This window comes from Cupressus sempervirens, chromosome 10 (assembly GCF_028749045.1).
Source record: "Cupressus sempervirens isolate cs-2001-9-10 chromosome 10, ASM2874904v1, whole genome shotgun sequence".
Lineage (NCBI taxonomy): Eukaryota > Viridiplantae > Streptophyta > Pinopsida > Cupressales > Cupressaceae > Cupressus > Cupressus sempervirens.
In genome coordinates this window covers 529,324,349-529,612,706 of record NC_143127.1, presented here as the reverse complement: position 1 = coordinate 529,612,706, position 288,358 = coordinate 529,324,349, and the positions used below count along the sequence as shown (strand labels likewise).

Below are 288,358 nucleotides of genomic sequence, written 5' to 3'. Positions count from 1 at the left end.
TTATCTGTCCATCAATTTTTCGATGATGTGATAGATTAAAATTCAAATCTATTTTCATTTTCTTTAATAATATATATCAGGAATACCTAACAAACTTGGTACCTCGATCTAAAACTATACTCTTTGGAAAATCGTGTAGTCTCACCACTTCTCTTAAAAACAACTCTACTACATGAACATCATCACTAGTCTTCTTGTAGGGAATAAAATATGTCATCATTGAAAGCATGTCCACCACCACAAATATTGAATCAATCCCTCACTGATTATTTGGTAAACCAAGAACTAAATATATGTTGATATCCTCCCATGACTTCTTTGGTATAGGATATGGCTTATACAATGTTGTATTTTTCTTCACTACTTCCACCATTTGACATACTTTACAACTGTGTACAAATTTATTGACATCCTTTTGTAACTATAGCTAGTAAGAATTCTCAACAACCAAAGAAATGATTTTATCTCTACCAAAAATGTCCATCCAGTCCTCCACTATGCTTCTTCTTGATGAGATTCTCCCTCATAGAGCTTCTTGGAATGTACAAGTGGCTTTTTTTTAACAACATCTCATCCTGGATTATGAAATCAAACCATTTTGTCCTATAAAGTATAATGGGTTCTGTAGAAGCTTTCCAAGCTTCACCAAAATTAGAATCCTCTGAATACAAATTCTTGAGTTCCTTGAACCCAACCACCTCAATTTTCATCTCTATTAGCAAAAATTGTCTTTTACTAAGAGAATTTGCAACTCTATTAGACTTCCCAATCATGTGTTTCAATACAAATGTATCACTCCACAAAAATGTAACCCATTTAAAATATCTTTGGTTCAATTTTCCTTGACTATTCAAATATTGCAAAGGTTGATGATCATTATACAAAGAAGATTCCTTAGGAAGAAGATAGTGTCTCCACTTTTTCAATGAATGAGCTACAACACAATTTATTTTTATCATAATAGAATACTTTATTTTGGCATCATTCAACTTCTCACTAAAATAAGCAACATGCATACCATCTTGGCTCAAAACAACTCCTATTGTTGTACTACTAGCATCATAGTCTACTTGAAATACCTCATTAAAATTTGGAAGTGCTAAAATAGGTTGTTCTATAACTTTGTATTTCGATAAATTGAAACTCTTGTCAGCTTCTACAGTGCACTTAAATTCTTTTCTATCCCCTCTCATTATTTCAATTAAGGGTAGGACATGAAAAGATCTCATCTCTTTAGCACTCCTTAAGGTAAGCCATTCGAGGATAGACTTCAATTTCCTAGGTTCCATCTTTTTACCTTCTTATGAAACTACAAATCTTAGGTACACCAACTCTTTATCCACAAAACTACACTTCAAATTTATGAATAACTTTTCTTCCTTCAACTTCTCAAACACCCTATTAATATGTAGGATATGCTCCCCCAATGTCTTACTAAAGATCAAAATACTATCAAGGTAAATGATGAAAAGTTTACCCAACAATTCTTTCAGTATCTCATTCATGAGCCACATGAAAGTGCTCGGTGCATTGGTTAGCCCAAAAGGAATGACTAACCACTCCTAAAATCCTTCCCTTTTCTTGAAGGTTATTTTCCATTCATGTCCTTCTATGATGAAAATTTTATGGTACCCACTCTTTAGATCTATCTTTGTGAAATACATAGCTCCACTCAAACAATCCATAATATCATCCATTCATAGCAATGAAAATCTATACTTAATTGTTATCTTGTTGATTTCCTAAAAATCTATGCACATTCATTTTTCTCCATTATTCTTTGGCATTGATATTCATGGTACTACACATGGACTTAGACTCTCTTGAATCAACCCCTTTTACAACAACTCCTACACTTCTTTATCCAACTCTTCACTTTCTGCAAGTGTCATTCTATGTGTTTCTTTTTTTGGCAAATCGATTCCTGGAATCAAATCCATCTATTGACTAATCTTCCTTACTGGTGGTAATATGTTAGGTACATTATCATATACAATATCTAGAAATTCTTCCAATAAATATACAACTTTTGCAGGTACCTCTTCTACTTCTTCTTTACCATCTTTTGAAAGTACAACAAACACATATGATTATGCCTCATAGCCTCTAGGAGCTTCTTCCATCAAAAAAATGCACTCTAGAAACATTACATACCTTTTCTTCTTTATCCTTCAATAGATTCACCTTATGTTTCACTCCATCCTTTGTCAGAGTGTTGGTATTCACACAACCATCATGTACATCATGCATGTCAAAATGCCACAGTCTACCTAGCAACATGCGACATATGTCCATAGGTATGACAGCACAAAGTACCTCAACCCAGTAGCTTCCAATATTGAAATTCATTGGGCGTTATTCAGTTATCATGACCTTGAAGTCATCTTGCAACCAAGGAATGCGGCATAGATGCAAGTGTTTCTTCCTCTTGAACTTTAACTTTGTGACCATCATTTCTGATACCAAATTGTTAGTACTTCCACCATCAATGTGTTGGAAAGTAAATTCCATCAATATAACTGAGGGTTGGGGTGGGTGGGGGGGGGGGGGGGGGGGGGGGGGGGGTTTACTCATACACAATAACACTAGATATGTTAACTAGGGAAAACCATGGTGGGGATGGTACCCACAAAATGATGTACTAATTTAAATATTCTTTGTTAGAGGATGGACCATGTTAGGAGTCAATGAAATACATTCAGTACACATTAGCCTCTTTTAGGAGACTTTGAGTCCCTATTAGGAGATTCCAACCCTGTTAGGAGTTGTAGAAGGCAAATGGACCCACCGTTCAAACAACTTTAGGGGCAAGACCACTGAACTCATTGTCCAACTGGTCTCCATATTATTCCTTTCAGAATAATAGAAACAAACTGTGCTTGTACTTCCTCTTCCTTTGTCCTATCAACCAGACTTCTCTTCTTCTAATCTCAATACTAGATCACCAAGTTCATAGCCAATAATACCTTGGATCACTTACTCACATTTACCAAATACTCTACTCTTGTTCACACACTTCATGCATTCACATTCACACTTCACCAAAAGGAAAATAACCTTCATTTATACCATGTCCTCAAAACAACTCCTTGAGTTGGCCTTGAGGCTTTCCTAATTAATTATAATAGGAAAATGTTAAGATAACTAATTATTTTACAATTACACAATATTGTTGGCTCACAATGTTTACAAATTCTCACATGTGCAACTCTAGAAAAACATAGTCATGAATGCAACATGTCAATCACTCTAAAATCTTCCATACATTTTGGAAATTATTAGGATACTCCCCTAAAGGAATACGATAAACATTCATGCTAAAAATCTCCCACTTTGGCATTGATAGAAATATAGATGAAAAACATCTAAGTTCCAAGAATACCAAACAACACTTTGTTGCAGCTGTTGTTGTTCTCTTCCTTTCAAATCCTTTTCATCAATCAAATTTGAACCTCACTAGAACACGTCTCTATCTGTATCTATTTCTTTAGGATCAAGATCAGTTGTTTACACTCTAATTCTTAGGAAAAAATCTCAACTTCTCCCCTATTTAATTTATCTCCCATTGACATCAATAATACTTTCTCCCTTATTGTGCTTAGAGGACCTTCTCCTCCATTCATGATGCTTCTCCATGCAATCTCTCCCTCATAGTACTAAGGACATTTTTTCATGCATTATATCCCCCATTGACATCAATGATAAAGGCTTCATTATGTCAATCATCTGCTCCAAGTCTTCAATCAGCTCAAGTGTCCAAAGAAATTGTTCTAGATCAACTACCAAGAGTCCTAGATGACTCTTCTCATCTTAGATACTTCCCCATAGAGGAAGCATCAACATTCAATCCACTCAAATAATAGTGCTTTGTACCACTGGACTGATGCAATCTCTACTTCATCTACTTAGAAGTAGGTAGGGGATAACCCCAAGCATACCTTGCAAATACTCAAATGTATCTTTAGGCAAAGGCTTCATAAAGATATCTGCAATTTACCTTTTGTACTAACATATTCCAATCCTGCCACTTTCTCTCTTAAAACATGATACTTAATGGATATATGCTAAGTCTTAGAATGGAATACTAGATTCTTAGACATACTCACCATCCTTGTGTTATCACAATGTATGATAACAGGATCTAAAAAATTCTATTCTAATATCTTTCAACAGCTACTTCATCCACATAATCTCATTATAATTGTTTGTTGTTGCCACATACTCTACTTCTATTTCACTTTGTAAAATATAATCTCATTTCTTTCTCCACTAAGAAACCAATCTTCCTCTAAGGAAAATGCTCCACCACTAGTGCTTTTGCTTTCATCCATACTGCCTTTCCAATCTGCATCAGTATATGCACACAATAGGAAATCACTTGATCTATCATACCATAGTCCATAATTAGATGTATTCTTCAAATATCTAAATATCCTCTTTACTACTACATAATGAGATTCCTTAGGATTAGCTTGAAAATTTTCTACTATCCCAATTGCATTTTCTATAGCTGGTTTGGTGTGAGTGAGATATTGCAAACCTCCAATCATTGATGTCTACTTCTTTTTCTCAACTATAGGTGTGTCATCTTTCCTAGATAATGTGTGATTAGTTACCATTGGTTTACCAACAAGCTTACAAATTTCCAAGCCAAATCTTTTCAACAAGTCTTTCAAATACTTAGTTTATGATATGAAAATACCATTTCTATTTTGCACAATTTATAAACCCAAGAAAAAATTCATCTCACCAATCATACTCATCTCAAATTCATTCTTCATCTCTTCAAAAAACTTATCACTTGCTTCATTGTTACCTCCAAATATTATATCATCAAAAAAATCACAATGATCAACAAATTATTTTCAATTTCTTTCAAATACAGATTACTATCTGTCATACCTTTAGCAAATCCAAGTTTTGCCAAATACTTATCTAGCCTTGCATACCAAGTTCTAAGAGCTTACTTTAGACCATATAGTGCTTTCTTCAATCTACATATCATATCCTTTTCTTCTGTCAAAGGAAATCATTTAGGATATGTTGGGACTAAAAATTGCATGGTCAATTTTGAGTACCATTGAGAAAATAAGGCCTATAAATGCTTTTAAATGCAATTGTACCTGATTGTACCTTTGAGGCCCCTAAGGTGTTCAATGTTTCTAACACCTTTCATTTAGTGCATCTAAGCATTCCATGAACAAAAATTGAGATTCCAAGCCATTTTGTGAAGTCTCGTTTTGAGCTAGTTTCAAATCTACATTTTTACCCTAAGAGTCAAATAGTGATAGGAGGCTGTGTTTGCATTTGAATATCTCGCACCCAGTAATGTTTGACGAAGTTGTTTTTGATAATTAATATGCGCCTTGCAATGAGTTTTATGATGAACTCTCTGATGTGAAAACTAATCTGTTTGTTGATTGTGAAGAAACATTTGAAGATTATGGATTAGTTTCAAATTTTGATCTGGATGACATGTGTGAATATGAATCTAACTGCTCATTTGAGATTTAGTCAACAACACTTGAAGAGATGCAAAGTCAAGGTGAGTTGAAAAATCCTGATATATATAACTCTTTCTATGAAGTTGAGAATGAGCACTTTGTGTTTCTGGTAGATAACATGCATGAATTATTCAGTGAGGATGAGTTTCAGTTTGATGTTGGCATTCATGAACATGTGGGTTTTATCTTTCATAGTGAGCAAGAGGTTAAATTTATGCCAGGTTTTTACATGCACTATGGAAGTGGGGGTGATGATTTTGTTTTGCAAAGTGATTCGTTTTATGATGTGTATCTAATTGGTAAAACTGATACGAGTGATAATTTCAGTTTACCTTATGAGGAAAGAAATGAAAATCAAGTATATGACAGAGGTAAACAATTTTTTTGAAGTTTGGTACCCCGAGGTCATCATATGTACATAGTAGTTGTAGTTGTTTCCTATTTTTGATAAAACTGTTCAAGAGTTTTTGAAGTTTAGGTGTGTGGTCTACTTCTTCTAGAGATCTGAAATCTTTTCGTGCCTGCAAGGGGCATGCATCCCCAAATAGAGCCACTATGGGGACTAAAAATTGTATGGTCAATTTTGAGTACCATTGAGAAAATCAAGCCTAGTTTCAAATCTCCATTTTTACCCTGAGTCAAATAGTGACAGGAGGTTGTGTTTGTATTTGAATATCTCCCACCCAGTAATGTTTCGTGACATGCCACTTTGGGAGTACCTAATATCCATACCTGAAAACCTATGTTTTAGAGTTTGAGTCATTTTGAGTTCATTTGATTAGGTTTTGAGTCCCTCAAAGTTGGTCAGTTATTGTTTTCATGTTTTTCCAATTAATTCTGAATTCTAGGAAGCCTTGTTTGATGTGCTATAACTTATGACCAGTTGATCAAAATGCTAAAATTCCTTTTACATTGCATTATAGACATCAAAGAATTGTTATCTTTCAAGTTTCAGCTTATGAAAAATCCATTTGACCAATTTTCAAACACGATTCCAAACACAATTTCTATCTTTTTACTGGTGTCAGTATTTGTAGATTGTTTGGTACCCCTGTTCGTGATGTCATAACTTGATATCCATGATTGGTAAGATCAAATGGATTGTACTACTATGTTGTAATTTGAAAATATTCTAAGTATGCTAGTTTGCAAGTCATGACGAATCCATTTGCACACTTTCGCAGGCCAATTCTGTTTGCAAAATATTACTTTCTGTCAGTGTTTCTAGTTTGCAGAATTTGAGTACCCACTTTGACCACTTGCCATTTGTGCCCAGTTATTTGTCATGAGCCCAAGTCCTAGATTTATACTCTCCTCGTGACAAAGAACCAATGTCCCAGTTTTCGTCTTCCCAAGTGTCAGTTTACCCAATTTTCAAAGCCAATTCTGAACGAGATTAGTGTTTTCTAACATGTTTTCTTGCAAGTAGTTCTGAGAGGTCAACTTTGAAGGTCAATATATTTTGACCCAGAATTCATCATGATACAAGATTTGACAGGGTAGGAGTATGCGGAACAAAGAATCAATGTGCCAGTTTTCAAAGCTCTGTCAAGTGTTTGGGTCAGTTTTTAAGGCCAGTCAACGGACCTCCTAGCGCAAATTTGATAGTTGGCAGAAAATGATAAAATAGATTTTTAATGACAGATTATTAATCAAACTTATTTCTAGTTTATATAAGATGGTGAATAGATCAATTTGAGGTTTCAGGTGTTTGAAAACAAAAAAAATTTTAGGCTGAACCCACTTTGGGGCCCAGCTAAATTCATCAAAGATTTAGGCTTAGAGGAAGGTAAATTGAATGATGATGTTCCTAGAGAGGAGGATGATGCACAAGGGGATGCAAAAGGCCTAATAAATTATAGAGCAAGGAGAATATGGATGCAACAGGAATTTATCAAGTTCACCCTCTCTTTGTCATTCTTCATGTCTATGATGATGAAACCACTCATAGGGCAAGGCTAAGAAAACTTGTCACTTTAATATTTGAGTATTTGGTTAAGCTACATGTTGTCTATGTTGGGATTGAAGGGTTACAAGGCTGAAATGAAAAAAAAATTCTTATAAACTTGTTTCCCGATGACACTGCTGTTGAGCTTCCATATCAGATAGCTAAACTCTCCTCTAGTATCAAATTTTCATTTGATGAGAAAAGAGCACAGAGACCATTCAAATAGGCAACACATAGGTTTAAGTGTACTTGGCACAGCTGATCTATGGTAGAAGATAGAGACAATCACATTTCAGTAAAACCTTTTGGTGGTGAAAAGCTAAGTACTATTCCATCACCTTCTTTGGATGGAAAGGTGTTTCCCTTGAAGGAGAATATGAGAATACATAAGAAGATGGGAAGTTTCCACCTGGAACACACTTTTTGGCCATTAATGGAATTAATGCATATGGGGTCAAAATACCATTGATAAAAGAGTATGCTTTTGACAACTCTAGCTGTCTTGCATTAATTTAAAAAGAATGCGGAGCCTAAAAGGGTAGAATCAGTAGGAAGTCATGGCAATCAAAGTCTATGACTATCATTGCAAGAAACCCTATGAAAGCAAAGTGAACTCCACCCAACAAAAGATAGTAGAAGTGTAGAGCATCGATGAAGGCAAAACAAAAGGGAGTCCCATGCCTTTAAAGAAAAAGACCAGACTATAGGGGGTAGCCGGTTGAGAGAAAAACAAGCACACTTGCTATCATTAGCAGTAGCCAGTGATGAAAAAGAGGGCACAAACAGCTAAAGCCATAAATGTTCATGCCATTTTAGAGCAAGTCATCCATGCATAACATAAGCCCAAACCTTTTGAAGAAAAGGCCCATGAGAAGGGGTCCACGTAGGCCAAGAGGGAAAGCTATCACACTAAAGCATTTCAAAAGGCTTGAAGTAGACCTACGTGTGGTGGAGAGCCAAGACCATATAAGTCACGAAGACCACCATTCATGCCAGAACAAGCCATCCCATGTACAACTTGGAGGAGGTAGCGTAACAAAGGAGAACATGCTAGGAAGGCTCATGGAGGTGAAAGAGTTTAATAGCAAGAAAATAGGGGAACATGTTAGAAAAGAACCCTCAGTGAAGAGCATGTGCAAGGTTAATGAAGCAACTCATGCATCAAACAAATGGGAGCCACCGAGGAGAAATAAGGGGTGGCTATGGTGGAAGACGCCATGATTGGAGGCTTGCACATGAAGAGCTCACATGAGCAGGGCAACAAAAAACTGAGCACCAAAGAAAGGAAAGAATTTCTTTGTAGAGGAGAATGCCAGTTGAAGACATGGCAGTAAAAGAGCAACATGTTAATGTAAAGATGCAGGCCCATGATAAAGACCATACGACTGAATGTAAAAGGGGCTCCACAAAGATGTTTAATGAGGGAGGCTACCATATTAGAAAGTAGATAAAGCATTCATGCTAAACAAACTAGAGTTTCTAGAAAAATAAAAGAGCCCAAGGTAGGCATGTAAATAGCAGGGGAAGATTGACCAGGGGATGCAACTTAAGCAGGTGATGCGTTAGTAAAGAGGAACTCGTAGTCCTTAAAAGAAGATTCCATGCAGTCATAAGCCAATAGAGGCCATAATCACACATTTCCCATGAAAGGGCATTTCTGAGCCTTTAAATACAATCTCACACAAAAGGCAAGGGTCAACAAGACAAGAGGACTTTTGGAAGCTCAAGCTCACGCGTGGGTCCTAGATGATGAAATATGGACACTGAAAAAGACTAAATTTTGAACAAACATGCAATCCAAGCATGATGACATTAGCAAGTTGGAGGTTACCAAAAAAGTCAAGAAATCTGGCATCTCGCTACCTCGCTAGCCAAAAAACTTGGGGTTTTCCAGCTAGCAACATAGCGAGTCGTCGAAAAATTCCAAAATTCAGTGAGGTTTAAATAAAGCATATGGGTCCTACCGTAGGATATGGAGCAATGAATTAGATTGCACCAAGTGGTAACGAGCAGGAGTTGATGTGGCGACATCTAGACAGATGAAGGAGATCATGCCACGTGGCACATCTGGCGGTCCTCGCTATCTTGCCAAGGAGAAGTTGCTCACGCAATAACATGATGACATAGCAAGGGTCAATGAGGTGATGACATGTGGTAGTGGGTCCCAATAGTGATGACAAGGTAGGTGTTGACTAGGTGATGATAGAACAATAAGGCATCCAATCAGAAGATGACACATGGCAAGGTTGGTCAAACTAGGTTTGACTCAGATTGAAAAGGTAGGAGAAATTCAAAAGTTTCAAATAAAAACTTTTTTTTAAAATTTCTTCTTAGACTTTCACATGCAGGAGTAGAAATTTTAAATAAAATTTGACTTATAATATAGTTCAAACTATATGAAGGGATTAAATTTTTGAAAAAATGCTTTGGAAGCCATGAATGGAGACCTAATCTTTAGAGGGTCGTATCTAGGGCAATTTTTGTTGAAAATGGGCACTTCAATATACCACCAAAACTAGAACAAGACGAACTTTTTGAATTTGAGGTTGGTTTTTGCACAGGTGCTCGCCAATTTGAGTTATAGGTCAATTTGTTAAATCTAGGGCATTAGCAACATAAGAGGTAAATTTGATCATTAATCATCAGAGTTTGTTAGAGGGTGGATTTGATATCTTTTTGGAGCCTGAATGTGGTGAAAATAAGCTGGGAAAGATTATATTACATCCCGAAGGCCATATTCATCTGATTTTTCACTTTTACCGTGAGTTCAACTTTAGCATCAGAAATCAGTTATGATGGTGAATCAAATATCTGAGATATTTCTGCCTTGTAGAGGCCAAATGATGGGATTAGACAGGCAATTACAGAGAGAAGGTAGAGAGAGGCTTTTTCATCTTTTGGGAAGGAATTCTAAAGGGACACTTGTCATCTCCTGATCAAATCTGAGAATTCACTTCTTCCTATATTATTCCCTTTCTTTCTCATTGTACAGGTTCTAGTTCTTTGGAGAAAATTTGCACACTACTGTGATACCAGGGTTTTGGTTCTAGTCTTGATGCATTCCCAATACTAAGACACCATATTTTTTAACATAATTCTCTCATGTGAATAGTAGTAGGAAGGAATATACAAATAGTTCAGATCTATTAGGTTGTTTCATGTTTTTCATTTCATGCATATGACTATATAATTTCAAGGAAATAATACAAAGAGTAGCAACAGGTTGAGTGTCATCTTGAATATTGTCTCCTATCTCAGTGAGCTTCAATGTTTTACGATATTTGAACAAAGAGCCTAGATTGTAGTTGCAGTCCCTTAAGGCTGTATGTTTTCTTGTTATTTCTTGTAACTCAAGGGGTTATGTAAATGCTTCAGTGAATCAACAGGGTTGCAGGTTTATTGAGAAGGATATCATGTAAGAATGAGGTTTGGATTGAGCACAGATGTTTATTTACAAGGTAAATAGATAGATCGTATATCTGAATATATACATAAGTATCAAATATCCATATGTATGCATTTGATTCATGGATTTTCCCAATGTATTAGGCACTGGTCAGCTACAGGATCATTAAAGTCTTAGTGCTACATATTAGGGGTTTGCTGAAATCAACATTATTAATCAAACATTCTTTCCCTTTGATGTTGAAGAACCTAAATGTGATGCCCTTACTCAGCTTGTGAATTTCATAGATATGCATCTAGCTATAGTAGATCTATGTCATTTCATGAGTCATTAGGAGAAATAACTATTAAATCTTCTTAATAGATTCAAGGATATGTTTTTGCACTGGTACGGTATCAATTGAATCTGAGGTCTACCCGCCTAGGTTCAGCAGAGCCTAAAGTAGAAGAAGGGTCATTCCTTATAGTTGGCCTATTGCCAGAAATGGCATGTTGAAAATGGGAGTTAGCTGCCCCTAGATATGTCAGTTTCTCATCGGGATAATTGAAAACCCTCCAACATGTTTAAACACCAACAAGATGGCGACTCTAGCGGGGAATGTATTGAATCAGATTTAAGACAAACCTTGAGAATTTGAAAAGAAGAGATTCAATACAGCAAGAGAAGTGCATTAAAAAGTTTTAGCAATAAGTCCTCTGATGTTCTTTCCAGTTTTCTTACTCCAAATCATGCACCCCAGTGAAGTTTTATCCATTTGCAGTAGTAATTTTCAAGGATTGAATGCAAATTGTTGTCACTAATTTTTATCTTCAATCAATTTAGTTGGTTCTTATTTTTTAAGGTGCTATTGTAATTCAGAGTTGGAATTGTTTTAGAAGTGTTTTCTCTCTTTTAAGTGTTTAAATATTTGCAAAGTTCTACATGTTGACCTTGAGAATTTGAAAAGAAGAGATTCAATACAGTAGGAGAAGTGCCTTAAAAAGTTTCAATAATAAGTCCTTTGATGTTCTTTCCAATTTTCTTACTCCAAATCATGCACCCCAGTGAAGTTTTATCCATTTGTAGCAGTAATTTTGAAGGATTGAATGAAGATTGTTGTCACTAAGTTTTATCTTCAATCAATTCAGTCAATTCTTATTTGTCAAGGTGTTGTTGTAATTCAGAGTTGGAATTATTTTAAAAGTGTTTTCTCTCTTTTAAGTGTTTAAAGATTTGAAAAGTTCTACATGTTGACAATCTAGTTCAGATCTGTCATGTATGATTTATGTTAAATCTTTCTCACAATCGTGAGTGGTGACTCTCTCTAAAAGATCTCTATGCCAGTGCAAATTGGTTGTATATAAATAATTTCAAAGAGTTTTAAGCTTGGTAATGCAGATCTAAAAGTTAAGTTTTAGACAAGAAGAGAGATATATGAATTTTTGACCGATAAGTTTAGAAGTGTTGTTTGATCTGTTGTCATAAGTTTTGAAATGATAAAAAATGAACCATAGTTGTGATTTCATTTAGTTCTCCTTAAGGAGATGGCGACTCTACAAAGAATATGATAAATGGTGTGAGGAATTGAGATCAGCACTAGGCCAACTAGTAGACCAATGTTTTCAGCAGCAACACCAAAGGTATTTTACAATTTCATGTGATTTTGTTTCCACGAAAGTAAGCTTTACATATGTGTCCTCCGTCAAGTGAGTTTCAGCACTAAGAAGAGGAGAATAGTTTGAAAAGTTTCATACACTTCATTGATTAAGTTTCAGCTTGTTGTTTTAAAGTTGTGAAGTGTATTTGAAGTGTTCATTTGGTAGAGGGTTGTGTAGACTCTTGCAAGTTATAAATCAGAATTTATTATGGGTGAATGAGTTTCATTTTGTGGAAAGAATGTCGAGTTTTATTTCACCTAGTATGCAGCCAGTCAATAAAGTTTCTAGATCCATTTCTACCAAGAGATATATGCTATTAAGTTTCAATTGTATTCATGGTTTCCCAAATGTCATTCCTAATGATGTCCGAAATAAATTGCCTAAGTTTAGTGGGAACCATACTGTTTCAGCCAATCATCATGTTGAATTGTTTAGTGATTTGATGGGTGACTATGAGATTGCTCATGAAGACGTTCACATGAAGTTATTTGTTCAAACCTTGGAAGGAGATGCTAGAGACTGGTTTTCATTTTTACCAGCACTTTCTATTTCATCCTGGAGTGAGTTGCATTCTGCCTTCATGGAGCAATTTGGAGAACGGGTAAGCATATTTGATTCTTATAATAAGTTCTTGAAGATTCATATTTAGAGTGATGAACTTGTCCCTCAATTTAACATCAGATTTGTAAGAGTTTTGAATGAAATCCCTGAGAGTTATAGAGCTGATGATAAAATGTGTTTAGCTATATATTTTGATGCATTTGATAAGAAAATGAACTATCTACTAAGGGATAAAGAACCATAGACATTATATCAGGCTTTTATGACCGCTAGAGATATTGAGAATAATTTGAAGTATGAATTAACTAGAGGTCATTTTGCCTTGAATGATTGCCGATATAATGTGTTTGAAAGAAAGGATGAGTGTGGTGTTGATGCTTCAGTTTCAAATAAGAATATCAACACCCCTGTTGTAATATATAATTAGGTTGAAAATTCAAATCAAAATGTGTGTATAAGGAAGGTTAGTCCAGTTGCAAATGAAGATACACATATTTTTTATGTTACAGTAGTAGGATGTATCTCAGACTTTGATAGGGTTCAGCAATGTGTTGATATTGTAGATCAAGAATTAGTTACATTAGCAAGTTCTTATAATGTTGATTGTATACATGATTCTGTTGCTAATGAAGTTGCTGCACCTAGATCTTAGTTGTGTGCAAGTGAGGAAGCTGAGAGTTGTTTATATGATCATGAGTTTGATGTTGCTGATCTGACATGCCATGGAAAGGTAATACAAAATGAAGAATATGAATCACACTTATCTCAGTCACAATCAAAAGAATAGAGTTCACATGTTTCTAGTATTTCAGCAGTGGATGGTAATATAGATTCACTTGATTAGTCAGATAGGCAAGAAATGATTTATCTTCTTCATAGATTGCATCATGTTGAGAATGTTATTAAATCTAAATTTGAAAGATAGTTATATCAATGCGAGTATGATGAAGCTGAAAGTCATGTTTCAACTAATGATAATAAAGTTGTTGATCCAGTGTATTGTGAAGAGGCATCATGTGAAGAAAATGACGAGAGAGGTTACTCAAGTCAAGAAGAGGAAAATGCTAGTATGTTTTCATCTTCATGTGAATCAGATGCAAATTGGGAGGAAGAAAGCAATGATAGAAGTGAGTATTCTTATGTCAGTAAAGGTATGAGTTCTATTTATAAATTTGAAAGTGAATTTCCAGTTCAGAGTTATACAAGTCAGCTAGATGTTGAAAGTTGTGAAGAATTGTCTACACAATATGAGGATAAAGAGGTTGTTTATAAGAATGGATTACCTAATTGTGTAGATGAATGTCTTGAGAATGAATGCAGTGATCATCAGTAAATGAGTGATCCTAAGGTTAATGCATCAGTGCCTATTGGTAAGATAAATAATGGCAAGTTTGCAAGACATTTGAATCACCTACATGAAGACAATGAAATCAACTTTGATTTATATTCTACATGCTTCATTGATGGAGTAGAAAGTGAGTCCACATGTAGTTCTAATTTTTCTTCACATGATGAAAGTCTCTATGAAGACAAGATGGGTAATGGTTTTGAAGTATATACTAACGCTCTATATGATGAAAATCCTAAGAATGATCAGCCTATGTTTTGTCAAGATGTTCAACAAGGATCACTACATGGAGTTGTTAACCCATTGTTTGAAGAGCACATGGACAATTCAGATTTAGTTGAGAATGAGTTTGATGATGATACCTTGTCTTACTTCTGTAAGAGATCAGACTATTCTTCTTTCGAGTTTGATAGTGAAACTGATAATTATGTTGCATTTGATGAGATAGATGACAAGGCGTTTGACAAAGTTGTTTTTGATAATCAATATGCACTTTGCAATGAGTTTTATGATGAACTCTCTAATGTGAAGACTAATCTATTTGTTGACTGTGAAGAAACATTTGAAGATTACAAATTAGTTTCAGATTTTGATATGGATGACATGTGTGAATATGAATCTAACTGCTCATTTGAGATTTAGTCGACAACACTTGAAGAGATGCAAAGTCAAGGTGAGTTGAAAAATCCTTATATATAGAATTCTTTCTATGAAGTTGAGAATTAGCACTTTGTGTTTCTGGTAGATAACATGCATGAATTAGTTAGTAAGGATGAGTTTTAGTTTGATGTTGGCATTCATGAACATGTGGGTTTTATCTTTCATAGTGAGCAGAAGGTTAAATTTATGCCAAGTTTTTGCATGCACTATGGAAGTGAGGGTGATGATTTTGTTTTGATGTGTATCTAATTGGTGAAATTGATATGAGTGATAATTTCAGTTTACCTTATGAGGAAAGAAATGAAAATCAAGTATATGATAGAAGTAAACAATTTTGCTGAAGTTTGGTGACCCGAGGTCATCATATGTACATAGTAGTTGTAGTTGTTTCATGTTTTCAATAAAGTTGTTCGAGAGTTTTTGAAGTTTAGGTGTGTGGTATGCTTCTTCCAGAGATCTGAAATCTTGCCATGCCCGTAAGGGGCATGCATCCCCAGATAAAGCCACTGTTGGGACTAAAAATTGCATGGTCAATTTTGAGTACCATTGAGAAAATCAAGGCTATAAATGCTTTTAAATGTGATTGTACCTAGCTGTACCTTTGAGGCCCCTAAGGTGTTCAATGTTTCTAACACCTTTCCTTTAGTCTGTCTAAGTGTTCCATGAAGAAAAATTGAGATTCCAAGCCATTTTATGAAGTCTCGTGTTGAGCTAGTTTCAAATCTGTATTTTTACCATAAGACTCAAACAGTGATAGGAGGTTGTGTTTGCATTTGAATATCTCGCACCCAGTAATGTTTCATGACACACCACTTTGGGAGTACCTAATATCCATACCTAAAAACTTATGTTTCAGATTTTGAGTTCGTTTGATTAGGTTTTGAATCCCTCAAAGTTGGCCAGTTACTATTTTCATGTTTTTGCAATTAAATTTGAATTTTGAGAAGCCCTGTTAGACGTGCTATAACTTCTGACCAGTTCACTAAAATGCTAAAAATCTTTTTGCGTTGCATTATAGATGTTAGAAACTTGTTATGTTTCAATTTTTAGCTTATGAAAAAATTGTTTGACCAATTTTCAAACGTGATTCCAAACATAATTTCTATCTTTTTACTGGTGTCAGTATTTGTAGATTGTTTGGTACCCCTGTTCGTGACATCATAACTTGATATCTGTTATTGGTAAGATCGAATGGATTGTGCTACTATGTTGTCCTCTAAAAATATTCTAAGTATGCCAGTTTGCAAGTCATGACGAATCCATTTGCACACTTTCCTAAGTCAATTTTGTTTACAAAAAATCACTTTCTGTTTCTAGTTTGCAGAATTCGAGTAACCCACTTTGACCGCTCGCCATTTGTGCCTAGTTATTCATCATGAGCCCAAATCCCACATTTATACTCTCCTTGTGATAGAGAACCGATGTCCTCTTTTTTGTCTTCCCAAGTGTCAGTTTACCTAGTTTTCAAAGCCAATTCTGAACGAGATTAGTGTTTTCTACCATGTTTTCTTGCAAGTAGTTCTGAGAGGTCAACTTTGACGGTCAATATATTTTGACCCAGAATTCATCATGATACAAGATTCGACAGGGTAGGAGTATGTCGAACAAAGAATCAGTGTGCCAGTTTTCAAAGCTCTGTCAGGTGTTTGGGTCAGTTTTTAAGGCCAATCAACAGACCTCCTAGCATAAATTTGATAGTCGGTAGAAAATGATAAAATGGGTTTTTAATGACAGATTATTAATCGAACTTATTTCTAGTTTGTATCAGATGGTGAATAGATCAATTTGAGGTTTCAGGTGTTTGAAAATGAAATTTTTTTTTAGCTGGACCCACTTTGGGGCTTGGCTAAGTTCATCAAAGATTCAGGCTTAGAGGAAGTAAACTAAATGATGATGTTCCTAGAGAGGAGGATGATGCACAAGGGGATGCAAAAGGCCTAAGAAATTACAGAGCAAGGAGAATATGGATGCAACAAGAATTTATCAAGTTCACCCTCTCTTTGTCATTCTTCATGTCTATGATGATGAAACCACTCATAGGGCAAGGCTAAGAAAACTTGTCACTTTAAGATTTGAGTATTTGGTTAAGCTACATGTTGTCTATGTTGGGATTGAAGGGTTACAAGGTTGAAATGGAAACAAATTTCTTATAAACTTGTTTCCTGATGACACTAGTGTTGAGCTTCCATATCAGACATTTAAACTCTCCTCTAGTATCAACTTTTCATTTAATGAGAAAAGAGCACAGAGACCATTCAAATAGGAAACACATAAGTTTAAGTGTACTTGGCACAGCTGGTTTGTGGTAGAAGATAGAGACAATCACATTTTAGTAAACCCTTTTGGTGGTGAAAAGCTATGTACCATTCTATCACTTTCTTTGCATGGAAAGGTGTTTCCCTTGAAGGAGAATATGAGAATACAAAAGAAGATGGGAAGTTTCCACTTGGAACACACTTTTTGGCCATTAATAGAATTAATGCATATGGGGTCAAATAATCATTGATAAAAGAGTATGCTTTTGACAACTCTAGCCTTCTTGCATTAATTTAAAAAGAATGTGGTGCCTAACAAGGTAGGATCAGTAGGACGCCATGGCAATCAAAGTCTATGACTATCAATATAGGAAACCCCATGAAAGCAAAGTGAACTCCACCCAACAAAAGACAGCAGAAGTGTAGAGCATCCATGAAGGCAGAACAAAAGGGAGCCCCACACCTTTAAAGAAAAAGACCAGATTATACAGGGTAGCCGACTGAGAGCAAGACAAGCACACTTGCTATCATTAGCAATAGCTAGCAATGAAAAAGAAGGCATAGATAGCTGAAGCCATAAAAGCTCATGCCATTTCAGACAAATTCGTCCATGCATAACATAAGCCCACGCCTTTTGAAGAAAAGGCCCATGAGCAGGGGTCCACATAGACCAAGAGGGAAAGCTATCACACTGAAGCATTTCAAAAGGCTGGAAGTAGACCCACATGTGGTGGAGAGCCAAGACCATATAAGTCACAAAGACCACCATTCATGCCAGAACAAGCCATCCCATGCACAACTTGGAGGAGGTAGCATAACAAAGGAGAACACACTAGGAAGTCTCACACAAGTGAAAGAGTTTAATAGCAAGAAAACAGGGGAACACGTTAGAAAAGAACCCTCAGTGAAGAGCATGTGCAGGCTCAACAAAGCAACTCACGCATTAGAAAAATGGGAGCCGCCAAGGAGAAATAAGTGGTGACTACGATGGAAGACACCATGATTGGAGGCTTGCGCATGAAGAGATCACATGAGTAGGGCAACAGCAAACAGAGTGCCAAATCAAGGAAAGAGTTTCTTTGTAGAGGAGAATGCCATTTGAAGACATGGCAGTAAATAGAGCAACATGTCAATGAAAAGATGCAAGCCCACGATAAAGACCATAAAGCTAAATGAAAAAGGGGCTCCACGTAGGTGTTTATCGAGGGAAGCCTCCATATTAGAAAACAGATAAAGTGTATATGCTAAACAAACTAGAGTTTCTAGCAAAATAAAAGAGCCCAAGGCAGGCATATAAATAGTGGGGGATGCAACTTAAGCAGGTGAGGCGTCAGTAAAGAGGAACTCGCAGTCTTTAAAAGAAGACACCATGCAGTCATAAGCCAATAGAGGCCATAATCCCACATTGCCCATGAAAGGGCCTTTCTGAGCCTTTAAATATGATCTCACACAAAAGGCAAGGGTTAAAAAGACAAGAGGGCTTTTGGAAGCTCAAGCTCGCACATGGGTCCCAGATGATGAAATATGGAGGCTGACAAAGACTAAATTTTGAATAAACATGCAATCCAACCAGGATGATGTCAGCAAGTTGGAGGTTACCAAAAAAGTCAAGAAATTTGGCAACTCGCTACCTCGTTAGCCAAAAAACTTAAGGTTTTTCAGCTAGCGACATAGCAAGTTGTCAAAAAACTCCAAAATTTAGTGAGGTTTAAATAAAGCATGTGGGTCCTGCCGTAGGATACGAAGCAACAAATCAAATTGTGCCAAGTGGTAGTGAGCAAGAGGTGATGTGGTGAGATCTAGACAAATGAAGGAGATCATGCCACATGGCACATCCAACAGTCCTCGCTATCTCGCCAAGAAGAAGTTGTTTATGTGATAACATGGCGACATAGTGAGGGTTGATGAGGTGATGACACATGGTAGCGGGTCCCAATAGCGATGACAAGGTAGGTGTTGACTGGGTGATGATAGAACAATAAGGCATCCAATCAGAAGATGACACATGGTAAGGTTGGTCAAACTAGGTTTGACCTAGATTGAAAAGGCAGGAGAAATTCAAAAGTTTCAAATAAAAACTTTGTTTTTAATTTCTTCTTAGACTTTCACATCCAGGAGTAGAAATTTTAAATAAAATTTGACTTATAATATAGTTCAAACTATATGAAGGGATTAAATTTTTGCAATAATGCTTTGGAAGCTATGAATGGAGACCTGATCTTCAGAGGGCCGTATCTGGGGCATTTTTTGTCAAAAATGGGGACTTCAATATACCACTGGAATGAAAACGAGATGAACTTTCTAAATTTGAGGTCAATTTTTGCACATGTGCTCACCAATTTGATCTATAGGTCAATTTGTTAAATCTAGGGCATTGGCAACAAAATAGGTAAATTTGATCATTAATCATCAAAGTTTGTTAGAGGGCAGATTTGATGACTTTTTGGAGCCTGAATGTGGTGAAAATAAGCTGGGAAAGATTATATTGCATCCTGAAGGCCATATTCAACTGACTTTTCACTTTTACCATGAGTTCAACTTTAGCATCATAAATCAGCTATGATGGTGAATCAAATATCTGAGATATTTCTGCCTTGTAGAGGCCAAATGATGGGATTAGATAGGTAGTTACAGAGAGAAGGTAGAGAGAGGCTTTTTCATTTTCTTGGGAAGGAATTCTAAAGGGACACATGTCATCTCCTGATCAGATCTGAGAATTCACTTCTTCTTATATTATTCCCTTTTTTTCTCATTGTACAGGTTCTAGTTCTTTGAAGAAAATTTGCACACTACTACGATACCAGGGTTTTGGTTCTAGTCTTGATGCATTCCCAGTACTGAGACACCATATTTTTCAACATAATTCTCTCATGTGAACAACAGTAGGAAGGAATATATAGATAATTCAGATCTATTAGGTTGTTTCATGTTTTTTATTTCATGCATATGACTATATAATTTCAAGGAAATAATACAAAGAGCAGCAGCAAGTTGAGTTTCATCTTGAATATTGTCTCCTATCTCAGTGAGCTTTAATGTTTTATGATCTTTGAACAAAGAGCCTAGATCGTAGTTGCAATCCCTTAAGGTTGTATGTTGTCTTGTTGTTGCTTGTAACTCAAGGGGTTATGTAAATGCTTCTGTGAATCAATAGGGTTGCAGGTTTATAGAGAATGATATCATGTAAGAATGAGGTTTGGATTGAGCATAGATGTTTATTTACAAGGTAAATAGATAGATCATATATCTGAATATATACCTGAGTATCAGATATCCATATGTATGCATTTTATACATGGATTTGCCCAATGGATTAGGCACTAGTCAGCTATAGGATCATTAAATTCTTAGTGCTGCATATTAGGGGTTTGCTGAAATCAACATTATTAATCAAACATTCTTTCCCTTTTATGTTGAAGAACCTAAATGTGATGCCCTCACTCAGCTTGGGAATTTCATAGATATGCATCTAGCTACCATAGATCTTTTTCATTTCATGAGTCATTAGGAGAAATAAGGGTAAAATTTGCTTAATAGATTTAGGGATATGTTTTTGCACTGGTACAGTATCAATTGAATCTGAGGTCTACCCGCCTAGGTTTAGCAAAGCTTGAAGTAGAAGAAGGGTCATGCCTTATAGTTGGCCTATTTTCAAAAATGGTATGTTGAAAATGGGAGTTAGCTACCCCTAGATATGCCAGTTTCTCAGTGGGATAATTGAAAACCCTCAAGCATTTTTAAACACCAACAGGATACTCAATGTAAACTTCTTCATGTTCTTCATTCAAAAAGGTTGATTTGACATCCATTTGATACACTTTAAATTTTCTATTTGCTGCATAAGCTGAAAACATTCTTACTGCTTCCATTTTGGCTACAAGGGCATATGTTTCTTCATAATATATACCTTCTTGCTATGAATATTCTTTGCCTACCAATCTAGTGTTGTTCCTCATAACTTCACCTTGTTCATTCATCTTGTTTCTAAATACCCATTTAGTTCCTATAACATTCTTATCTTTAGGCCTAGGAACCAATTCCCATATTTCATTCTTTGCAATCTGATCTAGTTCTTCCATTATTTCTTGAAACCAATGGTCATCCTTGCATGCCTCATCTATGCTCTTAGGTTCAACTTGAGAAATCAAACATAATTCCTCATGTATTATGTTTCTTGTCATCACTCCTTTGTCTTTTCTTTCAATAATCTTCTTTGCGGGGTGATTCTTTTCCAAATTCCTATTTAGTGTAGGAGTTTCCTTCTTCTCTTGTTTTGGTTCTATGTTCTCATCTTTACTCAACAATTTTTACATCATTCTGCAAGTCATTGTTAGTCTCAAAGAAAACTTCTACATTCTCTTTAATAGATCTAGAATTATCTTCTTCCTCATCAGAGTTATAATATATCATTCTTTTTTAAACTCCAAACTTTTTCATCCACTTTCACATTTGTACACTCAACAATTGTCTTAGTTTTATGATTAAAACATCTGTAAGCTTTTCTTTTCAATGAGTAATCAATGAAAATACCTTCATCACTTCTTGGATCAAACTTACCAATATCATCATATCTCTTTATGTAACACTTACTTCCAAAAATTCTAAAATACTTCACTAAGGGTGTATGACCAAACCATTAAGGGGTATTCTTTGTACCTTTTTTTAGTTGTACTCTATTCATGGTGTATACTATTGCATTGACTAATTCCCTCCAAAATGTTTTGGATGCATCATTCTCAAACATCATTGCCCTTGTTGCCTCTAATATAGACCTATTTCTTCTTTTGTTATCCCATTTTTCTCAGGAGTCTTCGGTGATGATAAACGTCTCTTAATTATGTTTACTTCACAAAAAATGTTAAACCCTTTAGAAGTAAACTCTCCACCTTTATGTGATCTCAAACACTTAATCTTTAGACTAGATTCATTCTCAACTCTATTCTTAAATATCTTAAACTTTTTAAATGCCTCAGATTTTCCTTGAGAAATGCTATCCACATCATTGTAGTGAAATCATCAACAAAGATCATAAAATATCTTTCTCCATAGAAACCTCTTATTCTAGTAGGGCCACTCAAGTCTATATGAACAATCTCCAACCTTTATGTAGTAGTTAACTTCTTGCTGGGAAATGAAACCTTCTTCTATTTAGCCATGATACATTCCTTGCAAACAACACTAGCAGGTTTCATGATTCTAGGAAAATCTCTAACTGCAAATGCACTACTAGTCTTCACAATGTTATCAAAGTTTATAGGACAAAACCGTTTATGGCATTACCAACTATTATCCACTTTTGCAACCAAACAAGTCATCTTAGTAGGATTCAATTGAAACACATTACCTCTAGATCTTATACATGTTCCAATCAACTTACCATCCTTATCTTTGATAATACAAGTCTTCTTTATGAATTGCGATTGGAAACCTTTGTCAACCAATTGTCCAACACTCAACAATTTATGCTTCAAACTATCAAAAAAATAAACATCGTCAGTATTAGTCTTTCCATCAAGAGTAATAGATCATATCCCTATTGATGTCACAAGTTGCATTGTTACCATCTCTAACAATTCATCCATTGTGATTTCTGAATTTCAAAACTTGTTCATATCACCAGTCATATGATGTGAACAACCACTAGATCTATAATCTAATCATATTTATTTTCATCCTAAAAAACTAGGGCTTTTTCTTCTGTGATTTGAATTTTAAAACTCTCTTCTCTAATAGCCACAAATCCTAACTCATCATCACTTTCACTTTAAACTCTTTCCTCAAATTCATCATCTTCATTTGCATACAAACAATCTCTAGGTCTTCTAGTTTTGAAGTTTCTCTTATACTTTTTCTCTTTTTTCGAACACTTAGAAGCATAATGACCAAATTCATCACAAATCCAACATTTAATTTTTTTCTAACCATCTGGTTCTCTTCTCATAAGCAAGGTTATTCCTTCTTCAATCTTCATGTCTTCTTCATATCTAGATATATTGCTGCGAGCATAGTCTCCATGGGTGCTTGCACTTCTAGATAAACAAGGATGAACACTGAATGCACTAAAAGTTGTATCTACTCTTGCCAATTATCCATATTGCCTCAAACTTGATTCTACTACTTCCAATCTTCCAAGCAAAGTCTTCCTGGTGAACTTCTCAGTATAGAGTATCAAAAGTTCAACCATCTGTGCTACTTATTTGAATGACGGTGCCAAAGTTTTAAATTTTTTAATACAGTCTCATCTTCCTTTTTAGATCCTTCACAAGACTTAATTCCTGCAACAATATCAAATATTCTACCAATATAGCTTCTCACATATTCATCTTCCATCATTTTAGCATCTTGAAACAAACATATCCAATTACATAATCTTGACCTTTTTTCATGTTTATCTCCTTCAAAAGTAGATTGTAATGCTTTCCAAATTTTATGAGATTTCTCTAGTGAATTACCTAACTATATTCATTTTTAGAAAAAGTTGTCAGTAATGCTTCTCCAGCTCACATATTGCACATAAACAGATCTCTTTCATCATAACAACATTCCTCAAGATTTCTTTCTTCTACAATGTTCTTGTTACTCTTTGTCAAAAGCCAATATCCTGGATCCATACATAGAAAATGAGTCTTTATCTTTTCCTTCCAACTATCATAGTTAACTCCATCAAACTTTGGACTTTCTTTACTAAAAAGACTCACCATTGATCTCCCAAAGCTACTAAGCTCTCTCTTCAAGGACTTGATGCTCTAATACCAATTGTTAGAAAGTAAAATCAACCAATATAACTAAGAGGGGGGGGGGAGGGGGGTGAATCAATTATACAACTATTATAAAAATTATCAACCTTATTAAGCCTTACCCATGTGAGTAATATTATTAGCAACCATAACAAGATACTCATACACAATAACACCAGATATGTTAACTAGGGAAACCCTTGATCAGATGGAAAACCTTGGTGGGGATTGTACCCACAAAATGATGTACTAATATAAATGTTCCTTGTTAGAGGATGGAACCTGTTAGGTTTTAATGAAATACATTCAATATATTAGTCCATATTAGAAGACTTTGAAACCCTATTAGGAGTTGCCAACCCTATTATAAGGAGTTGTAGAAGATAGATGGACCCACTATCCAAACAACTTTAGGGGCAAGACCATCGAACTCACTGTCCAAGTGGTCTCCATATTATTCCTTTCATAATAATAGAAATAAACTATTCTTGTAATTCCTCTTCCTCTGTCTTATCAACCAAACTTCTCTTCTTTTGATCTTGATACCAAATCGCCAACTTCATATCCAATAATCCCTTGGATTTCTTTCTCACATTTACCTAATATTCTTCTCTTGTTCACACACTTCACACTTCATGCATTCACATTCACACTTCATCAAAAGGAAAATAACCTTCCTTTATATCATGTCCTCAAAACAATTCCTTGAGCCAACCTTGAGGCTTTCCCAATTATTATAATAGGACCACATTAAGATTATTAATTATTTTATAATTGCACAACATTATCATCTCACAATCTTTAAAACTTCTCACATGTGTGACTCTAGACCTTACACATTTGATGACACCATCATAAGACTATCTATTATCATTGTCTAACCTTGCATATCATGATTCTATCTTCGTAAAGACATACAAATCAACCATCAAAAATTGCTTCTTAGATACTCTATCTGTATACAATAGAGTATAAATCAACCATATCTTTTGTATGTCTTTGACTTACTTGATGCACATTTAACCTTGTCATTAAGACACAATTTAGAATATGTCCTTAATCGTACTTGACCTAATCATTAATACTCTATCCATACGACCTCATTCTCTTTCTACTACTTTGGCAATCCTCACATAAATACTACTATGTTGACATCAATGAAAAACACAATCATGAAAGCAACATGTCAATCATGCTAACAATCTTCCACATGCTCCAAAAATGCTTAGAGTTAGGATACTCCCCCAAAGGAATACCATCAGCATTCATGCTAACACAATGATTACATTACAACACTTATCTTCACATTTTTACCTTGTTCAAAACAAGCTCCTCCTTTGATCAAGTTCATTTTCACCACTCAAGAGGACTCTTCTATTAACTAGGACTTCTCTTTCAACATCTTCATAATGTGAAAATTTGACATCTTCATCAACATGTACAACTCTGGCCTAACCTTCAAATATCCTATTAGTCCTTCCTTGGCACTGCAGACATTCAAATGCCTCTTTCCTTTCTTTTATGCAATGAAAACATGTTCCACCAAAACCTCTCTTCCAAATCCTTGCCCTCTTCCTCTTCCTCTTTGATCTCTATTTTATGATCATTGAAAGAATTTAAATTGTGTCCTCAACAGTTTTGATTGGTACTTCTAGCCTCATCATCCTTCTTTCGGTCATCATTTCAACCTCCAAAAGACCATCCACTAGATCTTCCACCATGACCTCTTCCATTATTCTTGTTAACAAATTTCTTGTTTTTCTTTTCCTCAACTCTTAGGGAAAACTAATATGCCTCTTCAATATTGTTCATTCAAACCTAGCTTAGCTCCTCCTGAATGGTTGGCCTCGACCCATTAAGGAGATGATAATTTTATCCTTATCATCTTCTACATGGCCTATTCTGATGACAACATGGAAGAACTCTTATGTATACTCCTGAATAGACCTTCCTACTTGTTGGAACCCTTGTATTTTATCTAGTAGATCAAGCTCATAATCAATGGGAATGAATTGTCACTTCAAATTAGCTATCATATGATCCCATCTTGTGATTTTATCATTTCTTCTTTGCTTATTCTATAATTAGATCTCCTATAACTAGATATTTGAATTACCCTTTAGTTTGGCCTTCACAAATTTGACCTTTTCTAGATCTTCAATAGCTTCATACTCAAAGTATTCTTCTAATTCATTGATCCAATTGATCAATTCCTTCGAGTTAATATTTCCAAAATAATGTGGTAACATCAAACTTAGATCTTTTTCTAATCTTTGAACTGGCCCTAAAAGCCTTTCCTTATCTAGGTTCAAAACTTCATCTTCTACTTTTGAATCAGTATATTCTTCTTCTTTTTCATCCTCACTTTTATCTCTTAGAACAAGGTTCATCCCTTTTCACATTTGTTCTTCCAATGCTTGTATTTGTCTCTATAGGGCTTGAAAACCCTCAGGTGTAACACCTATGGCTCTTCCACCATGCTCTCTTCATTAAGAAATTTTTGTGCTTCTATTAAAACTCTAGTGCAAATTGCCTCACAATCAACAATCTCTCTACATTTTCAACCCAAACCACGGTCCTAGCACAAATTATCTCATAATCAATGATCTACTCACACACTTAGTAACTCTCTCTCTGATACCACTTGATGAAGGGTGATCTCCTTAATACCACAAATGCACCATAGAAATATAGAAACAACAACAAATTGAGATAATGAAATATGGGCTTCATATTATCTCGACAAGTGTGTAACTACATAATTATGAATTATAATATACAAACCCACATGGGAACCTTCCTTACAACAGGTTGCAAGATAGAGCTACAACTATCAACTAGAACTGCCATAGTCAACCTACAAGCCTTCCTTATATAGGCATTTCTCACTTCTCTAGAAAGTTCTAAATATAAAGCCTTAATCCTTGAGGTCAACCAACCTTATATTATATTATTTCATTACACTTTATCACATAGAATTGTCTCAAGACAATTTGAAAAATTATATTTTTGGATGGCCCAATTCTAGAGACTATAATTAATAAACCATTGACCGGATGGGCTATTATAACCCCCTTTTAGATATGATAGTTGAAGTTCTATAGTGACTGATTGTGTAAGCATCTATCAACTAAAGTTTAACCTTGTTTTAGAGCCATTTAGGCCTTCATCATTGAGCCTGAAGTTTGGATAGCCAAAATTCATACAAAAAATAAGCAATACTAATACATATGACATGGTAATAAAAATTGTCTAACATGCTGATATATCTAAGATAAACCTTCACATATGAAATTAGAACAATCTAAGACCACAAGACCAACTTACTAAAATTAGAAAGCTACCTTAACTAGCAAATCTATACAGGAATAACCCTTGTTGAAAAATAGAAAACTAGAAATAGAAATATTTCTGGGCGATGCAAGATTTCCCTTACACCCAAGATTCTCTTACATCACATCCACACCATATTTTTCCCTCTAACCAAGGGTTTCTATGTGACCAAATACTTGTGTTATGTGTTATGATTTTATGTTTTATATTTTCATGCATGTGTTAATATATATTATTTACAATTACTTTCATTTCGATATTGATGTATTGTATAAGTATGTCTACTAAGTGAGTAAATCATTATGGACTAATCTGATTTGAAAAGGGTAATAAATTTTTAGAGGATACTGATTCACCCCCCACCCCCACCTCTCCTAAATATTCCAACACATAGTAGCTAACTTCTCTAAGTTATTCTCTTATTGCTTAACCAAAATTTCAACATTATCCACATACTTAGATGATCTAATGAAACAAATGTAAACCTTTTTCCCCCTCTAAATAACAAATCTTAACTTCATTATTATGCACATCAACTAGCTTTGTGTCACTAGCAATAGAGGCACATACCTTGTTAAATCTTCCAGTCTTGTATTCATTTCTTTCTCTATCCTTGGATGCTTACTCCAATGACTAAAATTGAGCATCAAATGCATCCAATACTCTCTCCATATTATCTACAACATTGCCACCTTGAAAATTCATAAATAGGCAAAATTTCATTGAAATGTCTAATGTTTTGCTTAATAGTCTTGTTTTCTTCTCTATCTTTTTTTTTAAGATCTTCCTTTTTCCTTAGAAAAAGCCATCATGGAAATCTTCACTAAATGATCTTCATCAAACATTTAAATATCACCCTCCTTATCCAAGATTGCAATCTTGTTTGATGCAAAAGAATCCAGTGTGTAAGGGAGATCTTGCATCACCCAAATATTTTATGTTTCCCTCTTTTCAATAAGGGTGTTTTAGTGCAGAGTTTCTATTTGTGGAAGATTAATTTTTTTAGTAATTTGGTCATATGATCTCACAATGTTCTAATTTTATAGGTGGAGGTTCATCGTAGATATATCAACTTGCAAGTTGAGTTTCATTACTATACCATATGTATTGGTGAAGCTATTGAGGGTTTTCAGTATAGATTTTTTGTATAATAACTCTGAGCTGAAATTTTAAGGCTTTAAGGCTCCCAAAATGGTTCAAACCTAGATTGACGGAAGCTTGTGTACACCATGCATTATAGATTAGGAATTGTCATTTTTAAAAGTTGGTTATAATAGCCAATTAGGTCTATAGTTTAAAAGTTATGGCCTTTGCAAGTTGGGCTACTCAAAAATATAATTTGTGGGTAAAAGTATAAAGCTATGTCACCTTTTAGGCTGACTTATCAGAACGACTGAATTTGAGTATTTCTATCTAAATTTTTTTTTTTTTTCAAACATATGATCTAGATAAATTCATTCTAGCTAAGTTATATATGGTCTCACACTTTTCCAATTGGAAATGTCTATGAAATGCATGTTTTATACTAGTTTGTATCCAATTACTAAAGAAATAAAATTATTTCAAAAAAGTAGAATTTCAATAACTCTTACTATTTTTTATGATTTTTTTTAATAACATATAAACATCATTTTATAGAGCTTAGAGTCAATAATATTCTCATGTAGATTTTATATTATTTTAATTAGATATAGTTATTGTAATTAAAAAATTCCACAACCACGTATTTTAACACTTGAAAAGATGTCAGTTTTGAGAAAGAAAAAATATTAAATCATATTAAAAAAATCTAAAAATTATATGACGTTCTAGAGGAGAGAGTCCTCTTCTATAATGTATAACTTTTCTCCTAGTTAAAATAGATTTGTTTTGAAAAATGTTGTGGGAGATGAAAACTGTCAATATCAGGTGAGTTAAAATTTCAATCCGTATAAGAGAGAAAATATAGGTCTAAAGCCAATTTTCATTTTTGATTGCTCTAGATATATATGTTAGCTATAACATAGTCTAAAATCAAAGAGAAATAATTTTGTTTCCATATAGTTTTGTGGTGGGAACTAGACCCCTAATAGTTTATTTCCATATAGTTTTGGGAGATGAAAACTATCGATTTTAAGTGAGTTGAAATTTCAATTTGTATAAAAGAGAAAATATAGGTCTAAAGATGATTTTCATTTTTCATTGCTCTAGATATATATGTTAGCTATAACACAGTTTAAAATCAAAGAGAAACAAGTTTATTTCCATATAGTTTTGTGGTGGGAACTAGACCCCTAATTTTCAACAATTTTTAGCACCTAAAAAATTATTTGTAAAAATTAGGAAAATATATGAATTCGTATTCCAAATAATTATTAAAAATTATAATCCTAAAATTCATCCATTTCTACACATTTCATTAGTTTACTTCATTTTCAAATTCAAAATAATAATACCAATTTTATGTCATTGAAGGTGAATAGTTATACTTTTGTTAGCATTTTCCTTTACAAAAGGGTGACACAAGTTTGCACTTTTAACCTTGTAAATATTTTTAGATGACTATAATGTAATAAATATAATAATTTTAGGGTTGCTCAGTCTCAAGGGTTAGGTATAATGTCTAGAGCCTTCTTGAGCAGTGGAAATTTGCCTATATAAAGAGGCCCATAGTGTTGCCTAGTGCAGTTTAGGGTGGTGGTTCACAACTCTATCTCACATAATATTGTAAAGAAAGTGTCCATGTGGCTATGCATATTGTATTTCTCAAATTTAGAACTCCATACTTTTAGAGACAATAAGAATCTCATATTTTGTTCTTGCAATTTTTTTGTGTTGTCTCTACTTCTATTATATGTTTGTGGTATTAAGGAAAGAACACTTCATTGTCCTTGCTAAGATCACTAGTGAACAATGTGGGCCTTCCTAAAGTAAAGGGAGTCTCCATGAGACTTTCTACTTTGCCAACTATGATCTCTGTCCTCTTATAAACATCACCCTTATCAGTAGGGTCAATGCTAAACACACATCTCATTGGGGGTGAATAATGTTCAACCTAAACATTGTCATGATCAAATTCATCAATTATGATCATTGAAGGTTTTCCTTCATTTTCACCTCTCTGATATTAACTTGGTCATAGCATCCTATTTCTCATTTTATTTATTTCTCCTTCTCTTGTTCCTCTTCTTCTCATGTTTTCTCTTCCATATCTTGGGCCCCACGCATTTTTCATTTGAAATGAAAATTTCCATGAAGTCTTCCTTATCCCTCTTTCCCTTAGAATGCTCCAAGGTTACACCTAACAAAAAGAAATCAAATTCCTAAACGGTATTGAAAAATTGATTTATTTACTTTGTAGGTGTTTATGTTTGATCTCTAATGGTTATCGCCTTTGGCATAGGTGGAGCTGCTAGCACACCATTACAGTCAATCTCCATCAAAACTTTAGAGATTGTCATCTTTGTTTCCTCTCCAATTTCTTCATATTTCTCAGTCATAATTATAATTATCCTCATTTTAGATCTCATATTCTCTTTATCCTTATTGAAAATATTATCCATCTCATCATAAGTGATTAGAGCACATATAATATAATGTTTTCTCTCTAATTGTTTTATCCTCTTCTAATGTCTTTTTTCTTTTTGATATCTAACCTCTCAAATAAATCATTGAGATAATCCTTTGAATCTCTATCAAGTTTCCCTTAAAATTCAATAAATAATTAATAGCCAAATTTTCTAATAACTTTTGATCTTATACTTCATACCTATGATAGTACTTCTCTAACTGATTGATCTATCATTCCTTCTCAATCGTTGCAGTTATCTTTCTCATGTTTGGCTTCCATTTATTCTTCTCATCATCCTTCTTTACCTTTTGATTTTGATGACTTCTCATTCATTTCTTCATTGGTCTTAGAAACTTTCATCTTCTTGGGACTTGGTCCCTTACTCTTGGCCTTGGGTCTTTGAGTGCTAGATGTCTTTGTTGAAGGTTCTACAACAACATTCTCTATCTTTGCAGGCATAATAATCCTTGTATATTTTCTTGTTTCTCTCTGAAGCATAGAAGTAACTCTAATATTTGTGACCAACTCTATTGGTATTTCTAGTACCTCCAGTGGTCAGACATCATTAGTTGCTTCTTCAACTAATCTCTCAGAAGTATAGAAGTCAGTTTTATATTTCTTAACCACCCCACTCCTTCCTAGAAGTGTCCATATTCTCCTTAGTACTTTTTTCTTGGCTATCTTATCCACTATCTTCTCAATCTTTGTCTTTTTAGATCCTCTAGTAATCCCTTCTCTTACCTTATTGTATTTCTATTCATAAGTATCTCATCTCTTTACATTAGGGTCCTTATTAGATGCAAGAATTGCATCTACATATTGCACCACAATGAATTGGTCTAGCTCATATCCCATGGGAGGGATCTATTGAACCCTTTCTTCAACTACCTCCAAACATGTATTGTTAGTTTCCACCATGAGACACATAGAATCTGCATATTTCTCAACAATCCCTCTGGGAATCCTAATTCTATATTTTATCTCCCTCTAGAAACCTTTGAACAAACCAAATAGGTTAGTATCAATCATCTTTTTTCCATGCACCATGTATTGTGTAGTAGGGATGCCATCTCTCCATTCATGAGGATACATGTTAGCAAAATTATGGATAATGTGGAAAAACATGTGAAGTATCAATAATCCAAATCTAAACACTTGTGATCTACCATGACCATCCCTTTTGATATTATCCAATAGTTTTTGCCTTAAAATCTCACAAATGTCAAAGTGTTAATGTTCAATTACCATTTTATATATTGTATTGACACAAAGTTATGTTTTCTATTGCAATGCATCATGTAATCCATAATCTTAGAAATCAAGCTCATATCCTTCTTCCTAATGTTTATGAGGGGCAATGCTTGCTTGTCTCAATTAGAACATGTCTTCTTCTCCACTTCCTTCTTTGCTAACTTTGTCATAGTAGGCACAGTCCCAACATATTAAATCAAACCTAGTAACTAGATTAATAAATTCCTTGGCAGTTTTAATTTAATTGTCTCCTAATCAAAAGAAATGATCATGAATTCATCTCAACACAATCTTAACCCACTCTAACTCCTTCAATTCCTTGAAATCCATGACTTGCACAATGTTTAGTGTTTCTAGGTGTTTGAATTCATTATTGTAGGTGATATCCTCATTATATATATATATATATATATATATATATATATATATATATATATATATCCTTCAAATCACTCTAAATGTTGGCATTACCTATGGTTTCATATTTACAATGGATACAATCTATTATATTCTCTACGTATAACATTATGTTGGGGGTTTTTGAGACTGCACCCTTAGAGGATGATGCTCCATACACTTGAAAGAATTTTCCTTGAAGTAATGACATGTCCTTTCCTTAAAATCATAGATTTGAGGCATATCTATCTTCTGTTCAACTAAAATCAATTGCAAATAACTCCAAACAAAGCCTGTAAGAAGAATTAAATTCCTTGTAAGTTGTAAAAGTAGGGTATGCATGAAAACCTTTAAAATCATTCACACAATTGCTCAAATCTCTTGTAATTCACTCAAGTTTTTTTAATGTAGATAGTGAAGAAAGAGTGCAATTTACCTATTGAATCCTTGCATATTGACCTACAATTAATGTGTTAGGTTACATTAAGAAAAATGCTACTACAAAGACATTAGCAATGCAAACTTATAATGACATCTCAAATCAACACATCAAGATCTATGATTAGAGATATCAAATCTCTCTACCTTGAACCATCTTAATTTAAGCTCACATTGCTAAACTCTATGAATACAAGGGCATATATTCTTTGCATAAGTACTCCTCCTAAGGCTATAAAAGCCAATTTAGGTTGATGAAGAGGGTATAGTGCTTGGCATTGACTCTTCCTTATATAATGATACATTATGATCTATCTCTTTCCATACCTTCTCATTTTCACCCTTGCTATCCTTCACAAATGTCTTATTGATATCCTCATAGTTCACCTAGTTTGATCAACTATTCCTTCTTCCATTGTAATTTTTCCTTCCATCACTAGGCATTCTTCCACTATTCACAAATCTATCAAAACTACAATATTTAGCTCTATGCCCTAGATTATTTCATTTAGAAGATTTAGAAGTTGAATTTCCATACCTTGGACAATTATGATTGACTTAAAATCTACAATCTCTAGCAATATGTCCAAGATTGTTGCATTTGTAACATGTTACTCTAGTAGATATAACATTTTTACTCCCAATAGATCTTCATTAGGTCTCTCATTTGTGCTTTGAATAGATTAAGCTTTGCAATCATGTGACTTATGCCCATAAAGCCAATAATGAAAACAATAACTAATAAAATGATTAGTAATAGTATTACCTTTGTAATCTTTCATCACGTGTCCATAATTGTTGTATGAATAACATCTTTCTTTGATCTTGTTTGTATTTTCTTTAGGTTCTTCAATGAATAGATGTTCAAATAGGAACTTGCATTGGTATATCCTCTACTTCTTTAAACCATTCACCATTATAGTGACAAATTCTACACATGACACTCTTAGGTTCCTATTGTTGTGACTTTTCATCAAGTTTATCACTTTTTGGGTAAAAATTTTCAAGATGTACCTTCGCTTCCACAAGTTCAACCCTAATAGTATTTGTATAATTTTCAAGTTTCAATTCCACTTGTCTAAGACAAGTACTCAAATAATGGCATTCATCTATTTTCTTCTTTAGATTTTCTTCAATCTTTTATATTTGTCCTTTCTCATCTTTAATATTTTTAACCATCTGAAGATTACTAATCTTCATTTGACTTAGAATCATTGCTCCTCAATAATTTGCTTCCTCATTTCTCTTGAATGATTAATTTGATCCTTGAGCTTTCTGATGTAATCTTGTGCATCTCTAAGTTTCAATTTCAACCTTTCCTCGTCTACATTTTCTTTATCCAAATCTTCAAGTATTAAATCAAAATTACTCTATATGATTTTTGCATCCATCAAGATCCTCCTCAAGTTGTAAGACTTCTTTTGAGGAACTAGGCTATGATACCATTTGTTGGGATCAAGGAGGCATGGTGGGGTGCGGGCGGGGGGGGGGGGGGGGAGGTGTGAACCATGGTTGCAACACTTTCAAAAAAATTTAATACTTTATAAAATAACCATAAACATCCACAATGTAAAATGCATAAAGGTAAGCCATACATCCAAAGAGAACTCATAACACCATGAATTGTTATTGAGGAAACCTTAGCCAAGGGGAAAATTTGATGGGAAAGGTACCTATAAGATGATACACTACTCAAAAAATTCCCTATTAAGAGATTTGACCCTATTAAGAGTCATTACATAGAATTTTATACATATGACCATGTTAAAGGACTAGACCTTGTTAAAGGTGCGCAACCCTATTAGGAATTAAGAACAAAATAGAGAGCACTTCCTCAAGAATGAAGGCTAAATTCACCTTCTCAACTCATTACTCAAATAAAAACTAAGTATGAAAAAATTGCATAACTACGCATGACATCTCAATGTCTGATTAGTCCTTAATAAAGCTCATGTCTAATATGATCCAACATCAGGGCTTACTGTTGCCCCTGTTTCAGTTCATATCTTTTTGGTTTAGGGTTTAAGTCAAATCTAGTGTCAATGTCTTGAGCCCAAGCATAGATTGCCCATAGGATGGCCTTTCTTCTCATCATTCTTTTGAGATAACCTAATGCAGGAAATCATATGAGTAATGCATCAGTCCAAAGCAAGGTGATTAGCATTTGGAGGGTTTGTTATATGCCATCCTAGTGAGAAGAAGGTTTGGATCTTCTATTGGTTTGTTCCTAACCATGATTTAAGACAAAGATTCAATAGTATGTTGTAATTTTCATGAAGACATTGCAGATGATCAAGATCAGTGAGTAGAGAAAGCAATTCATGCTGAAGAGAATAGTCAAAACCCTCTTGAGATCAAAATATGAGGATGAGTAAATGAGTGTCATCAATTCAATGCATGAATGGTTCATATGAAATCATAATAGGCTACGTAATGGAGAAAAGTCAAATGAATGAAAGAATGCATGTCATTGGCTAGTAGAAAAGTCAAATGCTTACCTGTTAGATTGGTTCCCATTCAATTATTTCCAAAGTAATGCTTAGAATGATCATGAGATCGTAGTATCGTAAGATCAAGAAATTTTGAAAGTTACAATGATATGACAAATGCCCTAATTGTGAGATCAATAAAGGTGAAGGAAAGATATATGATGCCTCGATAGTCATAAGTTCAAAGGTCTTCAAAACTTAAATTAAGATGCTATGCTTGATCATGAGATCGTATCATCGATAGATTGTTGATAATTAGATGCATTGTATCATCGAGAAGTTGATTTTTAAGAGTTAATATGTTGCAATGAGATCGTAAGATCATATTCTCGTATGATCAAGAGTCTTGAATGGAACAATTATGCATATCATAGGATTGAGAGCTTTCAAAATCAAAGATAAGATGCTATGCAGCTATCGTGTGATTGTATCTTCGTCACATTGTAAGTTGAGATACCTAATCGTAAGATCGAAGACATTCAAAATCAAAGTTAAGATGTTATGATGGCTTCCATAAGATCATATTATCGTCATATCATAGGATCGTATAATTACACGCATGATAACACAAAGTTTTTTTAGTTTCATATTGGTCATGGATTTTAGTTGATCTACAGTTGGCATTTTTGTGCTTTTTGATGATGCTTGATTTTTAATCAATGCGAGAATAAGCATAGTGGACACGTGTACTTGTGGTCCCCAGTTCAAGAAGCCTCTTTTTCATGTTGTCACAGCTGATTAAAAATTAAAATTGAATAATTTCATGGGTTGAAGGAAGCAGTATTTCATTCATCCAATCAAGTGATAAAGTTAACAAGGCATCGTAACATCGTAATATCGTATCATCGAAGGATCGTAAGATCAGAAGTCATGAAATGTAGGAAGATTTTCAAGTTGTGATCTTGCAAAAAGGTCAAAGTCAAGAATGAAACAATCATCACATCATCATGTTGTGTGAAAATATTGAATGAAAGATACTTGCAAAAAATGAGACATGAATGAAGAGATACATTCAGTCGTTAGATTTTGAAAGATCAACAACACTCGTATTACCACTTTTTAAAGATGTATGAAAGATAACTAATGTGGGAATATGAGAGATCAACATGTGGCATAGGGGGCCTATGTTATAGAATGAATGAGAAAGGAAAGGTTTCATTAATCTTAGTCATCTAATCTTGAAGATCGACGATAGTTGTAGTCGCACATGATAGAAAGTTGTTAAATATAATGTTGCGAAGCTATGAGAAATGGTGATAGTTAACCCAAACATTCCCTGCATCATCATCGGTAATCATGTAGTCAAGAATCTTTAAGCTATGAAGCAGTGAGAGAAATGAGAATTGCATTACTGCAGAGGATAAAAGCTTAACTCTGGTTAAAATTGTGAAGAAGAGAATAGCAAAGAGATGCATTGTCACATGAGGTTAAAGATACCCATGGGTCAAGGTAGTGAAACAGTGACAAAAGATCATTGCATCATCACAAGTTAGAAGTGGCAATTAAATATAATGTTGTGAAGTCGTGAAGAATAAAAAATAGTTAGCATCAAATGGTTATTGCATCATCGTCGATAGTCATACAGTCAAGAAATTTTAAGTTTTGAAGTTGCAGATAAATGGAAATTACATGGTTGTTGATGATTAACACAAACTCTAGGTTAAGGTTGCGATTGAGCGAATGGTAGCAATCACATCATTGCGGGTAAGTTAAGGTAACTCATGATTTAGGCCATGACAGAGCAGAAAAGGAAGAATCCCACAGTCGCATGGTTAAAATTATAAACTAGGATTAAGGATGCAAAAATGTGAGAGCTAGTCATCGCATGATCACAGGTTGAAAGATATTTAAGAAATGACAAATTGTGAAATGTCAACTATAGTGGCAATTAAACATCAAACAATGATTGCATGATTGCAACACTAAATATTAGATTAATGTGAAGAGCTCTAAAGGTGTGAAACAAGTAATCGCTTGATCGCAAGCTTAAACAATAGACTAAAGATAATAGTTGTGAGGAAATGAGGAATAGTAGTGGTTAATTCAAATAGTAATTGTGTCATTGCATGTATGCAAGCAGTTAAAGATGTCCAATTTGCGAAGTTGCGAAGACCAATTATCAAATTATCGTGTTGAATGAACCTATCAAATGAGTGGAAATATAACATGAAAAAGGTTTTCAATCTCAGTCATCAGATTTGGAGAGATCAACGATGCTCATATTTCTGCTTTTTAGAAATGAATGAATTTTAACCAATGCAAAAAAAAATGTAGCACTGACGTGTGTCTATAAATGGACTTATAGAGGGAAATAAAAAGGAAGAAACAAAGGAGGTTGAAATGATTTAATCTTGAGCATTGATTTAAGATCGATGATTGAAATTCAAAATTAAAGTGCTCGTTGGAATACAAATTGTATGGACTTGGTGTCAAACAACAGAATATGAAGAGAATGTTGATTTCTATAGGACTTATGAGATTGCATGACACTGAGTAGTCATTGTGTGTTTTTAGAAGTATCACCAATTCATAATCATTGATAGAGAAGATGCCATGTGTCATATCATTCGATAATTTCATATTTTATTCTCATCTTCTTTTCTATTTTGTGATTGTTACTTTGTTAAACCGAAGAATAACAGAAAACTATAAATGTAACCTCATTTGACAATACAAAGATTGGAAAACTTGATGGTGAATTGGTCTATAATTCCATTTACCTTATTTTCTTGTCATGTTTTGTTGCCCGTGCATAGACTAGTTCTACGTTAAGAGTTGAAAGACAATTATATGTGATTCTATGATTATTAGATGGATTCCATTTCATTTTGGTAATTATAGTGAAGATGATTCCATTTACTTTCTTCATATATGGTTTTGATTTCTTCTCTTGTAGGTTTCATAACATGCTAGATAACTTCACTGGAAATTGAAGGATAGATGTATATGAATCAATTAGTAACTTGTTGAATTCCATTTCATTCAAGTCTAGTAGTTAAAGAAATTCCATTTTCGCTCATGTTTATTTCTTCTTCCATTCCTCCTTGCATTTAGATAAGTTATATATGCATTTAGAATAGGAGTAAGAGTCAGAAATCTCAAAATAATCTATTGCAATCATTCCATTGAGTGTGATAGGTTATTCAAATCCATTTTTCATAAGTTGTTTGTGTCTACAAACTATTTAGTTATCCTTTATTGCTCTCAGGTTAAGAGCTTAATTCTATCAAAACTTCTGATCTAATAAAGACATATTCATTGCACATCATTATAAGTCTTAATGGAGTTATAATTCAGAGGGAAATTATAGAACATATACACTGACCCATTTGTTGGTAACATCTTTTTTTATCTCCAAAAATTGGGTATCAAAGAGTCAAGATTATAAAATATATAGGAGAACAAACTCCCAACCAAAATTTTTTGGCGACTCTACTAGGGAGGATTCAAATGAAAGTTCTAAAGAATTTTCCTTCATGTTAGTTTACACTCTAAATTTCATATATATATTGAGTTGCAAGAAAGGTCCTATGGAAGTTAGGTGTTTGCCATGAGAACTTGATACCAGTTTCATAGCCTCAACTTGCTAGAGAGAAGAAGCTAATTCAAAGTTGAAGATTGGTAAAGTTTCCTTGATCATCAGAGTTAAGGTAAACTCAAAACACCATTTTTTGAAAGATTTGATACATCCTAGATTCTAAGTATATCAGGAGTGTCAAAGAAAGAGGAAGAATTGACCCAATATATGAGGAACTCAAAAAGGCCAACTTCCCTATTCTATAAGATATTTGTAGAAGAGGAAGAACACATGCAAGGGAATGTATAGTCAAACAAGTCCAAGATACTCACTTTCCTACAATTGTTCCTAATAGAACAAAGAGAAGTCATTCTTCTGCTCCTATTATTAGGAATTATATTCCTCCTATATTGGATGCTTTGTTGTTAACTGGTATTGCACTTCCTTTTTCTATTACTTTTCAAGCAAACCAAAATATTATACCAATAGCTATGGCAGTCCCTTGGGGAAATGCTAATGGTCCACTTGCCCTAACAACAAATAATGATTTTCCAAGAGCATCAAGGAAAAACTTTCCAAAATTTAATGATGATGTATCTTAGCATAACAACATCTACGTGCTTTTCATAAAGCCTGTAGTGTAGTGAACCCTCAACATGAAGATGTGGTTGTTAGAATGTTTGTGGATACTCTTGTAGATAATGCTATTGATTGGTTCCAAGATTTACTTGCAGAATGCATCACATATTGGAATAGTATGAAACAAAGGTTTGAAGAACATTACAAAAGTGCAAAGGATGTACAAGTATTGTTGCTACAATTGGCACAAATTCAAAAGGAATTGTGAGTTTATATGAGAGATTTCAACGCTAAATTCAATAAACTTATCAAGAGAATACCTACTACTAGTGCACCAACAAATGTTAATAAGAAAATCTTCTACATTAGCTCTATGCCTCCTGATCTGGGATATCAAATTAGAAGAGAAAATGTAGAAAACTTACAAGTTGCCTAGACACTAGCTATAGAGATGGAGGATGACATGATAGCCTCTAGTAAGTAGAAAAGAGAACTTCAATTAGGAATCATGGGTAATACAACTAGTACTCCAAATAACATAGAAGCCATGCTTCAAAAATTGTCTAATGAGCTCATCTCATTGAAAAAACAAATCAATAGGCCTGCTCATTATTTTCATCAACCTCATCAAGAAGGTTCTAGGTATCCAAATGGATGCAAAGTATTGCAAATACCACCTATTCAATAGAGCTTAGCAATTGAGGGTGCTCCAAAAAGACAAAATATGTGTGTTTTTCACTTAAGGGTAGATCATAATGGAAATACATGTGCTAATATGATTAGATATAAACAGATGGTGGATAATAAAGAACAAAAAATTGAATATCTTGAAAGTGAGGATGATTATGCTCCTTGTGGCAACTCTAAAAAAAATTTCTTGGAGTATGAATTAGATTCAGAGACAAGAGGTGACTTCTTTGCAACTCTAGAAGGAACTCAATTAACAGTAATGACCAGAGTCAAAAGAATAGAAATCAAATTAACAATTTAGTCTATGTAAAAAATAATGCACCATCAAAGTAAACTAATAAAGATAATGGTATGGTACCTTCAACTTCACAAAAAGAGCACAAAGGTAAGTCATCCAATTCCTTTGACATAATACAATACTATGAAGAGACAAGAATTTAGATATCTCCACTAGATTACTTGAAAGCTAATCTTGATCAATTGAAAAGATTAGTTGAACATTGTAATAATAAAGATAGAGGACAAGTTAGTATTAATGCTAATGTTGATTATCTCAGTAAAGCTAGTACTAGTGGAACTTCTTTGACTAATGAAGATTTAGTACTTCCTAAGTTGTTTCAAGAACCTTGTCTTAGCCACTTATCCAAATAAAAAACTAGGCCCTTTCTATGTCTCTTTGTTTATCAATGGGAATAGATTGAGTAATTGCATCATAGATTCAAGAGCTTTTGATAATATAATGCTTGCCTCTGTAGGTAAAGTTCTAGGTCTTCCACTGACTAAAATTTTTGGTAGATGTTATTCAATGAATGCAAAACAAGTACCTTTTCTTGGATAGATAAAAGATGCTCAAGTTTCCCTAGCTACCTATCCTTCAAAGAGACTAAACCTTACCATCCTAGTGGAAGACATCCCTGCAAGCTATGGAATGCTCCTAAGAAGAATTTTTTGTAAAGATATGGGGGGAAAGATAAAATTAGATTGGTCATCTCCTACTATCCAAGTTGGAGATAAAAAGGTAAAGCTAGAACCAAAAGAAAAGGTAAAGTTTATTGTCTTGAAATCAGATGATCCTAGATCTCAAATCTTATACCATAAAATGCATTTTGAAAACTACATGGTATTCTTTGACACTCGTGATATTCTAGAAGAATCAGAGAAAATTGAAGGTGATTAGGTGTGGAGTTTAGAATTTGATGGCAGTTGTGCTAATGCTAGTTCAGGTGCAAGAGTAGTGTTGATATAACCTAGTGGAGAAATAACTTGTTTGGCATACAAGTTGGATTTCAAGAATACTAACATAACTCTAGAGTATGAAGCCCTTCTCCTTGGTATAATTATAGAAAAATAAAAGAAATTCAAATTACTCAAAGCTCAAGGAGATGCAAAATTGGTGGTAAGACAAGTCAAAAATCAATATATAGTAAAGAACTCAAGATTAAGGAATTACCATAACAAAGGTTCTGGGATGAGATTGAGAGTTTGGATGCTTTATCAATTATATTAGTACTAAGGAAATTCAATTCAAGAGTTGATTCTTTGGCGGTCTCTCCATCATTGCTCTTACCACGCCCTAATTTTAAGGATCAGATCTACAAAGTAGAAGTCCTATTCAGACCAAATGTTCCTGATAATGAAGAGTCTTGGTAGGTGTTTGAGGATGAAAAATACATACAATAGTTCATTGAAGTTGAAGTACCTTTTGAAGGCTTGTATTTTGAAGGAAGCAATAATTCAAGTGATGATCCAGTGATAGATGATAAAAAGAAAATAGAGCCCAATATGGATCAATTGAAAAGTAAGAAGATTCCCCCTCATCTAATTTCTCTGGAAAATATTTTTGATAGGCATGATGCATACATTAAGAGAGAAAGAGATAAAAAAGGAAAATCCTGTGGTGAATATGATAGAATCAATATAGGAATAGAGATCTGTCCAAAAATGATAAATATAGGAAAGTGTTGCACATAAGAAGAGAGGATAGAAATTCAAAAATTACTCATTAGATTTCAAGATGTATTTTCTTGGAGCTATGAAAATCTTAAAAATTTCATGGGTGGAAAGTTCAAACCTAAAATCCCTCTTAAACTAGAAGCAATGCCATTCAAACAAAAGAAAAGAAACTATAATCCTATAGTTGAAGGAGCAATCTTCAAGGAGATTGACAAAATGTTGTAGGCTAGGATTATATATCCTAACCGTCACTCTACCTAGGTTTCTAATATTGTGCTAGTGAGGAAGAAGAATGGAGAGATAAGGATTTGTGTAGATTTCAAAAATCTAAATAAGGCCTCGCTCAAAGATAATTTGCTCTTTCCAATATGGATCATCTCTTACAAATTGTTGCAGGATTAGAAATGATATCCATGTTAGATGGTTTTTCATGATACAATCAGATTGAAGTAGATGAAGCATATCAATTCAAAACTGCATTTACCACACCACGGGGTACTTTTTCCTACAATAGGATGCCTTTTGGCTTAATCAATGTAGGTGCAACCTTTCATTGTGGTATGGATTTAGCTTTTGGTGACTTGAAATTTAAAATTATTGTCATATATCTTGATGATTTGACAGCCTTTTCTAAGAAGAGAAAATATCATATCAAAGATCTAGAAAGCTTGCTACAAAGATGTAGAGATCATGGTGTCGTTGAATCTAAAGAAATCAGTAATTTGTCTGACAAAAGGTAAATTACTTGGTCATATTGTATCTCAAGAAGGAGTGAAGATTGATCCAAATAAATTCATTCAACAATTAAGTCTATCGTTGAGAAAAACTAGAGTGAAATATTTCTTTGGTCAAGTAAATTTCTTGACGAGATTCATGCCTGATTTCTCAAAGATAGTTAAATGTATAGTTGATATGATGAAAGGTAATAAGACTTTCAAATGGAGTGATATTGGGAAAAAGGATTTTGAAGATATCAAAGGTTTCATTGTTAAAGCCCCTATTCTTGTCCATCCTAACTACACTAAAGAATTCATCATATATTGGTATGCCTCATAGCATACTATGTCAGCTATATTGATGCAACAAAACAAAGAAGGAATACAAGCTCCAATTTCTTTCATGAGCATACCTATGAAGAATCAAGAATTGAAATACTCACAGATGGAAAAGCATGCATATGCAGTGGTGTGAGCCCTTAAGAATTTTGGGTTCTATGTCTTTCATTCTCATTCGGTGATATATGTGTCAGATCCTATTGTAAAAAGAATTTCGACACAACAAGAGGTTTCTTGGAATAATAGAGGAGTTTGGATAGCAAAGGTTCAAGAATATGATATAGAAATCAAGCCAACCAAATTTGTAAGAGGTAATGCACTCTGTAAAGCTTTGGCAGAAGATCAACAATTCAAAGAAGAAGATATTCCAAAAGTTCTTATGGTAAGTCTTAAGGATCCCTGGTTCTCAAAAATTGCTTATTTTCTGACATATGGTGAATGCTCTGATGGATTGACTACTAAACAAAGGAGGGATCTCAAAACAAAGGCCTTAAAATATGCGATTCATGATGATGTCTTGTACAAGAAAGCAATTGATGGGACATTTTTGAGATATGTGGATAAGGAGCAATAGGTAAAGTTGTTGATATCTTTTCATAATAAGGCATGTGGAGGACACTTCTCTTCTACTATAACTTCATTTAAATTTTTGAGGCAATGTTATTATTGGCTTGGCATGTTTAAAGATGCATACAAGTGGGTTGTTAATTGTGAGAAATGCAAGATGTTTACTGGTAAACTTTAGCTTGTTGCCTTACCTCTTAGGCCAGTAATAATTGAAGCACCTTTTCATCAATGGGGTTTACATTTTATAGGCCCAATCAATCCCCCTTCTAGTCAAGGACATTCACATATATTGATTGCTACAGACTATTTCAGTAAATGGGTTGAAGCAAAGCCAATGAAGAATACTTCATCAGAAGTTGTATGTGAGTTTCTCAAAGAACATATACTGGTTAGGTTTGGGGTTCCTATAAAGTTGACAATGGATAATGCTTCTTGTTTTTCTTCTTCAAAAATTGTTGAATTTTACTATGATAATCATATTCAAGTTGGGCATTCCTCTAACTATCTCCCTCAAGGAAATGGGCAAGCTGAGTCTAGTAATAAGAATTTGATTAATATTTTGAAGAATTTGGTCTCAGATAATCAGAAAAGTTGGCATAAGAAGATTCATGATGCTTTGTGGACTGACAGAACCACATCTAAAAGGGCCATTGGTATCTCACCTTTTGGGTTAGTATATGGAGTGGAAGCTAATCTACCATTGCCTTTAGAGCTTGTTGTATTTGAGTTAAAGACTATCATTGAAGAAGATGTTTTCAAAGATGGATTAGAGAAGAGGATCTTCTATCTCATCAAGCTGCAAGAAGAAAGGGAAGAAATGGTTGATAAAATCATTGAACACCAAGGAAGAGTAAAGAAGTTGTTTGATAAAAGGGCAAGGCCTAGAAAATTCATTGAAGGTGATTTGGTATTGCTATGGGATAAGAGACATGAACCAAGAGGTATGCATTCAAAGTTCCAGTCTTTGTGGAAAGGACCATTTTAGATCATACAAGCAAATCAAAATAATTCTTTCAAATTGGCATATCCCACAGGAGAAACCCTCCCATGTTCTTACAATGGGCAATTGTTGAAGTTGTATCAAATGCAAAATTGAAAGCAGGTAACCCCTGCATAGTAGCTCGATAGGTAGATTTCCATTCATGCATTTTTGCTTTAGCTTAGTCACTTGCTTTCCTAGGTAGTTTGTTGTTGTTTTCCTAATTTAGTATGTTCTTTTGTTTCCAAGTTGTCACCTTTTGTGCAAAACTAGATATTGCTAGAGTTCTTTCAAGCATTGTCATGCTTAAATCCCCAGGCAGAGCTAGTTGTTGTCCCAGTTTCAGTTCATATCTTTTTGCTTTAAGGTTTATGTCAAATCAATTGTTAATTTCTTGAGCCCAAGTCTAGATTGCCCATAGGTTGGCCTTTCTTCTCATCATTTTTTTGAACTAATCTAATGTCGAAAATCATATTAGCAATGCATCATTCCAAAGCTAGGTGATTAGGGTTTGAAGGGTTTGTTATGCGCCATCTTGATGAGAAGAAGGTTTGGATCTTATGGGTTTTTCCTAATCATGATTGAAGACAAAGATTCAATAATATGTTGCAATTTTCATAAAGACATTGTAGATGATCAAGATCAATGAACAAAGAAAGCAATTCATCCTGAAGAGAACAGTCAAAACCCTCCTAAGATCAAAATATAAGGATGACTAAATGAGTGTCATCAATTTAGTGCATGAACGGTTCATATGTGATCATAATAGGCTATGGAATGGAGAAAAGTCAAATGAACGAAAGACTACATGTCATTGGCCAGTAGAAAAATCAAATGCTTACCTGTTAGATTGGGTCCCATTTAGTTATTTCAAAAGTAATGCTAAGAATGATCATGAGATCATAGTATCGTAAGATTAGGAAATTTTGAAATTTACGATGATACGATCGATGCCCTAATTGTGAGATCGGCAAAGATGAAGGAAATATATATGACGCCTCAATAGTCGTAAGTTCAGATGTCTTAAAAACTTGAATTAAGATGCTACGCTTGATCATGAGATCGTATCATTGACAGATTGTAGATAATTAGATGCAACGTATCATCAAGAAGTTGATTTTGAAGAATTAATATGTTGTGATGAGATCATAAGATCGTATTGTCATATGATCAAGAGTCTTGAATTGAAAAATTATGCATATCTTAGGATCGAGAGCTTTCAAAACCAAAGATAAGATGCTACGTAGCTATCGTGTGATCGTATCTTCGTCACATCGTAAGTTGAGATACTTGATCGTAAGATTGAAGACATTTAGAATCAGAGTTAAGATGTTACGATGGTTGCTGTAAGATTGTATTATCATCAGATCGTAGGATCGTATGATTATAGGCATGATAACATAAAGTCTTTTTCAATTTTATATTGATTGTCAGAGTGCAGTTGATCTATGGTTGGTGTTTCTGCACCTTCTATAGATGCCTAAAGTTTAATCAATGCAGAAATATGCATAGTGGACACGTTGTTGTAGCTGATCAAAACTTAAAATTGAATGAGTTCACTAGTCAAAGGAAGCAGTATTTCATTCATCCAATCAAGCGATAAAGTTAACAAGGCATCGTAACATTATCATATCGTATCATCGAAGGATCGTAAGATTGGAAGTCATGAAATGCAAGAAGATTTTCAAGTTGTGATCTTGCGGAAAGGTCAAAGTCAAGAATGAAACAGTCATCACATCATCGTGTCATGTGAAGATATTGAATGAAAGATACTTGCAAAAATGCGACAGGAATGAAGAGATATATTCAGCCGTCAGATTTTGAAAGATCGACAATGCTTGTATTACTGGTTTTCAAAGATGTATGAAAGATAACTAATGCAGAAATATGAGAGATCAACACATGGCACAAGGGGCCCGCATTACAGAATGAATGAGAAAGGAAAGGTTTCACGAATCTCAGTTGTCTGATCTTGAAGATTGACGATAGCCACACAATTGCACATGATAGAAAGTTGTTAAATATAATGTTGTGAAGCTGCCAGAAATGGTGACAATTAACCCAAACAATCTCTGCATCGTCGCTAGTAATCATGCAGTCAAGAATCTCTTTGCAAAGTAGTGAGAGAAATGAGAATTGCATCATGACAGAGGGTAAAAGCATAACTCTGGTTAACATTGTGAAGAAGAGAAACACAAAGAGACGCATCATCGCATGAGATTAAAGATAGAAGATCATTGCATCGTCGCAGGGTAGAAGTGCTAGTTAAATATAATGTTGTGAAATCGTGAAGAACAAAAAATAGTTAGCATGAAATGGTTATTGCATTGTCATTCGTAGTCAAACAATAAAAAAAATTAAGTTGCAAATTTGCGGATGAATGGAAATCATACGGTCATTGATGATTAAGGCAAACTCCAGGTTAAGGTCATGACTGAGTGAAAGGATGCAATCACAGCATCACAGGTAAGTTAAGATAACTCATGATTTAGGTTGCGATAGAGTGAAAAAGGAAGAATCACACAGTCACATGGTTAAAATTATAAACTGGGATTAAGGATGCAAAAATGTGAGAGCCAGTCATCGCACGATTGCAGGTTGAAAGATGTTTAAGAAATGATAAGTTGCAAAATGGAAACTGTAGTGGCAATTAAACATCAAACAGTGATCACATGATCACAACATTAAATGTCAGATTAATGTGAAGAGCTTTGAAGATGCGAAACAAGTAATCACTTGATTGCAAGCTTAAACAATAGATTAAAGATAATAGTTGTGAGGAGGTGAGGAACAATAGTAGTTAATTTAGACAGTCATCATGTCATCGCACTTATGCGGGAGGTTAAAAATGTCCAAGTTGTGAAGTTGCAAAGACCAATTATCACTTTGAATGAAGACATCGAATGAGTGAAAATATAACATGAAAAAGGTTTTCAATCTCAGTCGTCATATTTGGAGAGATCAACGATGCTCGTATTCCCGCTTTCCATAAATGAATGAAGTTTAACCAATAAGGGAAAACTCGACATTGGTGTATCTATAAAGGGACCCACAGAAGGAAATACAAAGGAAGAAAAAATGAAGGTTGAAATGATTTAATCTTGATTGTTGATTTGAGATCGACGACAGAAATTCAAATTTGAAGTGGTCGTTGGAATATGAATTGTATGGACTTGGTGCCAAATAGCAAAATTTGAAGAGAATACTGATTTCTACAGGATTTTTGAGATTGCATGAAGCTAAGTTGTCATTGTGTGTTTTCAAAAGTATCACTGATTTAGAATCATTGATAGAGAAGATGCCATGTGTCATATTATTGGATGATTTTATATTTTATTCTCGTTTTCTTTTCTATTTTGTGATTGTTGCTCTATTGAACTGAAGAATAACAGAAAACTATAAATGTAACCTCATTTGACAATACAAAGGTCAACAAACTTGATGGTGAATTGGTTTGTAATTCCATTTACCCTATTTGTATATCATGTTTTGTTGCCCATACATAGATTAGTTCTGCATTAAGAGTTGAAAGACAATCATATGTGATTCTATGATAATCATATGGATTCCATTTCATTTTGTTAATTATAATGAAGATGATTCCATTTACTTTCTTCATATATGGTTTTGTTTTCTTCTCTTGCTGGTCATTAAGGATGAAAAAATGTGAGAGCCAGTCATTACATGATTGCAGGTTGAAAGATGTTTAAGAAATGATAAGTTCCAAAATGGAAACTGCAGTGGCAGTTAAACATCAAACAGTGATCGCATGATCGCAACATTAAATGTCAGATTAATGTGAAGAGCTTTGAAGATGCAAAACAAGTAATCGCTTGATTGCAAGCTTAAACAACAGATTAAAGATAATAGTTGCAAGGAGGTGAGGAACAATAGCAGTTAATTCAAATAGTCATCATGTCATCACACTTATGTAGGAGGTTAAAAATGTCCAAGTTGCGAAGTCGCGAAGACCAATTATCGCATTATCATGTTAAATGAGTGAAAATATAACATGAAAAAGTTTTCAATCTTAGTCGTCATATTTGGAGAGATCAACGATGCTTGTATTCCCGCATTCCATAAATGAAAGAAGTTTAACCAATACGGGAAAACATGACATTGACGTGTCTATAAAGGGACCCACAGAAGGAAATACAAAGGAAGAAACAATGAAGGTTGAAATGATTTAATCTTGACCGTTGATTTGAGGTTGACGATTGAAATTCAAAATTGAAGTGGCTGTTGGAATATGAATTGTATGGACTTGGCACCAAATAGTGAAATTTGAAGAGAATACTAATTTCTACAAGATTTATGAGATTGCATGAAGCTAAGTTGTCATTGTGTGTTTTCAAAAGTATCACTGATTCATAATCATTGATAGAGAAGATGCCACATGTCATATCATTGGATAATTTCATATTTTATTCTCATTTTCTTTTCTATTTTGTGATTGTTGCTTTGTTGAACTAAAGAATAACATAAAACTATAAAGGTAACCTCATTTGACAATACAAAGGTCAACAAACTTGATGGTGAATTGGTTTGTAATTCCATTTACCCTATTTGTATATCATGTTTTGTTGCCCACACATAGATTAGTTCTGCATTAAGAGTTAAAAGACAATCATATGTGATTCTATGATAATCATATGGATTCCATTTCATTTTGTTAATTATAGTGAAGATGTTTCCATTTACTTTCTTCATATATGGTTTTGTTTTCTTCTCTTGCTGGTTTCATAACATGCTAGATAACTTCATTGGGAATTAAAGGATAGATGTATATGAATCTATTAGTAACTTGTTGAATTACATTTCATTCAAGTCTAGTAGTCAATGTAATTCCATTTTCCCTCTTTTGTATTTCCTCTTCCATTCCTTCTTGCATTTAGATAAGTTAAATATGCATTTAGAATACGAGTAAGAGTCAAAAATCTCAAGATAATCTACTGCAATCATTCCATTGAGTGTGATAGGTTATTCAAATCCATTTTGCCTAAATTGTTTGTGTCGACAAACAATTTGGTTATCCCTTACTGCTCTCAGGTTAAGAGCTTAATTCTATCAAAACTTATGATCTAATCAAGACATATTCATTGCATATCATTGAAAGTCTTAAGGGAGTTGTACCTTGTAATTCAGAGGGTAGTGATAGAACATATACACTGACCCATTTGTCGGTAACATCCTTTTGTATCTCCAAAAATTGGGTACCAAAGAGTCAAGATTATAAAATTTAATAGGAGAACAAATTGTCAACCAACACTCACTCATTATATATACCATACACATGATGTCATAATGCCATGATAATACCACACTCACCTACAAAAAAAATCTTTCTTTATACCCTTGCAAATGATTTATCCTATTAGCTTATAAAACTTTTCACAAATATGTAGCATAAGCTTTAATAAGAAAAATAAAATAATCCTATCCAAAGGTTAATATCTTGGATGTCGTCCTTGCATTGCCGAACAATTTAACTTTCTAGGCCAAATTGCCTGATCAAAGTGTCTTGTACTAATGTTATACTTTGCACAACCAAAACTTGTGCAAATCATCATATAAACATAAGATATTGTACACGAAGCATATATATTCCAAAAGTTGTAGCCATATCTACTAGATCTATTATCATCCCTTACTAAAACTACTCGACTATATCTTGAATCCTTGCTTTGGACTTCGACATTTTTATTTTCTATCCTTTACAAAACTTATTTTTAGTCCAATCGACCATGCCAATGAGATATTTTTCCAGCAATGACAATACTTGAACTCTCATCCAACACTCACTTGCCAATGGTAGGAAGTTGTCAAATGGAGTAGATTGGCACCATGATATTGGATGCATTTGACATTGGTTCTATGTCATAGGTGACAAGTAAGTAGATTTTTGGTTATACCAAAGGTTTTATTGATGTCCTCTGGAATATAGGTTTTGGTATGGATTGTGTATGTTGTGTTGGGGGTTGGGTTAAGTAGTTTAGAATATATTGAAAAGATGTGGGTTATGTGTGGCATCACTTGAATATGTGTTTTGATGTTGCGGTGCAGGTAGAATTTTTTTTATTTTGGAGGATTGGTCATGTTTTGGTCGACAATTGCAAAATTGAGTGGTTTTTCATTATGCTTGAATGCATTGACATGGTGTTCATATAATTGGACAGATGTTATTTAGGTGGTAAGATTCTCATTTTGATTTGGTGGTGACACGTTTAAATGTGAGGGTGATACATTTGAATTTTTTGGTAGCATATTTTGGTTTGAAGTTGCTATGTTTTGGTCAATGAGAGAGACACTTAAGTTGGAGGATGTTGGTCGTCTTGATTGTAGATGTCAAATTAATATTTTTTTTGTTAAATTGAAGGCCAAATGTTGAGGATGACACATTGTATTTGTTTGGATTAAAATCACAGATAGTTTAGCTCCTTGTAATTAAAATGAAAGGTATCAATTGGGATTAAAGGTGAGAAGGGTATCCATGATTACCTATATCTTGGGTTCTTGTAAGCCTTCGTAAGTTTCTTCTTTAATCAAACCATTTTTGATTGCTCCTATAAACAAATGCAAAGGAAGTTATGATGGTAGTTATTTTGGTATTGGTCTCGATTTTTAGTTTCTTGACAGGACAGATGGACAATTGTAACACAAGCATAAATATAATAGACAATAACACCCCATTAGTGACAATATTGCTATTCTAATGAAAAAAAGTGCCCTTGAGAGAAAGAATCATGTATGTCACTAATAAGAGCACATTTTGGAATTTACACTTTGTTTCAAGGTAAACTAGATCTATTTCTATGGGTTTTTGGAAAATTTTGATGATGCTTCAAAGCAAGAAAATGCACAAGCAAACAACAAAGGTGGGTTTGGTTGTTGAACTAGACTTTTCACATAATAAAAAATGAATTGAGGGCTTAAGGAACCCCAAAACTTTCATTCTCTAGTTTTAACACGTGTAAAGAGTCTTTAAAAAAATACACGACCTAGATACTTAGGTGGCTTGGATATTTGATCAAGCCAATGTTAAACCATTCCAAAATAAATGGATATAGATCCAGTGGCACGTACAATTGCACCAGAACACTGGTTCACCTTTACTCTTACGCTAAAGGTTCCAAAGAAACCCTGTAACCAAGGGATTTCCATTTTACTAAAGAGGTGTATATTGACTAATCTTTAGGGTACAATACACCCCTTGCACCAACCCAACAATATAGAAAGGTCAACCTTCTAAAAAACAAGTGGCGTCCAGTGGAAAAATTCCCAAGAACATCAATTGCTTGAACAAATAGATATTGAGACCTAGTATGTCTTTGATGCTCTCACAATCAAATCTAGATCTCACCCAATGCATGTGATGTAGTACCCAAGTACCTATTCACAGTAACACATTCTACATAAGGAAAACATATAGAAAAATACAAATGCAATAAAATTATTTTTAAACTCGCATATCTTCCATTAACCAACCTCCTCCTACATCGTTTTGGTACTTCTTAAATAACTAAAACTCTCTAAATTCAAAAAAAAAAAGACAATTTACCTTTTTGGCAAATTTTAATAAATCTTCAATTTTTCCATTTTAGGTAACCTTTGAAATTAACTTCTAAAAAGGTGAGAATAAAAATGGACTTTCCTTAAGCTATGACAACTTGACTTGCCAACTAATCTTTGAATTTGGAAACGTCCCTTCAAAGTTATTACAAAAAACAAACTCTAAAAAACACACAAAATTATAACAACTGAGTTTTGGGGGTCTAATGGATTTTTTGGGCCCTGAAGAATAATATTTTCTTGACAAAATGGGGCATAGCTGAATTGTCGAGCCACCAAACTCCCCCTTACAAAACCACTATCAAAATTTGATAGAAAACCCAGGTCCGAGTCAAAAGTTATTACTCCTAAAAGTCGATGCATCATTCTTCCCTTGAAAGAAATGCAACTCCATCAAGTGGGTGTCTGTGAATTGCTCCAACTTTGTCGAGTCTAACTACACTACTGCCCACTCAAATAACCATGTACTCTCTATTTCAAGTAACCCGTCCCCCTATATCAAGTATCTGTTATGCTAGCCATGCCTTGTGGAGATAGTCTGTCAAGAATTTTGGCAGTTCTTCCTTCTTATTGGAAAGGTGATTCTGCCAATCTACTCCATGTACGTCATCTGTATTTGGAACATCTCTATGGAATGTGTATAGATAAGAAACATAAAAAAACATGGGAGATGTCAAGATTCACTGGTAAGCTAACCTCATATGCATTATCATTGATCTTTATGATGATTTTGCAAGGCCCAATCTTTTTATACTTCAATTTATGATATATGTCTGTAGGAAACCATTCATGCTTCAAGTAAACCATCATCGAGTCACCTACAACAAATATTTGTTGTCTCCGAGTAGCATCTGCAACAACTTTGTAACTCACATTACTATCTTGTAACTTTCCTCTGACATCTTGTTGGAGCTGGTGAAGGTGTTCAGCAAAAGCAACCCCATCATCACTAATTATGTCTCCCAATGGAAGTGACACAATATCTAGAACACCTTGAGGTTTTTGACCATAGATAATTTGAAACAGAGATTTTTGATTGATCTATTAACATAACTATTATAGGCAAATTATGCCTGGGGCAATGTCAAGTCCCATTGTTTAGGCTTCTCGTCCACAATGTAGTGTAATAGATTTCCCAAATTCCGATTTTGACTACCTCTATTTGTCCATTAGTTTGAGGATGATAAAAACTACTAAACTATAACTTTGTTCATAATTTCCTCCATAGAGTCATCCAAAAATGACTCAAGAACTTAGTATCTCTATCAGAGGTAATGGTCTTTGGAATACCATGTAACAGACAACTTCTGAGAAGAATAGTTCTACTATTCTCATTGCATCATTGGTCTTTTTACAAGCAATAAAGTGGACCAATTTTTAAAATTGATCAACAACCACAAAATACGATTATTACCTCGCTGAGTGTGTGGGGGACCCAATACAAAATCCATGCTCAAGTTAGTCAATGGTTCAATGGGTACTAGTAAAGGCATGTATAATCCTGTATTATGTGAATGTCCTTTAGCCACTTGACAAATTCTGCACTTTGCCACATATTTAGTGACATCCATCTTTATCTTGGGGGCAATAATACTTATCTTCAACTAATTTTATTGTTTTGTTCTTTCCAAAGTGTCTAGCTAGTCCACCACTGTGAAATTCCCTAATAATGTTTTCCCCCTAGATCTACTTGGTATATATAGTTGTTTACCTTTAAAGAGGTAACCATCCTGCATAATATACTCACCTTTCACATGATCCAACTTACCAAAGGATTAAGCCTTTAGGTGTTCTACAATTTCCCAAAAATCATCATTAGTTTCATACAAGGCCTTAATAGCATCAAAACCAACGACTTCAGTTTCCATTGTGGTTAATAGTGTAGCATGCTTGCTCAAGGCATCAACAACCTAATTTTGTTTTCTAGACTTATGTTTTAGAGCAAATTTATATCCCTGTAAGAAAGATACCCACTTGGCACGTTGACTATTGAACTTCTTTTGTGTATTGAGATATTTCAAAGCAATATGACTAGTAAATAGCACAAACTTGTGTGGGGCCAAATAGTGCCTCCAATGTCTTAATGCTTGAACAATTGCATAAAAGTTCAGATCATAGGTAGAATAATTCTTTCCGACTTCATTCAATTTCTTGCTAAAGAAGGCTACAAGCTTACCTGCTTGGCTAAGAACAACGCATATCCCAACATGTGAAGCATCGCACTTCCAAAACTTTCTCAAAATTTAGAAGTGTAGATATATGAGCTTCAATTCCCTTTTCCTTCAAAAATTTAAAACTCTCCTCTGCATTTGTTGTCCATGTGAATTCCCTTCCTTTGGTACAATCAATTATGGGTGTTATAATACTGCTAAAATATTGGATAAACTTTCAGTAGAAAGTTGCCAACCCATGAAAAATTCTTACTCATGTTTACCTTTTTTGGATCCATCTGAACACCAACTTGAGAAATGACAAAGCCTAGAAAGGTCAAACTAGTTTGCATGAATCTACACTTCTTCAAGTTTGCAAAGAGCTTCTCCTTTCTTAATACACTCAAGATGATCCTTAGGTGTTGTAAGTGGTCTTCCTTGCTTCTACTATAGATCAAGATGTCATCAAAATAAACTACAACAAACTTACCAATATAAGGTCACAACACAATATTCATCAACCACATAAATGTGATAGGTGCATTAGAAAGCCCAAAAGGCATAACCATCCATTGATACAAACCATCTCTTGTCTTAAATGTTGTCTTCCATTCATCCCCCCCTTGAATGTGGATCTGGTGGTAGCCACTTTGGAAATCAATCTTGCTGAAGTACTTAGCCCCCACTAATTCATCCATCATGTCCTCTATCTGCGAAATAGGAAACTGATACTTAATGGTAATATTATTAATTGCTCTGCTATCAGTGCGCATCCCCCATGTGTCGTCCTTCTTTGGAGTCAACAATGCAGGTATTGGACATGGACTCATGCTTTCTCTAACCAGACCCTTTTGCATCAATTATGTCACTTGTTTATTCAACTTTGCATGTTGTGTTGGATTCAACCGATAGGTTGCTTGATTAGGTAGGGTTGCTCTAGGAATAAGATCAATATGATGTTGAATATCTCTTTTTGGTGGAAGACCATCAAGTAGTTCATTGGGAACAACATCAACAAACTCCTTCAACACCTTCATTGCCTCAAGTGACATCAAGTTTTCTATTTCTTCTCCTCTTTTTAGTACTAGTGCATAATATCATCCTGTTACTTTCATTTCTTTGACAACTTCTTTTGAAGACAACATGGTTTCCTTCTTCTTTTCATCCTTAAGCGACAAGAGAACCACTTAAGAGCCATCCCTCCAAACTGTGGAAGTAATTTTCTCCCCATCATGTATGACCTTCCTTTCATACTGCTATGGTCTTCCCAACAATATATGGCAAGCATCCATAGGGATAATATCACACCATATTTCATCCTTATAATATTTTCCTATGGTAAATTTAGCTAAACATCATTTATCAACAATTACTTCATTTCCTTTCTTAAACCATGCAATATGGTAAGAATGAGGATGCCTTTCACATTGTAAATTCAATTTCTCTAGACACCATATTCTCACAACTACCCTCATCAATAATAACTTGACATACCTTTCCACCAGAAGTGCATCTAGTTCTGAAGATGTTGGTCCGCAACCACGAATCATCAAAGTTCTTTGCAGGAACTTCATCTTTTTCTAGGATGATCATTGATCTTCTCATCATGAGGGATTCTCCCACATCTGGTGAATCTTCTTGCTTCTCTTTTGTCTCAACCAAGTCCACTCTAGGTTGTCTTCCTTGATTTATTTCTAGCATGTTATAATTTGAGCATTTGAAGGCTCTATGTCCTTCGCCAACGCTGAAATAGGTAAAGGGCCTCCATTCGTTTTCCTAGCCTCTTTTGCTACCATAACCTCGTCCTCACTAAAACTCCCTTCCTCTTTCCTATTTTGCATGATCTTGTCTGGAATTTGTATTTCTTTCAAATCCTTGGGAGGATTCTTGTCGGCTGTAATTAGAACCTCCTCGAAACGATGTTGAGGAACTCCTCCTTCCTCCTCTATTCCTCTAATTGTGTTGTCAATTCTATTTTTCTTCAACCATTAGGGCCACATGGTACACTTCTTCCATACTGCTAATATAATGCATGCTCAACTCATCTTGAACAAGAAATTTTAGTCCACTTATGTATCTAGCAACCATCTACACATCATCTTTTTGATGCTCTATTCTCATGGATAACTTATAGAACTCATTTGTGTACTCTTGTACAGAAAATAAAATTTAAAAAAAGAAAGAAAAAAAAAATTTGCTTCAAATTCTAAAACTTATGAAAGAGGGTTTGTGAGTAATCCAACGGTAAGAACTTTTCTTATAGTTTTTTCTCCATCTTGTTCCATGTTGTGATCTTTTCCTTTCATTTTCTAGTTCGTTCCTTTTGGAGTTCAGCCCACCATATCCTTTCATATCCTTTTAATTTTGTGCATGCAGACTTCATCTTCTTTTCCTTTGCCATAGGCTTCCATTAAAAAAATTTCCCATCTCATTTAGCCAGTCTATCAATTCTTTTAGCTTAAGACTACCAACATAGTCTAAAACTTCAATCTTGATCCCCTCATTTTTACCCGCTAAAGCCCAAACCGCTCTATCTTCATAGCTCAGCTCTTCCAATTGTTCTTCAGTTTCTCCATTTTAATTAGCACCCCTTCAGTTTCCCTCTTCATCTGATTCATTCTCTCCTTGTACTATTGGTATTCCTTGATTGTTCATTCGCTCATTCAGCCGTTCAATCTACCTATGCATATCCAACATCAATCTTTGCATTGGAGTGACACCTCTTCCTCTTCCTCTCCCTTTCCTAGCCATCTTCCCACTCTGATACCAAATGATGTAGTGCCCAAGTACCTATTCATAGTATCACATTTTACAGAAGGAAAACATATAGAAAAATACAGAAGCAATAAAGATATTTTGAAACTCGCATATCTTTCATCAACCAACCTCCTACATCGTTTTGGAGCTTCTTAAATAACTAAAAACTCTCTAAATTTGAAAAAAATAGAAAATTGTCTTTTTTGGAGATTTTAATAAATCTTCAATTTTGCCATTTTAGGTTAACCTTCGAAAATAACTCCTAAAAAGCTAAAAATAAAACTACACTTTCCTTAAGCTCTGACAACTTGACCTGCCAACTAATCTTCAAATTTGGAAATGTTCATTCGAAGTTATTACAAAAAACTAAAATACACACAAAAATTACGACCACCATGTTTTGGGGGTCTAAATGAATTTTTTTCTTGCCATCAAACTACAAAACCACTGTAAAAATTCGAGAGAAAACCCAAGTCTAAGTCAAAAGTTATAACTCCCGGAAGTTGATGCATCAACATGTTACATCACCAAAGAGCAAATATAGACACTTTCTAGGTACAATTATGGATTCCACTCTAAGCTTTTGTGTAGACTTTTTATATAGCTCATTGAAGGTACATGCTTAAACCTTGAGGTGATAAAATCCCCAAACATGCTTCATATTTTTTAAAGTAAAAAAGGAAAATAAGCCCAAACCTATGAAGGCAAGGGGAGGCAATAGATCATACTATTATTGGGTACTACATAACAATGAGTCAAGAAGCACACAAGACACAACAAACATGGCTTTCTTTAAAGCGCCAAATTCAAATGTTAACTATTCTAAGAAATTTGAAAGCAATGAAAACAAATAAATCAATGCAACACCATGAGATGGAATTTCAATTTTAACCTTTTTTTTTGTGTTTTGGCCCTACAACAAGATTGTTGAGGTTGAGGGTCTTTGAAAAGTGAGAGAACAACTACACAAACTAGTTAGAACAAATCCAATGCAAATAATAGTTCACTGAAATATTAGAACTTGACAGTTACATCTCAAAATGTAAAAGAAATGACCAACTGCCAATATACTTGACATAAGCATTAACGTGACTATATAAGCACCTTTCTATTAAATAAATGTGCATATCTATCAAACAAAAACACCCCTCTACTCCACAATAGCACCTTCGGATACACAAATCTCTCCAATATATTTGAAATAATAACATTAGACTATTAAATAAAATTATAATTTAATTTTCTAGCAATGAATGAATGAAGAATTGTTCATTTCATGTGAACAAGAGAATATCACTTCAAAATAAACAATAATACCATTAGTAAATGAGCAAGAAAAGAGAGAATAAATAATTTAAAAATATACTTTTTAAGAGCAAGCCATGGGTAAATAATTGGAAGAATACTAAATAATTGGAAGAATATAATTTTAATAGAAAAAGCATGAATAAATAAAGATTTATTCATTTAAAGTGATAGGCTACACATTTTTATAAATTTATTAATATATGAAGAATATATAGTCAAATTCAAATTATACTATGTCAATTGGCCCTATGTCTATTGGTGAAGTTGAAATGTATTAATGAGCTCACCAAGAATTAAGTCTTGCTATATATAAGACTCTGATATTAAAATAAATAATGAAAAATGGTACTTGAATGGATATAAAATGAAATTATTAAAAAATATTTTGAAATATATTAAACTTCATCCTTCACCAATTTTTAATACTACTTTAGCATCCGCCCCAATTTTGCATCTCATGCCCGAAATTTGGCAAACAGTTTGGCTAATGTTGAAGTGCCACATAACCATAACTAATTAATAACAAAATATTTAAATATCTAAACCATGATGATTCACACGTTAAGAGTAATGGTGGCTGCATGTGATCATCCTACAAATGTGGGGAGAGAATTGCCTCTAGGGATATGGAAGGAAACGAGCAACAATTCAACAAAAAAAAAATCATAGGAGGATACATATCAGAAAATTGGTTACTAAGGATTCTATTACCTTTTGATCCACACTAGTGAACAATAAGAACTCTCAAATCAGACGGGGAGAAAAAAAGCATATTATATCAAAGAATTCAACTCCACATGCGAACATGGAGAGAGAATACTTAGGAGCTGATATCAAAGGAAAGTCAAAAAATTTAATCGCTCAATTGAGATCCTGATCACACCATCTAAGATGTGAAACTGGCAGATCGAGGGTCCCTAAAGAAGAATGGGAGGAAAGAATTTGCAGGTTTTGCAACAAGGGGTAGGTGGAAATGAAATGGCACTATGTAAAAGTTTGTACCGCATATGAGGATATCCACAATCAATACAGGGACACTACGGGTGAACAGCATAAAATAACTTTTTTGAGGAGCCAAGGATTCACAAGATGGCCATCTTGCTCACGCAAGTTCGCAACAAAAGGGACAGCCTTGAGAAATCTCAACAGTCTGATTAATGAGTCTTGTTTGGTCCCATAGACTGCTGGTCTCGTGAACATCATTAAAACTCATCCATTCATTCATTCAAAGTGAGTATAATCATCGGATGTCGTCAGCCATGGTGAGTGGAAGTTTAGCTCCTAAATAAAATTTCATTTCATGAGAGATTTGAGTCAAAACCTTCTCATTCTCCCTGCCTCCTAAATTTCTCTTGAATAGGATTGCATCTTAAAATAATATGACTGGACTTCTCCTTGTGCTTATTTCTGCAGATTATACCATCAAGTGACCACAAAAATATCTTATGTCGAAGAGAAATTAGTACATGTCATGCGAAAAAACTGGGGAAAATGGAATTTATATCTAATCGATATTGCCTCTTACCTGCAAGTCAGTTAAGGATGAAGTTACAATGTAATAGTTGGTATCTGAAAACCCTAATTTGTTTGATCTACATTTTTCTTTTCCCTCGTATATTGTGTTACATATGAATAACTGTAAAATATCAGAGCTTTTCTCTTGAATCTTCAAGAGGTCTATTGCGATGTGGCGACTGCAGAGAACCAGGCATCTGACAAGCCTTCATAGTTTTACAATGCTCTGCTTCATCATCTCGAATGTTTATAAACACATCATAAAGATTTTCTGCAATGCAATACATGCGAGATAAGTATCAAAACTGATTTAGGTAATGGAATGATGAAGGCAATAGAGAGAGTACTGACCAATTTTGGGTCTTCGCGTACAAGGTTCACGATCAGTCTGGAACTCATCTGCAAACATTTCAGCAGGAGATCCTTAGTGTGCATATGAGATTAATGGCTTTCCTCTTCCTTCACTCCACTATACCACATGTATTAAATAACTAATCCATTATTACTTAATGCAGTGCTTTTATAACTTAACCAATCTATTTTAAAGTTCAAAGTTAAGTTTCATTCTGACCAAAAATATGTTTCATTCTGACCAAAAATATGCACACTTCAGCTGAGATTTGTTTCTAATCCTCATCTGGCTTATGGTTGATCATTTCTAATTTCATTATCATTTCTATCAGTAATGATTTTATAACACATTCTGGAGGCCTAACAATCAAGGAGTGAACTGTGTATTTAATAAAAAGTAAATTTACCAAAAAGATAGAGATCGCCTTCTGTGTAGTATTTGACTGCTACTTCGGGAGCTGGTAGATTTTTCAGGTCTTCTGCAAAAATAAAATTCAAAGAAATTAAAGTCTTTTTTTCATTATTTCTGAGTAAAAGTTCAAGGGGTTTAGCACAGTTGGTTCAAGAAATGTATTCTCATTGTGGAGATGTTGGTTCAAATTCCAAGAGGGACATCTTTGTGACTTTCTAAGTTCTGACTCTCAATTATTTTTGCTCAAATGAACATAGATTTGTAAATGATATTCAATAGAAAAAATCATTTCTGAATAAAATGAATTTAGAAGAAAAACTGGTTAATACAGTCAACTAGAAAGTCTTCCTTTGGTAATTTTATCATTGTATCATAAAGTCACCGTAACTAATAAATTTTCTTCATTCATTTAAAGAAATGAAATCTAGGTCCAGAATAGAATAGTAATGCAGCATAGCTCTACATTGTATCAAGCATAAAATATATTTCAGTATCTAATCTGCTCATATTCTGTCACAAGATATCTCAGTCCATAATAAGAACTCCAGGAAAAATGCAGGTTTTTGCTCGAATCAATTAATGGAAGATGAGGTGATCACAAGAGAGAAATAGAAAGAGCACTCTAACGACGAATGTTCTAACAAATGCATTCATATATATATAACGTCCGCTGGCCAAGTCTAGTCAGATGGTCATTGTTCATACAACTCCTCAGTTCGTGGAGCCATTGCAGTTCAACTCTTTCATCATTTCTATTTATGGCAATGATATTGGTTATCAATGAGACTCAACGTGACACTACGCAAGTATTTTCAGCCACCCACATTGAGCTCCACATTTCTTGGAGCCAGTTGCAGCCATTTATAGTAATCAACCTTTGACTTTTATTGAAAAAATAGGCAACAAATTTTACAACTGAATTCTAGTTTTCAAATCAAACTTTATTATTTATTTTTTCTTTAAAATAATAATTTACGCCATTAAATAATTTATTATCTAAATAACACACCCATGCAACAATGAAACTGTTCTTGCCGTTCACAAAATCTATATTTTCTCCAATATCTTCAAGATGGTACAGTTGGCTAGGATAGTCTTTGAACAACAAATATCAATCTTTTTTGTGAGTTATTTTATCCTCCCAAACTATAATGTCTCCACTATATATAATATGTCATAATCAAGATGACAACTTATATTACTATTCCTTTTATATATTATAATTTCCCCCTTATCTTATATCCTTATCCCCTTAATTCTTTATACTTTTTGCTGTCTTATATCCCCCTGATTCTTTATACCTTTTTGCTTCCTTATATCCCCCTTTTCGTTTCGGTGCCTTTATGCCTTGATGCATTTCCAAAGGCTTCTTTTTGCTGCTCCTTTCTATATTGTTTTTAGTTCCTGCCAGACATGGCATGGAACTGTAGCTGAGGCTTCACCATTAAGTAGTGATTAAACTTTGCAGCGACAACCAATGGGAGTTGACTTTTATTTAGGCTATGTTTTCTATTTGCTATTTCAGTGAGGTAAGTTGCATATTTTTTAACATGAATAGTAATCAAAAGTTTTTTGCCATTTTACTATTGGCCTTTGTTGACGGTTGCAGGATGTACGGTAAGATTTGTATGTTACCAATATAAGAGAATGCACCTCTCCCTAAGAATTGAGAAGAGCTAGATACAGATGGGTAAGGATGCCAGCATAACAATTGTTCTGAAAGCCATTACCTTCACATCCGGAGTCCAATTGACTCCGTTCAAAATGCGTTGAAAAGCTAGTGAAGAGCTCTACAACACAATGTAGATAAATCAATCCTATGCCATTAAAATTTTATTTGCCATCAATTTGAATTAAGTGTTAATGTTTAGCATCAGAAGAAGCAAAACATGAATTAATTAATATTCTGAAACTCCTGCTGATTCTATAATCACAGAGATATAAGCATACATATATGTATATATATATTAATGTACATATACACATACATATGCTTACATCCCTGTAATAGTTCATGGATTAACAGCAGTACTGAGATCATGTTATTGATTAATTGGCAGACTTCATAATGATCAGGCACTTATGTTTATCATGCCTTGTATCGGGTGTCAATACATATCGTGCCTTGTTATTATCGGGTGTTAATTCTTATCATGCCTTGATTTGTTATCGGGCACTAACTTATCCAAAAGTTTGGTTGTTATTTAAAAACTAAAATGCCTCCGAAGAGGCATGTCTCTACGTGGCCCTTGGGCCACATAGAGACATGACTCTTCGGAGTCATACCTTTCACCCTTATATATATGTGCATAAGCTGCCGCAGGCAAAGCATCAATCACACGGCATTCAAGTACCTGCAGTCAGCATCAACATTGTAAACATTACTTTCGGCTATCACCATCAATTTGTTACACAGCAATCCAGTGTTACAATTACTGCTGAAGGAGAAGATAATCAAATACATTACTGAGATCGCTGCCAAAGATAAGTAAAATATATTCTGCATTATTAAAGTAAGATATTCTCTGTAAGCATTTATTTGTAATTGTTTTATCTATCAAAGATCCACAATAATTAACATGGTATCAGAGCTCTACTGTTAGAAAAACTTTTGCAAAATATTCATTCTAATCTGAATTTCAAAAGTTTAAGAAAGAGGCATTAAAATGGTGAATCATGTAAGAATAGAAGATAGGCTAGATGGAGCATCATACTTCTCATCTTGGAAAATCAGATTATTAATAGTGCTAAGAGAGATGGAATTAGAAAAATACATTGAATCAAATTTACCCATGCTTGAAAATGAATCCGAGAAAGTAACATGGAAAAAGCATAATAATAAAGAAATGAAGATCATCATAGACTCAGTAAAAGATCATATACTTCCATCTATAGCTAATCTTAAAACTGCATTTGAAATGTTCTCCTCTATTCAAAATACATTTGAAATTAACAATACAAGTAGATTATTAACTTTAAAACAAGATCTACTTTATTTAAAGATGAAAAGTGGAAAATCCATAACCTCATACTTCTTAAGAATTACTGAATTAAAAGATCAACTTGCAACTATGCAAAACCAAGAGGATGATAAGGAACTAAGCATGATTGCTCTTACAGGTCTTCCTTTGTCATGGGAAACCTTCATACGAGGTACAAGTTCTCGACCCAAACTTCCGAAATTTGATCAACTAAAGAATGAATGCCCTCAAGAGAAATCTAGACTAGCTTCTAGAGGTCTAAGTTGAAATCAAGAGGGAGACATCCAAGCATTATACACCAAATCAAATAAGAAAAGAAAGCTTAAGAGTAACAAGAAGGATTTCAACAAAAATCACAAATCTCACAAACAACATGATTGGTTCAAAGTTAGATGTTTTAAATGTGATAAACTTGGACACTCTTATTATGTATGTCCAGAAAAGCAAAAAATTCAAGCAACTTTAGCAGAAGTTAAAGAAGAAAATATTGAGAAAATGGATAAAGAAAATTATGCATTCCTTGTAGCTCTTTCAAGCAAATTAAACACTAATCACAATACCTGGATCATAGATAGTGGAGCTTCTCGTCACATCACCAAATTTAAGGATAAGTTTGAAACCTTCTCAAAACATGAATCAGAAGAAGTAACTATTGGATAATTCCTCTCACCCTATTAAAGGAATTGGTTCTTGTTCTCTACAACTGAATTCTGGAATCACACTTCAACTCAAGAATGTCCTATATGTACCAGGGATCAAAAGAAATCTTGTCTCCATCTCCGGACTTGCTGATCAAGGGTACAGAATTGCATTTTAAGAAGATACAGTTCTATCTTGGACTAAGAACTCATCTATTAAGAAAGCCATCTACATTGGAGTCAGAAATGGAAGTATTTATAAGCTTTGTAATAATGAAAATCCTAATTTAAACTTAACCCTTAGTAATGATAAGTCAAATTCTTCTGAAATCTAGCATAAGAGACTAGGTCATATTAACTTTCGAGCCTTATGATCTATAGGTAAAATTGTAAGAGGTCTACCTAATCTGAAACCAGATAATTCAAGTATCTAATCTGAAAGCAGATCATTCAAGTATTTGTAAAGGGTGTGCGTTAGGTAAAAATACTAAACATTCCTTTCCCAAAAGTGATCATAAATCTAAATCCATTCTTGAATTGATTCATGCAAATCTTTGTGGTCCTATGTCAGTCCCCTCTCTTAATGGATGTCTTTTCTATCTAATTTTCATTGATGATTACTCTAGGAGAACCTGGATCTATTTTCTGAAACAAAAGGAGTCATCTAAGGTCTTATCCAAGTTTAAAGAGTTTAAAGCTTTAGTTGAAAATCAGTCAGGTCAAAAGATCAAAACCCTAAGGTCTGACAATGGAGGTGAATACACATCTGATATCTTTAAAAACTTTTGTATTTCTGTTGGGATTAAGAGGGAGTTATCTATACCTTATAATCCTCAACAGAATGGAATAGCTGAAAGAAAAAATAAATCTATAGTTGAATCAGCCAGAGCCATGTTACATGATCAAAATCTTCATTACTCTTTTTGGGCTGAAGCATCCAATACTGTTGTCTATATTCAAAATCGATGCCCTCACTCCATATTAGAAAATACCACTCCAGAAGAAGTATTTATAGGCATTAAACCAGATTTAAACCACCTGAGAATATTCGGATGTCTAGTCTATATTCACATGCCAAAAGAGAAAAGAACCAAATTGGAGCCTTCAGGAAAAAAGGGAATATTCATTAGATATTGTGAAACTACAAAAGGATATAGGATCTACATTCCTGGGCAAAGGACAATTGAAATTAGCAGAGATGTAATATTTGAAGAAGACACAGCCTTTAAAATTTCTAGTAATAGTGATGAATCCATTTCAGAAGAAGATCAACCTACAAAAATTGAGAGGGAGGATAATTCTAACTTCTCTTCCATGTCTAATCATATAGAACCTGAAAACATCAACAATATTAATAAGAAGAGACCCCTTTGGGCTAGAAAAATGTTAGTAGAAAATCAAATTGAACCAGATGAAGTAATTCAGGAAAGCAAAAGGACCAGAAATCAATCCTGTTATGTTGCATTACTATCTGAACTCATTAAATCTGAACCGACTAATGTTGAAGAAGCACTTTCACATCAATCTTGGAAGGAAGCAATGATTGAAAAATATAACTCTATATTGAAAAATGATGTATGAGATGTTATACCAAGACCTAAAAACAAATCAGTTGTCTCTTCCAAATGGTTGTTCAGGAGTAAACATGCTTCAGATGGTAGTATTGAAAAATACAAGGCAAGATTTGTAGCCCGAGGTTTCTCTCAGAAAGTAGGTATTGATTATGAAGAAACCTTTGCCCCTGTTGCCAAGTACACTTCAGTCAAAACAATCCTAGCAATTGCAGCATCCAAAAGATGGAAAGTACATCAGATGGATGTCAAAACAGCATTTCTCAATGGTTAGATTGAAGAAGAAGTTTACATTGAACAACTAGAAGGGTTCAATACTTATGACAGCAAGACTCATGTTTGTAAATTAAAGAAAGCACTTTATGGACTCAAACTGGCTCTCAGAGCCTAGTATGAAAGAATAGATAATCACCTATTGAAATTAGGATATGCCAAAAAAGAAGCTGACCCAAATCTATACTTCAAAATTGAAGGTGATGATATGGTCATTCTTGTATTATATGTTGATGATTTGCTAATTATAGGTGAGGAACATCTCATAAAGAAATGTAAGCAAGAACTCACTGCAGAATTTGAAATGAAAGACTTAGGGTTACTTCACTACTTTCTGGGATTAGAAATCTGGTAGCAAGACAATTGTATTATACTAAACCAGGGAAAATATACAATTGATATCTTAACCAAATTTGGAATGGTGGAATGTAAACCGGCTGCTACCCCTATGGAAATAAATCTACACAAACTAAAAGATGATATGAACAAATTTGAGGCTGCAGATCCCACTTACTACAGACAAATTATTGGATCCCTGATGTATTTGGTCAATACTCGTCCGGACATATGCTATGCAACTCACACCTTGAGTCAATTTATGTGTGCTCCTAAGAAGATACATTTACATGCAACTAAATACATATTGAGATATCTGAAGGGTACTGTTGGAATGAGAATCAAATATGACCAAGTCAACCTTGAACTACTTGGATATTCAGATTCTGATTGGGTTGGAAGCTCCATTGAGCGAAAGAGTACTTCAAGATATTGTTTCAGTCTTGGATTTGGTATGATTTCTTGGTCTAGTCAGAAACAAACTTCAGTAGCATTGAGTTCCACCAAAGCTGAGTACATTGCATCTTCCTTGGGTGCTAGAGAAGCGGTATGGCTACGAAAGTTGCTCTCGGATCTCTTCAAAAGACATTTGAAGCCCACTGTGATTTATTGTGATAATCAAAGTTGTATCAAGCTTTCTTCTAATCCAGTATTTCACAACCGCTCCAAACATATTGAAATTCTATTCCATTACATCAAAGATATGGTGAATCGGGGAGTTATTCAATTGGAATACATATGTACAAATAATCAAATGGTTGATATCCTTACCAAGCCTCTTGCTAAAGTGAAACTGAAATACTTCAGATAAAAACTTGGTATGATTAATTGTAATGGCAAATTTTTGAAATAAAATATTTATTTCATTTAAGTTTATGCCTCTATTGGTTACTTAGTAGTATTTGATATGTAATGAAAGGTGACGATTTTTCATGGACATATTCATTTGTAGAAAATTATTTACAAGGTGACGATCTTGTAAATAATAAACCTATTATGAGTATCTCTAGACATTGCTTAAGTGCAAGTAGAGATTATATGGGCATCTCTAGACATTGCTTAAGTGCAAGTAGAGATTATGAATGTATCATGGACTTCTCTAGACATTGCTTAAGTGCAAGCAAAGATCATGGAAACTTTATCACAATGGATATCTCTAGACATTGTTTAAGTGCAAGTAGAGATCATTTACTATGCTGATTATATGATGATTCTAACTTAATTAATGTTTTACTTCTCCCTAGCTAAAGAGGGAGTGTTAATGTTTAGTGTCAGAAGAAGCAAAACATGAATTAATTAATATTCTGAAACTACTGCTGATTCCATAATCACAAAGATATAAGCATACATATATATATATATGCATTCTTACATCCCTGTAATAGTTCATGGATTAACAGTAGTATTGAGATCATGTTATTGATTAATTGGCAGACTTAATAATGATCAGGCACTTATGTTTATCATGCCTTGTATCGGGTGTCAATACATATCGTGCCTTGTTATTATCGAGTGTTAATTCTTATCGTGCCTTAATTTGTTATCGGGCACTAACTTATGCAAAGTTTGGTTGTTCTTTAAACTAACATGCCTTTGAAGAGGCATGTCTCTTTGGAGTCATGTCTTTCACCCTTATATATATGTGCATAAGCTGCTGCAGGAAAGCATCAATCACATGGCATTCAAGTACCTGCAGTTAGCATCAACATTGTAAACATTACTTTCAGCTATCACCATCAATTTGTTACACAACAATCCAGTGTTACGATTACTGCTGAAGGAGAAAGATAATCAAATGCATTACTGAGATCGTTGCCAAAGATAAGTAAATATATTTTGCATTATTCAAGTAAGATATTCTCTACAAGCATTTATTTGTAATTGTTTTATCTATCAGAGATCCACAATAATTAACATTAAGCATAGTCTAAAACAAGTAGTCATTGTTTTCCAAATTCGTAATCAATAGGTAAACGGAAAAGCTAACATATTTTTATTTCTCTCTCTCTCTCTCTCTCTCTCTCTCTCTCTCTCTCTCTCAAACACACATACACATACTCACTAACTAAATAACTCCTAAGATATCTCTTACTAACTCCTAACCCCTCTCTCTCTTTATCTAACTTGTTACGCTTAAGCGGTGTCTCTCTTTGAATAATCCCTAAGTTCCCCCCCCCCCCCCCCCCCCCTCTCTCCCTCTCCTATTCTCCCAATATTTCTCTCTCTGTCCATGTCTAATCCTCCCTCTCTCTCTCTCTCTCTCTCTCTCTCTCTCTCTCTCTCTCTCTCACATATTCACTCCATATTTCTCACTCTCTCCATTCTATCTCCTAATCTCTCTCTCTCTCTAACCCCTAATCCCTAACTTGCCCCCCCCCCCCCCCCCCCCCTCTCTCTCCCTAACCTCTGATTCTTAAAATGAGAACTTCATGAATTGAGAGAGAGGGGGGTTAGGGATTAGGGGTGAGAGAGATATGGGTAAGCGGTTATAAAGAGGTTTGAGAGAGAGAGAGAGAGAGGGGATATATATATATATATATATAGGAGAGAAAGACTAGGGGATAGGATGGAGAGAGTGAGAGGAGATTGGACATGGACAGAGAGAGTGAGTGAGAAATATGGAGAGAATGAGATACGATGGAGAGAGCAAGAGGGGAGGTGATAAGATGGAGAGAGAGAGAGAGAGAGAGAGTTTAGGAGTTAGTGAGAGAGGGGGGCTTAGGGATTACTCAGAAAGAGACAACGTATAAGGGTAACAAGTTAGACGGAGGGAGAGAGAGGTTAGGAGTTAGTTAAAGAACGTTAGAGGTTAGGAATTCATAAGAGAGATATGTACGAGTTATTTAGTTAGTGATCGAGTGTGTGTATGTGTGTTTGAGAGAAAGAGAATCAAAAATATGTTAGCATTTGTGTTTACCTATTGATTACGTATTTAGAAAACAATGACTACCTGTTTTAGACAATGCTTAATTCAAATTGATGGCATGGTAAATTTAGATGACATAGGATTGATTTTATCTATGTCAAGTGGTAGATCTCTTTAATAGCTTTCCAACGCATTCTGAACAGAATCAGTCAGACTCCTATGTGAAAGTTATGGCTTCCAGAGTAAAGTCTGTTTTTATTTCTTCAACCCAATCGGGTTTTGAAGAAATTTTTTCACTTTCATAAATCAATCGGGTTATTTGAATCGTAGAAACCCAATTGGGTTATGGCTTGGTGATATAGCATAGGGAAATGACCCAAAGGCTTGGGAAACTATTCTCCCTTCAATTTTTTCCTTTAAACATTTTTTCATCTTCTAAGATGAATTCTTGTCTTTGCGTCCATTAGGTTCTTTAATAGTGAAGTGGGTATCTCTAAAATTACCATCATAATATTACACATCTTAGCTTTCTAACCATATAAATTTTTCTATTTTTGGACAATATTAACAATGCAAACTTTAATTACTTTTACCAATGACTCGACATTCCTCACAGACATTTGTCTACCACTTTTTTTAATAACTTTTGATACACTAAACCAAATTCAAAATAAATTATATATTATTGTTCTACACTTGATTCTATACACTTTCAAAAAAAAGTTTCTATTTTCAATTATTTTGATGCAAGTTATGCTCAACACACGAACAAGTACCAAAATTTCAGGATGTAGTCTGTTCAATAATTCATAACAAAAAAGATACTCATCAGAAAATTACAAAAAAAAATACACAAATTCTAGATATGACTCTTTAACTACCATCCTATCAAAGGGATATGCTAAATACTAAATATAATTGTTTTTTGTGCTACACACAAAAGCAACTATGTTATGTTTTCTAAAAAAATTAGGAACTGTTTTTCATGTGCGCAAGGTTTGACCCACCTAATCTTATCCATTATGTAAAAACTCTAGTAGTTTAGAAAGTAGATTCAAAGCACTACAATTTATATATTTTACACATTGTCATTTTGAGTGGATGAACCTCAAATGTCTTGTCCGAGTTCAGATTTCCCTAATTTCTGAAAAAAGGTGTCTGCTTATACCCCCTTTTTGTACACCATCTTGGTGCACTTACCCATGACCAAACATTTTCTATCATGTTTCCTTAACTCAAATTAATAACATAACTCAGTTTGTTGATGTTTTAGTATATATTTATATATATCAACCATGTTGCTTAGACATGAAATCATAGAATAACAAGAGTTCTGAGAAAAGATAGATACCAACAACTAAGAAACTCAGTCATTAGTTATTGCATTATAAACCAAGAAAGATAGATAGTCATTAGTTATTGCATTATAAACCAGAAAAGATAGATACTCAGTCATTAGTTATTGCATTATAAACCAGCAATACAATAACTTCATAAATATTCCAATCTTACTTATAGAAGGTTACAGCCATATTGGATAATAAGAAAGAACCTGAAATGCAAGGTGAATTCCATTGCAAACCCACTCTAAAGATGAACTAGGTTTTTATCCAATCCACCAAGAATCCTGAAGGTTTTTCTCCTCATGTTCCAGCAAGAGAAAACTAGAAGCTATTCTCCAAAAAGAAATCAAAATCAATCACAAATCCAAGCATAGCTGCAAATGAGCTCCTCTCCCCATATTAAGCTCTCTCTAGTGACTCTTCACATTCCTCCTTTTGTCCTTCATCTTCATCCCCTTTCGTCACCAAATGAACTTCAAATAATTTACCTTAAGCTCCATCTAATTCACTTGAGAAATATGTTATGCATTAGGCTTAACTTTCTAAAGAGAATCCCACATTGGAGACATCACACACTATAGCAATGTTTATGACTTTCTATCTTAGGGAGATTACCACCATATAGAGATTTTGAAGTTGCTAATGGGTACAAGCAAACATTTAGTACACTCTTTCAAGATCCAACAGTGGAGAAAAATATTAGAAGAGAATTTGTCTTGTTTATCTCAAGAATAAATGGTATTCCTTATGCTATTAATGACCAATCCAAAATGGATGCTACTACATAGTGGTACCTCCATGGTCAACATTATGTGTATCTCCAACCTCTTGCAATCAAGATCCTCTCACAAGCAAGTTTTTATTTTATTTTCTAAACCACTTGTATTGTAAAATTTAGTACTTGGCATTATTTAGTTTATTTTGCATTTTCTATGTTTCACTTTGCTAGTTTTCTCTCTAGGTTGCAAGTTCTTCTATAGTTGAAAACCACTCAGTGAAGTATAACTGGTTGATGGCAAAAAGAGTTGAAGCTTTGGTGTATATTCATTCCAATTTGCATCTTCTGCCACATAAGGATTGCAATACAATGAGGGGGCAGAGAAGATTTGGGATATAGCAGTTGAGTGTACCAACCTGGATGCAACTGTTGAGGATCTTGCTAGTGTTGTTCTATATGATCATGATGACATACTTCTTACACATCAAGTGGAACCACTTTGCTTTGAAATGATCTAGAACTTGTAAGAGTTGAAAGTCCAATAGACGATTTTTTTAATAATCCTTTTGATGATTGATGAATCATGAACTATATTTTGTAATTGTAATAATTTTCATTGGAATTGTGAATGCAGGCATATATAATATGGTTTATTTGAATATTTTTTAACTATCAATTGGCATTTGACATTGATCAATGATGTATCAAATTATCAAATGATTTAGTTTTACAATTCTGTATATTTCTTTAATTTTCTTGTATCGAAGATATATATGCACACACACACATGAATATAAATGTAGTCAAATGCATCAGAACCTCTCCCCCCCTGCAAAAAAAATGAAACATTTCAAGCATTCATGTATCGAGTTCTCGTACCAACATCTGAACTAGTAACTAAGATGCATATACTTAGACAATAGAGGCCAATATTTTCCCTCCAACGAAAGTCTCATCCTCGATCTAAACATGCTTGCAATTACATGTGAAAATAACACAAAATGTATGTCACTTAACAATTTTCTCATTAAGTGTTGCACATATATTTAAATGAAACTAACACAAAAAATGCTTCTTACAAGTATATATTACAACCAGATTCAAATTAATATTTGCAAGGATTGAGGAGAATCCTGAATTATGTCAAGAAATAACTGTGAAAAGTAGCTGACCTCCTTGGAGCGTGATAAATTTATCATATGTTGAATAGGCATGTTTTTCCACACATTCGGAAAAGTGATCTATCAAGAAAATGATGAAAGTCAAAATTTATCTTAAAAACAACAAATTTCTAATCTGTTCAGCATAAAAACAAAATTTGCATATACTTGTAGTCTTGTATATGAACAACTCGTGCAAACAGAAAATATTAAATTTGTGGTGATGATAAAACCTGAAAGGGTTAGGAAATCAAAGCATCATGTTCTTTACAAGTACAATTTCAATCATTAAAGTTATGAATTGAATAAGAAATCTAATGCATGTACATTAAGTGTGACTTAAGCGGTGAAGGCTGAGCATTGCCAAAAGTATGCCCAGGTTAAAATCACCAAAAAAGTTGCTATACAAAAGCTTGCATTAGCCATAATAGTGTGGATCTGAAACATGGAATGTCCCCATTTTTTGCAGGTCTCTGCAGTTGGATGAGTCAGTTCATTTTAGCAGCCCTCATGAGTTGACAGGGTGACTAGGGGGTCTCAATTGCAGACTTACTATCTTTAGTAAGTCTAATTTTGGCAGTTGCCATTTTTGGCAGTGCAAGGTGGCTTAAGGAGTTTGTCATCACCTGCAGTGGATGTGGTTGTTAATTACGTGAGCTCATATTTATTGATTAATTATTAAAGTCGCATTATTATATAATAATATTTTATCATAATAATGTCGTTAGGAAATATTACTAAAAGAGTTGTGTTGGAAAGTTTCAGGAGCTGAGTTCTTTTCGGAAATTTTTGCAGTTCTGGAATTAAGTTCTTTTGTGAAACTTTCACCAACAAGGGATTATAAATATGAGCTCATTTCATTGGAAAAGGTATCGTTAAATATGGATTTGCTTTTATGGTCTTCATGACTCTTCTGAGTTGTTGGTTTTTGTGCCCTTGTTGAGTTATAAGGCTTTAAGGTTGGAACCGAGTTTGAATCCCTACTAAGGTATAGTGATTTCATAATTTGTTTGAGTCTTCATTTCTGTTATTACTGTTGCTTGGAAGGAGTAAGGTTGGGAGTTCTAGTGTGTGAAATTCTGAGATTGCATTTGCAATTTGTTCCTGGGACAAATATGTTTGCCATTTCTCCTACTGTATTTTACCATGCCTAAGGAGAGTTGTTGTTGTGGTTCATTGATGGGTTTCCTGGAAGAGAATTGGAGACCAATTAGCAGATCTGCGTCCAAGGTTTTGAGGGACTATTTGAAGAATTCTGGCTTTTGTTACCCTTCAAGCAAGGTTTCAAAAATAGAAAACACGGGCTTGCATTTATAGTGGGTTGTGCAGCATTCTGGGGCTAAAGTGACTGTATTTGCATAGCCTGCAATCAATGTTTACAAGCCTGCGATGAGACTTTAGGCTTGCGATCATATGTTTTGGCATGCAATCAGGGATCAGTAGCCTGCATATTAGAAACAGAAGCTACAAATTGATCGATCACCTGTGGCTGGACATTTCCTATGGCCTACATGAGGGGTTGAGTTAATTGCAATTGTTTACTAGGTATGTTGGACATTTTATATGATTTGCAACACAAATTGGAGACCAACATTTTTTATTATTGGTTGCATCAAGTGGCTAGGTTTTGACTAGTAGAGTAGGGATTAATACTTTTTTTGCCACCCAGCTAGAGAGTTGGCCCAACACATATTAGCTTACTAGTTCCTTATAAATTCTATGTGGAAATCAATTGAATTATATGAATAAGTGGCAATGGAATATCATTACAGACTTGCTTATTAGCTATTTATTCAATGTCCAAGGTTGTCATATTGAGTTTGGCAAAAATAAATGTTAATTTCTGAATTGAAATATATAGGAGTTGATTTATTTTCAACTGTCATTTCCATTGAGTATTTTGTAACTTGCCTAAATATTTAAGACGTAAATTATGAGCATGAAACATATTTGTAGCTAATCAGCTTTACAGTTGCATAAAGTTTGTTTATCAAATGTTTGACGCAACGACAAACCATTAAATAATTAAGAAGTTTAGTGTTTGTCAAAGCGCGAACCAGTGAGGGTTATTACAATGGCATCAGAGCGGTTTCCTGCCAGCTTGTAGGAATTGGGATCTGCTATTTTTTTTATTAGTGCTTAGTTACGAGATTGCCAGCATTTGATTTTGTGATTGGTATTCAGTATTCACGGAAGGGTGACAGGAGATTTATTCCGGGTAGACAATATACCCGCAAAGAGTGTACTTCACCACCTAGGGATGAAGGAACTGTGATATAGTTGGGTATTTTGAATGGTTGAATGTGTTAGTAAATGAGATGAATCAACATCACAAATAGATGACCCAACTGATTTTGAATCCGAGATTTGAGCAGAGCATGATATTGCTTTTTCGAAGAGAAAGATGTGATGATACCAGTTGCGGCTATAAAAGTGCATGACATTTCTTATGAGACGCCGCATAAGTTGGGCACAGTAGAGGTGGAATGTGATGAGAATTCATGGCAGGTTGAGTCGAATGATGCAATTGTTGGCATTAGTTCCAAGGATCATGCATTTGATGGTGATGAAGCGATAGTAGGAGTAGAAGCACGTAATAATACGAGCATATCAGCAGCTACTTCTATGCACATTGAGCCATTTGTTGAGGATTTTAGCGGTATGCAAGTAGTTGTAGATGCGTTCTTTGATGATAGTACACATGTTATTGATCAAGAAGTGAGTGATGTCGAGACAAAGTCATTTTATAGTTCAGATCAACATGGTGGTGAGGTTCACTTCGTGGACAATCCTATGTTCGACATGGATGAAACATTGTCTTATGACAATCCACTATTTGAGGTTGATGTTGCTCACTCAACTGAGTGGAGTTGGACTTAGTTCTCATCATCTGCAGACACAATTCAAATTCCTATGACTGCAGTTGGTGGTGTTCCTATATTTACAGATTATGACGTAGCTACACCCATTGCAGTTGCAGGTGTTGTTCGTTTGAGCGTCTTCGCCGAGATCAGCAGAGAATCACATGTTGCACCAAGTTTTACCTGCAGCTATGTCTTTTGCAGGGATTGTTGGGATTGATTAGGGTTCCAGTCTAGTATATATTATGTCACTAGATACAGGGAAGATGGGTGTCTCGATATCTCCTATGGAATTGTCTTCTGGTGATATCCTGACTTCTACATCATTAGCGCACGTTCTCGATATTTTGTTGGTCCTGATGATGTTAGTCGTATGCAATTGGTTCAGCGTTGACAGGGATGCCACATACTTCTTTATTTGGGATTTAGGGTGGGGGTTGGAGTTTAGTGTGTTGCTAGATTGCTTGAGGGCAAGAAATCTTGAGGAGGGACGACTGTAATGTCCTCATTTTTTGCATGTCTTTGTAGTTGGATGAGTTAGTTCATTATAGCGGCCCTCGTGAGCTGACAGGGTGATTAGGGGGTCTCAGTTGCAAACTTACTATTTTTAGTAAGTCTATTTTTGTCAGTTGTCATTTTTGGCAGTGCAGTGGCTAGCTTTGGCAGTTGGTCACAACCTACAGTGGATGTGGTTGTTAATTGTGTGAGCTCATATTTTTTGATTACTTATTAAAGTCACATTATTAGAATAATAATATTTTATTATAATAATGTCATTACAAGATATTACTAAAACAATTGCCTTGGAAAGTTTCAAGTGCAAAGTTCTTTTGGGAAACTTTGCCAACAAGGGATTACAAATATGAGCTCATTTCACTGCAAAAGGCATTAGTTGAATATTGATTTGCTTTTATGGTTTTTGTGACTTTTCTAAGTTGGTTTTTGTGCCCTTTTTGTGCTATAAGGATCTGAGGTTGGAACAATGTTTAAATCACTGCTGAGGTATAGTGATTACATTTTTTGTTTGAGTCTTCCTTTCTGTTATTACTGTTGCTTAGAAGAAGTAAGGTTGGGAGTTCTAGTGTGTGAAATTCTGAGATTGCATTTGCAATTTGTTGGTGGGACAACATTTTGCCATTTCTCCTATTGTATTTTACTGTGCCTAAGAAGAGTTGTTGTGGTTCGTCGATTGGTTTCCTGGAAGAGAATTGGAGACCAATTGGCAAATCTGCGTCCAAGATTTTGAGGGACTATCTGAAAGATTTTGGCTGCCATTACACTTCAGGCAGTGTTTCATCAATAGAAAACATGGGCTTGCATTTATAGTGGGTGGTGATGGAGCTCAAAAGATTTTGGCTTCCATTTGACGAATAATGTTAGAGATTGATGATTTATTGTAATTGGTGTCAGTAAGTTTGATGCAAAACAATACTATTATGATAAAACATTCTTGAGCACACACATAGAAGCCTTATGATCAATTTATAAGGAGATTACAATCATTCTTGTAACATAGTTGTTGGCATAGCTGATTGGAGAAGAAAATATAAACAGATTACGTGAATACATGATGGTCAAGTACATTCTGGTATAGAAACAAAGCACAAACAAATTTCTATGATCAAGCTCATAAGGAAAGATGCATAGAAGATTGATCTACTTCAAGATGAGACATATATATTTGCCAGGGCAGCGACCTGATCAAAGCATAGTCAAATTAATCCACAACACCTGAGGATGGGACAGAGTATGTGAGAGTAATTAACAGAATGATGGTGTATCGCATTATTATTCGAAGAGAATATACACAGTTGCAGTGTCTACATCTGTATCACTCCCATTGTATTTTCCCATTACTAAAAAAAATTTGCCTAGTACGTCGCTGACAGCTTCTTACAGATGATTCCGAATACGAAGGGTGGAAAGGGATTGCAATTGATAGAATCCTCTCACATATACAACGTTTAAACTTTAAAGTAACACACAATGAGCAGCGTAAGCCTTCAAGGAAATCAAAGCAACATTATGGGCGAGTGTGATGGAAAGTCTGGAATATGCAATGATGATTTCTGAAGATCTGGAAGGAGAAACACGCTATGAACGCACACACATATTTTCGATGAAGACCATTGGCGTATTTATTAAGGTTGAAAATCAATGAATCAAAAGCCCAATGAAAAAACACAATTCAATAACGACAGCATGATCGTTGGCAATTGTTTAAAACGCGTGAATATGTGACTAAGCACCTCGCGGGACCAAGTACTTCGCAGGTATAAGGGCGGACATATTACAAATGCGATATTAATCATGCCTTTTCTAAAGCCGATGATATAATAATAATAATGTCTTCTTCCAAATCTCACAAAAATCAAAAACAAATTAAAAGTGTGATGAAAATAGCCGATATTAAAACAAGGAGGTTGGAAACCAATGCTAATTGATTTTTATTATACTAAGTTTTCCATAATGTTGCATGCCATAAGAAAGGGTTAAAAGATACTTTATTATTGGCATGAAGAGGTGCGATTATTAATGGTAAAAGAAGATTTATTAAAACAAGTGTGAGCAATTTTGATTAAGGCAAGGGTAATTTAGTTTTGAAAGGACGCGAATTTTTTTTTTAAAGTCACATCCTTCAAATAGAAAGATATAAATACAAGATGTTTTATTTGACAAGAAGATATACTGGAAAAAGACATTAAAAAGATGTAATCTACATTCATTTGTACGGAGGGATAAGGTGCCTAAATATGACTTAATAATTTAAATTCAAATATTTTATTTTAATAATAAAATAAAATGTCTTTTGTTTATTTATATTGAAGGCATGGAGAATTAAATTGTAGTTGATTCGTCTTTTAAGTTGAAGAGGTCTTTTATGGCATTTTAAACTCAATCATCATAGATATTGTGAAATAATTAATTGTTTCTAAATCTGTGTCGAGTCTGTGTCCCCGACCTTAGGAATTAAAGCACAATTTACACTAGTTTAGAATTGCATATATATATATATATATATATATATATATATATATATATATATATATATATATATATATATATATTTGATCTGTCGTGTCTTGATCGTTAAATTGTTTATAGTTTATGTGCATAGAACATTATAAATTTGTACGTTATAATCTTCATTATAATTGACTCTATTGCTCAAATAAAGCATTGGTCTTTTTATCATTGAAGTATTGGATTTATATTTGAACTCAAAAAATCTCTAACTTTCTTCTTACAAATCTCAAATCCATTGTTAAAATCTGATACAATTCATTCAATTCAAACACTCAGCATTCAGTTTCATTTTAATTGAGTTCAAGGACTTTGCCAACTGAGGAACTATCCAAAGCTTAATTTCGCTATAGAAAAGCTTTGAAACAAGTGATCAAATTCAAAAAGGTCTACCCGCCTAGGTGTAGCGGAGCCTAAAGTGCAAGGGAATCAAGACTTCATTCTCGTTTGTTAGCTAGAACAGATTGCGAAATCCTATCGAACAAGTGGCAAGCTCTTGGATTCCTAATTTGTGGTTTTGGGAACCAACAAATTTGCAACTCTATTGGGGATAGTTGCTCACAACGTATATTGTGAAGTTCCTAGAGTTTCAGATATTGCAGACCAAAATCAATAAGTAGTTGTATTAATTTTGTTTGGAAGCGTACTCTACTAGAAGTAAGAACCCGAAAGATCAACAAATCAATACATTCCTCGAAAGAGGTGGCGACTCTATTCAATACAATTTTCAATTGGTAGCTCTACTGAGGGAGAAGACTCAGAAGGAGATGGTGGATAGTTTTTTCAAATGTATCGATCATTTCAAAGCAAGCCTTTTCATCCAGATGGCATCAGGTGATTGGATTTCAGCAATTTTGATTATGAACCTAGCAAGTTATCCCCAAAGCTTTCACAACTTGTACCAAAGTTGCATGGAGAATGGGATGAATCTACAATTTTGGCATTTGGATGCATTTTATACATTTATAGAGGATTATGAAATTTGCGCAAAAGATCAGGGGATGAAGTTGTTTGTCTAAACATTGAAGGACAATGGGAGACAAGGGTATGAAACATTACCTACACAATGTATCTCATCTTGGAAACAATTTGAAGAATAGTTCCTATGTGAATTTCATGATAGTAGTGCGGAGGATAACATGTGTTATGAACTAGATGAAGACAAAAAATGCAACATGAAAGAAGATCTTAACATGTCTTCACTTGATGCCTTTTTCAATTTGGAAAGATTTGAAGGGGAGTCTTCAACGCATTTGTACATGAGGATGACAAACATTTATCATGAGATACCACCAGACATCAAGCCTCCATATGTGGAATTTATAAAGAAATTTTCTAAGTTAGGAGTCTTGCCAAGTGACCTTGATTTGAAGCTTCTTTTCCAGATATTGGAAGAAGATAGTACTGAAACGAAAAAAACACATCAGGATGTTCCTGATTTGAATGGGGAAGAAGTTTTGGGCCAAGTTGAAGAACAATTCATCCATGATGATACTCATATGCCAACAAATATCAATGAATATGAACATGAGGAAGAGGATTCTCTCAGTGTGGAAGAAATTTCAAATTTGTTAGACATGGAATATAAGATGCATGTTGAGAATATTGGCACGAATTTTTTCTCAATCCACCATGGTAATCAATTTAAAGGATCAACACATACTCTGGGGATACTAGATGGAGGAGATGATAATTCACAAGAGTCATATAGTGCATATGAAAGAGAATTGTATACAATGTACGAAGAACAGGAATTTTCAGAAGATAATGAAGATATTAATCTTGTTGGAAAAATCTGATGATCCAGATGAAAGCTCTCATGAAGATGTGCCTAAATTTTTTATGTTCTTGAATCCTATTGGTTACCAAAACCACAGATTGGAATCCTACGAGTTTTACCAACTCGGTGCTAGGATATACAACCGGTTATGGCCAACTTGACGGAATTGGATAGTGTGATCCGAGTTCCCTGCACTTTTGGCTCTGCAAAACCAAGGCCGGTGTACCTAATCCTGAACAAAACACTTAAGCCCAGGATGCTTATAGCAGATTGGTTAGAATACAAATGCAACAAAAATTTTCCAAACGACATGAATTATAGAAAGCTTTAACTTGCAAATTACGAATTAAGACAAATGAATATACGAGTGTTTTAAATAATAGTAATTATTTGGATGATTGCAACAAATGAATATATTAATTCTTTAAACGAAAGATATGAAACAATTGCCAACATATGGATTGCAAATTATGAAAAAATATGAAGACCAGTGCCGAAGGGCGATAGAGACAGTATTATAAATTTAAAACATACAACTTTATAAAATTCTAGGCACATCAATTATAAACAATTTAGTAATCAAGATGTGATAGATAAAATATATGGACGCAATTTTAAAATAGTCTAGAATGTATTTTAACTCTTGTGGCAAGGAGACAAACTAGACATAGATTTGGAAAGAATTAAATATTTCTCAATATCTATGATGTTCGATCTTAAAATGCTATAATTGATCATGTCCACATATCTATCATATAAATTATTTATAAAAATAATAATTATAAAGGACGAAACTATATAGTATTTTAACTCTAAAGCTTCACACAAATAAAATAAAATAAATATTTCTTACTAATCATGCCGAAAATAAAATTGTACTAGAGACACTCCTTACGAATGATCTGTCCAGTGCAACTTGACTCCAAAATCACATATAAATTTATTCAATAATCCAACATCCTTGAGTTCAGTTCAAAATTTCATTATCGTCACCGATAATAGAATAATATATCAAGTGTGCAGTGATAACTTGTGTAAAAATTTTGGAATTGTAAATGTATATTGTAGCTTATATTTGTTTTTTGCATCTATATTTATAGATTTGAAGGGGTATCAGTTGCTTTCTCAAGCACCGCACCTCTTCCTAACAAATAACTAAATAAAAACTATTTAAACAACTTTGTCAAAATAATCTAAAATCTAAATAGTGGCATCGCCTATTTGTCTTTAGGAACAATATTTAAAGGTTTGTTCAAATGAACAAATATACTTGAGCATTCATATTCCTAACTCGCTCAGGGTTTTCGAAGACTCAGTATTGATTTTGGAACACGATAGCAGTAATTCCTATTAGTTCGCAAGATGGCACCATTCGTATCATTCGAAACTCTGACATCTCCTAACATTTTGTCTTTACTAAAGAGAACTTAGGAGCTCTTCGATTTTCCAAGTTGCAGGTAGATCATGATGCATATACTTTATATGGTTCAATAACACATTATGTATTTGTCCATGGTGCTATGGATGGGATTCATTTTCAATGCTTGGCCATAACAATCATCTTCAGAATTTGATTACGTTTCATCACTATGTTTCTTCTTAAATCTCATACTCAATTCTTTTGAGAGTATTAATATGGTAGTTACTCGCTTAAAACTTTATCCACGAGATGCCCGAACATATGTTTTCTGCCATATTATTTCTTACCGGCATGCTTCATTAGTTTCATAGCCTTCCACTACTTTTGAATATCCAAATCCTTTTCTCTTCCTCATAGACCTGCAATAAAATACAAACTAACATTAGATGAATAATCTGGAAAGTGATTAACACTAGGAAGTATCAAAACTCCCTGCCCAGGCAACAATATCAAACACATGGTAATAGACTCCCACATATTGCAAAAATGATGCGATAAGTTTTGAGCATATTCAGAGATGATATTAGCTATATAATGTAGTTAAATCTATGCTCCACGGAGTTTTCGGGACGGGGACGTTTTAGGGGACGGGAACGTGTTTCCGGTACGGGTACGGGTCGAAGCCAAAATTTAGGGGACGGGACCTCAGGGGACAGCTATAAAATATAGGGGATTTTAAATTTTCTATATATGGAGAATTAGACTTCTTTAGAGAAATATTTCTGATATGCATACCATAACAATGATAAATCATAACATTGATAAACCATTCACCATAGAATACATGAAAATTGAAAACTATTAAGATTAGAATCAAAATGAGAATATGAAATGATGATATATCCGAATATCGCATACAATTAGCAAAAATGCCCAAAGGCTCCAAGTATCAATCTATCATCATCATGCATGAAATGAAAATCAAAATGACATAATGAAAGTAAATACTAGAAGTGTAAATGAGATGTCCAACTCCATAATAATCAAAAGCAATAATGTATCTGAGTATCTGAAAAGCAAAAAGCCAAATATATGGCTGTCCTCTAGGAATCTAAATCTCTATCTAAATCAAGATCATCATCAATCTCATCCTCTGAATCACTGGCAGGGGTAGGCAGAGGGTCCTCATCCAATGGAACTCCAAGTAGCCCTGGGGGTGTGTTATCCTCATCAATATGCAATGCATCCTCAGGATTAACATCCCAACGTAGTGCTGGAGTCTGTCGATACTCAAGACTCTGTTGCTCCTGTAGTCGCAATACACTATGAACAGCCACAAGCTTCTCTAATCGTCTAGAGGTAAGGTTGTTCCTCTTGACCGATTGAATGAAGCTATATCTAGACCAATTCCTCTCTGCAACAGAGGAACTCGCAACCTGTGAGAGAAGACGGGTGGCAAGGGCTTTTAGCTCAGGTGCATCTCTACCATGCCATGTCCACCATCCAATCAGGTCCTTTTGAGCTAATGTAGCTCTATCAGTCCTCGCCTCTGGTCTACCAAATGTTGGACCACGAAGATTGGCAAAGTCAAGCCATTGCCCTCGAATTTTTGTAGCATCCTCTGCACTATACATTTTTGAAAGGGCCTTGAAGAAGCCCTCCTTCACCTATATTGAACAAACAAAAATTAAGAAGTGAGAACTTAGAGTTTATAAACTTTACAAATAAAATAAAATATTTAAAAATGTATTATAAAATCAGAATTGTTTAATAAATTAAACTCACCTCCTCATCATTAGATGGAGGCACTCTCCCAGGCCTTGGTGCATACCATTTTGGATTGACTGCATAGGCTGCCATATGAAGTGGGTTGTTCATAGTGTTCCACCTTTTCATTACAATGGGCTTAAGATGCTCCTCATAGAACTCCAAAGTAGGTTACTTATCTTTAACAGCTTGTTTGATCTGCCCAAGCATGCTATCAAAGGTCTCATAAATCTCTCCAAGGCTAGGAGAGTCAGTATCAGCATATCTAATGACCTGCACAATAGGGTCAATGAAGGAGCAAATGTATCTGCAAATGAAAGAAAATTGCAAGTGAGAAACATAATATGTTAAAAAATTCAGCAAGTGCTTAAATCAGAATTTTTTTTTATTAAATCAGCAATAATAACAATTATGATATCCACCAATTCTTAAGTTTCTTACCTCATTGTGGTCCACCAATTTTCATCTAGGATTCTTCGTTTGACAAGTCTTCCATCTGGGGTGCTTGATTCATGCCATCTATTCCACTCTGCATTGACCACCATGGATTGTAAGGCCTCTTGGACCTCAAGCATCCTCTCCAACAAAATGAAGTAGCTAGCATATCGAGTCTCCACAGGCTTGAGGAATTCTTTTTTGGAAAATGTCCTAAATAATGCAAGAGATGTGTGATGATTGCAAATAAACATTTGCACGTCTCTAGCCTCAAACACCATAGTCTTTATCCAATCAATTTTCCCAAAGTCCTTCAAGGTGTTATTCAATGCATGTACACAACATGGGGTCCAAAAAATGTGTCTATAAGTGCTCTCTACTATCAATCCAGCTGATTTACACAGACGGGCTGAATCAGTGACTACTTGCACAACATTTGAAATCCCTACCTCTTTTATAGCATCCTTCAAAATCTGAAATTGGAAGGATGCATCCTTCTTTTTTCCCGAACAATCAATGGCTCTAAGAAAATAGGCCCCTACTGTACTAGTGACAATAAGATTGATGAGTGGCCGATGTTTGATATCGGTCCAACCATCCATGATAATAGAACATCCATCACTCATCCATGTTTGCCTCATATCCTCCATCAAAATGTTTACTTTTGAGTACTCTTTGTCAAGGATAGTGGTGCGTAATTTAGTCTCTCCTGGTGATACAAATGAGGGACCAGCAGCATAAATATCTTTGCACATTTGTTTATAGAATGAGGAACGAGAAACATGGTATGGTATGCCATGAGCAACAAGAAATCTGCCAATGGACTCTTCAGCTCTATCTTTTGCTTGTATGTTAAATAAATCAGCCACATTGGTATCTCTCTTAGTCTTGGCCTTTCCCTTCCCTTTACTAACAGTGCTAGTGGGAGTCAATGAGGGTGTGGGTGTGCTACTCATAGGACCCCCGGATTTCAATAACTCCCCCTGCACATACAACCTATTGGCCTCAAGTTTTTCTTCCTCCGTAATTTTTTTGCAACCTTTCACCCCTTGCTCACCTATCCATAAAAGATGGCAATACACTCTTGTGTAGCTCCCAAAATAATGCTTCTTACATAAATGACACTCTCATTCCCTACTACCCCCCGAATTTTTCTTCTTATTCTTGTCTACTTTTGTGGCAAATTGTAGGAGAGGTTTCTTAGGGTAGAATGGGCCTTTGGCATATTGTTTTAGGGCTTTGGAAGGTCACTCAAATGGATTAGGCATTGCATCTTCCATAGGGACATCTACATTAGGCTCATCAATGGCTGCCCTAGGTCTTTTTCTTGGTCTTTGTAATTGTGACACTTGAGTTTCTTGCATGGCAACTTCCATGCTATCACTACTTCCCTCACTCTCACTGCTGCTCATGTTTTTGCCTTTGGATTTTACAATGATTTATAGTATACTGCTGCAAGTTATAGAAAAAAAAAATATTTCAATGTTCCATTAACATGCCCTCTCTATGTCATTGAAAAAAATGAAAAATGACAACAAACAACAATGAAGTTTGAATCAAACAAAAAGAAAATAAAAAACATACCTGGAATGAAGTAGAAATGAAGGCAAAACTTTCTCTTCCACCTCCAAAACACACTCCTCTTTTGTTGTTGTTGAATGTTCAATGTTTTCCTCTTCCTCTTTCCAACTTGCAAACAACTCCAAATGAGCAATGAACTCCAACTTTAACTATTTAAGAAGACACATTAGGGTTAACAACTTAACATCCATGTGGGCCCTAGGCGGAATAGAAAAGACTAAAATTTTTTTTTTAAAAACCGGTTTTTTTAACTTTTCAACTCACCCGCGGCCGACTGGAAAATAGGGGACGGCGTGGGCAAAAGGGTACGGGCGAGGGACGGGAACACCATCCCCGGTACGGAAATCCGTACCCAAGTTTCCTATGAAACTTTTTTTGGCGTTTCGGGGACCGTCCCCTTTCCTCTCAAAAAGGGACGTCACAGGGTACGGCCAAAATCCGTACCCGCGTCCCCGTTTCGTACTCGGTACGGGTACTAGGGTACAGAGGCAGGGGACGCGTCCCCGTGGAGCATAGAGTTAAATTGATTGTCCATAGCCATTTCTGTCCACCATCTGATTAATATTTTAATATCTCATGCACAATAATCTCTGCCATTCTTTAAACCTGAGAAATGATATCTTGAAGAAGGGCCAAATCACATCTTTTCTCTGCATGGTAATGGTTCTTCTCTATGCTTTCTTGACCGCAAGTGATGCCTCCTGTATGTGGTCAAGATCTAATTATTCTGTGCAGGTGCAAATGGGTGTATATCCCTCTAGAAACGCAACATGTCCTCCATCTTTAATACTTTCATTTTTAGAAATGGCAAGTATGCATTATAATTGTTTCCATCTTCATCGATATTTTCAGACCTAGATACTTTGTATTTATCAGCATTCAATTTTATATCTCTGCAACTATATGTACTGCTATCCATCGTGACTTTGATTTTGGACATCATTTCAGTTACATGGTGCTCCCTTCATCAATATTATTGCTGACTCATCTCCGCGAACCTTCCATGGCATGTGATCATTCTCTAAATTGATGACTGAATTTATACTTCGATGCTTAAATCTGTAAGTAGATGTTCCGTTACATCCTTGCATATACTAATGACTATGTTATGTATTGTTCATTTCCTGAAAAGACATTCCTTATTCGATGAACTTCATTACTAAATATTATGCCTTTGTGTGTAATATGGATAAATCTTTATTCATCTCCATAGTATATATGCATATACATTTGTTCTTAAAAATCAAAATCTCATTACCTCTTCATCTACTTATATGAACATCTTCTGTCTCAAGTTTTGAAATCACTCACACTTCTACCCTTGTACCTACAATGTATGATTCCATGATCTTGTTTGATGTGGGTGATAAGTCTCCAACCCTATTACTCAAATGGAAACTCTAATCTTTTGAAAAAGTTAAGAGTTCCATCAAATCCATTGTTCAAAGAGGAATTAGATAGAGACATGTCTGAGTTCTTTGTGTTCTTAAATCCATTATTTGATGAAGAATTTCTATGCAATCAAATCTATCAGCATCATGATGAAGATAGCAGGCCTGATGATGATTTTGAAGAATATGAAACTCAAGATATGAGTGAGGACAAGTGTTCAGAAGATGAGATATGCTTTAATGAGCAGGAGTTGTTTCAAACATGTGAAGCTGATATGGAATTAGACAGGTACAATGAGGAGAGTTCATTGGAGATTGGTTCTGAAAATTTTCGTAATGTACTATCTTATCAGGTTCTTGATGAGAGAGAAGTAACATTTCCTAAATCTGAGTTATCTTCAAAATCCTTTTGTCAAGAGAAACAATATCTACAGTATGAAGATGGCCTAGATTGTGCGTGCAAGCATTATCCATTCAGAAAAGACTACTTTGTTGAAGCAAAACAATTGAGTGCTGTCCATAAGGGTGATGCATCTAATAAGGAAAGTTCAAAGTTTTACATGATCAAAATCAGGTGTTTGATAGAGGGAAGACTCAGCGTTCACTTTTGGGGGCCCTGGGGCCACCCAATTTCACCATGCATCATGTTAAACATGGATGCTTGGTCTGCTCATCCAGAGCTGGCTGAAATCTCATTATGCCCACAAGGGCCATATATCCTCAACAAGAGCCACTAATGGAGCTCAAAAGTTTTTGGCTTCCATTTGATGAATAATGTTGGAGATTGATGAATTATTGTAATTGGTGTTAGTAAGTTTGATGCAAAGTAGTACTACATTAAGTTTTACATTGGTGTAGACAAGTTGAAAGAGGAAGGGCTTAGCAGTGTGATCCTCCTAAGTTAGGGTTAGTCCAAGAACCCTGAAAGGCTAGAGAAGAGGCCTAGAGTAGATCCTAGGAGAAGCTAGGGTTAAGGAGCAAGACTTGTCCTTACATCAAAGTGGTATCAAAGCCCCAAAAGATTTGGGATTGTGGATAGATGTTTGAGACTGCAGAAGAGTCAGTAGGTGAAACAAACATGGTGACTAATGCAGAGTTAGCCAAAGAGATGGGTGAGCAAAAGGAGAAAAACAAGATCCTTGAAGAAGCCCTAGAATAAATGAAGACTAAGCTAGAAGAATTTGTTGAAGCAGCCAAGAATAAAGATGAAGGTGGAAGTAGTGAAAAAGGAAAGGCAAATAACAATGAGGAGGACATCATACCTGAACCAGCCCCTCCATTGAATGAAGAGTCATTCTTGAAGGCCATCAAAGCACTAGAAGGAAAATCCCTAGAAGGAATTTCATTGTTCAAAGGAAAGATGGACATTGATACAGTGATGAAGTGGATTAAGGGGATGGAGAAACATTTTGAATGTGAAGGTGTCACAGAGGCACAAAAGGTGAAGGTTGCTAAATCAAGACTCAGAGGATCAGCATTGACATGGTGGAAATACTTGCAAGATGAAGAATCAACATGGGTAAGAAGCCTATAGCTAACTGGAATGCCATGGTGACCAAGGTGAGAGAGAGTTATCTGCCAGAGGATTATAGGTACAGTTGCATAGAAAGAGGCAAGGTCTGAAGCAGAAGGACTTGGATGTGTCCTCTTTATACAGAGGAATTTCAAAAACTATGCCTAAGGTCCAAGATCCAAGAAGAGGAACCTGTTAAGGTAGCAAGATACTTGGGTGGGCTTAAATGGAGCATCCAAGAGGAGCTAAGCCTATGGAACCCTACTACTATTCAGAAGTGTCATCAATTGGCACTTAAGGTGGAAGAAAAGAATAGGAAGAAGGGAGATTCAAACTTCAAAGGTAGTGGCAGAGGAAGAGACCAAAGAGGGCATAGAGGTGGATACCAAGGCAAAGGCAATAATTAGAGAAACCAAGGTGAGTCTAAACTAGAAGAGCAAGGTAGTGAAACTATTTCAAGAGGAGGTTATTCAAGAGGAGGTTATTCAAGAGGAAGAGGCAATCAAGGAGGCTCAAATAGAGGAAGAGGTACAGGTAGGAGCAAATCATATTTTGCAAGTATGAAGTGTTATACTTGTGGTCAATTGGGCCACCCTGCCTATAGATGTCTCGACAAGCCTACTTCTTCAAGTGGTTATAAAAGGGTTGCCTATGCTCATGAGGACACCATAAGTTATAAGGTATCTGAGGTAGATCACATTGAGTCTAAGAGGGGAGAGAACTTAATGTTCAAGAGAGTGTTGCTTAGACAATCAGCCAAGGATGAACCCAAGCATAGAAGAGCCTTGTTCAGAATTAGGTGCAAGATTTTGGGCAAGGTGTGCAAAGTGATTGTGGATTTAGGTTCCATGGACAAGATCATATCATCAAAGGAAGCAGTGGAGAAGCTCAAGTTAGTAAAGGTACCTCATGTTAACCCATACAAGGTAACATGGTTGAACAAAAGGCAAAGTGTGTTGGTGAATGAGCAAACTTGGATTGAGTTTTCAGTTGCAAGTTACAAGGACAAATTGCTTTGTCACATATTGCCTATGGATGCAAGCCATCTACTGTTAGGCAGACCTTGGCAATATGACAGAGGTGTTGTCTATGATGGAAAGGAGAATTCTATCTCTTTCAAGAAAGATGGAAGAACTTTCAAGATTCAATCCTTGTTGGAAGAGGATGAATCATAGTCTAAAACTCATGGTGTGTTGTTGGGTAGTGGGAAGGAGTTCACCAAGGCCCTTAGACATGAGGGCAGTGAAGGATATGTCATTCTTCTTAAGCCTAAGGAAGAAGAAAAGACTAAACAAGAGCCCTTACTCACTGAAATCCAAGAGATGCTTGAAAAGTATAAGGACATTGTGAGTGATGGGACACCTGCAACTTTACCTCCTAGGAGAGTGATAAGTCATCAGCTTGATTTTGTACCTGGTGCTTCATTACCAAATAAGGCAGCCTATAAGCTTACCCCAGATCAGAATAGAGAGGTAGCCAGGCAATTGCAAGAACTCCTAGATCTGGGTCTAATAGAGAAGAGCATCAATCCTTGTGTAGTGCCAGTAGTTTTGGCATCCAAGAAAGGAAAAAAAAGGAGGCTTTGTACAGACTCAAGGGCCATCAATAGAATCACAATAAGGTATAGGTTTCCCATACCTAGAATTATAGACTTGATGAATTGTCTTGGAGGAGCTTAATATTTCAAAAAGTTGGACCTAAAAAGTGGTTACCATTAGATAAGGGTAAAGTAAGGTGATGAGTGGAAGACAGCTTTTAAAACCACAGATATAATGTATGAGCAGCTTATGATGTCATTTGGACTCTCATATCCTCCTAGCACACTCATGAGACTTATGAATGAAGTGTTGAAGGATTACACTGGAAGGTTTGTGGTGGTATATCTTGATGATATACTCATCTTTAACAAGACGAGAAGAACACCTAGAACATGTGCAGATGGTGCTAAGAAAGTTGCATGAAGAGAAATTAGCAATCAATTTGCATAAGTGTGAATTTATGAAGCAAGAGCTTGTATACCCAGGATTCGTGGTATCCAAAGGGTCTTTGAAGATGGACCAAGACGAGGTTGCAGCTATCATAAACTAGCCACAACCTGCCACAACAACAAAGGTAAGAAGTTTCCATGGGTTAGCTCAATTTTATAGGAAATTTATTAGGAATTCAGTGGCATTTGTGCACCACTGCTAGATACCATTAAGGGTGGAGTGAAAACCAAGTTTAGCTGGACTCCTAAAGCAGGAAATGCATTATAAAAGTTGAAAGAACAAGTAGCCACACGACCTATCCTAAAACTGCCTAGTTTACCCTAGAATGTGATGCAAGTAGGATGACAGTAAGAGGTGTGTAGAGTCAATAAGGTAGACCAATAGCCTTCTTCACTGAGAAGCTAAATGAAGCCAAGAAGAAGTATTCTTCCTATGACTTAGAGTTGTATGCCCTAGTCCAATCTCTTAGGAAATGGAGCATTACCTTCTACCCAAGGAGTTTGTGGTATTTACTGACAACCAAGCCCTTAGCTACATTAACACCCAAGAAAAGTTAAACTAAAGACATTTGAAATGGATGGAATATCTTCAAGCATTCACACTCACCATCAAGCACAAGAAAGGGCAGATGAATAAGGTTGCAGATGCACTAAGTAGGAGGATGTTGACCATTCAAGGAGTTCAACTCCATAGCATTGGTATAGAGAGTTTCAAGGACCTCTACAAGGATGATGAAGACTTTTCCGAAGCCTACAAGATATGCTCTAAATTTCAGAATCACTTTCATAGTTCTTTTGCTGAATATACTTTGCAAAGTGGCCTATTGTTCAAGGGGAACCAGTTATGAGTTCCTAAGGGTTCTATGAGGCAGAACCTTATCCAAGAAAAACATAATGGAAGCTTAAGTGGACATTTTGGCATCAACAAGAGCCTAGAAATAGTCCAAAGGTTCTACTATTGGCCAAAGTTGTCAAGGGATGTGACAAGATATGTGTGCATGAAGGCAAAAGGAGGAGCTAGTAATGCAGGTTTGTACCAATCTTTACCAGTCCCAAATAGGCCATGGGAGTGTGTTAGCATGGACTTCATTATGGGGTTGCCTAAGACAAAACAAGGTTATGATAGCATCCATAGTGGTGGACAGATTTAGCAAGATGTGTCACTTCATACCTTGTAAGACTACCCATGATGCTAGCCATGTAGCACATTTGTTCTTTAAGGAGATTGTGTAGATACATAAGCATTGTGTTAGATAGGGATGTCAAGTTTATGAGTCATTTATGGAAAACCATGTGGAGTAGGTTGGGAACTAACCTATCTTTTGGATCAGCTTACCATCCTTAGACTGATGGTCAAAACTAAGGTGGTCAATAGGACGTTGGGTAACTTGTTAACCTGCCTAAGGAATATGGTTAGACATGGGATGTGATTATTACTCAAGCAGAATATACATATAATGATAGTGTGGACAAGACAACAGGTATAAACCCATTTGAGATTGTTTATGGGATGCATCCAAGGGGTGTATGTGAACTTAGAGACCTTGGAGCTATGGAATACGGGAGTGGTCAAGCTGAAGACTTGACTCAAACCAGGAAGGAGATTCAGAAACAAGTGAAGAAGACTATACAAGCATCCACACAAAGGTTGAAGGCCAAAGTGGATAAGAAGAGAAGGGATGTTCAATTTGCAGTAGGTGACTATGTCATGGTACACTTGAACAAATCTAGGTTGTAGAAGGCAGTACCTACCAAACTACAAATGAAGAGATTGGGACCCTGCAAGATCCTAGCTAAGTATGGAGCTAATGCCTATAAGGTGGATCTACCTAGTGACTTGAACCTCTCACCAATCTTCAATGTGGCAAACCTAACCAAATTTAAGGGACCTCTAAGTGAAGTAGATGGGAACATACAGGAGGTCAGCAAGGATGTAGCATCTGATGTCCTACCTCCCAAGGTGCAGCTAGAGGCAGAGAAGGTACTAGATTCAAGAGTCAAGAAGACTACTAGGCACAAGGTGTACATGGAACACCTCATCAAGTGGAAAGAGAAGCCAGAGTCAAAGGCAACTTGGGTTGCAGCTACAAAGTTCAAGAAGATGGGAATTGTTGATGACATCTTGTCTACAGGAGTGACTTGATTTGCTTTTGTGGGGAGCATGGTGCAGGAGCACCTAGGTAAGGCTATCTAACAACCTAGGGTCCCTAGTTGAGTTTTGGCTTCTAGTGGCCTTAGACAAGCCCCTAGTGAAATAAAGGGGGATAGAGAGTCCTAGAGTAGGACTTAGCCATTAGGAGGTCTAATTGGATCTACATTTCTGCCTAGTTGTCTACAGTTGCTAGGTGTTGTTAAAATTGTTGTCATTATTGCTAAGGATGGCAATTGTGCATCTAGAGGGCTAGATTAGTCAACTAAGGGGTGGGATGATGTTTTCATGTCATAAGTGACATATCTATGCACTTGGTAGAGTTTCATGGGGTTTGAACCAAGTTTGGTCTACCTAGGACAAAAGTTGTAAAATTGCTTTACAATTTTGCAAAATTGCAAAAGTTGTCATAACTTTTATTGCAAAAAGTGCAACTTCGATCAAATGGTTGAGTAACCACCTCTAAGCGGTTGGATCAGGTGTAATGGGCCTATATAAGGCCTCCCTCGACCTATAACAAGGGTTGGATGGCATTGTGGAAGAATTTAGTGTAATGAGCAAGCATATTTCAGTGTTAATTTTACCAAAGTACGGGATTTTTGCTTCTTGAGGGTATTGGATGGATTGAATTCTGTATTATACCTTGTTCATGTGTTGGTAGATGTTGTTAACTAGTTTTGTGTGTGATTAGACAGGTTGTAGAATCCATTTCATTTCCTTTTTGTAAATATTCTGATTTGTGCATTGTTGTTATCCCCAACCAGACAGTTCGTGAAAATGGGGTCATAACACACCTTTCCACTGTGGCATCCATACAGTACTTTGGAATGTGTGAGGTGACTCCTTGTACTATAAGCATGCAAGAACTTGGGCCCTAGAAAGCAAGTATGGGCATTTTGCAGTGATGCTCTAGGCAAGCCAAGTGAGCATGGTTAGGGATCATAAAGTTTGAAATAGTATTGAATGGGATTGAGTGCAATGAATGCCTCAATCTAAGTGGATGGGGAGGACATGAGAGTGGAGAAGCCCTGTTCCCAATCAGACCTCTTGGTGACATGCCCAGACAAGGATTTGACCAAACCCTTATGAATCTTGTCAGCAAATTTGAAAACCCTTGATTTTAGGCTTAAAATCAGCATCCCACTATACAGAGATTACGGACAAGTTGGGGAAGTGAGACCAAGTGAATCTTAAAGGTCTTCGAAAAGGGTATCGGGATATGAAGTTAGTTTTCCATTTCATTAAGCCTTTTCCTGAGTTAAGAGCCAAAAGGTGAGTTTGGAAGCCTAATTCCTTGTAGCCCTCTAGGCCAAAATTGGAGCAATTTCTTGTAATCGTAGAGATTTCAATGGATCTTTGGTGGATGAGTATTGGAATGACTCAAAACCCTAGGGACAATCCTAGCCCTCCATGTTGAGTGGATTGTGACCATGTGTGGGTGTTTGATGAAGATGAGCCAGGAGTAGTGATTGGTTGATGTTAAGTATTACATTGCTGTAGACAAGTTGAAAGAAAAAGGGCTTAGTAGTGTGATCCTCCTAAGTTAGGGTTAGTGCAAAAAGCCTAAAAGGCTAGAGAGGAGGCCTAGAGTATATCCTAGAAGCAGCTAGGTTTAAGGAGCAAGACTTGTCCTTACATCAGCTGCATTTTGATATTTTCTTTTATAATAACGAATTGACTTTATAATATATTATTAATAAACGACACTTTTAATCAATGAGTATTAATTACTCATCACCCTCAACATGGCCCCCACTTTATTAGAAAGTCAACTTATAGCTTTATAATATCACTTAAAAAATTAAACATCATTAAAGGCCATTGAAAAAATTAATATCTCATTAAATACTCATTCTTTTGACGATCTGTCAAAACTAGGGAGTCATCCACTACATCCTCTATCTACATGTCTGTGTTACTAAAAATAGAAAGGGCCCATGTTTATCAACCTCAGACGTACTATAAATAGTAAGTATACAAAATTGAGTCCAAATGAAGTCCAATCTAAGCCAAACAAAGACCAAATTGAAACATATTGACTTTTGGAGAAGACAATAACCTCCATTAACCAAGGCTCTGCCTGAACAAACCTTCTACCCAAAATAATTAGCCTATGAGTGACACAATAATAGCCTGATCCCCCAAACTCTGATGCTCATGAAAATGGGGATATTGCAGTCTGCCCTCCCTGAAATTCCAAGAAATCATAACTGTAACGAAACTCCACTACACTAAAGCTCAAAAAGAAAACTATGAAATGTTCCTCACTGCAACAGCAGTACTATTAAATTTTGGGGCCATACATATTACAAATAATTAATTTAATTAGACTATTTATTTATTTTGGGGACGTTACAAATTAACCTAGTCTCCTGCAACCATCAATTCAACACTCTGAAATGGTGACACATCAACTTATTTACCACCATGTACTGCATGAGATGAAGTAACCGTTTCGCTTCCAAAGGAGGAGAAAAAATCAACATGAGAGTCATACTCCCAACCGGATGACACGAGCTACCCATAATCTAACCTGCATCATCTCACATAGTACTAACCTTAGGAGAACAAGATGCATTAAAAGGCTCTCTACTGCTCTCAAGTAGAGTACTCATCCCAGCTGAGACTACCACATAAGTATCAGAAATCATCTTAGCCACTGCAGGAAACTAAACTATATTTGTAGCTATTGAAGACTGTGCTCAGCTCAGCTCCAAAGTAATCTAATTTTACTGTGACTGTGACACTTGAAGATCAAGTTGGGTGCTCTGAAATATCTCTATAGTCGCCTCAAGCTCATGAGTGAGCTCATCTACCTCCTCTTCCTTTCCCATCAACACATCATCACAAGTGCAACCCCACTCAAAAAAATAGTATCTCTCAGCTAATAACTAGTAATTATGTTTCATTATCTCGATAGCTTCTGGGAGTGAATGGGTCTCTGCAAGGGGAAAGCCACTATCACTGTGATCATTTTACATAGTAGTAAGCCGCAAGTGGCAAATATCTAACGGGCACCATCGAAATGCTCAATGGTCGTGGCAATCAAACAATGGATTATCTTTAGTTGCCCAACCAAATGATGTCTCTGTAATTCATGACTCCCATACAAGCTCTTTGACCGATAATCTACACTATTAAATGAAAATGTATTAATATTGCTCACCTCATGACTAGTAGCTTCACGTTTGCTATCATCTCCACACACATCAAAAACTAAGGTACCATTGCTAAGCACCTCAACAAATGGCTCATCTGGTAAAGTGGATGTCGCTGCTACTAATGTTTCCTTGCCCACTCCCACTTCCCTTAGAACTGCAAGTCCCTGCAAGTCATGATCCTGGGACCCACTACCAATAATGAATTTCCAGATTCAATCTCTGATATGGTCTCTGTAATTGCAACCAAGAGGTAGCCTTGTCACATTTAACAGAATGACATGATGCTGATTACAAATCAACCTTGGATAGAGACTTTTCTATCAGTATAAACAAGGAATACATAAGGAAAGAAGACAAAGTTGATGAGTATTCTTCCTCGATTCGTTCTCTTCACACAACTGGGACTCAAGTACATTTTCATGATGATTTATCCAGGGCCTTTAGTAGCTCTATTGTCACAGAAGTCGAGCATGATGATGACACTTAGGTGGACTATATTCAGTATGCAGTTGATGACCTTGGTATAATGAATGTGCTTGTTGGTGTGAATGTTTCACACAATGATTGTCATTGTGTGAATCCTGGTACAGAGAGACAATTAGAGAATCCTAGTGCTGATTCAGGATTCCCAAAGGAGTCAGTCAGTGCATCACATTATGGTTACATTGTGTAAGATGCATTTTGTTCTCCATTCAGCCCACCTAGTGAGGACTTCTTGTTCTGACTGATGCATTGGTGTGAGATGGGAGATAGCTTTGGTACGCATCCATTCATGAAGGAGGAAGCCATGTCCTCCAAGGTTGCCAGTTTGCTTCTAAAGCACAATCGCCTATTAGAGATACATGTTAGAGAGGTGGTATTGTGGGAATTGGACATTTTCGACATTCCACCTATAATTGGTATGGGTCAGTAGGACATTATAGATAGTTGGAAAGGTGGATGGCCCTTTTGTTTATGGGACCCAAGAGGAACATTCTCAAGGATAGTTATTTTTCAGTGAACTGGTTGGCATAATGTTGAGCTCCCACCATCATTTGACATTAGAGGTTTATGTGATTTCAGCTAGAGTGAGGTTCCTAGATGGATTAAGAATGTTCTCATACATGATAGCAACACATGGTAGGTTGACTCAACTGATTATGCACTTGAGATGATTTGGAATCCTGGTATTTAGTTGATTGGTGCATTGGTTCGTGATCAGTTGCTTCACAACTCCGGGCTTGAGAATGTTTACACTAGTATAGCACAGCAGATTGCCAGAGGATCATTCTTGAGGTGGATATAGGACCTAGGCATTTGATTTCAGCAAGCAAGTGCAAATTGCTAGAGGACAAGCAATCTTTGGGAAGGCAAGACTGCAATGTCCCCTTTCTATCCCATTAATTCATGATGCCTTAGTCTTGTGAGCTAACCAAGACTTTACAGGGATTAGAGAGAGATTTAGCCTTGGCAATTCTTGTTTCAGGACAATTGGAGTTTATTTAGCAGGATTTCCCAATACTTTCTATTTTTAGTAAGTCGGTAGTGGGCTAGGTGATATTGGTATTCTAGAGTTGGACTCAAAGCGTCACCTCGAGACCTTCCAAGGAGTTACCCCACATGATTTTTAGAGTTTGATTGATCAGTAATTTTAATGCTTGAAGATTAAATAATTCATTAATAAAGTGATTACTAAATTAAAGTAAATTTAATTATGTCACTTTGTTATTAAAAGAACACAATATCCAATTAAGAGGGAATGGTATCTTTAAAACGAAAAAGATTAGAAAGAAGACAAAGGGTCGGGAAGAGGGAAACTAAAGAGTCATTGCATTGGGCTTCAAAAGAAAACTGTTAGATTTATTTCATTATGCTAGGTATTTGTTCAATTTAGTTCTCTTGGAGAATTCTGGGAAGCTTTGGCTTTCCGTAGTTTTGAGGATGGACGCCCTCGAGCTTGGAGGTAGCAGAAAAAACCCTATTGTCTATTATTCGAAATTACACTTAGGTGTCTCACTTGTGCTTCAAATTTATATCTCTGATTATCCAATCTGACTGTAAGTTTTCTGGCTGCAATTAGATATATTGTTATTGCTTTACTGAATACTTAAAAGCAATGTTCATTTATGAAATCTATATTTTCATCTGTTATTGTATGATTTCCAATATAATTTGTTGGATAAATTGAAAATGGGTTGTATGTAAATGTTTGCTTTAATTTCGCACATATTCTGTGCGAAAATCTGATGAAAATATCTCAGCAGGATATTACACCATCTTCCTATAAATAGCTAGCCACAAAAGCAAAATGAACTGCCATACACAATAATGAATAAAAATAGAATAAGAAGATTTGCATTGAGTCAAATAAAAGAGAGATGTGAAAGTTACATACATGCCATCCTTGGACTCAATGCATACATAAAGGCTGCCATGAAGTAGTAGAATACAGCAATATGTTGAGCCAAAAACCGGTCAAACCACCTCTCATTTCCTCCCAAAGCCTGAAAGTATAAATGAAAAAGAAATACATGGTCATCATCTTTACAATTACAAATTCACTAACTTCCTAATGGTATTGAAATACATTAGAAATGGCAGGAAAAGTCGAGATGTACTGCAGTTATTGAATAAGAACTTGTAATATATATAAATTACTCCTCTAAAAGTAACAACCATAGTTGATACTCATAAAATATACAAGAAATCAAAATGGGACAATTATAAATTAATGGCATAATTGTGGGTGGAAAACAAACAATAGTAATGAATTTGAATTCAAAAGGACAAGAAAATAAATTAATCATTATGGTGCCCATAGTACCCATATTTGTACACTAAATTGTAATATATTTTCTAATTCCATATTGCTTTAATCTTTTGCAAGTCTTCAATGTAATAAACCCAAACTGACTATAGATCGGATAAATGCTAATTTTTAATTAAATCAATAATTTTCTATTTTTGTCAAACACTTCACAGGTCAACTTAACAACAACACTACTCCACCATCAGATTAATGAGCAATTAACTAACTCCAACCCACCAATGCCTCAAACATAGGATGATTAAATTTTGCTAGGCCATCCCTTAAAGAGTGAATGCTATTGAGAAATTGCCAATCAGTATACTGACATTATTTCTAACAGCCTGTTGTTCTTTGGATTTTTGAATAATATATACTGCAAAGGAAAAATACTAACAGGAAATGCAAGTGATGCCAAAGGATAGAACAACATTCAAACTTATCTATGCTGAAACTGATAACTTTCACAATTCAAGGCCATTATATCTAATCAAATCAGATTGCAAGAAAGCTTATGCCAAGGTAACAGATTGGAATTTTGGAACAGAACAATCAGTACTTTTAGTGTAACTAATAGAGCTATCACACTGAAACCCTTACAATATCTATATGTATATATTCAATTGTTTCATCCACTACTGCTGCAATATTATTGTGGCATTTTGTTGGTTAACAGTGTTCTCCTGTTAGATTTTACAACCTGACTCTTTTAATGCCCAATGTTTTGGAGAAACAAAAGGATGTCACCAACAAATGGGTCAGTGTATGTGTTGTATCACTACCCTCTGAATTATAAGGTACAGCTCCCTTAGGATTTATAATGATGTGCAATGAATATGTCTTTATTAGATCAAAGTTTATGACAAAATAAGCTCTTAACCTGAGAGTAGTAAAGGCTAACCAAATTGCTTGTAGACAAACAATTCAGGCAAAATGGATTAGGACAGCCTATCACACCCAATGGAATGACTCTAGTAGATTGTCTTGAGATTTTCTGACCCTTACTCCTATTCTAAATGCAGATTAATCATCTAAATGCAAAAGAGGAAAGGAAGAAAAGATGCACATGAGGGACAATGGAATTGCTTTAGCTATTAGACTTTGGTGAAATGGAATCCAGCAAGTTGCTAATAGATTCACCCACATTTAATCTTCAATTTCCAATGAAACTAATTTTAACATACCATAGAACAAACAAGGGGAAAAGAAAAACCATATATGAAAAAATAAATGGAATTACCTATATTGTAAAAACCATAGTGAAATGGAATCTACGTGGTTATCACAGAATCACATGTAATTGTCCTTCAATTCTCAATGCAGAACTAATCTATTGAATGGGGAATAAAACATGACGAACAAATAGGATAAATGGAATTACAGAGCCAATTCACTATCAAGTTTGCCGACCTTTGTATTATCAGTAGAAATTGCATTTATAGTTTTCCATCATTCTTCAGTTTTGGTAGTGCAACAGTCACACAACAAAAAAAAACATGAAAATATCTAATCTGTAATACGATATAGACGTGTGGCATCTTTCTCAGCAATGATTCTAATCCCATGGCACCTCTAAGAACATCTAGTGACTTTTTATCTTCATGCGGCTTCTAAAAAACCCTATTAAAATCTTTGTTTCCTTCATATTCTGTTGTTGGCGCCAAATCCATATAATTTGTATCTCAACGGTTACAGTAATTTTGAATTCTGGCCATCGATCTTAAACCAACGATCACAAATAAAACCTAGCAATTTCCCTTTATGACTTTCTCTGTCGGTCCACCCATGTACACGTGTTGAATCGTTGTTATGTTGCTATGATTATTTTTCTTCCATCTTTTGGAAGTGACATAATGACAAGCGTTGATCTTCTCAAGATCCGACAGTTGCAAAAAAGGTCTTCCTCTCTTGTTTGATTTGCAATGTGGGAAAACCTTCCAGCTATGTACATCATGCAAGACAAGTGGCACTATTTCATTGCCTGGAGAATCTGACGACTGTCACCATAATTAACAATCACGCTACTTTACATGGCGGCAAAACAACAGTTGTAGATCAGTCCTGAGATCGATGATCCTCATTGTGTTCTTTAATTACTATGCATGACTCAAAGAAGTTCCCACCAGTTGGGTCCCGTGGACAGGTGTCAGCTTGTCGCTATCTCACCATGACTATTCCTAGTGTAACTTTGGAAAGCAACATAATGACAAGCGTGGATCTTTTAAGATATGATGGTTGTGAAAAAGGTCTTATTTCCAAGGTGACAAGACTATTCAACTCGATGACGTGGACGTTTAGATGTGTTTTGGATCGTTGATTCAATTTGAACTTTAGTTTTTGCCACCTTTGACCATGTTCTTTGCCATTTCTGCACCTTTCAACACTCAATCTATATCGAATTCAACTAATCTTGCTTCCAACTTGTTCTCACGACCTACATATCATCTTTAAGCCTTGGTCCTCAATATTTTCCACTGTCATTTTCTCTAAATATGCCTGTGATCTCTTTGTTCTACCTGTATTGTGCCTTTAATGAACATTTGATCATAGAGTTAGGGTTTCTAAACAACTTCCTTCTCATTAAGGGAATGCATAGGCTTACCCTCCCTTTCCTAATCACCTAATATGAATGAAAGCATTAGATTGCATTTTGAATGCCCACCTAAGCGCACACAAAGGGATAGATGAGAAGAGAAGTTCCTTAAAGGAAATCTAGACACAGACATGACAATACATTGACTCAACCCTAATCCTAGAAGTTTGAAAAATATGCGAGGGGGGACTGAAATCATGGCAACACATTTGAAAGCAAATATGATCCTGTACTCCTGGCAATTAGCAACAGGCCTAATCTTCCTTGTCTTACACGCCAAATCAGATAATGCTAGACCCCAAAAAATGGTAATAATAGGATAGGGTAAATCGCAGTTGTTCCAAGAAAATTATCGCCCTACAGCTACAAACTATATTATATTACCTACAAGAGTGTCACCTTAAGGGGATTTGCTATCATTGCAAGGAGAAATGAGGAGAAATGGTCTAGTGGACACCGCTGCCTAGGGAAAGGCAAGGCTCACTTAATTGACGTGATATCAGATGATGAGAGCAGTTCTGTGGAAGACGAACCTCAAAGGGAAGACAATAACGGTTCAGATGGGGAAAATCATGATGAGATCATTGCTTCTATCTCCAGTGCTCCTAAGTTCAACTCTTTCAAAGTTCGTGGGGTCCTACAAGGTCATCAAATAGCAGTATTGATTGACAGTGGAGCTACTCATAACTTCATTGATGCATCATTGGTGAACAAGTGACAAATTCCTCTAGAGGATTTTGAGGGATTCAGTGTGATGGTGGCTAATGGGCGTAAGATAGCTTGTACTCAGTGGATTCCATAGTTGTCTATTATGATGGGCAACCACAGAGTTACAAATGATTTCTATGTGGTTGACTTGGGTGATATCCATGCCATACTTGGGGTTCAATGGTTGCAGTCATTAGGGAAGTACTCACGGAACTTCCAAACCATGGAACTCAAGTTCAGAGATGCTGATGGGCGTAGAGTGGTGCTTAGAGGTATGGCATCTAAAGCACCTAAGATTGTTTCAGCTAGACGTATGAAGAGTATTTTCAGGCACGATGACATAGTTTGGGCAGTAGAGTGTGTGATCACTCCTGAGGAATCTACAGATTCAGGACAGCCAGTCCACATTGACATCAAGGAGCTATTGGGCAAACATGACAAGGTTTTTGGTGAGATACCCCTAGGGAAGCCACCGAACAGAGGCTTCGAGCATACTATTGAGTTGGAAGAAGGGGCCAAGCTAGTGATTACTACCCCTTATCGCCATCCTAAGAAATTTAAGGATGAGATCAAGAAAGCAATCAAGGAATTGCTTGATATGGGACACATTTGTCCTAGCTCCAGCCCTTTCGCTTCTTCAGTGGTCCTGGTGAAGAAGAAAGATGGGACCATGAGAATGTGTATAGATTACCGAGCCCTCAATAAGAAAACAATCAAGAACAGGTACCCGATACCCAGGATCGATGAGTTATTGGATGAGTTACATGGGGCAGTATATTTTTCAAAGATTGATCTTCGATCGGGTTACCATCAGATTAGAGTGAGGGAACAAGATGTGCAAAAGACTGCTTTCCGATGCCACTATGGGCACTACGAATTCTTGGTGATGCCATTTGGATTAACTAACGCACCTACCACATTCCAGTCTTGTATGAATCATATCTTCAACAAATAGTTGCGTAAGTTCCTCTTGGTATTCTTTGATGATTTGCTCATATACAGTAAAACTTGGGAAGAACACTTGCAACAGCTTGATGAGATCCTTACCATCATGGAGAAGCAGTCCTTGTACGCTAAAGCTTCGAAATGTGAGTTCGGCCTTAGAGAGATTCTTTATTTGGGACACGTGATCAGTGCAGAGGGTGTCCAAGTGCACCAAGAGAAAATATAGGCTATTCTAGATTGGCCCACACCACGGTCACTTACAGAGCTCCAGGGCTTCTTCGGACTGTGTAGTTACTACAGGCATTTTGTTAAGGGGTTCTCACAGTTGGGGGCACCTTTGATAGATTTGACCAAGAAGGGTGCATTTTGTTCAACAGCAAAGGCGTAGTGAGCTTTTGATAAGCTCAAGGAGGTGATGAGCAGTTGTCCAGTGTTGGCACTTCCTGATTTCACGCAGCCTTTCATTCTAGAGTGTGATGTTTCAGAGAAGGTATTGGTGCAGTATTGATGCAGAATCGACACCATATCACCTTTGAGAGCCATAAGTTGAGGGGAGCTGAGAGACTATACTCCATCTATGATAAGGAGATGCTCGCCATTATGCATGCCTTGGCGAAGTTCAAACAGTGTCTAGTTGGGGGGAAATTTGTGGTGAGGACAAATCATAACTGTCTCAGATACTTCTTAGAGCAGAAGGACTTGAACGAGAGACAGCAAAAGTGGGTTAGCAAGATACAGGCATATGATTTCGACATAGAGTATGTTAAGGGAAAGAAGAACATTGTTGCAAATGCCCTCTCCAGGAGGCCTTCAGCTTGCTCACTCTATAAGATTTTGGCAGATTGGAAATCCATCTTACTAGTGGAGTACTCCAAGAATACATTTGCTTGTGAGTTGATGGATGGATTGATTCGGAGTGACAGGTACAGGATATAGTTGATGATGTGATTTACTACAAGGATAGGATCTACCTGGTACCAGAATCAAAATTGAAGGAGAAAATACTACAATCTTGCCATGATACACCCCTAGCAGGCCATCAAGGCTACTTTAAAACTTATAGACAGATTAGAGAGAGGTTTTCATGGAAAGACCTCGAGGATGATGTGTTGAAGCATGTGAAGGAGTGCGTGACTTGCCAGTAGAATAAGTTCGAGCATACACATCCAGCTAGGTTACTTCAGCCTTTGCCCATTCCTGAGCGGAAGTGGGAGAACATTTCGATGGACTTCATCACAGGCCTACCCAAGGTACAAGGGAGAGACAGCATCTTTGTTGTGGTAGACCGGCTCACAAAATACGCACATTTCTTTGCTATTACGACAAAGTACAGGGCTTCACAGGTGGCTGAGCTATTTTTCAAGGAGATCTTTAGATTGCATGGGCTACCTAAGAACATAGTTAGCGACAACGATAGCAAGTTTATGAGTGCTTTTTGGCAGGAGTTGTTTAGACTGACAGGTACTAAGTTGACACCCAGTACCAGTTATCACCCTCAAACTGATGGGCAAACAGAAATTGTTAATAAGTGGGTTGAGGGGTACTTGTGTAATTATGTGGCAAGACAACAGCGGGCTTGGATCAGGTGGTTGCATTTAGGAGAGTATTATTACAATACCACACACCATATGTCCAATGGAATGAGTCCTTTCAGAGCCTTGTACGGGTATGATGCACCTTCATTCGTGGAGATGGCTTTTGGTGAGAGTAGGGCACCTAAAGCAAAAGATTAGATTCAGGAAAGCCAAGATATATTGAAGGCACTCAAGGATAATCTGGTAATAGCACAGAATCAGCAAAAGACTTATGCAGATAAACACAGGGTTGAGCGCAACTTTGAGATTGGTGATATGGTATATCTACGATTGTAGCCCTATAGACAGTCCTCTCTTAAAAAGAGTGGATCAAAGAAACTAAGACCAAGGTTCTACGGTCCATACAGGGTTACCAGGAGGATTGGGGAGGAAGCATATGAGTTAGAGCTGCCTGCAAGCAGCAAGATTCATAATGTATTTCATGTTTCATGCCTCAAGAAGGTATTAGGTCAGCAGGTAATCTCTTCCACGGATCTTCCACCACTTGATGAGGAGGGACATTTGGTCTTGGTGCCTGAAGAGATCATTGATGTCAGAGAGAGGAAATTGCGGAACAAAGTGATTAAGGAGTACTTGGTGAGATGGAAGGATCTGCCTGCAAAAGATGCCACATGGGAGAATGAGCAGATTTTACAGCACCCAAGTTTGCAATTGCTTGAGGACAAGCAATTTCGGGAAGGGGGGACTATAATGTCCCCTTTTTGACAGGCACCAGCTACTTATTTTATTTTAGCCTTTATTTTCCCAGGAGACTAAAAAGGAAGAAATAAGGGGGAAATGATATATTAAATTAATTACTTATAAGGTTACTAAACAATGAAATATTAAAAAGTAAATTTTATATTTAATTGATTTAATGTTAAAGTGACTAACATAATAAAATATCAAAAAGTCACTTAAAAGAATAAAGTGTTGGATTCCTCTAGAAGCTTCTTGGAGTTGCTTGTGAAATCTTTATAAGGAGCCTTTGAGGGGTCATTTTACACATCTTGAGTTGCATATTCATCTATTGTGCTGAGAGCCTTAGTGCTTGCATACTTGCCTGAGGGTTTGAAGACTCTAAGGTGCCAATTTCGGTTATGAGATATCAACCCTAGTTGGGAGTGGAGGAATTGGTATTCAGCCAATTCATTTGTGATTAATTGGGAGATAATATTCAATGATTTTTGTTCAGCCTGTGCATCTAATTTTTGACATCAGTTGGCAAGGAGAAAGGTTTGAGTTTTCGCAGCGGATCTGAAAAAGCAAAGCCGAAAAAGCAGTCCAAAAAAGCAAATCCGAAAAAGCAGTCTGAAAAAGAAAATCCGAAAAAAGCAAAACCAAAAAGCATGTCATCTCAGCTACTTATTCCAGCTTCTTTTCGTATTTACATTTGGCAATTGTAGATGGATACATTTGACAAGTAATATATGTCTTTTGTTACCAAAGTATTCAGTCATTGTGAACATTGAAGTATTGAAGGGAAATCAACTTAATTCAGCTGTTCAGTTTGTATGCCAAATGTTTGTAAAAACGTCTCATTGCATAGTCATAGGATGCATACCACGTGTTTGTGAAAATACCTCTTGGCTGTAGGTGTGCATTTTACATCAGAATTTTATGTACTTGCATTTGGAAAATAATAAAAAGAAGTTGCATATCACTTTGATTTCCAATTAGTTATTTTGCAATCATTTGTATTCATCAATATAATTGGCATTCAAAAATCATAGCAAAACAACAAACATCAGCAAACTAAGGCTGCAAGGGAAGTGTTTGACAAAATTCCTAAGGCAGAAAAACAAGGATAAAACTTCAAAAATTGTCAAGGCCCTTTACAATAAATGGCCCCTTCCAATGATAACTCAACCCTCAACCCACAACTTAAGTTATGTTATAATAAGTCATTTAATGAATTAATAATAATTTGGCCACTAAAAATATAACTCCCAAAATACTCATCATTTAAATATGTTATCTAAATTAGGAGTCACACCTAATATTTCTCCATGTCAGCAAATGCACTTTCCAAAAATGGAAAGGGTCCATCTCAATCAACACCTAACTTACCACAAATAGTAAGTACACAAAACTAAGCCCAAGCAAAGCCCAATCTGAGCCAAACGAAGACCAACATGTAACTTACTAAATTGTGGAGATGACAAGGCCCTCCCAAGCCAAGTCACTGTCTCAAAAGACCCTATATCCACAATAATTAGTTTGCAAGAATCACAATAATATGTTAATCTCTCAAACTACAATGCTAGAAAAAAGGGGACATTATATTTATTGGTTATCAAAATCACTGGTTAGAAACCTACGAGCCTTGCCTGCTCGATGTTGGCTATCTAACTGATTTTGGCCAACTTGATAGGATTGATTCCAATCCTCTATACTTTTGGTTCTGCTAGACCAAGGCCTGTTTACCTAAATCCTGGATAGCAAAACTCAATTCCATGATGATTTATAGCGGATTACAGCAATCAAACAAACTCTTCAATTGGCAAGCATCAAGGAAGCGTTTTGAATTGTAATTAATAATTATTTATCTTCGAACTTCATTCACTTTATTTAAGATTTTATGTGTTGCTGAAAAGAAAAGAAAAAGGTTTAAAACAAATTACTATTATGAATATGATCTAATTTCCTTCAAAAGAAAAGGTTAAAAAAATTGCCAGCATATAAGTCTAAGGATTTATGAACAGATTAATGATCAGTGCCAAATCTTAATGGGTAATAGAGTCAAACGTATATTCCTTACATACAACTTGATGATATTAATGATATTGTATATGTTAATAACTTAATTATTACGATGCCACGAATTGATTCACCTTTGCATATTCAGATCAGTTTGTAATAATTTAACCTTAGTTTGGATAAAACAGATACAAATAGAGGAAAGATTATATATCCTGCAATATTCGTATTAATCAAATCTGAATAGCTGAACAATTCAATGCACTAATCGAAATATCAAATTATAAACATAAAATCATCAAAATCATAAAAGACAAGACATATACCCTCCAACTCTAAAACAAAATAAGTATCTTACTGATTTTATTGCTGCAGTAGTTCGTATTGAAGACTCTCAGAACTTGCTGGAGCTCTATTCAATACAAATCAACCACAAGCAACTTTAAAAATTAAGTTCAGTAATCCTCTATCTGCTTTGCTCAATATTTCAACACTTTCTCATTGAAGAGATTAAAAACGTATGGTCAAAGTATGAAGGGAAATCTTAATAATGTGTTGTCTTTTGTTATGTTATTCTTTGCATCCTCCCATGCCTTATATTTATAAATGACAAAAGGGTGCTTGCTGAAACAATACACCTCTTCATTGCACCTAATCGCCATTTAACAACAAACTGAATTGAAACTAGTCGCCAACTGATTTCGGTATCTCATGTCTTGTTGACAACTAATTTTGAATTTTAAAAAACCCGACAAGGCAAACATTTGTCTTGCTGCGGACTGGGAACAACAACGTTCGCTTTAATATCTCTCAGACCGGCACATAAGGTAAATGTTGTGTTCATATAATTTCCTCATACAGACGCTCTCCTTCTCCCGCAAACCATCGTGAGTTTTTGTGATTGTGTCCTCCGATTGGTGGCCCATCTTCCTACAGATAAACATAACACAATATTAAAAACTCATTACTGATGATAAATAATATGCTTCCCAAGCTTGGAAGGCCTTGCGAGACTTTTGATGGTGCTCATATGTATGGCTTTGTGAATTCCCACAAACCCTTACGCGAGCAGCTTCATCAATCCAGGCGAAATATCATTCCTTCATGCTCAACAAACTCCACACTAGCAATTAGCATTATCTGAAACTAAACGAAGGCGTTCTTCTTCTTTTACTCTCCGCACTCTCCGAGATTTGCGATTGATGATTCCTGTGAAGTTTGGCCTTCAAACGCAATCTTTCTCTTATCCTCAACAAAAACAATTTGCTATCATAGCCCGTAATTTCTCCGTGATACTTCATCATTTAATCACCGCAAGATACATTAATTCATTCTAGGTTTTTTCGTGCTTTCTCCCGAATGTTGAACGCATGTAACTCTCCAGACATTGCACTTTAGCACAAAATCTGTTTGAATGTGAATGATGCTTACGGAACAATTATCTCTCCTATACAGTGATTGTGTTGAAAAATCTTGATGTGATAAAAATAGTCCAACATCAAACCCGAATTCTGACTCCTGATTATTCTCTAATCCTCTTTCAATTTGACATGAATGATCGCTATGCTTGCACTTCCTGTTGTAATCTTTGCTTTTGAGTTAGGATATGCTCTAAAGCTCTAATATCACTGGGACAGAATACTAAGAATATAGTGATTCAATGATGACATCTCTCATCCACAGGAAGCTGGACAGGAAATAGGTCCTCTGCAAAGATAAGCTCCATTCCTGAATTCTTTGCAATCTTTACCAAAACAAACTCTTATAATTTTACTCAGAGTCCAATTGAATTCCTCACTGTGGGTAATAAAGCCTTTGAAACACTTCATGCAATAGGCCTATAAACTTCTACAAGTTTATGAAGAGTGTTCTTTCTTACAGAAACCTTCTTATTATGTAAACGCTCTGCCACTTTCTTAATAATCTCAGAAGATACACATCTAGGATTTGTTTTTGTTATGTCACAAATCACATTTACAACTTGAATTTGAACTTCATCATCAAAGTCTAGAAGACAACCTTGAAGCCCAGAAAGAATCTCAGAAGCCTCATTTCCGGATGGATTTGCCAAAAACCAATCTTTTGGACATTCCACAGTAGCCAACCTTACTTCCACAGTCTTATCAGAGAATCCTTTTAAGAATTCAGCAAATAGTTGATGGTATTCTCATGCAACATGTCGTCCATGTAATGCAAATAATTTTCCCAACAAATGCACTACCTTCAACCAAACATCTACCTGATCTGTCAGTAGTTCCTGGGTTAGATTTGGAATGACAGCGAATAGCATTTGAGGGGCACACTGATAAATTTCAAAAATAATATTATGATAATTTTCTTGTAGATCACTTCCAGCAGCCTTCCCCTCAAGCATTACTGAAGTTAAAAATTGCTGACCAACTAACTCCAACTTTGTTGCACAACGTTGCACCACGGATATTGAAAGCTGACGGAAAGAGCTTGTTCTGCAATACTGCTTTCCTTGTTATACTCTCTAGGCAATGCAATATCCAATATGCTTGATGTCCCTTTACCAAATATGATCATCATAACAATCTCATACATGTAATGGCCAAATACAGAATATGTCCAGAATACAACTATATGATACTTTGCATATTTGTAGCTATAACGTGATATTTTCCATTGTGACCAATCTAGAAATTAGAATCCTCTTACATCTTCATAGATACAAATGATAAAATATTGAAGAATATGCATGCTGCTGAAATGTTCGTCTCTAGTGATATCACTGAATGTTATATTTCAAGCTTCATCAATCAATTCCTATCATTGTAATGCCCTGCCAAGGGATCCAAAGAATTAACCTAAAGTTTCTGTAAGTTTGGTAGTATTTTTTTTTTTTACATGAAAGTAAACCATTCACAAAATGGAAGCAATAACAAACATTCAACTGAAAGTAAACATAAACATAACAGGTTACATTCTTCAAGGATCCCTTAACGTTGAATCACGTTTAAATTAACTAATATTAATATCATCTAGTACTACATCCACATGAGATAATAATGAAAAGTCCAACATTCTTAAATTACATTTTCCATTGTTCGATCATCCACTGTACATGCCACAGGGTATGAAAGGCTTAAAAGAATATACATCTGTGAAAATAAAGTACATCATCATCCTAATTCTAATCCATGATGCAACAAAGTAAATGGAACCAAATACCATACATAATACATCATCATAGAAGATATAAACATCCATCATAAAAGTTAACCATATATCATCAAACATAATTGTCTAAGTGCATGGTTCCTCCCAACCGTAAATAGCATCATTAGACCATCGTGAGCCCTAGCCATCCCTCCGTGCGTAACATCCTAATTCACCGAAGAGATCATCGGTATTAACATAGAAGGAATGTCACTCCTAAATCATACTACAACATATGCAGAAAGAATTCTAATCATGCAAAGTAAAGCATAAGACAAGTAAATAACATTATCTACCATGTGCTAATCGTCAATATCAGGATACGTGTCCACCATCATAATCCATGAACAGAATGAAGATAGATGCCAACAAAGAATGCATCAGCCACGGTGTCTCAAACGGATCTCAAATGATAAGAGTGGAAAAGCACTACCATTCGACCGCGTAAAACCTAAATGGTCCACTCCCACCGCACTGAGGAGATAATCTCAAGTCCCAAACAGGTTATCAAATCACATAGCACAAACACTTTCTAAGTCCAAGAATCCTAAAAGTATACTAACTCAAAGGTTTCAATCACAAACTGACATCTAACCCTAAAGGCACAACAAAGACATGTAGGAAACCTACTATGCAAGTGGGAAAGTGTCATCGCATGGATCACGCTAGAGTTACCCTGGTAGTCTCTCAATAGACCCCGGCCCCCTAGTGATCCCTATGCGGCCACTAGTATCCTCTCATATTGACGAGGCATACTACGGAATGCAAGGTCGCAACCAAGCGTTCTCTCGACTCCCATCCTAGTCTGTACTAGCACTCGAGGCATGGGCGAGAACAAACAATTATCTTATTAGGTTCATTAAGTCAGTATTAGGTGTAATGTTTTCACTTATTAAAACAACTTACAATGAGTTACCCTAGCAGCCACTTAGGGCCCCGGCCCCCATTGCAAGCCACTTCCCAACACTAGAAGTAGATAACCTACCCTAAGTTCATGGAATCATAAATCACAAAATCACCACAGTCCTATAGAAGCAACTGGAAAAATACCAAAAGATAATCCACAATAAGAGCATCAAATCTCCATGAGCAACTGCAAAGCATCCATAGATAATCATGACCACAACAGTTCTCTATTGGCAACTGAAGGTATCACTGATAATCACAAGTCATTGGTTCTCAACAAGCAACCAAAAAGCATCTCAAAGTAATACTGATCGAGACTCCAAAAATGGTTGAGTCAAAACATGTCACAACATGACATCATCAAGATCAAAGAAACAACTCAATTCCTTCAAGTGGCTGGAAAGTAATCCAAATACAACTGATCGATACTCATAAAAAAGTTACATATATCACAGCTTAAACAAGAAGACTGAAAACAATATCAATCAGCATACCATCACATAACCATGGTTGGGTTTTAAAAAGATCGAGAAGACTTCATCATGACATCACAATCATAACCCCCGAGCCTCTGGTAGACGTCCTATAACTGGTCAATAATCTAGTCAACCCAAAAACCCAAAACAAGAAGTATAGAGAGAGCACAATGCAAGCACATGTTTTGGTTTGCTAAAATTACATAGTTGAATTAAGTGTGGAGGTTTCAGTTTTCGTTTTCAAATTTAGATCTCGAGTGGAGAAATTTGTACATTTTACCTAACCCATGTATTTGTTTGATAGATAAAAGTCTAAATATTCTAGGGATATACATTATTTTGGTAATAAATTATCCTTCTCCAATAACTCAATTTCTTCTCTAGAGAACCCCAAAATAATAACTTAAATATATCATTTATAACATTCTCATTATCCTTAATTAGACTAAGTTCTAATTAAATAAATTGATTAATTTAAAACTATATTATTTATTTAAAATCTAATTAACTTGGATGTTAAAATATCATTAATATTATATATATATATATATAACAACAATTAATATATATACATATATATTTAAATATATATATATATATATATATATTTATATTAACATATAACAATTTTTTAATATTCACATATGAAATTGATTCTCAAATCGTATCATATCTTTTATCAATGTTAATATGAAACAGTGTATGGCAAATGCACCCACGGCCTGCAAAACTAACGTCGTTGTTGAGCGACAATGTCGTGCACTGACGGCTGTTGCCGCAGTCGCAGGTACAGCTACGTCAGCAGACTGTAGGCCGGCAGTTATAAAAAGGTGGGGTGGGATGAAACCCCCGCCCCCTATTACATTTCTTTTTTTTTTTTTAATAAACGTTTTTTTTAATAACGTTTTCTAAAACGTTTTTGTTATATGCGATTCCGTTTTTATAATAAAGTTTTTCAACTGCGATTTAATGAGCAGTGTTAACATATATATATATATATATGTATGCAGATTTGCATAATTTAAAAAGAGAACAAATACATAGTTTTTTAAAAACAAAGGGGCTTTCTAATTCTTAAGAATTTCCTTTTAAAATAATTGTTCTCTAAATTTACCCATTAATCCTTCTAATAGGTTTGTCCATACGCATCTGAAAACCCTAGCCCCATAGATTCCTCAGATCTACGCATGTGGGACTTTCTCACATAGGAATTTAACTACCCATCACAAGAATGCATACAACCAAGATATTCAACATATGAAAATCCTCAGAAAGCATTCAGAAGACACGAAGAAGACATGAAGTGCAAGAAGTGAAATATCATATGCCAAAATCACAAGTGTCTACCTGGACACTGATGCTAAATCACTTCTCCTCAGAAACTGCAGAGCAAGCTCCTTCCTTCTCCAACGTTCCCGGGTCCTCCAAACACGCTCCCCGAGCTTCTAGGAGTGCCTGAATATAAAGAACTCTCAGGAAGCAACTAGAATGTTTGCTCTTCGAACGCAATCTTTCTCCTGTCCTCAGCAAAAACAATTTGCTCTCATAGGCCATAATTTCTCTGTGATACTTCATCATTTAATCGCCGCAAGATACATTAATTCATTCTAAGTTTTTCGTGCTTACTCCCCAATGTTGAACGCATGCAACTCTCCAGACATTGCACTTTAGCACAAAATCTGTTTGAATGTGAATGATGCTTACAGAACAATTATCTCTCCCATACAGTGACTGTGTCGAAAAATCTTGATGTGATAAAAATAGTCCAGCATCAAACCCGAATTCTAACTCCCGATGATTCTCTAATCCTCTTTCAATCTGACATGAATGATTGCTATGCTTGCATTTCCTGCTGCAATCTTTGCTTTTGAGTTAGGATATGCTCTAAAGCTCTAATATAATTGGGGACAGAATACTAAGAATATAGCAATTCAATGATGACATTTCTCATCCAGAGGAAGCTGGACAGCAAATAGGTCCCCTACAAAGATAATCTCCCTTCCTGAATTCTTTGCAATCTTTATCAAAACAAACTCTTATAATTTTACTCGGAACCCACTTCAATTCCTCACTGTGGGTAATAAAGCCTTCGAAGCACTTCATGCAATAGGCCTATAAACTTCTACAAGTTTCTGAAGAGTGTTCTTTCTTACATAAACCTTCTTATTATGTAAACACTCTGCCACTTTCTTAATAATCTCAGAAGATACACATCTAGGATTTGTTTTTGCTATGTCACAAATCACATTTACAACTTGAATTCGAACTTCATCATCAAAGTCTAGAAGACAACCTTGAAGCCCAAAAAGAATCTCAGAAGCCTCATTTCCGGATGGATTTGCCAAAAACCAATCTTTTGCACATTCCACAGCAGCCAACCTTATTTCCACAGTCTTATCAGAGAATCCTTTTAAGAATTCAGCAAATAGTTGATGGTACTCTCATGCAACATGTTGTCCATGTAATGCAAGTAATTTTCCCAACAAATGTGCTGCCTTCAACCAAACATCTACCTGATCTGTCAGTAGTTCCTGGGTTAGATTTGGAATGACAGCGAATAGCATCTGAGGGGCACACTGATAAATTTAAAAAATAATATTATGATAAATTTCAAAAATAATATTATGATAATTTTCTTGTAGATCACTTCCAGCAGCCTTCCCCTCAAGCATTACTTAAGTTAAAAATTGCTGACCAACTGACTCCAACTTTGCTGCACAGCATTGCACCACGGATACTGAAAGCTGAGGGAAAGAGCTTGTTCGGCAATACTGCTGTCCTTGTTATACTCTATAGGCAATGCAATATCCAATATGCTTGATGTCCCCTTACCAAATATGATCATCATAACAATCTCACACATGTAATGGCCAAATGCAGAATATGTCCAGAATACAGCTATATGATACTTTGCATATTTGTAGCTATAACGTGATACTTTCCATTGTGACCAATCTAGAAATTAGAATCCTCTTACATCTTCATAGATACAAATGATGAAATATTGAAGAATATGCATGCTGCTGAAATGTTTGTCTCTGGTGATATCACTGAATGTTATATTTCAATCTTCATCAATCAATTCCTATCATAAAAGGATGTGGCAGAGATATTTGGTGTTCTTTATGTGCTTTTCCCATTACCCCTGTCAATGATACACATATACTCCATAAGGTTGACATGACATGGATATCAAAGTGATAAGAGAGTGCGCAAAAATGGAGACTAGAACTTGGGCTCCATCAATATTAAATCAAATGCAAAATCCTCACTATTTTTTTATAACCAAAATATTGATGTAAGCAAAGTGAGAGTAAACAATGCTTGGTATAGTAACTTAACAGAGGCAAGTCACATAGTCCCACAATATACACATTTCAAAAATTTAAATCATCAACCTGGTCATGGAAGCATTACGATCCAAAAACACACAATACAAAGGTAATTTGGAAATGAACCAGACAAACCTTTACAATATGAATGATAAAACAATGAATTCCCTTCTATTTCAATTCTAGGAAATATAACCAACACTTGTTCAACTATTTCAAGAAAAAAAATCATATAGCTGGAAACAAAACTGCATAGACATTTAAGAGCTAATTTGTTTGAAAATAGGAATGAAAGATGAATGGGTGCTACAAGCTGAACAAAAACCTAGTGAACTATTGAAGAAGACAACCAAATAACTCTTGTAAGAATTAACCACTTAACCATTTTGATAAATAGCCATAAATAACTCCAAACCCCAACTTATAGTCGTCATACATAGTCTATAACCTTAACAGCCATAATGATCGATATTGGAAGAAAGGCCTGACATAACTCTATTACACTCCTACATTTGTTGCACATATCCACTACAATGTCTGCAAATTTCCAAATGTGCTTTCTTTCCTATACACTCATGTAATGTTCCCTTTTCTTGCCATTAACCTCTGATGTGTCATTGGCCTTTCCCATCATGGTCTCATGGGCTAATCAGGTATTAGCCGGGGATTAGTGTAAGTTTCGACATAGGCAACTTCACTTTCAGGCAGATCAGAATTGAGATAACAAGGGTTCCTGATACTTGTTCTTTATATTAAGTTGGTTGGTGTTTGTATTTCCAATTTTGCAGTAATGGACTTCGAGCAACTTGTCGAGAGTTTTTCTGCAAGCTATTATACATGGTTTTTTGAGTTGGACGAGATATTTATTTTAATGTTTGAAGATTAAATTATTTTAATAAAGTGACTTTAAAATTAAAAAGGGGAATTAATAACTCACTTTATCTTATAAAATTATATTATTCTCTTCAGTGGGATAAAAAAGCAATTAAAAGGGAAAAGAGAATAAAGAAGGAAGAGGTAGGAAGTGGCAAATGAAGAGTCATCCTGTTATGCTTAAAAGGGGATGAGATAGCTCATTTTCAGCATGCTTGGTATATTATTTTGGTTTGGAATTTTGAGTTTCTCTTGGAGAAACATTGGGAGAGCTTACAACTTTCTATTCAGATCTGTGGACAAAAACCTTTAGGCCATTTTTGATGGATTCGACGCAGACCCAATTCATCATTGCAGTAGATTCAAGACAGTGTTCACGCTGAGCTTATAGGTTCTTTCTTAGTGTTTCCAATCTGATAGTTATATTGTATTTAAGATTGGTTTTGGTGTTAAAAGATTAATAGTATTGTTGTTTTATAATGCAATAACAGTTCCTGAGGATCTTTATATGAACATTTTGTTTTTGGTGGATTGGACGCAAACCTGACTAATCATTGCAGTGGATTCAAGGCAGTGTTCACACTGAGCTTATAGGTTCTTTCATTGTGTTTCTAATCTGATAGTTATATTGTATTTAAGATTGGTTTTGGTGTTAAAAGGTTAATTGTATTGTTGTTTTATAATGCAATAACAGCTCCTGAGGATCTTTATATGAGCATTTTGTTGGTTTATATTGCTGGATTTATTTGCAAAGGATATATATTGTTTTCCAAAATTTGTTGGTGAAAAAGTTGGAAACAATATCTAGTGGGATACTACAGTGGTATCAAAGCTGTGTATCTTGCCAGCCAGCCGGGGTACCAATTTGCAAAATTTGAACATTTCAATTTTGAGATAACTTCTATGTTTTGGTAAAGCAAAGAAATGTTTTATGTTTGAAATTATTGGATTATGAGATTTCTGAGGAAATTTTCAGATTATTGAAGCCCTCATTATACAATGATAGGTGGGATTATTTCTAGGAAAAAAAAAATCATAAATCTACCATGCTACAGCTCTGACAAAATTTTAGTCTGATTTGAGAAGATAACCCTTTTGGGATATTAAGTCGTATGGAGACATATGGGATGTAAGTTTGAGAATGTCGTATTATATTTAAGACTCTAGAGAAAGATTAAAAACATTGAGCATTATCCTCTACCAGACCCAATTTATATGGTTTTCCATTATGCATCTGCAAGATGAAAGGACTAGACTAAAATATTAGCTTGCTTGGAGAGAAAAAGAAAAAATATATATAATAAATCCTAACTATTACAACATCATCAAGAACAAGGTGAGATTTAAATCATTGCCAGAGAAATTGTTGTCATGAACATTTTGCCAAACTTGTTGAGAAAGTGCTAGTTATAAGGCCTTTATTTCCCTAAGCCATGTTTTGAAGAGAGGCGGAGCCTTGGATGTTTTAGAATCACAAAATGTCAAGAGGGAATATTATAAACAAGGGAAAAGTTCACCTCATATTCCAATAAGATGATGCCAAATTTTGTTTTCAATGATTATAGTGTCCTTAGCGTAGCTATCAATACTTTATGTGTTGTCGATAGTATATCATAGGTGAAAGCTTTATGTTGCTATCTATAAGGTAGAACAAATAATTAAAATATTGCTGGAGTGTTGTCTAGATTTGGGGTCATGACCACACTGAAGTTATGATATCAGATAATTAATGAGAAGAAGCCCATTGGATTTGAAGAAAATTTAAATCGCACTTGAAGAGCTTCAAAAATTGATATTTGCTGCCGATAAATGTTGTGTGATTATATTCTAAGATACTGATTCGGATGCATGTATATATGTATATGTATATGTTGTCAGGTGATTTAATAGTTAGGCGGTTGGCACATCTGAGGGAGTTACACAGTCACAACGGTTCACTTCGCGACCCCTCAAACACTATATGTATGAATGATTTCCTTTTATTGAGACATGTTAGTATGGAGTACATTTGTGTACAATGATCAATGAATGAATGTAACACTATTATCTCTCTTTACATTCCATGTTGAGCACTTTACTTTCTATATGCAGTTAGTCTTTGTCACCCTACAAGGGTAAAACATTTGGCGTCATCGTCATTTCGAATCCGGAGAAAGCGATGCGACCAATGGCATACCACAAATAGACTAAATGGGGATACCTCTGGAGGAGAACATGAGAGTTAACAAAAACGGAATACTCAAGTTGTTCGAAAGGGAGCACGAATTGACAAAGAACTTCTACATTGTGTTCCACTCGAGTATTGAAACTTTCATACGGAGAGAAGTCGTACAGGAAGAGGTTCCAGAGGACACTGTCTGGGACTCCCTAAACGTGAACCCCACCGCCAACCAACTATTGCATCAGCTTCCCAAACTGTTTGCACAAGCCTCTCTAGCACAAAGTCAGCATCGTGACGAGATCAAGCCGGAGCAGCGAAGGCAACAAACCCTTCGGTATTTTCGAGAACGCAACCATCAAGAAAATGAAGAGCGTGATGAAAACAATTGAAGGTCACACCCATCAGCCCTAGGCCATGGCAATGTGAGTAGAGTGTGAGTGGAAAAGAGCGCTAACCTCTCTAACGGTCGCCTAGACCATAATGATGTATGGAGACTTTACATAAATAAAAGTGTTCTTCTTGTCTATGATGTATGTTTTGAGGATTAATGCCAAATCAGTTGAACAAAAATAAAAATAGAAATAAACAAAATAATGACGATATTCACATCACACAATGAGCTTTGATCCTCGCATAACAAGTCCAGAGACAACAAAGGCTCAAGAAATTCGTTGACAAGTACAACGGTGGGGTCATGGAGGGTGACTTCGGTGTTGCAGGAGGTGCATTGAACAGAGAGCAGGGTTCGCTTAACCGTCTGCAACCGAGAACTACAAAGGACTTACTCAAAGAGACACGGCAAACGTTGAATTTGGTTGAGGAGACAAGGGAGGAGTTTCTGAACTTACATACGCCATGGATGGAGAACCCCGACAGAAGTAAAGAGGGAACTAGTGCGAGTGAAGGTGTCAAAGGAGCATGAGCGCACAGTGATTACTTTGTCCCGGATACACCGTTCAAGCGAGTACAAATCAATAGCAGACCACGCCTCTTCACAAAATTTATCACACCGCAATGCACGCGCAACAACAACTGTTACAGACACAGCAGCCATCCATAGCACCACATCGGCCACCAGTTATGTCAAGGCCGAAACAAAATTACCCAAGTTTACTAGTAACAAGAAGGAAGATCCTATCAGACATTGTTGTACGTGTGAAACTATCTAGGTGGCAAATGGTGTTACCATAAAGATAAACGGGTTCAACAGTTTCCTGCAACCCTACGAGGTGTTGCTATCGATTGGTACTCGGATAGGTTTATGTGACAATCTCAGGAAAGAAATTCCAAGCAGAATTTAAACTGCTTCGGGATGACAATGAGATCATCAAAAAGATTTACAATGCTAAGCAAGGAAAGAAGGAATTTGTCCGAGCATACACTAGAAGGTTGAAGGAATTGCTCGAGAACATGGAAACCCAACTGGCGAATGAATTAAAGAAGAGATGGTTCATCGACGGATTAAACACATCTGTAAGAAGAAAAATGAAGATTGTACTGCCAACATCGTACAATGATGCGTACGATAGAGCAATGAATTTGGAAACTGAAAGAAAAAATTTAAAGAAGAAAAAGAAAAGCAAGTCATCATTTGAGAGAGGCGAATCCTCAGACAAGGATAGTAGTAGTGATGATGAATCTAATAAAAAGGTATAAGTGTTACAAAAGGATATAGAATGCATGATATGAGAGTTCAAGACAATGAAAGAAGGCGCAGAGCAAAATGACGAAGGAGAGATGTAGTGCACAGAGTGCAAAGAAAGTGGACACAAAAGGAGTGTGTCCTAAAAAGTCATTATGTGACATCTGCCAGGTGATGGGCCATTCCAACAAGGACTGCCCGTATAACTTATCAACAAGAGGATCACAAGTCCTTTTCACTCAAGAACAACCATCTACCTCTACGACTGCCAATCAGCAAACAAACAATGTGTCATCGGGTGGGTTATGAAATAATCGATGAGGAGGAAGAGGTGGTAATGAGAACAGAAGCCGAATACAATATGATTTTAAGGGTCGGCTGATGATTCAGTGTCGGGCATGCAGCCAATCAGGCCACTTTGCCCAAGACTGCGAGAAGAATGACACCGCAGAAGTTGTGTCAATGGTGTGGTCCCAAAGATTATGAAGAAGCCAATTGTCCGAAGCCTCGAGTGAAATTATTCAACATTGAAGAAGTATTGGCAATCAGTCGTAATCAAGCAAAACAAGCCATGTACCCTGATCCCCATACAGAGAAGCAACGACTGTGGGAGGCAAAAGAGGAAATAGAGAAGACAATGAAAGCGAAGGGGGATACACCTATGGCTACAAGTACCTTTAGACGAACCGAGGCTGAGAATAAAATAATAGGGCGAATATTGCAAATGGAGGTTCCAAATAAAATACAAGACCACACCTTACCCTAATTGAAGACAACATTACTAAACACTTGCACTGCACAACCACAAACACCAGCACCATACAATAGCCAATCGTTTCAGGAGGATCAGTGATAGACCCTATACTACTCACGTTGAACAGTGGACAGTACCCTGCAGTAGTGGAGATGGGTATCCTCAGGAATTTCTCACCGATACCATAGTTGATGGTGGGTCGGCGTAAATGTGCTTCAGAAGGAGACATGGAAGAAACTTGGGAAGCCTACCATGTGGCCCCTACCTTCAACTTACTCGGTGTAGACCAGCATGGAATCAAACCTCTGGGAACGCTGATGGCTCATCTTGATGATGGGTCAAAGGTAAATGTGCTTCTAAAGGAGACATGGAAGAAACTTGGGAAGCCTACCCTGTGGCCCCCCACCTTCAACTTACTCGGTGTAGACCAGCATGGAATCAAATCTCTGGGAACATTGATAGCTCATCCAATCACCATTGGAATCCAGCCATTCGTACTAGACTTCGTCATGATTTTGTTGAAGAAGGGGTATGATGCCATCCTCAGAAGCGATGGCTAGTAACAACAGGGGCAAACCACAATTGGAAGAGAAATACGCTTTCATTGGAGAACGGCAGAAGGGAGTTCATTATCGACCTTCGGACACAAATGTTGAGTGAGGAGATGGCTTTGGAATCTGAATCCGACGGAGAGTTTGGCGGAAGGCACAAGGGAAGAGATGGAATGGAGCCTAATAATGGTGTGCTAGAACTTGAATGATGTTCAGAAGATGACTTGAATTCCTTAAACGGACTCTTCCATTGGCAAATGGAAGATTACGAGTTATTTCCAAGTTGCAATATGCTAGGAGTGAAAGGAATGGATGCAAAAGAGGAGGTTACTCCACCGAAGTTCAGGGAGTACAAAGAAGGAGAAGCCTAGGTGAATGAAAGTCCTGCTCACAACTTTGACATAGGGAAACCAATCAAGTACGAAGAGTCATCCATACGGGTCACGAACCTTGGGCATGAAGAGTGTCCGTGCAACATACTGGTTGGCAATGATTGGAATCCTGTGTTGAAGGCGATAGCATTCAAAATCTTCATGGAATACAAAGATGTGTTTGCTTGGAGTTACACAGGCCTGAACGGTGTACCACCTGTGTTGTGCGTACACCGTATACCCCTAGTGCCTAGTGTAGTACCTGTGTGGAAGAGATCGTACAAGATGAACAAGAATTACGCAAATAGGGTTGATGAAGAAATCCAACTCATGTTGGAGGGAGGAATCATATTTCGAGTTGAAACAAGTGAATGGGTCTTGCCCAATATGATATCATTTAAAAAGGAGGGAAATCAAATTAGGATCTATGTCAATTTTTGTTGCTTGAATGCTCTCACTATAAAAGACCCCTTCCCTATCCTGTTCACAAATACAATACTTGAAGAAGTTGCTAGACATGAAATATACTCATTTATGGACAGGTTCTCTGGTTATAACCAGATATCTACAGCGGATGAGGATAAGTTGAAGACCACTTTTGTGGTAGAAGATGGTGTCTATGCATATAACTATAGGCCCTTCGGCTTGAGCAATTCACCAGGAACCTTCCAAAGAATAATCCTCCATATCTTTGATAAAATGTCCAGGGAACTTTCCTGCATTCTTGGATGATTGGTCTATCTTCAGCAACAAGACACGCATTTCGCAACACTCGAGGAATGCATGAAAGGTGTTGTCAAGCCAAGCTAGCGCTGATCTCAAAGAAATGCAGATTCGTGGTACCCCAGGGTAAGCTATTGGGGCACATTGTATGTAAGACAGGACTCAAAACTGATTCAAACAAGATATGCATGATCGTGGAGATGGAAGCGCCAACCAACATCAGTGAAGTCAAATCATTCTTAGGACACATTGGATATTACACGAGGTTCATAAAGAACTTTGGTCAAGTTTCAAGCCCCCTCGACAAGTTGACGAGGAAAGGAGAACCCTATATTTGGGCAATAGAGTAAGAAACCTCCTTTTGAGGAATTAATGATGAGATTGATAGTAGCACCAATTTTGGCAACCCGAATTGGGATAAAGATTTTCATGTGCATGTGGACGCGTCTAACTTTGCAATTGGCACAACACTTGCACAAATGGGGGATCATGGCCTAGATCATCCTATCTACTTTGCGAGCAGATTGTTGTCAAAGGCCGAGAAGAACTACAGCACAACGGAGCGAGATGCTCTAGGAATGGTGTATGCTGCACAAAAGTTCTGACACTATCTATTGGGAATGTCTTTCAAATTCTACGTAGACCACCAAGCATTGATGTACTTAGTAAACAAAACCATCATTCAAGGGAGGGTGAGCAAATGGTTGTTGCTACTCCAGGTATTTACATTAACCATCGTGGTGCGACCAAGAAAAAGCCACGTTATAGCCGATCAACTATCTCAAATCGGGTCAAGGGAGCCGCCAGAAGGAGTTAATGATGACTTCCCAGATGCGCATTTATTTCATATAGCTATCCTTCCGGAGTGGTACAAAAGCATCGGCAAATATCTATCAAATTCACAATTCCCCAGTGAGATGCCACTAGGCGAACGAAGTTGCATTAAGGAGCAGAACCTTTTCCATGATCAATGATCTATTGTATAAAATGGGGCCGAACCAAGTATTGAGAAGATGTGTCATGGAAGAGGAAGTACAAAGCATCCTTTGGGAAGCCCACGAAGGCTCAGCAGGAGCGCATATGAGACTGGACATAATGGCAAGGAAAGTACTCAAGGTGGGGCAATGGTGGCCTACGCTATACAATGATGCCAGAGAGTGGGTGTTCAGTTGCAACACTTGTCAGTGCATAGGTAAACCCTTCAAATGGAATTTCATAACGCTTAATCCATCACATGCCCAAGAGTTGTTTGAACGATGGGGCTTCAATTTCGTGGGAACCTTGAAGCCAAGTCGAGCTTGGAAATGCAGCTACATTGTGATAGCAACGAAGTATCTCGCGAAGTGGGTGGAGGCAAAAGCGTTGCCCGATAACTCGACCATAAGCACAACAAAGTTCATTTATGTTGCCCAATAACTTGGCCATACGCACAACAAAGTTCATTTATGAACAAATCATCATGCATTATGGCATCCCTATCCCCTTGACCAATGACAGGGGAGGTCAGATTGTCAATAATGTGATCCAACTGCATATGACTGAGTTCAAAAAAATTCACTCCTTGTCGAGCCCATATTATTCGAGGGCCAATGGTCAGGTAAAGGCCACCAACAAAATCCTAGTGTCGGTCATTTACAAGTCATGCGAGGTAGAGCAAGCAAATTGGGAAGATAAGCTGCCATCAACACTTAGGGCGTACCACACAACATACAAAGTCACAACAGGACAAACGCAATTCCAACTAATGTTTGGGCAAGAAGTAGTAGTGCCAGCAGAATTTATGGTCCCAAGCCTCTGACAGCACTTGACAATAGACTCGATGATATGGAAAGTCTTCGGGAGAGATTGTATACATTGAACAAGCTAGACGAACAACAACTAATGGCCCAATGCGCAACTGAGGTAGCACAAACTCGGCATAAAGCGTGACATGTAAAGCATTAAAAGAAGACAAGGTTTCAGCCCGAACAATTGGTGTTAAAGTACAATGGGCGTAATCAGATTTAACCGGGGAAGTTTAATGTGAAATGGTCAGGACCATACAAGATACAGGAAGTTGGCGACAATGGAACCATTAAGCTACGGACCCTTGATGGACGGAGATAGCAGATTCAGTTAATGGCTCGAAACTCAAAATTTACCGCCAACGGCATGAAGGGAGCAAGGTGGACCCACAAGGTAAATTAGTCATGAGAGATACTTAGTAAATAAACCAAAATAAAATTGAAAAAAACAAAAAATTGTACAAAAAGTAATGAAAAAGTCACCGAACAATGACTGACACCGGACAGTGAAGCCACCGGACGGTGACTCTCACCGCACAGTGGAGCCATCGAACGGTGACTCTCACCGCTTGGTGGGGTCACCAAACAGTGACTCCTATCACCATGTGCACAAAGAAAATCTGTGACACAATGAACACTGCACAGAAAAGTCACTGCACGGCATGGGGAACTAGTCACCACACGAGAAGAGACTCATCCACCACACGACATAGGGAGGTATCCACCACACAACATGGTCAATAAGTAATGCAGCAGCACGCACAATGGAGACACCACATAGGAGAGGCACCGCACAGTTACTCACGAGGAAATATATTGCACAGAGTCTACTGCACAAAACAATACCACACCAACACACCGGACACGCATGAATCTTGACAAGGAGAAGCACGAGTTGTGCATGGTGGGCAAGACTGTCATTCAGTGTAAGGAGGAGCACACATAGCAAAGCCATAAGAGGAGACCGCACAGAGTAGGGGAGACCGCTAAGACACACCATAAGATATCAAGAATCAGTTACAAATTTCTCATACGACATGACAAAAAGGAGACGGTTACGAACTCAGCCAGAAAATGCAACACTTCCTGGAGAGCAAAGTTAACTATAAACTTGCCTAGTTTGAGTTCCAAAATTACCAAGAATGCTCAAGTTTTAGCTTCAGGCGTAAGAGTTCTAGGCAGTATGGAGAAAGGTAAAAACCCAAGGAGACTGAGAGCGTCTACAACACCGACCAAAGAGCACGTAACACCACAGACGATCATGTTCAAAGGTTTGAATGGGTTGGATTGCCGAAAGATGTGCTTCAAGAGTGTGGCAACACCAGAGAATCAGGTTATTAAAGATAACAAGAGGCACGCGCAGGTGCAATGGATGGTACAAATGCCGATATTTTGCATCAAAGATTTTGAAGGCCTTCTTCGCACAATGATTGAGACCTTTGATAGCGGCTCCCAGAGGAGCATAATATCATACATGGACCACTTGGTTGTAGTTTCTTTTACACCAGTAGAATCTACGCGAGTTTTTGGGTTATTGGCAAAAGGGCATAAGGTGGAATTGAAGGCACATAAATTGACCTCGGAAGTGAAAGATTTCTGCATCCAACTAATCTATTGAGACGACCTCACATAGGTTGAGAGAGAGTCGCTTAACAAGGCTTCACAGAATAGAGGGATAAAAAGGTCATTCAGTAGAGAGGGAAATTGGAAGTGCTTGATGAACTTGGTCAAAAGTAGGCTGACAGGAGCCAGCCACAAGTGCAATATTTCATTTCAGCAAATCTTCCTCATAAATCACTTGCTAGTAGGAAGGGTTTATGATTGGGGCACATTATGAAGTTTACGACTACAACACTTGTCTTCTCCATCTCTGCTTTATATCAGGCAAATCGTGTTTGATGCCATGTGGATTGTGTAGGTTTTTGAGCTTGAAATATTCTTGTATAATAATTGTCGACATTTCTTTATGAAGTGAAGGTGGTGTTGGTGTTTTCTGGAAAAGTCGCTTCAAATGTTTTTGGAGATTGTTGTGTATAAACTCGAAAAAAAAAAAAAAAGATTGTAGTGATTTAAAAAAAATCTAAGAAAAGCATTGATATCAGACTCCTACACATCCACAAAGCTTCCCCTGCATCAAACACCAATTCCACATCCAAATCCAAGTAGTCAACAAGTGCATCGGTATCCAAGATTATATTTCAAGCTGAAATATTGATTGGAATTGATTTATTAAATTGCAAGTTATGCTATTAGGAGAAGCACCTATAGCTTGGTGAATATATATTATTGCTTTTGCTATAAAGAATTCAAGAAAAATAGAGCGTTTGGTATCTCTAAGGCTTTCATTTGTTTTCATCAACAGGCTGAGAGAAAGCTTGATAAACACTCAACATTAATGTTCAAACAACACTTCATACTATGTGATGGAGATAGTCAAAAAAAATATTGTATAGTATTAAGGAATCATAAGATTCATTGTGGGAGTTACAGATGTAATGTTTAGTGTAGTTGGTGTTGTCGTAAATAGAAAATTTGTCCCATGCTCTTATGGGTTTGCAGTGTGCTAGAATAAGACAGAGTAGTTGCGAGTGGAGTTTCATCACCCATCTCTGTGAATCTTAATTGTGTCATCAATAGCCGTTACCAGAAATCATTCTCTATCATTCAGGCATTACAAAATATTTTCTATGAAGACTAAAGGGTTGAGGAAATTTCTCACATGTTATATTTTAATGTGAGAAACATTTAATGGTGAGATTGATGAAAGAGAATCCTAGGTGTAAGGGCAATCTTCCATCACCCAAAAATATTTATATTTCTAGTTTTCTAATTTTTGTGTTTTCAATAAGGGTTGCTCCTGTACAAAGTTGCTATTTGTTGGAGTTTGCTAATTTTAGTGAGTAGGTATTATGTGCTCAAATTGTTCTAATCTCATATGTGGAGGTTCATCTTAGACATATCAGCCTGTCAATTGAGTTTTATTGTCATATCATATGTATTGGTGCAGTTATTGCAAATTTTCAGTATAAATTTTGGCTTTCCAAACTTCAAGTTGAGCGATGAAGGCCTAAATGGCCCCGAAACAAGGTAAAACCTTGACTGATGGATACTCAAGCAATTAATTATTATAAATCACTAGTCGAGGATTCCAGAATAGGGTTATAATAGCCCATCGGGTCAATGGTTTGCTAGTTATGGTCTCTTGAAGTGGACCCTTCCCAAAATGTAATTTGTAATTTATCTCGAGCCGATCTTATGTTATAAAGTGTAATGAAATGATATAATATGAGCTTGGTCGGCCTCAAGGGTTAAGGCTTAGTGTCTAGAACCTTCTCGGGTAGTTAAAAGGGCCTGTATAAGGAAGGCCATAGGTTGTCTAGGGAAATTCTAGGTAATACTCGCGACTCTGTCTTGTAGACTATTGTAAGGAAGGCGCTCATGTGGGTTTGCATGTTATAATTCTTTAATTCCGCATTTGCAGCGATAATAAGTTCAAAGTTTGTTCTCTCAATTTGTGGTGTTCTCTATTTATATTGTTTGTTGTGGTATTAAGGGGAGCACCCTTCATCAAGTGGTATCAAAGCGGGAGTTTCTAAGTGTGTAAATAGATCGCCAGCTGGGAGGCAGTTTGCACCTAGACCATGGTTTGGGCTGAGCGTGTGGATAGATCGCCGATTGTGAGGCAATTTGCACTAGGATTTCAACGGAAGCGCGAAAATGCCTCCATGAAGAGTGTGGCAGATTAGTCGTATGAGTTACGCCTGAGGGTTTTAAAACCCTCTAGAGACAAATCTAAGCATTGGAAGAGCAAATGCATATAGGAACAAATGTTGTTGTAAGGGATGAAAGTGAGGATGAAGAAGATGGAAATGTTGAAGAAGAGGTCGTTTTGAACCGAGAAGAAGAGAGGCTTTTTGTGGTCATTTCTAGGATTGGAAAAAGACCTAAGTTTGAGGTTTCCATATTTTCAAGAAATCTTAACCTGGAGGAATTGATCAATTGGATCAATGAATTGAAGAATACTTTTGAGTATGAAGATATTGAACATCCAAATAGGGTCAAAATTGTAAAGGCCAAACTGAAGGGTCACGCAAAGATCTAGTGGCAGAAGATCCAGTTGGAGCAAATAGGAGAGGAAAGGACAAAATCACCATATGGGATTGGATGATAGCTAAATTGAAGTGACAATTCATTCCCGTGTATTATGAGCTTGATCTTCTAAAGAAAATGCAAGGGTTGAAGCAAGTAGGAAGATATGTTTGAGAGTATACCAAGGAGTTCTACCAAGTTCTCATAAGAACAGACCATGCAGAAGCTAACAAGGAGAAAGTTGTCGGTTAACTTAATGGGTTGAGACCAAGTATTCAAGAGGAATTGAGTTTGGTCTGAATGAACAGTATTAGAGAGGCATACCAATTTTCCCTAAGAGATGAGGAAGAGCTTAACAAGAAATTTGATAACAAAAACAGCAGAAGAGGTCAAGGCGGAAGCTCTGGCAGATAGTCTTATGGAGGCCGAAATGATGATCAAAAGAACAAGGATGAGGCTAGTAGTAGAAGTCAAAGCGAAAACAATTCCAATCATTTTCATAATCAAAACAATAGAGATCAAAGAGGAAGAGGAAGGGGAAGAGGGTAAGGAGTAAGAAGAGGAGGCTTCTATGGAAAATGTTTTCATTGCGGAGAAGAAGAGTATCGAGCATTTGAATGATCCCAGCGCCAAGGAAGGACTGACAGAAGAACAGAAGGTCAGGCCAAAGTTGCACATGTTGAGTAAGATGTTAAATCATCACACCTGTAGATGTTGAAAGAGGAGAAGTCCTAGTTAACAGAAGAGTCCTGCTGAGCGGCGAGAGTGAACCAAATCAAAGGAGGAGCTTGTTTCGCACTAGGTGCAAATGTGAAAATAATTGTTCTGATGTGACCATTGATGGTGGAAAGACTGACAATCTGGTGACAGAAAAGATGGTCATGAAGTTTAATCTCAAGAGGCACAAACACCCGCATCCATACCATATTGCCTAGGTGCAGGATGACCACAAGGTCATAGTCAATAAGAAATGTTTAGTGAAGTTCAAGATTGGAAGCTACTGAAATGATGTGTTGTGTGATATCATACCTATGGACATATGTCATATGTTGTTGGGTAGGCCGTGGCAGTTTGACAAGCATGTTGTATATGATGGGCATGCAAATGCCTACACTCTAACAAAAGATGGAATGAAACACAAGTTGAAGCCATTGAAAGAGAAAGAAGAGAAGGTATGTAGTGTTGCTAGAATATGTTTTGTACTGTATTTCCTGTGGTTGAGGAGCGATTGTTGGTTGGAATAATTCAGTGCCTTCTCTTATTGTATTGACTATGGCTGAGAGGGCAGTTCTATCTTGGAGAGTTTGGTAATCTATATCTCTAATTTTTGGTAATTTCTTTTTTGGATTTCTCAAGGCTGGACATTTATGGTTTTGTTGGTGATAAAAATTTTGTGATTGCAACTGGGAATTGTCTGAAGCATACTAAGTTAATGAATAAATTCAGAATTTGATGTGAGCCATTTGTTGTTTCAAATTCAAATGTGCAAATTCACATGACAAATTTATATACTAGTGCTTGATATTTATTTGAGCAATGTATAAGGCTAAAGTTACTTGAATTTGTGAAAAATTGTTGCATTTTCCAATGCTGTGTTTCGGAATTTTAAATACCATATTTTCTATGATAATTGGGTTGTCTGCCAACTGTTTGTTGAAATGTTTGTATAAGTGGTATTACTAGAAGCATAACCAAACAGGGTTATTACAATGTTATTTTATGCCAGATGCCTCGGTCTTCATGGCAGAAACCTGAAGTTCGAGGGTTGTGTATTTAAGTGTGAGAGAGAAGAGAGATTCCTTGAGGAGTTTATTTTCACCTTCCTAGGCCAGTAACCTGTCAGCAAAGTCCATAGATCCATCAGTCATCTTCCTGTGGTTGGTTAATTTCGATTTTGAAGTGTCTTCAATAAACAAAAGGACTTGTGCATGAGCACCCAAAACACACCAGACCCCGTCAGAAGCCTTTGCGATGATAGTTTGCACAGAGAAATTGTTTTTGTGTGAGGGAACAATGTGCACACTCCACAGACAACACTAACTACAAACGCAACCAGTGATAGACCTATAACAACCAATAGTCACTAAAAACATTGGCGCAAACAACCCCAGCCAATAAGATGGAGCAAACTGGAATCGCTTAGCTGAATTGGAGCCACTAAAGGTCACAAACAAACCCAACAATGATGAAACAACAGGCACTAAGGACCAAACATGTAATGTCCCCATTTTTGGCGAGTTTGTGCAATCAATGGAGTTACCTCATCATAGTGACCCTCGTGAGATGATCGAGCATTTGGGGGTCTTGGTTGAGGACTTACTACTTTAGTAAGTCTATTTTTGGCAATTGCCATTTTTAGCGGTGCAGCGGGCAGCTTGGGAAGTTGGTTGTCACCTACAGTGGATGTGATAATTAATTGCATGAGCTCTTATTTATTAACTAATTATTAAAGTTGCATTATTATAATAATAATATATTAAAATAATGATATTAAGAGATATTATCAAAAGAGTTGTGTTGAAAAGTTTCAAGAGTTAAGTTCTTTTGGAAACTTTTGTCCACAAGGGATTATAAATATGAGCTCATTTCATTGGGAAAAGCACACTTGGATGTTTATTTGCTTTTGTTTCCTTTGTGGCTTTTCTAAGATTCTGAATTTGTTACCCTTACTGAAGTATAAGGGTTTAGTTTTGGAAATTATTTTGAGGGTCTGTTGCAAATTGTGCTGAGGTAAACAATTTGCCTTATCTCTCCTACTGTAATTATTGTGTCTATGTAATTACTGTGTCTAAGGAGAATTTACTACTGGAGTTAATTGTCTTAGAGGGTAATAAGTTGATGCTAATTCTAAAATCTACAAGGCATGATTTCTGGCTCGATAATTCAAGGAATTTATTCTTCAAGCAGCGATTCAGCTTCTAAATTAATGGTGCTACATTGAGGGTGCCTATGGATTCATTTTGAGGGCAGTTTTCACACATATTTATACCTGTAATTTCTCTAGCAGGCCTACCATCTCACTTTCTAGTGCCTGCAAATTTTAGTTTGAGGAAGGATTTTGCACGTTTCCTTGCCTGCGGATTCAATATAGGCTTGTCATTACATATTCTGGGTCTGTGATTTAAATCAAGGCCACATGATTGAGTATAGAGGTCACATTGCAGCGATTTCTAGGCTCACGCATCATTCCCAGGATTGTGCATTGGTGTTACAGGGTCTGCACTTTCTATAGCAGCGGCTAAGAGAGGGAATTGAGGCTGTGGTTTCCTATATTGAAGTGCAAGAGAATTGCCAACATCAGCGATTACATTTGAAGTCTACAGTCTATCCATTATTGCCTGCTTTTGGAGAATTGGTCTGATAATTGAATTGGGAGTATTGCAGTCAGTATTTGGAGTTCTCTAATAAGGTTGGTGTCTTCCAAGAAATTCAGACTCCATTGGATAATATATATATTGAAGACTATACCAAGTCCTTTTCCATTGTGCTCAAGAATATTCAATGTTAGTTGTTCTTGTTTTATTTCATAAAATCTGAAATCAGTAGTCGAATTTTCAGTAGTAGTTATCTGTGTCGTAATCGAATGGCATTGGTAAAAGAGAGTTATATTTTCAGAATATACAGTCTCATAAGGTAATAACTTATATCAGTGTCAAGTATTTATCTATGCAAAATTACTAAGGCTTGTTAGTGGTGAATAGCTCATTACTCTTTCTAACATTGTGCATAAAAATTAAGAAATCATATTTACAGTGATAGTTGAACTATTTGCCAAATCTTTGACGAAATGTCGAACTCTTAAATAATGAAGAAAGAAAATGTTATCTAAAGTCATAACCAGGTCAGGTTATTACAAAACCAAACCCAAAATAGGCACAAATCGGAGATAGCAAAAGCAAAGAAGTCAATCACTTTAAGGCAACAGAAGCCTGCACAAACCCAAGCCAAGCTGAACCAACCACAAGACGTCGTCCAAGAACAAGCAAAAACACTGAAACAGGCTGAGTGAATTTGAACAAAATTGTCAACAAAAAGCCCAAGCAGATCCAAATTAGGAACGCAACACATAGGCAAAGCCACAAAGACAGGCAGCAAAACAAAAACAACTAGAGTAAGGCCAGTACACAATGCGTCGAGACTTACAAGCAGCACAAACGGAACAACCAAATTGCACGCGATGAACCAGAGCCGAAGCCAAAGACATCGGGACATAAATCCAAACGCAAAACACAACACCCAAAGAGCAAAAAGACGCAAACAGCACCCGCAAGCAACGTCTAGGGCAAACCCCGCAAATGTGAATGCCCTCACAAAAACCAAGGAGAAGAGTTATAGACGACAACCATGGTGGTCGAGATAGACAAGGTTGCGAGAATGGACGTTGAGAATGGTTGCACAGGACAATTTGTCACGACTCATAGTTGCGGGGAAGATTCTTGATAGACTAAGAAAAGAATATGAAGAAACTAAGGAAGTGACTCTATCAAAAGACAACAATGATGAAGTGTTGCAACTCATTCAAAGGGTCCTGATTATGAAGCATTGTGACTCTTTGAAAGGGTTGTGACTTTTCAAAATGGTTGTGACTCTTCAAAAGAGCGAAAATTATGAACGGTTCTGACTCTTGCCATAAGGCAAACATGATGAACAAGTGTAACCTAGACCAGATATAAAGGATCAAATGGAAGAGAACAAAAAGAAGAAGAGCTCTAGACAAGATTCAGAGCACAAGTACAATCTGAAATAACAATGGAAAAGGAAATAAGAAGATAAAATATGAAGACTTAGAAAAGAAGATGGTGCAGATCTTATATGGGATATGTGCAGTTACTAAAAGTGGTAAAGACAAAATTGAGAAGTAAGAGATAGGGAGTGAAAGGAGCAGCAGCTATCAAACACATGCATGCATCTTTTCATAATCAAAGGGTGTGAACAAGGGCATTTACAAATGAAAGGGTGTAACTCCTTGCACTCAAAGGAGATATAAAAGAGAACAACATAATTGAAGAAGGGTAGCAAGCCAGGTGGGGAAGATCTAGAAAGCACGGTAGATAAAGATATTGCAAAAATGACTAGAGGAGAAACATAAGTAGAAACAAGGAAATAATCATCGAATTGAAAGAAAAAGGGAAGCGTATAGACATAAATCATTAGAACAAATTATCTACAATATCTAGTATGAGTGTCTAACATTCATGACATAGTAATTGTTAGTACTCATCACCAAATGCATATGGTTAATACTTGTGACTGCTTATATTACTCACGATAGACATCCATAAAGTATCATATTTCTCAGATAGGATGCAATATGTTTATATTTAATTAATTGTTGATTCTTAGCTACAGTTTTGATATATGGACATAAAATTATTGACTTGGGTAGAATATTGTGTATTTATATTTTTTAACTGCGTCATATTAATGCCTCACACTAAGTTACCGAGTTCATACCCACAGCCCCCGTACCCAATATGGGTATGTCTGTGCATACTTTTTGGGTTTGTCCAAGGTACTTATATGCTTATTTAAATATTTTTACACTGTCAATTAGCATTTAATATTTATTTTTTCCATTGGTATTGATCAAAGATCAAGTATCATACTACGAAATGATTTAGTTTTAAAATTTTGTATATTTCTCTTATGTTTTTATATATAAGCATATATATATACACACACATACCCATGTGTACCCAGACCCCTTAAAAAAATTCACATATCCATGTATACGGTTTTTGTACCCTCACCAGTCCCTAGACGCAAACCAATAACTTAGGCCTTGCAAGATATGCAAGTCCTATAGTGGAGTGCGCCATGCTACATCACAGAAAGGAAAGATAATTCCTATGGTGGAATGGGCCGTGCTACATCATACGAAGGCAAGGGATAAGTCTTGCAGTGGAATGGGCATGAGCTACACCATACAAAGGCAAGGGGATAAGGCCTATAGCGGAATGGACATGGGCTACATCATACAAAGGAACTATTTGTGAGGGATAATTGATGTTGATGGGAAGTAATTGCAATAAGGGGGAACAGTGAGGCCTCATGAGGTACACTACCTCCTAAAGCATGCGGCCAAGAGGGACAAGAGATTTCGCTCTTGAGGCTAGGGTTGAGTTAAGGGCAACCTATTCTAGTCTTTCCCCCAACTAATGTGGAAGGATTATATGATAGTTAAAGGACCTCACCCGTGTGAAGAGGATAAGATAGAATGATGAAGGAGAATGGCATAAGAATCTACTAGGTACACCAACCCCTAAGATATGAGGCCAAGGGGGGTGGCATATCCACCCTAGGACCTAAGGTAGTGACAAACGGGCACCTCGTTATATCTTCTTATTTACCCCTCATTATGGTTATGACCCATGAAAGTTGAAATGCTACAAATGTTTTCTTCCCATATGTTGAAGTGTATTTGAGATCTACACATTTTTATTTATTTATGAGCTACTAATAATTTAATTAAGTCTTGTATACATATATTTGTACCTATGTCATGGTTGCAAGTTTTATATCCAAACATAATTTAAGAGATTTCATACTTGTTAAGATGACTTTCTAACCCTATCTCTTGTGCAATATCCCATCAAAGATATTTAACCAAATTTCTTACAAATAATTTTCCAAATTTATTAAACCACAATGCATGCACAATTTCAAGTTTGAACAAGAAAACACCAAGTATTTACAAATTTAAATACTCTTATTGTATTATATTGAACAACATACAATAACAAAACTCCAAAATCCAATCTTAAATACAATAATAGAGTCAAATTGAAAAATACTAAGAAAGAACATGTATGTGCAGTGTGAAATCCATCTCTAATACACCACAGAGTTGAACCGAGTTTGCGTCTGATTCACAAAGAAGAACCTGAAGGCTTCTATCCTCAGGGTCTAAAACTAAAAGTTGCATGCTTCCAAGTTTCTCCAAGAGAAATCTGAAAATCAAACTCAATAACAAAATATTGCCAAATGAGTCTCCATTCCTTTTAATGCATCCAATTATGACTCTTCAGCTTCATTTTCCAAACTCATTGTCTTCTTGTCATTATGTCTCTTACTAACCCTCTTTATTATATTAAATTGACTTTTAACAATTCTTCCGTAAGTCCCCATCAGTCAATTTTAATACTTTATTGGGTTGGCCTATTAATTCTCTGAAGTTCCAAAAAAGGGGATATTATAATCCTCCCTCCTTAGAGATTTCTTGTCGTCAAGCAATCAATACCAAGATCCCAAATCAATTTGCAAACCGCCCTATAGCACATACAGGTAACTCTGAAATTAGGACATGTAATGTTGTGGAACCAAAAATAAGGATGCAACTCACCTATCAATAAGATCCCTGGATCCCATGTCAAAATTTAAAACACAATTGTACCTATCTATTGCATTACTCTAATCATAACTGCACTGAGCATCAAACTATGTAGTAAGTCATCATTATCCAAAAAGTGCAAAGCATTCGTCCTATCAACTCCTAGATCCCAAACCAGCCTATCATCACGATCTTGGGAATAGAATTAGTAGTCCATCCATCCACTATACTCTTGTATCATCCAACTGCACAAGTATATCACTCTGCAATGCCTAAAATACCTCCACTATATATGAAGATTGGCCCATTAAGCCACCAAATGTCAATTCTATAGGGTATACTGACATTAAGAACGATGTTAAAGGCTTTATTGTTCCCATATATAGAGAAGAAATCCAATCCTTGTGCAAAAACTAACCCAAAGGCATGCCTCTACAAATACCCACGCAACTCAATATCTCTTGTAGTCCAGACCAAATCTGAAAAAGTAATGATAGACCAAACAAGGCAGCCACTGATAACTGAAGTAGACATAAAGATAAAATCACCAATCAATAAATAGATAGTTGCCACATCATAAAAACTTGGTGGTGGAACTCTGAGTGGACTATAGAAGCCCTTAGTACAAATTAAGGACAACTGTAAAATTGCAGATTCACCATTAATGTTATCTTTCAAACCTTCACCTCCATCAACAAAAAAATATCACTATTGCATGAGATTTCAAAACCATTATCACTTTGTTCTTTATCCTCATTATGTTGAGAAATTATGTAACTGATGATGTAAAAATCAAAACTCTGATGTCTCCCTTATGTCCTATCTTCATTTGTTTCAAGCCCCCATCACCAAGAGTATTATGACCAATACTTATACTAAGTATACCAACATTTGAAGTGTCTCTAGTATGTAGTTTGCTGATAACATTGTCTCTCGTGAGTTCATCAACACCCTCTACTATTTGTTTGATCTCCATCTCTCTAGTGCTCACTTCTTGCCCTTTGTTCGTGGATGAAGCAAACCCATTTTCTGATTTGTATATAGAGAAATGAGTCATGCTAAGCCGGTAACAAAGATCATCAACCTCCTTTTCCTTGTCTTCTCCAAATTTGATAAGATCCCTATCCATTAACTGCTGCAAGTAATATGATTTCATTCTTTTGAATGCTTACTTGATCGTATGCAATTGAGAACTAGTAAAACAACATACAATTCCTTCTTGCATCTCATCCATTTCGGTCTTCCACATAAGATCCTTGATAAATTTGCAGGAATCATCTGCCCTCGCTATCACTTGTCCAAGCTTCTCTTCTTTAACCACTAACATATCCATCAAATCGTGCAGTGATAAAGACTTTTGCCTTACATTATCAAAGGCATATGTGTTGTCACTTGTCGACTTTTCTGATTCATCATCAGCTAAAGGAGCAACATTTCATCACCTTTACTTCTATAGCTCGTGAGTTATAATCTTCATGTGTGGTGTTTGAACATACTTTTCCTCATCATATGTTTTAAAAATACGGATCTGCAAGTCACCAACAAATCACTTGTGATGATTGATTCTTCCTCCACATTAACCACCTCAGCTGATAGGTAACATTTTCCCTTTGTGCCTTCATTATGCCCTGTAAGAGATGAAGTTGAGGCTATCTTCCCTCTGAATTTAACCGCAAACATGTTGAAGTGACCAAGCCTTATGGCATGTAAAACAAATGTGCTCTTCCCTAATTTGGTTCCTACTTTTTCTGGAAGATCCTGAAACCTATATGCCTGTTGCTATCAGCTCATTTTCTGTCATGTGATCTTTGAATCTCTCAATCTTATGCTTAATTAATTCCTCCATGGGCTCATAAGCTGTAAGTAATATTTTATATTCCCCTTTCCAAAATGCCAACAATTTTTATCGTAATTATTTGCATAATTCATCATCCTCATCTAAGGTTAGGGACATAATAGTTTTAAAGCATGTTCTCACATTGTTCACATGATGCTTACTAAACTCCCTCAAGAAACACTGAAACAGAAGAAGAATCATTCCTTCACAATCGAAATCCAACATGATGATATAAAATCTGGTCCTTGCCATATGTTCCAAGGTTTTAGCCCTCTTACCAAAGGTAAGGCTTATGATATCATATAGTCCACCTAGGCTGTCCACAATCGATTGCATAACCTTCTTTAAAATGCTACCATTGTTAGGTGTAACAAGAGTTGTTATTCTGATAATTTCACTAAGGCAAGAAGCAACCATTAGTTTCACTCCTTCATTCAATTCAATAGGCCCCAATCAAATTGATCCAATTTGGTTAAACATGAATTCAGCTCTTCCAATTTTGAAAGAAGACCATCAGGAAAATCCACAGACTCCACTTGCAACCCAACTATATAGAGGTCATTCCCTATTTTCTCTTCCTTCTGCAAGTCTCTGAGTTGTTCACCATGAAAACTCTCATTGAATTCTTTGGAGAAAATTGTGTTCTTAAGATTCTCCATTGTTTTAACTTTTAAGTTTCACTTCTACCAAACTGTATTTTCCCAATTCTGTCACACACCTCCACAAAAAAAATTTGTGCACAAATACTACTTTATTTTCCAGAATTATCAAACCACAAATGCAAGCACAGTTTCGAGTTTAAACTAGCAAACACCAAATATTTCCAAATTTAAATACTCTAAGTCATTGTGTTATATTGAACAGCAATACAATAACATAACTCCAAAATCCAATACAGTAATATGGTCGATTGGAAAATACTAAGAAATATCATGTACGTGCAGTGTGAACTCTGTCTCAGATCCACCAAAGTTTAATTGGTTTGTGTCTGATTCGCCAAGAAAAGCCTGAGGGTTTTCTTCCCCAGAACTGAAAATGAAAGCAGCAAGCTTCCAAGTTTCTCCAAGACAAATCTGAAAATCAAACTCAATCCCAAAAAATTGCCAAATGAATCTCCATTCCTTCTTTTAAAGCATCCAGTTGTGACCCGATTCATTTTTCTATCTTCTTGCCATTTTGTCTCTTATTAACCCTCTTTATAATATTAAATTGACTTTTAATAATTCTGTAATAAGTCCCCATAAGTCAATTTAATACTTTATTGGGTTGGCCTATTAATTCTCTAATGTCCCAAAAAAGGGGACATTACATCTTGCAATTCTATTTGTGGAATCTTAGCAAGGACACATTTCAATAAAGGACATTAAATATGTTCTGTAAATAATAAATTCCACTTATAATCATTCCTTCTTTATTGCTTTGGAAGGACAAACTGATCGAGTATTCAATCATTATTATATTTCCTTTATGAATCCAATAATTTGTAAGGATGATAGATGAGAAGAATAGGTAGCATTGCTGCCCTAATTCATACATGTCAAGATGGCTCTGTATGTATCAATTATCCAATACTAGATATCATGGTGCTTATCATGTGAATCCATAGTTATATTGCTTTCACTCCCTTCCAATGGTGATTATAGGATATTTAACCATTAGTTACTCTTAACTACCTTAAAGATCCTTATAGATTCAACCACCCTTGCTAAATAGTTCCCTACTTCCTTATGAATTAAGCGCTTGGGAGAATACATCAATCATGGAGATGTTCCAATAAAAATTACTTTTAATCAATTCAAAGAATTATATTGCCCCATTTGTTGAATAAAGTTTGATGGCTCCCAATAAGATTGCTAGTTATTACTAACTTGAGTATATTGACCTGAAGCACCTTCATGAAGTATTATATCTCTTTTTATCTTTCTTGTTCCTTTATATCTCTTTATTGACTCCACGTTTACCTTTCCAAACTATAGAAATATTGATTGCTCACTATTTGACCTTCTTATCCTTTGTTAATACTTGATATCATGCTTGTAGTTAATTGTTCTCTTTAATAATAAGTTTAAATCTTTATTAAAACTTATTTTAATCATTTATAGCTTCTAGTTGTCTTGAAGTCCGGAATGGGGACATCTGCTGTTAAAGAGGATGCCGCTATTTATCTCATCGCTGTCTTTGTTTGTCCTCCATCAAAAAGTATCTGAATTCCCACAAAAGGCAATTTACAGGAATATGTTGACCATCGGAATCATATCCTTTAGATGCAGATCACATCTTTAGTTGCTCCTATTACTGACTTCTGATATTATCGAATTTTATTGGGGGTTTGTATTAGGTCTGTACCAAAAGCATTCTCCAAGCCTCGATATCTTTGTAGATGGTCTGGCTCCTCAATCTGACATCATCAAATGCTTGGCTCATAATAGTTGATAATTATAATGTCTTCCATGTCAGTCTCTTATGTAAGCATGTGCAACAACTTCATGGAAATCATAGCAACTATTGGTTTGTTTTATTCACGATTCCATTATGTCTTCCCTTCACGATGTATTTCTGAATGTATGATTGTCATGTCCATTGTCTTCACCCTTTCATCATTGTAATGATAATATTGGTTTTGACTAATAAGTTTAAATCTTTAATCAAAACTTATTTAATTGTTTATCAATTCTAGTTGACTTCAAGTTTGGAAGGGGATATTAGAACTTCTGAAAAGAATCGAAAATCGGCTAAAAGCTCATGAAACAATATTTCATACAAAAGAGGACAGTACACCAATTTACATTACTATATATACTTTGTTACAAGAATAAAGTGTCAATTCTTTATTTTCAATCTTTGTACTTTAGTCTATATATCTTTTCTAGCTTGGTTACTATTATTGACTAGAATAGCACACTTATTGAGCCTAGTTCAATAATTCAAAGAGAAAATAGAAATGAACTCTCAAGTGTGGGACTTTGCTATACTTGAGATCAAATCCAAGCCTAGGTACACATATGGATCCAACTCAACACAAATTAAAAATAATACCCACTACTATAATTATTCACATGGAAAGGGAAAAAGAAAACAATTAAACGGAAAAGATGGTGATGCACAAGACTTAGTTTTCTCCTTGCTCATATTAACACATTAAAATTGTTAGGGGTTGCAATCACACAAATCTTTGTTTCACTAATTCCTGCAAGAATTTATGAAGATGAGGGGTTTGACAAGCACAAGACGGTAGGAGATAGCCATAATAGACCTTGATATAGGATTTTAGAACTAGAAATACACAGATAACTCATGCAACTAAGCACACCCAACATGCATCTGCAAAAGAAGCAAAAGATCATCCATACATCATGATAGGAACACCTAACCAGCATTACAACAGAACAAAAAGGATCCACAAACCATGTTGTTCAATGGAAGAATATGTAAAATACAAGAATGACAAGAAAGGGTGAAGATCTAGTTTATCAGTAACAAAGCTTGAGCAAGTTTTTTTAATACAAAGGAATTTTTTCTCTCTTCTGTCTAACTTTTGCTGGAGCTGGGAATTGACTGTTGAATGTGGAGTACTGGGTTCTTAATGCTCCTAAAAGAAGGCACCAAATTTGCAATAAATCCCATTATCCACCATGGATATGTTGTAAAGAAAATGTCTACAACCTAGCCATCATTCTGATTAGTTCCTTCTACAAATAATGTTCCTTCCAAATCTAGAAATGCAGAAAGAACATTTGTTTACACCACCATATCTTTTCAGGTGTTGATCCACTTCAATATTTCATAAACATGATGTGAATGACTTCTCAAGTGTGAGACCTTGATAAACTAGATTATCTCTCAACTGTGAGACCTTGCTAAACTTGAGATCAGACCTCCAAAGAAGGTTGGTTCCTTTTTGAGCCTAAGTGCGGGTGTTGAGTCAAAAAACTCTTGTGACCTGAAATTGCATCCTCTTTGAAATTAGTTCAATATTTCAGAGACATGATGTGAATGATCTCTCAAGTGTGAAACCTTGCTAAACTTGAGACCATAACTCCAAAGGAGGCTGGTTCCTTTCTAAGCCTAAGTGCCTTCTTTGGAGGTGTAATCTAGTTTATCAAGGTCCCACACTTGAGAAATCATTCCCATTGTGTCTCTAAAATACTGAAGTAGGTTCAACAAGGTTGCAGATTTAGTTGACAACAGTTACAAATACTCCTTTGCAATAACAAAATCACTTTCAACATATATTCTTTTAACAATATCAGATTTCCACAATCCATCTCTAATGATTTTTGTTTATGGATTTGATTGTGTATGTTTTTTTGGCATCAACGTTTTGGATCACACTGTGTCATCCATCATCAATATATATTCTGTTGTTCTATGGCACTTCTTAGTTATCAATGTCACCTCTTTCTTCTATCATTTCTTATATTTTGAGGGTATACACATAAATGGAGAAGGGAAATTTCTTGAGACTTAGTTCTGATTCATTAATAACTAAAATCCAAGAAACATTACAACATATAAGCTTGTACATAATACTAACTCTTCTTATAGAGTTTTAAGTCGAAATAAAAGTGACTCACAAAATTCTAGTCGAGATTATCATGAGAATGAGAAATTTGAATTTGAATATGTATGTATGTATGAATGCATACATACATATATACACGTGTACATACACATAAATGCATACAATACATACATACATACATACACACATACACACACATATATTGGTCGCCCAATTGAGACATCTGAATGAACTGAAAACATCAAAACATAATGTCCTTACCTCCATAATAAGCAAATGGTGAAGCTCATTCCAACTCTCCGCAAAATGGATTTTTAAATAGTCAGCCCTTCTCCACCAACCAAAACTTTCATACATGTGCAACACAGACACAAATGCTGAGAAAGAATTAATTCAATTTCTCATATGGAATAAAAAGTCCAAGAAAACCAATTAGAAGTGCAAATTTGAAAAGATGGCATATCAAAGACATCTTAGCATAGTCTCATATGATATTTGACAAGAAATGAATAGTCAATGCCTGAATTGGACAAAGGCAGAACAAAGTAGTATCTCCTTACTGACATTATCGAAAAGAAAATCTCTGCTACAAAAAAAAAAAAAATGCAACAAAAATTCAACACATGAACATTACCAAAGTATGGTACTCTTGCAATAGTTTCCAACACATAGAACCTAGCATAGTGTCTATCACTATAGAACGCATCTAAAACTTTTATAACCAGCTCCTGCAACCATAAAAAAGCTGAAATCAACTTATTTCAAACAAAAAAAGTCAAACTATATTGATAAATAGCTTCATTAATTAGAACCAAGAGAATCAGAGAACACAAAGAAATATAATTTAGACAAGCAATCACTGTTAGCTGATTTTTTTTCAATTTGAGTATATCTCATATCAAAACTGGCCCTGCTCATTAACAATTCGTACTTCCAGAATTTAATGATGACACTAGTTTTCTGAAAATGACTTCAGTTCACAGGGACACAATGTCCAGTTACTAAATATCTTGGGTTTTGGGACAACTCTCTTAGCATTCAATTGCAAGAGACTTCTTTCTGTTAAAAACCCTTACTAACAATGAATACAGATGATAACAAATGCAAATTAATTATCTTATTACAAAACAGGAAGAGAGTTGATAGCCATGGCAAAAGCATAAGCATATTATGTCAAGTAAATGATAATTACAAAGTATTTATTGTATTTGCAAATGTGAGGAAGGATAGCATTAGTTTCGAACAATAAGTGTAAAGAGAGCAAGAATAACCATACAAGGACAACACCTTGGAAGTCGTTGATGGGCCATGTATAAAAGAGCATCACAGAAAATGAATACCAAAAGGCATGAATCGTAATGAAAGTTTTGAAACAAGAAAAGAAAACAAGGCTTCAGGAAAATTGTATGACACTAAATATGAGACTTGGGAAGAGATAAAATCTCTCCCAAGAATTATCGAGATGGATAATCCTAAAGGGATATCCATAGAGGAAGAGATAGAGTCTCTTCTAAGGATTAAATAGAAATGGATAATCCTAAAAGGATATCCATAGAGGCCTTAGAATGAGATAAAGTCCCTCCTAGGATCAAATAGAGATGGATAGTCCTAAATGGATATCCATGGAGGCCTTAGGATGAGATAAAGTCGCTCTTAAAGGATTAAAAGATATGGACAATCCTAAAAAGATATCCATAGAGGTCTTAGGATGAGATAAAGTCTCTCCTAACGGATTAAAAAGAGATGATAATACTGAAGGGATATCCATGGAGGCCTTGGGATGAGATAAAGTCCCTCCTAAGGATTATAAAGAGGGATATCCATAAAGGCTTTAAGATGAGATAAAGTTTGAATTAAAAAGAGATGGATATCCTTTTATCCATTGAGGCCTTAGGATGAGATAAAGTCTCTCCTAAGGATTATAAAAAATGGATAGTCCTAAAGGGATATCTGTAGAAGTCTGGGAAGAGATAGAACCGCTCTGAGAAATTACAAGGTTTACTTGTTAGAACTCATTGAGGGACAAGGCAATGCATAAGCAAAGTGCATGGAAGCACTACAATACATCAAGATAAGTTCTATTTTTGAATTATACATAGTATTTGAGATTGAGTATTATGATTTTCTAATTTGATATTTATAGATTCTAATCTGATGTTGAAATTGATTTTTCAGGATTGTTGGAGTTATATCAAAGTTGCACAACACAAACTAATCCCATTAAACTAGAATTGCTTGAGGGTAAGCAATTTGAAGAAGGGCAGATTGTCATGTCCCCATTCAAATAGGATTTCGATGATAACTAAATAATAAAATGCTATTAAATATATAATATTGATAGAACAAAGAAACGATACAAAATATTTATAATTATAGTATTATTTATATAATTATATTTAATAAATAGATCAAAATGTTAAATAAATGTTAAAAAATGATAGTATTATTATAATTATATAGTTCCTAAGTCAATGATTTCCACAAATCTATTTTCTTGATTCATCAGCGAATGATAAAGAGAAATTATTATCGGTGGAAATGAATTCAACAAGTGATATAATGATTGGGATAACATTATTTGACTATGACCACTAAAGAGCAAGGGAAGACGATGTGGAGGAATAGTTGTCTCATCAATGAGGAGATGTGACTTATAAGCTGAGATAATAATGTATATATGGAGGCACTGGACCAAGAATAAAGCTATGCAGGAAAGATAATATAGTTTTCAGAACAATATAGTTGATAGTACATAGATATCATTAAAGGAGGTATATCTTCCGGAGATTTTAATCAGCCAAGAAATATCGACGAGGATGGGAACGATAATTTTTACCGGAGATAATATGGTAGTGCTTTCCAAATATCTTATCTCAAATCTTACACTTGAGGCAGCGAAAAAAAAATACAGATGAGAGCTTCATTGACGAAGAAAGTGGGGAATAAGAACCGATAACACCCAATTAGCAATATTCACAGTCCGGTCAGAAGTTGTACACGCAGGAGAAACAAAACATATCATCGGGAGAAAGGACAAGATATGGCATTCATTCCTATTTAGTTTACTGTTTGAAAATTTAGTGCTGCAACTTCAAGCAGAGGTAACCACAAGCAGATTAAAAATAAAAACACCGATCGAATGTTAAAGGCGGAGATTATTAAGCAGTGATAATAGTAACAACTCTCCATCTAAGAAGAAAGGACAGAAGTGATATGATCATAAAATGATTCAAGGAGGAATAATATAAAATCAACAATTAAAAGAGAAGGTTCCTTTGATCTATTTGCAAATACATTTCAGATTTCCAAGATATAACAAGATCCTTCAACCATCAACCAATAGATTGGTCAGATAACATTACACGACTACTCGGATAGGCTAAAGCATCCATTAGACATAGTATTATCAAACCACTTCCATCCAGAGAGTTAATTTTTATTGTTTATCAGTTCTTCGATTGACACAAGCGAGAAACCTCCATTCAGCATTACCGATTGCCTGAATCTAAAAGTAAAATCAGGGAAGGTATGGTAACTGCAATGATAAACAATTCAGATCAAAATAACACTCATACGTGTGCAAGGTCATAAATCTGCATGTGGTTATAAGCCATTGTGTCATACTTCTTCATTGAATATATTAAAGGTCTATATCAACAATAGTAGTTTAACTTTGGTAAGTGATTATATAACTAAACACTATATTGTGCTTAGTGCAAATAAAAATAAGATCCATTCATTCAACACATATCTAATTGTCTAGTCAAAGATAGCAGTGGTATTCATACGAACAAATATTCTATTAATTGAAACCATCCATATATATTATTCTTGAAAATATTATCATTATCTATACCATATCGATAAAATAAGCAAATAGTAGCATCAAATATTGTAAACCTAAAGTCTTCGCGTCAATTGTCCCCTAGTTCTGAGATACAATTGGAAGGGGGCATTGCATGGACACAGACCCTATTCATCATTGCAAGGGATTTGAGACAGAGTTCATAGTGCGCTTACAAGTTCATTCTTAGTGTTTCCAATCTCACTGTAATACTATTTGTAAGGTTGGATATTTGGTGTTTGTTAATGTATTGCTGATGTATAATGCAATAACATATTCTAAAGAATTTATACGAGGTTTTGCCAGTCATATTATTGTATTCTTGGTTAATATAATACAATAGCAAGTCTAAAGTCGTTTTAAACAGAGTATTTTTTATGAGCGTCTACTGGTTCATCTGCTGGTTTCAATTGCACAAAATTACCTGCTTGTCTTTCTGAAAATATGTGATAAATTTGGGAGAATATCCATCTGGGATATTACAAACAATGTCATGTCTAATCAGCCTTTCCATTCATCTAAATGTAATAACCCTCAAACTGCTCTCACGGATAGCCTTAAGCAAATGGATTCTTCCATCTACCTCAACCTCATCTCCATGACCCTAAGGTTGAGATAAAATTCTCCAATGTCATGGAGCAACCTCATATCAAAAACAAAATCTGTGTTTCCCATATTTACCACATAAGAATGAGCTTTGAAATCAAAATTATTTAGGCACATAGGCAGATCTGAAATCATCATGTTACACTTAAAAGTGTAACCATCAGCAACCTTGACCTATATACCCTCAAGATCCTCTGTCTGTATACATAAATAAAAAGTTTTTATTTGTTTTTATTGATTGCTTTTTGGCGTATATCCCTTCTCTAAGACCTAAAAAGATCATTCCATCATTTGCAAACATAAAGAAGAGAGAGAAAAGGCTTGAGTGAAGAATATTGGGGTTTTATAAAATAGATTAGCAAATCAATTGGCTTACACATATTGATTGTTGATTGTCTGTGCAAGTTTGTAGCTTACATTCACACATTGAAAGGAACTGAAAGAATCATTTTGAGGAGGCGTCCACAAATTTGAGTTGCATATACACATTTTGAGCAATTTTGAAAAGGTAAGTTACATTTTTTGTGTTATTTTTACATTCATGAATCATATTTTGGTTTCCATTTTGTATACATTTGTTGTAGTCTTTAGATTTGTCCCATTTTATATTGATGAAAACCTTGAAAAATAAGAAGCCCTAGTGTTTGATTTTCTTTATTGTAGATGTATATTTTATAATTTATGATATATGGCAGCAGCAGCATAATGTCTCAATCTGAGGGTAGTTCATCTAGGCCTCTCTTTAACCCAGATGCAAACTGTGTTAGGGTAGCAAGGGACAAAGGCTTGGAAACATGCCATCCCCAACCCAATAAAGGAGTAGTTATATGTTGGCATTGTAGTATTAAATATAATGGGGGAGGTGTTAACATGAAATATCACCTTGCACATACATCAAGGCATGATGCTAAACCATGCAAAGCAGCTCCCTAGGATGGTATACGTGAAATGAAAGCACATTTAGAGGGATGTGAAGAGAAAAAAGAATCAAAAAAGAAGCATCAGGAAGAAATGGAAAACTTAGGTGGACAGACCTCTTGAAGTCTTCATTCTCCATTACCCCCATCTACTAGTGCTAATGTAAGTGTGACCTTTGGACCTTAGATTCATAAGAAGAAATCCATACTAGATTCCATTTTTGTTCCACACATGACTCTGGGTGCCCAACCATCACTTGAAAGCATGGGTTGGAACAAGGAGAAGCATGAGGCTGCAAAAATGGCACTTGGAGATCTTTTACCCTACAACAACCTTCTATTTAATGCAGCAAGGTACTTGTCATTATTTTAATTTCTATCTTTTTTTTCCTTGCTTTTAAGACTCGAGAATGTGCCACATTGCTAACATTATTTTTTTTACGTTAAAAGTAAAATGTAATAATATATTTAATTTGTTTTAGGTCTCCTTATTTGCAAATTGCGATAAATGAAACTATTTGTGGTTCGGGGTTTAAAGCACCTAGTGAAGAGGATAAAAAGGTCCTCTTTTGACCTGAAAGGTGTTTGATGTAAAATTTGCAATTGACGAGCAATGTACAGTATGGAGAAAGGGTTGCACCATCATGACTTACGATTAAACCAACAGAAGAATAGAACACTACTGAATTTTCTTATCTCCTAAACAGGTAATTGTAGACGCTAGAACTTCTACTTAGTACTTACTAGCACTAAACTATAGATTTAGTGAATAAATTTTTTAATTATAATTTACTGAATTTCTTTTTTTCCTCATCTGCCATTGTGTTTTTGAAATCAACTAATGCTTCAGCTTAAACAAAAAATCTTGAGTATCTTTGTGACGTAATTGAGGAAGTGTTGAAGGAGGTGGGTAAGGAGAATGTGGTACAGATAGTCACAGATAATGTAGAAATTATGTTGCTATAGTAAACTTCTTATAGAGAGGCACCGCCACTTGTTCTAGACCCCTGTGTTGTCATTGCATTGACCTTATGTTCGAGGATCTTGGTAAACTTCCCTGGATAAAAACATGGGTAGAGCGTAGAAAAAATATTTTTAAATTCATATATAATCATACTATTAGAAGTAGGGAATACTAAGAGGTGGGGTGAATCAATGTTCCACAAACTTTTTCCCAACTATGGATATCATTAACAATCTTTAAACATACATATATGATCAACTGAAAAGTAAGCATAAACATAACACGATGCAGCTCATAACACCATTATTTGTTAACTAGGGAAACCCTAGCCAAGGGAAAATCCCGATGGGGATTGTACCCACAAAATGATCCACTAATCAAAAGTATCTTGTGAAAGATATTGATCCTGTTAGGAGTCTATTACATCCATATGGCGTACTTGTCCTTGTTAGAGGACTAGGGCTTGTTAGAAGCCTCAAACCTGTTAGGAGTTGGTATTATAATACAAAAGTGTGCAAAATAGCCCACTGCCCAAACATGCAATATATCTTTACAATGCTATCAAAAAGAGATAGAAAAACTTTTACAATATTGATATCTTCAATATATGATTTGTCTTTTAGGTGCCTTCTTAAAAACTAATCATACACTAACTTTGCTCTGCTTTAGCGTCAGATTTGCATCAATACTTATCATAAAAAGTGCAAATTCAAAAATTATAACATTACATTAGAATGCTACACTATTACAAACAAAAAGGCTCTTCCTTCATACCAAAATGTTTCATCTTGTCGGCCTTGCTGCTTGATAATTTGCTAAATCTATTGAATTATCTTTTGTCACGTGTGGGTTAACATCTAGGATGTCGTCCCACAATCCACCAAAATGCCTTTACTTTGTCATCTTCTATGTCTGCTTGTACAGTCGTGTACCTAGTAAAATGTCCATAACTCTATCCATACGACTCCAAATCTTTGGCACTCTTCTAGACATGTTCTACATTACCCATTCTATCTTCCCTTAACTGCGCATAAGCTGAAATGCATTCTATGAAAAACGCTAAACAAAATACTTCGACTGTTCATTGTTTTGTTGAATAATACTTAAACAATTGTCTAAATTCAAGTATCCAAAACCTCATAATAAGTTTTAGCCTCTTCAAAGTAGGTGTATGTTAACATAAATGACAACTCTATATCATCCTCATACATCCTCTTAGTGTCAAATTCCAAACAATCTCCCCCTTTGGCATTCTGGCAACATATGAGAAAATTGGCTAAGTCATAAAAGTCTTCAAAATTGTGGTCTTGTGAAAATTTCAAAATTACGGATCATCTTCAAAATATATACCATCTTATCCTACTTATAACTCCTTATAATAAAGTATACTTACAATTTTTTTATCCAATACTCTCCCCCTTTGACATCAATGGCAAAGGTGAGTCAAAATCTATATGAATGATAATAAACAAATGTATATTATTAATAAATATTATAAATGAAAATAGCTACATATAATTATAGGGTTACTATGATTAAAAAATAATCATATATAATATTCTAAACAATATCAAAATAAGAAATAAATGATCATACTTATATTTAAATATATATGTATTTATTAAATAATAAGGTGAAGCGATAAGAGACGAACCCTTCCTTTTTTATATAAAGTGATATTGCTATCAATCTAGAGAGGCATCAAGAAAAAATATATCTCCATTCTTTCTTAGCAATATTTTATTGAAACAAGTCTTGGAAAGTGAAATTAGTCCCAAAATACATACAATTGAACATGGGACATTTCATACTTCAGGATGTGAACGTAGTTGGATTTTGTTTAAGCATATATACTCAAAGATATAATGTCCCCTTTTTCTAAGACATTATAATTCAGTGTTGCCGGCTCACTTCGCCTAGGTTTCGGGGCAAGAAAGTTCTTTATGGGGTTTAGTTCGAGATTTGGCCTAGACATTTCCAATTTCGGACCCATCAGAGCAGTTATGGCAGGTTGTCTGGATGCTTACTATTTTTAGTGAGTAAACAGAGCTCAATATTCGTGATATCTCAGTGTTGGATTGGAAGCGTCTCGCCAAGAGCTTTCCAACAAGCTATTGCACGTGCTTATCTGAGTTCATTTGGTCAATTATTTTAATGCCTAACGATTATCTAGTTTATTGGCTAAGTGACTTTAAAAGTTCATTTAACTTGTCACTTTATTTAAAAGGTACTATGTTCATTTAAGTGACTAAAGGACAAAAAAGGTGCTTTATCCCACATTGCTTAAAGATGCATGCATCACATTGGGAAAAGTGATAAAAGTACAACAAACTCTACATGGGAGGATATATGAAGATTCAATATTTAAAACAAATATTAATCTAAGAGCTGGAAACAGTTGCTGGTTATTTCTTTGAGGATGCAAATCCTTGAAGAAACTTTTGGAGGTTGGACGCAAACCTAGCCTTCTTACAGGTTTCATCTGCATTTGCCAATTTGACTGTTTTTACTGTTTGTAAGATTGGATCATTTGGTTATTTGCATGTTATTGTATTGCTGTTGTAAAATACAATAACGTATTTGATGGTTATCTGAGTTAACTCTTGATTTATATATGTACTTTTTTGAATATTGGAGGAATAAACAAGTTTTCTGAACCTTATTGTATGTAAATCTGCTGGTTACAAATCTGTTGAAGTTTTGGAATTTACATTGCATATTGGTTATCTATTCGAGTTTTTCAATCTACATTTAAATATCAAGGGTTTTGGGAATAATATCCGGAAGGGGATATTACAATGGTATCAAAGCTTGTGTATCCTGCCAGCTTGTAGGGTTTACGTTTGAACACTCACGAGAAATTGAATTTCAGTTCTGAGAATAGTGAAGTTTGGTCTAATATTAGGAATCAGTAGGTAATTTTTAGAGGAAAACGTGTAACTAGAAGACAACCTGGTTCAGCACAGTGATGGAACTCTAAAATTTTGGCAAATTTTAGAGTCCCAAACACCATGTCAAGAAAATAATGAAGGTGGTCAAAGGATTGTGTTCAACAGAAATAAATAACAATCATATAATCAGGTGACAGAGATGATATTGAACATTAACATATATATGCAGCAACACATATTTGGGCAAAGTTACCTTGGCAGTATTAATTCTGAAGTCTGATGAAGAAACAAACTAATACAAAGACTGTGACAGACATATATCTCTGCCATGAATAAAAATCTGAAGGAGACACTGTGGAAGATTCAAAAATGATGAAGTAGAGAACGTTTATTGCAATAACAGAATCATATTAAATGGAGTATATGTTTCCTAAGCTATGGAAGATAGAGCTTGTTAAATTGGGGAAGTCAAACACAAATTGCTAACAGTCTAAAATTTACTCCAGCACCAGAACGATAGCATGAATATTGCTCTGAAAGTAACATAAATCCAGGAGCAGCTTTCTCAGGCATGCCTGAAATGACTACAAAACTGCAGGAACAATATAATTATCGTTTCCTTTCCACAGAATTATTTCATTTGAATTTTCTTGTATTCTTCAGCTTCAACTCAATACAAACTCCCATTGATGAGTCTTCACAGTCTATGCTGAGGATGAAAATAGGATCAGACTTAACAGTCATTTCCTCCTAAACAGATTATGGTTACCCTCTCGGTTCAAAGCCTTATATTCTTCCCTAGATGGTCATTGGCGGCACATTGTGGTGATACGGCCCCACAGCAAGATTTGCTGGTATATAGCATAACAAGATTGGCATAGGAACCGCATATTGAAAGCTTATATAAACCAATAAACAGGAGGAAAGTCTTCACCAGATGTCTTCACTGCTAATATATATGCAGTACCGGCTATGTCCAGGAGTAGTCAACATGAACAGAAAATCCAACACATACCATTGCCTTTGAAGCAAATCTCAAATGCATCTGATTTAGGCCAAAATGAATAACAATTACAAGATATCAAACCAAAAAGTTTAGTAAATATGTGCTATGTATCCCTTGCAGGCATTTATATATTTACCAAGCACTATCAAAATATATATGTGAGCCTTAAGATGGTCACAATGATTTACCAGTGTGTGTTAAAGCAATTTAAGGAGCAATGCGTGTTTAACAACCATGTAAAGGAAAACGATTTTTGGTAATTCTGGAACTTAGCAAATCATCAATAAAGAATTTGACTCCTTGTAGAAGCCCGATGACATTCTAAGTGTATGCTAATCATCGGTATTCTTTTACGATGGATACATTGATTGGAATATCTGACAATATCTCCTTCAAACTGTCACCATATCTCACAGATAGGCACAGCTTCATATTGGGACATATTCAGTATTTTTCTGCAATTGCCATTCGCCAAGGTCTAGAGTTCTTTACAAGTCCCCAGGTGCCATCACTCACTCAAACACACACGATGTAAATAACAACATACGGCAATGCTAGAGTCAGTAGAAATACCGTCAACAAGAATGGGAACCATTAACGACGTGTGCCAGAAGTCAAGCAATGGAGCTTTGATGAATTCATCTTGAGATGGTGTCATGAAATCACAAGCCTTCCAAAACTATCGAAGGAGTGTTGGAATTTGACGGAAATAACTAAAATAATATTCAAACGATGGAGAATAGAGGGCTCTAATAGTCTAGCGGAGCTGTAAGTTAAAAGGAGTTGCAGTCTCTATCGTGGCACCAATTCAAGCTCCCACACTCAATACCGGCAATGAATGAGTTATTCACCAAGGCTACACCTAGAGTGAATATGTAAAGGGGTCAATGATCACAGATTTGTCCTATCTACACCCAGTGCAATTCCGACATGGTCAGGGGAAAATGATGAGGCACAAGCGTGCGTCCAAGAGTGATAACCGCAAGTGCTCAAAATGATTATACCTATCGGAGTCAAATTTATGAAGAAATGAGTCTCATCGCAAGAGTTACATTTTACAAAATGATCGCCAATGAATTAATAATAATTGTTCCCCAAAGGTTTTTGTTAACCAAAGGATTAAGGATAATTATTATTAAAAGGGTGCAATCATTTATTTTTAATAATATAAATTTTCACTTTGAAAAGTCACATCCCTATCTCATTAAAATATAAATAGGGAGATACTCAAATGAAAATAAAAGAATTCATATCCGAGCATTCACGCATCCACTTTCAGAAGCAGCATTTTATATTTTTTATTGTACGGAGGGATAAGGGCTATATTATGATTTTGTAATATAAAGTCATTTATTTTATTTTTTAAATAAAATAAAGTGTCTTTTGTTTACTTTTTATATGGCGTGGAGATTTAAACTATTGGAGAATCGTCCTTCATAATTATATTTTAGAATTTTGTATATGATTTTGATATTAGATAAGTGGACATGGTCAATTAGCATTTTAGATTTGATCATCACAGGTGTTGTGAAATATTAAATTGTTTCCGTACCTTTGTCCAGTTTGTCTCCCAGTGGAGTTAAAATTCAATCTGGACTAATTTAAGATTGCATTATAATTGGTCTGTCGCATCTAGATTATTAAAATTATTGGCATTATAAATGCATTGAACATTATGAAGTTGTATGTAAAAATTTACCGAAGTTGACTCTATCGCCCGGATGAGCAAAGGCACTAGTCTTTTTATTGAAGTGAGAAAATCTACATATTCCTTCTACAAACATCAATTCCATTATTTACAAAATTTATACAAAACATTCAATTATCAAATATTCAGCATCCAATTTTAGTTTCATTAAGTTCGAGGACCTTACCAATCGAAGAACTGCAAGTTTAAATTCGCTATAGAAAACCTTGAAACCGGACAGTCAGCGTTTGAGGTAAAGGTTAACCCGCCTAGGTGTAGCGGAGCCCGAAGTGCAGGGGAATCTAAGAGATTTCCGTTCGTTGGCCAAAATTTGATTGAGAGATCCTACCGAAGAAGTGGCAGGCTCTTGGATTTCCAATTTGCAGTTTTGGAAAACAACACACAGTATAGTATCAATTTTGGAAACTCGGTTTGAAGGCTAGGCATAAGTTCCAACGGCCATGGTAAATGGGTGGAAAAACTAAGCTAGTTACCATTTCATATTCTAAATTTCTAGACATTCGAACTTCCAGATTGTAGAACAATTTGTATGAGGAGATTGCATCTATGCATAGTATCCCTGGAAAAACTTGTGAAAGCTTGGGAGTTTCATTAAGGGAGGCACGTTGTCAGTTATTAATATACCTAGGACTGCTACACAATGTTATTTCATCACAGCAAGGTAACTCAGGCCGGAACAGCACCAGTTACATAAAATCAGGTTAGTGGAGATTTAGCCGCGGCAAGAACTATTGTAAATGGAGGGTAGTCGAGCATAATGGTAACAGTCGAGCTGCAAACTGAGTATGACCACTTAGGGCATGGTCGTGACAGTGAGAAGGAACTGGAAACAATAGCAAAACGAAAATATTATCCATGTATCATTGGACACCAGCAGTTGTTAAACGCAGGTAGGGTTGTGACAGCATTAAGCCCGTGAATCACCCACAGTAACAAGTGGAAGGAGCACAAAAGTTGAAGACTCCATTTCGGACGGGAGTGTATATATTCAGTTCGATAGCAACAGCAAATGAACCATCTCTAGCTACCGTGAATAGGGTTACAACCTCCGCACTCCAGGTGCTAAGCTCCTTACTTGAGTTTAAACTGTAATCGCCAATCCTGTGATTTTAATTTCGGATGTATTTGGGACTGTAATAGCATGTGGGCATGATATTAAACCTTCAAAAGCAAAGATTGAATGCGACCTATACTGGGTATTGGGTAATATGTGTCTTCTTCGCATTTGCATACGAACTGTTTGACCAAATGTCTTGTAACCGAAGCTTGACTATTCTGCAATAAACAATAGAGATATTTGCTTACGAAATCACAATTTGTTGTTATTATTGTTTAATGTCTTTGGACACAATTTAGCATGTACAAAAGAAAACAATAATATGTTAGCCTCTTGCAGTATGGTCTAAAAAAGTTACATATAATCCGTTTGACAAAATACCTTCAGTGCACATTTGGAGTTTTTTCCTTGACAGACTTAGGAAGAAATACTACAGTGGTTTTAAGATTGTTCCAGTAGGGTTGTGAACTATTTGATAAAATTATAACTCTACTATTCAGTCCACCTGTTGATAAAAATTGTTTCAAAATATTATAGCGGTCAAACAACAATTATCAAGCAAGGCTTTGGCGCCTTTCCTAGCCACCAAACGGAGTTCTTTTTGCAACTTATGGGTCTCAGATTTGGGCGTCAGTAGTTGCAGTAGGGGTTCCAAGGAAAAATCAGAGTGAGTGCTTGCATCTGACATTACTTGAGAAGAATTTTTGTATAGCTTCCCTAAGGCTGTTACAGATCGGGCTTTTAGCAAAGGTTTACCTTGGACTTTTGTGTTTTGTTTAAAGCTAGGATACTATATCAAGCCGTACAGCTTCAAACCAATCTGGAATAAGATATAACAGGGATTTGGGGAACCCAATCAGCACTTGATCTAAATTTAAGTTCAGTGTGTTCAGCTTGTGGGAAGATAGCACAGTTTCCATTCAAAACACTAAAGAAAAAGTGCCATAGACTGCTCAGAATTCGCATGCCGGGTTGGACAGCATGCATTGGGCAGAACTTGCAGAGAATATTACAGTGGGTAGTCAACTAAGAGACATGCTCAGATTTAAGTCTCGCAGTTAGCTGAAACTTGTGATTCCAGAAAGTTGTATACCCTCCACAGGTTTTTGATTTGGCGGACTGTTATTACAGGCTGGAGATACAAAATCAATGGTCACGTAATCCTCAACATTTGAATCAGTTGGTTAAACATGTTTACTCCAAGTAACCAGAAGCAGTGGGACAAGAGTATGGAGAAGCTTAAACAAAGTTTGAAAAAGTTGGATGAAAATCAGAAAAGGATGAATGAATTGATTTCAGACTCTGCAAAACTAGATAAAGTAGCACGAGGTATGGTTTCCATTGTTAAGAGGACTACATCACAGAACGAAGAGAAAGAGGAACAAGAGGTCTCTATAGTATCTAGAAGCTTCTATGATGAATTCCCAGCAGTTAGTGACCATCATACAGCCGACCTTATGGAGAGCAAAAATCAGGTCTTGGAAAACGAATCAAAAAATTCATTTGATAACAATGAATCCCAAGATCATGATGTGGATGGACGCGCAGTCACTTTGGAAGTGGAAGTTCGTGAAGATACTATTATATCGGCAGCTTCTACCTCGCCAGTTGAGCCATCCTATGAGGTGCATAGCAACAGAACCCTAAATATAGAGGTGTGCCTAGATGATAGCATACACACTACTTATCATATGGTGAGTGACTTTGATTCAACCTCATATCACAGTGCGGATGACAAATGGGAAGATTTGTGTGGAAAGATTCGTCACAAGGGGATCATCATTTAGCAAGCCAATTGAAGGTTAATGACAGGATGGTTGCCACAACTGTTAAGCATTTTGATATTGCTTGTCAAATGTTGGCCACCTATGGTTGGAGTACTCCTTTAGCATATGAGCATGGTGATAGTGTTTTTTTTCTTGCAGAGATACATGCACTCCAAAAAGCGATTGGAATGATGAAACAAAATTACCTACAACTACTTGCAGATAGAGATTTTCTTCTCGAATGGGAGTGCATTTGTTATGTTACATTGCAAGGGAATGAGGAGAAGATTGGTAAGCTCACTCATGAACTTGATGTGACATTGGACTCATTGCAAAGTGCCCAGTTGGCCATTCAAGAGTCACAATTACAAATTGAAAAGCATACAAAGGAGTTGAATTTGGCACAGTCTCCACCAGCTGCAGATATAGTACAGTTACACACAGAGGCAGTTGATGAGGATTTTATATCCACGGGTTGTAGGGGGAATGTGGTTACATCTATCATAGATATTTCAGCTAGGACAAGTACCTTGGTGGAGAACAGTAAACCACTAGTTGTATCAAGTTCTCCGGAGGTTAGTGTCATGACAGTTGATACAGGACAATTTACTGGTAGCTCTTGTGTCACAATGGTGGATTCTCCTGAGAGTTGTGTGGTAGTACATGCCGCTACTCCGTCATCCACACAAGACATTTGCAGAGTGTCACCCGGTTGGGAGTATAGCTCTTATGTTGATTTGTTTCCATCTCCTGGAAGCAAATCTGTCACTTCTGTAATGACCCTGCTCAAATCTGATCCCAAAATGCTGATAAAGGTTCAAGAAAACACTTTGCATACAAGGATCATATGACTGATATAAAATTTCAGTTTGCTTTTATGGCTCTTTCCTTCACTTGGCATCAATAAGAATGCTTGCAAGTAGACTCTGAATTGACTAAACAATGACCTAACATGAATGTGCAACTAATTTTGGCAATATTCAATGCATATATATGATCTAAGCATGAGAAATGAACACCTACAGCCAATTGGCATTTTTACAAACAGTTGGTATGCAAACTAACTAGCTGATAAATAATGATATTGAATTGGTCAAATGACACCAGCAACTATTATTTACTTAATTGCAATGAAATTTCTAATACAATGCTCATGAAATATGGCCAAGACTCTTGGCATTTACATGGATTACAAAAATGATAATGTTGGTATAATGCACACCTACAGCTGAAACTTGTAACACCTAAAATGCAATGCTAACAAAGGAACCTGGTTGTAAATGGCTGTAATAATTTTCTCCAATGCTGTCTTTCTGCTTTGCTTTTTTTCTGTTTTGCTTTTTCACTTGCTTTTTTCAGATCTGTTTTTTCGCTTTGCTTTTTCGAACTGCTTTTTTGGATCTACTTTTTCGGGCTGCTTTTTTCGGATCTGCTTTTTTTAGGCTGCATTTTTGGACTGCTTCTTTGGACTGCTTTTTCGGACTGCTTTTTCAAATCTTCTTTTTAGAATCAGCTTTTTTGGACTATTTTTTAAAACTCAAAGCCTCAAGTAGTCTGAGTATACAAATTAAGCTCAACTTGAAATGGCTGAATACCACTTCCAAAGTGCAACCCTTCAAAAGGTCTTTCACTTCCTCAGTTATGCAATCTCTTGAGAGGTATCGTTCTCAAGGATTATGCGGAATATTTGCAGACCTGGATGGTGCCACAAATGCTCAAAGAGAATGGTAGTAGAATCATCAATTCTCGTCTGTCCAAATGAGAGGCCAAGCCCTCTATTTATTTACTTTTCTAAAAAGTTACTAAGGACTTCTAGAAGCATCCTTTTCTAAGAAGTTACTAAGAACTTCTAGAAACTTCCATTATAAAATCCCATTATAATGCACTTTCATAATAAAATAACTTTATAAAATAAAAAGTGCAACTCAACTTAGAATTATAACATGTAGGCCCAATATAAGAAGTAATGATAAAATATAAATAATATCTCCAAGAGCATAAAAAGCTATCCAATCCTCAAATAAACGTCAGAATGATTCTCATCACAACCACTAGTCTACGAGAGTTCGTGATAGACTGATCCGGCACGCAAAACGATGTCAACCAAAACAGGAACATTACAACTTCATTCCATGTAGCTGATTTTGGATGCCGGCTTGTTGATCTTCAGAGTCAAAGGGATCAGCTGCTTGATTCAAGTGTTTTTAGTGATGAGCCATTGACAGAGGTTGGAGCATTTTACCGTGAATACACAATGAGGAGTGCTCATCATTTTTCTTTTGACCCACGCACGAAGGACTTGATGATGCATCAGTGTGGGTTGGTTCCAGAATTATATCATTCTTTGTGGGATGGGTATTCACCATCTTCGAAAGGTGGGATTAGCAGATGCAAGCGTCCAACTCAGCTATTTGTAGGGGATTACTTGCAAGGAAAGCTGTCGATTATACATCATGCTGATATGTATCCAACATGGTTTGCTACTTCTATGTCACAAAGTTCTCTTATGGGTACATGGTTATAGGACGACTATGGTGTTAGTTGGCATGATGGTTTGGTTAGTTATCACATCCATGGGAGTTTAGCGGGAGCTGTAAAGAGATGTTGTGTTATATCATGTCCCCATTTTGGAGGCAATTTGATTTAATTAATTTAATTAAGTAGGTTGTCCAAAATAATGAATATTTTATGAGGATGACTAATTAATTATTTTAATTAAATAAGTGGTATTAAGTTAATTATTTATAAAGTTATCAAATAAATAAATATTAAAAGGTAACTTTATATTTAATTAGTTTAATAAAGTGACTTGAATTATAAAATATTTTTTATAAAGTCACTTAATAGATAAAATAAAATAATGTTCTAGAAGTTTCTGGAGAAAGTGGAGGAAAAGAATAAATAGGCACCCCGGGCTTCATTCTAATCATCCAGTTGTTTATTTCTCTCTTAACATCAAATTGTGATTCAGTCACATAGTCTATTCTGGAGCCATGTGGGTTCAGATAGTCAATTGATCTTTGGGAACGAAAACTCCCTTGGATTAGCATAACTGAGGAAGTGAAATATCTTCTGAAGGGTTGCACATTTGGAGGTGATACTTCAGTCACTTCAGCTAGGGCATCATTGGGCCTAAGGCCATTTTCAGCATTTCAGCATTTCAGGAGGCAATTTTAACAGGGCCGAAATTATTGGAGGTCATTTCTAGCAGGTCTGAAATTATAGGAAGCCATTTTAAAGCAAACCCGAAAAAAGCAGGCGGAAAAAGCAATCCGAAAAAAGCAGCTCCAAAAAAAGCAATCCGAAAAAGCAGTTCGAAAAAGCAAAAAAAAAAAAAAACAAATCCGGAAAAAGCAGATCGGGAAAAAGCAAAACAGAAGAGGCAGCATTGAAGTAATTTATTGCAGCCATCTACAATCAGGGGCGGCAGCTAGAGAGGCACGACTTGGGCACTTGAGGAGGTTATTTTCTATTCAGTGGTATTGCAATACATCTATTCTCTAAGGTGACTTCATATGCCAGGTCTGATGTGTATTTTCATAGTTGCCTTTCACTATAGAGTGCTGTTGTAACTGTCATTTCATATCAGACCTATCATTCATTAATAGATACATCATTCATTTTTACATTTCTCACAATGGTGTCGGCAATCCATGGCTTTAGTTGTATTTAATCATGCTTGTGAATAGCGTACTGCTGTAGGGGAGTATTGAAGTTAGATATTTAGTATTGCATTAGTTTTCATTGGCAGCTGTAGGTGCATATTACTTTACCAGCAATCATCATATTTTGATATCTTTGTAAATGCCAAGAGTCTTGGCTAACTTAGTATGAATATTGTATTGGATACTCATTCTCAATCAAGGAAATACAATTGCTAGTTATTAATAGTTGTCTTTGAGTGTTAATATATCATTTTTTATCAGCCAATTAGCTTGCATACCAACTGTTTGTTAAAATACCAGTTGGCTGTAGGTGATCATTTTCATAATTAGAACTCATATATGCATTCACTATTGCCAAAATTAGTTGCATATTTATGTTAGGTCATTGTTTAGACAATTTGGAGTCTTTTGTAAGCATTCTCTTTGAGGCAAATCCAAACAAGAATCACTGCAGCAATCTGAAAAGTTATATCAGTCAAATGACACATGCTTGCAAAGTGTTTGATGAAATGTCAAACCACTAAAGTATAAAGATTTTTTGTGATTGAAGAAGTTATAACCTATCGGGGTTATTACAGTGGTATCAGAGCTATTGACCTGCCATCCTGTTGGGTAGATTGGACATTGAATCAGTTAATTAATCATGTTTACTTCAAGTACCCAGAAGCAGTGGGACAAGGATATGAAGAAGCTTAAAAAAAATTTGAAAAGGTTGGATGAAAGTCAGAAAAGGATGAATGAATTGATGGTTTCCATGTTTAAGAGGACTACATCATAGAACAAAGAGAAAGAGGAACAAGAGGTCTCTACAAGTGGGGTATCTAAAAACCTCTACAAGTAGTTTCTAGCAGTTGGTGACCAGCATATAGCCGAATCTAGGGAGGACAAAAATCAGACTAGATTGGAGAAAGATGTTGGGCACACAATACTTCAAAAGGTAGTGGGAATGGATATTACGCAGATTGATAGTAACGGTCAACTTGATACTCAAGTTGAGACAATTGTATACAGGTCGTCAGAGGGTGATGTCACAGGTACTCGGGATGGTTTAGTTCCAACAGGCAGTGACTACAACGTAGTGGGTTCAGATGATGATTATGAGGATGTTGTTGTGCATGATGGTGAGATACCTGGTAGAGATGAGCAGACATTGAGCATTCATGACTTTGCTGAGAGAGAGTACCAGGCACAGTTAGATGCTTCGTCACATGAGGTTGAGGCTGGTAATACTTCACATGATTTGTCCAGCTAGCTGAAGGTGAGTGAGGACAGTATTGTGACTTCATTATCTCATCATGACAGGATGCGGGATATGATAGAGGATCACATCCGGATGATTCAGTTACAAGATAGACATAAGGGAGTTCAGGCAAAGTCTTCTTGTGTTGACTTACAGGTGAGTAGGGAAGGAATGGGAACGATGAAGTTGAGTTATTTACATCTTCTATCAGATCGTGACCATCTTCTTAGCCTTGTCGAAGACTATTCAAATGCCTTGAGGAGGAAGGAGGAGGAAGTTGACAGGCTTTCTCACGAGCTAAAGGACACTCGAGCTTCTTTGGTGAATACTCCATTGGCATTACAGGATTGGGCGAGACATGGGGATAAGCATGGCATGGAGTTGAGTTTAGTTCCATCGTGCACTCCTGATACTCAGCTTTCTGCGGCATGCGGATCATATGTGGTCGTTGATAATGTTGTGAGTTCATCTTGCATTCACATCCGGTATACAGGGACAATGTCAGATAGGTATGTGGAGTTAGTTGGTATTAGTCATATTACTCAGGTGAGGAGTTTGCTTGAGTTACCAGCTGATTCTAGTTTACGGATATGGATTCGAAATTGTTATATTGGCATTTGGGATTCAGTTGACTGGAGATCTTTAACACTTTTTGGTAGCAGTGATTGTTTGGGTGCTATCATGGATTTGATTAGCAGATTGCACAGTGTTGTCTTTTCTTGTGCCAGCAGCTTGTCCGATGTTCGTATTAGTTTTTATACACCGGTGTTGGGCTTTGTTCATATATCCAATCGACCATTCTTGCTGGAATGTGTTGATGATCTTTCATATTTGGCAGTGTGTACAGATGAGTCCCAGGATCATATTGGCGTTGATGACATCCAGGAGGATGCAGTGGGCAATTTTGAAGACTTAGTTTCCTTGACAGTTTCTTTTGGTACAGAGGAGTTGGACAGCGGTGCTATAGTTTTTGATACTCCGTATGTTGATATGAGCTTTGGAGTTGATTCGCAGGATATGGATGGTAATACTCTAGAGACCAGTAACTTTGAGGATACTCCTTTAGATAGTGCATCAGAGGAGGTTGGTAGGAGACAGTCTAGCCAGTGCCATCATGTGTCTAGTCAGTTGAGAGTTAGTGAGCGAGACATTGCTATAGCTTGCCAGCATTTCGATGCTGCTCGTCAGTTGTTAGCAATTTATGGATGGGGTTCTCCTACTAGCGATGAGCAGGGAGGCAGTTATCTTTCCTTGACAGAGATCCACTCTCTATGGGAGGCTATTCGGATTCTGAGACAGAATTATATGCAGTTGGTAGCCGACAGAGATTATCTTATGGAGTGGGGGAGTACAACATATGATGCATTATTGGCCAAGGAAGATGAGGTGAGTGAGCTTACTCAGTAGCTCGAGGTGACTTCTGAGATTCTTGAGAGTACACAGTTGGCTTTTGAGGAGTCACAATTTCATTTGCCTAAGGTGACCATGGAGTTAGAGCAACTGCAGTCTTTACCAAATTATGTACAATCACAAGCTGTGATGTCTGGTGATCTGAGGATGTCTATGGTCGAAATTATCAGAGACAGTGGAGATGGGGATGCATCCATCCTTGATACTAACATTGGCATATCAGGTTCATTCCCACTAGAGTCAAGTTCAGTTGAGTTGGGTGCTGCAGCAGATTGTTGTATGCCTGACATGGTGGTGGCCTCTAGTACTGATGGCACAGAGACTAGAGATGTTGTATCAAAGATCATGTGTGATGTTGGTGAATCGACAGTTGGCATGGTTCTTGCTAGTAATACTACTCCCTTGGTGATGTCTTCAGAGGTAGTAGTCAGTTCCAACATGGTTAATGATCGATTGCAGTTAGTTTCATCTGGATTGCAGTTTGAGCCACTGACTGAGATTGGCGCATTCTATTGGCATTACACTGTGAGGTATGCTCATCAATTTACCTTTGATGACCATATTGATGAGATGATGATACAGAGATGTACTTTGGTTCCTAGTGCTTGTCATCAGTTATGGGACGGTTTGATGCCTCGGGATGAGAGTTGTGATGGGCATGACATGGCTATAAGTTCTGCGGTTGATAGCTTGATAATACATGACTTAGAGCAGGAGTTTGGGAGTGATGCTTCAGCGGTTGTTGTTATTGATTCTACTCCTTTGGTTATGACATCTCCTAACTTAGCTGGTGATCAGTCACAGTGGGTTGTATCACTTGTTCATGGTGAGCTATTGACTAAGGTTGGTTCTTTTTATCAGCATTATACTAGAGGGTATGTACATCAGTTAGCATTTGATCCTTGTGTTGAGGAGTTGATGGCAGGCAAATTTGGTTTGGGTTCCATTTCTTGTTGTTTATCTTTTGATGTTTTTTCACCATCAGCAGTGCATGGGAGTTATGGTTATGAGACAGTGGCTAGTGATCTGCAGAGTTGTGTTGCCTGCAGGAGTTGTACAGTGTGTGGATTCTCCATACTTGGTACAGTTTCATTCGGGAGCATTCACCATTGCTGTAGAGTTGGATTGTACATTCCATATAGGCCAGTGGGATGCGTTGATGGTATTTACTGTGTTGGCAGTTTGAGTTATCCACTTTACTTGGGTTCTGATGTTCTTAAGAGTTTGCGTCTCGTGGGTTTCTGACTGTGGCAGTTGTGATTTTGGAGTTTGGTTGAGCTGTAATTGTGAGTTTGATTATGGATTTCTCTTGGTTATATTGCAGAGGATATTACAGGAGCTTGTGTTACTTGACAGTAGTATAGTTCATGACTACATTTGGGATCCAGGCAGGTTGATTGTTTTATTGTTCAGCCATTCCTTGGGGACAAGCAATTTCAAGAAGGGCGGACTATCATGTCCCCATTTTGGAGGCAATTTGATTTAATTAATTTAATTAAGTTGTCCAAAATAATGAATATTTTATGAGGATGACTAATTAATTATTTTAATTAAATAATTAAGTGGTATTAAGTTAATTATTTATAAAATTATCAAATAAATAAATATTAAAAGGTAACTTTATATTTAATTAGTTTAATAAAGTGACTTGAATTATAAAATATTTTTTATAAAGTCACTTAATAGATATAATAAAATAATGTTCTAGAAGTTTCTGGAGAAAGTGGAGGAAAAGAATAAATAGGCACCCCGAGCTTCATTCTAATCATCCAGTTGTTTATTTCTCTCTTAACATCAAATTGTGATTCAGTCACATAGTCTATTCTGGAGCCAAGTGGGTTCAGATAGTCAATTGATCTTTGGGAACGAAAACTCCCTTGGATTAGCATAACTGAGGAAGTGAAATATCTTCTGAAGGGTTGCACATTTGGAAGTGATACTTCAGTCACTTCAGCTAGGGCATCATTGGGCCTAAGGCCATTTTCAGCATTTCAGCATTTCAGGAGGCAATTTTAACAGGGCCGAAATTATTGGAGGTCATTTCTAGCAAGTCCGAAATTATAGGAAGCCATTTTAAAGAAGACCCGAAAAAAGCAGGCGGAAAAAGCAATCCGAAAAAAGCAGCTCCGAAAAAAAGCAATCCGAAAAAGCAAATGGAAAAAGCAGATCGGGAAAAAGCAAAACAGAAGGGGCAGCATTGAAGTAATTTATTGCAGCCATCTACAATCAGGGGCGGCAGCTAGAGAGGCACGACTTGGGCACTTGAGGAGGTTATTTTCTATTCAGTGGTATTGCAATACATCTATTCTCTAAGACGACTTCATATGCCAGGTCTGATGTGTATTTTCATAGTTGCCTTTCACTATAGAGTGCTGTTGTAACTGTCATTTCATATCAGACCTATCATTCATTAATAGATACATCATTCATTTTTACATTTCTCACAATGGTATCGGCAATCCATGGCTTTAGTTGTATTTAATCATGCTTGTGAATAGCGTACTGTTGTAGGGGAGTATTGAAGTTAGATATTTAGTATTGCATTAGTTTTCATTGGCAGCTGTAGGTGCATATTACTTTACCAGCAATCATCATATTTTGATATCTTTGTAAATGCCAAGAGTCTTGGCTAACTTAGTATGAATATTGTATTGGATACTCATTCTCAATCAAGGAAATACAATTGCTGGTCATTAATAGTTGTCTTTGAGCGTTAATATATCATTTTTTATCAGCCAATTAGCTTGCATACCAACTGTTTGTTAAAATACCAATTGGCTGTAGGTGATCATTTTCATAATTAGAACTCATATATGCATTCACTATTGCCAAAATTAGTTGCATATTTATGTTAGGTCATTGTTTAGACAATTTGGAGTCTTTTGTAAGCATTCTCTTTGAGGCAAATCCAAACAAGAATCACTGCAGCAATCTGAAAAGTTATATCAGTCAAATGACCCTTGCTTGCAAAGTGTTTGACGAAATGTCAAACCACTGAAGTATAAAGATTTTTTGTGATTGAAGAAGTTATAACCTATTGGGGTTATTACATGTTATAGACGCTACCAGGTATTTTTATCTCTATATGGCGAATGGATGTAGGGTTCGATTGTTTTGGGATCTGGGTGGCGACAGGTTTGACACGATGTATTGGTTGATCGGGGATCCAGGTGTTAATAGTATCTTACATCTAGTGGATTATGTCGTGACTATGATCTGTGTGTTTCAGCCTTCTGACACATCAGAGTTTCGATTACTCCGTTTCCACTAGGGTGATATAGTGGTGGAGTCAGATTGGCTGGATCTGCCATTATCATCGATACAGATATTGCCAGAGTGGTAAAGTGGTAAAGTGGTGCAAATACTACAGGAGTTGGTCAATGGTATCTCAGACAGCGCACGAGTTCTCACTTGGGATCCAGGTGGAGCATCCCTATGTATTGCTTTTTATCGGGGATCTTGTTGGAGAGTTGGGTTGCTATCATCTTGGGGTGGATATTGGCATATTCTTGAGCTCCCATCTTCACTTGACAGTAGAGATTCACAGGGTCACTCATGGAGGGAGGCTTTCATCCTGACAAGGCAGCAGCACATGGCAATTGGTGTCCATTTATGATGAGACTTGGAATCCTGGCATTCAATTATTTGGCACATTGATTCCTATTGTACTATTTCACCATTCTGAGTTTGGGAAGATGCATGCCTGGATATATCGACTAAGGAGTAGAACCTCATTCTCGAGGCGAGTATGGGATCCTGGCATTTGATTTCTGCAAATATGAGTGGATTGCTTAAGGGCAAGCAATCTTTGGGAAGGGAGGCTTTGTAATGTCCCCTTTTTCTGGGACATTATAATTCAGTGTTGTTGGCTCACTTCGCCTAGGTTTCAGGGCAATAAGGTTCTTTATGGGGTTTAGTTCGAGATTTGGCCTAGACATTTCCAGATTCGGACCCATCACAGCAGTTATGGCAAGTTGTCTGGATGCTTACTATTTTTAGTAAGTAAACAGAGCTTAGTATTCATGATATCTCAGTGTTGGGTTGGAAGCGTCTTGCCGAGAGCTTCCCAACGAGCTACCGCACGTGCTTATCTGAGTTCATTTGGTCAGTTATTTTAATAGCTAACGATTATCTAGTTTACTGGCTAAGCGACTTTAAAAGTTCATTTAACTTGTCACTTTATTTAAAAGGTACTATGTTCATTTAAATGACTAAAGGACAAAAAAGGTGCTTAATCCCACATTGCTTAAAGATGCGTGCATCACATTGGGAAAAGTGATAAAAGTACAATAGACTCTACATGGGAGGATATATGAAAATTTAATATTTAAAACAAATATTAATCTGGGAGCTGGAAACAATTGCTGGTTATTTCTTTGATGACGCAAACCCTTGAAGAAACTTTTGGAGGTTGGACACAAACCTAGCCTTCTTACAGGTTTATCTGCATTTGCCAATCTGATTGTTTTAACTGTTTGTAAGATTGGATCATTTGGTCATTTGCATGTTATTGTATTGTTGTTGTAAAATACAGTAACGTATTCGATGGTTATCTGAGTTAACTCCTGATTTATATATGTACTTTTCTGAATATTGGAGGAATAAACAAGTTTTCTAAGCCTTATTGTATGTAAATCTGTTGGTTGCAAATCTGTTGAAGTTCTGGAATTTATATTGCATATTGGTTATCTGTTCGGGTTTTTGAAACTGCATTTAAATATCAAGGGTTTTGGGAATAATATCCAGAAGGGGATATTACAAAAGAACACAAGGTTGACAGTGAAAAGGTTGAATGATCTTGCAATTGTTCGTTACAACCTTCACCTTCGTCACAAACAAATTTTGCACACTGCACATCTAGAGGAAGCTAATCCACAACCAAAGTGGAACACTAAGATTGATGGTTTTGTCTTTAGTGATGAAGACTTGGAATGGGTTGATCAAGTGGATCGAGAGGCAAAGGTAGTAGCAATGGCACTGGGGGAGGCTAGAGTGTGAGGAGACCTAGTGGAGGACCTTGACAATGAGAGTGGGGGATCTCACTCTGAGGATGATGAGGATGCTATTGAGGTTGAGCCTTAAATATAGGAAGAGAAGATGGTTGTAGAATCTTCTATGAACTATCTTAGGTGTACTTGTAGGAAGACATAAGCTACTATGAGCTTTAGACTTCTAGGCTCTAGCTTTTATTTTGATATATGTTTTGAACTTTTGATTGCATGGATTTCATATTCCATGAAAATTATAGACATTTGACAGTGACACTATTTACATTTCTAATTTTTTATTTGGCTTAACTTATTTCCTTTAGAAATTCGCATTGATACTTATGTGATCTATGTGAACTCGTGTGCAAAGTAACTTCTATGTATCTCAATTATTGTGTATTTAATATTAATTGACTAAATGACGCATGAAAAAATCTTTAAATCCTTAAAAATCTTTGAATTTATTGGGTTTTTCGATTTGTCAAGTTCGAACGTTGAATCGAAATCCGAGCCCGAAACCAACTTGTTGAGTCTGAGATGAGTCTGAGTCTTGCAACACTGATTTGAAGCATGTTATGAAAAAGTTGAGCCTTCATACATTTTATGGCAGTGGTAATACAACTGGTCGTGCTTGGATACATAGTTAGACACTTTCTTGACAAATGAACTCATGAAGGAAATAGAGGCTATTAAGTCTACTACTACGCACTTAGAGGGGGCAACATACAATTGGTGGAATTGTGGTCTTGTTTACTAAGTTGACTACTCGATTTGACAAGAAGGATGTTGAAGTCTTCTATAGAGAATTGGCACAACTAAAACAAAGTGGTTCGTTGGATTCCTTCATCAAAGAGTTTTGGAGGATCTCAATATGGTTCCAGATATGTCAAAGAAAAGGAAGGTAATTTGAATGAAAAATTCAAGGGGGTCGTAAAAGTTCTTAAGCCAAACAAATTACAAGATGCAATTAAAATGGCAATGTATTTAGATACTTCATCCACATTTTTTCAGCAGCCTAAAGGAAATTCCAAAATCTCTAAATCAAATCAGAAAATTGACGATCAGCCTAAATTATTTCTCCTAAAGTGGATTATGAGACAAGAAATGATCTAAGAATAAAGAAACTATATTTCACTTGTAAAGAACCGTGGACTCCCAAACATAGGTGCCAAGGAAAAGGGAGAGTATATTAGATTGAGGAAGCTTTAGAGGATGAGGAAGAACGGATTAAGGACAGAAAATGTGAGGAAATTGATAATGAGGAAGCTTCAGTGGGAAGAAATGGAAGTAGGATTGACCAGCCTAAAGTTACAATTGCTTCATTGTTAGTAGTACCTTTGTACTATCCTTTTTAATTAAAGAAGTACTTAAGGGGCAGCCAATCGTATTTTTTGGTAGACACTGTAGCTACATACAACTTTATTAGCGAACAGCTAGTTGCAAAGCATCAATTACACATTGAGAAATTCTTAGATTTCAAGGTGATAGTTGCTAGCAGAGGAATCTTGAGTTGCACCACAAAAACTCCTCAACCTAGTATTCAATTTGGGAGGTGCACATTGAATGGTATTTTCTCTGTGATCAAGCTAGGAAAACTTGATGTGGTTTTTGGCATGCAATGGCTTTAATCAATTGGTAGGTATACCTTGGATCATCTCAAAATGCAATTGGAGTTCTTACAAGATGGGAAAAAGGTAGTGTTGAAAACCTCATTAGATGGCAGGCCTAGTGCAATTTCAACACACCTAATGGAGACTAAGTTCACAAGTGCACCATTATGTCAGAATGAATAGATTGTTGCCTACTTGATTGAGAAATCAAAAATGAGAGAATAAATCCTAAGTTACCAGATTCTCTCCTAGACCTAGGGATTCCTGGTTCAATTCTCTCAAAAATCTAGTCCTTGTCAGATTTTGTCAAAAGTCTGCCACAAAGACTGAATTTTGTTGGAAATTCTCTCAAAGGAACCCTGGCAGAATTTAGACGACTTCTGAGTGACTTTGGATTCCAGCATAGGAACTCGAGCAGAAATTTGGAGAATTTGGTCAAAAAACACCTTTAGTTTACTTTTTAAAAAAGTTTTCAATGGCAAATTAGACTCAATTACTAATCATATTTAATTTGAAGTAAATGCTACTTGAGAAGAATCGGGATGAATAAAAGTGTCACACATCTATTATGGAATGTATGTAATACACTTTAATTTGTGCATATAGGCTAACATGTATAAAAAACTATGGATTGAAACAAATCTAAAGAGACCTTCAATGTGGTTATATCTGGATCCAAAGCCTGCTTTCTTGGCTTTTCATCCAGTCTGATCCAAAGCTACTTTCTTTGAATCATCGAGTATCACAGTTAATCTGTGGAGCTTACAATATGGCACAATCACAACATTGACCTTAAACAGGCCTAAAGCATTACTTTTTGTACTTCTAATTTGCAACAGCAGAATGATGATGATTTGCTTGATGGTTTTTAATATTTGATCCTGATGGCTGATTATTAAAGTTGACATTATATTTGAAGTAGACATGTGATATATGACAGTCCACTATTAAGAGTGGGAGGATGGAGTACTACCTCTTGTTTTAGATGACATGAGTGAGATGTAGGATTCAAATTGTAGTTTGGACAGAGTGAAGTAGCAAAATCATGATGGTACAAGTCCAATAGTTGTGAAGATCAGTCATTGCAATAACAAAGGTGGAACGTATCGGCTTGATTGCATTGTGAGGAGTATATATAATTTCTCTTTTATCCCACAAGTTGATGAGTCAAACATGTTTATAATGAAAAATAAGAAGAGACTAAATGATTGGTATAAAGAGGTTTATATTCATCCTGGTATGAGATGAGCTCATCATCAGAAAGATGATGCGCAGCTTGCAGGATTTTCAGTTTACATTTTCTGAATGTTTATAATGCTGATTTTAAAATAGGATTTGATCTTGAGTTTAGCTGATCCAAGTTGTGCAAGGACGCTATTTGCAGATTTATTTGGAATACCAGTATGAGTATGCAGATCCATGATTGCTTGAGGACAAGCAATCTTTAAGGAGGGAGGCATTTAATGTCACCTTTATGGGGCATTTAAAATTGGTTAAATAATTAAATTTAAGTTGTCAAAATATAATGACACTCAATATAAGTATTTGACAGAGCAACTGAAGTGACTTATTTTGCCAGCCAGAATTATAAAATAAAGGTCAATTTTAAAATTAAAAGACAATGAAATGGAAGGCAAAGAGACAAGCTGTAGAAGCCACAAGTTTCTTAGAGATTGCTATGAAAATTTATAAAGGGGATTATTCAGGATATTCAAATGATTTAGTGAAGTTTGATCAAATTTGTTGATGTTTCAATATTAACAAAACTTTCTGGAGAAGGAAATATTCAAAAGTTTGATAGAGGAGCTAGACGGAAAGCTGGTTCTTCTGGGAGTGGATTCGAGACGGAAATCACATTTGTGCTTTAATTGTGGTCTCATCTCGAAATTAATCTGAAGAATATTTGCAAGGCAATACATCACAATGAATGGAAAACTATAACCTCAACCAGTTAATATTATCAACACCTTGTGAAATTGATTTATTATTTTCTTACCCATCATGCTCGCAGGTGTAATGTATTGTATAAACTGCTAGTGTTTCCAACCATACCCACACAGATCCTGTCAGTTATCAAGCATGAGTTCCACAATTGCTGGCTGCAGGAAGAGTTGGCGTATAAGTTACCATGTAATGCATTACTAAGGGTTGATTATTGGTTCAAATGTGGCTAGTATGGCTCACAACTACTGCAAATAAGTACGTCTACTGTGTACTGGAAAGTGGCGAAGATTGGAACTGCGATTCTAGTTTTCTGTTGTTCTCAAACATAAAGGTCATTGCTTTGGAGTAGGCATGGTCATCACAGCAAACCAAAAAGCATTGAGGCTGCTCATTGAGGTTAGAACTGAAGCATTGGTTCTTCTGTATTCTGAATTTTAATAACAACGGACAAATAATTGAAACAGTTTGAATAAACTTGACATGCAAATGTAAATTGATTTGAGGTTCCATTCAATTGGATGTGTTTGACAAAATGTCAGCCTGATGCACATTAGAGTTTGGTTAGAGTTTACATCTTCGTATCAGTCCCTGAGTTTTACATGAATACATTGGAAATCAATACCATGTATCTTGCAATGACAATGTTTACCAAAACTAAGGCCAAATTCTGGAATTGTTATCTCTGCATACAATAAAATATCAATAGAAAGCAAGTCATCTAGTAATCTGGATAAAAAAGTCGGGCAATATTACATTGGAAATCTTATATTATGTGATAACAGGCTTCCAGACTTTTGTTTTGACAAAGTAGAGCAACAAAAGCATGATGAGTACGAGTCCAATAGATGTGAACATCAATCTTTGTAAAAAGAAGGTGGTACTTATCAGCTTGATTGCATTGTGAGGAGTTCATATCATTCATCTTTTGGCCCACAAGTTGATGACTTGAAAATGTTTGTGACGACTAATAAGAAAACATTGAATCATTAGTATAAACTTTAAATAGGGCTATACTTCATGATATAAAATGTATTCTCCTTCAGAGAGAGGATTTGCAACCCATAGCATTTTCAATTTACATTTTCCAGATGGTTGTTATTGTGTGTATAAAAAGTGTCACACTTCTATAAACCATTATTCTTTAGAATACCCATGAAAGAGGGCATCTCAAGAAGCGGCTTATAGCTCTCTATCTATGGCGTGCAAAGGCTATGAGATGGTGGCTCTCAAATAAACCAAACTATGCAACCCTTGCAAGGTGCACCATAGAACGAGAGATTTAGAGATGGCAGCAAGAATGCTAGCATCCAAGAATCTAGAATAAATGTAATGCAACTGAGAGCTAAATGAGAGAAAGTAGAATGCAAGCTAAACTAGAAAGTAAGTATTACAACCCCTATTTAGACTAGATGATTTAAGCTATAAGAATGGAGAGAAACTAGAATGAATGAGAAGCATTAAGAATGAAGAATAAAAGATAGAAGAAGATGAGCTCCACGAGTATGAGATCTTCAATCCTACAACATAACATTAGTAAAAGAGTGGAGTTGTGAAGTGAGGAGAGAGCTCTCCCTTTTAAAGAGAAAAGGACAATAGAGATCATAAGGCAAAATGCATGTGATCAAGGGTGGAGTTTGAAAATGAGAGTGATCCATGTGCACAAGCATTTCCACCAATCATGATGAAGAGTTGACTTTTGTCCCCTATGTGGGATAAAAATTTCTTTTCTTTTATTTTTAAATAAGGGAAATGCTTTTGTGTGTGCAACTTAGTATAAGAGATGAGTGGGGAATTTTATTGAATTAAAAGGGGGGCATGTTCTTTTAATTAAATATGAACTTAGGATAAAGTGGTCAAACTATAGGATAAAATCAAATAAATGGATTTTTGGAGATTTGGTCAACGATAAGCATTAGATAAATTATGCAAAAATGCTAGAAAGGGGTTGCATAGTCTAGATAACTATTTTTGGGTGATTACATTTGCCCCTCTTTGACTAATGTGTATCGGTCTAGGAACACATTACGTCAAAGACTGAAGAAGCCAAAATGATAGAGAGATTTAACTCAGGAGAACAAAGCACAGAGAGATGGCAGATCTTGAATGCACAGTCTATTTAGCAGCAATACTGAACATTTGGAGAGAGAAGAGACAATATTAGTACCCGAGATGAGCACTGATATGTCGAGAAAAGAATACAGATAGATCGAGAGAAAATAGCTAGTTATAGCAGACAGCAATTTGCAACAATGATAGAATATTCCTACCCCCTTGGGATTGAAATCAAAATGAGATAGAGGAGATGCAGAAATAAGCTAGATTTGATCAAATCAAAAATAATAATAGTTCATGATGATAGATAAGAGATTAAGACCAAAGAGTGACCACTAAGCAATGAAGATATGGCCCACTCTGACTAAGTTTGACCAAGAAAGATAAAGCATAAGAATTAGGTCAAAGAAAGAAAAAAGATGAAATGAGATAAAATAGAAATGAAAGCGAAGAGTGGAAGAGAGTAGAAATGATGAAGAAATGAAGAAATGATGATTGCCCTAAGCCTCAATAGGTCAGCCAACTATAGAGAAGAAGGAAGAAATTTTGACTAGCAAGATGAACCCGAATTTGGATTTCGATCCGGAAAATAGATCCAGGATGTCATGATTAGAAAAGATAGGTCAAAAGCATAGATGAGATGGTAAGATAGAAAAGAAGTGAGAAATAGGAAAGAAAAGATAAGATAAGATCGAGAAGAGGCAAGAGAAGGATGAATGCAATTAGCTGACACGTCCATGAAAATAAAGAAGAGAGCTCTCTCAACATGCAAAATGCAAAACTAAACTAGAATGGACCCTAGAATGCAAGCTAGTATGAAAAGGTGCAATTGCAAGGGTTACATAAGTAGGTCCTAGTTTTTATCATCGAGCCTTATTAGGGACATTGGAAGTTCATACAATCATCACTAGCATAAGCTATGAGGATATGAATATGATCTATATCGAATAAAAATGTGGGAATCCAATCTATGTATCAAAGACATATAGGTCAAGATGACTATGCAATCAGATTCCCTAAGTTTAGTATAACAAGATTACACCTGTATCAAGGCATAAGCGACATGATAACCCCTAAGTACAGTCTTGCAAAAATAGACAAGGATGATACATTGTAAATCAAAGTATCAAGTAGGACAAGCATGAATGCACTAAAAACCTTAGACTAACAAAGTATACCCACAAGAAGAAAACAAGTAAAACATGCCCCATGCCCCCAGTCTTCTAGTCCATGACATCCTCGAAAGACTATTAGGGAGGGAACACTAAGCAAAGAAATTGTCATAAACAACACACAAAGATGGTAAAGTTCATCATAGCTCAGCGAGTTTTACTGTTTAAGTGCGTCTAAATGTCACATGGTCATTTCTTCAAGATTTGAATTTGATAGTGAGAAATATCGTAGCACCCTAGACTGTAGGTAAACTATCCGAAAAGTGTTGAGAAACACTTGATGTCAAGGGAAGGTGTTAAGAAACATTGTTAGAGAAGTTGCCAAAGAAACACCAACACACAAGGAGACCCTGATAGGCGAAACAATTTGTGCTCCCTAGACCTAGTCAAGAGTCGATTCCAAGCTAGACAAGGAAAAGCAAGATGAATGGTGTATGAGCGCAAAGCAAGATAGAGATAGACATAAGTGCAAGGGTCTCAAGTAGCGTATGTTTCCAGGTTTTCACCACTTGGTAGCATTTTTTTAGGACTTTTTATGATTTTTTGTATTCTTGAGAGATTTGATTTTTGTTTGCGATACATCAAAGCACCTATTGCTAGGTTTCCACTAAGATGATCATTTTTTTAAGACTTCCTATTTTTTAGGATTTTTTCAGCATCATATATGATTTTTTTTTTTTTAAATTAAAATGATTTAGAGATTACTAATTCTCAAGCAAAATCACATAAATTGTCCCAATGTTTAGCAAAGTGTAGAATATGGAGCAGCAAGCTAGTGGATAAGCAAAGATGGATAGGCAAGGAATATGAAGCGAGTGAAAGTGATCCTCAAGGACTGGCTCCTCGAGAGTACCCAAGCTAGGGAAAGATAGCCATATGAAGCAGGTTTTGGATAAGTAATGGAAGCAATGAGAAAGATAGCATATAGGATAAGAAATGAAGCTAATAAGAGAGGTAGCATATAAAAGCGTGTAATCTAAAGAGTAGGATGCCAAGAGACCTATGAGAACCATTTTTTAATTTGTGTGATCAAGACCAAGAGGTTAATTGGATAGGATAGCAATGGGATAGAGCAATAGGAATGAAGCTTCATATAAAGGTTATGAATGAATGAGCAAGCACAATAGGGAAGCTGATGAGCAAGATAGCCAATATGCAAGGATAGCTCAACATTGTCAAGATCAAAGAGGAAGAGGGAATAGATGGATGACGGAAGAATTATGCATGACGCTTGTTTACTAGGTTTTCATCATGGTATTTATTCAAGGTGCCACAAGAAGTGGTTTTCACCATAGAACAGATTTATTTCTCTTTACTTTTGCTACCAAGGTGGCACAAAAAGTGGTTTTCACCAAGGCACAATTTTTTATTTTTTATTTTTTCCCTTTCTGAAAGATTTCAATCCTTTTTTAGTTTGGACAGTGCTCCTATTAGACGGATAAGTCGTGATAAGGAAAGACCATAGGAAGTCATGCTCAAAGATGTTGACAAGGTAATGGAAAGGAGATGATAGTAGGAAGAGTATATGGAAGATAAGAATTCATGCCGTGGAAAGCTAGAAATAGTATGGATAGAACATAAGTGTAGTCTTGAAAGGATTGCATTAGGGTAGGTGAATAAGTGGGCAAGATCAACATCGACACACACCTTGAAGGCTTTGAAATGATGAGTAATCATGGAGGAAATAGCCTTAAATTTTGATAAATGATGTGGTAGAGTAATTTTGGAGGAAGATGGAGTGGAAGGCTTCAAGATATTTTGAGGAATATGTTTAAAAGAAGATGAAGTGGAAGCCTTTGGAAGCTTGAATGTCAACTTTGATTTATGTTCAATATTCAAGTCTTCAAAGAGAGACTTGGGAATCCATATAGCTTTAGATTTTTCTTTTTTCTTTGGATGCTTTAAGCGCATTTCTTCAATGATGGATTTAGGAACCCATATTTTCTTTGATCTAGCTCTTTGGGTAGTAGACCTTTGTGGTCTCTTGAATGTTTTTTTCTTTCTTAGCATTCACATGTTGATTAGATGGGACATAGTGGTCTTCATTTTCCAATGGATGTTTATTCTCGCTTCCAAAAGACCTGGGATTTGTGGATGAATAAGGATGATATAATTGGTTTAGATGGATAGATGAATGAAGATTTGTCAAGGATGAGTGTCTTTGTTGATCTTGAGGTATGATAGGAGAGCTAAGAACAGAAAATGTAGGAGATAAAGGAGCATATGGCCTCAATATGGAAGGAAGGTTCGAAGGTTCTAGCTTAGATGGATAGGGACCAAGGATAGACTTAGGAGATGCAAACGAATAGTGGATAGGGATATCAGCATATTTAGAGTGAGCAACGTGATCAAGGCCATCAATAGACTCATGAGTATCTTTGATAGGAACAATGCCTTTGAGAGGACCATTTGAAGCTTGAGCAATGTTTTGAAGTGGATAAGGAGAAGTATTACAAGAGGGGATACTTTGATCTAGACATATTTCTTTAGATAGCAGAGGCATAGAACTTTTCTCATGATTTTCAGTTAGCTCAATGGAGATAGTGGAAGTAGTGTCTTCATCATATTTAGGAGGCTTGAGAGACATAGGACATGGAAATGTGACATCTTGAAGGATATGAAAGGGTGCTTGATCTTGATCTTTAGCTTTTTGAGAGTCCTCTTGACACAGAGTCACTTCTAAAGACAAGGGAGAATATGAGGTTTGCATGATAGGCTCTTGAAGAGGTGATGAAGGACTAGTTGAAGCAGGCATAGTAGGCATAGCATTGCATGGAGGTTGAGGATCTTTAGCCTTAGTAGCATTGAAAAGGTTTACAGCCAAGTGAAGGTTAGCTTGAGTTTCTTTTAGAGGTATCCTTTGAGAGTATGCATAATCCATATGAAAAGCATTAGGTTCTTTATTTGATGGAGTCATGTTGGAAAGCTTTGAATTTTTGGGAGATGCAGAAGTGTTGGAAGAAGTAGAGATATCAAGGAAGCCATCACTAGACATAGGTTCGTCAACATGATCTTGCTTAAGAGAAATATCCTTACCAGGTTCGTCAACATGATCTTGCTTAAGAGAAATATCCTTACCACGTGAGTTATTAGAGGTATCAACAATCCCATCATCAATAAGATGTTGGATTTTGGGTTTCAACTCAATGCAATCTGAAGTACTATGCTCATTATGTTGATGATAAGCACCATATATCCAAGAATGGGTTTCCATATGAGCTAGACTTAGGAAATGTGATGATCTTAGTGCCAAGAAGTGTTTGCAAAATGTCATCATAAGAATATTCCAAGGGAGTAAAAGTCCTCTCAAAAGTATGCCTAGGATATTCTTGTTGTTTCTCAAGTGAATAGCATGCATCCATGTCTTCATCATATTGGTCAAAGATAGGTTTATCATGAAATTTTGGCATAGGCTCAAAGTAGATATCATTTGCTTACTCTCTAAAGAGGTCTTTGGATCTAGAAGGTGAAGACAATTGAAGTCCTAGAGTGCAATACGCAGACCTAGAAGAAGAGGATGACAAAGAAGTGGACTTGCATGTAAAGGCCTTAAGGAAGATTCATGTAATGATGCAATATGTTCCTCTATCATTTTCTCAAATTTAGAGTGCATTCCCATTATGTGCTTAGTGAGATGAAGGTAAATAGGATCATTTGTCTCTTCTAGCTCTTTATATTGAAACTCTTTAGCGGCATGGGGGAGCTCATGATCATCTAGACTTGGTTGAGGTTTGGTAGCAAAAGGTTTGAATGCCATAGTGGTAGATAGATAATCAAGCATGAAGGAGACTAGAGGAAGCTAATAAGGTGACACAAAATAACTTTATGTCCAAACTAAAGAGTCAAGAGTGTCCACTTGCCAAGAGAGATAATAATGAAAGAGTGACTTGTCAAGAAAAGTGTCCAAGCAGCTTACGACACTAGTGACTCAAGTCAAGAGCTGGGCAAGAAGCCCAAATAGCTAAGTAGATAAAGCAAGATAGATGACAAGTGAGCAACATTCCCAATCAAAGAGTGTAGTCAAGAGATCAAGGTAACCATTTCAGAAAAAGAGTTAACTAGCAAGTAGACATAGACCATGAAGATAGAAAGACCAAGAGCACTAAGACCAAAGAGCCACTTTAAGCATGTTCAAGCACTAGAGACATAGCAAACCAAAGTCAAATGATGAGACCCCCCTTAGCAAGCAACACAAGTAAATGTTTGCACGTGATGTTTTAAGTTGACAAAGTTTGATAATAGTTGATAGCATAGCAAATTTTTCAAGCAAGGTAGTGATACATGGAGTAGTCTTCAAACAATCAAGCAAGGGACAAAGCAACCTTGCATGATACAAGCATATGTGAGGTCTCAAAAGAAATCCCTAGAACTATCATCATGTGTATGTTCAAAAGATTTTCACAGGTCTTTTCACATGCGAAGACACATTCCAAGCAAAACTACCTAAGGTCATAGTTCATTACTCAACAACTTGGCCCACACTTGATGCCCCCTCGCCGCACACAAAGTGGTCTCCCACAATAGATGTTGGCTTTGTCATGGAAATGCCAAAGGGACACAAATGGTAAGTGTAAAATCTTGAGGTGATTCGGGTAATCCATTAGGATCGATCCTTGCACCAAAATGTTGAGCGAAAAAAAAGGGTAGCTTTTAATCCTATATTGTTTAGAAGGGGCTTCGGTTCATAGCACTCCTCTTGCTCCCAACATGGGACTCCTTACCTTGTGGCAAGTAACAGACCTCGTGGCCACAAGAGTACCTCAAGCATTCTAATCTAATGATTTCCTCATGGTCCCAATCCCACAAGTACTTCCACTAGATGAAGACAAGTACCATGTCTACCAAAGCTTTGTGTACGTGATAGCCTTAAGTTTATAGTGGGTTGGAAGAGCCAGCTTCACTTGTCCCCACTTAGGTTGTTCCTCTTGATCTCTCAAGAGTAGGCCCACTAAAGGATTCTAAACTACAAAAATTGGATCAACTTTTGGAGGTCAAGATTTCTGATTCACCGCAAGGGTGAAGAGAATACTCTCCTATTCCAATCGTTTCTCCCAAACACACCAAGAAGCTCAATTAACGCACTTACTTTCAAAATCCAAAGGTAGGTCAATATTTTTGATTCACCAAATGGGTGAAGAGTATACTTTCCTACCACCAAGAGATCCCAATTGCAAATTTTATGTGCCTATGAAATATGAACAACTAGTAATATTGCTGCACACAAAAATAAGGGAAATAAAGCACATTTGTTTGTTTGTTTATTTGCTTTGGGCAGCCCTACAAACGAGTGTAAGTAGCCCTTTTAGCAAGCAAGGTCTTTGACATGAGTTCTTTTTAGCAATGAAATAAGAAACTCCCTACAAAACAACCAAGTTTAGGGCATAATAACCAAGTAAGACCTGCAGCACAAAGTGGTTAGTTGCCTCAAAAATCCAAGTTATCCTCCAACCAAGTGTATGCAAAGAAATTGCAAGCTAATCACAAAATTCTTTTTTACTCTTTGCTTTTGACTCAATCAACAAGATCTGATTTGTTTGCTATGATTTCAGATTCAAAAATAGAAATTTAAAAAAGAGACCTATGCTAAAAATCAGAGAGCTTTCCAAAAATGAAAGAAATTTAGCACTATCTCTTCATTTGTGCCCTAGGGACTCATTTTGTCAAAACAAACCAGATTTTTCAACTCGAGTTACTGAGCTCTAATACAACCTCTAAATTCAAAACACAAAGAACAAACCCCCTGTAGAATTTAGAAAGATTTCCAAAAATGTAATTTTTCCCAAAACATTCGCTGATTTGCGTGCAAAAATGACATTTGATGAAAAACAAAGAAAAATTCATAACAAATGCAAGTCAACTCATAAATCTCTGAAATTTGGACTAAGCCATTTACAATGCATCGCCAACCTGCACAAAAAAATTCAAAACCGAACTCAAAGCGATTTAGGAGATATGATCAAATCTTTAAAAATCTAGGGTTTTGGCCTTCAAACCAATCTGCACAAGGGTTAGCCTTAAAACCAAAGTGAGAACCCTACAAAACCACTTGATTAGATCAAATATGCTACTGTAAAAAATCAGGAATGAGAAATAAAACTAAAATGAAAGCAAATGGAGCTAGAAACTTGATTCAAGCCCCACGGTGGGCGCCAAAAATGTGTGCACAAAAAGTGTCACACTTCTATAAACCATTATTCTTGAGAATACCCATGAAAGAGGGCATCTCAAGAGGCAACTTATAGCTCTCTATCTATGACGTGCAAAGGCTATGAGATGGTGGCCAAATGAACCAAACTATGCAACCCTTGCAAGGTGCATCATAGAACAAGAGATTCAAAGATGGGAGCAAGAATGCTAGCATCCAAGAATCTAGAATGAATATACTGCAAATGATAGCTAAATGAGAGAAAGTGGAATGCAAGCTAAACTAGAAAGCAAGTATTACAACCCCTATTTAGACTAGATGGTTTAAGCTATAAGAATGGAGAGAAACTAGAATGAATGAGAAGCATGAAGAATGAAGAATAAAAGATAGAAGAAGATACTCTCCACAAGTATGAGATCTTCAATCCTGCAACATAACGTTAGTAAAAGAGTGGAGTTGTGAAGTGAGGAGAGAGCTCTCTCTTTTTAAGAGAACTGGACGATAGAGATCATGAAGCAAGATGCATGTGATCAAGGATGGAGTTTGAAAGTGGAAGTAATCCATGTGTACAAGCATTTCCACCAATCATGATAAAGAGTTGACTTTTGTCCCCCATCTGGGACAAAAATATCTTTTCTTTTATTTTTAAATAAGAGAAATGTTTTTGTCTATGCAACTTAGGATAAGAAATGAGTGGGGAATTTTATTTAATTAAAAGGGGACATGTTATTTTAATTAAATATGAACTTAGGATAAAGTGGGCAAACTATAGGATAAAATCAAATAAATGGGTTTTTTGAGATTTGAACAAGGATAAGCATTAGATAAATTATGCAAAAATGCTAGAATGGGGGCTCATAGTCTAGATGACCATTTTTGGGTGATTGCAATTATGATGGTTTATAGAGTTGTGATACTAAAAATGAGTTGAAGTCTTCAAGTGATTGAAGTGATAGTTCTCCAAATTGGCCTTAGCATTCAAGGATCTTTTTCATTAATAAGTTGCATCTGAGCAGATTGCTTTGCAATGTGGCAAGTTTTGATTTTGAGTTTAGTTGTATTGGAATATGCAATGGAGCTATTTGCAGATTTATTTGGGATCCTAGTATTGGTATGCAGATTCATGATTGTCTAAGGACAAAGAATCTCTAAGGAGGGAGGATTGTAATGTCCCTTTGTTCAAATACATTGACAACTTAATTGTTTAATAGAGCAATTAAAGTGACTTTTTATGTCAACCTGAATTATTAAATAAATGTCACTTTATTTCAAATTAAATGATAAGAAAATGGAATGCCAAGAGACAAGTTGATGGAATGGAAAGAATTTGCTGGAGAAGGCTAAAAGTACAAGACTATTATTCAAAATATGCTTTGTTATGCTTGGTCTATTATCTCCTTTTGGAGATTTTGGGAGCTTCTAGCTTTGAGTTTAAAACCTGAGGATGAAAACCTTCAAGATTTCTTGGTGGATTGGACAAAAACCCAATTCATTTGTCTAGTGGATGTTTAGAGGAAAAATGGAAGCGTTTTAGTATGATCTAGGCCTCCACTTTACTAGCTAAAGCATTCAAAGATATGTGTAGAGAACTGGAGAATCTCCAAATATGATCCCTTTTTGAATCCCAATTAGGTTAGGAAGGCCCAAAAGGAAGAGATGTCAATACTGAATTTGAACTGTAAAAAGAAATACGATATAAAAAAAATACTGTTAGGCCGGTGTATGATAATGTATATGGAAAATTGAACTAATTGATTAAGTAATGTAGATCGCAATCAGCCCAATTAAGATACAGAATTATGCCAAAATTATGAGTTGAAATGAAAGATAGAAGACTCGCCTTGAAATGTGTAGAGGAAGTTGTGTTTTAGTTCTGAAAAGAGTGTATCCAGATTTGTAATTGAAAATCTGACTAGGGATCCTTTAAGAAAATGAAAAACCAAGAAAAACCAATAAACTAGTTTTTTGGCCAAGAAGCAAAGAACAAGTCGACTTGGTGGTATTGTTCCACAACGATTCCTCGCGGGGCACTATAACAAGGTCGACCTAGATTGGAAAGATTTCGGAGAGTTAATTCCAAATCTACAATCACAATTTCACTATCCTGCTCCTGCACATAATACAAAGGTTTTTGTTGTTTGGTGGATGAGGGCTTGCCTTGGTCAAGCTCTAAATTGAGGAACCAACCTTAAATTGAGAAACATAATGTATGTAACTAAAACAAGATAAATGTAAGTATTCACCTCGCTTGTAAAAACCCTTGTCAATAAGGATTTTTCCTTGTTGGATGTTGCATATGTTGAATTATGAATGTAAATGTAGGATATCTCCACAAGTTGTAATGGATCTACCATAACCACACCATGGAGCCATGGATGTAAATGTGCATCAATGAAGAAGATGATGAATGTCTCAACATAGATCTCCTCCCTTGATGGCCAACAACATGCTAAATCTTGAAGAGAAAATGCTCACAAAGTATCTTTCAATGCTTAACGAAAACTCCTTTGCTAGAATGTTTGAATGCTTGAATGCCTTGATTGCAAAGTGTGAGTGTAGCTTGCATGAAATTGTAGGATGCAAAATGAAGCCTCCAAGCCTCCTTATTTACTAGTTTTCGAGCGAGAAAACAATACAAGCCAACTAGAGAGCGAGAGTTAACAATTTGGAACCTCAAGACCTTTCGAGCTTCATGCCCTGCAATCACTAGGGAAAAGGTCTCTTCTAGACTAGGTAGACCTAGGTCGACTTGTTCTAGGTCGACCTATCCTAGGGAAGGGAAAGGGCAGGCCTCAAAAAGCTTGGGAGGAATGCAGAAAGATTCGGGAAAAGGTGGAAGAAAATAGGAGAGGGAGGGCATCAAGCACAAATCCATCCATGGTCTAGGAAGTCACAAAACAAGTGCTAAAAGGTCTTATAAGATGAGTGCGTCTGTTTTAAGATGGTACAGTAGATTATCAATGAAATTCGCAACTAACCTAATTTGTTAAGTATTTCATTTAAAGACAAACTTGCAATGACATAGCTATTTCATATTTGATTCAGAAAATAAGGTTGTAATGATATATCTATTTGATGGGAATATTTATATTTAATTTTAGATCTCTATTTTAGTCTAATATTATATGATTTTCAAAATAATTAGTTCGATGAATAGAAATCAGTTTGCATGAAAATTGTTCGTTTAAAATTATGTGGTACACATAGAAATATTCGAAGCAAATACCCGTAGGGTGTAATGTACCCAACCGCATACACCTAAATTTCCATTGTACGTCACATACCATTGTGATGTACCCAAGGGAAGTACTCGAGGATAAAGTACCTAAGATATGTATCTAAGGGCAATGTACTTGAGGGAAGTACTCGAGGGAAATACACAAGAGAAGTACCCGAGAGCAAAGTACTTGAGGCAAGTACTCGAGAGGAATACCCGAGGGATGTACCTAAAGGCAAAGTACATGAGGGAAATTTTGGAGGGCAAAGTACCCGAGGAAATCTCCCAAAGGAAGTAAGGAAAAGTCCCCCCAGGAAGTACCCAAGGGAAGCACCGGAGGGAAAATGCCTAAGGGAAAAGTACCTTCAACACCTTTAGCCCTCAATCAACTGTACACAACACCCTTCGACACACTTTCAAACATTTCGTACAATAATGTTACTTCCGCTGAAGGATTCAACCGTTGATAATTCCTCTATCAAAAGACTATTGCAGATACAAGAATACACAAAGTATACGCCAACAACATTGAATTGCCAAGAACGAGATATTTGTATTTATATTTCCACAAAATAGAGATAGATCCAACAATGAAGTATAAATGGAAAAATCTGAAGTGATATCTCCAACAGCAGACTAGGGTGAGGAATTGTTCCCATCGAAACTACAAATACAAAAAAGGGAGGATCTTCAACCTTTGAAACTGCATACAAACCACCTCCAACTTTCAGCCTATGGAAATACAAAGAAGACTCAAATACAATCCATGATGATTTACAATGTCTAGCCATCACCTTATAAAGGCCTCAAAGAAGCATCTAGAGATTTACAATAGGTTACAACAAACCTAATTTTATAAATTTATTATTTTAGTTTTATTAATTTATTAATTTGTGCCCCTCCCCTATTTATTAATTTAATTAATTAATTAAAGGTCCACTAAATTAGTTAATTTAATTAAAGCCATTTGATTAAAAATTTGGGGACATCACAAATCCTCACTGCCCAAAGATTGCTTGTCCTCAAGCAATTCATCATCAAACAATCCATTCACTGGGAAGCTCTAGGATCCCAAACCATGTGCAGATGTTGGAAGCAGTATCCATTAAAATCTCTCTGCTCCTTCAAGATCACAAGCACGAGTAAACCACCAACAAGATTCGTTGCCCCAATTTGATATAAACATTGCCATGTTGAGAGTCACCCAGTTCTCAAAGAAGCCAATCATAAAACACAATGGTGCTTTGATCCAAAGCCTTCAAGCCATCATGCTCATCAATCTCTTCAAGCATCTCATAGTTCAAGAAAAACTTGCTGCTACTATGAGGATGCCCCTCACACGGAGAGATTGCAGTCATGCATGCTTCATGCACAACCAAAGGATAAACTCCGTATTGAACCAACTATAGTTGCTCCTCATCAGTAGCATTTCCATAATGTTAATCAACCACTGGTGGAGCCTACTCATTTGATCACTGATAGAACCCAAATTTTAATTAAGTTGATCATAGAGTGTTGGTTTGACGAAATTTATGCAATGTTCACTCTTTTGGAAATATGGATGTGTTATATTTAAAGGGACAGTTGTTGACACATTCTTGTCTGAATCCTCCTGCAAATGCAGTGTAGGCATGACTTCATTCATAGGGCTCATAGAGCTAAGTACCTCATTGTTGATCACTCGACTGAGATTGATGTTGCAAGTCCTATTACCGTCGAAGGATGAGTACCTCAAACTCAGGTCTATGTAATCCTTGAGGAATATGTTTGTCTTCCTTCCACCATCAATCCAATCCTTTTTTATTTTTCTAACGACTCAGCCCAATCCATTTTTAAGCATTCCACAGGCTAGTAAGAATTTAACTCTGATTGTATTGTACCCAACCACACGGTACATAAATTTCCACCGCACATTATATACCATTGTGATGTACCAGAAGGCAAAGTACTCAAGGGCAAATACCCAAGGGAATTACTTGAGGGAAGGACCCATGGGCAAAGTACTCGAGGGAAGTTGCTAAGCACAACGTACTCAAAGGAAGTACCAATAGAAACACTTGATGGAAGTACCCAAGGGAAAAGTACTTGAGGGAAGTACTCAAGGGAAACACTTGAGGGAAAAGTACCCAAGGGAAGTTCCCGAGGCTCAAAGGAAACACCTGAGGGAAATACCCCAGGGAAAAGTACTTGAGGGAAAAAGAACTTGAGGAAAACAAAACCTGAGGGAAGTACTCGTGGGAGAAGTAGTTGCAGACCAAGTACCTGAGGGAAAGCACCCAAGGGAAAATGCCCGAGGCAAAAGTACCTTCGACACTTTCAACCCTCAATCAATGGTACTCGACACCCTTCAAGACACTTCCAAACATTTTGTATGATAATGTTACTTCCACAGAAGGATCCAATACTAGATAAATCCTTCATCATAAGATTATTGCAGATATAGGAATGAATCAACACAAAGTATACCTCCAACAATTTAAATGGCCATATGGTAGAGATAGATCCAGCAATGAAGTAAGAAGTGAAATATCTAAAGCAATATCTCCAACGACAGACTATGGTGAGGAGTTATTGCCACCAAAACTGTGAATACATAATAGAGAGGATCTTCCACCTCTGAAACTGCATACAAACCACCTTCATGCTATAACCTCTGGAAATACAAAAAAGAGTTCAGATACAATCCATGATGATCAACAATGCCCAGCCATCTCCTTATAAAGACCTCGAAGGAGCATCTAGAGATTTGCAATAGGTCACAACGGACCTTATTTTATTAATTTATTAATTCCCCACCTCCCCTCTATTTATTAACTAAATCAATCTATGTTCCCCGAGTTTCCAAGACAAGGACAGCAGGGGACGGCAGGACGGGTTTCTAGGACGGCAAAAAAAATTGCCAATTTTGGGGGCGAGGGTGGATGGCAAATGGGGACAGCTATATAAATATAGAGAAAATATGAAATATATAAGGAAATTTGCATATATACATTACATTCATCTAAAGACAAGGATAAACCATACCATTTAAACATCATAGAACCTTAACATACAGCATTTCAATGATCAAACCCAATGCTCAATATGCTATAATGCATTCATAATTTGGAATTATTGTCAATTTCCATGTAATATTAAAATAATAACACAAAAATTTGAAATACACCCAAGAACATAATTTAGAATTTATTTTCAATAAAAACAAGAACAATAACCCACCTTCCAAATTGAAACACACTACTATCATTTAATTCTGAAACTACACTTCCAATTCATTGTAAGTGGACTGATATTAATACAAAAAGGTCCTCTATATAGTTATGATCATGATATAGGTTTGTTACAATAAGATGGTATCTTGATGCAAATTCCAATATTCACCATATCTTTCACAAAGGACCCATATCAACCCAAGACCAACCAAGCACTTATGTATTGCCTGAAAATGGCATAAGGAAGCATGTTCTAGGCCTACAATGCACTTTTAGACTTTCCCAGCACCATGCAAACAATCTGCTATATAATTTTCAGCATGTAACGTGACTATATCAGCAATATTAATTCCATGATTCTTAACATAATGTTGTCAAATACTAATCAGAAAGCCCTAAATAGCAGGAATTAAGTACCCACTAGCAATAAGCATGCTAGGGAAAACTTTGAAGGAGGGGCCAACTTTAAAATTAAAACAAAAAATGTTTTAAAAAAATAAAATATTTTATAAATGCTGATGTTTTCTATAAAATTGGGATGCCCATCCATCCTGGGGACTTCCTAGGTGTTCCCAATCATCCCTAGGACGTATGGATGCCCCTATAAAAAAATTCCAAAGTCCTCAAGTTTCCAAGACGTTTCCTAAGAATTTTTAGAAAAGGGGGACGGAGTGGGGACCTAGTCATCCGTAAGTCCTCAAAATGTTTTCGATACAGGGACAGGGGTTTTTAGGCCAAGGGCACATCCCCAAGTAACACAAAAATCAATTAATTAAAGGTCCCTTATAATGTTATTTAAATTTTGGGACCACTTAATTAGTTAATTTGAGTAAGCCATTTTATTAATAATTTGGGTATACCACATAGGAGAATATTATAGTCATTTACAGAAGAAATTGTAGGTCAAGGCTTGTTTGGTGCCATTTTGAAGAATCTTAACTGTTTTTCACAAAGATTTTTCCACACAACCTTTGTTTTGCCATGTGTTTTGGCCCAACAAAAGCTTGTTTTCAGTTGATTTTTGGCACAATTTGGTTCATGTCTTGTTTCACAACACTGTGGAGAGGATCATTGATTTTTCTAGAACTTTTTTAGAAAAACAAAATGAAATCCTTTTTTCCATAACTATGTGAGGTTCGAAATGTAAAGGGTTTTTCTAAACATTTCAAAGTTTTCTTGGGCAAATTATTTTTTTACACATGAGGATCTTTTCAATACCTATGCAAAGTGTCATTTTTTGTGATTTTTTATTAAATCATGGTCACCGAGAATTTTAGCAAGGACATCTAGGTTTTTATTGATTTAATCTAAAAATTGTGGTGATGAATTTTTTATTTTTGCATGATTTTTTCACCAAAAAAATGTGCATTTATTCTTTATTGAATTTTCAAGGTTTTCTGATTTTTATTTCCACAAAATAAAATATTTTATAAATGCTGACGTGTCCTATAAAATTGGGATGCCCATCCGTCCTAGGGACTTCCTAGGTGTTCCCAATCATCCCCGGGACGTATGGATGTCCCTATAAAAATTTTCCAAAGTCCCCAAGTTTCCAAGACGTTTCCTAAGAATTTTTAGAAAAGGGGGACGGAGTGGGGATCTAGTCATCCCTAAGTCCTCAAAATGTTTCCAATATAGGGACAGGGGTTTTTAGGCCAGGGGCGCACCCCAAGTAACACAAAAATCAATTTATTAAAGGTCCCTTATAATGTTATTTAAATTTTGGGACCACTTAATTAGTTGACCATTTTATTAATAATTTGGGTATACCACATAGGGGAATATTATAGTCATTTACAGAAGAAATTGTAGGTCAAGGTTTGTTTGGTGCCATTTTGAAGAATCTTAATTGTTTTTCACAAAGATTTTTCCACACAACCTTTGTTTTGCCATGTGTTTTGGCCCAACAAAAGCTTGTTTTCGGTTGATTTTTGGCGCAATCTGGTTCATGTCTTGTTTCACAACACTGTGGAGAGGGTCGTTGATTTTTCTAGAGCTTTTTTAGAAAAACAAAATGAAATCCTTTTTTCCGTAACTATGTGAGGTTTCAAATGTAAAGGGTTTTTCTAAGCATTTCAAAGTTTTCTTGGGCAAATTATTTTTTTACACGAGGATCTTTTCAATACCGTGTGCAAAGTGTCATTTTTTGTGATTTTTTATTAAATCATGGTCACCGAGAATTTTAGCAAGGACATCTAGGTTTTTATTGATTTAATCTAAAAATTGTGGTGATCAGTTTTTTATTTTTGCATGATTTTTTCACCAAAAAAAGTGCATTTGTTCTTTATTGAATTTTCAAGGTTTTCTGATTTTTATTTCCACAAAATAGAATATTTTATAAATGCTGATGTTGTCTATAAAATCGGGACGCCCATCCATCTTGGGGACTTCCTAGGTGTTCCCAATCATCCTCAGGACGTATGGATTTCCCTATAAAAATTTTCCAAAGTCCCCAAGTTTCCAAGACGTTTCCTAAGAATTTTTAGAAAAGGGGGACGGAGTGGGGACCTAGTCGTCCCTAAGTCCTCAAAAAAGTTTCCAATATAGGGGCAGGGGTTTTTAGGCCAGGTGCGCGTCCCCAAGTAACACAAAAATCAATTAATTAAAGGTCCCTTATAATGTTATTTAAATTTTGGGACTACTTAATTAGTTGATTTGAGTAAGCCATTTTATTAATAATTTGGGTATACCACATAGGGGAATATTATAGTCATTTACAGAAGAAATTGTAGGTCAAGGTTTGTTTAGTGCCATTTTGAAGAATCTTAATTGTTTTTCACAAAGATTTTTCAACACAACCTTCATTTTGCCATGTGTTTTGGCCGAACAAAAGCTTTTTTTCGGATGATTTTTGGCGCAATCTGGTTCATGTCTTGTTTCACAACACTGTGAAGAGGGTTGTTGATTTTTCTAAAGCTTTTTTAGAAAAACAAAATGAAATCCTTTTTTCCGTAACTATGTGAGGTTCCAAATGTAAAGGGTTTTTCTAAGCATTCCAAAGTTTTCTTGGGTAAATTATTTTTTTACACATGAGGATCTTTTCAATACCGTGTGCAAAGTGTCATTTTTTGTGATTTTTTATTAAATCATGGTCACCGAGAATTTTAGCAACGACATCTAGGTTTTTATTGATTTAATCTAATAATTGTGGTGATGAGTTTTTTATTTTTGCATGATTTTTTCACCAAGAAAATGTGCATTTGTTCTTTATTGAATTTTCAAGGTTTTCTGATTTTTATTTCCACAAAACATCATGACAGAGATTTCTATGATTTTTTCCATAAAAATGATGCAGGGTTTTATAAAATTTTGTTGTTGTTTTGTGGGTTTTCTGATTTTTATTTCGGTTTCCATAAAAATTCATTAAGAGATTTGTATGATTTGTCCCAAAAATCAGAGTCTTTTGATGTTGTTTTGTAAACTTTTACCATTTTTCCACAAAAAATGAAGGTGTGTGATTTCTTCATCGCATTGAGGTTTGATGATTTTTCCACAAAAAAATGTGGTTTTGATTTTTTGTCGATTGTTTGAATAAAAATTGAAGCTTTTTATATTGATCTCTTTGTCTTTGGATAAAGCAAGGGATGCCTTTGTTACCAAACACCATGTTGGAAGGATTGTCGTTGACGGATTATGGTAATCTTGGTCATATCCACAAGTTTTATAGGATGGGGAAGGTTCTCGGGAGTTCATGGTTGAAGTTGGCATTCTGACCTAGATATAAGCAATCTAACTAACATTCAATGGTAGAAATAAGTTAGTCTTCCTAATCTTTTAATCTAATTTCATAGGCTGTATTTTACGGTAGATTCCTCTTCATATCTTCTAAATTCTCCATGTTTCATTAATCCATTTAGAAAATTTGTCCATTCTTTTCATTTTCATACAAAGTGCTAAACCCTCTACATCACTCTTCTATCACAATTATGAAATATGACTGCAACTAACAGAGCCCTCTCTGCTAAGAGAATAATGAAACAGTTGTCAAATAGAATAAAGGAGCGTTTAACTCATCATTTGGCTTGACGAGGACACACATTTTAGGTATAGAACATATAGATGAGAGCTCTTTTTTTTAAATGTCATGGTATTAACAATTCTTTCAAATTATTGCTATAAATCAATTTTGAAATATATTTAGATTACAGTAATTTTTCATGAGCTAATCAAACTCAAAATAATATAAATTTCATATCTTTTACATTTTACAGTACAATAATGATAAGTCTGCAATCAAAAAAAGCATTAAAATCATTTAGTCAAAAGTACATACTGTCAAAGCTATATTGAATGTTCGCTCAAATTTAATGGCTGTTGTTTCAAGTACTCCGGGTGGATTACCAACATTGTTGCTCTGATATTCCTTCCCATCTCCTTTATGCATTAATGTAGCTTTGATGGGCATTGACATCCTGTCAATATGGATAAGACCAGGTAAAGAGATATTAGATTGATGACTTTATGACTATAGCTCCTTTTTGCATAAAAGTAGATTTGATAGGTACATCTTGCCAAAAAGGATAATGACTAGTGCAAAAACAATAGCTAAAAGAACTAGGTGATAATAGAGAATTATAACTCTAGTATGCTATTTTAATCTACATCCATATTATACTCTTAGCCCTAATGGATTGCTATTTATAAACTATAGGTTTAGATGATGATTATTAATACAATATGAAAACTAAAATATGCAGTATACATTCTTTTATCACACATCAAATCTGCCTAATATTACTAGGGGCAAAAGATGGGATGATGTCCCATGAATGGTGCGTACCATAAAGATTAAAAGAATTATAACTCTAGATTCTATTTCACTCAAAATTCATTTCATAGTATCATACCTATTTCACTCAAAATTCATTTCATAGTATCATACCTTGCCCTAATAGATTTCTATAATTATAAAAAAAAAGTTTAAGATGATGTGGCTATTAGCGTAAGATAAAGTCACATGCATTACACAGGCAGCTATCACACAAAATGTCTCCCTATATTGCCTTGGGAACCATAAAAATGAACAATAATACTTTATTGCAATTTATAAAATGTTGTGTAATATTACTAAGGATAAAAGATCATGGAGATGACATACGAATATTGTGCATCACAAAGCAACAATAATAATACACCATGATGATAGACTGCGAGAAGCTGAAGAGATTCCTGAAAGTGGGGCATGATACCATGTTCGTTTTCGAGATGAAGGATGGCTATGACTGGTGCAGAACTGTGGATAACTATGCTGTTTTTGAAGACACCATCAAAAAGCTGAATAAAGAATCAAAAAGAAGAAGAATGCTTCTTATGAGAAAATTCTCATGCGTGATCAGATCCAGAATAGAATGAGCGTTGTTTGGATGGAGGGCCCTCGATGATGGACAACTTGGGCTCAGTCATACACTGACCTCTTGCATCAGTTGTTCATAGTATCTTTTTTGACTATTTTATTTTGTTACTCTTAATGTAATTGTTTACTCATACTCTTTTGGTGTGAGGCTTAGCCTCCCATTTTCATTGTAAATTGCTTTTTTTGAGCTCTCTGTAATTAATATAAAAATAATAATATTTTTTTAAGTGATTAATGTAATATCTCCCTTTAGCCCTGAGATAATTACATAATCAATTAAATAATAAAATGATTATTTGATTATCTATAGTAAATTATTTAATAAATAGATATAAGTATTTCATTATAGTGTATATAAATAAAATAATTAAATAATTACTAATTTCTTATTGACTAATTAATCACTAAAAGATATAATCAATAAATATATATATATATATAGACTAATAATCAACTATTCACTAACTCAAATTAATCAAACTCTATATATATTGATCAAACCATATACTAAATCCAGGAAACTATATGTTGATTCCTAAAACTATGTAGTAATATTCCTAACTAACTTCTAAAACAGTATGACCAATTATAGCTTATATCCTATAAGTACAAACCACCACCGAATAAAAAAACACATCAAAGGATGTAAATAGAAGATACAAAAAAGGAAACAAAAATTATTTTAGAGACCCCAATCGGGTGGAAAATAAAATAGATATCACATTGATTTTACGTGGGCAAATAAAGGGATATAGCATACGATGGAAAAAGAATTGGAAATAACCACCATTACAACATACTTGCATTATTATTGTTACATGAAAGAAATATAGCAAATGCATGCCAAACATTAGAAAGATAGAAAGGGATTGATATGAAAAGAAGCAGCAAATCAAAGGGAGATTTGGAAGAAAATAAAGAGGTAAGGTTATAGGTGGCTATTCCATTAGAATTTTCATGCATATATAAATGCCTTAATCAAGGGTGGAGAAATGATATAAAATTAAGAGGAAAAGTTAAAGTTAACCACCAAAGATAACTAATATGTGAAAAAGAAAGTGGCAGCAATAAAATAAAGGAAGTAATTTCTTAAGAGGATTGCATAGAGATTTAATAAAATAATAAGTAAATAATAACTGCACCTTTTTGTTAATAGGGAGGAACATATGCATAAGTGAATAAGTAAAGGAGCTAAAATACATCAACACAAATTTATAATAAAGAGAACAAATGTGACTTTTCATTCATGTTAAAATATATTGTTAATGAATATAATAAATATACATTAAAATCATTGGTCAAAGCATACATTTTAAGGGAAATAAGTAGTAGTATAAAGGATGTAAAATATAAGATATAATGAATATATTAATCACTTTTAGTATAATATATCAAAGGGATTAAGTATATTGAGTAAAGTTAATTAAGAGGCAATTACGACTCATACAAAATGAAGAATTTTACCAAGTAATTAATGTTCAAATTATCACTTGGTGATACCTTCTTTCAAGACTATTCCCTACAATTGCATTATAAGAATTTAAATTCAAAAGGGGTTATTACAGTTGTATCAGAGCATGATCTTGCCAACCTATAGGGTGAATAAGAGTATAAACATTCCAATTAATAAAAAGATCAAACTATTGAATACAAGTGATTTATTGTCAAGATGAGAGAGGCAAAGTAAATCTCCTTGACATAGGTAGATCCCAAGATGGGTAAGGACATGAGTTCCAATGCCTTGAGGAAAGATTCCAAGAGGGGAGAGGACATGGTTTCCAATGCTTTGATGAAAGAGTCCAAGATGGGTAAGAACATGATTCCAAAGTCCTTGAGGAAAAGAGTCCAAGATGGGTACGAACATGCAGTCCCAATACCTTTAAGGAGCCTACTCGTAGATGAGTATCTAGCGCCCTACGACAATGAGATTTTGCATACTCAAAAGAGGTCATGTAAGAAGCTAAAATGGCTAAGAGAAATCCTGCAACTACTGATTTTAATGCATACTAATAATCCTCAAAGAGACCATCAACTACAACAAAAATATCTTGAAACTATGAAGATTAATCATACCACATATTTTGAATATAAAATTATCAATCAAAATATGCTCGGACTCAATTGGGAAACTCACCTATCCTAACATAAGAAAATCTATCTTTCAACCATCATGAATGAATAAATCATGCAAGGTTGAATCACTCACAAAATGCACATATCAATTTATCATGTAACTCTTGATTATATTGTAAAATTCAATCTTGGAAACTGAACAAGTTGTATAACAAGATCTAAGGATTCAATATATCAAATGAAAATGGCAATTGCTTGAGGACAAGCAATTTTGGGAGAGTAGGACTGTAATATCCCCCTTTAGCACTAAGATAATTACATAATCAATTAAATAATAAAATGATTATTTGATTATCTATAATTAATTATTTAATAAATAGATATAAGTATTTCATTATAGTGTATATAAATAAAATAATTAATTAATTACTAATTACTTATTGACTAATTAATCAATATATATATAAACTACTAATCAACTATATACTAACTCAAATTAATCAAACTCTATATATATTGATCAAACCATATACTAAATCCTAAATATAGGAAACTATATGTTGATTCCTAAAACCTGTTGATGTCAATTTTGTACCACTACATAACATGTAGCAATTGAATACTTTATACGGAATATCAAACACTCAATCCCTCTCTTGAAAAGTAAATACTCATGAAGAACATGAGAAAAACTCCAAGGTTCCTTACACCTGTGGATATGATGCAGGCAAGGGATGAATAACTAGGGCCAAAGGCACACCCAGCTATCCAAACCACCCTGCAAGAGTTAACACAACGGAAGCAAACACGAGGAATAGCACCAAGGAAAGAGAGAACAAGGATATATTTATTGATTCATCAAATATTCAGCATACATGCCTAGCTGTAAGGGCTTCTGGGTTACGGCCAATTACAAATGTACAACTTCCAGATCTCCAAATCAGCTTTTTAAATCCACATCTCTTTTCTTTTGAACTCTCCCCAAAAATCTACACTAACCCTAAACCTAAACACCCTACTTATACTTGCCAAAATGGCTTACGGATAATTCTAGAACGTAGAGAAAGCACAAGTTGGCCCTCATCAAATATAATTAACTATACCAAAATTAAATGTGAGCAAAGTCGGCCCAATTGGAACTAGGCAGAATGAACTAATCTGCAGGATTACAAAGAAACCCAAGATGCTCCTGCATCAGGATACTAATTCAGTCATATTAATGTGATTTGTTGGTTAATCATGTAGGCGGGCTTACATTATTCATTCCAAGATAACTTGGTCTTTTGCTGTGATGGTGATGAATCGAGCTTTGCAATGTATACTAGTGCCAAATGATGTTGATGGTGATGACGATGGAGGGTATGTGTATCAATGATGCTTCTCCTTTTCTAACTTTCTTCTTAAATGAACTCCAACTACTCAACTACTTGCTACTTTACCTCTACTCCTATGGATGGAAAGATTAGCAAATGGACAGCGATCAAATCTGATGAAAGCTTACTAGCGGCTCTACCTCCATAGATGCAATGATTCAAGGTAAAAAACAAAAGACTAGATTACCACGCAAGGCTTCCTAACCAGCCACTAAGATGCTAGTGGCCTAGTCTATAGATCCCTATCAAACATCCAGTAATATCACCATACAACTATCCATCTACTCTTACTCTTAACAACTTCTTGAAACAAAATCTATTTTAACAACTTCAATGAAATTTAACCCTAACTATTGGAAGTAGAAACCATGCAATAACACCAAGTGTTCTTAATCGCCATGCAAGTCACAACAATGATAAAGAGAAGCAATTTTAGTATTATCTTAAGCAACAATTTTCTCCAACCCTTTACAAATGAGAGCAAATGGCCTTATATAGAGACCAAAATTACAACCAACGGTAGAGATTAAGAGGCAAAATCAACAATCCAGAATGAATCCCACAAACCCTAATTAGGGTTGCCGCCCCATCAACCAATGAGAAGACGCCACCTCATCAATGGACCAATGAAAAAAAGGAAAAGTAGCAACTAATGAGAAGGCGCCAAAATTAGCCAATCAAAATCAGACACCTATCCCACCCAAGAAGAAGGAGAAATTGCCACTTGGGCTTACATCAAATGATCCTCTAATATAATTCTACCCTTTTCTTTCATCTTTTTAGCGAAGGCCTAGCTTGTCGTTGACTTCCTTCATGGGAGGGCAAAGCATGTGTTTCATCTTGAGCTTAGCTGAATTCATCATGTTGCTCGCTGCTTGCAATGTTTTCTCATGATCCTTCTCATATTCTTTCACATATCCGATAGAGACATTAAGGCAAGCAAGGGTGCCCAAATGTTTCTTCTTGATGGCAACCTTCCCCAACTCATCCAATCTCGACCTAAACCCTATCTCATTGATGTTCTCCTCTCTGATATCTTCAAAATCAAGTGCAGCCCCAACATTGCTCATCATGTTTGAAATGGAAGTGTCAATGCCTGGGTTGTGTTGTGCAATCTCATTCTGTAACTCTTCAAGTATCCTCAATCTGATAGTCAAGATCACAAACCAAGACTCCACCGTACTCATTCCTCCATCTACCAACTTGGTTCTCTCCAAATATCTCTCCAATAGCTCAATAAATGCCTATAGCCTGAGAATGGCTAAGTCCTTGATTGGAAGGAAATCCTTCCACTCCCCTTCAACTATTTTGAATTTGTCTCTAATAGCCACCAATGACCTGAATGTCGAGATAAAGGAAGGCAAGAAATTTCGCCCATCTTGAATTATATCACTGGTCCAATCTTTGACTTCGCACAGCTAAGCCAATATCTCTTCTATGTTGCTCCTATTATCTTGCGGAAGGGTTGCCTCTGCAACTGTTGGATAGGCTGGCAATCTCTCCAATACTTGTTCTTAGCCTCCAACTTTACAATCCTTTCGTTTGCCTTCCTCAATTTTTCTCTAATTGAAACCATGCCTTCCTAGATCTCCTCACATTCCATGTCATCCATGATTCTTCCCAAGTTATGCTCTACTATCTCATATTCCTAGGCTACAATCTCATCTACTGCCTTGCTAACCTTTGGTATAGCAATCTAAACTTTTCGGTGACCCTCATCATCACTCCGGATTATCTTTGCCACCGTTTTTGCAATTTGTTTATGTTTGTCGCTATCTTCCTTTTCCACTAACCCTTGAATATCTTCAACTAATTGGACAGTCACCACCTCACCTCTTGGCATAAGCATTTGCCTTAACCATAGTGGTGTAGTGCATCTCCCCAATTCTAGATTCGGTTCAACTAGCAAAGCATCACCAATGGCCTCGCGCGCCTGGCTTATTTCCTCAATATCAATTGGCCTATCCTCTTCTTCACTAGTGACTGTCACATCAACTCCATGTTGGTTCTCCGAGAGAGAAGAGTACTCGGTACTGTCACTATAACCGCTTGATTCTGAATCAGAGCTCACCTCTACCGCGACCCCTTGTCCACTTGTATTATCCCCTTGGCTTCTAGCCTCAATTATGCTCTCCCTTGACAGTGCTCTTTGCTGGAGGTTCTTGGTGTTCTTTACTTTTCTCCACCTCCAAATTTCTCTTCTTGCCCTTAACTACTCTTGGTTGCTAGCTACTACCTTCACCTCTCTGTCCGACTGACTCTGCTAGACCTTCTTCCTCTGGTTTGATCTTCTCATAAGTAAGGCATACCTTTCAACTTTGTAATTGCCTTAACTTCTAATTGTACCATGACTCAGTGTGTAGATCAATTGTCCTTGTAACAGCCTCTAAGGAAGGATCCTGATGATTATCCCAATCCACTGGATCCAATTCTGTTCCATCCACTCTATCATAATCTTCCCTTAGTATATTTCATCACCTTCCAGTTGATCGGGAATATCAAGGCCTCTCCATCTGATTGCCCTCATCATGCTCATTGACAATCTTGAGAAAGCTAGCTTTCTCACATGAAAGTCATCTTGTGCATTGGCCCAAAAATGTTCTATAGTAGGAATATGTTTGAATGTGTTTTTGTGAGATGCCTTGATAAGACCATTAGGATCGAATCCTTGTCTTGCTCTATACCATCATAGATGATACCATTCTAACTCTTCTGTAGCTACAAAAACGACAGGATTGGGCAAGTATCATTGCCTATTCCAAATGAGAAGGTAATCCTTGTCTCACCTTTAAGTTTCATCATCTTATCATAATGCTCAAGTTGCCTAGCCAATTCCATCAAAACTATCTTGTCGGGTGGGTACCTTGGAAGTCTCTTCGGACAAATTGTACTTCCTACCACTCTAATGTATGTAAATTGTGGAAATTGGATGAACCAACTCCCATACTTCTTAACTTTTGTTTCCGCTTCCATTGAGAACCTTCTAGCAAGTGTCCCTTATAATATCCTTACCGTCTTCATGGAAAAGGCGTCATAAAACATCTTATAATATTTAGTGTTGTGCAAATGAAGTTGTGGATAGCACTCATGCACCAAACATTGCCCTGGCTCATTGCCAATCACTCATAAGGCCTTAAGTCAAGGATTTTCATATAGTCTCGCAACCAAATAGAAAAGATAGGATCCCATGTAGAATTGCTTTTGGTTTTGCACTACCTAAGTTGCAACTCTAGATTTTCACTTATAATCCTAGCCCAATCAAATCTTCTCTTTCCATTTTCAATTTCATCAATAAAATAGTACATCCAGTTCTCGAATTGCATACCTTGAGCCACGCCCATAATCCGGCTGAAAAGCACCATAAGGTCACCATACTCCGACTTGAAATCTGTCTTGGTGAGCTTTCATGACTTGGTAACTCCCTTCTTGCCTTCGTGTAAACAATTATGCTTTAGATGAATGAAGTAGACCTCCTGGTTACCCTAAAAGAACTTGGTTGTTTGATCCATTGTTACCACCGTCATGCCTCTATGTTGGGGAATATTGAATACTTCTTCGACCACTTGTCCGTTGATGTTAGCCAACACTCTCTTCCCTTCATCAAAAATGATGAATGTGGTCACATATCAAACCGGGATGCACATTCCATTACCAATTCCGGACAAGGCAAGGTAGGAGGGAAAGCCGCTACATGTACAATTTCGCTCTTGTAGATCTTCTTCGCCATGGAGGATTGTCCTTCCTTCAAGCTGTCCTTCAACTATACCATGTTCACTGTGCCGATATTTGTATCACTTATTCACCTCACTTTCGAGAAAAAGGTGGTCTTAGGCATCATGTCTCCCTTGTCTTTTTTGGTATTTGTTCTTTTTGGGTTCTTGTTTACACTAACATCTATCATCCTAAACACTTATTTCTGCCCCTTCGTTCTAAATGATATGGACCACACTTATCAATTTCCAACCTTCTTTCTATCGATGGAATCTAGCTTATTTCTACCTCTCCAAGTCCTATCTCTACACTTATCAATCTCTAAACTTCTTTCCTAAGGATGGGACTACCACTTATTTTTGCCTCTTTGTTACCTTAGGATGGACTACACTTATCAATCTCCAAACTTCAATCTTAAGGTGGTCTAGCTTATTTCAACCACTCCAAGTGTCCTATCATGAAATCTACACTTATATCTCTCAACTTCAGCCTATCAATGGAAATGATGAAGTGGTGGATGAAAAGTGCAAGAAGAAGATAAGGGTTATGAACCAAGCAAGAACAAGGAATAGAATCCACCTTTAAAACCAATCTTCACCTCTAAAAATGAATGAGAATTTGAGAATTTTACCTTAAATCTGCCTTTACCAATAATCAAGTATCTTCACATTCAGATCAGATCTCAAAAATTTCAATCCTCCTCCAAAATATGATGCCCTAGCAAATGAATTGCTTGCAAAATCTGCTCAAGTCATTGAATTTTGACCTTCTTGCCAAAATCGCCCAAAATGAAGAAAATTGCTACCCTAGGGTAGAAAAATCTGGTCTAAATCAGAATTTTGGTTCTCCAAATTTGCCCAAAATTGCCAAAATTCAGACCTTATATCGCTTTGCCTCTTCACTAAATAAAATCGCCATAGCTAGAAGAAGAAACCGTTGCCAAGGAGGAAAATAATCAAACTCCAAAAATCGCCTAACTCACAAAAATCAAATCTTCAAATCGCCCTAGGGCAGGAATCACCCTAGGGCAGACAAAAAATCGCTGCCAAGCAATGGAAAATCAAACCCCAAAAATCACCTTAGGGCATAAATTCACTCCCTAGAAGAAAATTGCTCCAACTTGCAAGAGGAGGTGGAAAGAATGAATGAGGAAATAAGAGGGGGAAGCCCCTCTGATACCAAACCTTTTGCCTCTCTAAGTGGGCCAACCTACCTAGAGGGAAAACAAAATTAAGTTAGTCCCTTAATTAATGGCCCAGATTTAAATGCAACATTAAAATTACTTAACCCCATAGTGAAATTGGCCCATTTAATTGTCAGTTTGATCTGAAATTGCAAAATAGAAACAAAGTAAGCCTAGGAGATGTCAAAATTTTCATTTAACAATGCTTTGGCAATTAAAATATCATTAAAATCAAATCTAGCAAGCCAAAATCAATTTTCAATTCCAAATTAACAATTTCTTTTAACATTTCTAAAATCCTCTAGGCAAAATTTCAACCAAATTAAGGTGATTTTGCAATTTAATCCAATTTCAATTTTGCAATGCAATTTCAATTTTTTAACAAAATAAATCATTTTCCTAGCAGTCAAAATTTCATTCAAATTCAATTTCACTGTCAACATTTCTTTTCACCAAAAAATTTCAACATTTTCCAAAACAATTAAATCTAACAAATTCATTTTGAAAATGCTCAAGCTTATACAATTATTTCAAATTTTCAAAAATCCATCTAAGTCCAAAATTTGCAATTTTGTCCTGCCAAATATTATTTTAACCATCTAAAAATGTTGTTGTTGAGACCTACTAGGCCTAAGGACAAAATTACATGTTCCGGAAAATCAGGTTTAGCACCAAATGAAAACAAACCAAATCCCTTCTTAGTGATGGAGCTCTAAATTTAGAGGCTCTATTTTTTGCACATTTTGTGAATCAGATAAAATCTTGAGTTAGAGCCCCCTTTAAAAGGGCAGTCATAAATAAAATCTACCGAACCATGAGGAGGTGAAAGACATTAATGATAAACAAAGACTTCTTTTTTCAAATCTTAATCCTATATGTGCATATTCCCTTCTGGAAAAATGTCATCAATAAATCAAAGAAACAACAACACATAGTCATATTCAATGCTCTTGCTGTCTATAACGCTAAATAATAACAAACTACAAAAGTATTTCAAAATAAATGGGCCTTCAACTGTTCTGAAGGTCTTATTTCTTGGCAACTGCAGATGAAATCAGAGTGCTATGATGGGTTTTGCATTAGAGAAGCTCGGACAATGCAAAGCTTATATGAAGCTTACCTTCAATATATCTAATGAGAAAACATGGAAGAATTAAGTCTATGATACGCCTAAGATTGCCACTATACATTTAAATTCTCTTAGTGCTCATTCAAGTATTTTGGAACACTCCTTTGATAATGAAGAATATATAATGTGTGGGTGAATGTCTATAGATGATCCTGTTTGATGAAAATGGTTTTGTTATAATCATTAGCGAGTTCATATTCCCATCTGAAATTGGAAGCTCCAATGTTTGATGCGGGATGTTGGAAAGAGGTTGGGATTCAAACTTGGGCCATCAACGAGAAGTATATTGAACATCTTGGTTAATGTCATACACTCAGTCATATGAGTGCCAAAGATGCCAATTTGCACAAGTGTTCCGAGTTCATTATTGTCATCAGAGCAAGGTCGCACCTGAAGATACCAGAATAAGAGAGTATTTGTCACGTGTCTACAGATGAAGGCGGAAATGGAAGATTGCACCATATTTGCTCTTGAAACACCCAAAGTAATGATTATGGTTTTCCAGTCCATGTGGAAGCATCTCTGAGTGCCTGTAGAAGCAAAGGATGAGGTTACGATGTGTTCTCTGCCATCAAGAGTTGTTATTTCCGACAAGGATCGCACAGCAAAGACAAAACAGGGATCACGAGAGTCTGAGAGATTTACCAAGCTAGTTTGTGTGATAGAAGACAAAATAAATTATAATGTATTGCAACTCGATGTGAGCGTAGAAAAGGATAAAGTAATTAAGCTTCTTGTTCCACTAATTAAAATAGTTTGAAGTTTAAGGGTGCGATTACATTAAAAGAAAATAATAATGTGATTTGTAAAAGGTGTGTTATTTAGAGATGATTCTTCATTGTGAAAAGCTGTGACTTTAAATGAAGAAAGATATAAATATGTGAGAAGTTGAAGAAGTAAAAAGATATATTGGAACATTCACATCCATATTCTTCTAGGAGAAAGTATTTTATATTTTATTATTGTATGGAGGAATAAGGCATTCGTTATGACTTTGTAATAAAATTCTATTATTTTATTGTAATAATAAAATAAATAAAAATTTGTTTATTATTAAAAGCATGGAGATTTAAACTACAAGCAAATCGTCCTTTATAATTATTTTTTTGGAATTTTGTATACAATTTTAAATATCAGATAAGTGAACATGGTCATCTAGCATTTAAATTCGATCATCACAGATAGTGTGAAATATTTAATTGTTTCCGCATCTGTGTCCAGTTTGTCTCCGTACTAGAGGAGTTAAAATTCAATCTGGACTAATTTGAGATTGCATAATATTTGGTCAGTCACATCTCAATTATTTAATTGTTGGCAGAAGGTGTAAAGCATTATAAAGTTGTACATGATAATTCACTGAAGTTGACTCTATTGCCCGGATGAGCAGAGGCACTAGTCTTTTATTGAAGTCGGAAAATCCATAACTCCCTTCCTACAAGCATCGAATTATTCAATTATATAAAACATTCAATCATTATTCAACATCTAGTTTTCATTTTAATTGAGTTCAAGGACCTTGCCAGCCAAAGAACTCCAAAAGTTTAAATTCGCTATAGAAAAGCCTTGAACCAAATAGTCAGCGTTTGAGATGAAGGTTTACCCACCTAGGTGTAGCGGAGCCTAAAGTGCAGGGGAATTGAGAAGTATTCTCGTTCGTTGGCTAGAACTGGTTGAGAAGTCCTATCGGAGAAGTGGCAGGCTCTTGGGTTTCCAATCTATGGTTTTGGGAACCAACACCTGGCCCGAAGGGTCCAAGGTGTAAAAATCGTCAATTTGAAAACCTCTGGACAACTCCAAATCTTGCTAAGGCAACCGAAAAATTCCCAACACTAGCAAAAATTGCCAAGGCTTGCCCCAAAAAATGGGGTCCTCAAAAAATTTTGGGGCGATGATGTGAAAACCTCACAACCAAACGATATAGTAATATTCCAAACTTCTAAAACGGTGCAACCAATCACAACTTATATCCTATAAGTACAAACCACCTCCAAATAAAAAAACACATCGAAGGATGCAAATAGAAGATACAAAAAAGGAAACAAAAAGAGACCCCGATCGAGGGGAAAAGAAAATAGATATCACATTGATTTTGCATGGGCAAATAAAGGGATATAGCATACAGTGGAAAAAGAAGTGGAAATAACCAACATTATAACATACTTGCATTATTATTGTTACATGAAAGAAATATAGCAAATGCATGCCAAACATTAGAAAGATAGAAAGGGATTGATATGAAAAGGAGCAGCAAATTAAAGGGAGATTTGGAAGAAAATAAAGAGGTATGGTGATAGGTGGCTATTCCATTAGAATTTTCATGCATATATAAATGCCTTAACCTAGGTTGGAGAAATGATATAAAATTAAGAGGAAAAGTTAAAGGTGACCACCAAAGATAAATAATATTTGAAAAAGAAAGTGGCAACAATAAAAAAAAGGAAGTAATTTCTTGAGAGGATTGCATAGAGATTTAATAAAAGAATAAGTAAATAATAACTGCACCTTTTTGTTAATAGGGAGGAACATATGCTTGAGTGAATAAGTAAAGGAGCTAAAATACATCAACACAACTTTATAATAAAGAAAATAAATGGGAGTTTTCATTCATGTTAAAATATATTGTTAATGAATATAATAAATATACATTAAAATCATTGGTCATAGCATACATTTTAAGGGAAATAAGTAGTAGTATAAAGGATGTAAAATATAAGATATAATGAATATATTAATCACTTTTGACCGTGCCGCTTTTCGATACTGTTGTGTAGGCCATCTTATTCCCAATCAATAGGCATCGATTTCCAGGGAATCGCGATACCGGATTGAGATACTGCTTCGTTGTACCAAAGAGATACTAGTTTCCAGGAAATTGATAGAGACCGGCAATATCATCACCCAACCACCACTAGGGCCTATAGCAATTAATTAGGAAGGCCAAGCGGGAGCCCTACCCCTACTATAGCTGCCCCTACTATCTAGAATTTAGTGGTTTGTTAGAAAGCAATCGACTCAACCGCCTATAGTGAGAGTAGGGTTGCTTTCGCCATTGTTGGAGCGAATCCTCGGGAACTCAAAACTGAGACTAGGGCCCGATCGCCCCGGGCTGCCTCAACTAAACTACACTGAATGACAACTACAGCAACCTAATATTTATATAAGGGAAATATCCTACTATATTCTTGAGAATTTGTTATCGACAGTATCGTCAGAAATACTAGGAGCATAAAGCATTGGATCTACGGTATTGAACTATCAGGCATTGAATCTACTAAATCGGGCTATAAACTAGCTTTCGAATGTAGAGTGACCAGCACAGAATACCTCGCCGAGCTTTCAAATGTAGCCGGGATTAGAGAGCTAACTGGAAAAAGGAATAATATATCAAAGGGATTAAGTATATTGAGTAAAGTTAATTAAGAGGCAATTACGACTCATACAAAATGAAGAATTTTACCCAAGTAATTAATGTTCAAATTATCACTTGGTGATACTTTCTTTCAAGACTATTCTCTACAATTGCATTATAAGAATTTAAATTCAAGAGAGGTTATTACAATTAAGGTGCCCTCGGGTTTAGCATTTTGAGATTTGATATCAACTTTATGAATTGGAACTAGGAATTTGCTGATTTTTTTCTCAAGGTGAAGATTTCCTAAGGATGGTGAGTTTCATTGTTAACATATCAGCTAGTGCTGCAAAGAGATTAACAACCATTAATATAATTCTTCATGTGTCTTGCTTCATCTAAAGTATGCTTCTATGATTCAGGTTCCTATTGTGGATTTTTTCCAACGTATTTTGAGAGGACTGTTGTGGAGCCTCCAGTCTTTTTATTTCTTATTTTGATTGATTAATTTGTGTTCTTGTTTCCTAGTTTGTATAGAGTGTATGTTTTGTATGTATAGTGTAGATTCTTGCTAGGAGACCGTTTTCACGGCATACCATTGTATTCCAATGGCTGATCCTATTCCATTGCCATCATATGCCTCCTTGAAGATTTTTTTTGGGTTGGCATTAATGCATGTCGGAGCATAGTTGATTGAAAACCTTTTTTGCTAATTATAAGACTATGGTGCATGCTCCAATGGTTAATCCTAGTATTTGCAGCAAAGAAGCATGCAAATACTCATTTGAGAGAGAGAGAGAGTAAACAATGCTTTGGAAGGTCTTCTATAGGGTTAAGCATAGGTGCATAGGTTCCAGCAGTTAATAATGAGACTTGACTAGGTTATGAACTCGGGGTCTCCTTTAAAAGGTGCCTCCATTTCTTTCTTTTAGCTTAAAACAGCGATGAAATATCAATTTAGCATCACAAGGATGTTCACTAAACTAGCATGATTCCAATTATACACAAAATTTAAGCATTTTTGGTCCAGGGAAGGCTCCCATGAACCTACTTACGAGGGCCTTATTTTTCAGCATCCAAAGTTTGTCTTGCAATTCACAAATTTAGGAGGTGCCTGCATCTTGAGGTAGTACCCATTCTATTTTATTTTCTTGGGGATCTAGGGTGCGAGAGGATTTGGCATGCAATATTTGGATGAACTCCTTGCCTTGGTATCCATGGTTATTGGATAGCATTCAAACTTTTGGATGAAGGTGAGAAGCCACGTAACTGTGAAGTACCACAGTCCGATCTAGATTGGGGATGAGATAAAATTAATCCTCAATGGATAAGGAGAGCTGAGAAAGGGTTGGAAGAAATTGAGGAATATAATTTGCTTGATTGTTAGCTACCATGGAGACTCTTAAATATACAATGGAACAGCACTGCATTAAGATGTTTTGTGTTGGTCAAACCTGTAAAAGATCTTATGTCTTAAGAAAAAACAGAAGGTCTCAACACTAATCAATCAATGGGATGGATAACAGAAGTAGTTTCAATGATGTCAAAAGTTCAAAACCCTCATTCTAGTGATTATTTTTAGGAATGGTTAGCATGTCATAGTTTGAGCAAGTGCTTGATTGAGTAAAAGAAATAGACGGCATTAACTTTCATCAAATCTGGAACAGATATGACAGGAATAATGAAAGTAGTTTCTCCATCAAATCCTAGTGGCAATATCACAATTTGACTTGTCGGGGAAAATATATCCTACTTATCAATTGATTAGCTCAAGGGGCTTTATAATGAATGGTTCATAAGGCACAATACTTGCTGAAGGTTTTGTAAATGGGATTGCAAGCAGAGTGGGTTTAACCTTGGAGGAATTAAGCACGCTCGACTAGTACTAGGATGGACAACCTTCAGGAAGTCCTAGTGCTTCATCTCTGTGAGAATCACCTAGGTGCAATGAGTGCTAAGTATTCCCATTCATTCTCATGAGAAATGGATTTGTGTGAACCACTACTCATGAAACATTAGTCAATGAGTTTGACTCAAAAAACTACACAAATGAATCTTGATAGCAATACCACAATTTCACTTTGCTATGGAAAATATCTCCTACTTATCAATTGATGAGCTTTAGGGGCTTTCTGACCAATGGTTCATAAGGCACAATACTTGCTGAAGGTTTTGCAAATAGGGTTGCAAGCAGAGTGGGTTTAACAATGGAGGAAACTTGATAGTTAAGCACATGCGAGCTAGAGTAGGACTAGGATGGGTGACCTTCAGGGAAGTCCTAGTGCTTCACCTCTGTGAGCATCACCTAGATGCAATAAGTATTGAGTGCTAAGTGTGCTAAGTAGTGATTCACACAAACCCATCTCCCATGGTTTAAATCTTTGTCGATCCTCTCCTGTAAAGGGTGGTTAGAAAGTCATGAACATGAAGAGACAAATTCAACCAAATGACATAGCTCAACACTATCAAGAATATCTCACAAAAAATTATCCTCCTAATAGGAATGATAGACTCAAGTTACATCCTCCACTTGTAAGGCCTGCTTTAGCAGCAACTCATAATGGTAACAAAAATAATATTTGTTCTTTTCATGAAATAGAAAGGCGTGATGCTAGAAATCGTCAAAACTAAAATGCATTTTGCAGCTCATGACTTGTGCTTGCAGGTATATGTAATGAAGATGTCACTGATGAAGAATGGGTTAAGGAGTTACCACCCCCTGAATCATGAAAGCTTGAAGGCATCTTGAACACAAGAGAAGTGAAAAGGACAAGGAACAAAGTCTACAATGACTACCTGGTCAAATGGCAGGGTCTCCCTTGTGAGGAGGCCATAAGGATGACAGAAGAAGACATAAAATTACATGGCACCACTATCCAAGAACCCATCTTAGATGGGACTTGAGATTCTTCCTTCCCCGGGCATATGGTGCAAAGACACCTAGTGCTTTCATGCCTTTGTGAAGCAACTTTGAGTCCATGTTTGATTTACGTCAATGTCTTCAAATGAGGTCCTATGGACCCTTTCTAATGTTTTGAACTCAATTGAGGAGTAATGTTGATCAATAGGCCTATAAGGGCAACATGTTGTCATAGCAATGTCAAACATTGAAACATTGTTGTGATGTCCCTGAATTTAAAAAGATATACAATCAAAATAAATTTTAATTAAAGATTGAGATTTATTATTAAACTCAGATACAAAAGGATACCAATGGCAATGGAAGGAAAAGAATGGCTACGCATGAGTCAAAGTCTTGATCACATCGATAAAATGAGGACATGACTGAGTACCGTCTAGAAGAGATACCCAACTTAAGAAGGTGACAATGATCAAAAATTAATACGACAATCAGACACCATCACACCATGATAAGAAATCCTGGGTAGTATAGTCAAAATGTTAATAATATGAAGAGCCGTGATAAGGCAACACATTAACAAGCATAAAATGAATAATTTGTGTATTATGAAAGACCCCTAATGGATATTAAATGGACAGTGGAAGTGCAGACAAAACAATATGGTCAAAGATCACAGTAATGTAGATAATCGATCTCAAAGAAGCGTATAATCCATCCGCAATTGATAGTTATCCAAGTCTATTGCCAATACAGGAATGGACTCATCTATATTTTTGGTTAGCGATACCAATATCTCATATTTACAAAGAGTTAATCATTATCCAAAGAACTCATCTCTATCAGGTAATGACTCAGTGGCAAGACAATAGCTCTAAACCTTCAACAACAGCATTTGATAAGACTATGGAGAGATACAAAGTCTCAGAAACAACAACATCGACATTACAAGAACATTCAAACGGTGACAATAAACGTCCTAGGATCAATGTCATTATACTTTACATAATAATATCATTACCAAACACTTGCTATGGATGCATACAGGTATCTTTGAGATTAAGGTCGTCCAAATCGATAATAATCATAAGAGTTATGTTATTGTGTTGCTCCCTAAGCCAATTCTCATTGTCAGCTTGTCTTAAAACATAGTAAATTACAAGCCACTGCTAACTAAAGTTGACGACTTTTCATTGTGTCCCTTTAGCATTTATAAATATCCAAGTCAATCAGCTATGAGAGGTGTGTATCAGAATTGATTTTATAAAAACAGATTCCCTTGTGGACTTCGCTAGCTAAGCATTCGTGTTGCTATCGTAACCTTATATATTTAAGTGCAAGCATTAATACAGCCGATCAGAGATGGCACCATGTTTAGAGCATATTCATTTTTGCATATCAAATATGGCTCCAAATCAGTAGATTGCATAATTCATATTAAAAAATATCAGAGATGGCTCTGTCATTCAATTATCCCGTCACAGCAGCATATATTACATTGTCTATCAAAGACAGTTCGCAGGGTCCATGCATATTCCATAAATGCTAAATCAGAGACAGCCATATATAATTAATAATTATTCAAACTGCTAAGTATCTATTGCAGTCACAGCCTTGTTAGATTCATTGTATTCCATTGTGGCATTGAAATTACGGTTGTAAATATATATATATATATATATATATATATATATATATATATGCTATTCCCATCTCCATTACATAATTCATTGTCATTGCATTGCTCATTATACACTTGTTGCATCACAATGCATTAATTGCATATTACACCCGCACTTGCATATTAATTCATTAGTTCATTTTAACCATCTTAGCATTTGGAATTACCAGTCATATATACCTTCATTGTTCAGCATTCATAAATCAATAGAATTAGCTATAATATTGCATTAGCTCACGTAGCGTCCCAGAAACATAAAAAGGGGGCATTACAATTGGTATCAGAGCTTGTTGACCTGCCAGCCTGTGGAGATGAGAAAGCAGTATTTAAATAACAAAGCTTCAAAATATGGGAGAGGATGAGAACTCTACAAACACATGATTCAATGCATGGTCAAGGAACACTCAAAAGAAATTAGATCAATTGTGCACATTACTAATAGCAACCAATAGCAATCACAGAAAACAAGAAGAGAAAAGAGAAAAAGATGAATAGTCAAGCCATCATGTCCTTGAATATAGACCAAACCTTCCTCCTTTCATTCCAAACAAAGAATGACAAGAAGTTACCTTTTCTAATCTTTATATGATCAATGGCAATAGGAGCCAAAACCAGTAGATGTATATAAGCAATTTCAGCATGATTGGTTGTATTATTGTATAGTAGTCTTCAACAAGATATCTCTTGGAAGGACTACACTGATCTACAAATAAAATGCTCTCCTAAGAAATATAGCAGTCATCTAGTGGACTTCAAAAGGAAAGATGAAAAGAATATGCACTATAAGGAACAAGGGATAATTAATTGCAACACAAAAAATGCACCACAAATCTCTCATGTCCATACATCAGCAGAGAGGATGGAATTAGTTGCATCAAAAGGGAGAAGTGTAGTGACAAAAAAAAAGAATATTAGAAGAGGTCAAAACCAATAATACTCATCAAGCGCAAAATCAGAATGTGATCACAAAGAAATTCAAGGAGTTAAAGGTACCAAAAGATGAAATAGTTTCAAAAAGAACAGAAACGGTTAACTCTTCTTGTATACATGTAGTCACAAATGAATCAAGTATGCAATTTATAATGATTGTAATTCTGATTATACATCATCACAAGGGTCCTGCATAGGGAATGACATGATAATGATTAATTCCTTGTATCAGAGTTCCAGTTCTACTAATTTGGTTGGAGATACAACTATCAATCTAAAAGTTTTTCCACCTTTTAAAGACAAGTTCACTATTCATGAAGATACAAAAGAAGATAAATAAAATTAGACAGTTCACTATTCATGAAGACCCAAAGCATTACAAAGAAGAGGATAAGATAAAAAGCATAGATGAGACATTAACATCAAGGAGACAAAACAATGTAATCATACACTTCATGGGACATAGTGACAATTGAAAAGATGACAATGATAAAAAGTATAGATGAGACATTACCATCAAGGAGACAGAACAATGTAATCAAACACTTCATTGGACATAGTGAAAATTAAAAAAAGATGATATGGCTTGAATAGTTCTCCAAAGAAACTGGATGTTATGGACAAGCTTCAACTTATTCCTAATCAATTATTTGAAGTTGAAGAAGACAATCTATGACAGCCCACTCCTTAAGGTGAAAGAAGAGGCTAGTTTGAATTTGAAATCATAAAGGAAAAGATGAAAATACATTATGGGACCCTGGTGCATATTTAATTAAGGAAGCAATAAGAGCCATTTAAGACGATATGATAAGACCCAACCATGCCCTCCCTAAACGTTCGAACCTTCACCAAACTTCATAAGATTGCAGCTCAGAATTGGAATTTTTCTTGAAACATCTTGAGGAAAGATACAAGAATTAGGTTTTATGGCTAAACAAGGTGTCCTCTCCATCAATGAAAATTGAAGCCATGAGTTTGAACACTTCTGAGTTTTGGATCTAGGAATCAGTGACAATGTGAGAATGCTTGTGGGCAAGCATTTTCAAAGACAGGGAGACTATGATGTCCCTGAATTTAAAAAGATATGTGATGAAAATAAATGTTAATTAAAGATTGAAATTTATTATTAAACTCAAATACAAAAGGATACAAATGTCAATAAAAAAAGGAATGGCTATGCATGAGTCAAAGTCTTGATTACATCGATAAAATGAGGACATAATTGAGCATCGTCTGGAAGAGACACTTGACTTAAGAAGGTAACAATTATCACAATTCAATATGACAATCAGATACCATCACAACACGACAAGAAATCCCAAGTATCTGTTGTAGTCAAAACTTTAATAATTTGAAGGGTCATTTATAATAAGGCAATGAATATTCACGAGCACAAAATGACTGATTTGTGTATTCTAGAGGACCCCTAACAAGTATTAAATGGTCAGCTGAAGTGGAGAGCAAATAAAATAGTCGACAATTATAGTAATGTAAATAACCAATCTCAAGGAAGCATATAACATATCTGCAATTGTCAATGATCCAAGTCGATCGCCAATATAGGAATGGTCTCATCAATATTTTTGGTTGCTGATACCAATGTGTCATATATACAAAGAGTTAATCATTATCCAAATAACTCATCTCTATTGAGTAACAACGACTCATGTCTGAGGAAGGTTACTCGGGAAGTAAGGGTATGTCTACTGGTAAGGACCAAGTGGAGGAGAGCAAAGATAGAAAAACTGAATCAAATGCTGGGTCTAAAGATTTAAAGGATGATGAGGCGAAAGATCAAGTTCCTTCTTCTCCTCCTAACACTAAATCCAGCGAGGAGAAAATGGACATTGACCTAGAAAAAAACAATGAGGGTACTGTCCTTGTTATGAAAGAGCTAAGCCCAAGTAAGGAGAAGGAAAAGGAGTTTAAGGAGAAGCAGGATGCTAACACTGACATCTAGGTCAATAATACTACCATTGACGCTGCAATTAGAACTGAAGAAGATACCAGGGATGAGATGTAATTACCCTTTCCAAATATTTTACCCGAAAAAACCCATGATATAAAGTGCAGATTCAAACCCGAACAAAAAACCAATATTCAATATAAATTCCAGAATTTTAATCGGTTTCTAACCAGCAAATTTACATACAAGAAAACTCAGAAAAGCTTGTTTTATTCCTCCTATATTCAGCAAGTACATATATAAACTAGGAGTTAACTCAGATATCTGCCAAAGACATTATTGTATTATATAACAGCAATACAATAACATGCAATAATCCAAATAATCCAATCATATAAACAGAAATAATAGTCAGATTGGCAAATGTAAATAAAACTTGTAAGAAGGCTAGGTTTGCATCCAACCTCCAAAGCTTCTTCAAGGGTTTGCATCCTTGAAAAGATAACTAGTAACTGTTTCCAGCTCCCAGATTAATATTTGTTTTAAATATTATAATCTTCATAACTTGTCATGTGGATCTTGTTGTACCTTTATCACTTTTCCCAATGTGATGCACAGTCTTTTAAGCAATGCGGGATAAAGCACATTTTTTGTCCTTTAGTCACTTAAGTGAACATAGTACCTTTTTTTCAAAAAAAATAAAATGACGAGTTAAATGATCTTTAATAATCACTTAGTCAGTAAACCATATAATCATCAGGCATTAAAATAATTGATCAAACAAACTCGAATAAGCATGTGCAATAGCTCATTGGAAAGCTCTCGGCGAGACACTTCCAAATGAACACTGGGATATCAAGAATACTGAGCTCTGTTTACTTACTAAAAAAAGTAAGTATCCGAACAACCTGCCAAAACTGCTCTGATGGGTTTGAAACTAGAAATGTCTAGGCCAAACCTCGAACTGAACCCCGTAAAGAACCTTTTTGCCCCCAAAACCTAGGCGAAGTGAGCCGGCAACACAGAATTATAATGTCCCAGAAAAAGGGGACATTACATAAGACCCACCATGCAAAACTCTCCTTTCTTCATACTACCAAACTTAAAGCAGAAGCCTCTCTACAAGCGGACTCGTGGCTATACAATGAAATCGTGGTGCTCAAGAAAAAGGTTGGAGTCATTCAAGAAGAGCTAGACTATGAACGTGTTATGAGAGCCAACCTGGAGAATCTTGTCGACAACATACCTGATAAACTTAAGGATTATGAGTTGGAACTCCGTCAACTTATTAAGAAAAGCGGGCAGAGAATGGAGTAGGTCACTTCCAGTTTGTGCGCCGCTGCGGCCAGTCTGGGAAAGAAAAGCAACGAGGAGATCAGTACCCAAACACTGTTGTGGTGAGGAGTCCACAAGGGCCTAGCAAGAGATCGAGGCAAAGTATGAGAAAAAAGATTGTTGATGCTCTTGAGGTTCCTGTTTTTGCCACAATTGATATTATCCAGGCTACTGCTGAAGCTGGTAAGGAGGTGGAGGAGAGCATCAAGGAACTGGTGTAGGTGCTGGTTGTGGTTGCCGGTGTGCCAGTTGCAGATCCGAGTGTTTTTGCCGGTTCTATTTTTATTTTGTTCAGCTTTCTATTTAAAACTTTTAGGTTCCAGGTCCTTGTAAAACTTGGGAGTGTTTGGTTAAAACTTGCGGTTTCAGGTCCTTGTAAAACTAGGTTGGTTCTTAATGCTTATCTTTTGCTTTTGTTAAAGGGTTTTGGGTCCCTTCAAAACCTATTTTTACCTTAATCTAAAAGAACGACACACATCATGTGTTGAGACAATAAGTTTGAGCCTTCAACGACAACATTTGATAAGACTATGGAAAGATACAAAGTCTCAAAAGCGGCAGCATCAACATTACAAGAACATTTAGACAGTAGTGGTATTTTGGTCAAAGATGTGAGAAAGGCATGATACTGACAATAAACGTCTTAAGAGCAATGTCATTATACTTTACATAATAATATAATTACCTAATAGTTGCTATGGATGAATAAGGATATCTTGGAGATTAAGTGAGTCCAAATCGATAATAATCATAAAAGTGTGTTATCATGTTACTCCCTAAGCCTATTCTCATAGTCCACTTATCTTAAAACATAAAAAATGGCAAACCACCGATAACTAAGGTAGACTACTTTTCATCGTGTCCCTTCTACATTTACAAATATCTAAGTCGACTGGTTATAATAGATCTATATGAGAAATGATTTTATAAAAACAAATTCCCTTGTGGATTCCACTCATTGAGCATTGCGGTTGTTATTGCAACCTCATATATTGAAGTGCAAGCATTAATACAACATATCAGAGACGACACCATAAACAGAGCATATTCATATTTGCATATCAGATAGCTCTAGATCAGCATCTTGCATAATTCATATTAATGAATATAAGTGATAGCACCATCTGCCATTCGATTATCTTGTCATAACAGCATATATTACGTTGTCTATCTGGGACATCTCGCAGGCTATGTGCATATTCCATAAGTGCTAAACAAAGTGTAATGCCCCCTATTTGTGTTAGCTAACTCGGGACTTGAATGTGACAATGGCATTTATTGGGAATGAACTATATCATATATATGCTCATAACAAAATGGTTAATTGGCTAAGTATGAGAATAGGAGCAAATATGAAATATTAGAATATTCCTCAATGTGATCACCTTCAGCATTACATCCATATTTCATAATTTGTCTTTAGTAAGTTGACCTGGAGGCCCACGTATACGTGGTAGGATAACTCCAAACACCAGCTAGAATGGGAAAATGAAGGGATGTATTACACAGGGAAGGTTGGCCACAGAATATGCGAAGGAAGTGGAGATTGCAAAAGTTACCGAAGACAGAGAAAAAAACGAGAAGCGCATTAGCAGAGTTGAAACGGAGTTGCAATTCCTAGGACTATTGGGACGAAACCCCCTGCCAGTCATCAGTCTTAACACCATTGAGATAGGTGGTCTTGGGACTCGATAGGGGAAAACGAAGTGAATATCTTTGGATTATCAGAGGATGTTTTGGAACTGACGAAGGAGAGTTTATTGTGACACCAATATAAGGTGAGTAAGTACCAAAGCTAGTTGTCTACCTACGTGCAATTAAATGTTGGAGTTAGACACAGAGCTAGGTGTAATTGTGAAGTAGCATAATAAGAGTAGAACTAACCAAACTCCAAGCATGACAACAGGTCACAGAATGGCAATACTATAAGTATTTGTTGTGCAAAGAAATTATGGGGATTGTTCACGTTCGGTTTGGCCTCGTTCTAATTAAAACTAAAAATTGGAAACTATGGGGGATTGTGGTATTTGATGTTGCTAGTCAGTGGTTCAAATACAGAGAATTAATATGTGGTATTGTGGGAACGACAAGGTTAAGACTATGACAGAGTTTGAGACTTAGAGTTCACATAGTGGGCAGTTGCATAGGAGACGTCACATGTTGGTTTCCATCTAGCCTATAGGGGTTACTCATAAAGGATATTTCTGGTGTTGAGTTCTCATTCTGACAATTGCTTAGTCATAACTACCACGTCAATTTTGTCAGTATTGAATCTATTGTAAATCCTAGAAAAATTTCATGAAATTACATTGCCACTGTTGATTGAAATTACTAGTTTTATTCTATCAAGAAATTGTTTTCTTTTTGGGTTATATATATATTGCACATTTAGTGAGTTAGAGGGAAAAAAACAAGCATAAAAAATACATTGAGCAGAGGAGAAAACACAAGATTTCACACGATTCCCAAAACCCAGTGAATAATGAGATAAAGTTTAAACTTTTGCAAGCGAGCAATAGACAGATTCCTTCCTGGAACAGCATAAGAACTGACAGTTAAGAGCAAGGGGTGGACCATTTCAGTGGTTCAGAGCGGTGTATCTTGCCATCCTTGTGGGAAATTAAAGTAAACTATTAAAATGACATGGAAGATTGAAGTGTTCATCCTTTGACACACCATTATAAATTGAGGAGAACTGGAGCACATATAAACGCGGGGAAGGAAGAGGGAAATCAGGAAGAGCAGTTTATAGCAGCTGAACAATTTGTTGATAATATGGGTGACAGGAACGCTAGGGACCCGGGAGAAGAGATTTCTGCAATTATTGGATATCATAGCACAGGGGCGGCAATTAGCAGAACAAAGAGCACAACAACAAAACCAGCAAATGGACATCTTAATACAAATGATGGCTAGACAGATGGGCATTAATATGAATGCAAATGGAAGCATCACTAGAAATGGAGAGAATAATGTAGGAAATAATGGCAGGAATAATGGTGTGAATAATGCACATTATAACGGGGGCAATAACAAAATACATTAAGGACAGAATGGTGGAGGAGCACAAGTTGCGGATAACTTTGAGCATGTGCCTAGGCTAGCAAGAACTATATGTTTGAGAACCATTGTACCTAACTTTCCACCTCAGTTTCTGGTTCAGCAGGGACAAGAGCCACAGAATACTGAGCTGCATATTTCGATGGATCTGACAAGATGACTGCTAGAGCATGTGTGCATGGTTACTTTGGGCCATGAGCAAATTACCTCATATATTGACTTTACTGAGATGTTGATTGAGCATTTTAACAAAAAAGACCCTAAATTGCAATTTAATGAATTAGCTCAACTTAAACAATGGGGTTCAGTTGCAGAATTTCAGAGACTCAGTTTTAGTAACAATATTTCCCAAAGGAGGTTGTTGGTGTTATTCATGGATGGTCTTGAGGAGCCTCTTAAGGGATAGATTAAGGGACTGAATCCAGCCACCTTACAGGAAGCCTCTAAAAAGGCTAGGGACATGGAGCCTTCAACTTCTAGAGGTTTCACTTCAATCATAGACAAAGATAAGAAAAATCACAAAGACCCTCCACCTAAGAATGAAACAAAAAGGTTTATGACCAGCTTTAAGATTTGAGCAGGAAGAAATTATGCTTCTAAACTAATGTTCCATTCTTTCTAAAAAACTTGCAAGCAAACCTCGATAATTGATGTTACTGACTATTGCACGAGAATCAACATGGGCATATTATATACAGTTTTCTAAAACCTTCACAATAAGTTAGTCTTTCATTCTTTTGAAAGCTATCTGTACAATTGAATTATGGTAGATTACCACATTATCTAATTGGCTGTTAAACACCGAAGAGATGAAACGACGAACTCAAATATTTGAAGGTGAGTAAAAGGCTACAATTTTCACATAGATGTAAAAGAACAACCTCAATTATTTCTAGATAAGTTTTAAGAATCTGGGATGGGAAAGAGCATGCAGCCTTGGTCCATTGAGTTGCAAAATCATGATCTGTATGCATGCAGTAATTAATATAACGACATTAGAATAAGTTTATTTGACACTTCCTCACCTGGGGGGAGAGAGAGACATTGAGTTTGGATAAGATGTTCGTTTCGGTGCAATGGATGGAGGAAGCAGTGCGCGTTTGGCGGTGAGAATGAAGGGGTTGATCGTCCAAGCGGCCATGGTTCCTGATTGAATGAATGAGAAATAAACCTTTCATGACCTCACCTCAAAGGCAAAGACGGGGGTTGCATTCTTTTCTTGATATTCGGGTTAGAATGTGGCCCCAAAATATCCCGGCTCCTCCCGGCTAAACTTGTTGCCCGTGGCTATACAGCCACGAAAATGCACTTTCTTTACATTGCTTTTTCTGACTTTTTAAAAAATTGACTAGGCACATTGCAGACGTAGACGCGAGCAAGACTTAAGATGATCTTTTCAAATTTAAATAAAACTAGCAATGGCACCTGCAATCGGTATGCCCAAATTGTTAGGAAGATCTATTAGGGGAGAAAATTTCCTCCTGTTTTTTTTTATAAAATAATGTAGAACTATTGTCATTAATTGATATCCTAACTGGGGAATGATGTTGTTTATGCCAAAGGAAACAAGAAAAAAAATGTTAAATGTGTTTATCATTTGAAATTTTGAGCTATGCTTAAATGTGTTAAAGTAGAAAAGGATAAATATTATTTTTTATACATTATTCTATAGATGATATAAAGTTGAGAATGTGATTACAAGAATAATAATAATTTATATAATTCTAAGAATGTATTCACAACTATCATAAATTGTCATTTATAAAGTGTTATGATGATCAAAATATGGAAATACTTACATAAATATGATTTGAAAGTTGAGATTTCAATTAAAAGATTCAATATATAATGGTTGAATCAATTAGCAAGATCATTTACATGTTTCTAACATAAAGAGGGTAAGACAAAAAAAATTATCCCCAAAAAATATTAATTTAAAAATTGGTTGAAGATCATTAAATTATATACTTCTTAAAACACAAAGTTTAATTTGAATTACTATATTTTAAAACATATTATGTAGATGTATTTTGGTATGTCCATCCTTTTCACTATTATATTTTTTTAAATTATAAATTTATAATGAGGCCCTCTAGTCAATATATTAGTTCTTCATTTTTTTCATAGATAAACAAGTATATCCAATGTGTCTTCTTAATCACCCTACACTTTCAAGCATTCTAGGTAGAAAATAGAAACCTTAAAAAGGCCTAAAATTTTAAACCTACTAAAAATGAAGGTAACGAACCATACCGCATAGTTTTTATTGCGATTACTCCTAAAGCCCTCCATCTACAAAAACTTTGTCTCCTAGAGGTAATGTTATCCATTGATACTCTTTGCAAGCAATCCAAAAATAATAAACATTCTCCTACTCACCCAATTTTTTTATTGGTAGAATTTGATAAGGAAGCATATGGACTAAGCAATGGAGGTCCCTCTTTATGTTGAATTTACAAAAGATCATATAAAGAGAAGAAAAATACCTTGGATTCTTAAAAAATTCTTAATTACTCCAAGAAATAGTCCATATGAAATTATTAGACAATACAATAATATTGCTACATAAAAATATTTATTTATAAAATTGAAAAAATTTAATTATTCAAAATTCTAATTATAGTAGTTTTATATATATATTAAATGCAATAAATATATAAGTCTAAATCTTATGCTTACTTAAAAAAACTTCAATCTATAATGATTTTATAAATATGTTAAATAAGACAACTCTCTAAGACTAAATAAAATTCGTATTTAATAAAACTTTTTAAAGTAAAAGACATAATTATTCTCTAAAATAAAATACAATTCTTTTTTTAATCTTTAATCAAATCAATAGAAATTACACATTTAAAAAGGAAGAAAACTTTATGAAAATATCATACCACTCTAATTTAATAGAAGTCAAACTATATTGGTGACATGGATTTATCATCATCTCTCTCTCTCTCTCTCTCTCTCTCTCTCTCTCTCTCTCTCTCTATATATATATATAGATAGATAATAATATTTGTACACTTATAGCTAAATCGTACCATTGGCTATTCATGTAATAAGATGGGATAAATTATATATACTTCTATACTTATTTTGTATTATTGATTTTATTCAATGTCTTAATATTATTTATCTATAAATTATATATTTTACTTAGAGTATTTTTTATCGATTTATTTTACTTAGAGTATTAATATATATATATAACATTTCTTTTATATTCAAACAATGTAAGGAAATAATTTTTGTAAGAGGAACAATAATAGTTTTTCACTAAATAATCAACTATAAGTTAAAAGATCATCCTAAAAATATATCAAACTCTCAAACTGCAATAAGCCATACACAAAGTGGTAATTTTATAAAATAATTCCTAACTAAAAATATATTTAGAACTTCATATTATCTTTGTTTACAACCTATCATTTTTTAATTAGATTTTTATGTAACTTAAATATCTTAAGCATGAATGAGTTAATTTTGATCTACTCTCATAACAATTTTTCTTCACGTGTACCAAGAGCCACAACATGGGACAAAATTCTTATTTTTAATGGATATTCATACTCTCTTATAAAGCTTTCATTTTAGCATAGGTTAAGAGTATGGTGGAAAATATTAAGTTTTGATTATGTAAAAATAGGTTTTAAAGCATTTGAAACCTTGTATAAAGTTTCATAGAAACAAGAGCATATAAGTTCAGATAACAGAAGGCCTCAAAGCCAAAAGAGAATAGACAAAACAAGCCAAAAAGCAAGAGGTCAGAATACAACTGTACACTAAGAAAGTGTCCCCCTCCAAACCCTTCTATCTAAGGGATTCCATTGAATTCAGAATGCTTGGATGCTAGTTTGGAGCTCCCTATCCACAGAGTGCAAGAGAGTATGTTTCAAGTACAATAGCTCTCAACTGAGCCTTAGGAATACTCTTCTTGCTAGTAAACCATACAATGGGAGGTTCCAAAGACAAGATGCAAGAGTGAAAATGTCCACAAGGATTTCCTTAATGATGCAATGCAAGATGAAGTTAATCTAAAATGAGGATGCAAAATGTAGCTATTCTAAACAATATGCAAGTGTTACAAATCCAACTAATTACTATGTGAGTTAGGCTATTGCAAAATGAAAGCTAAGCTACCATGCAACTATGCTAACATGCCATATGCTAAAATGCCATGGATGAGAGAATTTAGACAAGAAATAGAAGTTCTCCACAAAAGCTCTCAAGAATTTGAATGGTAAACCTGCAGTATAACAATACTCAAGAATGTGGATCCTTTGAGGGGGAAAGCTCTCTCCCTTTTAAAGTCATACTAATGGTAGAGATCAAGATGAAGATGGTGGATGATCAATGGTAGAATTCGAAAAGAGGAGGGATCCATGTGCACACACAACTCAACCAATAAAATATAAGTTGACTTGTCATACAAGACAAAAGTCACAAAGCCTTTTTCTTTTAATTTAAAAATTAGAAAAAGACTCTATGTGTGCACTTTAAGTGGGTTAGAAGAATGGGGTCTTTTATTTAATTAAAAGGGGACATGTTCTTTTAATCAAATAATGAACTTAGGATAGCATAGTCAAACTATAGGTTATAATCAAATTAATTGATTATTAGCAATTTGGTCTAGGTAAATGATTAATTAACTTAGCCAAATGCTGAGAAGGGGGCTAATAGTTTAGATGATCATTTTAGGGTGCATACATTTGACTCTCTTTGACCAATGTGTGATCAATCTGGGAACACATTATGTCAAAAAAAACAAAAGCCAAGTGGGCAACAACAGATATAGATATTTGATTTTGAAGAACGAAATGCAGAAAGAGATAGCAAATCCTGAATGTACAGCCTGATAGTGGTAGTACTGAACACTAGGAAAAAATATGATGTCAGAGTTCAAGAAGAATGTTAACATCTAGCAAAGCAGATATATCAAGAGCAAGTGCAAAAGATCAAACAAATGCTCTTAAGAAATAAATAACTGTAGCAAGTAATGATAGAGTATTTATGCCCCCTTGGGATTGAAATCAAAATGAGATAAGGGGATGCAGAAACAAGCGTGATATGAGCAAATCAAGATATAACAGTGTCTAAGATGACCGATAGATGATTAGAACCAAAGAGTGATTATTAAGGAATGATAGAATGCACCAATTTGACTAGATTTCACCATGAAGGATACAACATAAAAATGAGGTCAAATCAAGTAGAAAAATGGTTTTAGACATGAGAGGGTGAATTTGAAGCATGAAAATGATGAAGACATAAAGAAATGAAGATGCCCTAGTGATGATTTAGAGATTAGACCTCAGAAGGTCAGCTAATTGCTTAGAAGAAGGTAGAATTTTAAAATACAATTTTGACTATCAAGATGAACTCAAATTTTGATTTTGATCCTAAAAATGGATCTAGGACATCAAAATTAGCCAGGGGTGCAATTTTTGTGGAATTTTGAGTAGTTTGAAAATAAGGTCAAAATGAGGTCGGAGGCTATAAAAGGGACCCAAGTGTCATTTTCAAATTCATTTGTCTTTTGTGATTTTTTTGAGAGCATGTCAGTGGTCGAGAGAGCATCATGGTTTTGGTGAACATTCTGACTCACCAACACCGTTTCGAGTGCAACCGGTTGCACAACCAGCTAGATCACTATGGGGCACCTATAAGTGACTACTTTTTTGTCATTTTTTCCAGGATTTTTGGTCTTTTTTGCATGTGTTGTAGAAGTATGGTACAAAATATTGGGCGATATTTTAAAAGTATTGCACGGTACTTTATAAAATATCGCATGATGTTTTGCATCAAAAAAAGTGTCACACGAGTATATTTAGGTGTATCATATGGGACACACCCATTTGTCATCCAGACTGGTGCAAAATATCGCACGACAAAATTGTATCGCACTGCTTTAGAAAAAGTATCGTACAATACCATTCCAACATTTTATGTCGCCTACATGTAAGAAGAAGTATGTTTTTGAGCATTTTTTCATTGATTTTTGCACTGTGATCATGTTTATGATGTGTTATCGATGTTTACATGTCATGTGTTGTAGGAGGTGTTTCTAGCGCTTCTTATTAGAGCCCCCAAAGTGATGGGATTGTGAGTTGTTCAGCATTTGACCAATGATTAGCTTGTAGTGATATCAACCATGGAATTGAGATGGGTTATACGGATACCCCATATATGGGCAAACCATGGGTTTTTGACCATACTTGCTGAGCAATGGCATAGTGAGCATAACACCTTCCATCTACTAACCAGTAAGGCTTCAATTACATTAGAGGATGTGTATTTTATTTTGTGAGTGTCCTGTTATGGTGATCTGGTAAGTTGTACATTTGATTGCTTTGTTGTGCTTTTGCAATTTTGATTTTGATGCAAGGTTTACTGATGTCAAGTTTGTTTACCGTACAGGTAAAATAAATGAATGCATACAAACAACGGAACACGAACATGAACAGCATAATTATATTCGCATATGCCAGACATTACATTATGCTTCATAAGATAAGATCCATGATAGAAGATGAATTGCAATGATCCCAGATAGGATATAAATACTATCCACTGAACCTTCCCAAAGGAGTCCGTCGGCCACAAACATTATGTCCGCTACAAATTATTTACCCGTCGGCTACAGAATACAGAAATATCGATGACAATCCAATCGGCTGACACCATCCCCCCCCCCCCCCCCCCAAAAAGAAAAGTCGTCTCCTGACGACTAACAAAATATCTGAGACAAATTAACAAACAAAATACATTAACAGAGTGACTATAACAAGAAAAATCTGCTTCTATCACATCACTTCCACATTCATCCCGTTACATCTGTAGCCTTGCTAACACAATACTATCTCCTTAAGCTGACCTTGATAGCCACCCGTACTGCTTTCTCTGCTTCCAACACTGGGTCCACTGAGATAAGTGTCATTGTACTACCTTATGGATGACCCACTCCTCCCGAGCTCTCTCTGCATCCACCAAGACAGCCTCTCGGCCAACACCTACTCCCAGTGCCTCTAGTACACAGACACTCCATGTTTGTAGCAGCTTCAAGTCTTCTCAACTGGTCACAATTCATGACTGCTATCCGCAACAACTGGGGGTCCAGGGGGCAACGCCCCCAATGGGGTCGAGGGGCAGTGCCCCCGTGAGGTCCTAAAGCAATGCCCTAGGTGCGCTCCCTGTCGCAATATAGGGCAAGGTCGAGGGGCAACGCCCCTCACCGCCAAAACCAAATTAGCACTTCGAAACCCACACAAAAATGCACAGAACACACTATTTCTGACATTTCTGCCGATTCCACACTCTTTCTGGCAACCACTGATGTTCCCCTTTCCGTTGGCATCATCCAATACTCATTCCAAACTGCTTCAATTTGTCAACTTTTTTTTTTTTTTTTTAATTTTTTTGTAAAGCTGCTCCTCTGCTCCTCTTCTGATTGCTTCCTTCTATTGATCTGTATTCGCTACTTCATATAACCATGCCAGAACAATAAGAATCTCATGCCATGGGGGAAGACCAATCACCAAGCCACAAGCACACCTCCCATGCTAGGTAACCTCTGAAGAAATCTCCAGCAGCTAGTGGCAGGAGTACTAAGACAAGGCACGAAGACAATCCACCTAATCACGTGGAATTAGGAAAACATCCACAAGAAGACAAACATCCGCGGGGAGCAAGATATCCTCGGATGACACAGAAAAATATCTACAAAAGATGCAAAATGCATAACCTCTTTACGCTTGTGTTTCTCGGAGCCAACTACTTCACTGACAGCTTAGTAAACCCTGTGTGTTCTCCACTAAACCCTAAGTTGCCTTTACCACTATTTTTTAAAATAGGATACACCAGTCCCTAAACATGCCCAAACATGCAGATGTAAAAAACTGCAGATTCAGTCGAGAGAGCTCCTCCACGTCTTGGGGTCGATGGTGAGGCTCGGCGGCTCTATCTTAGACTAAGTACTGCTCCAAGACCAAAATTTTTCTATTGAGCTTGGTGGAGCTAGTTTGATATAGATTACTTCATCATTTTGATTGTTCCATTAATCACTCGAGCCTAGCATGCAACTGTTGAGGTGCATTGAGAAGTCTGCATACAAGAAAACCTCCACCGGGAAGACAAGAGCCCGCGAGTGAATAATAGAAAACTCCGTGGAAGAGTATAGTGCCGAGAAAGGAAGATGGATCCGCGGAAAGACAAGAATTCTGCGAAAAAGTAAACCCCGTAGAAAAGACTTCTACAGACAGTCTGCCCGCGAGAAAACCCCCGTGGAAAAAAGACTTATGTGGACAGGTGCTGACAGAGAGTTGGCCGCAGAGCAATCCCCGCGGAGATGTGCCCATGGGCCATCTCCCATGGAGAGTTACTCGCAGAACAATCTCTCGCAGACATGTGCCCACGGGGTGTCTCCCGCAGGGTATCCTCCTGCAGCCTACTCAGCTTTCTTTCTTCTTTTTTTCTTTTTTCTTTCTTCTTTCTTTTTTTTTCTTTTTTCTTTTTTCTTTTTTTTAAGATTTTTTTTTTTTTTAAACTTTTTTTTTTCTTTTTTAACAATTAAAAAATTGCAGCACCTTAATTTTGCCTCGAGGCATTGCCATTTTGCAACGACAACGATGAGGGAATCATTTGATCATTCTGCAACGACGACGGCGATGAAATCTTCCTAGCACGATAGGATCTGTTGACTGTGTGAGGTACCTCTTGCCCGTCCCACGTCTCCAACTTTATCACTTGATTGTCGTCGACCTCCCGGATCTAATATGGTCCAACCCATCTTGCCTTAAATCTTTCCTGTTTGATTTCATTCCAACTGTCGTACTTGAGTACCAACTACCCGGGCTGAAACCTGTTGAGTTTGTCATGCCACGCCTTATGTCTGTTCTGTGTCACCTCTGTCGTCCACTATGCCTACGGTCATCATGCATCTAGCTTATTTCCTTGCTGTCGGCACCCTTCAACTAATTTTATGGTGCTATGCATTCTTTTCTTTCTATATGGTCTGTTCACTATATACTGAATGGTGGGATCTTCCTTTTTTCTAGGTTTGGACTGTATGTTCTTCCCCTCAACTTCAGCCATAGCTTCCTTTCCTTCTTCCACTTCTCTATATTCTTTCGGACATCCATTTTTCTCTATTTTTTCACTTTTGTCGACCTTTAGCATATTACAACTCGAAAAGAGTTCGTAGTCTTTTATTTGTCAATGGTAAAGGCCATTCACTGAGTCTAGGTCGTCATCATTCGATCCTCCTTCTAGTGTCAATAATCTTTCGTCGTCCGGTTCCATTCTCCTCTTTCCTTCATCATTATTTCTTTCGTTATCACTGTCGCCTTCACCATATGAGTCTGACGATGCTACCTCCTCACCTACCATTTGTGTGTGCAGGTCAATTATGAATCTTTTGCCTCCATGCTCCATTGATAGAGTATTTCGTTTCCAATCATGTTTTTCTTTTGCTTGCACCAACCAAGTCCGTCTGAGAATAGCATCATATCCTTTTCTTTTCAATGGAATGACTACAAAATTCAATAAAAATGGTTGCATTCCAATAGTTACCAGTTGCGCTTTCAAGATTCTCAGCAGTTTGATTCCATGTTGGTCTGCCGTGAGCAACTAAAATGCAAGTGGCCACAACGTCGACTTTCCCAACTTCTTCCAGGTATCCTTCGACAACACATTCACGCTGGACCCTCCATCGACAATTGTGTCTGTCAAAACATTTTCCAAAATCCCCATCTCGACGACTACTGAATGTCGTCCGGATGTGAGTGTCAGGAGCATTAGGTTTGTTGCCGTCGTTGGACTACTATCCCTTCCTGTGTCCTCTGTTGCTTTCAAAAATGGTGTATGATTCAGAATGGTCGTCTGTAACTAGGGCATTGTGAGAAGGAGGTCACTTATCTTGACCAGTATCTCTGTTTGTAAGATCTGTCGTACAATGTTTTATTCTGCGAAGTTCCTTGCCAAGGTGTCGGTGATGTCCTTCAACTGAGATGTCCTTGCCGACAATGCCTTTCCAATTTTCGTGTATGCTTCCCCCAATTTTCTTTTTTCTTCCGCCGGGTCTGGGTACACCTTCACTTGCCTCCGTGTAATTGCCAAAACCTCCTCTTCATCCGTGCCGATAGTGATCAAATTTACTCCAAACTTTGGGCACTTGGCATCTTTATGGTCGTCGAGTCCGCACCATCTGCATAATAATTTTGGTGTGTTTTTCACTATACAATCCCGCGCAAAATGACCCCACAAATTACATGCTTGGTATTGAACAATGTCACAGAATTGATTCATTGGACAAGATCCTTTAGTATGATTGTCATTCTTGCACTCCGTGCACCACAGCTCACTGCTTTTTGGTTCCTTCTACATGTTTTTAAACTCCATCATGTGGATCATGTCCTTCTGTAGGGCGCGAACCTTCTTGCTACTGCCTTCATCATTGCTACTATCTTTGTCAGAAGGCTCATCGTCATCAGAATCAGAGGAACTAGTCTTCTTCTTCTTCTTTGCCTTGTGCTCACTTTTTAGATTCAATGCTCTATTATATGCTTCCATGTATGACGATGACGACACAATTTTCATTTTCTTCCCCAGGTTTAGGCGTAGACTTTCCACAAACCACCTTTTCTAAAGTTTGTCCATCGGCTTATTTTCCATTTTGTTTATCAAATCTTTCAATTTCTTGGCATAAACGCAGACAGTTTCGTTCTTCCCCTACTTAGTATTGAAGATCTTTGCTATAATTTCATTATCATCTCGCAATAGTTTAAATTCTGCCAGAAACTCCTTTTTAATGTTATCCCAACTGTTTAGCTTTTTTGGATCTATATCAGTGAACCAATCAATTGCTATGCCTCATAGGGTGGCCAAAAATTGCCTCATCCAGTCGTCTTCATCAGTTATACCATTCACCTTCTAGATCATTTCACATGTTTTGCAATGTCGAATGGGATCGGTTGTACCATCGCCATTGAACTTTGACAGTTTCTCTTTTGGTCCCTCCATCACAATTGGTTTCTGTAAACAGGCATTGCTCGATCCTACAATACTGGCGCTCTTCACTCCCATAGTGGCAGTCTGCACTCCCACACCGACAGACTAGTCTCCCATATCGGCGAACTGCACTCCCACACTGGTGGACTACACTTCCACACCAGCGATCTATACTTCAACACCAGTGATCTCAACAGCTGTGAACCTTGGTGAAGAAAAAAGATCTTCTGAAGTTGTTTCCCGCAAAAGTGTATCCCGAACGAAGAGTTCACTCCAGGCTCTTGCTCCATCGGCACTCCGAGCCGTGCGAGTCTAGCTCTTCCATCCGGATTTTCTTCCCTCGGCGAACACAAATTCAAAAAATCCTCCCATGCTTCTTCCACCAATTCCACCCGTTGTTGAGTTTCCTCCAACAAGTCTTTTGTGCTTCGATTTTCATCGGCAATCTTCTGGAATCTCCTTCGGTGTTCAGCTTGCTGTGCCAAAATTAAATTTTCTTGTGCAATACGAATTTCATCTTTTCCCTTTGCCTTATTTCAATCCTTGTTAAGCTGATTTGGCATTAATCTTCATTCCGCCCACCTTCCAGGTTCATAAGGAAATGACACTAAATGTTTACTGTACAGGTAAAATAAATGAATGCATACAAACAACAGAACACGAACACGAACAACAGAATTATATTTGCATATGCTAGACATTACATTATGCTTCATAAGATAAGATCCATGATAGAAGATGAATTACAATGATCCCAAACGGGATATAAATACTATCCGCCAAACCTTCCCGAAGGAGTCCGTCGGCCACAAACATTATGTCTGCTACAAACTATTTACCCATTGGCTACAAAATATAGAAACACCGACGACAATCCAGTCGGCTAACAAAGTTTGAGTGTGTCACAGGTGTACTATGATCAGACCCCGATAGAGGGGTGAGTGACGATACAATAGATGTTTTAGGATGTTACCATCCTAGATCGCCATCTGAGTTGGGAGTGACTTATTGATGAGTATGGAGCATATTACCCTCTTCCTAGCTTGTTGTGTTCTTTGGTAGCTTAGGCCTTGGTGATAGATAGGAGCAAGAAGGGCTTCCCACTAGGATTAGGTTGATTGGTGGCAGATCTAATTGCACGACCATGCAGGATGGCATGGGGGCCATTGATACTGGTGGATATGTACTCTGAGCTTTTTGAGATAGTATACCATAGTGGTCATTCTTGGGTGTGCAGGGCAATATTGGCACAAATCTGGATCTAGGAGCATATTGATGTGATCTGCCCATGGGTGCAACCTTGAAAGTAGAGCCAACCCTACATTTTTGGGTATACAAATTTTGTCCTACAGACTCATAATGGAGATGTGACTTGTTATCGCCACATTTTTGATGAGCTGACAACATTCAAATGGCAACCCTATTGAGAGTGCCACAAGTGGTTAGATGTGTGAGAGTTAGACTATATGAGATATAGCAGGCCACTGGTGGGTAAGCATTTAGAGATCGTGAAGCAGTTTGTGATCAGTCAGGTATGGCGGTAGTTTGCAGAGTAGCAGGTGATATTGGTGGAGACCACCACCTATGCTCACTTTCACTTTGATGAGGCACATGGATGGTGTCGATGCTGGATTATCAGACAATGGTGCGGGAGACAACAACTCTAGTGTGAACTCTATGGGATTATCACCTAGATGTGGTAGATGTAGGAGTAGATCCGATGTATTTATATGAGATGCAGAGACATCCATTCCCTCATTTTATAGAGCTAGATGCGTTACCCATAGTAGGGGGACACAGAGGAGGCAAAGGTAAAGGATGAGGTAGAGGCAGTGAAGGGAGATAGATGGAGGTTGGGGAGGGTTCTCGCTCTGGGAGGAGGAGGACACGAGCACAAGCCACTACGGAAGAGGAGGAGGAGGTGCCACTGAGGCAACGAAAAGTAGTACAGGTGGAGGTGGAGGTTGAGTAGCCAACTCGAGGGGATGATGATCAAGATGTGAGGATTTGTTCTTTGGAGGTAGAGTTATAGGTAGCCTGAGTGACCATCATAGTACAAGATCAGTAGCTTCTAGATGAGCGAGCATGGGAAGATGAGCTCCATAGGAAGCGAGATGTAGCAATGCAAGAAGCATCTCATCATGGTACACACATTGCATATTATTATGCTGCTTACAGGGGTGTGGTCTCACTAGGGAAGGGGCTTTTGGATTACTTAGAGTGGGCAAGTAGGTCAGAGGGTGTGGTACAACCACGAGATAGGAGACAAGCTCCACCACCAAAGCCACCACCAGCTGGAGAGGGTGCAAGCTAGTCATAGGTTATTTGTGGTAGTTTTGACATTTTTTATTATACACCATGTATTTTTGAGATAGATGTCTAGATTTTGGATCTTACATTTGTATATATGTATGATGATACATTGAGATATATATGAGATACTAGATTTTGATTGACATATTTGTGTACTTGTCTCATTTTGATGGATGTTTCAACATTTTAAGTTTTCATGTGATGTTTCAATTTCTATTTCCTACTCATGTATGTGTTGCTTTGATGTTTATGTATATATTCTCATGTGTCTCTCTCATTTATGATGTTTTAGCTCTCATGTGTATGATATAGACTTATGTTTTTGAAAATATGTAACACTTGGATAAATTGAATATGATGTTTAGATTAACCCCTTGTGATGACAGGATGGCAAAATAGAGATGAAGTGAAAGATCAAGAAGGTGAAAAGACATGATAAAGAAGAAAGCAAAGAAAAGATGCGAAAGCAGTTAGGTAATATGTTCACAAAAAAAGGATGAAGAGAGAGCTCTCCCCATATGTATGAATGTAAAACTAGACTAGAGTGAACCTATAATGCAAGCTAATATGCAAAGTGGTTTACCAGCAAGAAATGCATAACATTTAGACTCTTATTTCATCATTGAACATTTATTAGTGACATCATGATCGTACAACCATCACTAGTATAACTATGAGGATATGAATATGATTGATATTATATAGGTATGTGGAAATTCAATCTAAGCATCGAAGACGTATAAGTCAAGATGACTACGCGATTAGATTCACTAAGTTTAGTATAGCAAGATTACACCTGTATCAAGGCATACGTGCCAGGATAACCCCCAAGTGTGGTCTTGTGAAATAGTCAAGGATGATATGTTTATAAGCCAAAGTGTCAAATAGGACAAGCATGAATGCTTTAAACAATATAGACAAATAAAGTATACCCACAAGAAAAAATCAATAAAACATGCCCCGTGCCCCCAATCTTCTAGTCCATGACATCCTTGGAAGACTATTAGGGAGGGAAAATATAGCAAAGAAATCATCATAGATAGCACACAAAGTAGATAAAGTTCACACAACTCAGTTGTTTAAGTGTTTAAATGCGTGTGTGTAAGTCACTTGGCCATTTCTTCAAGACTTGATTTTGATAGTGAGAAATATGGTGACATCAGAGACCATAGGTAAACTATCTGAGAAGTGCTGAGAAACACTAGATGTCAAGTGTTGAGAAACATTATTGTGTGAGTTTCCAAAGAAACCCTAATGCACAAGGAGACCTCAATAGGCTAAGCAGTTGTGCCCCCAAGACAAGGACAAGAAACAATCCCAAGCTAGGAAATGTGTTGTGAAGTGCATGTTTGAGACTGATAGACATAGGTACAAGGGTCTCAAGCAGTGCATATTTCTAGGTTTCACCACTTGGCAGAGTTTTTCAGGGCTTTTTTCAATTTTTTTGATTTTTTTGGTGATACATCAAAGCGCCTATTGCTAGATTTTCACTAAGATGATCATTTTTTTCAAGATTTTTTTTTTTTTTTTGGATTATTTCAAGATCATAGATATGTACTAGATGGCTGAGCAGTGGGCCTCTAAGCATAGAACTTCTTCAAATGTAGGACATTGATAGGTTCTGCAAGTTCTTCACCTTCAGGAGTAGACAATTGATAAGCATCATATCCAAATACTATTGTGTTAATGTATGGGCTTAATAAATTAGGTTCAAACCTTTCCTTCTACTCTCTATGCTGCTAATTTTTTGGGTTCTCTCTAAGTGTGAGTTCACCTACTTAAAACTCACGTGGGTGAACTTTCTTGTTATACTAAGTAGACATGCACTTTTGATAAGCCCTCATGTGATCAAAAGTAGCCTTACGACGTTCATCAAGAGTTTCTAATTCCTATATTCGCATAGCTCTATGGTCTTCATCAGTTATCAACCCATGTAAGGAGACTCACAAGGAGGGAATCTCTACTTCTAGTGGGAGGATGACCTCAAATCCGTAGACTAGAGAAAAGGGCATGGCCCCTGTAGGAGTACGAATGGTAGTTCTATAGGCCCAAAGTGCCTGATTTATCTGTAGGTGCCAATCTTTCCCAGACTTGTAAACTATGCAGTGTATGATTTTTAGCAATGTTTTGTTGGAGGGCTCAGCTTGATCATTCCCTTAAGGGTAGTAAATAGAAGACCAATGTTGTTTGATTCAAAATTTCTTGCACAACTATTTAAGGTCCTTATTCTTGAACTATCCTCCATTATCAGTGATAATGGGGGAAGGAATACCATACTAACAAATGATGTGGTTCAGTATAAATAGGGCAACATGTTTGCTTGTAGCAGCAGATAGTGGCACAACTTCAACCCATTTGGTGAAATATTCAGTTGCTATAATGATGAACTTGTGACCACTAAATGAACTTGGGTGAATTTTGCCTACCAAGTCAAAGGCCCATTATTGAAATGGCCAATATGTCATAGAGGGAATCAACTCACGTCTGAGAACATGAATTAAGTTACCGTGAAGTTGACATTTCTGATAGGACTTGGCATAACGAACAACATCAGCTTGCATGGTTGGCCAATAATAACCCACCTAAGTAGTTTTTGAGCAAGTGCAAGGCCATTAAAATGTGCCCCACAAATGTCATCATGGACTTTGGCAAGTGTCTTTTTAGACTCTTCTAGTTCTAAACACCTAAGCAACATTCTATCTAGACTCTTCCTATACAAGTCACCAGAGACCAAAGTGTAATGTGAGGAATTGTAGAGGAATTGGCATTTTTGGTTGAATGTGAGGTTCTTAGGAACAATTTGATCATGCAGGAAAGAGAAGATAGCCACATAGTGGGAGGAATCGTGACTTACAATAGTGCTAATCACCGAAATGATGCAATTCTTCCACTAGGAACTCAAATCGTGATTCATGTTCTTGTAGTTGGAGGATAGATGCTAGAGTGGCCATAACCTTGTTTTCTACTCTAGGAATTTGTTGGAATGTCACAATAGTGAAGTAGTTCCTTAGAGCATCTATCAACCTTTTGTAAGGTATCAACTTGTCATCCTTTGTTTGATAGTCATTGTTTACTTGGTTGAGAACAAATTGAGAATCTCCATAGATATACAATTCAGTTATTCTCCATTTAAGGGCCATTTTGATCCCATTTGTTAGTGTCTCATATTCTACAATGTTGTTTATACAAGGGAATAAGAGTTTGTAAGAATTGGGAATCATATGTCCATGAGGGGAAACATACAAGATACTAGCTCCAGCTCCATTTTATGTATGAGAACCATCAAAGAACATTTTTCAAGTTCTCTTAGTGATGTACATAATTGAGGCATCTGGAAATTCAACTTGCATGGGTGTTGTATCCTCTAGTGAAAAATCAACCAATTGGTTAGCTATAGCTTGTCCTTTGATGGCTTTATGTTTGACATATTGAATGTCAAATTCTGAAAGAATCATCATCCATTTAGCTAGACGACTAGTAAGTGCAAATTTGCTCAACAAATATTTCAAAGGATCAATTTTAGCAATTAGGTGAATTGTATGTGCCAACATGTAATGTCAGAGTTTTTGAGAAGCAAAAACCACTACAAGACAAACTTTTTCAATACTAGTGTAGTTCATTCCATAAGAAACCAAAGTTCGACTAATGTAATATATAGCCTATTCTTTACTAGTCTCATCACTTTAGGCTAATAGCGCTCCTAAAGAAGAAGTTGTAGCTAAGATATACAAGATCAAAGGTTTGTCTAGAATATGTGGCATCAAAATTGGAGGTTTTTCCAAGTACCCTTTGATTTGGTCTAGACTTTGTTGACACTCATTGTTCCAGATATGAGTAGAGCCTTTATGCAAATTCTTGTTAAAAGGTTGAGCTTTATCAGCCAATTGAGAAATAAATCTTCTTATGTATTATAGACATCCTTGTAGGCTTCTAAGTTGGCTGATATTTCTTGGAGGAGGCATCTTCATGATAGCCTACACCTTTTCAGGATCAACCTTAACACCTTTTGCTGAGATAATGTAGCCTAACAATTTTCTAGAAGTGACACCAAAGACACACTTTTATGGGTTTAGCCTAAGTTGAAATTGTTCCATATGGTCTAATATCAGGCTAAGGTCTTCAAGATGTGTCTCTCATTTTCTAGATTTTTCCAGTGTATCATCAAAATAGCCTTCAATATATGTATGCATCATGTCATGGAATATGGTGGTCATTGCTCTTTGATATGTAGCACCAGCATTCTTGAGGGAAAAAGGCATGGCATTCCAACACAAAGTACCCCATGCACATGTAAAGGTTGACTTTTCTTGATCAGATGGAGCTACTTTAATTTGATTATACCCATAAAACCCATCCATAAGGGAGTAAATTTCATAACCCGCAGTGATGTCCACTATCATATCGACATTTGGTAGTGGAAAGTCATCCTTGGGGCATGCTTTGTTAAGGTCTCTGAAATCAGTAGAAACTCATATAGTTTTATCATGTTTGGATATAGGTACGATGTTGGAAATCCATGTTGCATAATTAATAGCTCTAATAAAATTTGCACTCTAGAGTTTTTCCAATTTTGGTTTCACCAATAAGGCTACATGTGGATGTATCTTTCTCAGTTTTTGTTTGATAGGTTTGATATAAGGAGAAATAGAAAAATGATGCATGATAAGATTTGTGTCAAGCCTAGGCATATCTGAGTATGTCCATGCAAAATTTGATCTTTTTGTCTTGAAAGAATTTGGAAAGCCATTATTTTTCTTCAACTGACAATGATTGAGCTACACGAATAATTTTAGGAGATTCCTTTGTCCCCAAGTTGATAGGTTGTGTGGGTTCAATGAGAACCAATGATCTGTCTTGAAAATAGCTTGGTAGACTACTAAGTACCTCATCTACAGGTACCTCAGGGAGGTTTTTCCTATTAGATACCTCTTTGGTTTTACTATTTTTAGGTTCAGACATCGCCATAATGTGGTTTTCACCATCTGACCATTTATTTTTCCTTTTAATTTTATGACTAAGGTACTTGATATCTGATTATGTCATATGAACCGCAGGTTCGTTGGTTGAAGAAGTGATAGTTTCAATGGTGTTTAGGTAATAGGTGATCTCATATTCATTCTAGAAAGATTGTATTTCAGTTTTTTGATGTTGAATGGACCAATCTATGAGATCGGGATGGATCAATGATAGTGAGGTGGAAGCTTTAAGGTTGCTGATGCGAAAAGAGTCATCTCTAGTGACATGCAAAGTTGAGCCTATAGTGAATGTTGCAAAGGAGTCTAGATCAAGAATAGACCTAGAAGGACCAGCATGGTCCACTAAAGCATTTTGTGAGCCAAACTCATATAACCCTATACTAGACTCATCTACCACATTTGGTTGGGTTGCATAGGCATGAATAACATCCACTCCTAGTTCACAAGAGGTTTTTGTTAAATTTTCCCATTCATACTTTTGAGAATCTATACTCTGATCTCTAGTAACTAGATGATCAATATTTTGTCTAATCTATCCTCTATTTAAGTCTTCATGGTCAGATTCATCTTGTTCTGGCTATCTAGAGGTGGAAGCTTCAGTATCATCATTAGTAGTAAGTGTTTCTTCTCCCCAAAGAAGAGAAGTTATAACCATAAAGTCCTCATCTTGCGAAGTGGCAACAACAAAGGGAGGATCATCATCCTTTGATTTACTAGATATGGGTGTATTTTGAGAAAATGTCGGTATATCATCCTTTAACCCAAATCCTAGGCCATCAGTATCTCGAGCATCATGACCTTGAGTATGACTTAAAGGTTCAACTAGAGCTTTTTTATTACCAGTTAAGGACCCATGGCCCTGATAGCCCATGTTTGCAAGCATCTTATATCCTTTTCCATAGTTTTTAGGAGAAATGGGAGTAGTGACTATGACATCTTCCTCATCTTCCTCTCTCCCTATATATCCAATCTTTAATCACTTGTTCTTCTTTCTCCACATCTAGGGGAACTAAGGATTGCAAAAAGTGCCAAAAAGGGTCATGGTGGAAGTACAAGGCTTCTTTTTAGTAGATGGTTTCCCATAAGACCAAGGGGAGATAGGTAGAGCAGCAATGAAGTCTAGAGTGTATTCACCCATACCAAGGCTCATCATTTTCAATTTCTGTTCACACTCTATAAAGGACAGTGTTGGTTCATGAGAAGAGCAATTATGTGGAACCAGTGTTTCAACAGTAGATAACATGTTGATAGACATTGAGTTATCATCAGGGACAACTATCTCAGTGCCATTAAAAGGGAACTTGATGCACTGATGGTACATAGAGGGTACTGCTTTCATGTAATGAATCCTTGGTCGCCCCAACAAAAAATTGTATGCAAGTGGTATGTCTAAGACTTGGAAAATGACATCATTCTTAACTAGACCAACTCTAATTTGAAGTACAATTAGACCTTTGGAAGGTTGTTCAACCTCATCATAGGCTTTTATAGCGATCTTGTGCCTAGGGTCAATGGAAAATTTGAACATGCCCAACTATTGAATCCTTTTGAATGAAATTATGTTTAACCCTACACCATTGTCTATCAAGACTTGATGAATGTAAGTGCAGAGGATTTGGACTTTGACATAGAAAACAAGGTTGTGGGGGTGACTGAGAGTTCGGTCATCTTCTTTAGAAAAGGTTAGGTAATGAGGTGAAGAGATATGGTTCACTATAGCTTGGAATCGCTCTACATCAATGTTTGTGGGAACATTGGTAGAATGTAAAGCTTTTTTGAGGATATCCTTGTGCAAAGTGGACAATTCTAACAATTCAAAAATGGAAATTTGGGCTGGGGTACATTGTAGTTGGCTGACAATGTCATATTTGGAGATCTTAGAAGTAGTTGGTTGTTTAAAAGATGAAGCATTCTTAGGATCATGAGCAACTTTTAGGACAATCATAGATTACCCCCTAGTGATGACATTAAGTGGTTCATTTTGTGAAGAGAAAGATTTGGTCACTTGGAGCACCACCTTAGGTCTAGAGTCATTATGGTGTTGAGGAATATTGAGTATTTTTAAGACAACCTTGGGTTGTTCATCTTCATGTTGGTTGTCATCATTAGAACTTGCCATGCATAAATTCTCAACGGGCTCAAGCATGCCTATAACATTGTCTGTGTTAGCATAAGCATAGCTAATCTTGGCATCATGATTCTTTTTAGTAGCTTTGGAGGTTTCACCTTTCTTGTCTTTAGGCAAGGGTTGTTTAAAAGCTTTATGGTTAGTATTTTTGACAAGGCCATTTGTGACAACTTTTCCTTCCTCAATAAGATCTTGAATTACATCTTTGAGCTTGAAATTGTTTTTAGTGTTGCGACCCTTACTATGGTGATAACTACATATATGATCCTCTCTCCACCATGGGGGTTTGACAAGTGGGTCATAGGGTTGATAATTATCTAGTAAAGTAACCATCTTATTTGCAATTAAAGTTTTTAAGACCACTTTAAAAGGCTCAACCATTGGTGTATAAACATGCTATTTCTTGGTAAGCTTAGAACTCTTGTCAAATATTTGTGGTTTCACATTTTCTTGTTTTTTTGTAGCATAGATGGCAGCAGAAAGGTTAAACGCAGGTTCCTTGCTCCTAGGAGTGTCCACTACTCCATCATTGACAACATACTTGTTTTTATTCCAAGGTTTACCTTTTTCTTTACCATTTCCATTGTTGTTTTTGTCTTTGTTTATAACAATGTCACCCTTTTTTATAGCAACATCTTCAATGCGATACACACTCTCAACCATGGCATTGAACAATGTGAATAACTATTTTCTTAGATCAAAGTATAGCTTGTGTACAAGAGTGTTGACAAAAATGTCAAATTTTTCAGCCTCGGGAACTTGCTGAGGGTATTGAGAGTATAAGGATCTCCATTGTTGAAGATATATGGCAAAAGGTTCTCCCAGTTTTTGTTTGGTGGTGCATTGTTCTAGCACACTTATAGGATGTTGAATGTTGTAAGAGTGTTGTTGGATAAAGCATTGTGCTAGTTCGTCAAATGTTTTGAGAGGAGGACTCAATTTTGTGAACCATTCAATAGCTTGCCCTCTTAGAGTCCTAGGAAACATATGCATAATAAAGGTGTCTTCATGCATAAAATCCATGCTAAGAGCACAAAAATGCCTCACATGATTGTAAGGGTCACCATTTCCATCATATTTTTCATACTTAGGAACCTCTATATCCTTAGGAAATGGTAGCATGTATAGACTCCTATCAAATGGAAGAGCACATATTGATTCGACAAATGAAGTTTTGGGTGGTTCTTTGGAAGTTTGCAATTGTGTAAATTGTTTCCTTAGTTCTTGTATTGCTTCCCTTAAGATTTCAGCTTCAGTGAGTTCTTGTTTTTGAATTATGCATTCCACATCAAAATCTTGAGGGATTTTCCATTCCCTTGCTGCAATGTATTAGAAATATTGATCTCCATTTTCCTCTAAAGCTCTGAGCATCAGTTTTTGAGCAAGACAATCTTGTTGGGATTTTATAACATCTTCACTAGTTACTTTGTCATCACTTTTGTGATAGGAAGGGCATGTGCCCATGGTGACTCTAGGATTTCAAGAGCAATTTTCCCTATTCCCTTCATGTTGATGTTATTTCTCCCTAGCGTACATGGTTTCTAGGATCCTTTGATTTTCACACACTTGTTCTTCTAAGTGGCATTGGACTTCATCATGGTGCACCATCGTGACCAAACTGTTCTCACCCTTAGGTGTCTCATAGGGTGTATCGAACGAATTTTCAAAATTGTAAAGTGGATTATGCCTAACATTGGTTGTTTGTGTTTGAGTAGATTCGGGGTCCTCCACACAAGGTTGTCCATGAGGACGTCTAGGTGGGGTTTCCAATTGCTTGAAGATAAAAGAGGAATGACTAGCACTCCCAACTTGAAATCTAGTTGTAACCAACATGTAAGGACTCATATTTTCTTAATAGGACAAGAAAAGTATGTCTAATTCGAAACTCTTACAATCAAGATTAGTCACTTATCAAATTATAATAGATGACTTGTCAAACATTTCTTAAGAATTTATAGCACTGGTAACTCGAGCTGAGTGAGCGAGCAAGAAGCTCAATAACAAGTAGCTAATATAGAATGGTAACTAGAGTTTGACAAGTGCTTCATCATTAATGTTTCAATACTTACTGTAATCACCTAAAAATGGTCATCTAGACTATTAGCCCCCTTTTCAACATTTTGGCTAAATTAATTTAATCATTTACCTAGACCAAATTGCTAATAATTAATTTATTTGATTATAACCTATAGTTTGACTATGCTATCCTAAGTTCATTATTTGATTAAAAGAACATGTCCCCTTTTAATTAAATAAAAGACCCCATTCTTCTAACCCTAAAAGATCCCATTCTTCTAACCCACTTAAAGTGCACACATAAAGTCCTTTTTCTATTTTACAATTAAAAGAAAAGGCTTGTGAGACTTTTGTCTTATATGACAAGTTAACTTATATTCTATTGGTTGACTTGTGTGTGCACATGGATCACTCCTCTTTTCAAATTCCACTGTTGATCATCCACCATCTTCATCTTGATCTCTACCATCCATACATCTTTAAAAGGGAGAGAACTTTCCCCCTCAATCCATCCATCATTTGAATATTGTTATGCTGTAAGTTTTCTAACAGGTTTCTTTGGAGCTTTGTGGAGAACTTCTCTTTCTTGTCTACATTCTCTCATCCATGGCATTTTAGCTTAGCTTAGCTTTCATTTTTACATGTAGCTTAAATCATATAGTTTAATAATGGTATTGTAACATTTTCATACATGTTTTAGCATAGCTGCATTTTTCATTATCATCTTAGCTTAGTTTACATACTTGCATTGCATTCTTGAGGGATTCCTTGAAGATATTTGCACTCTTGCTCTTGTCTCAAAGAACCTCCCGTTGCATGGTTTACTAGCAAGAAGTACATTTCTAAGGCTTGGCTGAGAGCCTTCATGCTTGAATACTAACTTCTTGCACTCCGTGGATAGGGAGCTCTAAGCCGGCATCCAAGCATTCCAACTCATGGAATCGTTTGGATAGAATGGTTTAGAGTATGACACAAATCAAGTGTACACTTACATCTAATGGACTAAACCCATCTTTTCAACTTCAAACAACACCTAATAGATGAATGTGCAACTAGGACCAAGAGGGACTGGGGTGACAAGATCCTAAATAAAAAAAATCAAAACACAGACCTTGTTTTGGCAGTAAATAATCTTAGGTGATACTTTCTCAAAGACCAGGTGATAGTGAGACAACATAAGATTCCATACGACATGGTTCAGGACACCCGTGTGATACTTCTCTTCTGAGCAATAGTTTGCACAAGGCAAGATGATAGAACTCAGTATAATAGGATGATATACTTTACAACAAAAGGGTGACACAATTTTACAAAAAGACCGTTGTGCGGTAATTCTCCAAAGAATAGGTGATAAAGTGCTAGTTTTTGTGCAAAAAAAAGACCAATTTTTACTCCAAATGTTTGTGTTTCAGTTTGACAATCAGGTAATTTTTGGATTAGACAGTGTGAGATTTTAGTTTGTGTCAATTATCAACAAGGTTTGCAAATAATAGGGGTTTTTAACATGTCTCAAATAGTTGAACAAGGGTAAAAAAAAACTTTCCAACATGCACTTGTGATATCAAAACAACCTTTCTACCAATATTAGTGAGATGTTTGATTTGTAAGAATGTTAACACTGGTCAACACATTAAAAAACAATAGCTAAGCAATCTACCTTAGAGTCACAATTCATTACTCAACAACTTGGCCCGCGCTTGATGCTCCTTCACCTCACACCAAGTGGTTGTCCACAAGAGATATTGGCTCTGTTAGGGAAGTGCCATAAGCACAACCAAGGGAACACATATGGTGAGTGTAAATCTTGGGGTAATCCGGGTAGTTCATTAGGATCGATCCTTACACCAAGAAGTTGAGCAGAAAATAGGGTAGATACTGACCTAGGGTATTTAGAAAGGGCTTCTGTTCATAATGTTCCTCTTGCACCCAATTAAGGGACACCCCACCTTGTGGTGGGTAAAAAACCTTGTGGTCACAAGAGCACCTTAAGTGTTCTTGCCTAGTGATCTCCTTATGGTAAAAATCCCATAAGTGATCACACTAAGCAAAGACAAACACTACGTCTACCAAGGTTTTTTGTCCTTGATAGCCTTGAGTTTATAGTGGGTTGGAAGAGCTGGGTAATTTTCTTGTCCCCACTTGGATCATTCCTCTCAGGTTGTTCAAGAGTAGACCCTCTAAAGGATCCTAACTACCACAAAATGGATCCACTCTCAAGGGTCAAGATTTTTTATTCACCTTAAGGGTGAAGAGCATACTCTCCTACCTCAATTGCTTCCCTCAAACATGCTAAGAAGATCCAATTATCCACTTTCTTTTAAATCCAAAGGTGGTTTAAGATTACTCTCCTATCACCAAGGAATCCCAATTGCAAGTTTAATGTGCCTTAAAAAAATGAACAACTAGTAGATGCCACACATGAAATAAAAAAGAAAGCAAGTTGGGTTTTTATGCGTTGGGCAACCCTTCAAAGAAGTGTTAGTAGCCCTTGTGCATTTAAAGCTTTGACATGTGTTCTTTTAGGCAATTTAGGCAATGTTAATGCTTCAAGACAACAACTTGCAATCACAACCATTAGCCCCACAAGTTAGGTTCAAAAATAATATGTAATTTGTAAACAAGAACCTCTACAAAATAGTTGAGAACCTATAAGAACCAGTAAATAGCAAGTAGCCACTGAAAATTTGACAAAATCAACTTAAACGACAAAGAAATTCAAATATGGCAATAGTTTCTATTGGAAGATTGTCTTACGATACTTCTCAGTATAAGTGTGTGACAGAACCTTCCTGTGTGATATTTCTTCCTAAGCCAGATGACATAATTTCCTATACCAGGGCAATAGAGTATAATATAGTCATGTGACACTATTTACAAAAAAGTATTTCCCAAAAGTTATGAAAACTTTCATACAAAACTTGAAAAATGTTGCTCGAAATTTTGCGACTGAAAAAAGAAGAAGAAAAAAGTGTAGATAGTAAGCAAAAAATGCAAATGAAAACAGTAGAGTAGAGGACAAAACTTGATGTTCTACCCCACGGTAGGCACCAAAAATGTACACTAAGAAAGTGTCCTGCTCCAAACCCTTTTATCAAAGGGATTCCATTGAATTTGGAATGCTTGGAGGCCAGCTTGGAGCTCCCTATCCATGAAGTGTAGGAGAGTGTGTTTCAAGTACAATAGATCTCAATTGAGCCTTATGAATACTCTTCTTGCTAGCAAACCATGCAATGGAAGGTTCCAAAGACAAGATGCAAGAGTGCAAATGTCCACAAGGAGTTCCTCAATGATGCAATGCAAGATGAAGTTAAGTTAAAATGAGGATGCAAAATGCAACTATTCTAAACAATATGCAAGTGTTACAAATCCAACTAATTACTATGTGAGTTAAGCTATTGCAAAATGAAAGCTAAGCTACCATGAAACTATGCTAACATCCCATATGCTAAAATGCCATGGATGAGAGAATTTAGACAAGAAATGGAAGTTCTCCACAAAAGCTCTCAAGAATTCAAATAGTAAACTTGCAGTATAATAATACTCAAGAATGTGGATCCTTTGACGGGGATAACTCTCTGCCTTTTAAAGTCATATGGATGGTAGAGATCAAGATGAAGATGGTGGGTGATCAATGGTGGAATTCAAAATGAGGAGTGATCCATGTGCACACACAACTCAACCAATAGAATATAAGTTGACTTGTCATATAAGACAAAAGTCAGAAAGCCTTTTTCTTTTAATTTGAAAATTAGAGAAGGACTTTATGTGTGCACTTTAAGTGGGTTAGAAGAATGGGGTCTTTTATTTGATTAAAAGGGGACATGTTCTTTTAATCAAATAATGAACTTAGGATAGCATAGTCAAACTATAGGTTATAATCAAATTAATTGATTATTAGCAATTTGGTTTAGGAAAATGATTAATTAATTTAGCCAAAATGATAAGAAGGGGGCTAAAGTCTAGATGACCATGTTAGGGTGCATACAACAACTATGCATGAAAAGAAAGCAAAAGAAAAGCACAAAGTTAGCCCCCAGACAACTATAGAGTCTTCAAAAGGTCCGCTACTTGGTCTGTTAGGATGTTCATATTTTTTGCAAATGCTTTAATGCCATCCAACATTTTTGCTTCCACACCTTCATTCATCTTGGAATTAGTCCTTGTGCGCTTGCTCGAGCCTTGGTCCTGTTTCATAGCATAGGAGTCTTGGCCTTTACTCTATTCCAACTTGTTCAACACGGTGTTAAAGTTATCAGTCATAGTCTTCAAATCAGTATAGTTCCGATCTACCTATTTCTTGACTATTTTCTCCAGGTTACCTACTCTAGTATCCAAACCATCCATCCTTTTTTGAAGATCTTTGCCTAGCTAATCTAAATTCCTATTCTTGGCTTCAAGTGGTGGCACAGACTTCATCAAATTCTTTACCTCATCTGTGTTGCCTATAACCTTAGAGAGTCTATCAATGTGCTAACCCAGTGTTCTCTCCCCCCTTTTTGTCTTGCTGAGATGATCAAAATCCCTTGATATGTCCTACATTTTTTTGTTTTAGGGTGCCAATATCCTTCATCATTATTCCTAGGTTACCAATGATTCCCTTTAGAAACCCTTGGTCATCCTCATCCCTATTATGCTCAAAGAAGTCCTCATGCTCCCCATGTTTATTCCTATCTAGCTCCACCTCCTTAGGTTCATTCTCAACATCTGCATCTTGAGCAAGCACCTTTTTCCTTTTTCTTTCCACCCTCTCAATTAAGAGTTCATAATTAGAGGGGATAAAATCTCTTTTAGCATTCTTCCTGTTGTTTCCTGAAACCTTGTCCAAAGATCCTCTCTTCTCAATACCCTTTTCTTGGTCCTTCTTAGAATCACTATCTTATTCTGATTTAATCTCCTTTTCCTTCCTTTTCTTCCTAGAAGAGCTCCAAGATCACCTTTCTTCCTCTTCTTCATTTCAACCTTACCCATTTCATCCTCTGTATCCTCATCAAATTCCTTCTTAGTTTCGCTACCCTCCGTCTCAAAATATAAAGATTTCTTGCTCTGTTGGGCCTATCCACCTTTTTAGATTTTAGAAGGTTCATTATTAAAACCATTAAATCCTCATGACAGGTTTGATCACCCTCAAAATCATTTTGAATGGCTAAAATAAAATTAACCAAAGATTTTCTGAGGTAAAAGGGTAAATTTATCCTAACCCTATGCCTAAAATGGTTAACCAACATGAAATGGTGTCCATATATCTTAATGAAGTGGCCATCTAAGGTAAGATACTCTATCACCACAAATATAAAAAATCTCCAGGGGCGAGAAATGGAGCTAGGGCTAAAGTAAGAATTACCAATTTTTACCAACCTGTTGCATTCCTTAGCCAAGTTTACAAACTCTTCAACCGCCCAATCTAAGAGCTTCCTGACCCAGTAGAAGTTAATACCCTCTATGTCAAGCCCCATTGCTTCAGCAATGATATCTTCAGGAACCTCCATCCTCTGATTCCCCACCAAAATACTCCTGCCTTTCTATGTTTTGATTAATTATCAGGTAATAGCAAGGTTATTGCCTTTCAATTTCTCCATATAACTAGTAAAATTCCCTTTCTCTAATATATCCCAAATCTCACTCTTCTTCTTCCACTCTTTGCAGCTTGTTAGTTCAATTCTCTTTCTCCTTCCTCCCATCTTCTTGTCACTAAAATGATGACTCACTTCTTAAAAAAACCCACCTCAAAAGAAAACCAGAGTCAAAATCACAACCAAGGATTTTTGTGGGAAAAAATACCTACAATCCGTGTGGTATTACTGATAATACACTAGCCTTCTCATAATAAGTTATCTCTTCTCTATCCCACCCATATAATTATCACTCCTTGTTGGCGTATTCATCATTAATGAAACATGTTTGTTCACCACTAGCTTTGTTGTGCTCAATCAATAAAAACCCCTCAATATGGATGATATCATTTTGATTCCAAATTAGTTTTTCATCACTCTTGCATGCCACATTAGCTGCCCAGTCAACAACTTGATTAGCTTCTCTATAGTTGTGAGTGACAACGCAATTTTAAAAGGAATTGATAAGATCTATGGCCTTACCTATAATATTATTAATAGTCCAAGAAGGATTAATAACTTTATTAAGAAAATTAATTATATTAAGGGAGTCCCCCTCAAGCCATATCTTATTCAAATTCAAACTTTTTGTATGGCGAAGATAATAGAGGGCTACACTTGCTTCTGCCACATGGTTAGTTTGAACCCCAATAGGAATGGCCATTCCACCCACTCTATCCCCATTCATATTCCTAATGATGATATAATAGCCAGCTGTTCCCAGGTTGCCCTTTGAGGCCCCATCAAAGTTAATCTTATACCAATCCTTCAGAGGACAATCCCATCTTGCTAGATCCCTAAGGTTAGGACCATTTTACACCAGGCTAAGACCATTCAAATTCAAATTCTAAAACACTCATTCTTCCCAAGCATTTTGAGGTTGGTGCCCTTTTCCATAAGATCTAATATTCTTAGACACCATATTCTTAATCTTATAAGAATAACTGACCTAGATTTGTCTCCTTACCCCTAAACACCCTATCATTATGTTCCATCCAAATGCCCCAGCAAAGGAATGGGAGTACAAAATCCCACAACCTCATAACTAAAGTATTAGTAGAGGGAGACTTCCAACCAATGAAAAAATCTTGAATTGTAGAGGGGAATACCCAAGTAATATTCAACAAGCCACAAACCTGTTCCCATAATCTTCTAGTATAAGAATAATGAATAGTCATATGATTAAATGATTCATTAGCTTCCTTACTGAGATAACATATGTTGACAATGTTGAACCCTCTCTTCAACAAATTATTCATTGTTAAAATTTTATCCTGTAGAAGAATCCAAAAAAATATGTTAACTTTGGGAGTCATACCTTTAAACCAAGCTTTAGCGCAACAAGGCTCTTGATGCTCTTCAAAAGCATTAGCATACACTGAAGACACATAAAATAATCCATTAGGATTATATTTCCATATCAGAGCATCCTCCTCTTCACTTAAAAAGACTACATTCAAAATCTTGTTGAGATCATTAAAAATTTTATCCACTCTATTGAGGTCAAACCAATTATTCTCCTCCCAATAGTCTTCTACAAAAATCCCAAAGAGATTTGTGTACTGCTCCATAAAGTTGTTCCAACTTTGACTAAAACTAGGGGGTGATCAAGAATCCAAATATCATCCCAAAAAAGAATAGTCCTCTCATTTACCACCTTCCATCTGACCCCTTTATTAATAATCTGCTTTTTTTTGTGCATGTTTCCAAATCATTGAACCCCCTTGTAAAGTCTCATTGTTAAGAAAGAGTTTAAGATCTTGATTCTCCCTATTATACTTATCATTCCAAATATCTCATTGCTGTAATGTTCAAAATGGGAAGAGTACTTCTGGGGGGGGGGGGTGGGAGGGGGGGCATGGGTGAATCAGAAGTATCACACTTTTAACCTTTTTCAATCCTTTAAGCTTATAACTGAAAAGTAAACTGCATGCATGTATACATAAAAATGAACATAAAGTAAACACATGCAATAACACATAACAATAGATTTGGTAAACCAAAAACCCTCCAGGAATAAGAAGGTAAAATTGGGGTGGGGATGATAACCACAAAAATCACTGCAACAATAAATGTTTGACCACTTCTAATGATTTGCCCTGTGAAAGGCCTGCCCTGCTAAAGGCTTTACACTATGTCAATAGTGACCTAGTTAGATGATTTACAAACACTTTATATGAAGTGTCACCCTGTTAAAGGATTTAAAATAGGCTGTTAAACCCACCTAATAAAATAAAATTTTCAATCACCTTCTCCAAAGGTTCTCCTACCTAGCTGTTAAGCTAACCTATCAATATAGGATTTTCAACATCTAATACAATGGCAAGAAAGTATTAGAACAATAAACTTGATAGTATGCAATCTCTAATTGTTGGATTCAGGCACTTGATCTACTCTCTCTAATCTTGATCCTCTGTGATTTGATATATGATTGTGTCCCTTGTCTCTTATACTATTCTGATCAACTGGATGTATAACTGCTGCTCTGTTCCTCTAAGTCTTACTCACTTCACACTAAATTTTCCTATAATCTCCCCATACACTATTCTCTTCAACATATACAATGGAGTTTTTGACCTCATTTTAAAGATTGTGAAGACTTAGGGTTAGGTATGGATCTATTATCCATATTGAATCTTAAGTTCCCACTCATTCCTTGTATTTTTCTCATTGGTTGCATGCCTTCTCCATTTTTTTGATTAGCTGCATGCTGATCGCATAGGGAATGTAAAAGATTTATCCTTATCCCTTTTCTCCTTCGAAATCCTTCTATGTTGGCTCCAAAAATGGTTTACATCTAAATTTGTGAGGGCACAAACTCATATATTGATTCTGTGTTACTTGGCTCATACTGGACTACTGGTGCTCAACACATACTATCCTGAATTTCTTGACACCTATTACACTCTGTCTCACTTGGCACATGTATGATTATGACTTGCTCGACATCAACTGTGACTCAACACTTATATATCACTCAGAACTTATATATTACTCGACACCTGAAGTCACTCGACACCTATTAAAAATCTAACTCGAAACATACTGTGGCTTGGCATACATAGTGTACTCAACATCAATTTAGAAAGTGATTAAGTGTGTTGACACTCAAATGTCAAAACCATCTGAGGAAAAAAACCATTATGTTGTCTAGAAATTAGATTAGGAAGAAAAGATAAAATTATGAGAGTTAGAACTTTAGATATAACTTTATAAAATGAGTTACAAAGATTGATTGGTCTAAACTGGTCCATGCAATCAACACTTGGCTTTTTAGGAATCAAAGAAAGGAAAGTACCATTCATCTCCTTAAGAATTTTCCTAGATCCAAAGAACTCCTTAACCCCATCACAAACATCTTCTTAGATGATACATGAATACTTGTGGAAGAAAAGGAAAGGGAACCCATTTGGCCCTGGTGCTTTGTCTCCATCAAAGGAGAAGAAAACCTTGGTAATTTCATCATTAGATAGAATAATAGTGAGGAATTTATTCTGATCCTCTAATATATAGTTTGGTATACAGTCTAGAAAAAATTTATGCTTATCCTTGTCTAGATTGGGATCACCTTTTAGTAAATTAATAAAAAAATCCATAGCTTCCCTTTTAATAATCTCCTCATCCTTAGTAGGAACCCCATTAGCCATAAGTTTGGAAATTCTAGTAGCCACTCTATGCTTCAATGTAGTCATGTGGAAGTACTTAGTATTCTGATCTTCTTCCTTTAGAAAAACTTTTCTAGACTGTTGTCTCCAAAACATCTCCTCCTTAGTGATAATATCATGCAACTTAGTCAATTTGACACTCTCCTCTTCCTTGGAGACTATCCCATATTAATCACCCTGAATTTGGAAAATATTAAGTTAGATGGCTTTTACGTTGTATATTTGGTTAAAAGATTTAGAATATTTGTAGCTTATTGTTTCTGGATTTGATTGTTTAAAATTTGGTGTGCCAACATTTTAGTTCACACTCTATGATCCATCATTAGGATGAACTTGAAAGAGAGCATAAGGAGTAAGATCTTGATGATGGATAAGAAACTTTCATCCAAAAAGTTGATTTAAAAAATTTTACACAATCGAATAAATTGTGGAAATATACTTGTTTTCAGTTGCAAAATATTTTTAAGCAAATACATATTTGTATTTTTCTTGCAATAATCTATTTATAAATACGGGATTAGGATTTTGGGATTGAAATGCATGTGGGAAGAACTAGTACACATGTCATTAGGTCTGGTTTTGATATATCAAGATTTTGAACATGATAAGTCATTTAGAGAAAAATTGGTAACTAAGACTAACCTTATTAAATACTTTACAAGTTCTCTGTTTATGTGGTATCTAATCTTCTTAAATACTTTCCAAGTTCTATGTTTATGTGGTATCTGTTGGATAGACAAGATGATGACACGTCATCTGCATGATAGACAAGATGATAACACATCATTTGCATGATAGACTTTGATTTTATTTAAGCAATATTGACACAAATATATTTGAAGTAGCATTTAGGAAATCTCTATTTTTTTGTGGTTAACAAGAGGCCTCCCTTGATTTTTTTCAGCCAAAAATAAGGCATTTGCAGTATTTTTCCAAAACCTATGGTGGTCATTTTTTTTTTTTTTGGTGGTCATTTTTTCTTCAGCCCCTTTTGAAACAAAAGGACATAATGATAGGGAAGGAAAGGGAAATTGAATTGTGATTGTTATCAATCACACATCTGTTGTGATGGAAACGTAAATTTCATTGGTTCGCACACCATGGTGTTCTCGATGAGTTTTAAGTTTTTTTATTAAAAAATTGACTCAAAGAAGTGTGGTTTTTTGGAATAAGATGTCTCTAAGATTAAATTTATATCGATTTGCTTAAAAGGATTTTATTTTTTTTGAAACTTCCAAGTAAATGCAAGTATCAAGTGTTGATCAATGTGTGCACCAAAGGGTACTTTCAAATAGGTCATGAAAATCTAAGTAACCATAAATAACATAGGTTCTTCATAAATAAAAGTCAATGTCCTCATAGACATAGATGCAAAATGAGAAAGCATATACAATAAACCTCGTAATATGTTTGAATAGATCACTCAAAGGGATGTGGTTTTGTGGAATTTGATGATTGCAAGATATGTACAAAATGGGTTCTTTGGAGACTCTAAAAGGAAAACTCAAAAACCTATATCAACATCCTTTCAAAATGTGCTAAAATGGGAGCTTTGGATTTTGAGGATCCTCAAGAATGTGAGTGTGCCATAAAACTTTCAAATAAGTGCCCAATGCAATGCACTTCCCCCAGAGGAATGCACAAGAACAAAGGCATGGAGGTCATTGCCCCTAAGTCCTATGCTAGAATCACTCTCCCTTTTCATTATAGAGCTTGCTAAAGACTAAGTTTCCTCACCCTCTTCCCTTTGAAATACAATAGGAAACAATGAACTAGAAGATTGGCTCAACATGGATAATAGTTGTCAACCTTACTAGAGAAACAAACTCAATGACACATGCTTTGTGCCAGTTTCCTCTTTCTCAACTCATGTTGACTACCTTAACTATTCTCTTTCCCAATAAAATCTAGACGTGACTATTCTTGAGACAAATTGCACCTTTGATAAAAATTGAAAATATTGATTACACACATTTGTTCTTCATGATTTGTATATTTTGTAATAAAAAATAGCTAAAAATTTGAGAAAAAATCACTGTATTTTTGAAGATATAATTTTTTTGAACTTTTGGTACTTTATATACCACACCATAAAATTTCCTCTCTTGCAGATCTTTCTCACAACTTGAGACCTAACTTGATTATTCACTTCACCAATAGATTTTCACTTCTCACAAATCTCCCTCCCAAATTATAATTCAACTTGATTACTCTCTTCTCCAAGAAGATTTTTTTGTCTATCATTTATGATTAAAATTTATTACTCTCTTCTCCATTGATGATTCTTGGGATAAAGTAATGGGTAAAAATTAAGGAGAAAATTGATAGAACTCATCTGAAGGCAATATCATTACCAACCAAGGTCATTCTCTCTATTCATGGGAAGAAGGTTTGGTTGATGGGAAGTTTTCGGATACCTAGTTCGTTTGCCCATAAAGACTGAGCCACCTAGAGTTTCACATCATGGGCATGATGGGTGGGCAGAGGCACACATAAATAAAATATGAAATGCAATGTGTTGCAGCACAATATTTGATTACTCTTTGATTGACCAAAATGGATACACATCACTCCCTTTTATAGGCAAGTTTACAATCTCTAGAAATTTCTAACATTTGCCGACAAGACAATTATCTATAGAATTCTGGAAACTACTACAATCGACACAACCTAAACCTAAACCTAAACTTCTAGAAACATTTAATGACAGATTGAAGTAGAAATTAATATTTCTAACACTCCCCCCTAATTTCTACTATCAACTATTACAAAACTTCTTTAATATTTACAACTCTCAAAGCCTCCTTCAAAATTTGAAACTATACTTGTGGTAAGGCCTTGGTGAAGATATCTGCAAGTTTCTCCTTTGATCTACAATGCTATAGATTAATTTCTGTGCTATTAACTAGCTCTCTAATGAAATGATACCTTGTGTTAATGTGCTTTGTCCTCTTGTGAAACACATGGTTCTTTGAAAGTGCAATAGCAGACTTGTTATCACAATAAATTGTAGTAGGTCCATCTTGAGCTTGCATTAAGTCTTTCAAAATCCTTTGCATCCATACTACTTGACATGTTGCTATTGTTCCTACTACATACTCTACTTCAGATGATGAGAGAGTTACTATAGGTTGCTTCTTTGATGCCCAGGCTACAATGCCTATCCCAAGATGAAATGCATATCCAGATGTGCTCCTTCTATCCTTAGTATTCCCTGCAAAACCACTATCTATATATCCAACTAATTGAAAATTATCTAAAATATAATACAAAATGCCATGATTCATAGTTCTTGCAATATATCTCAAAATCCTTTTTCTGCCTACTAATGTGAGTTCTTTGGTGAATCCATGAATCTAGAGATTAAACTCACTCGATACATAATATCTAGTCTAGAAGTAGTGAGATACATCAAACTACCAACCAATCTTCTAAATTAAGTTGAATCAAAACCTTTCTCAGTATCTTCTCTATTTAATTTTAATTTGGTGCCTATTGCCACAGGTGTAGAAACTGGACTACAATTTATCAATCTAAATCTTTTCAAAATATCTTTTGCATATTTACTTTGGCAAATAAAAATTCCTTTATCATTTTGAGTAACTTCAATGCCAAGAAAATATTTCATCAATCCTAGATCTATCATTTCAAATTCCCTTTTCATTGCTGATTTAAACATGTCAATAGAGAAATTGCCTATGAAGATCAAATCATCAACATATAAACAAACAATCAAATTCTTACCTTGTTCATTGATCTTGGTATATAATGTAGGTTCACTAGTGCTTCTCTTGAATCCATTATCCATCATGTATGAATCTATTCTATTGTACCGGGCTCTTGGAGCTTGCTTCAATCCATAGACTGCCTTCTTCAACTTATAAACTTTTTTTTCATGTCCTCTTATTTCATATCCTAGTGGTTGTTGCACATAGACTTCTTCATCCAAATATCCATTCAAAAATGTTGATTTGACATCCATTTGGTGAACCATCCATTTGTTTTGAGCTAAAATAGCTAATACTATTCTGACAATAATAAGTCTTGCTATAGGTGCAAATGTCTCATTAGAGTCAACCCTGTATTCTTGTGAAAATCCCTTAGCAACTAACCTTGCCTTATATTTGTCTACATTTCCATTAGCTTTAAACTTAGTCCTATAAACCCATTTTACACAAATGCAATCTTTTTTCCTAGGCAAATCAACTAGTTCCTATGTATCATTTCTCTCAATTGATTCTATTTCATCATTCATTGCATTAGTCCAATGTTCTTCCTTAATTGCATCTTCAAAATATATAGGATCTTAAGTAAATAAAGAAAAAATTGATTGCAAATCTAATTTACTTCCTTGATCATAAACCTCACTCAACCTTCTAGTTTTCTTGCTTGATCTCAGTTGTGCAAGTATAGGGTTTGAATTATTACTTACTTGTGAATTCAAAGATTCTCCATGCTCAACTTCATTTTCTAAGTGATCTCCTAGTGGACTTTGTGGTGGATTTCCTTCTTGGTCACTTGGTTGATCCTCTTGATCTTCATGATCCTTTTTATCCTTCCCATCATATGGTATTGTTGCAGCCCCTGTACCATTTATATCTATATTTCCATCCCAAGATTTATCCTCTTTAAATACAACATCCATACTCATAATGACTTTTTTGGTGATAGGATTAAACATCCTGTATGCCTTAGATTGCTCATCATAGCCAACAAAAATGTATTTCTCACTCTTATCATCTGACTTACTTCTAGTTTCTTTAGGAACATGTGCATATGCAACACAACCAAATAATTTGAGATGAGAAACACTATGAATCTTACCACTCCATGCTTGTTGTGGAACTATGTCCCTCACAATATTTGTTGGACTCCTATTCAAAATATAAATAGCACAAAAAATTGCCTCAACCCAATACTCATTAGGAAAATTCTTACCTATCAACATGCTCCTTGCCATCTCCATTATTGTCTTGTTCTATCTCTTTGCAACACCATTTTGCTGTGGTGTGTAACTGGTAGAAAATTGCTTTTTAATTCCATGATCCCTGCAATAATCTAAAAATTCATTTGACTTATACTCTCCTCCTCTATCAGATCTCAATACTTTGATAGGTAAACCACTTTGTTTCTCAACAAAAGCCTTGAATTCTATAAATTTGCTAAAAGTTTCAAATTTTTATTTAAGAAAGTAAACCCATGTCTTTCTACTAAAGTCATCAATAAATGTTAAAAAATAAATGCTCACACCTAATTATGGCATTTTCATTGGACCACATAGATCTGAATACACAATTTCTAAAGGTACCCTTGCTCTATATGACATCCCTTTTGGAAAATTCTCTCTATGATGTTTGGCCAAAATACAACTTTCACATGGACTTAATGATGCTTTAATTGGGGGTAAACCTCTTACCATTTACTTTCTTTGTAGTAAAGATAATCCTTTGAGATTTAGATGACCATACCTCAAGTGCCATATCCATGTTTGATTTTGACTTGCTACTTTGAAACTTACTACACTTTCATCAGTCATATTGCTCTTCATCTGAATTGGAAACATTATGTTATTTCTCATTTCTACCCTTGCAATCACCATGTTACTAGGAGGCATATCAAATATAGTGCACAATTTTTTTTCAAAAATAACTCTATAACCTTTTTGACTAAGTTGCCCCACACTTATAAGATTATGTTTAAAATTAGGCATAAAGTATACATCAGAAATAGATTTCTTACCATGCTTTGTTATAACATTGATTGTGCCCTTCTCACTCACTTCCACTATCTCATTATTTCCCAACTTCACTTTTGATTTAATTGATCTATCCAAACTTTCAAAAAACTCTTTATTACCTATCATATGATTGCTGCAACCACTATCTAAAAACCAAAAATCATTTGTGCTCTCTTGAGCTACATTGCAAGTAATAAATAATGTCTCAGAATTACTCTCAGAAAAAATTACATTTTTCTTACTCATAGTAGCTTGTTTTTTCTGACACTCATTTGTAAAATGTCCAAACTTCTTGCAGTAATAATATTGAATATTTGATTTATCACACCTTTATGATGTCTAGTTGTTATAGCTTCCCCTTGAATAGGAGTATTGATTTCTTCTTCCTCCTAAATATGGACTCCTTTCTTCTTTTTGAAAATTATTTCTACCTCTTCCTCTTCCTCTAAATCTAACATTTCCTCTTCCTTTGCCTCTACCAAATATCATTTGTGTTTTGAATGCATTCTCCAGTGAATTGTCATTACACTTGTTCAACTTGTCTTCATGATTATACAAAGATTCAAACACCTTATCTATAGACAATACTGTTAAATCCTTAGATTCTTCAATTCTAACCACAATATTATCAAATTTAGAAGGCAAACTTCTTAAAATATTTTCTAGAACTTTTTGGTTAGAAAGATCATCACCATTCATCCTTACTTGATTAATCACATTCATAACACAATTTGAAAATTGTTCTACAGTGTCAGAATCCTTTATTTGTAAATTCTCAAATTCTCTTCTAAGTGCTTGCAACTTTACAATCTTTACCTTACTTGTACCTTGATATGCAGTGTCAAGAATGTCCCAAGCTTGCTTGGCTATAACAATTGACTTAATTTTTCCAAGAACTGAGTCATCCAGAGCTTGTCCAATAATTTGCAAAGTTTTTTTAGTCTTCTACTTTTTACTCTTCTGCCTATTTTCATCAAGCTTTTTCTTTTGATTAGCATTTAAAGTGGACTCATCTATAGGTTCAACATAACCAGTTAAGATTATACCTAATAACTCATAGGAATCCAATATAAGCTTTATTCTAAAAGCCCAATAATCATAATTCTTTCCAGAAAATATTGGTATTGAAGCTTGAAAACTCCCTGAAGTCGTGCCTGATAGAAACTTATAAATAAAATTCATAGATATAACAAACCCTAAATAGGGCAATAAAAAAAACTTTCAGATCTCACAATAACTTTATATCCCCTTTCTTTGTTACAATCCTTCTTATGCACAATCCTTCAAACTCCTCTTCTGAACATGGCTCTGATACCACTCTGATGGGTGGGCAGAGGCACACATAAATAAAATATGAAATGCAATGTGCTATGGCATAATATTTGATTACTCTTTAATTGACCAAAATGGATACACAACACTCCGTTTTATAGGCAATTTTACAATCTCTAGAAATTTCTGACATTTTCCAACAAGATAATTATCTACAAAATTCTAGAAACTACTACAACCAAGACAACCTAAACCTAAACCTAAACTTCTAGAAACATTTAACCACAGAGTGGAGTAGAAATTAATATTTCTAATAGGGCATAAGGGAGCTAATTGAACCTCATTCTCCTTACCTCCCAAAGCCTTTGTCTTCCAATGTAGTCCTGTGCAAGCAAGACATAGCAATGTGAATAACCTACCTTTTCCAAGTGACAAATAGAATTAATATTTCTTGTGAGAAAAATGAGAATTATTCGGACCTGTGTAATTTTCATGAATCGACATTCAAGGGGAAAAAAAAAAAAGTCAATTCAAATCCTTATGAAGAACCACTTGCAACTTGCCCAAAACTTGGCTAACAAGATCCTTACTATGAGCTGTCCGATTCTATTCTAAAATCCTTCATTCACTTTGCATGGAATTGGAGGGTGCCTTCAAGAAAATGAAAAAACATATCAATATCCTTGGACAATAGTGAGCGACAACACCATTCAGTAAACATTTAGCTAAAGGGTAAACCAAAGATGCCTAAAACATATGTTGGACATATCAAATCAGGTGAAGACATCGAATCATAAATATTTTCAACTTGTAACATGACACGATGATTCCAGCAAAGAACCAAAACAACTGTGAACCATGAAAAAAGGAAAATAGATAGATTATTAATGAGTAAGTAGCAGTGTATTGATGAATTTTAATGGTCGTCTAGTCTCCTCTCTAAATGTAAACCATTCATTTCAAAACATAGGTCTTTCACTCCATATAGGGAAACTCCTACGAGGTAATTAAGTGATAGGAAAATATAAGTATAATTTAAGTGTATATTATATTAACATTTGCATCAAAACTTGATGTAGTAGTTATGCTGACAGTAATAAATAGGAGGTATAAATGGGAATAATAAAATCTATAAATGACAAAAAATAATTATATCTCAAGTATAATTCTAACTTAATTCTAAGGATTTATCAAGAAGAATGATCATGACAATTCAATAAAGAATTCACATGATATATATTTTTTGGTTTAATTGTTGATTACTCAAGAGATGAATCTAGGACATAATTTCATTTTCTCTTCTATCTAGGGCAACAGATTGGTCAAGTGAACCATCTTCAGTTTTGTTGGAAATAGAAATAAATAATTGTTTAAATGGCCTTATTTCATCCATTCGAGATGGTTCTTGTATGGACAAGAATATCAATGTACTTTAATAAGAGTTTTTCACCGTTTGGGACCATCTTGGTCTAGGGTCACTTGGCAGCATTTCACAGCCAACCCACAAGTGTGTCAAGGTTCTTAGCAAGGTTAACAAAAACCTGCACCCTTCCTTGGGTTTTGGGCATATAATTGCTAGATTACTGAGAGTTTCTAAAGTCATGTACCCCTCTCAGGTTTCGAGCATCCGACTAGGTATAGGTACCTTCCTGTAGTAAATTCATTTTTTTCTATGGACATCTTGGTCCTTACACTAATGATATATTAACAACAAAAATTGTTTGAAAAAATAAAAATCAATATTATATTATTATTTAATATGAAAATACAATTTTTTTTCAATCTTTCTAAAAAGATAGTTTATAATTAATTTATTTAAAAATTATATTTTTAAAATTGTTTCAAATATTAATAAGTTTTTTAAATATGAATTTGGAAACTAATCATACGAGGTAAAGTTGAATAATTTTACATTTATTATTACTTATGAAACATTGGACTATGAATTTAATTTAAAAACTATAAATTAAATTCTAATAAGAATATCAAGAGTTTAATAATTATAAATTTATTACAGTAGGAAGCATAAAATAGTCTAAAAAGAGTAGAAAGAAAATCAGATAATATTGAAAACAAAATTAATAGACCTTGTACTCAAAATCTTATGGTAATGTAAGCACTTGAGACATGAATACATGTGTTTAAGGGAAAAAAAAGAAAGTTGCATGAAGTTACATAATGCCAGTTTTTTAAAAAATAAATGCAAACATTTTCTTCCTTCTCATGCTCCTTATCAGTATTTCCATATTCTTTGCCTCCTCTTCTCCTTTGTCTTCTCCTTCCTCTCTTCTTGGTCTTCTTCATCTTTGTATCCATTTTCTTATCCTTCTCATTCTCCTCCTTCTTTCCATTCTTTTTCTTCTCCCTGTGCTTATGATTTTGCTTCTTCCTTTCCCTCTCATTTTTCTTCTTTCTCTTCTTCTCTTTCTTTTTATTATTCTTTTTCTTCGCATATTCTTTTTTCTTTTTAAAAGGCATAGTGCCCATATATTATATTATATTTAAAAATATTTACAAAATTTTTTTTCAGCATTCAAAGGGTAGGAATTGGGGGAAGAGAACAGGGAAGAAAGCCTTAATGTAGCTCGAGACATTAATTTCCTATAAATGAGATATTGCAATTGCCTTTGATCTTTATCAAAGATCTTTGGGAGGGCATACCATTCCTTACATTATTTCTTCCCTTTCGTTGAGAAGATTTAGGAAGGCATACCTTTCTCTATGAATTTCTACTTGTACATTATAGTGCTTCAAAATTGAGTTTATGAATCATGTCTATTTATTTCTGCATTAACCTTCATTGTTGTTACTTTAACACTTCCAGTTGATCTAAAGTTGTCTTTGTGTTCCATTCCTTGTTAGCGTGTTTGATTTGTTATGTACATGTTATTTGATGGCTTAGATGACTCGTAATGAATGAATTGTAATTCCTCCTTTCCTTTTTTGAGGGCTATGTAAAATGACTTATCTTGACCAAGATCATTATTACCAAACATTTATATCATTTACAACCAAATAATCTTTAATATATATGCTCATTGATCTTTAGTAAAAAAAAGTAATAAACAAAATAGGATCTTTGAAGCCTATCCTAATATGTTAGTAAGTAGTAATTTGTAGTTTAAAATATTCAGCCTAGTACTTTTTATTTGCTGTTCTCCATAATATTTTAAAATTAACTAATTACTTTGAATTTTTTAGCATACATTTATTAACTTATCATACCTTTTAGTTATGTATTTAAATATATGATTGAGATTATTTTTTATCCCCCATACCCTTTTTTATTTATTACTTCCTATTCTTGTATTAATCTACATATAAGACTTTGTTCTTTAAGATTTGTTGTAGCTTAATAAAATGAGCATTGTAAGTCAAAATTGCTTTGGCGTGGGAAGATCTTTTTAGAGTATGGTTTTGAGTTCTCATTTATTTATTTAATGACTTATGTATTCAAAGTTATCTGGTAATACTATTAAATTTAAGTTCTTTATAGCATCGGGGAGCAATTAGGTGCAGGTGACTAGGTTTCTAATTTTAATTTTGGACTATTTCCAATCCTTATATGTTAAGTGATTATATTAGGATAGGTGTTTATTTCTTTCATATTCATTTGTCTTACATTTCTTCATCATATGGTATACTTGTAGAAAATATGAGTGATGCATTTCAATTATGTTTTCTAGGAATTAATTTCTTGAATATAGTTCATCCATAGATGCTCTGTAGTATGTAGATTACATAGAGATTATTGTCAATTTTTATACTCTAAATAAAATGCTTCCTTTTAATTAGTGCAAATTATTTTTCCAGTTTTTCAATACTTGGTTATGATCTATTTGTTTCCCTTTTGGAAGATATCCTTGTAAGTAGATTGCAACCACTGGAAGATGTGGTTATGTTTATTTTATTTAGGGGAGATGTTCTAAATTTGATCACGTCTATGAGTCAACATAAAAAAATGTCAATTAACCTTGAGGCTTGTCATAATTTAAATTTAGCTATATTGTTGATAAACTAAAAGCCTTTCATATATAGATTGTGATCAATCTTAAACCATGAAATGCCTAGTTCAGATTGGTCTTGCTATCTATGGAATTTGATCAACCTTTGCACACCCGAGTTCATAAATTCTATTTATATTGATATATAAATTTACATTATAAACTACACTACTTTGAGCAAAAATATTCAAATGATTTACTAAGACCTAGACACTAATCCATCTACTAGGGTTGAAAAAACTAGTAGCTCTATTAATGAATATGACCAATCTATAAAATTAACATGACAAAACATTGATCTGACAACTTCATTGATAATGTATTATGTACATAGATTCTAAGAAAAGGCTTGAAGGCCATGCAACTACTGAAATACATGACTAGAGATCATGGACCCTTGAGACAAAACTAAGCTAAGAGACATTATATTAACTAAACCTTAATAAAAAAGATCCTAGAATTCAGCCTTAGAGAATACTAGTATTTAATCTTCAGCTTCCTCCTCATCAATGTGAAGTTGACCTAGCATACACACCAGCACATTCTTATTCTTACTCAATTTTTTGTAATCGGGCAAGACAAAATCTAAGTTATTCAAATCGTTGAAGTCAATTGCAGGCAAAGGTTAATATCTGAAGGCATGAAGGAAGTTGATGATCCAATAATTATTAGATTCTTGAATGATTCCTCGCCACCTTAACAGGAATTGAAGGATGGAATGCATCTTAGGCCAAACCAAGTTGAAGTGTTCTTGGTCTCTAAGATGAAGGATAGGTCTCTTGTTGATCTTGGTGTGAAGCAAGTTTCCAGGAGGATGAAGCATATAATCCTCAAGGTAGGGAATTTCCATATTAACATTGATACTAAGGAAAACATTATTAAGAATGTCAAGCTAGGTGGTGTAGGACACCTCCCTAATTTTTGTTTTTGGGTTGTTAGAGGTTAGTTAAGTGTGTGTGTGCTTAATAAGTTCCAAGAGTCCTTGGAGTGCAACTAGTCCAAATGTAAGAGCCAAATTGCTCACTAGGTCCTATGTTGCTCAAAAGTTGCTCAATAGGTCAAATATGATTAGGGATGGGAAACTAAGGTGCTTCATTTCCTAAATAGGTCCTAGGTATCTTATCTAGGGTCCTATAATAGTCCTAGGTGGACCCATTTGCTCAAAAGTTCTAAAGAGCAAAAAATACTCAAAAGTTGCAAAATTACTTGAGCAACTTTTGCAATTTTTTTGCAAAAAGTTGCAAATGGTAGTTTAGGGAGTTGTAACTACCCATGCTATAGTATTTGAGAATGAGGATCATACTTTGTAAGGTTAGAATTTTTTTAATTCAGTTTATGCACGTGTGGGTCTATTGTACGAGCAATTTTATGAGTTTTCCATTGTTTAATGTTGTAGTAACTTATGGCTGTGTAAGGATTGGCACAGGAGATCAGGCTTATGATTCTTTTAGAATAGTGTTTCCTTGTTCTTTTCAATATTAAAACTTTGTTTGAAGTTCTTAGATTAGTAAGTTGTAGCATTTTCTTGTTTATTGGTTTGAGAACTTCCTTCACAGGGTTGTTTCCACAATAATGGCTCTAACCTAATCATCCATAGTGGAAAATGTGTGAAGCCTAGTGGGATGGTAGGTTAGACATTTTACATGGTTTTTTTTTTTTGTTTTTCATTTTTTGATTGATTACCAAGCTATGGTTTGATTCCCTAGGCTAACTGCTAGGAGTATGTGAGTCATGACAAATGTGGAAGTTGTTACAGAGCACACCCATGATAAAGTTGGTTCAAAAAAATGGGGTTCCTAGAAGCCCTAGCATGCTACCTTGAATGAGAAAGTGGTTTTGAAGGTTGATTCAAGGTTTGAATAGTGTAGACTGGACTATAGGCCTAAAAGATAGGCTAGAATCTAGTGCTTAAGGATGAATTTGGTTATGGGTGTTTTGAAGCTCTAATAATTTAGAATCTTGGAGTGTTAGGAGATAGCTTCTAGATTCATGATGATTTTCATGAGGTTATTTTGTAGAATGTGGAGTATTGACTCAAAACAGGGTTAGTAGACCTAGAAACAAGTAGGCCTAATTAGCCCTATTGCTAGTAGTGAGTTTTCTTTAGTTAATGTTGTGACCAAAAGTATTGAATAAGGCCAAGAAGGTTAAGGAGGGTATATACAACATTATTAGACCCAAGGGGGTGGAAGAACAATATCCTAAGTGAGGGTTAGGGCTCTAAGGGAAGAAAGGGCTAGTAGGACTAGTGCCTTAATATGGAGATTCAATCTACACCAAGCCAATGACACCTAGGAAGCAAGTGGGGAAGAGTCTTGGAGGCTTAGGTTGGAAATATCAAGAACCTAGAATCATTGGTTGATTCAAGATTAGAATCTTAATTAGTTGTAGTTTATTGATAGAGCCCTAGACCCTCTGCATCAGAGTGGTATTAGAGCCTACTTCTAGTTTGGTGTATTTTAGATGTGGAAGACCAAGAAGTTGATAGTATGCCACCCAAGGCAATGAGAAAGGGTGTCATAGTGGATTTGGTCAAGGACCTACTGGCCAAAACTAATCAAGCAAACCCAAAGAGTAAGAAGAGAATCACAAAATGGGGAGATGAGAGTGGGGAAGAAGATGAAATTCTAATAGGGAAGATATCTGACAGAGGCAAGGATCCAAGGGTGGAGAAGGAACAAAAGGTGTTTTTGGATTCTTTTCAATCCCTTAACAAAGATAGTATGGAGCATATCCCTTATTACAGTGGTAGCTTGAATGGCAAGGAATTGTTAGATTGGTTGGAGGTCATAGACAACCAGTTTGACTACAAGGAAGTAGAAGAAGAGAAGAGAGTCAACTATGCTAAGGTTAGCTTCAAGGGATCAACACTAGTATGGTGGAACATGATGCAAGATGACAGATTAGCAACAAGGAAGAAGATTGTGTCTTGGGATAGGATAAAAATTAGGTTGAGGGCCCAATTCCTACCCACAGATTATGAGATTTAGGTATATTAGATGTTGTAGAATTTAAGGCAAAGAGACCTCATTGTGAGTACGTATATTGAAGAGTTTAATAAGATAAGCCTAAGGGAAAGAAGATAAGAAGAAGAAGTGGAAAGAGTGGAAAGGTGCCTTAATGGGCTGAGACAAGGTATTCAAGATGAGATCATTATGATAGCTCCTGACAATATTCACAAGTGTTTTTAGTTAGGCTTAAGGGAAAAAGAAAAGACTAGGAGAAGGCATGAATCACAACAAAGGGGCATAGGTAACAGAGGGTTCAGAGGTAGGGGCACCTTTGTTAGAGGACTAGGACCAAGTAGACCAGAAGAAACCCATACCAATGATAGATATGGAGGTAATTAGAATAGGAACACATTTTAAAGAGGGGGCTATAGAGGAATAGGACCACCTAGGGGTAGGTTCCAGTCCCAAGGTAGAGGCAATACTATGTTTATAGGTAGATGCTATAATTTTAACCAAGTGGGCCATACTATGGGCAGAGGTCCTAAGAAGGCTTCCTCCTCATCCATGGGATAAAAGAGAACACAATTAGTGCAAGAGGATAACACTCAAAGTGTCACATCACCTATTTCCAAAGTAGGACTAGTATTGGATGGTGAAAATTTAATATTGAGGAGGACCTTGTTGAAAGTCCCAAATGTGGCTGAACCACCTTAGAGAAAGAGTTTATTTAAGACCACTTGTAGGTCACATGGAAAGATTTGTAGAGTGATAGTGGAATTTGGCTCCACTGAGAACATAGTATCCATAAAGATGGTAGATAAGTTGAACCTTAAGAGGATACCTCACACTACTCCTTACAAGGTGTCTTGGTTGAATAAGGGCCAACAAATAGTAGTGGATGAACAAAAAAATGTGGAATTTGAGATCGGGAATACAAGAACAAGGTTTTATGTGACATAATTCCCATGGATGCTTATCACCTCTTGTCAGGGTGTCAATGGTAGTATGATGTGAAGGTTATACATGATGGGGAGCATAATATTTATGTGATCACCATGCAAGGTAAGAAAGTTTAGATGGACCCCTTGACTAAGGCCTAAAGAGGAGAAACATGTGGGGGCAAGTGTGATGTTATTATTTGGGAAGAAGTTCCTAAAGGCTATAAAAAAAGAGAAAGGAGTATTTTTGCAATAGTGGTAAGACCTAGAGAAGAGACTAAAGAGAAAGTTCAAGTACCTCAAGAAGTGTAGCAATTGTTGGAAAGGTACCATGAAGTATTAGAGAATGGGCTACCTAATGTATTGCCACCTATGAGAGAGGTATGTTATCAAATAGATTTGATACTAGGGGAAAATATACCTAACAAGGCATTGTACAAGATGACTTCAAGTCAAATTGTTGAGATTGCAAAGAAAATACAAGATTTGTTGGAAAAAAGGCCTAATAAGGAAGAGCTTGATCCCTTGTGTTGTACCAAGTGTCCTTGCACCTAAGAAGGATGGAAAATGGAGGATGTGTATTGACTCTAGGGAAATCAATAAGATCAACATCAAATATAGGTTCCCTATGCCAAGAATTGAGGATTTATTAGATAATTTGGGAGACTCTTGCTACTTCTCCAAGGTGGATTTGAAATTAGGGTGCCACCAAATTATAGTTAGGCCTAGTGATGAATGGAAGAGAACCTTCAAGAAAAATGAAGGATTTTATGAGTGGCTAGTAATGCCTTTTGGCTTAAAAAATGCCCCAAGTACCTTCATGATGCTAATGAATGAGGTGCTAGTAGATTTCATAGTTAAGTTTGTTATTGTGTATTTCGATGACATTTTGATCTTTAGCAGGTCCAAAGAGGAGCATATGAAGCACTTGGAGATAGTCTTGAGGATGCTACATCAAGAGAAGCTAATGATCAATCAAGAAAAGTGTGAGTTTCTAAAAATTGAATTGGTATACCTTGGGTTTGTTGTTTCCAATGGATGTATTAAAATGGATCCTGATAAGATCAAGTGCATCTTGGAGTGGCCAACACCTAAATGCATAGGAGATGTTAGGAGTTTTCATGTCTTGGCATCTTACTATAGGAAATTTGTGAGAGGATTCAATCATGTATGTGCACCTATCCTCAACATCATTAAGGGAGTAAACAAATGTCAATTCTAATAGACAGAGGCAATAGATAAAGGATTTGAGCTTTTGAAAAAAAAGATTGCAACACTACCTACCCTAAGGTTTCTAGACTTCAATCAACTCTTTTTTTGTGGAGTGTGATGCTAGTAAGCTAGCTATTGGAGTAGTGTTAATCCAAGAAGGACCCCCTGTGGCATTTTTCTCTAAAAATTTGAATGAGGAAAAATAGAGGTACTCTACTTATGACCTTGAATTATATGCAATGATCCAAGCCTTGAAAAAGTGGAGGCACTACCTCCTACCAAAAGAATTTGTGATTTATACAGACAACCATGCTCTTAGCTTCTTGAATGGGTAGGAGAAACTAAATCAAAGACACCTTAAGTGGGTGGAATATTTGTAGGCATTAACCTTTGCAATCAAGCACAAGAAAGGTGTGAGAAACAAGGTTACATATGCTCTCAGTAGGAGAGTCCTAGCCATCCAAGTAATTCAATTACAAAGTGTGGGAATAGAGGATCTAAGAGACCTCTACAAGGAGGATAAGGACATCAAGGAAGCCTATGAGGTATGTGAAAAATTCAAGCAAGGTTTTAAAGTAGATTTTACTAATTACATGGGGTAGGAAGGTTTTCTATTCCTAAACAACTGTGCTCCAAAACTATCAACTGCATCTTTCTAAGTTCTAAGTCCACCAAGGGCACACCTTCCACAATTAGGGTGCACCTTTAGGTGCCATTCTAACCCTATCTCACCCTATTTTGTTCCTAGCTTCCCAACTACATTCCAAAACTACCAATTTCGCTCTTCTTGTATCTTTTAGGATTGCTAAGGGATATCTTGCATTTTCTTCTTGCTCTATTTCACCCTTGCATTTTCCACCTTTTGATCCTCATACTTGCATCTTTTAGTCCTCATTTTTCATATTTTAGCCTGCATAGAGCATCCCTTAGCATTCATATTGTGTCCCTTAGTGTTCATTTTGCATCTTCTTATTTTCACCCTTCAACCCTCAGTCTTCATCTTGCATGTCATAATCCTCATTTTGCACACCCTAATCCTCATTTCTCATGTAATAACCCTCATTTGGCATCTCCATTTTGATCATAACATCATCCTTAGTCAGCTCACTCTCTGGCATAATAGTCTGAAAGTTGCCAAGTCCAAAATCATCAAAGTTTCAACCCATACCAATTGTGCTCTTCTTGGCCCCATCTACACCATAGGTGTAGTTGTATCTATCAAAGCACACTAGGTGATTTTTGGGTGCACTTAGTTTCCAGAATAGTCATTTTTGTCCTTCAGATTACATTTTGAGACTCTAGAATTTCCCTTAGATGCCTATATAGGTCCTCATTTTGATCATTTCCTGAACATCATTTTGTAGCCTAAACATCATTTTTCACCCTAGGATCCTTGCATCTTGCTTATCCAATTCATGTAGCCCTCATTTTGATCCCCTCTAAGCCTCATTTTGAACCTAAGACCCCTTTGAACTTAGTAAAAAATTAGAACAAAGTATGAGTCCTAGAGTATCTCCTTATGTCAATGGATGATGGATCTTGACCTTAGTCTCTTTGTCACCTTTTTATCATTTTTCTTTGGTCAAACTCTATCTATGTCTTGGTGGATTTGACCTTTTCCTTTTTATCAATTTGATCTTTTCAATTTTTTTGTTACTTTTGGTCAATATCCAAAGTCCATCTTCATAAGGTTAGACTCTTAAATTGATTATTTCCAAATATTTTTTCCTAAGTTTAAACCTTACATACACTTTTCATAGCATTATCACACCTTTAGTCTCCCTAAATGTCATTTTTCTTAACCCTAGTTGCATAATCACTTCACCTTGCATTGTCCAAAACCCTAAAATTTCCTCCAAGTATCAAAATATCACAAACATCTCCAACAATCAACTTGTCCAAATCATTTGTAAAACCCAACACTTAACATAACCCCCTATCCCTATCTTTCATATCATAAACGTCATTATCAACCCTAGCATAACCCCTAGCGTAATCAAGTCTCAAGTTGCATACATCAACCTTCAACATCATTTCCAAGTCTAAGGTCCAACACAATCTACATTTTGCATACTTTAGAATCATCTTAATATCCCTTAGTTAAATTCCAAAACATCACTTACATTTGCCCTTGTGCATCATCCTCTTAGGTCACTTACACCTTGCATATCATAACCCTAGGTCATTTTGCACTTCCATAGCTTTCATAATACACCTAAACTCGTAAAAATCTAAAAAATTAGTCATATTTTACATCCCCTCTTCCAAATTATCAAGTTGCAACCTATTTTACCAGTTGCACCCTATTTTACCAACTGCACACCTCAGGTGCACACTTGGTAGTTTTATAGTGCACTTGGTAGTTTTAAGGAACATTTTTTTAAACTAGGAAGTCTATCTTAGGTTCTAGAATCCCAAACTATATTTCCACAACTTGCATTGCTTTCCTAAAACTCTAAAAAACCCCTAAAAACACTTAGATCATACATACTTTGCATTTTTGTCACCCTAACACCTCATTTACAACTACAACCTTCTGGATACCAAGTGCACATCTTAGGGGTACACTTGGTACTATCTAAGTGAAATTGGTAGTTTAGGTGCCCACTTAGGAGGCAAAGAGTCCATTTCAAGATATCTCTATTGCATTTGCATCCTTAGGTATCATGCCAACTCCCACAACGATGCAATACTCTCAAAGACCAAAAGACTTATATCAACCCTTATTTTTTGAAGTACAAACACAACCAAAATCTCATCCAAGACAAAAAAGACCAATAAACCTCTGTAAACATTTGACATAGATCAAACTGAATTTTCACAACCCTACTTGGTGGACCCACTAAGCATGCATCTGCCAAATAGTAACCCTCAAGAAATGAGACAGCCAACCAAATATGTCTTACATGAAATTCCCTCTTAACACTTCCCTTACACATTGAATGGTTCAATGGAGTCCTATCTTTAAACCTATATTCATATCTATACCACCCAAATGTGGAAGTATATCTATAACACCTAAGGATGAACGAACCCAATCATTTGAATTTGGAAAACCTAACACAAGTACCTTTAATCCTTCAAACATTCAACAAGGTAATTTACACCTAATTGATGATTTTGACACAGATAATGGCATCCTCGATGAAGAAATGGCTAGAGCATCTCAAGACAAAACCTTTTAAAAGAACTTCAAAATCTTGGTAGCCAAAGAGATAGTTATGTTTAATCCCAACTTGGAAGAACCTAAGTCTAAATATCAAGACAACCCCACATTTGAAAACATACTACCTATGATTAACTTAGACTTGGGTAAGGGGAAGCAACCTTTGGAATTTTCAAGTACAAAGGTAATACCTAAGATAACTCACCAATAATCAACCTTTGAGATTCTCCAATGTACCTTTGAACACATTAATATCAACCCCTTATTTGATAAACCTCCACCAATCAATGACAACAAGAATCTTCCAAAGTACCACAAAGGGACATTAAGGATTGACCTCAATCAAATGATACAACAACAAGAAATGCCAAAGGGTACTTGTGCTAGTTTTTCATGACTGATCAGGGAAGTACCTATACATACTTCATAATTTTTGGTCCCTATTTTATTGGGATTTTGGGCTGACATGTTGTAATTAATTATAATCCTCAAGCAGAAAAAATACTTATATAAAAGAGCTTAGGGTTAGGGATTTTAAAAATGTGTGATGCAAAAATTGCTTCTTGGAGTAGTATTGAATTGTAAGGGATTACAAATTTTAATCAAGTTGTAATCACTGGATCATAATAATATTGGATGGAGCTCAGGGTTTGGGTGAATCTTGTTAAATCTTGGTGTCTTGTGTTCTCTTCTGTGTGATTTATAATTTTCTAATATTATTTATATTTGCATGTAATTTTTTTTTTTGTTTGTGGCTAATCCTAACAAGTGGTATCAGAGTGAGGTTGTTTTTTAGTTATTCTCTATAGGAAAGTCTCATAATTGAGTGGGAGAAATGGAAAACAAGGGTAAGTTAAAGGTGGAGAAGTTTAATGGTTAGAACTTTTAGTTATGGAAGATGTAAATGGAGGACTATCTCTATTAAAAGGATTTATGGAAGCTATTGGAAGAAAAATCCAAGAAACAAGGAACTATGACAGATGAGGATTGGGAGATTTTAGATAGAAAGACACTTGGAAGTATTCAGTTATGCCCAGCACCATCGATGACATTTAACATTACAAAAGTGAAGATGACAAAAGAGTTGATGCAAACCATTTTTTAAATTGTATGAAAAGCCCTCTACTTCAAACAAGGTATTTCTCATGAAGCATTTATTTAATATGAAAATGGTAGATCATTTAAATTAGCTTAATACTATTACTAGTCAGTTATCTTCTGTTAGTATTAATTTTGATGAAGAAATTAGGGCTTTCTTGATTTTATGTTCTTTTTTTGAAAGCTGGAATGGCGTGGTAATGGTTGTGAGTAATTTTGTTTCTGGATCTAATACCCTAAAATTTGATGATGTGATTAGTGTTATTTTGAGTGTGTAAATTTGTAGAAAAACATTAGGTGGGTCTACATTAGAAAGTGCTTTGAATGCACAAAGTAGAGGCAGAATGACTAAGAGAGGAAATAGTTATGGAAATCATGGGAAATCAAGAGGAAAGTCAAAGGTAGAGAAGTCTCAATATAGAGAACCAAGAGATTGTTGGTACTATGGTAAACTAGGGCATAAGAAGAAAGATTATTGGATTTAGTAGAACAACGAAGGAGATAAACTAGAAGGGAACAAGGAGGCAAATGTGGTAAGTAACAAATATGAAGAGGATGCTTTGCTTCTTTCTTTAGAAAGTGTTTGATGATTCATGGGTTTTACTAGTGCTTCATTTCATGCTACACCTGATAGAGGTTATTTTATTGATTATGTCCAAGGAGATTTTGGGCTTGTTTATTTCAGGGATAATGAACCTTGTTAGATTGTTGGAAAGGGAAAAATTAAGATTAAGTTGCAGAATGGGAATCATTGGCTACTACATGAGGTAAGACATGTTCCAAGGCTAAGTAGGAATTTAATTTTAGCAGGGCAACTCAGTGATGAGGGTTGTGTAGTTACTTTTAATGATAAAAATTAGAAGGCTTCAAAAGGTTCCCTTGTCATAGAAAAAGGTGTAAAAGTAGTGTTGTGGTTTCACAATGCACACCCTATTTCTCCTAGAATGGGGACTCCCTAGTAAATGTTTTGTATCCCAGACCCATAGTTCAGGGCTTGAGATCATTTTTGGAACTCCATCTCAAGTCTGGGTCAAGCTCTAGTCATTTGATTGAGAAAATTTAGGGCCAAAATTGAGATTTTTTTGAAGAAAAGGGTGAATCTTATGCTAAATTATATATGCACTAGCACACATACACACCTACCATAGGTGTATAGGTGTTCTAGATGCACCAGTGTGCTTCTATCTCCCTTGGTAGATGCGCACATGTGTAGGTGTGCACCTCCAAAGGTTGCACACTCTGCCCATCCCTATAAATACTAGGTCCCCTCCCCCCTTCTTCATTATTCTCATTGATGCATCCAAAATCGCACGTCTGCACCATTCAAGGTGCGCAATCTAGCCTACACACACAAAAACAACCAAGTGTTAACACTTAAAGACGTGCACATGTGCACCTATTAAAGGTGCACATGTGCACACCTTTGTTCACAACCTAAAAACCTAAGAGAAACCTAATGAACCTAAAGAAAAGGTGCACATATGTGCACCTATTCAAGGTGGGCACATGTACACCTTTTTATACTAAGACAAGGACACATAAAATAATTGCACATAGATGTGCACCTTGTCAAGGTGCACATCAGTGTACCATTTCCCCCCCCTTGCATAAAGATTATTAAGGGTGCACACATGCACACCCTAATAAAAAGCATGAGAAGATAACTTGAATTCCCCCTATCTCGTAGAATGCAAATTCATGTGCACAGTAGTGCACATGTGCACACCCCACTAGGGTGTGCACCTATGCAGGTACATAAATGCATACAAAATGACCATGTAAGGGTCATTAAGCACACCTAGTGCACCTGTCAAGGTACACAAGGTGTGCTAAATTGTATTTTAGGACTTGAAAGGGGGATTTGAGTTAGTTCTCTACTGTTTTGGTGTTCTAGGTTTGATTTTTTTTTGTAATTAGGGTTTGTTTAGGGTTTAATTTTCATCTTTATGGACTAATGTTTTTCTCTTATGTGTAGATAAAATGGCTTCATCATCATCCTTTCTTGTAGAAAAGATTTCTCCAAAACCCATTGTCTTCAAGTTTCAAGGTGCACCAAAGAAATGACGCTTTCAGGATGGACATTTAGAGATTAGAGCTATTGAGTTGGGACACATAGAATGGAACACATTCCTCATATTCTACAATAAGCTTAAAGAGAGGTTCACAATGGTCTTTGTATAGCATCTCATCCTACACCACTGTAATCTTCTAAGCTCGTCATAGCTTTGGCCAAAAACTATGTGTCTAAAGAAAGGGTTGTTAAAAGTGTCACAGGGGAGATAGTCTTGGACCTTAGACCTATGAATATTGAGAAAGTATTCCATCTCCCTAGAACTAATCAGTATGTGAAGATAACTTATCATCAAGTAGAAAGAATGACAAGAAGGGCATAAAGATCATACAATCATCATTTTTGATTTATAGAACATTGGTAGGACATAGATCCAGAAAGGTAGACATGACTAGGGGATATATGAAGGATGACATCGTATATGTCATTGTACTTTTGAGAAGAATTATGGGTCTACTGATAGATGGACATCTTCATATCTTGATGGTCCATTTCATAGAGACCATCAAAACAATCAAAATGCCAATTGATTGAGGCACAATGTTGAGTGAAAACTTAGATGAATAGTTGGTGGGAGTTAAAGTTGACTCCAAGTTTTACATGACATAATATTTGGTATACTTATTGGTAGCAAGGACAACTGACTATCCAAGATTGTATAAGAAGGGAAGCATGCAAGATACCAATGCATGACATTGTGCAGTATATCCTCAATTGGTAAAGAAGAAGCTCTCAGATCAAAAAAAGAACTTCTAAATTATGAATGATGCTTTTATATTTACAGTCATCTAATTTATAAAAGGTGATTATGCTAAACAAATGTTAGTAGAGGTAACAATAAGGATCACAGAGATTGGCACCTACTACATCCATTTCAAAACATTCACTTACCTAAGGGTAGCTGATACAATGGTGAATCCAAAGAAACTCATTAGATATCCATCAAATAGGCTTATCTTATTGAGATTGGCAGACAACTCACATCTATATATGACAAAGTGAGAAAAAAACATAAGAAGACATGGGTATGGCCTATTATTATAGGTGCATTTGAGGTCAAGCAAAAACAAGATATTATGACCTTTGATTCAGAGTGGGATCAATATCCCTTGGAAGATTACAACTCCCCTCACCCTTATTATGATAATATTGGCATAGTTCATCATTTGGTAAGGAAGCAGTTTGTGCATGAAGATGCTATAGAAGACCATTGGATGAACGCAATAGATGAATATGATATTTGAATAAGAGATAATTGTAGGATGACTCTATATCTACTAGAAAAGGCCTTAAAAATAAAGATCCTACTCAAGGCTATTCAGAAAGACACTCAAGATGTCTTGGAACTATTTTACAACCATGACAAAATCTATGATATGCCGATCATGAATGCAGAGATAGATAGAGATGAGAATGTGAATATAAATCATAGGGAAAGGCACATAATTTAGTTGACAAGGGAATGGATCAAGAAGCCTTTCAATCTTGACCCAGTTCCACAAGGTTGTTACCCTTCAAGCCACAATACGCCCAGTTAAGGGTAAAGGTACAAAAGTTATAATACCAACTTTCCTTGCTCAATCCTTAGTCAAGCCGGAAATGGTATATCAACATGAGAGGGATTTGGGTAATTTAGGGAAGCCAAAGGGAAGAATAACAAGAAAAGAGATTCCCCAAAGCAAGCTGAGCCTAAAACTAAAGAGCCTCAAGATGAAGAGGCGTCTCAAGCCCAAGATAATGAATAAGTGTCCCACTTGGAAAAGAACAAGAACAAGAGTTGGAAGAAAAAGCACATAAGTGCCACAAGCTAGTCAAGAGGAAGAAGCCTCCCTTTAGTTGCCAAGAAGGCTAGGGTTGAGCCTACAGTGAAAAGGACAAGAAGGGGGAAGTTACAGAAGAAAGTCATTCCCATCCCTCAAATTCCAGAGACCATCCCTAAGGCAGCTGCAAAAGAAGATGAAGATGAAGAGGATAATCTCCATTTGAGTCAAAGGACTCATTTAGATAGGGCTAGGGAAGAAGAGTGAAGAAGGAGCTCTATTGTGACTCTGCCATCTATTTCCAAGCAACCTATTCAAGTTATGATTTTAGAAGATGAGCAACAACAATGGATCAAAGAATAGGAATGGAAAGAAGCAAATTGTAAAAAAAAGTGATTGAAATGATAAAATATAATAAAATGAAATAGCATGAAATAATAGATATAATCCAAGAGATCAAGAAGAGTTTTACCATACAAATTATACAAGATTAATGGAGCAATAATAAAGAGGAAGCAACACAAGAGACAAGGATTTGATAAGGGGAAAGTAAAGAAAACCCCTTGTGAGTATTATGAATGAGGCAAAAGCCTAAGAATGTGTGTGTGTGTGTGTGTGTGTGTGTGTGTGTGTGTGAGAGAGAGAGAGAGAGAGAGAGAGAGAGAGAGAGAGAGAGAGAGAGAGAAGAAATGGAGCAAAATAGCTCATTTACAATAGCATCAAAAATTTGATGTGAATAATGGAGACTAGATGAAAATGAGAGAGAGAAGCACCTCTTTTAAAGAGATGAGAAAGGAGTTGCATGTCTTTTCATGTGTAACTCTCATTTCTATGAATGCCACATTCATAAAAGGTGTGTGCAAAGTGTCAAGTTCTTCTTAAGGAGGAATATCTATTTTTCTTATTAAAAGAAATATAAAAATGAGTTGTCTTCACAAGTGGACAATAGGACAAGAATGACATGTCCTTTACATGTGGACTAAAGGACAAATAAATAATACATAAGGAATACCTTGGTTTATCTCAATAAATAAATAAATACAACCAAGGAAAGATTATTAATTTTAACATCCTCCTTTAATCTTTACTTGGGGAGATGTTGTCAAAACCAATTTACAATATTACAACTTGATTTTTTGAAATATCTTCATTCATGCAAGAGGTCTCGTATTAGAGTGGGTACATCATTGGTGAGAGAAGTGGATAGTCCTTCAAGTGTGATGCATCTTCAAGTGGATTCATGTGGCATAGAATCTGTACAAAGAATAATGATGTCTTGTATGTGTCTTGATGGATTTACCTGAAACATTGAAACAAGAAACAAGACAACTATCCACAAGGATAATTTCATCTTATATTCAAGTTAGAAACTTTTTATGTATAAGTAAATTCTCATAGAGTAAATATAAGTGTAACTTGGTACCGCAAGGAAATCAAGATAAATCATATCCTGCAAAGAACAAATATGTTATCAAAACTTTCAAGAAAAGACCATAAAAAAAACTAGTTAATGAATCCAACATCAACAATGCTTCAATCACATGGATATAGACAATCCACTAATAAGTCATTTTACTGTAAGTTAATAGGTGATCAATCCATAACCTGCATGACTCATGATTTAAGCAAAGAAGTATACATAACATTATATAGCATATTTTCAAAGATATCAAAGGTGAGGAGTATGAGTATTAACAATTGACTGCCTTCAAATAAGAGTAAAATGCTTTCAAGATGGGTCAATTTAACTAAAATTGGAGGGAAACTCCAATAATAAATGATATTAACCATAAAGTGCCAATATGGCAAAAGAATGATGCTAGAAAAGCATAAACTGCACTTATGTGCCAATCAATAGACCAAAATAAATGTTGAAGGAAATAATGTATAATAACTCATAATCCCAAGAAATAAGAAAAATAAATAAAATAAATTTACTTATGTGAAATAAAGAATGCACTCATATTTGATAAGTCATAAGAAACACAATAATTTGTATATTTATCAGGATATATATGTGGGCCCCCATATATACACATGAATAAATATACCTAAACTATCATGGTATGAAATCATGCAAATAGAATTAAGATCATAAATAGAACATAATTTTTAGGCAACATACTAAAGAGAAATGCCAAAGATGATGAAAGAGAATTATTAACATCAAACAATATTTGCAATAATTAATCCTCCTAGGTTGAAGTCCACCCACTAAGTACTTTTTGAAACCATTTACTTTTATTCTTAACAAATTTATCACTAGAGGAAGAGTCATGATGTATGAGTGCATCATTTGTTTCAACATTAGCATTATTACCATTATCAATATTAGCATTATTACCATGATCTATAAATGCATCATTACCATTACCATTGTAAGAAAGAATAGGAGGAATAAAGGTAGATATATGAGGAGTAGGGTTTAGAGAAGGAGGTTGGTCCTCCACTAACACAATTCTGCTTCCATGAACTTGTTCATTTTGAGCATTAGAAGAATCATGCACACCATTTCTTGCAAGACAAATATTTCGTGTTATGGGCACTTTGTTAGTAATAGGATTATAAGCTTGATAACCTTTGGTATTTTGCATGTTTTCACTCATGCACTTTGTACATGCCATTTTAGATGAAGCAATAGGAGGTAAATTTTTAACTGTATTAGATGAGATATGCTCATTTTTCAAATGAGCAAGCTTTTCATGCTCCATATTAAAAGTAATATCTTTGTGCAAAGAGTGTCTAGAAGAGGTGAACTCAGAAAATTTAAATAAGTTATCATGACCTAACTTAGCATTAGCAACTACTTCATTAGTTTTAGGATCAATAACAGAGCACATGTCCCTATGAAACTCAACTTTGTAATTTTGACATAATTTTACAACAAAAAGAAGATTGTATTTCAACTCGAGAACATAAAAGACATCATGTAATTTTCCATTTGAAATACTAACATTACCAAATCTTTCAACTTTGCAACTATGATTATCAGCTAATTGAATTGGAATATTAGAAGGATCGAGTTTTAAATAATCAAACACTTCTTTATGAAAAGTAACATGTTGAGACACACCAGTATCAATAATCCATTCTAAATTTTTAAGAATATTGTAACTAACAGTAAAAGCATGATGAGATGGATAAGAGTTTTGATTATTGTTATTCATAAGTTGCTTATCTTTTTATTTTTTAAAACAATTATTAGTTACATGACCATCTTTCCCACAATAAGTACAATAATTTTTTTATTAGATTGATTAGGATGAGTATTATTACGATGAGTGTTTGGATGATTATTGTAATTATTATTATTATAAGTATTGGGAGAATCATTATTAGAAGATTTGAAATTCTGATTTTGACTTTTAGACACAAAAACATGTTCATTAGATCTAAGAGTACCAAATTGTAACAACTTAGCTTCCTCTTGACGTAACAAATTTTAAAAAATACTATAAGTTAATTGAGTAAACAAAGTAGGAATAACAAGTTGAGAATGAACATTAGTAATAAATTGTTGAAATTGTCTAAGAAGACATTTCTTTAAAATAATGGTAATTAATCTAATATCAGTGAGAGTAACACCTAATTCAATTAGTTGACTTTTAATATAATAAAATTTAAGTAAAAATTCATCCATGGATTTGAAATCAATATACCTTAAGTCTTTCAAATTGTCTTGTAATTGAATCTTGCGTGATTCAGATGGCCTGTCATACGTTTGCTTAAAAATATCCTAAGCTTCGTGGGCATTAGTGCAATGAGAAATTAGAACATATAAATTTGGGTTAAGAGATATACCAATGAGGCCAAGGGCTTTCTCATTTTTAGTATTCCATGCATTTTTTTTAATCTTGTGTAGCTGAGGTACTAGGAGCTACAAAAGGGTTAGTAGCAACATCTAAAATATGCTTAAAACGAAATATAAACGAAAGATGAGTTTTTCAAGCATGATAGTTTGAATTATTTAACTTGATTTCTGAAATTAAAGTCAACATGATTTAAAAATTACGTTTAAAATTTAAATAATAGATTTGAAATAAAAAAGTGAGACTTATTATCCACAAGAATGTTAAATAATTATTAAGAGATTTAGAGAGTCAAAATTAAAAACTAAAATGTTCCCTGCAAAACCACTGGTTAGATTGAAGAAACAGGAAAAATAAAAATTTGAAAAATTGAAAAAAATGTGTTACACATAGAGAGCGATAAATTTTTTAATTTAACTCTATTTTTAATAAAATTTAAAGAGTTTTTTCATTTTTATGTCTTCTAAATGCTGTTCAAATTTCAGCCAAACCCAGATCACGGATTGAGAGATATCATAAAAATACAAACTGCTGTCTTAAAACTTGAAAAATAAATAATACTGCACATATAGTACAATAACTTTTGCAATACTATTCTGATACAAATAAAATTTAAAGAGTTTTTTCGTTTTTATGTCTTCTAAATGCTGTTAAAATTTCAACCAAACCCAGATCATAGATTATGAGATATAAGAAAAATACGAACTGCTGTACTTTCCTTTCTAAAACAAAAATAGAAAAAAACTTGAATTTCAAAAAACTTAAAAAATCTGCAACAGAAATAGGGTTAGATACAATAAAAAATAAAATAAAATAAAGAATCTTTTGGCGGCAAGCCTTCCAAAGGAGGTTAGAAAAAATAAAAAATGAAGAACTCTTTGGCAGCAAGCCTTCCAAAGAGGGTTAGAATGAATAAGAAAGAAGAAATTTTGCAAAAGAATAAGATAAGACTTTCAATATTTCAAACTTCAAGATCTTCACAATATCAAGCTCTTCTAATGAACCCTTCACACAAGCTCAAAACAAGGATTAGTAGCTCTGATACCATGTAAGAAAAAGTGATTGAAATGATAAAATATAATAAAATGAAATAGCATGAAATAATAGATTTAATCCAAGAGAGCAAGAAGAGTTTTACCATACAAATGATACAAGATCAATGGAGCAATACCAAAGAGGAAGCAACACAAGAGACAAGGATTTGATAAGGGGAAATCAAAGAAAACCCCTTGTGAGTATTATGAATGAGGTAAAAGCTTAAGAATGAGAGAGAGAGAGAAAGAAGAAATGAAGCAAAATAACTCATTTACAGTAGCATCAAAAACTTGATGTAAATAATGGAGACTAGATGAAAATGAGAGAGAGAAGCACCTCTTTTAAAGAGATGAGAAAGGAGTTGCATGTCTTTGTATGTGTAACTCCCATTTCTATGAATGCCACATTCATAAAAGGTGTGTGCAAAGTGTCAAGTTCCTCTTAAGGAGGAATATCTATTTTTCTTATTAAAGGAAATACAAGAATGAGTTGTCCTCACAAGTGGACAATAGGACAAGAATGACATGTCCTTTACATGTGGACTAGAGAACAAATAAATAATACATAAGGGATACCTTGGTTTATCTCAATAAATAAATAAATACAACCAAAGAAATATTATTAATTCTAACACAAATATCTTTAACATTTTTTATTTTAGTTTTATTCCAATGGGTAGTGAAATGGTTGGTGATAAGATATAAGATACACCTACGAATCAACCTTTGGGAGAGGAATGGAACCAAATACCACCTCTACCACAAGGGTCTCTAGATACATCACCACCATCATTTTAGGACTTGTCTTTCTTGGATAAATTCTCAACCACTCCTCTCCCTCCTATAAGTATAACACTTTGGATTTTCTAGATGCTACCCAAGTGAGGGAGATTGTAGAAAAATTCAAGAGCAAACATCCAAACATCACTTTGGTATAAAGGGGAATACAACCTAGAAGCTAGAATTTTAATTTTGACACTTGGAAATTTTTTAGATTTTTTAAACTTGTCACCAAGGTGTCCAAGGTGCATTTTTCACAGAGGTGCATCACCAATTTTGAAGAAGTAAATAGTGCACCAATAATTAACTTCTAGTTGCTAATTTAGAGCTTTCCATGTATCAGAAACACATTTTGACAACAGTTCAACTCCTAGAAACACCTAGAGAAGGTTAAGCTTCTATTTTTAGAGCCTCTAGTGACTTTTAGATCCTCTTGCAACTTCCTCCTTCTTATCTACTCCTTCTTTCTTTGTTTTAAGACATGTAAAGGCTTATGTACCCATTAATTGATAAAAACAAGGGTGGAGTTCTACTTAGCACCATTTAGAGAGTAAGTTTGTATATAATTAGATTTCTTTTATTAGTTTAGAAGTATACATTTGCATTTATATATCTCTCACTCTCAACACAAATTTAGGAGATGATTTCTTATAAATTTAGGAATGTAACATGTATTCTAGGTTGTTATTTTGATGCAATAATGTATGTTATTGGTGCTTTCATTTTGAGTGTAGTTATTCTTGCCAGAGTGTTTTATTTTTGTGAATCCTTGTTCATGAATAATAATGGAGTCAATGGTTTTGTTGAGTTTATTTGATTGTGTGTTCTTTTAGTTCTAGTGTTTGCCACATGTTGATGAATTTTGTTGATGTACTAAGTTGGAGAAGAGATCACTCTAATGTTCCTACATAGCTTCTTGTCTCGAATGAGTGCACTTTTTGTGGTCTTGTGATTTGATGAGAAGTAAAACATCTTTTGGTTTGTACTAAGTTTCTATCAATGATTGCATCAATGTATTTGAGGAAGCTCTACTCCTATTTTCATTAATTTCCTACCCAAGCCTTTTAATGATTTAATAAGCAGACGTGTTGTTACCATGGTTTATGTATGTTAGGAATTTCTATTTCAAGTTATTTTCTTTAATATCTTGTTAACTTATCTTCATTATTTTCTTTACTAATGCTTGGTTAAATTAGGAATTCATATAGTTGCATTGATTATATTGCACTCATCATAAAATAGAAAATACCAATTTTTTTTTTTTTTTGTGGTTACTTTTTGAAACAACAAGCAGTTTGAACATCTTATCCAAAATTGGTCAGAACCAAAAAAGGCCTCCTTGTGAAGAAACATATTTATCTTCAATTGAGTAGATTTTAGTAGGTTGCAAGATTGCCTGGAACCTTGGAGTTGATCCTAGATTAGCTTTTCAAAGGAGGATTTCAAAGGATTCATGTTGTTAAACATCATAAAAAATGATAGCTCAACAAGTAGGCACTTTACATCTTTATATAGGTCATAATTTTCCTTCGACTTTGATTATTTCAAAGAAAAAATGAATGTTTAGGAATAGTTACTTCAATTGAGAAGGGAGAACAAACAAATATTGTAGATTTTGATATAGCACTATGGAACCACAAACTTAGGCACATGAGTGAGAAAGTAGTGAAATTACTTCAATCAAAGAAAGTTTTACCAAGTGTGAAATGTGTTAATATAGATTTTTGTTAAAGTTGTATGTATGGAAAACAAAAGAGAGTGAGTTTTGTGAAGAGTGGGAAAGAAAAGAAAAGTGAGAGATTAGAGCTTGTACATACAGATGTATGGGGACCAGCTTAGGTATCTTCCCTTGGTGGCTCTCATTATTATGTTACATTTATTGATGATGCAACTAGAAAAGTATGGATTTATTTTCTTAGATATAAATCCTATGTATTTCAAACTTTTAAGAAATGGAAATTCTTGCTTGAAAATGAAACTGGTAAGAACTAAAAATGTCTCAGATCTGATAATGGTTGTGAGTATTGTAGTTATGAATTTGAAGATTATTTCTCCACTAATGACATTCATAGAAAAAAAACTATTCAAAGGACTCCACAAGAAAATGGACTGGTTGAATGCATGAACAAGACTATAATGGAGCGTGTGAGGAGCATGAGGTTGCATGCAGGGCTATCCTTAAACATGTAGGTGAAGGCTATCAATATTGTTATATATTTGATTAATAGAGGTCCCTCTACTCCTTTGGGTTGTGGTATTCTAGAGGAAGCTTGGACTGCTAAGAAGGTGAGTTATTCTTTTCTCAAAACCTTCAATTGTGAAGCATTTGCTCATATAGATTCTAAAAATAGAACTAAGTCGAAGGCTAAGTCAAGAAATGTGCATTTATTGGATATGGCATTGATGAATTTAGTTATAGGATTTGGAATTTTGAAAATCATAAAATTTTAAGTAGGGATGTCATATTCAATGAGAAAGTGTTGTACAAAGATTTGTTGCAGCAACATGAGAAGAAAGAAGATGATTATGTAGTGCTAGATGATACTCTAAAAGATGATGTTCCAACAATTCCTCATGATTTGCAATAGTTGCAACAAAAAATGCCACACACTCCAGTGAATATTAGATGGTCAAAAAGGCTAAGTAGACCTCCAAAAAGATTTTCTCCTTCTTTGTACTCTATTTTACTAACAGATGCTAGTGAACCTAAATGTTATGATGAAGCTGTGTGGGTGGATACTAAGATTCAATGGGAGTCTACAATGGTAGATAAAATGGAATCCTTGATAAAAATAGGACTTGTGAGTTATTTAAGTTGCTTGTAGGTAAACGGGCTTTACATAATAAATGGGTTTATAGGTTGAAAGAAGAGGATGGAGGTAAGAAAAGATTTAAAGCTATGTTAGTTGTAAAAGGATTTTCACATAAAGAAGGCATTGATTTTGATGAGATATTCTCTCCTATTGTTAAAATGATTTCTATTCATACTATTTTAAGTATTGTGGCTATTGAAAATTTTCATTTGGAACAACTTGATGTTAAAAAAACTTTTCTTCATGGTGATTTGGATGAAGAGATCTATGTGGCACAACCACAGGGATTTGAGGTCAAAGGTAAGGAGAATTTAGTGTGCAGATTGAAGAAAAGTTTATATGAATTGAAGAAAGCACCTCAACAATGGTATCTAAAACAATTTTATGCATGAGCATGGATATGGTAGGTGTCATTCATATCATTGTGTTTATTTTATGAGTTTGGATGATGATAACTACATTAATTTATATTTATATGTTGATGATATGCTTGTAGCTGGGTCTAACATGGATCACATTAAGGGTTTAAAAGAACAATTAGCACATTCATTTTCTATTAAGGATTTGGCAGTAGCAAAAAAAATTCTTGGCATGAATATTTGTAGAGATAGGAAAAATAGAAAGTTGACATTATCTTGGGCTGATTATATTGCGAAGGTGTTACAACGTTTCTCTATGAAAAATGCTAAAGTATTCAACACAACTTTACTTGGTCTTTTGAAGTTGACTAAGGATATGTGTCCAAAGACACAAGAAGAGGAGGATAAGATGTCTAAGGTACTTTATGCTTTAGTTGTAGGAAGCTTGATGTATGTTATGGTATGTATGCGGCTAGGTATTGCACATGCAATGGGAGTTGTTAGTAGGTATATAAGTTATCTAGGAATTGAGCATTGGAATGCAGTAAAATTGATTCTCAAATATTTGAGAGTAACATCAAGTAAGTATCTACATTTTGGGGACTCTACTCCTGATTTATAGGGATATGTTGACTTTGATTTGGTAGGGGATATTGATACCAGGTGGAGTACTACAAGTTATGTATTTTTACCCACTACAGAGGTAGAGTATGGTGCTGCTATAGAGGTAGCCAAGGAGATGATATGGCTTCAATTCTTCCTAGAGGAATTTGAAAACCCTTAGAAGGATAAATATTTGTTTATAGATACTCAGAGTGTCATTCATCTTGCAAATAATTCTGCTCTGCATTCAAAGACAAAACACATATAGTTGCGATGCCATTTCTTTCAGTCCATTTGCAATGATGAACATTTAAAGCTGGACAAGATACATACAAATGAAAATCCACTAGATATATTTACAAAGTAGTGACAAGGGAGAAGCTGAACTACTCTTTAGGTTTGGTTGGTCTTCTAGATTTAATTGAATAAAAGAACAATAGAGTCTAGGGTGGTTTGATCCAAAGAAAGCCTCATGGAGTAGCAATATAGCTACATGATCAGTCTCCAAGTGGGAGATTGTATTCTAGTGAGGAGCTTATCAGTCCCTAAGTGGGAGATTGTTAGTATGTGGTGACTGATTAGGGAAGTATTGTACATACTTCATATTTTTTGGACCCTTTTTTATTAGGATTCTGGGCTGACATGTTGTAATAAATTATAACCCTAAAGCAACAAAAAAACTTGTATCAAAGATCTTAGGGTTAGGGATTTTTAAAATGTGTGATGTGAACATTGCTTCTTGTAGTAGTATTGAGTTGTAAGGGATTATGGATTATAATTAGGTTGTAATCACTAGATGATAATAATATTGGACTTGATGTTTGGTGGACATAGCCTAAAGTTTGAGTGAATCACATTAAATCTTGGTTTCTTGTGTTCTCTTCTATGTGATTTATAGTTTTCTAATATTGTTTATATTTTCATGTAATTGTTATTTCTATCTATGGTTAATCCTAACAACTAGTACAATAGGGATGCCAATTATACTTCCTTTGGAGGAAAATCAACAAAATGTACCATTTCTCTTAACTCTACCAACTACTACAACATCAACCACTATGGAGGCCCCTGTGAGGATGCCATGTGAAGCATTAACACTTATTATAAAAACACTTATCGAATCACAAAGGAAGAGTCTTATTAACATTTCCCCAATTCCCCGAAGGAATATGGCCCATTGCCAAATAAATATGATGTCCCAAGGTGAAGCATAAAACCCCAAATATATCAAAATTAGGATCCTAACATAATTCTCACCTCTAAGGGCATCCAAAACAACAACAATATCAAGTGGTGCAAGGACCCAACATTCCTAGAACACAACCAAATCAAAATCCACTTAACTTACATGTGACATATCAACATCCACATCCAAAACAACAAAAATAACAACCTCAAGTGATGCAATGATCCAATATCCCTAACATGAAAACTAGTCCAAATCCACTTGACTCACACACAATGTATCAACAACAATTCCAACAATAGCAGACAATGTTTCCTAAACAACAAGAGCAATTGAAACAACAATTGGAATGTAAAAAATGATTGTAACAATAAATGGTCTATCAACAACAATCATTGGAATAACAACATGTGCCACAACAAGTTCAACAAATACCTCTACAATAGCAGTCTTATACATGACCTTACATTCAACAAACATAGGTACCTCAATAATAACTACAATCAATGTCACAACAACCACAACCCATGGTACAATAATTAAAATCATTTCGACAATAAGTACAACAAGGACATTTATATCTTTGAGGTGCCAACATACCTCCACCTCCTAATGATACATTGCTCAATTCTTCAGATATAGATGAAGAACTGAGTAGACATAGTTCTTGCCATAGAAAAAGATCTACTCAAAGACATAAAAGACTTGAAGAAAGGACTAACACTCAATACCCTAACAAGGATTTGCTATAGTATTTCAAGCAATTGGAAAAACAAGTTGAGACATTGGGAGTCTAGAAGAAACAAGTTCTATACACAAAAAGGGATTTATGTCCTAATCCCTTCAATAGAAGTCTATATATGCCTCCATTTATATGACATTTCAAGGCACCAAGATTTAAAAAATATCTAGGAAAAGGAAACCCAATTGATCATATCAGAGAATTTTGTGCCTCTTGTACTGAGCTCAGTGATGAACTCACTTATCTCATGAGATTATTTCCTCATTTTCTCGGTGGGCCAATACTTGAATAGTACTCAAAAATACTATGTAATGTAAAATCTTGGTTAGAATTAGTAGACAAATTCATATCCCACTTCTCCTTTAACATAAAAAATGAGGAGACACTATCTAATTTGTTCCCAAAAAATAAAAGAGGGGAGAACCATTTATAACATTCTTGCTATGTTAGAGAAACCTTGTTAGTCAATACTCACTAGATGCTCTTGAAGAACAAAAAGTAAATCAATGCACTAAAAACCTAGTTACTAATGTAATGTATGAACTCGAAGATTAAAAGTCTGAGCACTATTTCCAAATTAACGAAGAAAGGGGCTAGCACTGAAGATTCCCTCATTCATAAAGGTATCCTAAAAATAAACAAGGGAAACACTAATAAAAATTCATCTAATGACAAGGTGAAGTTTGGCTCTAAGAATAAGAATGTCACCAATGATGGTATTTTTGATGCCTAAATGATAGGCATGACACAACCTCAGATGACTCTTAAAGCTGCAAATCCTATGAGTTCACAACCTCCTAACCCAATGCCACCTCAAAAATAGACAAATGATACCTCAATGTAGGATAAACCTTGAAGATGTCCTAGGAATAAAGACTAGAAATTTACACCCTTGGGATACATCTTGAGACTGCACTTCAACAGTTACTAAACAATAACTTCTTCCATTTACCCTCGATTAAGGATGAACTAGATACTAAACCCTCTTGGTGAGATGACAACAAATTCTATGACTACCATCATACCAAAGGGCACAAAACCACTTCATGTTTCCAACTTAAATATGAAATTCAAGACCTTATCGATGAAGGTGTAATTATTGTAGACCCTTCGCTACTATTATCCAATTGTGCTCATACTATTTTCAAAGATCATTTGGGAAACCATGACAAAGGATTAACCTATAGTTCAAATTCAAACTTGTAGGCTAATTTCAATTACATGCACACTGGATATGACTACACCATCAATTTCTTCAATGAGTCTCACTCATGTGTATCCACATTTACCTTGAAGGCCAAAGATCCTCATTGTGTTATCACCACATGTTGCACACAAATCACCTCACCTGGAGCCCCTACTAGACCTACCACCTCTACTAGACCTATGGACCCTATTAGACCTACTAATCCTATTTCTTCTTATTACAACATTGTTGAGAAGCTTGGAAAAATCACTACACAAATATCCATCCTAGATTTGTTGCGTTCATCCCCCCAACATCAAAAGATCGTGGACAAAGTCCTAAAACAGTTAGTAGTACCACATAACATTGATGTTTCCCAATTCTAGGCCAAAGCTGGGAACTTATCTACATCACACCATATCACATTTTTTCCTTAGGATGTCACTAAAGATGAACCTAATCACAATGATCCCCTTCATCTAGATGATTTTGTCCATAATGGCAAGGTCAGATTTTTCTTGATAGATGGGGGAGCAAGACTAAACATTTGTACCCTAAATATTGTCAAAAGTTTGGGTTACTCTAAAGAAGATGTGGATCCCTCTCATAGAATAATAATAAAGGCCTATGATGATGGTGAATGCTTCTCCAAGGGTATTATCATCTTACCTGTCAAAGTTGGCTCGACTACTGAGAATACATTATTCCAAGTCCTAGATATTGAAATGAACTGCAACATGATACTAGCATGTCCTTGGATACATACCAAGAAAGCAATGCCTTCTACATATCACTAGTGTATGAAGTTATCCTATAATAATGTAGAGGTTACCATTCTTGGTGATCCATACCCCTTCCAATTCTATGCTAGCCTTAGAGGAACCACTACATGCTAAATCCTAGTAAATAGTGAAGCAAAGCCACTCGATTCTTCTTTTATGTTGATCTTGCCAGACTCACAACCACATTCAAAATAAAGATAAAAATTAAAGACCAAGGTTGTGGTGAATATTCCATGTCACAAGACTTTCACATTGGCAAATTGCCCCTTTCTCACAAGTCATAGATGTAAAACCACAACTTATTCAGATTAGACCCAAATTCACACTATAAAAGAAGCCTCCTATAACCTTCACTAGTGGGGGTATCCTACATGAAAAACATGTTTACAAGAACACATCTACATGGATTGAAAAGGCTAAGGAAAAGAACCTACTCCTATATGACCAAAAAAATATGGGCCTAGATTTAACATCATGTAGAAGAAGGGATATGATGGATGTAGTGGCTCAGGACCTCAAAAGTAAGACATAACTTAACCTATTACTATAGTAGGACAACCTCATATCCAGGGACTTGGATTTAAGCCATTCCTATCAGGTCTTCATAATACTGAGTTATCCTCATGTAAGAATGTGAACACTTCAAATGTTGAAAAGGCATATGTGAACACCCAACTTGAAACCAAAGAAACTAAACTCAACACTAATGATCCTAATAGCCCCTATGGAATTGACCATATCTTTGACCTTGACAAGCTACCAGTATAGGAAAAACACATCACTGGAGCTTCACCTAGTCCTCCAACCTATCCAGAATCTTGTGATGAAATACGATGGGACCCAAGTCCTCCTACCTCTAAACATGGAGCTCATAATCCATATGATACTAACACCCACATCCTTTCCTTTGACCAAAGACTATTTAACACCATTGATAGCATTCCCCTAGTTTACCCTGAACTCATTAATTGTGACCAACAAGGACTATAGACATTTGATCAGTTTGAAAATGATGACATCATTGCAAAAATATTTGAAATCTATGAAGGCATACCAAGCGGAGACCATAAATAAGGTTTTTCCATTGACTTAAATATTATGGCATAGTTTGGGGACTCAACTCCATCTTCCAGTCACAAAATTGGAAAAATATAAAAAAATGACAAAAGTAGGTCTCTTGGTGAAAATTGAAAGGTGCCATTAGACCATGAAAAAGTAAAAACAAAGGACATATCTAAGGGTGAAAACTTCTCTGAGGTGCCTAAGGGTGGAACATTGAACATATCCCCTCTAAAAGAAAGATCAAAATTGCTTATGGAAATGATGGAAGAGATAAATATGGGAATACCTAACAATCCCAAGATCATACATTTTGCAACCTCATTATCGGAAGAAGAAAGGGATGATTTTATTAGATGCTCTCTGGAGAGGAAGACCAACTTCACTTGGTCTTATGTAGACATGTCAGGATTAGATCCTAAGCTAGTCCTCCATCACTTTCCACTAAAGCCATGAGCTAAACTACTAAAGAAAAAGTTGAGAAAGATGTTTAAGGAAACTTGCAACAAAAATATAACTATTTCCACATAACCCATAATAGATCTGAAACAAATATGCAATTAAAATCCACATGCAAGAGAATAGACAACATACCCACATAAATGTGACACAGTATGTATACTAGAAAACCCTCATTGAGTGAAAAAACCTAGCCTCCAAAAGCATCCATCACCATGTATTATTCAACAAAAAAAACCATTGCAATACAACCATGGAAGCCTTCAAAGCCATAGCCACTGCCAAGCAATCCATATGAACAAGCATGAATCCACACATCCCATGCCATGCTTCCAACCTTCACGAATGCTCCCTTTGCAAACCTGTCAAATCTCTTCCTATTCAACTCTTTCCCTTTTTTTCTTCTTCTTATCTCTACAACTACCCTCGTGGTTGCTTATATAGTAGCAAGTCCTACAAAACCACCAAGTGGTATTACATAAAACATGTGTTAAAACCATGTGCTACCTACCCATTGACCCCACATTTTATATTAGATATTTAATTCTTTTCCTCATTATTAAATAATTACATCAAATATTATCACAAACTTATAATACAACTCATCGATTATATCCCATGGAATT

General features: G+C 35.7%; 2 protein-coding genes across 4 annotated transcripts; both read right to left on the bottom strand.

Annotated features, from left to right (window-relative positions):
- Nucleotides 1–60,109: 60,109 nt before the first annotated feature.
- IM (Alternative oxidase family protein) lies at nucleotides 60,110–218,192 on the bottom strand. 2 transcript variants are annotated; one of them, XM_089806972.1, is made up of 9 exons: nucleotides 218,029–218,192; nucleotides 191,334–191,472; nucleotides 142,281–142,374; nucleotides 141,908–142,023; nucleotides 98,185–98,293; nucleotides 72,814–72,882; nucleotides 60,911–60,982; nucleotides 60,504–60,551; nucleotides 60,110–60,423 (listed from the first exon to the last, which is right to left on the bottom strand). In XM_089806972.1, exons 1-9 carry the CDS (start codon nucleotides 218,142–218,144, stop codon nucleotides 60,284–60,286), a joined length of 903 nt encoding a protein of 300 aa, XP_089663098.1. In that variant the 5' UTR covers nucleotides 218,145–218,192; the 3' UTR covers nucleotides 60,110–60,283. The 2 variants fall into 2 exon arrangements, with proteins under 2 accessions (XP_089663098.1, XP_089663099.1); XM_089806973.1 differs by lacking the exon at nucleotides 191,334–191,472.
- Nucleotides 82,700–85,135, bottom strand: LOC149534976 (uncharacterized). 2 transcript variants are annotated; one of them, XM_089806974.1, is made up of 3 exons: nucleotides 84,035–84,546; nucleotides 83,612–83,900; nucleotides 82,700–83,493 (listed from the first exon to the last, which is right to left on the bottom strand). In XM_089806974.1, the coding sequence occupies exons 2-3, from the start codon at nucleotides 83,720–83,722 to the stop codon at nucleotides 82,930–82,932; spliced, it is 675 nt and encodes a 224-aa protein (XP_089663100.1). In that variant the 5' UTR covers nucleotides 83,723–83,900; nucleotides 84,035–84,546; the 3' UTR covers nucleotides 82,700–82,929. The 2 variants fall into 2 exon arrangements, with proteins under 2 accessions (XP_089663100.1, XP_089663101.1); XM_089806975.1 differs by lacking the exon at nucleotides 82,700–83,493 and having other exon boundaries at nucleotides 83,757–83,900; nucleotides 84,035–85,135.
- Nucleotides 218,193–288,358: the final 70,166 nt, after the last annotated feature.

Coding starts and splice junctions, on each gene's coding strand:
- IM (XM_089806972.1), bottom strand. CDS start 218,144: ATGGCCGCTTGGACGATCAACCCCTTCATTCTCACCGCCAAACGCGCA. Junction 142,024..142,280: donor TGCAAGAGTACCATACTTTG/GTAATGTTCATG, acceptor ATTCTTTCTCAG/CATTTGTGTCTGTGTTGCAC. Junction 98,294..141,907: donor ACCATTTGCTTATTATGGAG/GTAAGGACATTA, acceptor TTATACTTTCAG/GCTTTGGGAGGAAATGAGAG.
- LOC149534976 (XM_089806975.1), bottom strand. CDS start 84,984: ATGAGTAGCACACCCACACCCTCATTGACTCCCACTAGCACTGTTAGT. Junction 83,901..84,034: donor AATTGGTGGACCACAATGAG/GTAAGAAACTTA, acceptor TTTCATTTGCAG/ATACATTTGCTCCTTCATTG.